Source organism: Zootoca vivipara, chromosome 2 (genome assembly GCF_965207765.1).
Source record: "Zootoca vivipara chromosome 2, rZooViv2.hap1.1, whole genome shotgun sequence".
In the NCBI taxonomy this organism is placed as follows: Eukaryota; Metazoa; Chordata; class Lepidosauria; order Squamata; family Lacertidae; genus Zootoca; species Zootoca vivipara.
Window position 1 is genome coordinate 11,983,198 of NC_142584.1, and position 285,244 is coordinate 12,268,441.

Below are 285,244 nucleotides of genomic sequence, written 5' to 3' on the forward strand. Positions count from 1 at the left end.
AATTGCACAAGGTAAACACACACATAAGTATATAAACCACATGTCTAAAATAGTACAGGAGAGCAATCCAAAAGCTATCTTGGCTCTCCCAAAGGCTCTCAATATTCTCTCTGCCTCCTTCATCCCTCTCTCCTCTCCTCTATCTATGAACCTCCCTTGTATTAAATGTCATTGTTTGCCCAGATGCTCTACATCAGGCTTCCTCAAACCTGGCGTCCAGATGTTTTTGGCTTACAACTCCCATGATCCCTAGCTAGCTGGACCAGTGGTCAGGGATGATGGGAATTGCAGTCTCAAAACACCTGGGGGACTGAGTTTGAGGAAGCCTGCTCTGTACTGAGGGATGTCTGACCGGCATCCTGGTTTGTCTTATAAAATGCTAATGTTTTGGCTAAACTGTGTCTGGAACTATGTAAAACCTGCTAAATCCGCAGCAATATCACATCTTGGCCTGCGTGAGCCACAGTAGCCCCACCTTGTGTGTGATGTAATTTCTGTTTGTAGAGGGGATGTGCTGCTTCTCCACACCAACATGCCAACCCTTAAAAGAGATGTTTCTTCTTGGTTCTGGGTCTCTCTTGCCTCCTTGCTAGGAGGGGAGGGTATTCTTCCAACAGAATAATAAAGATCTGCTTTGCTTTCACTGCCTCTTGCCTCCATCCATTCATCTCTGACCGATCATGGACTTAGGGGACTCATGGACTTGTGCAGCAAAAGCCAAACACCCCTATATTTTCTATATCAAAACATAACTCAGCTTCTACAAGTGCTTTTTTAAAAAATGAAAGCTGGCAATCTGGGGGTTATGATTCTGGGGACCACGATGCCCTTGGCCAGAGGCGTATTAAGGGGAGTGTGGCTGGTTCGCCTGCACTGGGCACCAAGTTGAGTGCCTAAGGGGGAAATGCAACAATGACTTAGAATGAGGGGGGGTGCTGAATTTTGGCATCACACAGGGCGTCGCTGAAATTTTAAAGCCCTGAAATTTTGGCTGCCCAGCCCCTGCTTTGTTCTACATCTGAAGCATTTTAAAAACTTTTTGGTTAGTTCCATTAAATACATGGCCTGCCTATGGATGTGCTGTAATTTTGTTGCTTAATGCTTCTCTTGTCAAAATTTGTAAATGTTTTAGTGGGTATTGTGGATCTTTTTGATACTGTATTTTCCCATGTATAAGATGGTGCTTTTTGCTTAATAAAAAAATGGCAAAAATTGGGTGTCGTCTTATACTCAGATAGTGAGTACAGGGGGGGGGCGTGTGCAATTAGTGGCAGCAGCAAGCAGGAGATTGGAAGCGGCGATTGGGCTGGTGATTGGTGGTTGTGGCAAGGCCTGCTGGCAATTGGCTGTGGCAATTGGGCAGACAATTAGTGACTGTGGCGAGGCAGGTAGACGATTGGCGGCTGCGGCAAGTGGGCGGGAGGGGTGTTGGTGGTGGCGAGCGGGCAGACAATTGGCGGCTGCGGTGAGGTGTGCAATTGGCAGTGGCAGGCAGGCAGGTGAATGATTGGTGAGAGTGACCTCCCCCACCCCCCAAAAAACTAAACAACTTAATTTTGGGTTTAAAAGAGGGGGTCGTCTTATACATGGGGGCGTCTTATACACTTAAAAATACGGTATTTTGTTAGTTGCTCCTTGGGACTTGTTATCAAAAAGTCCCTTTGAAATGTTTTAAATAAAAATTGAGGTGTACTGAACACCATTCCCAGTAGAGGGCAGCAGTACATAACAGCTGAAGTTGACACATCTCTGGCCTCGTGAGTCCTCCCTATTCATTTAAGTTTTTTATGTGGGCAGATGAAAAATATACAAACATGTAGAGTCATTTTCAGAAGAAGGGAGATGCTACTAAAGATTTACTCATAGGCAACAAGAGTTAAGAGTAAATCTCAGGTACTATCAAGGGTGCACCTGAAGCATTTTGGAACCTTTTAGAAAGCATTACACAAATGCTGATTATTAAAGCATTTTTTCCTTTGTCTTTGAAAGCGTGCATTACACCACTGAACCTTCCTCATGCTAAGCCTACTGGAGGGTTGAAGGACTGTGAATTAGGCCTAATCCAATGTGTTAAATTGCATGATACATCACACATGTTCTCCAATCAGCCTCCACAAATTGAAATACTCCCCCCCCCCAGTTCTGGGATAGCTCCTTCCAATGATCAGGCAGGGCTCAAGGACAGGACTGGGTGGTCCAGGCAATGTTTCGTGAACTCCACGGCACTGAGAACCGCATGAGAGAATCCAAACACAGCCGCATCTCCAGCCTCGTTACTATGGCACTTCTCATGTGTTGGCCAAGAGGAATCAAAACGATTTATGACTGTCTTGGCAGGGGTGCCCTATAAATTGTTGTGAGCACCTAACAGTGCAGATGTTGCCGTGTTCCCAACCCCACCCATCCCACGTGGCCAATGGTCAGGGGTGATGGCAGTTGTAGGAAGGCAATTGGCGCCACGGCCCCCCCTGTTTTAAAGGCACATGCCAGCCTCTTTGCAGTGCTTGATCGCAACACTAAACTCAGGCACAGCAGCTCGTAGCTTTCAACTGAATGTTATTTGTAGGCAAAACCTTTTAATGGGGGGGGGGCTTCCCCCATTCCCATGCTGCCACTTGGAAGGTACTGGATGCAAAAGAAAAGAGGTGTCATTTGTACGTACTTCTGGAGTCGAGATACCAAATTCCTGATCACCTGAAAACCCAAAAGCATGAAGTTAAAAGGCAGAACTGCAAAAGACATCGTTCAGAAGCCTCAAGTTCCACTTTACAAAGCACACACCAGCTTCCTAGCGAGAAACTAAAAGGCGGTGGTGGCTAAACTAAAACTGGGTGGCTACACCTCTGCCTTATTTTCTACCCTGTCCTCAATTCCATCTCCATGCCTTTATGCCTGTACTAAGCTCCCAGGTGGCTGCATAAGGCCTCAATTTGAGAAATCACGATAAGGTATCCATTTGCTAAGAGACACCTAGCTTGGTTGTCTTAGGGGATTTTAACATCCATGCCGACACGACCTTACAAGGAGCCGCTCGGGACTTCGTGGAAAGCATGGCCACCATGGGGCTGTCCCTGAATAAGTCTGGCCCAACTCATAGCCGCGGACATGCCTTGGACTTGGTGTTTACCTCTATGGATGTTGGTGATCTGACATTAAGTAAAAGCGAAACAAAAGAAGTGCCATGGTCAGATCACTTTCTGGTGCAACTGGACTTCTCCGCAACCCTTTCCCTCTGCAGGGAGGTGGGACCGATTCGGATGGTCCGCCCCCGCTACTTAATGGATCCAATTGGCTTCCAAAGAGTGGTAGGGGATGTTTTATCCCATGTCGATGGCCTTTCAGCTGATTCCCTGGTGGCCCGCTGGAATGCGGAGTTAACCAGCGCTATTGACTGTCTGGCTCCGAAGCGCCCTCTCAGATTGCATGGAGCCCGGACAGCCCCGTGGTTTTCCCCGGCGCTGAGGGCAATGAAACAGTCGTTGAGACGGCTAGAGCGCCGGTGGCGGAAAACTCATTTTGAATCAGACCGGACACGGGCTAGAGCTCAACTTCGAGCCTACCAAGTGGCAATGGCGACGGCGAAGAGGACCTTCTTCACCGTCTCCATCGCATCTGCAGAAAACAGCAGCAGGAGACTCTTCCAGGTGGTTCGCAATTTAGCGGAACCACCTGCTCCATCCGGGCCCAGTACGGGCCACATGATCTCCTGCAATGATTTTGCAAAGTTTTTTGCAGATAAAGTCGCTCAGATTCGGGAAGAGGTAGACTCCACCGTGGGAGCAGGGCCGGGGCGGGGGAGTGCTAGAGTCCTGTCTAGTCAAGTTTTGTGGGATCAATTTCAATCTGTTACCTCCGAGGATGTGGACAGGCTGCTTAGACGAATGAAACCAACCACCTGTCTCCTTGATCCTTGCCCATCCTGGCTTATAAAAGCTAGCCAGGAAGGGCTGGGCGATGGGCTTCGCGGGTTGGTAAATGCTTCTCTCCATGAGGGAGCCTTCCCAGACCCGCTGAAAGAGGCGGTTATTAAACCGCTTCTTAAAAAACCATCTTTAGATCCGGCCAATATGGCCAACTATCGCCCAGTCTCAAATCTTCCATTCTTGGGCAAGGTGATTGAGCGAGTGGTTGCGGAACAACTCCAGGCACGCCTGGAAGAAGCGGACCATTTGGATCCCTTCCAGTCAGGATTCAGGCCTCATCATGGGACTGAAACTGCCTTGGTCGCACTGGTCGATGATCTCCGGCGGGCTAGGGACAAAGGTAAGAGCTGTTTCCTTGTTCTGCTGGATCTCTCAGCGGCTTTTGACACCATCGACCATAACATCCTTCTGGACCGTCTAGAGGGCTTGGGAGCTGGGGGCACTGTCATGCAGTGGTTCCGCTCCTTCCTCCTGGGCCGTGTTCAGAAAGTGGTGGTGGGGGATGAGTGTTCAGACCCCTGGGCGCTCACTTGTGGGGTGCCTCAGGGTTCTGTCCTCTCCCCCATGCTTTTTAACATCTATATGCAGCCGCTGGGAGAGATCATCAGGGGGTTTGGGCTGGGTGTCCATCAGTATGCTGATGATACCCAGCTCTACCTCTCTTTTAAATCAGAACCAGTGAAGGCGGTGAAGGTCCTGTGTGAGTGCTTGGAGGCGGTTGGAGGATGGATGGCGGCTAACAGATTGAGATTGAATCCTGACAAGACAGAAGTACTGTTTGTGGGGGACAGGAGGCGGGCGGGTGTGGAGGACTCCCTGGTCCTGAATGGGGTAACTGTGCCCCTGAAAGACCAGGTGCGCAGCCTGGGAGTCATTTTAGACTCACAGCTGTCCATGGAGGCACAGGTCAACTCCGTGTCCAGGGCAGCTGTTTATCAGCTCCATCTGGTACGCAGGCTGAGTCCCTACCTGCCCACTGACTGTCTCTCCAGAGTGGTGCATGCTCTAGTTATCTCTCGCTTGGACTACTGCAATGCGCTCTACGTGGGGCTACCTTTGAAGGTGACCCGGAAACTACAACTAATCCAGAATGCGGCAGCTAGACTGGTGACTGGGAGCGGCCGCCGAGATCACATAACACCGGTCCTAAAAGACCTACATTGGCTCCCAGTACGTTTCCGAGCACAATTCAAAGTGTTGGTGTTGACCTTTAAAGCCCTAAACGGCCTCGGTCCGGTATACCTGAAGGAGCGTCTCCACCCCCATCGTTCTGCCCGGACACTGAGGTCCAGCTCCGAGGGCCTTCTGGCGGTTCCCTCATTACGAGAAGCCAAGTTACAGGGAACCAGGCAGAGGGCCTTCTCGGTAGTGGCACCCACCCTGTGGAATGCCCTCCCACTAGAGGTCAAAGAGAACAATTACCAGACCTTTAGAAGGCATCTCAAGGCAGCCCTGTTTAGGGAAGCTTTTAATGTTTGATGGATTTCTGTATTTTAGAATTTCTGTTTTTTTTTGGAAGCCGCCCAGAGTGGCTGGGGGAACCCGGCCAGATGGGCGGGGTATAAATAATAAATTATTATTATTATTATTATTATGGGAAAGTAGAGCCATCTGAATCCCCTGTTAGGAGCTAGAGCAGGGATCTTCTAAGGGATCTATTATTTCACGCACCCAGGGAGAGACAGACCTGGTTTCTCAGCGGAGAAAGAATGAAAATTACCTTTTCCATTGAAATGGCAGAAAACAATTTCAGGCTGTACCAAATATAAAGGGAGATATATATATACATAAGGGAAGAAAGAAAACCTGTTTCACAAACATTGTTTCTAATGATCAATGTAGCCACTGACACTTTCTTCTTTTTACGCTTGACCCCAGCTAGTGCTTGTCAGCAGTTCAATTGACAGAACCCAAAGGCAGCTGCGGCAGAAAAACAGATCAAACCCTTATAGCAGAAAGCAATGGTTTTGTTTAGCTAGAATGCATTTGGCATTAACGTGCTAAAGTAATGCAAACTGGGCAACATGTCAACAGGCATGGCAGCTAATAACTAAAACTGTGTCGAGGAATTTGGCTTGAATCTGGCAGGAGCTGTTGTTCCCTTTCCATAGAGGTCAGTTCTGGCAAACCTACTGGGGAAGAAAGTCTCTTCCAGGGCCTAAGGGCCTCCCAGTTTTTAAAGCCTCTGCAGATGGCTTCGTTTCACCATTCTCCAACTACCTGCCTAACACATTCCGAGCACCTGCTACAAACCCCATAGTTGCTCATATCAAAACGATATCATTCGTCCAATTCTCTCCACTTCTTCCAAGAGTTTCCAGGCACACCTGTGTGAACACGATATATCCCCATGGTCAAAACTCAGCAAGGGTTAAAAATCCTTCCCAACAACTTACACCCGGTTGGGGGGGGGGTTTCAACTTTCATGGCAACCCCTTCCTTCTGCTTCCACAGGGTTCAAAATGGAAGCTGTTGTCTTGTCAACATCAGGGGTGACCATTGCTTCTTGCCCGAATTTTCTTCTTATAATTGCTTAGCTTACAGAGTAAATTTATACTAGCTATTTTTGCTCTCTCCCCATATAATTCCTCTGGGCTGTGGCTCAATGGCCGAACATGGTTTGTGCAAAAGGACCCAGGTTCAATCCCTGGCATCTCCAGGTATGGTTGGCAAACACTGCTGATACCCTGCAATGCAGGGGGTTGGACTAGATGACCCTTGGGATCCCTTCCAACTCTACAATTCTATGATCCTGGAGAGCTGCTTTCAGTCCGTGGTGACTACACTGGGTAAGATAGCCCAGTACTATCTTACTCAGTTTAAGGCAGCTTCATATGTTCATTTGCTTTAAATAAGGATTTCCTTGCTTTTGACAACAGTTACCTGGGGTTGATTGTCGATTACAATCCAAATAACATTTCTCCCCACAAACCAAGTTGGGCAAAAAAGTATGCATGGGTTAAAACTGGATTTGCCGTGATAAAGGGATACCTCCTGGGCTGCCCACCTCTCACCTCTGTTTATAATACCTCTGAATCCCTTACAGCAGGCATCCCCAAACTTTGGCCCTCCAGATGTTTTGGACTACAATTCCCATCATCCCTGACCACTGGTTCTGTTAGCTAGGGATCATGGGAGTTGTATGCCAAAACATCTGGAGGGCCGCAGTTTGGGGATGCCTGCCTTACAGTGCCTTGTGGGTTAAGGAAGGAAGTGGTGATAAACAAGAGCCGGCTGGCTGTGACATGGCAGCAGTCATGCATTTTTCTACACCCACGTCGTACCTGAGTATGTTACTAAGGAACCAAACAGCTTTCCGAGAGGTTAATGCAAAGAAGGAACCAAGCAGCTTTGCAAAGTTTTCATGCAGGATGCAACACACTTGAGTCTGAAGGAAGCTTGTAAAGGAGTCAGGAAAAAGGCAATTTATTAGTGCAGTCAACACAATTGAACAGCAAAACACATAATGCGATCAGCAACTTGTGTACTGCCAGGAGACAGAACAAACTCTATGGTACGTTTCAGAGCACAAGAGTGACAGCAGGACACCAAGGGGAGGTAAACAAGATGTGTTAGGAGAAAAGAGTGAAGTCGGTTTAGCTCAAGATACAGTTATTAGGTTGGATTTAGCAGCTTTTTCAATTCCTGAGCAACAGGGACAGTTAGAAATTACTTCCAACCAGCATATTCCCCTTTCTAAACATGCCATTATCACTGACATGTATACGAGCACAACCCATTCCATCCCTAAAACTGATCTGACTTTTGAAGCACATTCCAGGTGTTTTTAAATCATCACTTACAAAATTGAAGTACGAATAAATGAACTGTAAAGTTACTTTTAAGTAGCAGCTCATACACAGTTAACAGTTGTAAAAGCTGAAACACCATAGGAAATGGTAACAGGCTCAGTTTCCGAAGCAAAGTTCTACTTGGGGGCAGAGCATAAGCAGTGTGCCAACAAAGGAGAAAAAATGGAAGGAGGAGAAAAATGGAGGACACGGCAGCGCTGGAGAGCAACTCATGAACAGGTCTGTGAAAAAGCAAAGGCCACAAACAGAATGACTGCTGCAGACTTAAGTATCTCCAAAGCACAAGCATTTCCCACAGAATGAAACCGGAAACAGCATTTGCTTGGTGAATATTCAAGATCATAAACAAAAGCTAAGCTGCATTATTCATGCACTTTATTCATAGGAATGATGGAAGTTCCACAAGAGGGATGGAGATTATTTTTGAAGGGGTTTAAGAATCGTGTCTTCCTAGACATACTCTTCTATCCTCTCTCCCTCCACCCCAACACACTTTCAAGAAAAAGAGCAATGGTTGTAGGCTATCAATTGCTGTGAGAACCACATTCCCAATATACGCTTATTCTCCACCATAGGATCACCATGAAGAACCAGGCCACTTACAGGACTGGGGAAACACTTCTTAAGAATATATATTCCATTGCATCCATTTGCAGTGCGGCAGGAGAGGAAACATTCCTCAAGCAGCCATTATTCCTGTTGATAGTATCTAGGAGTTTTTTCTCTGTCCCAAACATTTGCAGATGAGAACTGCTTGCAAAGTGGTCCAAACTCGTATGGTGAAGGCAGCAGCTATGGTCACCTACTGTTGCAAATCCCTTGTGTGAAACAGTAACAGCAACCATTTCAGGCAGCAATAGCACAAGAAAGGGAATTAAACCTTGGTTCAAAGTTTCTGCTCAGCTGAGGATATTCAGGGAGTCTTAACAAAATGAAAGCAATTCAGAAGGGATGGTACTGTCAGTGTTTTGATACATAGCAAGGTCCAACTGCTCTTTTATTGATGCTTTTATTCCTTGCCCCACCAACTCCAGCACAAATGCTTAAAAGCAAGGAAGAAATATTCAAAGCAACACACACAAAAAGAAAGTGGCTGTAAAAAACGGTTGCAAATAAATTAAATTTAACAGGTAAACTAAACTTGGACCTGAAGACATTCCTGACCACTGTATTCAAAAAATAAAATAAGGGAAACATATAAAGGCAAAAGTAGTACAAAAAAATACTGGACACAATCATCAAGATGTCAAAAAACAAAACAAAACACAGATTTATCAAAACAGCCAACATACAATGACAAGACAGTTTCATCCAGGTTAATTTCATTTTTTTTCCATTTTCTTTGCAAGGTCACGAAGTTGATACAACCTTAAATGGCACACACAATTCAGAGGAGCCTGGTTCTGTTCAAACTGAGCAGAGCATCTGCTTGAAGGCTTGCATCCTATGAGAAAGGATCGAAGTCAGCATAGAACCTGACCTCTCCAGCGGCACTTTGAGAGTACGAGGAGGAAGATGACATCTGGGTTCTGCGAGGAGATGTGCATTTAATTCTGCACCAGCAGCAGCAGCAACAGCACATTGCTAAAAATGCTAATTCAGTTGAAAACCAGGCCCTATCTGAAAAGGAAGGGTTGTCTCCTGTGCAACGTAAGGCCACGCATCTCAAGGAAGTTGCAGAAATTATCCTGTCGGGTTTTTTGGCTCCATAACACTTTGTACGCCAAAAACATCACTACTGGTATGTATATTTTATTTGGCATTACTTGCACCCCCAAGTTTGGCATCTGCCTTCTCATGTACTCTTCCTCGTCCATTCACCCCACCCCAAAAAAGGCTGCAAAGTTGTGCCTTAAAGGTACCGTGTGAAAGTCAGATGCTATGGGCCAAGATGGAAACGGCCTGTGCCCTGCACAGAGATGCTTTAAAGAGAAACCAAGTCATCTGGGCCAATGCACTCATGTCAGGTGATTGAAGACTTCTCTAAAGACATTTACGGCAGAAGCCCACTTACCGGAGCACAGAGGAGTTTCTTGTGCTTTTATGAAGACATTTGGAAACCTGCGCCAACATCAAACCGGAGTGGGATTATCACAAGGGGGTGGGGTGGGGGAAATGCAGCACGGCATCTTGCATAAGTTGCTGGGCACCTGCCCAGTATAATTAGGAAGCAGTGTGTTAATCAACAGAGAGAAATAATGCCCTGACACGGCACAGCGGGGCAAGATCAGTCAGCTTGGACATGGTATATTTTTTTCTCTCAAGCACATTCGTTCATCATCTCTGCTAAGTCTTTAGATTTCCTCCACTCCGTGTGCAAATATCATAACCAGGCCTGGCTCTAGCACCATCTCCTCACCCATGTGCTGATTCTCACAGGCCATCACCACCACAGCCTGCTTGCCCGGAATGCGTTTGGCCACATAGTTTTCATAATAGCGCCGGTTCATCTGGCGGGTTTCTAGCGTGGCCAGGCCCTGTGGCCAGTTCCGTTCGTGGGCGTTTTCAATCAACTCATTGATGATGGATGTGGGGCAGCCACTCTCCACCAATGAACGCTTGATGACGGCCTGAAGTACGGCGTCTGGTGTAGAAATCATACCGCCCCATCGTGTCACTCGGGCTGGCTGCAAGGAGTTCACCCACCTAGAAGCAATTGAAAAAAACAAGTCAAGGTAAGAGAACTATCAGGGGAAATACAGAGTGTTACCTACAAGCCTGAAGGTGAGGAATCCTAAATTGTATTGCTGATCTAACCTCTGGCCTTGGGCCAAACTACAATAGTAGTCTTGACTCAGAAGCTGCCAGCTTATTTTGAGCACTTCTGCAGATATTAACTGGAGTTGTAACTCACTTTAAAGCCTGTGTGTGTGTGTGTGTGTGTGTGTGTGTGTGTGTGTGTGTGTGTAAAGGGTGATAAATAAATGCAAAGAATGCATGAAATGCTGCTTCCAACTTCAAGGAAAAGACAATGGAATGGGAAGAGACTTCCTCAGTGGTTTTCCAACTTTCCATCTTTAGAGAACACTTCCTCATTGATTTGTCCTCCAAAAAACCCCTTGCACATTATACATAATTCTGGGGCATGTTCTAGGAGGCTCATTCAGTTTACTTGGAACCTTGGCCAGACCTGATGGGTCTCCAGTTGCCTCAGGTAAACCATGTGATCCTCAAAACACACCCAGCTACTCCTGACCCCCCCCCCTCATTTCTCTATGGTTGTGTATCACACAGGAAGATCAGTAATGGGCAAATGGTATTATAGGCAGCACTTCTTCTGTTCTTGAACTTTTAGGAAGCTTCCAAGGGGCCCTAGGGTTTTCCAAAGGCCACGAGAACTACAGGTTATTAGTTTAGTCTCAAGGCTTCTACCTACTGCTCCTGTATGTGCATCGGCCAGGAAGCATGGATTCAAGCTCCTGTAACACTCCAGTAATCCAATGTTTAGAAACACCTTGGGTGATATGCAATACTGCATGAGTGGAACTCCACTCATACAATGGGACCACCCCTTCCTCTCTGCCCCTGCAGCCAACCCCCACAAACACCTGTAAGTTGGCATAATAGGAAGCATCTCTTCGCCTACTCTGTATATTACTGTATCTCTAGAAATGTGCAAATTTGCAATGCAAACACACACACACACACACACACGCACACGCACACACACACACACACACACACAGAGAGAGAGAGAGAGAGAGAGAGAGAGAGAGAGAGAGAGAGAGAGAGAGAGAGAGAGAGAATATTACAATATCAACTCTTAGCTATGCTGGCCTTCCCCGTGTCAAAAAAATACCCTCACCACGCCACCCTCTTTTAAAACTCAGTTCCAGCACTTACTCTAGGATTTCATTATATTCAATAGTCTCCTCCAAATTCTGCAGGTTGGGATTGACACTACGTATCGCTCGCATATATGCTTTCAACAACTGAATGTCACGTTTCTGAAAGAAACAGAGTAAACGAGCAGATGAAAGCTGCAGTTTTTCAAATAAGATTTTGAGAAAGACCTGGTTAAAAAAAAATGTCCCCGGCGTTTAAGCAGCCACTAGATCTCTCCATTACGAGACGGTAATAGGATGCTAGGTATGGACCTAGTAAAGAGTCAGGGAACATAAAACGCATAGCGTGGTTGAAGCTAACTGAATGTGGACCTATCTCCCATTTCTCCAGGATAGGGAGAACATGGGAAGCCTACATTAGGATGACCTGAACTTTCTAAAGGAAAAGTGGGAAATAATAAATATGCCCTGTAGGCATTCCATGATTCCTTAAAATAAAACCTTTGTTTCTGGCAGGGCTCTCATGCCTTCAAAAGCTTCATGACAGGAGTAAGAACACAACCAATGGCCATCAAGGATCAGACCAAAGGTCCATCTAGTGCAGCATCTAGCTTCTCAGAAGTCAGCCAGATATTTTTGGGAAGCCCACACAGCAGGACTTGGAGGTAAAACTCCTCCCCTGTAGCTTGCTACACGCAACTTGCATTCAGAGGCAAACTTTACCCATTGAGCCAACAGTTTCTGGAGGCATCATAAGCCTGCCACAACTAGGTGGCAAACCCAGCACTGCATGGAGTTTGTTCCTACCTTCTCCTTGACCCCTCCTTTCTTCAGCTGTGTCACTTCAAGCTCCCAAATTTTCTTCCTGCCAACTCATCAGTCCTGCTTCCTTTAGCCTCTCTAGCTCTGAGGCAGCATCGTTTCCCTTTTCTCCTCCAATTTCCCACCTTGCCAATATACAGCTAGTTGGCAGCCCAGTCTCGGGTCTCCCTGGCCCAAATAGGCTTATCTTCTGGGACCACTTCTCATCTTGCCACAGTGGTCTTGCCCCTCGAGTCACTGAGATTTGAGTTTCCAGATAAACTGATGCTTCAGAGGAGGCTGCATGTTAGCATTCTATATGTCTGCATTTTATTAGCACACAAAGAGTGTTACTGAAGGAATACTTTAAGAGGGAGTAGGCATGCCATGCCCCCTCCCTCTCAAGTGTCAAATTTATTGCTCATTCACACCCCTTTTTTATCTGTGGGGTTGGCAACTGAGGAGGCCAGAAAGTACCATTCAATGAGACAAATTTGACTCGGGAGTTGCCACTTGGCTCACTGCTATTCTAAAAGGGGTCTCAATAGCTCAGTCAATAGGATCCAGAGGTTCCACTACTAGAACAAAAAATGCATTCACATAGTACAGTGGTACCCTGGTTCTCAAACACCTTGGTACTCAAACAACTTGGAACCCAAACACTGCAAACGTGGAAGTAAGTGTTCCAGTTTGTTAACTTTTTTCAGAAGCTGAACGTGCTCCGTTTTGAGTGTTACACTGAGGTCTGTCTGTTTTTACTATTTATTTTGCGTTTTGGTGACTTTTTTGTTTTGTTTTTGTGACTGTGTGGAACCCAGTTCACCTACTGATTGTGTGACTGCGGTACACTGTTTATTGCTTTCATTTTATGGATCAATGGTCTCATTAGATAGTAAAATTCATGTTAAATTGCTGTTTTAGGGCTTGTTTTTAAAAGTCTGGAACAGATTAATCCATTTTGCATTACTTTCTATGGGAAAGCGTGCCTTGGTTTTGGAACGCTTTGGTTTTGGAACAGACTTCTGGAATGGATTAAGTTTGAGAACCAAGGTACCACTGTACACTATATAAATACTATTCAATGATAATGTCCTGCAGTACTAGACTGCATTACTGCTCAAAGCTACACAAGGAACTTTCAGTACATGAAAGGTTTTAGCCTCTATATTTTAAGAAGAACCAACTGTCACATAGTGAATGCCCCTTTTGGATATTTTACAGTCACTCAGAACTTGAGAAGAATCCAGAGTCTAAAAAATATTTGAAATCCATCTGGGCAAGAGTCTTTTGAAATCTTCCCTTCCTCCTTAAGATCAGAACTCAGCTATAACACACAATACTTCAACTCAATATCCCCTATCTTCTAACACACACACCCCAATGATTTTTCATCCTCTGACAAATTCTGAACTAACAAGAGAGGTAATTTAGTCCTTTAGCCATTTCTCATGGCAACACAAACTCTTATCAGTTATTTGAGCTTGCCTGGGGAAAGAGGAATTGTTTATCTACTTAAAGGAGCCACAAAGACTGCTGCAAAAGAAGCTGTTACCTGCTCTGCTAGCTGGTGCTTATGTTCTGCTGAAGTCTTTTCCAACTCAGCTATCCTTGTCTGTTGCTGCTGCACCACTGACCGCAAGTGTTTGATGCAGTTATGATTCGGTAACTCATCTTTGGGCATTTCCAAGCTGCATGGAGAAGGAACAGCAAGAATTGAGAAAGGTGATTAAGCCAGATGTTCCCAGACTACGGCCCGTGGGCCGCATACGGCCCGAAGGCCTCTTTTATCTGGCCCACGACAACCCCCGCCGCCATCCGCTCTTAGCGGCGCGGCTGCCCACTTCCAGGTCGGATGTGCGCCGGAAATAGTTTGCCCGCATGCACAAGCGTCATTTCCGGTGCACTTCCGGGTTGGAGGAGGCCTGTGCACAAGCTATTTCCGGCGCTCCTCCGACCCGGAACTGTGCTGGAAATAGCGTGTGTGCACGCGTATGGGCGTGCGCTCGCCTAGCCGCCGCGCAATCGGCACAGCAGGCACCAGCCCGAAGCCGGGTAAGTTTGGGGACCCCTGGATTAAGCAATGGGTGTCTACTAACAGAAACTCATGGTTAGGTGACCTGCAAACAATGCGGAAGCAATAACCTATACTTTGAAAAGCAAACTGGGACTGAAGTCAGTAGTCTCAAGTTACCAACTGTCAGTATTGCGCAACTCAACTGTGCCTCACGCATCATAAAAGCTGTCTCATATTAAGCTTGACCAGGTGGACCACACAACCAATGTCTCTCTCCTGCTGATTTTTCCAGTTCATACTGGCATGGGAGTGAAGCCCTAATGGCTATGTAAAACCCTTATACCAGGGGTGCCCAAACTTTTTCCAAGGAGGGCCAGATTTGATGAAGTGAACATGCATGAGCGCCGACCAAAGTTGTTGCTTTTTTATGATTTTACCCCAAAGTTCTTGAGCTTTTTTTAGGATTGAAGTTGTTGAGCTTTTGCCCCAGGAGATAAACTGCCCCAGGGGCCAGATTAAACTGATCGGCGGGCCAGAAAGGCCCCTGAAATAGACTTTGGACATGCCTGCCTTAGACAAAGCACTGAACTTTGACATTACAATGCATTGGGTCAGACCTAGCTGAATACTTACCCACATCCCTGCTCACAAGTCACAGGCCGCTTTGGATTGTGTTCACAGTCGTTGAGGTGAGACATCAGGTTGTCAAGTCGCACTACAGCGGTACAACCAAAAACAGCGTTGTCACATGTGATCTGCAGCTTAGATAGCATATTACGCATGATCCGAGGAACAGGCCGCAAGTGAGCCACGGTCACAACACTTCGGTCCACGGGGCAAGTCTGTTGTTGGGAGAACCACTGGGTGATGCAGGCATTGCAGAAGGCGTGCTCGCAATGAGGAGCCTGTGCAAAGAACAGAGCAAGGTATGCCAATGCAGGTTACATCAGGTTCATCAGGTTGTTGCTGAAGCAGGAACACAGGACAACTGCCATCAACCAAAGGATTTGAAAATCATCTACTGCCTTTGAGGCAGAGATCTCTCTTTCTCTCTCATATCAAGCCTATTGCAAATCATACTTTGCCATTTCAGTGCTGGTGTGGTACAAGCAGAGCTCAATGGAAGGGGGTATACATTCACTACTGTGCAAGGTGTTCAACTCAAGAATGAATTGTTAAAATAAATCTTGATGATTTCAAAAATTAACTTCACAGGGTAAAGTAGCACAGTACCTCTCCCTTTAACCAGCTATTTTCATTGCACTGCCTGTGGGTGTAACATAGACAATCCTCCAAATAAGGCACAGCTGTAGTTATAACTCTTCTTCCGGAGAAGATTTATTCATGCACAAATGTACTTCACCAGCTCAGCTACTCGTCTCACAGCTATGCCTCCCAGGCACTGCCAACTGACAGAAGGCAGAAGTTTAATCTCTCTCTCTCTCTCTCTCTCTATATATATATATATATATGTAAAAAGGGCATGTGGGTGTGTTTCCACTTTTCACCAAAACCGCTTTACTGATTGAGGTGAATTTTTGACACAACATCACATGCGAATGTCCAAAGGATATAGGAAAGTTTGCTAAGACAGATGTCACACCACCAGGTAAAAACCCCCAAAACCCCTGTTCCAGAACGCACCACTCAGCCAAAAGTGGGAAAAGAACCAGGTTACAAACCAGCGCCCTCTAGTGGCGGCTACACTGGTACTGTACCTATAAAACCTTCCCTCTCAACAGCACCTTGGCTCCCATTTACATACTAGGCCAAAGCCTTTACAGACTAGGCCGAATGGAGGTACTGACTCGCCTGGGTGGAGGTGGGGGGAAGGAGGGGACGGGATAGGTCACGACACAGTGGGACCAGTCAAAGGGATGAGCCGGGGGTGGGGGAGAAGGGGCGTGATACATCATAGGTCGAGACAGGGTGGGGAAAATCACAGGGTAAGTAATGCACAACACATATTCAATCTAACAGAGAGTCAGGAAAGTTCAGAAGCTCTCAGTTGATTTCCTCTCCCATTCTCCCAAGCTTAATGACTTCCTGTTCAGAGAAAATCAAGATGTACAGCTGAATAGCACATGTTGCTCTCCATTGTATCAACCGTATCACAATGGATTAGATGCAATGTGCATTCTGAGGCAGTTTTTAGAGTGTTGCTTCAAATTTAAATGCAAAACTGTCTCTTGGAAAAGAGAGAAACAATTTGAGTTTATTAACATGCCTAACTACCGTAGCTTGCTAGTGACGTGGGTGGCACTGTGCGTTAAACCACAGAGCCTAGGGCTTACAGATCAGAAGGTCGGTGGTTCAAATCCCCGTGACGGGGTGAGCTCCCATTGTTCAGTCCCAGCTCCTGCCAACCTAGCAGTTCGAAACACCTCAAAGTGCAAGTAGATAAATAGGTACTGCTCTGGCGGAAAGGTAAACGGCATTTCCGTGCGCTGCTCTGGTTCGCCAGAAGCGGCTTAGTCATGCTGGCCACATGACCCGGAAGCTGTATGCCGGCTCCCTCGGCCAGTATAGCGAGATGAGCGCCACAACCCCAGAGTCGTCTGCGACTGGACCTAATGGTCAAGGGTCCCTTTACCCTTCACCTTTAACTGGCTTGTTAAGAATAATGTTTCTAGTGTGATCAGAAATACTGTTTAACACTAAGATATTTTGCACACATACCATAACAAAACACTTGAATATTTTAGGTAGACTGATCTCTCATGGCTACTTTGAATCAGCTATTCGGGGAGGTTGTATCCAACAAAATCATTGCATGCAACAGAACTTCCCTTCCTTCTCCTCCTTCCTCCCACCAGACTACTCCGATATCTGTTCTGGAACCCCCAGAACAGATTTGGGGGGCTTTGCTGTGCTTGTGGAAGTCATTCCATGAAAGCAATTATTTCGTTGAATACAAGCTTCTGTCTCCTCTGACAGGTTGGAACAGCATTTTAACTTGACTGATGCATTTTACAGGGTCACTAATTAGCAAGAGAAAATGCCTTCTCTGTTCAGTGCACAAGATGTGACTGGCGAGATCCATCTCGCCCCCTGATTGCTCATTTTTCATTGCTTTCTGAAGACTTTGTTTTAGCAGGCTCTGGGCAGACTGTGTGATTTCTTTTTGCTTCATCCAGAAATTTGTTTCTAGCTTTCTGATTTTCTGCCATCCCCATGTTTTGCTTTTTTTTAAAAAAAAAAGTTTAAGCAATGTTTTTTTAAAAAATGTTACTTGCTTTAAATGTTTGTTTATATTAGGCTCCTTGAGCACTTCATTTTGAAGTGAAAGGAGGGATAAAAATCTGAATAAAGGAAAAGCAAAGGCCCCTTCAGGACTAGGGTCCCATACTTGCATATAGAGCAAGCACCAAAGCCAGCCATGTAACATGCAGGAAGGGGACATTTTTGGTTAATGCTTCTTCATGCAAATGTTACATAAGGAGACCTACTAAGATAAGAATAGTTCCTGCCAGTTCCCTGTGCAAAAATAAACTCATGCTCCAGCAGTTCCAGCCTCTCAAGAAACAGAAGCTTTTGTTCTGAATGTGGAATGACAACTCCCAGTATGCCTAGTTATACAAGTATCTGAAGGTTCATTGTCATCTAGTTACCAGCTACCTGCAAGCCAGAGAGCTGAATTCAAACTAGGTGTTTTTTCCCCTTTTAATGATATTCCAAAGCACATTTGCTGCCACCCAATGCTGCTTTCATATGCAAGCCAAACAAGTCAATCCAAAATTCAGCAGCTAGCTGTTTAGCTTAATTCATCTTTTCAAGAACACCTTGTCAGCAAAGAAATCAATCCTTTACCTATCCAGTTCACTTCAGCTACAGATAGAAGTGATTTGTTTACTACTGATAAGAGAACAGGATGGGCTTACAGCTGATTGACATATTACCATATTACTATAGGGAAAGCAAAATAGATGCATGTGGTCACATGTGACAATCATATGTGGGGTTGGCTTGAACATATGCTAGGTCCTGCTTGTATGTTTCTGAAAGGCACCTGGTTGGTCACCGAGAGAAATAGAGGAGTCTTTGGCGAAAATTCAGCAGGGCTCTCCTTATGTGTATAAATTGTTAACTAGTTAACATTCACAGTCCTAGGTCTATCATTTTGGAAAATCCAGAAGAAATTGCAACAGATAGTAGAGAAATCATGTGCTCCAATAGCCTATATTTTAATACCATGAAGTGCATAGCCTATCATGACGTCTACTGCCTTTTATACGGATACACTACCTACCCAATTAGTATTCAGTGATTAACATGGGCTGTAAAATTTGTGCCTGAACTCCAAAGAAAGCTCACGATGTTTAACAGATTCCAGTGGAATCTGCATAGATATAACATAGCGTGCAACTTTTTTCTTTGGCTCAATAAATCAGGCTAGATTATAGCTTTAAAAAAATTAAAACAAAGAGTTCTACTATCACATGTATTCTCCCTCAGTCATGCAGCTGAACAAAGATCTATACAGCTTTGACCTAGAAAACCTTTAGCTTGTCAATAAACTACAAAATCTTTACGCTGACCTACCTGTACTGGCTCCTCCAAGACCCCGCTGCAGATGGGACATACAAGATCTTCATCAACATCCCCTTGAAAGCGAGCTACATCATACCCCATTTCTCATCACCGATGCCAAAACCCTAGAAAAAGCAGGAGAGGGGAAACGAAGAACAGTTGAGCACAGAAGATTTGGAGTCTTGCCACAAGAGACGCCAGCATATTCAGATTGCTGCTTCTGTGGAGTCAGTTAAAAGTCATTCTTTTGGCTAGGCTGCCAGGCTGCCTGCCTGCCAGCTAACCTGATAAGGCTGCATTCAAAGTCAGGGATTGACAGAAAAGCTTCAAATCCCTGAAGAGCAGGGTGTGGTGCAGCAAAGAGACAACTCAGCTCAGCCCAATCTGTGTGCACAGATTTGGGTGGTTTGACCCACCCGCTAACACCAAATTAGACACTTCCCTCTACAATGCAGAATTACTCATCTCTTCACTTGCATTTTTTAATTCCACACCTTGCTTTTTTTGTTCTTTCTGTGGAACAACTTGCCCATATGAGCGATGGCAAGGTGTGTCTAAGTTTCACACCAAATTATAGAGCAGGTATGGCAGAAGGAGGGGGGAAAGAAGAAAAGTTCCATAGCTAGGACAGATGATGGGGGGCTCAGTGTAATTAATTCACAACCTTCTCTAGGAGCTGTAAATGAGCTTGCAAACCTTGCTGGGGGTGGAGGGTAGGGAGCAAAACTGCACAGGCTACTTCCAGAGAGTTGAGTGTGACTTCCTCTGAGGGCAGGTACCGGTAATTTGGGTGCATCCCTATATCAAGCAAGATTGGATCAATCACTCCTGATGTAGTTAGACACACAGCCTAATTACCTGCCCCGAGGAGACTAACTGAATGATGGCACACCCAAGTCTCCCAAGCGTCTGAATTATTTATTTCTTAAAACACATGGTTCGGGAGTGACTGACAGGTCCTCCAAGAACCGGACCAGAGCATGAACCCTCATGGCTAATTATATAGCGTGCTCCAGCCATGTTCACCTTCCATCTTGCAACCTCCCAATTCTGTGCTCAACACCATCCCACCCTGTCCACCTGCAAATAGAGATTGTCCACCAAGTTTCATACTCCATCAAATTAGGAACACAGAAAGCTGCCAAGTCAGACAATCAGTCTATCCAGTTCAGTATCGGCTACACTGACCTACAATGGTACCTCTACTTACAAATTTAATGCGTTCCGAACATACATTTGTATGTCGAAAAAAATTGTAAGTCGAATCCCATAGGAATGCATTGGGAGAAAAAAATTGTAAGTAGAAGCAACCCTATCTAAAAATTCGTAAGTAGAAAAAATCCTATCTAAACCACATCCAAGATGGCAGACGGAGCTCCATTCGTAAGTAGAAATATTCGTAAGTAGAGGTACCACTGTACTGCTCTTCAGTGTTTCAGAAAGTTTATTTCCAATTTTTACTCAGTGTTGGTGGGATAGAACCTCTGACCTCAGTGCACTGAGCTACAGTCCTCCATCAGTAATCTATAATGCTGAAACAGAGGATTGTCAAGAGAATAAGATGGAAATTGGGGGGATGGGACAGAACAGATCCTGTCATACCATCTCCTGTAAGTCTAGTTACATACCTTCCAATTTTTAAAACAAAAACTCTCCCTCCTACTTTGTTCCCTCACAAGCACTGAGCTGAGCTGTGAGCTATTATTGCAGTCCTACAAACTGCCCTGTCTGATTCATTTAAAAACTCTTGGTTAGGCTAGGCACCTTGATAGAGATAAGTGACAAATTTCTAGAGTCCTCTGTCAATATCTTTATCTTCCCCAAGGGAAGCATATAGCCATTGGCCAAGAAAGAATTAACGGTACAGCTTTCCACAATGCTACTTTCAAGTGACTTGCACGGCTCCTGAAATACTTCAAGAGCAGACTGCTCATTTCTGCTTTCTCAGGGACCAGCTTCTAGGGGGAAAGTTGCTGTACAGATGACATTGCACTCTTCATTATAAGTTGGCAGCTTGTTGGCTATATCTTTAGCTGCTTGAATTATGACATCAAAGGAGTAACAGAGACTTTCTTCATTTGCAAAATGTAGTCCTATTGGCCAATATGACCTTAGTTTTAAAATTCTAAACAAATATGGCATATTTTACTGTCAGGAAGCATTCAAACATGGGAACATAAGTAGCACAAAAAATAATATTCAATCACTGATAAAACCCAATATGATTAATGCACCATTGCAAGTCCGGAGCAAACGAAGAAAATATTATCTCCTCAAATATCCCAACTAGTCTTTTATGTATAACATACAGTATGTTCCGTTTGACAGGAAATATAGATTTATGAATACAGCATATTATTACAAAAGCAAAAGATATTGCGAAGAATGAAAGAATCATTACATTAGAGCCAACTGACAAAATAAATGAACTGAAAAAGGCCCAAATGTACCAGTATTTTAAACTTAAGGAGTCTTATAAGTAGAAAATTATATTGCTAGCCGCCCAATGGCATAAGGACTCGAGCACCAACAGTAAAATAATTATGAAAGTATGGTACAGTTCAGGGATGAATTTAACTAAACTGGTCAGAATGAGAGAAGGGAGTCCAAAGCAAGAGCAACTTGAAAAATTATTGTCTCCTTTTTATGACATATACTGTACAGAGAAGAATTAAAGGATACAATCTTTTAATGCTTTTTCATAGCTATGATAAAATGTAACAAATGTTAAAATAATATACTGTACATGGTTTGCAGTGCTGACAAATATACAGTATTGTTAATAAATAATGAAATGTTCCATATGATTAACAGATGTTTGTGTGTGTGTATGCATATGTATGTGTATGTATGCTTTTGTATAGATTCTTTTAGAAAATTATTACAAAAAACAATATTCAAGCATGGACACAGAACTGCATCAAAATAATGCATTTTACAAATAAGAACACAATTAACCCCCATTTTGCAGTTGGGGAAACCCAAGACAGGGAGAAGTGACTCACCCAAAACCAGAAAGCAGATGACATGAGGAGTCCACATTATCAATTTAGCAGCATGATCACCAGTTTAATTTGCCTCTTGTAGTAAGTTATGCACTGCTGATAATCAGAAATAAAGGGTTCAGTCTGTACATTCAGTGATATTGCTTATACTAGATGCTCGGATTAAAAAGGAACATTTCTAATGAGATGGCTATGGCAACATGGCTTGCTGCTGAGTTCAATATTTAGGCCGCTTCTCACTACTTATCTCTGAATAGCATAGATACACAAAGATGAGCCTTGAAAGGTCACCCTGAGTGGACAAGCGGGGAAGAGGCACACACAAAACGGCAGAAATATACAGCTCATGGCCAAACAATCTATCCTGGCTGGAACAATTTGTCTGGAAAGCCGATGGCAGCTGCCCAAATTATAGGGTGTTTGTAAGTTTTTAAAGGAGCATCCAAATGAATCATGTCTGAAAGTCATAGCGCACCTAGGGATTTTTCACTATACCCAAGTTTGAATCACAAATGAGACCTGCTCAATAGTTTGGCTGAATTTTATAACCCCTAAATACCTTTAAAGATTTCCACACAACCTAAAATCTTGATGATTCGAATGGCAACAGAAGATGCAATGAAAAATATTATTGCTTGGGAACTAAACATGATAACCCCAAACCCACATTCTAGTTCAAATTATGTTTACCAAGACTGTTCAATCCAATCATTAAAAAGTATCTTAACACAAATAGTATTTTATCTAGACGTCAAACAGAAGTCGAAGATTTTTATCACTGTAATAGCCACTAATACATTGCTTAGAGATCTCTATCCAAGAAAAATAACCTAGTAAATAAATTACCACCACCATTTGAACCTATTTTCAGTGTTATGACATTCCGAAAGTATATCAAGAAATAAATCTGATCACTTCTCTGAGAGGAGAAAAACAATTTAGTCCTACAGAGGGAATCTAACCTTTGCCTAAGTTCTCATACACTTTGAAACTGAGAACCAAGTACCCTGTTTCTCCGAAAATAAGAAATAAAATACGCCATAATATAAGCCGTAGCAGGATTTGTAAGCATTCAAGGAATATAAGCCATACCCAAAAAATAAGACATAGTGATAGGTGCAGCAGCAATGCCAGCCGCGGCAGGAGGAGGAGGAAAAGAATAAGACATCCCCTGAAAATAAGCCATAGTGCGTTTTTTTGGGGAGAAAAATAAATATAAGTGTCTTATACGGTAGTATTAACGCGTAACAGGTACAAAATCCTTCCCTGTTCTTGTAAGCTATGTTTGTTTGTTTTTGCTTTTATTGAGGTTTCCTAGTTCTGAGCTTTGTAAACTGTAATAAAGCCCAGGGGAAGGCATATGAATACACACACACTACAGTGGCCCACAAGGCTCGGACACAGTCAATTTGGGCAATCAGATTCAGAATGCAAATTCCACATACCTCTGATAGTTGGGCAGGAAAATAAACTGTACTGGCTACAGCTTGTTCTGTCACAGTGCCAGAAGTAGGAAGTTGCAGTTGCCAGCATTATCTCTTCTACTACTTGAACTATAGAGCCACTACCCCTTCAGTGCATGTAGGCCTCACTAACTTTACACAGGAGCCTTGGTTAAAAATACACTAACAAAGAATTCTCTTATTAGTTCCAAATAAGTTTCCATGTCTTATTTCCAGCTTTGCAAATGATTCATTCATGTGATCCCAAGATGTCACTTTGATTTGCTCTATCTTTAGAAGCAGGTATAATATTTAGCCAAACCATAGTGACAGGTTCTTTGAACTTTAATACTTCCAAATGAAAAAAACAACAAGAAAAACTCACAGTAAGGAGAAATTCACTCTGGCTTGCAGAGTCAACTTCACATAAATGAGAACTGGCATAGTTTGTACTGTGTGTAGGATAGTAGCAAAACTGAACAGAACAAAGCAACAACCATTTGGTAACTGGATAACAGTTTCCTAAGATTGTATAGCCTTCAAAATATTTAGGTAGCAAGGCTATTCCTTCAGATCTACCAAATGCTAGGAAGCTCTGAAGGGTTTTCAGAGCAATTTAAAATATAATTAGTTCAAAGTCCAGTGGAAGTCTATCAATGTACAATGCTTGCGCAGGATCTCTGGTTCTACAAGTTCAAACATCAGTAGACTGTGTTAGTAACTGTGAAACCTAGACTAGTACACACTACCCAGTAGAAAATGCAAAGGGAAGCAGACATCATTTAACTGTGGAGAGATTACATCACTGGTAGGGAACCTGTAGCTCTCTGGCATACATGTTTTCATGCTGATGCGATGTCCACAAATTATGAATCAGAATACCCAATTGAATGGTTCAGCTGTTAGTCTAGTTTTACCTATGCAATGCAGGGGAACTAAAATGCATAATACATGCTGCGTGCATGCTAAAAAGAAATGGGAGTTTATCAGGTTGATATGTGGCACAAGAAAATAAAAGATGAGCAGGAATAAAATAAAATAAAAGATGAGTAGGAGAAACATGTGACACATGTTGTAGTATCCAAAGTTTTATCTGGAAAAACAAATGCAAAATTACCCAGGACAATAGTCCCTGGATTTGAAAGCGTACTTAAAAACACTGACTGGGTTTGGCATTAGAAATAAACAGACATTTTAGTAAGATAAAATCTGCAAAGGAGCAGTGAATATCTGCTTAATGCTCAAATGGATTTTCCAATTTTTTTATAATAATTTTTATTGATTTTAATATAAACAAAACAAGACAAAACATAATATATATACTCCATCCTTCTTCCCTCCCTCCCCTCACAAGTCCACTTCTGCCACCAGTAGGACCCGTGGGCGTTGAGAGCCAAAGGCGGTCCATTTTAAAGCTGAGTTTGTCCTCCCCCCCTCCTCCCCCCTGCCACCAGGAGGCCAGGGGGGGAGGAGGAGTACTGAGGTTTGGATTTCCCCCAGCTAGTCCCTCAACATACACACACAAACGAACAAATAATTTAAAAAATTCTCCAATTCTTAATTTCTTAACTTTATATTTGTGACTTCCTCGAATCTCTTCTTCCTGGTTTTCTTAGTTTCTTAATATAGTTATAGGGGGTTTTCTATTCTTGATTCAAAATCTTTTCCTTAAAATATTCACTTTATCCTACTCCTTCTTCGTGCCGCCTCCCCACGGGCCCCCTCCTGCCACAAGAGGAACCCGTGAGGTGCGGCCTTCTAAAGGAGATCCATCTTTGGTGGCTGGGTTTCCCTCCCCCCCCTCCTCCCCCCTCAGAGCCCCCCCCCTGGATTTTCCAAATTTTTTTGGACCAACCCTCCCCCATTCCATACAGAAAGCTAAGAGCACTTCTATGACAGTTAATTTAAGGAGAAATTAAACCCTGCTTTATATGCTATTAGAATGCATTGATAGGCTAGGAGGGTGGAAAGTTGAGAACCATCCTTTCAGCCTATAATGCGAAAGAGGCTTATTTAGCTTTCCTTTTAGTAGTACCACAACACCTATACTTGAAATGCTGCCAAGTTTTAACTAACTATCACATAAGCATCGGTAGCTCTCCCTATCTCTGGTGTCATATGGACTCAGATTCCTCAACTGTTCACGTTTCTGCCTTTTCTTGAAACATGGGTTTAATTGTAACTTATTTTGGTATTACATGGAGGCATATTGCCTGTTACACAAATTTTCACGAATAGCACTGTATTATCCTGTTTTCTGTAGTCAAATTGTATCATGTGGCTGCAATCAGCTAATGCACCTTATGCTATGAAAATTCCATTTCCTTTCCAACAACAGGAGGGAGAGGGATTAGACAGCACAATTAAAAACCACAGTCTACTCATGTGAGTGGAGTGCAGGGATTTGGGTATCTTTTTGAAGCAATTGTTATCTGAAATATTGCTGTTGCTTGATCTTCAAATAACAGCATTGTCAGTAACTTCAATTGCTAAAGGAATAGCAACAGACAGCTGACTTACTCATTTCTGTTATTCATTGCAACTTAGTGCTAGAAGCCTACAATTCCCATGCAGTCTATCAGTTTACTGCTTTAGGAGACAGCTTGTAAGCTAAAATGATGAGCTTTCTAATCACCAAAAGAAGAAAGAGTTTAGGTTACCAATAGTAGAGTTCACAGTTTGGGAGACTTCTGAGATACAAGTTTTGAGAGACATACAAAAGGCCCCTTAAAAACCTGAATACGGTAAGTGTGAGGCTGATGCACACAATAGTAAAAGAAAACGAAAAGAAGGATGACACGTGCCTACACTTGTGGTTTGCTGATGGGAATCTGGGATATGAAAGCCAACAATCTAGCAGTTGGCTAAAAATCTGAGGCATTTCTAGAAATACGGTTGCCAGAGCCAGACGAACTGCCTGTCACATTAAGAGCTCTGAATGGAAAACATATATATAGCAGTGGTTTCTCCCATCCTAGTCTGGAATCTTTCCCCTTCAGTTCTCTCCTGCCATTACAGGGTACAAGAGTCCTGGTTTGCTACATCACGGAGAATAGCAGGTGATTATATTTATTTATTTAACAGAAATTGCCTGGCGTGCTCTGGTCCATGGGGTCACGAAGAGTCGGACACGACTAAACAACAACAATTTAAAAGGCACTGGGTTGAAAAGTGCCACTGCTGCATACTATTTCTCAGTCCCAGAACTCTTTAAAAGTAGGGTGAATCTCCAGGTAATCTCAGAGAGAAAAGCATGAAGCCCTTGTTCAGCGCAAAAAGCCCGGCATGGGGGCTCAAATCAATGGCTCTGGCATTACTAACACCATGCTCTAAGCTAGCTACTTATCTGCACTGGGTGTAACTAAATCAGGAACGGACAACCTGTGGCCTTCTGTCTGATTTCAAGACCCCTCTACATGCAATCAGTTCAAGTGAGATCTGTCCCTACCTCTATAGGGCAGAGAGAAGGGGTGACCCCACCCACTGCCAACATATGGTCACTAACAGATTTCAAAAGGAACATGGCCCTAACACACCAAATAGTGTTATTCTATCATTTCCCCCCCTTACATTTATATTCTTTTTTGTATCATGGGACCCAAGTTGGTGTATATGTGGTTCAAAGAAGTCTCCATTTCAGGCATAATCAGATTCGGGTCTGCCTTGCTTCAGCATGGTGGTGTGCTCATATGCCTTTGGGCATAGGATGCCCTAGGATGCCCACCCCTTACTAAATGATCCAGTCATTAGCAAAACAGGGGAAATGGGGGACCTGTTATCAAATGAAACTGTTCACTGTGTCTCTGCATAGGTCATTGCTTTGGTTTTGCATTCTTTCAATTAGGAAGCATGCTCAAGCAAAGTGTGACTCAAGCAAAAGCATAGGGCATGAGTGAATCTTACTCTTACAGACATTTTCCATGTGTAGTTATGCAAGCCTCCCATTTTAATTCAGAAAAGAGCATGTATGACTTTTCTGGGCATTGTAATAAACAGAAAAGGCTTTTGTCATTTTTAAGAGACTCCAGTTTCTATTGGAGCACACAGAGACATACTAAGAATGTCAACCAGAAGAATTAATAACCTAGTTTGCACATAAAATATCCCTTTTTTTCTGTCTTCCCCTTTTTATTGTCTCTCGGCCTAGCATACCTCATACAGTTGCTGTAGGGATACAATGGAGACGGGGAGACCTGTGCTATGGGCTATAAATGCAATAAATCAATAGAATAGAATAGAATAGAATAGAATAGAATAGAATAGAATAGAATAGAATAGTGCCAAATAATGGCATAGTGAAAATGTGTGAGCACATGAATTTCCAGAGGGGAGACTGCAGCTGTTGGCTCCTCCTCCTGTCCTGTGAGCCAAGCCATGGTCTGGTTTAGTGTGTCCTCCAAATCCAGACTTGTCTTGCTCAACATAAAGCATCAGCTGCAAACAAACTATGTTCTTGGTTTGCAGCTTGTCGTTTGTCTAGAAAGAGACAAATCACAAGTTCAGGATTGGATAACATGCTAAGTCAACCCATGGCTTAGCTTGCAGCGCCAAGTACAGAGGGGGAGGCAAGGTGGTTGCGATCTTCTCCCTTGAGAGCCCTTGCGCTTGTACATTTGCACTAAGCCATCGTTTGGCTTCACATTACATGCAAATCTTACCGATGTGTGAAACAAAAAATGCACACAAAACCTCCAAATACATTTTTAGAAGCAATGTGGCTCATTGTTTAGGGATGTAACAGTCAAGTGCACACCAATGGGCTGTGATACCTTAGAAAAAAATCTAGTTCAAGGGCAAAGCTGTTGCAGGTGCAAACCAAAGGCACAATTTTCTGAAACAACCCCAAGCCTCCTTTAAAAGAAATGAAAGGTGGGATACTTTTCTATGTTAATCTTTTTCCATTTTTATAAAAAAGTGAAATAACTTCTATATAATCATTGCCCTTTCTAATGAGACTTCCACATGCTAATTTCCTTTCTATGCACAGCACACCTTGCAGTCTAGATGTCGCTTGGCACAGATAGTCATTATGAAACAGACACTACTACTGGCGCCTGCTTCCAGTGTCTTAAAGTGCTCTGCCTCCCAGATTTCAAAGTGAGGATAGTTTCTCTTGCTTATTACACAGGCATGTTATCAATTACAGAAATACAAGACAGAGCACTCTGAAATGTTCAAGTGCAGGACTAAAGTCATTTTGACTCCAATAATTCATCGTTTGACGATAATATGACTGCACCAGCTCACAGCAAAAATTCCAAAATGTAGGTCTCTTGCACTGAGTAAACTAAACAATTTCTTCTTCCTGGTAAATATACTCACACTGCCCTTCACACATTACACAATACAACCTTCACCTACAAATAGACCAGTCCTCAGAGTTTACAAGTGTCAATGAGAGAATGACTTTACCTCTTGCTTATGGGAATGTGGGGCTCTATAGGGTTTTCAACTTGAAGAATGAGGATGACTTGACCCTGTTGTCAGATAGAAGAAGTAGATATACAGACAATATCTGTAACTTCTCTTCACAATCTCCCAACAGTACACCTTAAATCATTTGTGTTCTTGTGTTTTTAGAGTCTGTTTTTTTCTGAAGAAATTAATGGTAATTGGTCATGGTAACTCCCTAGCAGACATGAATTTACCAGCAACATGATATAGTGGCTTACCAGTAAGTAAATTCAAGTACTTGAAAGAACGATGGAAGTAAAAAAGTATTAATAGCCCTTCCAACAGCTTAGGACAAGTAAATCTGCATATCTTCTATTGTCCTGTGAATGTTGTATTTAATTTATCTTCTTTAATTGGGGAGGTGGTAAGAAAATGCCCATCTACATTTGTATTGGACTCAAAACTGTTTTACATTTATATATTGTTTTATTCTCAAATTGCTTTCCAATGTCTTACAGAAAACAGTTCAGAAATGAAATAAATAAATATAATAAAACCTTGTGTAAAGTTCATTACTCAGATCTAGCTCACAGGACCATATTTATAATAACTGGAATTGGCACTCCAAAAGCTCATCTGTAGCGGTGGTCATCATTTCACAACAAGCAGATCAAGGCAATATAAAGATCATATTACCTAATCAGAAGCTAGATTCAAGACAAGCAAAAGTCAGTTCAAGAAAGCCACCTTGTCACTAACTGCTTCAGGAGGGAAACACAAGGAAGCATTTACATAAGTATAGCTGCAGAAACAATACTTTCTACACAAATAAGTAGGAACTAGGCAGAACAATTTTTCCATACACACATGAACAATTGACAAGTCCATTCTTGAAAGCAACCACCTTTCATTATTTAAGCACTACTTCCTCCAGTTTAACATCAAAGCCAAAGTCATTGCTTGTGTACAGCTTTTAGAGAGAGTTAGTGCTTGTAACTCTAAAAATAACCTATGAAACAAATTGGTGATTTTATGTGATATTTCATGAAAGCTTTAAGTCATCTTTTTGCACTTCGTTCATACAGAGTGTTTTTCTCAGGAAAAATGCTGGCACGAAACACAGAGACCAGGAGCTTGTTTTTGCAACGAATGACAGATCATTTTAGTGTTTCTGCAGCCCAAGCATATTATTTTCACAGTGCCAGGCAGATTACTCCCCCCAGAGCGTAACCTTTAATTACTTTCCAGAACATTATGCTTCTGAAAGCAATCATGACACCCAAGTTGAAGATTTCTAAAGAAGGGAGGCAGATCAGCACCTAGTCAAACATAAGCCTCCTAAGTCAACAAAACAGCTACTTGAAGCTGCTTATGTATAGTTCGAACATAAGCTCTGCCAGGCCCTCTGTCTTTGCTTACTTTCATCCAAGAGCAACGAGATCAAAAAAGAAAAGAAAATGTTAATATGGGCTCACAGCAACAGGGAGTGTTGTAAAGAAAAAAAAGATTGCCGATTCTCTTTTCATCACCAAGTTCAAATTCAAGTATTAAAATTATGTGCGCTAAAGCAGTATTTTGTTAAATTGGTCTTCCATATTCTGCTCTATTTCTCTATTCAAAATGATACTGCACAAATGAGTTTCCTTGCCCTCCAATATGTTTCTCTTACCTAACTCCCTATTATGGTGTTCCAATAGCTCTTAAAGCTCTGCGCTGCCTTGTTCCTTCCTACCTTTTGTCTCTTATCTCATGTTATGCTCCTGGCAGGTTTCTTTGCTTCCTTGTTCTCCATTGCTCCATGGCTTTTATCTTAGTTTCCTTTAAGAACTTCTTTTAAAAATAACAGCAATAGAGTGTTCCACAGAAAAGGAGCAGCAAAATCTCAAAGTTAGCCTTTTCCCACTAAAATTCTATTCTTTCCTAAACGTAAAAATATCTACCCATCAACTCTGCTAAACCATCCATTTAACGGAATTTTAGGCACGTGCTCAATTTCTTTCTCTCTCATTTTGCAACAATTTAGTGCATTGTGTCCTTTTCCTTACAGCCAACATCTACAGTGATTAACCTCCTAGCAGTTCTCTTGTACTCCCTGGCAGGCTCTGAGCCATCACTTAGGAATTAGTACTACAGGAAATATTGTTTTTCTGGGACAGAAGCAACAACCGTCAGCTGATGCTGTTTACTGTTTTCATCAACTTGGTGATGAAAACTGAAAAGATTCCAACTAGGAATCTTTATTATTGCCAATTATGGTTCAGAAAACACCCATAGGACTCAAACATGTCCTGTTCCAGAAACAGAGCATCTATTCTATAGAGTAAGTTTTCAGGTGCTTCTGAAAAGAACCGAATTTGAAATTTGCATTTTATGTAGCTTCCCAAAAGAGACCAAAATAGTTCTACACGTACCAACTTTAGTCATCCACCACTGTTTGTCAAACAATGTAATGCAGAGACGCCATTGGTGCTTGGGCTGCATAGCATAGATGATAAGTGAATGCACCATAGTTGTACGAATGAAGATGCTTTCAAGATCTTATTTCGATTGGCTAATATCTCCAAAGCTTTCAGTTCTAAAATGTTCTAATGACAGAATAAAAATAGAATGTGCATACAACTATAGGACAACAGCACCCGGCTTGGGGTTTTGTTTTGGTTTTTGCCTTTCCCATAAGAACAGGATATGTCACAAACTGAATCCATCAATCCATTTGTTTGAATGCACAGCCACTGTTATATTTCAATACAAAGAGAAATGTAGATGTGTTAGCCCCCACACACCCTTTGAGCTCTGACAAAGTTGCTTTACCTTCTGTAGAAGAATTCCTTCCTGAACAGCAACAAGACAAAGATGACTTTCGATTGCTCTTTTCAATGAGTATATCACAGTGGCCCATCTTCTTCCTGCTCTTCCTCATTCATACTAAGTTGTCATTCTCTGCAGCCATGATCTGTAGCCAGAAGAACATATAAAAGGAGAGACAACACCAGACATGAAATTAGATTACAGATTACAAGCATTGCGGCAAGACATGTAGTTGCTTTATACTACTATTAACAACGACAAGAACGTACATTAAGCTATTTATACCCAACAAACAATATTTCATCAACTATATCATAAGCCATGTGGCCATAATTTTGCACTAGTAATTTACTTCATGCACAAAATTATAAGACAGCAAGGCATACTATTAAAATCTAGTTCATTTCCATGCCCTTGGGCAGGGCAAACGACTCATTATGTACTAGTATTGTGTTTTTGGCATTTTAACACCAATTTCCCAAGAGCAAAAAGCTTTTCTCCAAGCTTTTCACCCTTCCTCCAAGCAGCTCAAGTTGACATACATAGTTCTCATCCTTCCCACTTTATTCTCACAACAACCCTGTGAGTAGGTTAGGCTGAGAAAAAGTGACTGGTCCAAGGTCACCAAGTGATCTTCATGGCTGCATGGGGATTTTGAACACTGAGCCGCAGCTATTCAAAAGTGGCTATGCTGCATTACTGCACCAAACAAATAACTTATTTTGAGCATGGAAGGGTACAAGATAGGACTCTAGACTGAGGGTGGTTAACCCCAGATTCAAACATTCTGAAGATTCGTCAAAAAGTGGGCCAAAACAAATAAATAATTTAAAAAAACCAAAGCTGTAAAGCACCACTGCTATGATCCTAATGACTTCTTAAGGATTCCGAGTCACCTTGTACTAGCAAAAACCTCTACCAAAACAAAGTGTAACAAGGCAACAGAAGAGGTTTTAAAAGACAGAGGAATCTGTGCAAGACAGCAGTTCCTCACTTGCCTTAACATAAGATGATGAACTAGCAGTGAAAACAGAGGTTTGTGCCACAAAAGCCACAGCCAGGAATTAAGTCAGTCAGTCATCTTGAAGACCATTTTCAAATAAATCTTTATTCTCTCAGCAAACAGTTTTAGAAACAAGGACCAAACATTACACATCAGACCATACAACAAATAGATCTAGGAAACATGCTCTAATATTACACATTAGGTCATCTCTTAACTGCACATCAATTTTCTTATTTGCACATCAATTCTCACTAAAGTTACTAAATGAGTGGTGTGAAAAAGTATCTCTAGGACTTTAGCTGTTGATAGAAAATAAGAACATAATCACAGCTTTAATATTACATAGGCTTTGCTAAATAACTTTTACCTAAAGTTAATAGCTAATGCTTCATGAAAATAACTTTTCGGATTAGCACATGAGATCTATGTCTGTTCTGAAGTTAAATTCAAAGCAAGGATATTCTAACACAAGCTGAAGTATTTATATTCCAACCTTAAATACCGCACATTAATTCAAGAGTAATATAGAAATCATATTCTGTACTTTTAAGTCATGATATAGTCACCTACTGCTGTCATACATACCATCATAGTGAAAAAGTGTTGCAGTAAACAGAAATGGTAACTTTTTACACATCAACAGCAGAATTCTGTTCAGTAGATTTAAGAATACAATCCTAAGTGAGGAGAGTGTGTAAATCACCTGCTCCATCCAAACATCTACCAGCTAGGGCAAAACAACAACAACATTTTCAACCCCCACAGAATTAATTAGTTACTTCAACTCCATGCTAGTGCAGATGGAATGTTCCTGGGGTCTATCCAAGGAAAAATGGGGCCTTTGATCTAGCAGATCCAAAGAGCCTCCATCCTGCTCCTGGAATTCCCTGCTTCAGAGTTCAAAACTGACTACTAGCACCAAGAATACACCAATGGTGGATATATGCCCACAGAACTTTCTGCGGGAATAGAGCAGGTCTCTGAGTTGACATGGCCCCTCACTGGTGAACCAGATTATGGGGCGGGGGGAAGTGGTTGCTCTGTAAGACCATAGTAAATGTGTCAAGGTCAGCAACCCAGCTGCCAATTTTGCTTAACCACTTTCCATTCACACTCAAGTTAAACCCAGGCATTAACCCTGCTCCAAAAATGCTTAAGATGTGGTGTTTTGTGGATGGGGCGAAGAGATATACCGTAGTAATGTCTTATATACCGTGTTTCTCATATTATAAGTCATGTCTTATATTAATTTTTTCTTCAAAAAAACACGACATGGCTTATTTTTGAGGGATGTCTTATTTTTTAATAAAGTGCACGCGGGCGCTGTTTGCCGGGCTTGTCAAGCCCAGCTAGGAGCGCCCGCCGATCTTCGGTGACAGGCGGGGATGGGGGGAGAGCGGAGAACGATCTCCGCTTCTCCCCCACCCCCGCCTGTCACACAGGACAGGTCCGAAGATCGGCGGGCGCTGTTTGCCGGGCTTGTCAAGCCCAGCAAGGAGCGCCCGCCGATCTTTGGTGACAGGCGGGGGTGGGGGGAGAGCGGAGAACGATCTCCGCTTCCCCCCCCACCCCCGCCTGTCACACAGGACAGGTCCGAAGATCGGCGGGCGCTGTTTGCCGGGCTTGTCAAGCCCAGCAAACAGCGCCCGCCGATCTTTGGTGACAGGCGGGGGTGGGCGGAGAGCGGAGAACGATCTCCGCTTCCCCCCCACCCCCGCCTGTCACACAGCACAGGTCGGCGGGCGCTGTTTGCCGGGCTTGTCAAGCCCAGCTAGGAGCGCCCGCCGATCTTCGGTGACAGGCGGGGATGGGGGGAGAGCGGAGAACGATCTCCGCTTCTCCCCCACCCCCGCCTGTCACACAGCACAGGTCGGCGGGCGCTGTTTGCCGGGCTTGTCAAGCCCAGCAAACAGCGCCCGCCGATCTTTGGTGACAGGCAGGGGTGGGGGGAGAGCGGAGCACGATCTCCGCTTCCCCCCCACCCCCGCCTGTCACACAGGACAGGTCCGAAGATCGGCGGGCGCTGTTTGCCGGGCTTGTCAAGCCCAGCAAGGAGCGCCCGCCGATCTTTGGTGACAGGCGGGGGTGGGGGGAGAGCGGAGAACGATCTCCGCTTCCCCCCCACCCCCGCCTGTCACACAGGACAGGTCCGAAGATCGGCGGGCGCTGTTTGCCGGGCTTGTCAAGCCCAGCAAACAGCGCCCGCCGATCTTCGGTGACAGGCGGGGGTGGGGAGAGAGCGGAGAACGATCTCCGCTTCCCCCCCACCCCCGCCTGTCACACAGGACAGGTCCGAAGATCGGCGGGCGCTGTTTGCCGGGCTTGTCAAGCCCAGCAAGGAGCGCCCGCCGATCTTTGGTGACAGGCGGGGGTGGGGGGAGAGCGGAGAACGATCTCCGCTTCCCCCCCACCCCCGCCTGTCACACAGGACAGGTCCGAAGATCGGCGGGCGCTGTTTGCCGGGCTTGTCAAGCCCAGCAAACAGCGCCCGCCGATCTTCGGTGACAGGCGGGGGTGGGGAGAGAGCGGAGAACGATCTCCGCTTCCCCCCCCACCCCCGCCTGTCACACAGGACAGGTCCGAAGATCGGCGGGCGCTGTTTGCCGGGCTTGTCAAGCCCAGCAAACAGCGCCCGCCGATCTTTGGTGAGAGGCGGGGGTGGGCGGAGAGCGGAGAACGATCTCCGCTTCCCCCCCACCCCCGCCTGTCACACAGCACAGGTCGGCGGGCGCTGTTTGCCGGGCTTGTCAAGCCCAGCTAGGAGCGCCCGCCGATCTTCGGTGACAGGCGGGGATGGGGGGAGAGCGGAGAACGATCTCCGCTTCTCCCCCACCCCCGCCTGTCACACAGCACAGGTCGGCGGGCGCTGTTTGCCGGGCTTGTCAAGCCCAGCAAACAGCGCCCGCCGATCTTTGGTGAAAGGCGGGGGTGGGGGGAGAGCGGAGCACGATCTCCGCTTCCCCCCCACCCCCGCCTGTCACACAGGACAGGTCCGAAGATCGGCGGGCGCTGTTTGCCGGGCTTGTCAAGCCCAGCAAGGAGCGCCCGCCGATCTTTGGTGACAGGCGGGGGTGGGGGGAGAGCGGAGAACGATCTCCGCTTCCCCCCCACCCCCGCCTGTCACACAGGACAGGTCCGAAGATCGGCGGGCGCTGTTTGCCGGGCTTGTCAAGCCCAGCAAGGAGCGCCCGCCGATCTTTGGTGACAGGCGGGGGTGGGGGGAGAGCGGAGAACGATCTCCGCTTCCCCCCCACCCCCGCCTGTCACACAGGACAGGTCCGAAGATCGGCGGGCGCTGTTTGCCGGGCTTGTCAAGCCCAGCAAAGAGCGCCCGTCGATCTTTGGTGACAGGCGGGGGTGGGGGGAGAGCGGAGCACGATCTCCGCTTCCCCCCCACCCCCGCCTGTCACACAGGACAGGTCCGAAGATCGGCGGGCGCTGTTTGCCGGGCTTGTCAAGCCCAGCAAACAGCGCCCGCCGATCTTCGGTGACAGGCGGGGGTGGGGGGAGAGCGGAGAACGATCTCCGCTTCCCCCCCCCCGCCTGTCACACAGGACAGGTCCGAAGATCGGCGGGCGCTGTTTGCCGGGCTTGTCAAGCCCAGCAAACAGCGCCCGCCGATCTTCGGTGACAGGCGGGGGTGGGCGGAGAGCGGAGAACGATCTCCGCTTCCCCCCCACCCCCGCCTGTCACACAGCACAGGTCGGCGGGCGCTGTTTGCCGGGCTTGTCAAGCCCAGCAAGGAGCGCCCGCCGATCTTCGGCTCTGTCCCCCGATGCGCGACGGCTCGGGGAAGCAGGCAGGGAGCTCCTGCTGGGTCCCGCGCCTTCGCCTCTCGCTCGGTCGGGGCTACACGACATGGCTTATTTTCGGGGTATGTCTTATTTTTCACCAACCCTTAGAAATCCTGTCATGGCTTATTTTTTGGGGATGCCTTAAAATATGAGAAACACGGTATTCATTCAGAAGAGTTAAAGATCCCCCATGCACGTGTCACTGTTTTACTTATGGGTTACTGTTATGCTGTGCTTTCCAATGAACATTTGTGCAACAAATAAGGGAGATCTCACAAGTTTTAGATAATATGCTACAAATCAGACCATTTTCTTACATGCTTAATGATGACATTATCTGTATCCTCCAAGCCTCATTATTCCAATTGTTAAAGTGCAACAATTTCACAAATCAAGAGCACATCTACAGGGCAGAGGACTTATGAAGATGTTGCAGTTGCACTTCCACATACCATAGCTCAAGTGAGAGAATAGACCTTGAAATGCCCTGGTTATTCCCCTGCTTGCTTACTGCACAACAGAATTTAGGCAGCAAAAATTTGCTTTACAGCCTGTAACTGCCTATAAAATGATTAGCTCTCTGTTGTAATCTATGCTCAAACTAGAGAGAGAACACTTCCTTGAAGCATTAGGTATTCTACCCTTGGGCTCCTCTCCCAGCCTCAAGCAATGGCTTGCCATAAGATCCTTCAGCACAGTATCTTGCTCAATTAAGCACAGCTTTAGTATGCACTCCCCACGCCACTAGTTCCTTCTAACATAGGAATAGGAAATCTAGGGCCCTTCAGATATTGCTGCACTACAACTTCCTTCAACCCTGTTGTCATGCTTTCTGGGGTTGAAAGCATTTGAAAGCAAATGAGGGACTATTTCTTTTTTGTGTGCAGTATGTGCTTGGCATTTTAGTTCCCTGCATTGAACAGTTAAAACTAGGTTACCAAACAGCTGAACCACACAAGTGCATAGCTGTCAAGTTCTCCCTTTTTTTAAGGGAAATTCCCTTATGCTGAATAGGCTTCCTTGTGAGAAAACGGAAAACTTGACAGCTATGCACAGGTGGGTATTCTAATTTGAGGACGCTGCTCTAGCGTCAAGGTCTGTAATCCAGAGGTGGGGAACTGGCTCTTCAGAAGCTCTTGGGACTGTAACTGAACTATGCCTGGGTCTGATGAAAGTTGGGCGTGCAGCAACATTTTTCCTTAGCCTTTAACTAAGGGCTCATCCACATTTCCACTTGTCCTGTGCCTAGAAAACTCACGTCTTACGATTTCCCACTTATACTGTGTTTTTAGGGACGAGTCCAAGTTGTTTTGCATTTGCCCCACAGGTTTTGCTGGGAAAACATGCTCTTTACCACTGAATTGGAACAAACAACAATCAGTTGAAAACCTGATTGTTGTTTGGTCCAATTCAGCAGTAATCTGTGGGGGTTTTGGGGGGGGAGGGCAAATGGAGGTGTGGAGAAGAGCCCTAACAGAATCAATCAGAAATCTGTAACACGCTAAGGGACCTCCCAGACTTGTTTTTTGTTGTGTTTGCGTGTGTATTCTGCAATGTCATTGATGAAATAATGGTGCATTCGTAATAATTTATCCTGGACCACCCACACATTATTCTGCTTTATCTGCTGTTTGTGACACCCCTCCCTCCTCCTGAAAAAGCTCTCACTTGTCTTCTAAGTTTCAACTACCAGGTCCTGAATTTCTTTCACCAGAACAGGAATTCTTCCCAACAGATCCTTTCCTCAGAAACACAGCCAGTCACTTTTCTAAATCATCCCAATAAGTGGAGGATTCTCTACCAATTTTTTAAAAAACTTAACTGTGTGGGCGCACATGCATCTACCGTAACTGATCTGGGCAGGGACCTGTCTTTCTTGTTGCTACCTATTCTATGTTTAAAAAAGAGAGAGAGACTATGTATATAATGCACGTTACATTGGTGCTTAATATTTCTGTATTAATAGACCCTCCCTTTCTCCAAAGTGCTTAGGGCACGGGGCTTCTTTCTTCCTATTTGCCTCACCCAACCCATCTTTTAAAGTTCCCATCAACTCCACGAAGTGATTTGAAGCCAACTCTGTCCCAAGTAAAACATTTTCCGCTGAATACCGTGGCTGTCGAGGCGCCCCACCCCCTCCGCACGCCCCATTACCCTGATGACCAGATATTGATGGCTTGCTTTTTTCTTTAAAAAACAAAACAAAACCACGGAATTACGTATCAACCGAATAACCAAGTTCTCAAGGCAGTTTGCAAGACTGCGTATAAGCTACATTACACACAAACAGACCCGAAGCCTCTGGGATAACTCAGTCGGCAGAGTTACATTAACCTCAGGTCGTGAGTTCGAGCCCCGAGTTGGGCAAAATGGGGCTGGACTAGATGACCCTCGGGTGTCCCTTTGCATCTCCACGGTTCTACGAAACGGCCATAGCTCACCAGCTTCTCTCCTCAAACCCCAGGTTTCCCCTTTGCAGCACAAGCCTGGTGCGCTCAGAGGTAAGCCCCACCGAGTCCAAATTGGGGTGGGGGGCAGCCCAGCATTTGCGAAATGTGCAAAGGGTGGGGGGAAGAAAGAGGAGCCTCAGTCGGGGTCTCCCACCATCCGCGCGACACTGCCAACGGCCCCCTCAGACGCGGACTCCCAGATAACCGCCACCAACGGGAGCTCAGGCAGTCTCCCCTCCCCGCCCATCCCTCCCTTCATTTCCTCTCAGGCGCCCCCACTTACCTCAGAAACAAAAACACGCCCGCCCTCCAACGTCACCTCGCCGCATACGCGAGACCAGGCTCCCTCTCCGCCACCTGCACCCGCTTCAAGCACTCGCTAGGCCCCGCTCGGAATCCGCCGTCGCTCCGCAACCCCGAAATTCCCTTCTATTTTCTTCTTTTTTTCCCCACCCCGCCGCCGCCGGAAACACGCCAGATTCAACCCGGATGCGGGACCCCGCCCACATAGCGAAGTAGCCCGAGCCACGACCGCTCTAGCCAATGGCGGGGCTTTGTGGTTAGGTTGCCCGCCTTCTCCAGACGAGAGAAAAGAGCGGGTGGGCGTGGTCCTTTCGCTATGGGCGTGTCGGGGACTAGATGGAGACTGATGCTTAGAATGCCGCGTTTCTGTTTGATCCCGCTGGAAATGACTCGAGTCTCGAGAGACTGAATCCACAGATGGAGGGGGGGGGGTCGCGGCGGGTGGCGCTGTGGTCTAAACCACTGAGCCTCTCGGAATTGCCGTTCTGAATGCCGGCGGCTCGAATCCTCCACGATCGGGGTGAACCCTACATTTGACCTTACAAGAGCAGCCTCTGAGATCAGAATAATTAGGCATTATCCACATTCCTTGTTCTGGGGAATAAACTGGTTTTTCCAGCTCTTGCATAATCTCCATTGTAATTTTCAAAGTTTCTAAACAATTTCACCATTCCCCATCTTCTAACAAAATTATGTTGATTAGTCTCAGTCCTGTATTGTACAACACTTTTAAATACAGGTACCGTAGGTAGCCGTGTTGGTCTGACATACAGTAGTCGGAATTTGTTTTTTAAAAAATCCTTCCAGTAGCACCTTAGAGACCAACTAAGTTTGTCATTGGTATGAGCTTTCGTGTGCATGGTATCTGAAGAAGTGTGCATGCACACAAAAGTTCATACCAATGACAAACTTAGTTGGTCTCTAAAGTGCTACTGGAATGAATTTTTGTTTGTTTGTTTCAACCCTTTTAAAATTTACCTAATGAAAAGAGAGGGCTGCCTTCAGATGGCTTGGGGGTCAGATAACTCCATGCCCTCCAACTTTTCTCCAGTGAAAATAGGGACATCTTACCATATGTTCCAACATTTCTCTGATGAAAATAGTGATGTCCTAAGGAAAAGCAGGACATTCTGGGATCAAATAAGAAGCTAGGATATCCAAGTGTCCCTGGAAAAATAGGGACATTGGGGGGGGGGGTCTGTGATGGTTTCTAAACCAGATACCTCTATCAAGAATGAAGAAGGAACTCACAGTGATAGAAACCAACCATCTTTTGAAAACGTTGTGGCATGCGCTGATCTGGCTGTACACCATCTGCTGAATTGTCATGTATGCACATTTTGTCATACCATGAATGCTGTGTGAATCAACCCACAAGTTTGACAACACAAAACAACCACAGTGCAAAAAGTGCATCATTTCAGACATGCCAATAAAGATCAAGGCCAAAAGTGTATCATATTAGCAGCATCACTTCTGCTTTATTTTTCCTTAAATTCTATGAGTGGTCATGATATTTATGTAGAACCCAGTGCTTACATGAGTATCTTTCTGCGTTGGAAATATATATCTATTTAATGCATTCATTCATGCATGATTCGTTCAACTAACTTGAAAAGTCAAGCCTTCGGAGCATCAAGTGCAAAATAGCTGGAAATTATTCTCGAAGAATTTCATAGCACCCCCTGCTATGCATTTTTTAAATGCATCAGTTGGTGATACTGTCACTTTAATACTTTATTTGCCTCCAATTGGTTGAAAGATTGGAACATTCCTGCATGTCGAAGGAAAGCCTCGCCACGCGATTGGCTGCGCAGGACGCTGCAGGATACTTCCTGGAATGTCTGCAACCCAACGTTCCTCCAGGTCTGTTTCACTGGGAAAGTGGTGGTCGTGATCCTCTTTTATTCGAAATGTAATTAATAGACTCGGAATGGTTGGTAAGGAGAATGTGGGAGTTTAATAAGCTCTCCTGTACTTTGCGTACGGCAGGAGAAAATATAGGTGCATGTTGCAGGGCTGGTTGAATCCATGTTTCGTGGGGGTGGCGGGAGGCGGTTGGGGAACTGCTCACCAGTATATTTACTAACTTACAATCATATATTCATGGAACTGTAGAGCTGAAAGGGACCTTGAGGGTCATGTAGTTTTAAACTTATTTTCCTCCCGTTTGAATATTAACCACGGTGCAGAAATTTGCTTTAAGTATCAGCCTATCGATCTTTGCGTAACCCAGAAGGGAAACCTACCGGTACTGCAAAAATAAATACCCAGGAGATCAGTTTTGCATGTGTTGATCAGATCGGTGGTTGAAGATCTGCAAAAAGCAAGGTGTCTTTTCCTTCCAGGCATGTGTGAACTGTAACACAAGCAAGGATGCTATACCCGTTTTCTTGAAACCAGTCTTCTACACATGCCAAAGAAGTCTTTCGTGTATGGTGCTCAAAACAGGTAATAAAGATCAACGTGGACCCTTTAAACTGATACCCAGGGTGGGTTTATAATTTGCATAAAAATAGAGTATTCACATCCATAGCAATAACAGTAGCTATAGAGCTTTAGGTGTTGCTGGAATTTGTGCATGAGCAGACACAGAAATTGAAGAGAATAGTTTGTTGACATTTTACTTGTTCATTGAATGGCACTCTTCAAATCATGTTATTCGCTGTAAATCTGGGAGTGTGTAAAAAAGGGTGATCATCTGCTTGAGTTCAAAGATTGTCAAAGCTCTTTTAAAGTTAATGGTTAAAGATATTGTGGCGTCAGAATGGGGTTCTTTTACAAACTCAAAACAACATCTCCAGAAAGTGGTTGTGTTGGGGTTTGGGTTTTTTTTGGCGTTTCTGTCTGTCGAGTTTTTTAAAAATAATGTGACCAGGGCAATTGATCTGACGTTAATCTATTTCAAAAATCAAAATGCCATGAACACAAAATCCAAAATCTGAGACTGGAGCTAAGCAAAATAGTATATTTTTCTCACATTTGAGGGATATTTTCATAACTGCCTTTCTGTTTATAAATTGGTCTCGTCTAATTTCTATATGATGTGGATAACCTGTACTCCCCCCCCCACACCCCCAAATGTTGCTGGTCTACAGCTCCCAGCATTTCTGATGACTGGCCACGATGCCTGGGGCAGAAACAACATCTGAAAGTCCACAGGTTGGCCACCTGTTCTTTGATATCAACTGACATATACCAGATTTCTTTAAAAAATCATTCTTCTTTCTTCTTTCCCCCCTTTTTTTATTCTGCACATACAGAGAATTACACCATATACAAGCAACACATTATAAAAGGGGAAAGGGGAAAAGAGAGAAACTAAGGCAACATAAGCTTCTTCCAACAAGGAATAATAATAATAAATACATAAGAAAACATTCACTTTTTCATTTAGCTTCTGTTCTAGTTACATTGTGTTGCTATTCTGTAAGAATCTATTATATCCTTTTCTCTCACATAGGTTATTTTATTTCTTAAATACTATCTATCCCTCCCCTCCTCCCCATTGTTTCCCTTCACCCGTGTGAGATCTTACCATCACTAAATTGTTTCTAGTTACAGGTAGGTAGCCGTGTTGGTCTGAGTCGAAGCAAAATAAAAAAAAATTCCTTCAGTAGCACCTTAAAGACCAACTAAGTTTTTATTTTGGTATGAGCTTTCGTGTGCATGCACACTTCGTCAGTTACACTGAAACAGAATCCACCAAACCCTTATGTATATACAGGGGGTGGGGGGTGGGGGTGATGGGAATGGGTGATGGGCTGATGGGAGTGGTAAACCTGTAGATGGCTGTTAATGACTGCTGGTGGCTGCAATTGGTCCTGGGGGGAAAAGCAAGGGCTGAGGCGCTAAAGAAAGCTTGATCATGCATAATGAGATAAGAATCCAATGTCTTTATTCATCCCAGGTGGCTCCATGGTTTTAAGCTTGGTAATGAGTTCCAACTCAGCAACTTCTCTTTCCAGTCTGTTCCTGAAATTTTTCTGTAATAAAACAGCTGCTTTGAGATCTTGTATAGAATGTCCTGGGAGATTGAAGTGTTCTCCTACTGGTTTTTCTGTCTTATTTCTAAATTGTTTCTAGTTGCTTTACAACAATAAACTGGCATGAGAGCTTATTTCTATAATGTCTGGTAAATTGTGATTGCTTCTTTTATCCTTACATACTTAACAATTGCCTATTAGAAGTTCTGCATTAACTCCATATTTTTCATGTATTTCCCTACACATTTCCATTCTGTATTGGTTTTTTGGGTAGAGCAGCCCCTAATTGCTGCAGTCATTTTTGCCAGTTTGGCAAACTCGCAGATCTTAACTTGCCATTCTGTCACTTCTGGTACTTTTCCAATACTTCGCCACTAAAATTCTTGCCACTGCGGTTAAATAAAGAAATATGTTCCTTTTATCCTTGTTAATAAACTCAGTAAATATGACTTTGGTTGTTTTTTTTAAAATGGAACACCTGAAGATTTTTTAAATCTCCTCGTGTATCTCATTCCAGAATTGTCTAACCACCTCACATCGCCACCATATGTGGTATAATGTCCCCACCTCTTTCTTGCATTTCCAGCAGAGATTTGAATGTTTTCTGTATATTTTTGCTAATTTTACTTAAAAAATAATTCTTGGCATTCTGAGCAAAATTGTTGATTCGCGGAAGTTTTCACACAGAATGATGGGGGGACAGAGTAATACAAAACATCTTGAAACTGATAAAATTTGGACAGTCTAATTCTGGAAGCTAGGGATAGCAGCTGTATTTGTGTCTACATGGTGGAACCTCTGATTTTTGGACACGTTTGAAACATGGCTTTCTGTGTCCTTAGAGGGAGTCACAAAATAACAGTGCCTCTGCTCAAGGTTAAAAAGGTTTTATTATTATCTACTGCAGTCAGCACCTTTTTCGTTTGTTCTGTTTTCTGGACATTAAGACATAATAATAATAATAATAATAATAATAATAATAATAATAATAATAAATTGTTTACTCAGATACTGGAAATCAAAAGCCATTCAACATGACGACAGAAACATTGGTGAAGGACATTAAACCAGGCTTGAAAAACCTCAATCTTATATTCATTGTTCTGGAAACAGGTGAGTGCTCTGTGGATGACAATGGCTAACATGCTTTAAAAACCTGATGCAGTATAGCTGAGAGGTCCATCTGCTTCCTTGTTTCACAGAATCATATTAAAAGACATAGAACCATCACATTATCTTACTCTATTAATTGGGGTGCACATGGACTTCCTTCTAGCAGTAGCCAATGTACCGTGAGAAAGGTGACATTGCATATCACTATTAGTATTTCTGAATAGGATTCTTTGAAATGCAGAAGCAGACTGGATTCCTGTCAGGCTGACTGCAGCTTATGGAGGAATCTAAGGATCTTTTACTCTTGCCTCTTGCTTTTAGCACAGTGTTTTTATCTGGATTCAGAAAGTGTTATGCTATAGAGTGTTGTGGGTTTCTTGGACTGTCAGCTTGTCTTTATGCACCCTGTTGCAAGTCAGAATATTGTCACCTCATTTATATAGCGTGCATTGCAAATCCATATCACTTGCATTGTCAGTAATACTCCTAGGTTCCTTTCTTGTTGATGCCATACAATTTGAGGGTGCCCTTTCCTCTCCCCCTTTCCAGGAGTGTTTCATTTTCTTCTTCTTCTTCTTCTTGTGATAAAGAGCTGCACTCTGCAAATGTTTCCATGGGGTGGGATTGGCAGGGAGCACTCGCTGCTTCCCAGCCTGTACTTTTCTGGCCTGAAAGCAGAAACACCCTTTTAGCTGCCTTGAATTTTGGTAACCGTGAATTTTGCTAACCATTCCTACCACCAGGCCGGGTTACCAAGACCAAGGATGGCCATGAAGTGCGGACATGTAAAGTAGCCGACAAAACTGGCAGCATAAACATCTCTGTGTGGGACGATGTTGGCAACCTCATCCAACCAGGAGACATCATCCGACTCACCAAAGGGTATGGACCACCTTTCCAATAGGAGTCTGAAAGGAGAAAGTGGGGAAAATTGGATGTTCCTTTCTTCAAGTGGACCTTTAGCCCCAGCCCCAGATGTAACAGGTGGTTGGGCCCATTTTAGGCTTTTTCAGGTATATGCTCAAGATCACATAGGATAATTATAATTATAATAATCCAGGTGGGGCAGCTCATCTGCTTAATCTTTCTGTCCACGTTCTTAGCCCTTATCTTCCTTGCACAAGACACATCCCATAACAACAACAACAACAACAACAACAACAACAACAACAACAACTTATTTATTTATACCCTGCCCATCTGGCTGGGTTTCCCCAGCCACTCTAGGTGGCTCCCAACAGAATATTTAAAACTTCCCTAAACAGGGCTGCCTTCAGATGTCTACTAAAAGTAAGATACAGTGGTACCTCTACTTACGAATTTAATGCGTTCCGAACACACATTCGTAAGTCGAAAAAAATTGTAAGTAGAATCCCATAGGAATGCATTGGGAGAAAAAATTCGTAAGTCGAAGCAACCCTATCTAAAAATTCGTAAGTAGAAAAAATCCTTTCTAAACCGCATCCAGGATGGCGGACGGAGCTCTGTTAGTAAGTAGAAACATTCATAAGTAGAGTTATTCGTAAGTAGAGGTACCACTGTAGTTATTTATTTCCTTGATAGGAGGGCGTTCCACAGGGCAGGCACCACTACTGAGAAGGCGATCTGCCTGGTTCCCTGTAGCCTCTCTTTTCACAGTGATGGAACTGCGAGAAAGCCCTCGGAGGTGGAGGTGGTGGGGGTGGAGACGCTCCTTCAGGTATACTGGGCCGAGGCTGTTTAGGGCTTTAAAGGTCAGCACCAACACTTTGAATTGTGCTCGGAAACATACTGGGAGTCAATGTAGGTCTTTCAGGACCGGTCTTGGCGGCCACTCCCAGTCACCTGTCTAGCTGCCGCATTCTGGATTAGTTGTGCTTTCCAGGTCACCTTTAAAGGTAGCCCCACGTAGAGCGCATTACAGTAGTCCAAGCGGGAGATAACTAGAGCATGCACCACTCTGGCGAGACAGTCTGTGGGCAGGTAGGGTCTCAGCCAGCGTACCAGATGGAGCTGGCAGACAACTGCCCTGGAGACAGAATTGACCTGTGCCTCCACGGACAGCTGTGTGTCCAAAATAACTCCCAGGCTGTGCACCTGGTCCTTCAGGGGCACAGTTACCCCATTCAGGAGCGTAGGAAGTCACCTTGAACCAAGTCAGGCTCTTAGTCCATCTGCCTGAGTCCTGTCTGTGCTGCCTGGTAGTGGCTTTCCAGGGTTTCATGTGTTTAAATTAATTCAGAATGAATTGCAGTGCTGGCTCCAGGATCTTGGGTGGAGAGAGCACACTTTAATCTGAGAGAGGGAGGATGTGCAGAGAATTATCCTCTTGCCCTGCCTGTGATCTTCTTGGGTGTTCTGTGCGAAACGGGAATAGCAGTACTGTTGGTGTGCCCCAACTTTGCCAGCCCCAATTAGCTAAACTGAGCATTTCTTTATTATTATTATTATTTGTTTGATTCCCAGCAGCTGGAGGGCAACATTTTGAACTTCACCCAGAGGAGGTAAAGAGTGCTTAACAGTGCAACCCTATACATGTCTACTCAGAAGTAAGTTCCACTGAGTTCAGTGGAGCTTACTCCCAGGTAAGTGGGTATAGGATTGCATCTTAAGACTTATTAGCTTTAATGAGACTTAAAAATGTGCAGATTATACCCAATAGTACCCAGAACTGCACAGGAACTCAGTTGACTTAACTGAGAAGACAGGTGGGCTATTTTATACTGAAATGTGGGGTAACAAATTTTATAAATAAAACAATATGCATCATACAACTGGAGAACAACTTTATGTGACTGTGCTTCGGCACCCCCAAATCGGGTATTTTGTTTTGAGCTGGTGCATTTTCCACCTATAAGAGGAATGTTGTGCTGTTCTTAACCATGGTCTCTCTCTCTCTCTTAGGTATGCTTCTGTTTTCAAAGGCTGCCTGACCTTGTACACTGGACGTGGAGGAGACTTGCAGAAAGTTGGAGAGTAAGGACTGTATTTGGCTTATGCCAATGTTGCTTTTTTGGAATTGCAGCTTTGGTACATGCTTGGTTTTTTTAAAGTTCAGACACACCGCCAGATTTCCACTAAAGGATAGTATTCGCTCCAGGGGCTATCAGCACCATGAGTCAAGGAGGCAGCTTCCAAGATAGAAAAGACTGGTGACTACTTTGTATGCTGACTGCACCGTAATAAACAGTTCAGGCTACAGTTAGCAAATGTATTGAACACTGAGAGGCATTGCTTGCATAAGAATCTCTCCCCCCCCCCCGCCCTCCATAACTCTACTACAAATGCTCATTATTTTTAATTAGCTCTGTAAGATAAATACCCCTCTGTGCATTTCAAAAGATATCCACTAATTTGTGTTTTTTATTATAACAATTTATTAGATTTTCCATTTAAACACATTTAAACAAAAACAAACCACACATACAATCACATACACAACAACACATAGTAAACATAATAAACACAAAATTTCTCTTCTTAACATCTTATCAATCCTTACAATTTTCTTTGCTCTGCCGAGCTTTGACTTCCCTCCTTCCCCCCATTCGGTTTTCTTATTCACTCCTATCTCGCAGTTCCTTTATTGCATCTACAATATTCGTAGGATTTATTTCAGTCCTGGAAGTGTCTTTAAACTTCTACAGTTCTTCTCCATATAGTCCACAAATTTACTCCAGTCCTTTTGGAACCTTGACTCTCCCTGGTTTTGGATATCCACTAATTTGTAATATAAGGCAAACACCACATCCTTCCTACCTCCCTTACAAATGATTCCCATTTCCCCCCCTAGGATGTTTCTGTGAAAAGACCCACCATTCCTGAGCTTTTATGCTCGAGTAATTATATGAGCAGACGCGGGTGGCGCTGTGGGTTAAACCACAGAGCCTAGGGCTTGCTGATCAGAAGGTCGGTGGTTCGAATCCCCGTGACAGGGTGAGCTCCCGTTGCTCGGTCCCAGCTCCTGCCAACCTAGCAGTTCAGAAGCACGTCAAAGCGCAAGTAGATAAATAGGTACCGGCAGGAATAGGTACCTTCCTCCGGCAGGAAGGTGAACGGCGTTTCCGTGCGCTGCTCTGGTTCGCCAGAAGCGGCTTTGTCATGCTGGCCACATGACCCGGAAGCTGTACGCCAGCTCCCTCGGCCAATAAAACGAGATGAACGCCACAACCCCAGAGTCGGTCACGACTGGACCTAATGGTCAGGGGTCCCTTTACCTTTTAATTATATGGGTAATATTGGTGGGGGTTGATGGTGGCTTATAATTGTGGTTGGGGGTCTTCGGGTTGTTCCCACCTGCTGCTGCCTTTAATGGAAACTCTGTTGAGTGAGCTTGCACAGCTGCTGCTCCCCATTTCTGAAAATGTTTTTCTTCTTCTTTTCAATAGTATGGACATTAGATTACTCATAGCCTAGAAAAAAAATATGCATGCTGTCAGGTTTTGATTTTGACAGCTTGAGATATTATTTTACCTTCCCTCCTGCAGCCCTGGCTTCCCCATTCTTATGGAAGTACAGTGGTGCCTTGCTTAACGAATGCCCTGCTTAACGAAATTTCCGCTTAATAAAAGGATTTTTCGAGTGGAGGTTGCCTCGCTAGACGAATTCGTTTTACGAAAAATTCGTCTAGCGAATCCCGGTTTCCCATAGGAATGCATTGGCAAAAAAAAATCAATGCATTCCTATGGGATTCGCTAGATGAATTTTTCATATAAGAAAAGACCCGTGGAACGAATTAAATTCATCTAGCGAGGCACCACTGTATATGCTTCAAAGGATATTGTCAAAGTTCGGGTTTGTTGCTGTCTGGCATTAATCTAGGGCCAGGCATAAATTATTACTACCAATTGGCATGTGGTTACCATCCCTCACTGCCTGTGTAGAGGTGAATGCATGTAGGGAGAGGGAGAATATAATAATAATAATAATAATAATAATAATAATAATAATAATAATAATAATAATAATGTATTTATACCAGCCCATCTGGCTGGGTTCCCCCAGCCACTTTGGACAGACATTTGTCAAAATGGACTGACAGCTGCATTTTATCTACTGCCTCTCCTGTTCTAGGTTTTGTATGGTTTACTCAGAAGTGCCAAATTTCAGTGAGCCAAACCCTGAATATGTCGCCCAGCAGTCGCAAAACAAAAATGTGAGTATCAGGATTATTAACTAATGCTGGGATGAAATGAGTTTTGAAGGAGGGGCTTCTTCCTGACCCAACCACAAGGGGTGTTTATGCCTCCCTTTACCGCAGGAAAATGCATCAAAGCATCACTCCAAATTCTCGTGACCGCCTACACTCAGTGCAGCTCTCCTCTATACCCCAATGCTTATTTTTATACTGTATTTTGCTATGGGCAGCTGTTGCATTTCCTTGCTTCGAGAAAATGAAAGCTACGGTGGGTGTTAAGGGTTATACACCTTAATCTTTCAGGAAGCAAGCCCGTAAGGCAGGGTCCCCAGACTACGGCCCGGGGGCCGGATGCGGCCCAATTGGCCTGCCAATCCGGCCCGCGACGACCCCCGCCGCCCGCCACCCGCTCTTATGGCGCGCAGCGCGGCAGCGCTCTTCCGGGTCGGGAAAAAACGCTGAAAATCCTTTGTGCGCATGCGTATGGGCCTCTCCCGACCGGGAAGAGGTCATTTCTGGTGCACTTCTGGGTCGGGGGAGGCCCATACACATGCGCACAACGGATTTTTGGCGCTTTTTCCACCCTGGAAGCGCGCCGCTGCACAGGCGCGCGCTCCCCCGTCCTCCGGCCCGCCGCGCGATCGGCGCGGTGGGAACCGGCCCAAACGCCGGTAAGTCTGGGGACCCCTGCCGTAAGGTCTCAGGTCCAGAACCTGGGAGCATTTCTGTATCTTAAGAGCAGCATGGAAAGCACAAATTTTACCCATCACAGTGAGGGGGTGAAGCTGCAAAGAGAAGGGTTTTCCCATTTTGGTGTACACGGAGGTCTTCTCATTACAGGTAGGTAGCCGTGATGGTCTGAGTCGAAGCAAAATAAAAAAATCCTTCAGTAGCACCTTAAAGACCAACTAAGTTTTTATTTTGGTATGAGCTTTCGTGTGCGTGAGCTTTCTTCAGATACATTTGAAACAGAAGTGTCAGACCCATATATATATATATATATATATATATATATATATATATATATATATATATATATGGATGGGTGATGGGCTGATGGGAGTGGTAAACCTGTAGATGGCTGTTAACAACTGCTGATGACTGCAATTAGTCCTGGGGGGGGGAGCAAGGGCTGAGGCGCTAAAGAAAGCTTGATCATGCATAATGAGATAAGAATCCGATGTCTTTATTCATCCCAGGTGGCTCCATGGTTTTAAGCTTGGTAATGAGTTCCAATTCAGCAACTTCTCTTTCCAGTCTGTTCCTGAAATTTTTCTGTAATAAAACAGCTGCTTTGAGATCTTGTATAGAATGTCCTGGGAGATTGAAGTGTTCTCCTACTGGTTTCTCTGTCTTATGGATCCTGATGTCAGGTCTTCTCAGTTATGGATTTGGCAATTCTTCTGGATTGCCTTACTGGATCTGACTCGAGAGTGAATTAGGATGACCGAGATGGAGTTGACTTCCTTAGCATGTAGATGTGCTCCCTCTCTCTCTCTCTAGGGTGCAAGATAACATCTTCCAAGATCCACTTTGCCTAGATGAGTGTGGATACATTACAAGTCCTTTGGGAAGACAGTAACCACTCTAGCCCTGCTCCCTCGTCCGAGAACCTCTGTTTTTCTGCACAACTGACCTATAAAACATTTTCCTTTTCCTTCTATATATATTCATCTCAGGCTGTGTACACATCATATGTTTAAAGCACATACACCAACCCTCAAGAATATTGTAGCTTAAGGGTGCTGTGAGAGGTAAACTACAATTCCCAGGATTCTTTGGGGAAAGTCATGTGCTTTAAATATATGGTGTGTACACAGCTGTAGTTAGGTTTGATTTCAGCATACTTCTGTAAACTTTCCCCCCCTCTCCTCTGCCCATGGCTGTTGTATCTGTGGAACTTCTGTATAAAAATTTTTTTTAGTAGACTTTTGCTTTCTTCGACAGACACAGAATGACAGCGCTGCACCCACAGCCTCCCAAACCACACCAGGGCCTTCCACGTCATCAGCAGGTAAGCAGAAAATGATCTTGCACTTCCTAGTACCATTGAGCAAAACTGATCCCTACAGGTGAGAGAAGCACAAGTCGTGCATGTCAGGATTTTGTGCCCCGAGCCTCATGGTGTTATTTAGCCTGGAAATGGCCAACATTTGACTCATGGCCTATCTAAGGGTCAAATTGGACATGGCAATGGATTGTACCCAATGTGATATTACATGGATGTTCTGTCAGCACAAAGATGTATGCTTCTGCAATGGAATGTTATCCCCTTCTCTCCCCTTCCCCCCCATTGTGCCTCCTAAATCTGCCCTAGGGGTTCCTCAAACCCTCTGGGGCAGATTTGACGAGGGTGCAGGGCGCACACAATGGAACGTGGCCGGGGTGAAGAGCCACATTGCATAGACAAAACCCTTGTGCTGACAGGTTTCAGCAGTTGAATACTGCCCATTAAATATATCTTCGTGTTTAATGTACAGTTTGGGGTTTTTTTAAATTCAAATAGTATCAATGGAGTGGGGGAAGTTGCTAATAATTGCTGGAATTACAGCAAGCTGTGGGGGGGGGGAATTTAACCCTTTCCTATCGCATCCCTAAGGAAAACCTTTCCTTTGAAGCTAGCACTCTTTTCTTTTTAAATTGGCAACTGGTAATTTTAAATTAAAACCAAAACTAGGTACAGTGGTACCTCGGTTTACAAACAGTCCCATTTACGAACGCCTCCGTTTATGAACATCGCAGACCCGGAAGTGTTTACATCTGGGTTCCGCGGCGTCGGATGCGCAGACACAATCTGCGCAGCTCGCGCATGTGCAGAAGCATGCCTTTGGGGAGCGAATGCCTCCGTTTACAAACGCCTTCGTGGAATGGATCGCGTTCATAAACCGAGGTTCCACTGTATTTATTTATTGAATCAGTTACTTATTTATTGGATCAGTCCTATAGCTTCTAAAAGCAGCATCTATCAGCAGAAATGTTCTGACCGTATATTATACCACAGCGTTGCACAAAGGCTTCCCTTCTCTAAAATGAAATACTGTAAATACTTTGCTCTTTCTCTCCCTCCTGCAAACCTAGCAGTGAGAGCTGATCTATATAGCATTGTGTATTCCACACACTTGAATGCATCTAGCATTCAACTGAAAATGCCACATTTCCCATCTACCAGCTACTTTATTCCGAAAACTACAAGTATAAGACTCTTTTCACTTAATTCCCAGCAGGAATACTAATGGATTTGCTGGCTCCATCTCTGTGGGTCCCAGTAAGATTTTTCTGTTCTCCTTTCCCCTCCCCTCCCCTCCTTTTAGTCACTGACAACCAGAATGGCAACGGGTTGATCACCACTGGATCTGGCAGCTCCACCCACACACCTAGTGCCCCCTCTCACCCCACCAGCGGCCGCATCACCCGGAGCCAGCCCAACCACCAGAGTGGAAGCTCATCAGGGTCATCCTCTAACCCAGTCAGCAATGGCAAAGAGACACGGCGAAGCAGCAAGAGATAACAAGCACAGGATTTGGGGTTGCTTTTCTGTCCCTTCTCTCCACGGCCTGCTGTGTTAACCTTTGCCTCCTTCTGATCAGCTCTGAGGCAGAGCAGCTGACACTGAGAAGAGACGGGTGGCCGGGCTATGGATGCAGAGACTCTGAATTCTACGAAACCCAATTTGTATTTTAGCCACTTAAATGTTCTTTTTAACATGCGATGCCAAGTACCGGGTGAGGGTCTCCGGTGCGTTTATGCTGATAATCCCAGGTCAAACTTGTTTTTTTTTCAGGATTGCTGGATAATCTCACTCTTCGCAGGAAATTAACATGTCTGCCTGACCATCTTTTAACCTGATTGCGTTTCATTGCTCCATTTTAACTTCACAGATGACATGTTCCTGTGCTACAGGTGCATGTGTCCTTGAGTTTAACTCCCTTCTAAGAAAACGAAGTCTAGAACCCTTAAAGGAGGGGGTTGAAAGCTGTGACCCTTCAAGGGCTGTTGGACTCCAATTCCCATCAGTCCCAGCCAATATGGCCAATGGTTGGGATGGTGGGAGTTGTCCATCAACCTCTGAAAGTCCACAGGTTCCCAATCTCTGGTTTCAAACTATTTATTGTGGACTTGTGACAAAATCTATGAAACTACTCTTGACCGAGTGGCTTGTTAAATTATTATTATTGTGGGCTAAATGACAGGTTGTGTTTCAATTTCCATAAGGCTCTTGGGTTTTATGGGATGTTTTGTAAGGACCCAGACAAACAAACAGAATTTATGCCACTTTTTCTGAGCCAAACCGAGTGACTATCCAGACAGGCCAATGAAATGGCACTGTTGCTGTATCCCCCCAACATATTCTTGATTGATATTATAACTTACAGCATCCTGTAGCTAGGTTTCTGTAGATGTAATGATGTTGTTAGATTTAGACGTGTGGCTAAATTGAGAAGAAGCTTTTAAACAACAAAAAATAAACCTCAAAAATAATAATAAACCATGCCCAAATCTAAATTATGAAAAATGAGGATTCTGTTATATTTTAATTTCTGTTATTGTGCAGAAAACTTTAAATAGATATATGGTTTTTATTCCAGCATATCTCAGCATGGTTGGCATCAAAGGCTGGCAGTGCTGGGCATATTTTCTGGGGCCTGTCAGGCTGGTTCTCATTTGGTGGAAGGCCCAGCCAGGGTCAGAGATGTACGGTGTGGTTGCCTCTAAACTGGCCCAGACCCTGTGTGAAGTAAGAAAGCTACTCAGACTACCCCCTGTCACCTCTTTTGGGGTTAATCATTGCTGTGCTCCATGTCCTAGTTCCTCTCTCCTAACATTTAAGGGGCCTATTAGGTTCAAGGGCTCCCGGGAAGCTGTTGATTGCCCTGGTTTCAGTTAGCTAAAGGAATCTGCAGAATAGTCTGCATTGTAAATGGAATACTAAAAGTTTTGAAAGGAAGATAAGATGGCATTTAAACACTAAGAAAATCATTTTGCCAAACTTAAAACAATTTCTCGAAAGCCAATAAAATGTTCAGAAGAAACAGTTTCTCTCTCTTTTTTGAAGTGCTATTTTATCTAGCCGTTTGGGTCATTGTCTCCTTTTCTGTTCTGTACTCTAGACTAGAGTACTTGCTTGAATTTCTCAACTTTTTTTTTTTTAAAGCTACGTCACTGTTGTCTAAAATCTGATGTGACAGTTTGAATGTACTATTCATGAATGTTTGGGGAATAAATATTTTAATCCTCTTTACAATGTGAACGTCTCTGGTCGGAGAAAATGGGCCATTCCATGGGACAATGGATGTGAGTGCAAAACTGGAAGTAACTTTTTTCTTGTTTGCTTACAAACGTAGGACAAAATGACATAACTGTAGAAAACAATACCTCAGTAATTCTAGTCAACTGACCTTTGCCAGCTTTGTTGAGATTGTGATTACACAAAGTAAGGTAATATGAATTACCCTTTTCTATACAGTACTCCCTGCCTACTACCCAGTTTGTGAATAAGGCTGCAGTCCTAATCAGTTTCCTGAGAATAAGTACCATTGAACACAATGAAACCTATTTCTTTTATATCTGATCTCTGGTTATATTTGAAGCATGGTCACACTTACAACATGGAAATCCTGGACTTTGTCATCGCAGTGACAGATGTGGACCTGAGAGACCATCTAAGAATATAGGAAACACCTTTTACACCAAGTCAGACCATTGGTGTATCAATCTTTGTATTGCCTAAGTACTCAAACTAGCCAGCAGCAATCCAGGGTTTCATTTTTAAAAAAATAAACTTTATTGATTTACACATTAAAAAATACACTCACAATCACACCAAGAAATAAACAAAAATATCCAAAACATATCATACAACAACAAAACTTCAAACAGAACAAAAATAGAAAAACAAACATGTCATAAACATAATCATAATCATAAATTAAATCATAAATTGTAATTATAAATTAAATCATAAAGAACATAAACATAACCATAAATTAAATCATAAAAAAATATTTAACTAATTCTCTCATTCATTCTCTCTTTCATACCCAAAAAATTCCCATCTTGTCCTTTTCTTAAGATTAAAGTCCTCTATCCCCTCCCCCCCACCCTCCCCTACTTCCAGCCATTCCTATATATTGAGTTATTCCGTTCTTGATTGATGCATAGTTATGTTCAATTTCTCTTTTTCTTTAATTTCCTCACCCTTCATAAATCTGCCACAAGATTCGCTTTTTCTACCTTATTTTTCAGATATATCTCAAAGGACTTCCAGTCTTTCCCTGCTTTCTCCTTCCCTATTCCTTTTGAAATACCATATTTTATAGCCAAATTTTTATATCCCATTAATTTCAATCGCCAATCTTCTATCTTTGGAATCTTTTCGCTTTTCCAATTTTGCGCAATTAGGATTCTAGCGGCTACTGTTGTGTACAATAACACACATCTATTTTTTCCCTTAATTTCTTCATTTAGCAATCCAGGGTTTCAGATAGGGAGACATTCCCAGTCTTAGCTGCAGATGCTATGGGAATGTTAGGGATGTGGATTAGGATATATTATTAGATAGATCCTATCCAAGCTTGTGTTAGCAAGCTTCCAATATTAGCAGAGTGACATTCCCCTTTTGTGCGCAGCAAAGCATGTGCGTTAGATTCGCTAGAATCTCTATAACAATATTACACTTTATAGTTCAATATTACACTTCCTGGCAAAGGTCCCCTTTGTCCCTCTTAAAAGAAATACACAACACAGTGTTTATAAAATAAGATAGAGTTTACTTACAGTTTCATCCTGAGTTACAGCATAATCTCAGAAAGGCAGGCTTGCTTAGAAAAGTTACAAGTATATATACATCTAGAGACTACTTAGTAAAGTAAGACTCCATTTGGTCTCACTCTTGGCTGCAGGCCTAGAGTGAGAACCATGCTAACTAGAGATTCTCTTGAGATGTGTTCCCATCGAAGGAGGAAGTAGCTAAGAGAGAGAGAGTGATTGCAGGCTAGGGCTTTTGTCTAATCCAACTCATTTGCATGTCTGAGGGAACAGGAACTGACCTGTAGTCAGGTGTCCCTCCAGGTGAGTTCCTGTTAGTGGACACTCTAGGAACTGTTGTGACTTGTCTGCCCCAGTGTTCCATCCCACAAACCCCTTCTCAGGCAATTCACAACATTCATTACATACAAAACAAAACATAAGCAACTTTATTCAACCACCCAAGAGTCCCAGCTTGACACGCAGGTTCTGGAAACTCTGTCTTGGCAGGGGTTTTGTTAGGATGTCTGCTGTCATCTCTGAAGTGCAGCAGTATGACAGTTCGACAAGTCCATCTTGTATCATCTGGCGAACGTAGTGGTACCTGACCCCAATGTGTTTTGAGCGTGCTAGGAACTTCTCATTCTGCGCCAGCTTTAGACAGCTTTGGTTGTCCTCCAGCAGGCTTATAGGTTCCTTTCTCTCCACGCCAAAGTCTGTTAGGAGTTGGTCCAGCCAGGAAATCTCTCTGCACGCTTCTGTAGCCGCAACATATTCCGATTCTGTAGACGATAAAGCTATACATTTCTGTTTATAACTGCCCCATGTGATAGCTCCGCCCCCATACATAAAGACATGCCCGCTTGTGGATTTATAATCAGAATTATCACCCGCCCAGTCAGCATCAGTGTACCCAATGAGCTTAGGGTCACTGACAGCTGGTAACTTTAATTTACAATCCATTGTACCCTTAAGATATCGAACCACCCTCTTCACACCAACCCAATCATGCTCAGTGGGACTACTCACTTTCCTGCTGAGAATCCCTACTGCATTGGCTAAATCAGGTCTGCACGTGGTAACTAAATACAAAAGTTTACCAATCGCTGAACGATACTCGGTGTTGTTTGGCAGCAGCTTCGAATCCTCTTGGTTCTTTAAGAAGTCTGTAGCCATCGGGGTGTCGACGGGTTTTGCATCCTGCAATTGCATACTCTCCAACAGTTCAATTATCTTTTGCTTCTGATTAAGTAGAAATGAACCATCCTGTTCTCTTTCCACTTGAATCCCGAGGTAATACTCAACTGGTCCTAATTCCTTCACTTGCACTTCCTTGTTGAGGTGCTGGACTACATTTCTATAATCCCTGTCATTTGACGTTGCGATTAAAAGGTCGTCAACGAAGGCAAGAATATAAGAAAATTGTCCATTACTCTGCTTAGTGTACAAACACTTGTCAGCTTCACCTTGCTTGTACCCAAGTTTCACCAACATTCCATGCAATTTCAAGTTCCAGGCTCTGGCTGCTTGTTTTAAACCATACAGTCCCTTTTGAAGCTTGCAAACCAAATGTGCCTCATTTGGCTTTATAAAACCTTTAGGCTGCTTCATGTAAATTTCTTCAGAAATTTCCCCATGCAAAAACGCAGTAGCTATATCGATGTGTTTCACCTCCATCCCTTTAGATGCTGCGATGCTTAAAAGTAATCTTACGCTACTGTATCTTACTGTCGGTGCAAAGACTTGGTCATAGTCGTGGCCATATTGCTGTGAAAAACCTTGTGCCACTAGTCTTGCTTTGTAACGTTGCACCTCCCCTTCTGAACCCCTTTTAACCTTGAACACCCATTTGCTCCCAATTGCTTTCTTACCAGCAGGTAATTCTGTGAGTGTCCAGGTCTTGTTCTTGTGCAGTGCGTCAATCTCCTCCTGCGCGGCTTTCCTCCAGAGACTGGCTTCGGTGGCTGGCATCTGCTCTACCTCTTCCCAAGTGGAAGGTTCTGGTGGAGACGCCGACCCTGCAAAGTAGGACAGTCGTAGTGGCGGAACGCCCTTGTTGGTTCTGGATGAGCATCTGACCTCTGGTTGTGCAACCGCATCAGCATCCTCATCCTCCTCCAACGCTGGCATGTCCACGTACAGCTCCTCCTCTTCGTCTCTGGTGCCGCCAGGGGTCTGGACCTCTGCGTCTTCTGGGGTGTCGCCTGTAGGGGGTGTTGTGACACTAGGAGGTATATTAGTTCCTTGTGCTAAAGGAAAACTTATAAACTCTTCATCTGGTGACTCTCTAGAACAGTCAATAACAGTGTTCTTTGTATCAAACTTTCCTAGTTCATCAAAATGAACCACATGGTATGGGTCTACTCTGCCACTCTTTGGATCTAGAACTCTATATCCCTTTCCTCCAGGAGCATATCCAACCAGGATACCTGCTTTTGCTCTGGAGTCAAGCTTGTGTCTGCGCTCTTTGGGCACGTGGTAATAACAGACACTTCCAAACACACGTATGTGCTGCAGACTTGGGACTCTCCCGTGCCAAAGTTCAAATGGTGTGCGTTCTGCACCCTTTGTAGGCAATCTGTTTTGCAAATAAATCGCCGTATTCGCCGCTTCACCCCATAGCTTCTGTGACAAGTTGGCCTCTTTTAACATGCACCTTGTCATCTCCATAATAGACCTAAACTTTCTCTCAGCAATGGAGTTCTGTTGAGGCGTGTAAGCAACTGTAGTTACATGTGCTATGCCTTCTTGTGCCATGATGGCCTTCATCTGCCGTGAGCAAAACTCTCCACCATTATCCGAAATTAAGGTGGAAGGAGCTCTCTGGAATTTGTTCTTCACCATGTTTAAGTACAGTTTGAACAATTCCGGTGTCTGACTCTTTTCTTCTAGAAAATATCCAACACAATATCTTGAGAAGTCATCTATAAATATCAGAATGTACTTATTGTTTCCTAGGGAAGGTACATTCAGCGGACCACATAGGTCAGTATGAACAGTGTCCATGACTTTTGTGCTTCTCTTCTCTGTACAACGTGGGAAGGAAGGCTTGACTGCCTTTTCAGTTATGCAAGTTGTACAGTTTGGCATTGGTGTACTGCAATTCTTTACCTGTAGACCTTTTACCAGATTTTCCTTCTGCATTTTCAGGATAAGGTTGGTATCCCTGTGTCCAAGCCTTTTGTGCCAGAGTTCCAGATCTGGTTGATCCTTTCTGCTGGGTTGTGCAACCCTTGCAGACTCATTCTCTGAAATATCAATCTCATACACATCATTGATTAGTTTGGCTTGAATAAACACTTCACCATCTTTTATCACATTGCATTGTCCATTTTTAAATATAATTTCAAAACCTTTCTTGTCCAAGCTAGACACACTTATTAGGTTACAGTTCAGCTTTGGTGCATACTTAACATTACTCACTGTAGTATCAAAAGACTCATTGTTCACTTTGAAATTCAAGTTCAAAGATCCTGCACCTATTGACTTTATAACATTTCCATCAGCAATTTCAATCTCAGACTGTTTATTATTGTCTATTTCATTGAAATATTCCCTTTTATAACAGAAATGGCTGCTTGCTGCACTGTCCAGAAGCCACTTATTGCGCTTTCCTTCACAGCTCTGGAAAGCTACATTTCTTTCTTGCAATATCATTGCACGCCCATGACCCCCCTTCTTTTCGCCTTTTGGTGGAAAGGGGCGGGATTCATTCTTTGTAGATGCTCCATACTTGCGCTCAATATCCTTTAAGATTTGCGCTGCATCATCTCTGCTATTAATTGACGTTAGATGCTTATTGCGAAGTCCACTCAAAATTATGTGTCTGGCCTCGCTGTTCATGCGTTTCCAAGTTGCTATCTTTGCTAAATCCTCTTCTGTTTCACCAGTAGGCATAGGATTTTCAATGGCATCCAAAACATTCCTTGCATCTAAAAATGCTATCAGGCGTTGTTTCCAAAATACGTAATTGTGGTCATCTAAAGCCATTAATCCTAGGTTAACTCCACTATCAAAATCTGCAAAAGCCATCTTGGAATCTCAAAATTCTAAAAAATTTCTCAAAATTCAAAAATTTGCCAAAAATTCCAAAATCAAAATCTCTAAAAATATCTCAAAATGCAAAATAATCTTCACTGCCTCTGAGTTCTCAGTGCTGTAAACTCTGAGGGAGGGGAGGGGTAGCTAATCCCCTAGGCACACTGGAGAACAATAGACCATGTGCTTACCAGGAAGTTCTAACTGAAAAAATCCTACTCAGTTCAAAATCACAATCCAAAGCAATCCTTCAAAAATACACAAAAATACGCAGTCCTGGGCCGTAATAACCCTTTATGGGAATGTTAGGGATGTGGATTAGGATATATTATTAGATAGATCCTATCCAAGCTTGTGTTAGCAAGCTTCCAATATTAGCAGAGTGACATTCCCCTTTTGTGCGCAGCAAAGCATGTGCGTTAGATTCGCTAGAATCTCTATAACAATATTACACTTTATAGTTCAATATTACACTTCCTGGCAAAGGTCCCCTTTGTCCCTCTTAAAAGAAATACACAACACAGTGTTTATAAAATAAGATAGAGTTTACTTACAGTTTCATCCTGAGTTACAGCATAATCTCAGAAAGGCAGGCTTGCTTAGAAAAGTTACAAGTATATATACATCTAGAGACTACTTAGTAAAGTAAGACTCCATTTGGTCTCACTCTTGGCTGCAGGCCTAGAGTGAGAACCATGCTAACTAGAGATTCTCTTGAGATGTGTTCCCATCGAAGGAGGAAGTAGCTAAGAGAGAGAGAGTGATTGCAGGCTAGGGCTTTTGTCTAATCCAACTCATTTGCATGTCTGAGGGAACAGGAACTGACCTGTAGTCAGGTGTCCCTCCAGGTGAGTTCCTGTTAGTGGACACTCTAGGAACTGTTGTGACTTGTCTGCCCCAGTGTTCCATCCCACAGATGCCAGGGACTGAACCTGGTACTTTCTACATGCAAAGAAGATGATGCTCTACTATTGAGCTATGGCACTTTCCAGGGGCAGACTTTGGCGCCCAGAGCAAGGACAAAATTTACCGCCATAAATATTTATTTGGCACTCTCCCCCCTCGCTTTCCGTTCTGCGCATGCTCTCAAGTGCGCTATGCCATCTGACCGTGGACTAACTATGAGTAGGTACCTTTATAAATAAAGGCTTTAGTAAAACAACAACTATTTTTATTATTATTATACACCCTCTCTGCTTGGTGCCTTGTGTGGGGGAACTGTCCGCACCACCCTAAATCTGATGCTGGCACTCCCCTATTCTTCTGTTTTAAAAATAATAATATTTATTTGTTTTTAAAAGTATATTATTGTCCTTTGAGGTGAAGATCCTTTTATTGCCTCATTCCCATCCTCGGGAGTAAAAAAAAAAAAAAAGGAATATGACCTTAGGAAATAAATGAGAAATCCAAGCCTTTGCATAGCTGTGACTGGACAAGAGTAAAATCATGAGTTAATCAGTTTGCCTTGTGTTGGGGGGGGGAGTAATCTGTATGTTTATTAGTTTCTTTAAAATTGCTCTTGAATGCATATAAACTCTTATTGTTTATCAGCATGTTACTGATGGGTGTGGGTAAACCCTCCAAGTGTCCGTTTTCCAGGGACAGTCTCCCAGATTAACAAAGGCTGTCCCCTTTTCTGATTTGATCCTGAGATGTCCTGCTTATCCCTAGGATACCCCTATTTTCATCTGAGAAATGTTGGAGGGTATGGTAAAGGGACCCCTGACCATTAGGTCCAGTTGGAGGGTATGGTAGGGTGTCTCTATGTGCATCAGAGAAATGTTGGAGGGTGTGGAATTGTGTGACCCCTGAGCCAAGGAGATTAGTAACTACACAACCATTGGGAACTTTAAAAAAATGTTTATTGTTTAATTCTGTTTTTCTATTTGTTGGAAGTCTCCCAGAGTGGCTGGGGCAACCCAGTCTGATGGGTGGGGTACAACAGCAGCAGGAGCAGCAACAACAACAACAACAACAACAACAACGGAATAGGACACCTCTATTTCCATCGGGAAAATGTTGGAAGGTACGGGTTTGTGAGGCTGAGCCTGCGCAGTGAGTTCACGACAATCTTGCTCTAGCCAGTTGAAGGCAGACACGTTGGACTTTTAAACTTACCCACGCTGGGTAGGCTCCCAGGCGTCGTATATCACTCTACACTTTTTCGCAACTCTATGGGACGGGGCTTCAGAAGGCGTTCCTAGCTCCACGCTTCCCGGGGAGCGAAATAGCCACGCCCACTCTCGCCCCTCGGACTGCTGGGGGACGTGACGTTTACAAGACAGTCCCGCCCACCTCGCCCGGCAGCCTGCCGCGCTGTTCGCCACGCGAGCCCAAAGCAGGCAGGCGGGCGGCCCTCGCCGAAGGGTCCTTACGGGAGCCTGAGGTGTCCGTGACAAGCGCCTCCTCCGAAAAGCAGGGCCAGGGTTTCCAGGGAGCCCTTCATGAAAGGCTGCTGATACGGGAGAGAGGTATCAGCCGAGCCGGCATTTTTTAGCGTCGTCTTTCTTTTTTTGTGGCGCGGCCGATGGAGTGGGATTCAGGGCAGGCGGACGATGGCCACCCCAGAGGAAGATTCGGAGGCGCTTGCGGCTGCAGCCGGCGTCGAGTGGTGGGGTTCGGGCGGACTCGGGTGGCGGGGTAGGAGGAGGCGGCGAGAGCGAAGCCGGGCAAGGCGAGGCGGGGAAGTACCTATGGCGGGTACCAATTCCACGCTGGTGTAGTTGGCAGGAGTCGGGAAGGCGACGGGTCAGAGCTCATCCCTGCCACGCACCACACACTGGGAGGCTTCAGGGAAGCCGGCCACCGTCCCCTCGTCTCCGGTCCCCCGCCTACAGAACGCGGGAAGGAGCGACCTACCTTGCAAGGTCGTCGTTCGCGTGTCCAAGGTGACGTACCAGTAGGCGAAGTTCCCACGAAACCCGACGCCTTGTATAGATAGATATCATCTTCTGCCCCTGCAGCTGAGTTATTTGCAGGAGCAGCGTGGAGAACTCGCGCGGTGGCAATCTATACTTTGTGCTTGAGCTTTTGGAGCCCGAGATAAAGGAGTGTGGAAGGCCGGCGGGGCGGGGGGGGGGTAGAGTCCCGGCTTCCAAGCAAACCATGGCGGGCGGGTGGTTGGAGTAAATGGTTTGTCGCTTCAGGTAGGTCCTTGTCTTTCAGCAGGAGAGCATCTCCTTGCAGATTGGACTTGGAGATCTGCCACTTGCATTGACTCTGCAGGATTGGAAGCACTTCTAGAAGGCCTTGGCAAGGACCTGAACTTGTCACCATTGTTGCTTATACAGGTCCTTAGTGACAAAGTTCCCTGGAGGGGCTGGCCACTCTCCAGTTTTTAGAGACACCAAGGTCAGAACCATTGGATTCTCAGGAAACTGAGAAACTGGAACTAAGGGTCTGGCGATGATCATATTGGTGACCTTTGCCATGAGGGTGACCAGGGTCTCATGGGTAAGAGGTGCAGCTCTTGTCAACACTGAATCCAAAATTCTACGTGCCATACCAATCATGTGTTCCCAAGCACCTCACATTTGAGAGGTGTGGAGAGGGTTAAAGATCCTTGCACAATTCCGAGGCACTGAGGTAGTCATGGAGAGTGGGGTCAGTGTCATTTTTTTCTCTTTAGTCCCAGCTCCCACAGTGATCTCAATGTGGAATGCACGGATATTCAAACACTAGCCAGAGCTTACTGTTAGCTTGACCTCCCGTTGTCTTGCACATAGCCACACTCCAAGGTCCAAAGACACTCAGACCCACATCAGTGAAAGGTGGTTCGACTGCATGCAAAGCATCCCAATATGTTCATTGGCTTTGCTCCTCTAGTAGTGTGTTTAGGGCTGCAACTGTAGGCTGCAACGCTAAACGCTCTTAAGAGGGTTTAGAAACGACTCAGTGGGACTTCATTCTGCACCTTGTGGCTGTGAGGCGTCAATGCCTTGCTTTTTGAATCTGCCCATACGAATGTTTTGATCCATGATTAAAAAGAACTTGGAAAGAACTTCAGTCCAGGTGGCTTGATTAGATAGAAGACCTCTGTACCAGTAATGGGGGGGAAATCAATAAATACAATTTAAGAAAAGAAGATCTCTATGAAGACTTTGACACAGTAGAGTTGCCACTCCTGTCCTATGGAGTATGAGGGACTGACAGTCGGCACCTTTTTCCAATTTGATGTAAGATTAATTCAGTCTCCACAACCAAACCAATACTTGAAATTGGAGAATTAGTGCACTTCCTCCAAGATGCTTGCAGTACGCACAAACTATATGCATTTCCAACATCATTTTTTGTACTAAAGGCCATATATTTTTGTAGGTGTGGTATTGCTTACCATAAGGTTTGTGGGTGCAGGTGGAGCAAAGGGCTTACCTGCAGTTATTTTGAGTAACACATGTCCATGAAAAGCACCTGGCAGGGCTTTTGGCTTGAGTGATACATCATGTTGAGCTGTGACCAGAAATCAGTGCAATTTTTGGACATGTATATGTGCAGTGGGGGACAATCGTGCATATGAAACAGTCTTCAGTGCTTAAAAGGCATATGTGATCCCATCCAGAGACCACTGTATGCAACATTTCTTGAAATAGGTGCTTCATTCTTTCCCTGTTATCGTTTCCATACATCTTGTGTTATGGTGTGGTTCTGTTTTTAAAGGTTGAGATGCTTATATGTAAGTGGATATGAACATTGGTATCCTTACATGTGTTATTGGATAAAAATACCCTAGTACTGACAGGTTTTTTTTCTGCTTGAGCTTGGAGCGCAACTCTCATTTCAATTGGATGTGTAATTGGGGAACTCTGGATTCCACAGATTGCAAGCTACTGAATATGTATTTTTCACGAGGCTCTTGAAAACCCAAGTTCCACGTACAGCAAAATAGCAGAGTCCTCCTTGGACTATACCACTTTTAATTGCAGATGAGTGAGTGTGCTTTTTAAGTTCTCCCCACCAATGGGGGGGGAACGTATAAGAACCTCCCTACATTAAAAAAAACCCTAAACAGTGGGTGGTCTTCAACGAAGTTTAACTTAGAGTAGACTTTGGGACAGCAAGATTTTGGCTTGCCAGACAAAAGGGGGGCCCCTTCCTTCCACTTGTGTGTTGTGTGAGTGTTCTCCTGATGCACCCCCCCCCGGAGCCAATTTTGGGGAGTGCAGGGCTGGGAGAGGGGGAAAACATTTGTTGCAAAAGCAGAATTGCTGGTTAATTCCTGCCCATTGAAATTAATGAACATGGCTAAGTTGTTGTTGTTGTTGTTGTTGTTTAGTCGTTTAGTCGTGTCCGACTCTTCGTGACCCCATGGACCGGAGCACGCCAGACACTCCTGTCTTCCACTGCCTCCCGCAGTTTGGTCAGACTCATGTTCGTAGCTTCGAGAACACTGTCCAACCATCTCGTCCTCTGTCGTCCCCTTCTCCTAGTGCCCTCAATCTTTCCCAACATCAGGGTCTTTTCCAAGGATTCTTCTCTTCTCATGAGGTGGCCAAAGTATTGGAGCCTCAGCTTCACGATCTGTCCTTCCAGTGAGCACTCAGGGCTAAGTTAGGTCCCTTAATTTCAGTGAGTCTATTCTGAGTAAAACTTAGTTGAATACCACCAAATGTCCTCTCCCTCATATGCCTGCTACTTCTGGGGTGCAATAAAAACACCTCTCCCTCATAGGCCTGCTTCTAATTCAATGGAATAAAACCCCTATCTCTAAGTCAGAAGCGGTGTGGCCCTAGAAAGTTTCTGCTGCATAACTCTGCCGGGTATACCGGTATTAGGGTCTCATAACTTTGTTGGGTATATTAGGTTCTCATGGGATTTAGCTTAGAAGTGCAGGAAGTGGGATCTGCAAAGGTACAAGGATATGGAGGTAAAACGAGAGTCCATTTAGGAGTGAGGAGTGTTTTGAAATCCAGGAATGTAGCACTACAGTATTTACAAATATTAGCTGGCAGTGAGATCTCTGCCTAGCCTTTGTTAGCTCTTGATTGATCGGCTACATTGCCTCTTCTTTTTTTCCATATCTTTTTCGGTTCACCCATTCCCCCTCCCCCTTTTGTGTGTTGAATTTGGTTTCACAGAGGGAATATTTTTCTTCCTCTATTGAAAGCATAGCAAGCTAGCAAACATTTAAAACAGCCTCAGAATAACTGCTGCCGTTGGCCTGTCACACAGAAGGTACTTTGTATTCTAAACCTGAGCTTGGGATGGGGGGGGGGATAAATGCTAGCTTTGAGAGTGTTGCTTAACATAGTAAGTTGTACTACGGGGCCCTGACTGAGCACAGCCATTGGATTGCTTGCTTGCATGTGGCTCATGAACACATCTCCATGGCTGTGGGAGGTTAGGGTGAGATTCCTGGTAACGGAAGCAGTTTGCTTTTTTTTGGGTTTGCGAGCTAGCTAGGTAATTGGTTCCATGCAGCCCTGGGATAACTTCTGACTTTCTGTGCAGCTTGCGACGCTTGCCCGCACCCTTGAAGATGAATGGCTGGATTTCAAGCACGGTTTGCCTGTCCGCTGCTCTCTTGCTGCTGTTGAGTGGTGCTTTTGCCCGGAGGAGCCAAGATCTCCGCTGTGGAGGTAAAGCAGACTCTCTCATAGCAATCTCATTAGGAAAATGGGTGGTGGAGCTTGAGAAATACAGAGCAGGAAAATAACATTGCTTACACCCAGTGCTTTTTTTTTTCCTTTCCAAAAAAATTGTTTAGGAGTACAATGCTCTCATTTTCCTACTCATTTTGAAATACTGCCCCTCAATGAGGCCAAACTTAGCTTCACAAAATGTTTAGGGGTATGCGTACCCCTGCGTACCCCTGCAAACTTTTTCAGGGTAGCCTACCGTATCTCAGATCAGATCAGTTCTCATTGAGTGACCCCCCACAATAGTAGTCTGAGGGCACTTAGATACATAGTTTGAAATACACATAATGATGCCATACCTGTGTATGTAGGGATAAGCCACATCAATTTGTTCTCTAATTGTTTTAGTCATTACAGTCATACTTTGGGTTACAGACACTTCAGGTTGTGCGGCACCGCGCCGAACCCGGAAGTACCGGAACGGGTTACTTCCGGGTTTTGGCGCATGCGCAGAAGCGCCAAATTGTGACCCGCGCGTGCGCAGACATGGCGCTGCGGGTTGCGAACGTGCCTCCCGCACGGATCATGTTCACAACCCGAGCATCCACTGTACTTGGAGATGAAAGTTTGGCCACAGCAAGGTCTTACCCTAGGGATGGGCAGCTGGTGCCATGGGCTCAAACAGGCTCCAGTGGGTTTTTCATCTGGCCCCTCTGATCTGGTCAGATAACTGGTTAGCCTGGACAGCTCAGTTGGTTAAAGTGTGGTGTTGATAACACCAAGGTTTCAGTTCAATCCCTGTGTATGGGACAGCTGCAGATTCCTGAATTGCAGGGGGTTGGACTAGATGATCATCATGGTCCCACCCAACTCTACAATTCTATGGTCTCAAGGGCCTTCCCTTTATTAGGCACCTCAGCAGCTTTTTGCAGCAAAAGTGACCTCTACACGCTTCAGCTTTGTGCACAGGACTCAGAAACTGAGATGCATAAGGAGGGTGTTTGACTCTTTAATAAATCATTTGCCTGAGTCTTAGGAGCAAGTAGCTGCCATGCATATTAAGGGGACGACTTTGCCACAGTTTGCTATTTGCTGAGGAGGAGGAGGCTATTATATTCCTTGCCTATGTCTCCCCTTACGTAGAGTGACTCAGTTGGGTAGAGCCCAGCGTTCCTGGGCCTTCAGTCCTCAGTTCAAAACAGGGTTTCCCAAACTTGGGTCTCCAGCTGTTTTTGAACTACAGTTCCCATCATCCCTGACCACTGATTCCGCTAGCTTAGGATGATGGGAGTTGTAGTCCAACAGCAGCTGGAGACCCATGTTTGGGAAACCCTGGTTCAAAACTCCTGTTAAATTAGTTATTGACTGAGGTGAGGAGCCTGTGGCCCTCCAGATGTTGTTGCGGGACAATTTCCATAATCCCTGACGAACGGCCACACAGGCTGGGGCAGATAGAAGCCAAACAGCACTTGGAAGGCTACAGGCGACCTGTTGCTGCCTTCCCTGCACGCCAGAAGCAACATCCTTATGCTCCCAATAACAGAGTTGTCTGGCCTACGTAGAGGCTGCTGAAAAGTGACATTGAAATGGCATAACCCTTGGTGAGACGTTACGTGTCCCTGCAAGTCAGCCCAAATGTATGAGATTCGCCGGTTCCAACACCACACATCTCTGATACAAACATTACGCCTCACCATGTGGAACACTGTCGCACAGAAGCATTGGTTGGCAGTGTCCACATGGGAGAGGAGATCACTGGACCTGTGTCTTCATGAAAGCCTTACGGGAATGTTAGCATAACTACCCATCCCCTGCTATTGTATTTTCCCTTTTTTCTTGGGTTGCAAGCTCAAGTCCCAGAAGCAGCAACTGTTGTTTTAGTAGCCTTGCTTGCTGATGCTACGCCACAGGAGAAAGAAGAATAGGGGAACAAAGAGTGCAGTCGTTTTGTTGCCCTCAAGGCCGCTGAACCAACTGATGTGTCGAGGTCAGGAGCTGTCAATTTTACCTCTTTCCTGGTACTTGTTTTCACTCCCCTGCATGGACGACTTGCCTAACATAAATTTTAAATTCTCCTATCAAGTGCTGCAAATAAATTGTTGCTACGAGACACAGGCAAGGCATATTTTCGTTTGCGGTATGCTGGGTTCTGAAGAATGCATTTGTTCAGTTGCCAAATCTTGAGAACGTTCCTGGCATCGAGCAGCCGATCATGAAGTTAATGTATCTGTCTTCCTGAGTGCTATGACCAGTCCTGCTTCTAAGAGCTGGTTTCTCTTTGGTTTTAGCATGCCGGGCACTGGTGGATGAGCTGGAGTGGGAAATATCTCAGGTAGATCCCAAGAAAATGATCCAGATAGGTTCCTTCCGCATCAACCCAGATGGAAGCCAGTCCATCGTGGAGGTAACATGTTTCATCCTTGCCCTTGATTGGCTGAAACTCTGGAGACTTTTGTGGTGATCTGAGAAATAGGAAGTCAGGGGGGTGGTTAGCACCCTGAAGAAATGTGTGAGGGAAACCCTTGTGCTGAGATTTTAAACTTCTGGTGAAAGGGAAATTATTTATTATGGGTGGCATCCAATTCTGCAGCTTTACTGGCACATTTCTGTGTGCAAAATGCAGGCTTCCTCTCCCTCTCGTGTCCCCTCCAGCGCACTGTGCACCCTCAAAAACTGCTCTGGAGGGTTGACGGATCCTCTGGAGCAAATTTTGGGGATGTGCAAGGGAAGAAGGAGAAACATGAATCTGGTTGTGCCAACAGAATTCAGCTCATGAAGCACTGGCTACATCCCTGCATTTTTATCCTTTCACACCTCTCAAAGCAGCCCCCAACAATAAATTGAAATTAGTAATTATTATTTATATTAGGTGTGGGGAACTTCTAGACCAGGCATCCCCAAACTGCGGCCCTCCAGATGTTTTGGCCTACAACTCCCATGATCCCTAGCTCAGAGGACCAGTGGTGAGGGATGATGGGAATTGTAGTCCAAAACATCTGGAGGGCCGAAGTTTGGGGATGCCTGGTCTAGACCTTCAGATGTTGCTGAACTACAGCTCCCATCATCCCTTGCCATTGGCCATGCTTTCTGGGGCTCATGGGAGTTGTAGTTCACGGAGGGCCAAAGGTTCTCCACACCTAATACAGAAATTTCAAATTCTAGAGGTGCAGCTAAGGAGGGACTGGTGAGGAACATGGAGCCCGTGAGTGGGGGAATATAGAGTTTTCAACAATAGCTCCACGTAATTTCTTTATCCCTAGTTCCAGTAATGGAGCCAAATCTTAGTGGCTGCCGTTGGTCCTAAGGCAAGGCAATCATTACAGTGTCCTCCTTTTGGCAAAATGGCAAAATGATTGACCACTCCTCAGTAATAGGTTGTAAGACATGAATGGTGCCCGAGGAAAATTATGTTACAACAGGATCTGATAAAGGTAAAGGTTGGGGAGGCTTTCCCCACCTTCATAGCAAGCTGCCATTCCTCCACAGGTGCCCTATGCCAGGTCTGAAGCTCACCTGACGGAATTGTTGGAGCGCATCTGTGACAACATGAAAGAATACGGCGAAAGGGAAGACCCTTCCACCCACCGGAAAAGCTATGTGAGAGTGATGTCCCGCGATGGGACCAAGATGGACCTTTCTCAAACCAAATTTGATACCGATATGACATCGAGCCTGAAGTTTGCGGTGAGTGATGCAGAGAGTGAAGCTGGGTGTGGGACTACTTGGCTGCTGGAGAAAAGGAGACTCCAGTGGAACAACATGGCTGCAACCTGTAGCCTCTTTTCCTTCTGAATTCTATCTTAATACTTGCAGCTGGTTATGGTGACAGACAGCCGATGCTGCAGTTGCAATGGTATAATTACAGCCACAACTCTGGACCAGCTCCACGCTTTGCAATACGCATTAGGGAAGTGGAACAGGTAGCTGGTGCCTACATCAAAGAACATATGTTGCAGGCACGATGTATAGCACGGCTGACTTCCTTGGTTCCCCTTTGCAGTGTGAGAGTATAGCTGAAGAATATGAAGATGAGTTCATAGAGTTCTTCTCCCATGAGGCAGAAAATGTCAAGGACCGACTATGCAGCAAACGAACAGGTAAGCAAAGGACTAGGACTGTTTGCAGATCAAGTAATTCACTCAGTCGAAAGCTGGAGTCAACTCTTTATTAGCGAAACATGATCTTTGCAGATTTGGCTGAGTTTCAGGCCTTAGGAGCACAGCAGCTCTTGCGCCGTAGGCCCTACTCCATAAAATCTGTTGCTGAGATTAAAAGTCCCCACCTCCCTTCTATGTCTCCTCCTCTCCAGAGGTTCTTGCAAGCAATCAGAGACTGCACCTGCGGGCAGCCTGCCTTTGCTTCTCCTGTTTCATACCTCTCCTGATTCTGGGAGTCATGGGGGGAGCTTGTCACAGTGGGGGGGGATGGGACACCAGTGACTCTTTACTAACCTGACTCTGCCTTTTGACCTCCCTCCTCCAACTTGCCAGCTTCAACTTCAGCCTCCGATACCCGACTTCTCTCTGCCACAGACTCTTCTCAACTCACTGAGCCCTGTTACTCCTTCAGCTTCTGATGCCTCCTCTTCCCAGTCTTCTCCCTCTGAGCACTCATTGTTGTCCCACCACCGCTACTTCCTGGGGCTCTGAGCCTTCTCCCCTTGGTGGTTCCCCAGCTTCTTCCTTCCCCTATTCCTCAGTGTCCAACCAGCCCGCGGCATAGGCCATTCTTCTGACAAGGAGGCACAACTCTGCATTCCAGACAAGAAGCACCCTCCTTTTAGCTTGCAGTGCAGCCAGTTTTCCAACATGGAGAAAATGCCAGTGTAGCCACTAGCTTCCATTTTGGGGCAGTAGACAATCGGTCACAAGCACAAAATGGCAGATATTGTTAAGCAGGAGTCATCCCGGCTTTCTTTCAGGCATTTTTTTAAAGCTGCATTGTTCAGACAGTTTTGGGACATGTTTTTTTTAATAAAAAAAACCCTATTATTTATTGAAAACTTGAAATAGCGACAGGTGTTTTTACTGCTGCGCCTGTGTTTTTATGTTTTACACTGTTATATTTTCTGTAACAGTGCCATATATAAGTATTTCAGTGTAGAAAATAATCAGGACCATCTTGCCTTCCTACGAACCTGCCTTTGATTTCTGCTCTTGTTGACTGGTGTTAAGTTATTTCATCCAAATTTCTTTCAGCTGGATAAAATTGGTGCTCAGCAGGGGTTTGGAGAACTGAATAAATTTTCCAGTTGGCGAATACCATTCAAATTGGTTGAAGGACCCTGATATCACTAAAATTAAAAGGGACTTCTCTCCCTCAAACTTCAGAGAACAGGCATCTCATTCCATCAAGTTTCAGTTTGTCCCAGAAGGGGAGAAGGCTTAGTTCAGTTCCCTGCTAAACGCTGCCTGATTAACAAACCTCTGACTTTGCCCTCTTCTGAACAGTTGCTGTACTAAGTTTCTAGGAAGAGAGGTAGCACTTCAGGTAGGATTGTGGCCGCGCTTTGACCTTGGAGAAAGTTCCTAAGAGATAGATGACCTTCTTCTCTTGGCACAGCCTCCTGTGCTTGGCTTCCTCTCTCCACGCTTAGAAACAGTAAAGGCAGCTGAACAGAAACAGGCTGGTGCTGTTGAACAGAACATCCTGGCAACGAGGCAAAGTAGCTGCTCTCCCACCATGTCCTGTCCTTGGCATTGCTTGCCAACACCCCATAGCGTTCTGCAGTGCCTCACAACACCCATATAATGGCGTCCTGCAGTAACTGGAGCTCACAGATGCCGAGAGAACAGTGCGGGTGCTATAAATAGTAAACCTAAAGGGTTCTTTGTGGCCTCGCCTCGTATTCCTGCCTTTTTTTTTTTGCTTCAGGGAGAATATAGGAGAAGGGAGGCTGCTCTGCCTTTAGTCACCTGGATGTAACCGGTAACACGTAATGATGTAACACGTAACCGGCTGTACTCTTGCATAAATAAAGTATATCAGGCACGTCCAACAGGTAGATCATGATCTACTGGTAGGTCAATGGACGTCTGTGGTAGATCACTGGCTTTCCTCTTTCCTAAAAAAGCTACACAATTTAGACCTGAACCCCTAAAATATGGGCCTTCCTCTTCCCTAAAAAAAGCTCAACAAATTTGACCTGAAGCCCCCCCAAAGGGGGTAGATCACTGCCAGTTTTTAACACTGAGAGTAGATCGCAGTCTCTTGGGAGTTGGCCACCCCTGAAGTATATTATTCACTGTATCATATTATAGATTTCAACAGTAATGTCATAAAATTCAACAGAAAAAGCAGAAGAGCCTGTAGGTCAGTTCACACTCTAATCAGTTCATGGATCAGGTCCAAACTTATGTGCTAGTGTCTATTCCACCTGCGTCTGTTCATCGGGTCCACGCAATCCACATGAAGAGTTGTTATAGTTCCAGAGAATCCTTTCACAAAGTCTAAGACAAGGATTTCCGGAATATTAACCTTGTTTCGCTGTCCTGGCACTGAGCTATTTTTGGACTACGAACCTGACTGTGCTGTTTTCATCTGACCTTTACCCTCCAGTGTTTGAGGGTTGGAGGCATGCCACGGTGGCACAGCCAAAAATGCAGCACCTATTTCTGACCACCAGGTCGTAACAAGCTATTTGTAGTACCCAGCCAAAGAATTAACACACAAATCCACCTGATTTTAGGCTCAAAGCTGAGTTAAACAAGGAAGTCTAGCCAAAGTTGATTCTTTATGATCACCTATTACTTTTACAGATCAGCAAGGTTAGGATCACAGTTGCTGTAGGCCTGTAGAAGTGGCTTACTAATTGGCTGTCACCCAAATCAATTGCATATTCACCTGATCTGTTCATACTATCACTTTGCCAGAGTCCTTGGGATTGCGTGGCTAGTATCATGATGCTCATGATGATTAGGAAGATAAGCTAACCCTGTTTGATCCTGTGGCCCGAAAGCAATTGCTGAGTCATTATTGATTTAATCTTCCCTACGGAAGAGAAAAGGATGAATCGAACTGTGAATTTTGTTTGTGGTGAAAAGTTTCTTGGGCAAGACCTGGCTGTGAGAAAAAGAGCAGAGACTGAGATATTTCAGTAAATGACACAACCCTTTTTATCAAAAGCTCAGAACTGCTGGGAACTTCAGAAATGTATTTGTGTATGTGGAACAACTCACAGGTGGATAATATGGCTGGCAGGCAGCATTTGAATTGATGACCCATGTGCTGTGCAGGTGTGGGGTTGGGGAACAAATTTTTAACTCTTGGATGAGGAGTCCATACTTTTTTGTCCATTCACTAGCAATTCTGTTAGAACAAACTCTGCAGTAACATCTGCATAGTGGAATAACTTCTTACAAGGGGAGTGTTTTAAAATGGACTTTTTTATTAGGAGGTGCAGTATGCATGCCAGAAATGAAAGCGGGCAGGGTTGGAGCAGTGAAAAAGAGCAGGCTAGAGTGCAGAAGACCTCACCCAATAAAATGTTGCCCCGTGATCACCACATCTCATTAAAACGAGTTCCACTTTGTCCACACATCCTCAGTCAAATATCAGCAACAAATCTCGAGTTCAGCTTCAGAAAATAAAACTGAAAACAATTGCTGAGAGGTGTTATGAAAATTCTATTTTTTTTTTACATTACAACATTTAGATTTACTATACTTTTGGATAAACCCTCATTTTGTAGGGGAGTAATTCAGACTGGTTTGTGTGTAGAGTGAAGAAGTACAGCCATTACACCTTCTTGTGGGGACTGCTGCTATGATATATTATTGGGCAAGTTTGAATCAGCTGTGTTGTCTGTCTGGAAGTTCCAGTTCTTGTAATGAACTGAATTGTTTGTGCTTCTGTTGTAGATCTGTGTGACCACGCCTTGCATCTCCCACATGATGAACTATGAAGCACAAAGGCCTGCCTGGTTTGGTGAATGAGTTGGCAAAGTCCTTGTAGACCACCTCCCTCTTCCTAGCTCTAATAATTATTGTCCCAGCAGCCTTTTGGGAGGAGGGTTTGGGGGGAACACCTTACAATCTGTAAACAACATTGTATCTCTAAAAGAAAACACCAAGAAAGCTTCTTTATCAATTTTTTAAGTGAATAGGTGATGCAGTGTCTTGCACTTACCTGACTTTTTACAAACCTGCTGTTATCAGGCCTTTTGTTTGCTGTTTTTAAAGGGAACAAGAGACACTCCCATATGTGGATCCAAGTCTTGTTTTTTTCTACTGCGTAGCCCATTCCTCTCTCTGTGTGTGTTTTAATACTTAGTGGCTATGTGCAGGTGCATTGATCTGTAGGTCGGAGTCAAGAGACCAAAAACACAGCTTCTAGGTTCATTTCCAGCTCTCAGAGGCAGAGTTCATCAGAACTTGAATAGAAGAACTTGTTGTGTTCCGTTGTGCTCTGCTACCACCTTATCATGACACCGGGCAAGTCACTTAATTTGTCTATGCAATCTGTGCTTTGAGTGCAACGAGTGAGGGAGGATGAACATACAGTACATCCTTCTAACCAAAGAGGGAGGAGCAAGCCAATTTATATATTATGCCTCTGGAGCCATTGTCTTTGCCTCACAGCTGTTTTACCAGCCTTCATGTGTATAGACTGGCTCTTGGTGAAGGCCAGTATCTGGCTTGTAAAATCCACAAGGGTGCTGATATTGAGCACTTGGAATTGGGGGAAGGGTTGTACTCTTCAAAGGGCTTTTAATACCTGTTTAAAAACAAATGGGCCAGTGATGGCAAGTAAATAAATCATGCTGCGACGCGGATGATCAACAAAGAACTCCTTACAATTTGTTTCCTTTAGTTGTGCGTGGCGGCATGTATGTATTGATAATTTAAAATGCTGGTTGAAATATCCTTTTTATTTAGCAGATAATTAACCTAGACTAGTTGGCTCTTTCCACTGGGCATAGGGGTTAGAGCAGGCATAAGCAACCTTGGCTCTCCAGATGTTCTGGAACTACAACTCCCATGATCCCTAGCTAACAGGGCCAGTAGTCAGGGATCATGGGAGTTGTAGTTCCAAAACATCTGGAGAGCCAAGGTTGTCTATGTCTGGGTTAGAGGATCAAAACTAAAGGGAAAAATACAGTCATACCTCGGTTTAAGTACACTTCGGTTTGAGTACTTTCAGTTTAAGTATTCCGCGGACGCGTCTGGAACGGATTAATCCACTTTGCATTACTTTCAATGGGAAAGTTCGCTTCAGGTTAAGTACAGACTTCCGGAACCAGTTGTGTACTGTAATGGATTTTAGGCACCCAGAGTGATTTAAAGATAATGAGGAAGGATGGAAGCAATTATCCTACTGTATTGTCAATCAGCACAAGAAGGAGAGGCAAGTTTGCCATTCTACATTGTTGAAAGGGCAACAGTGGAACTGTGCTCAGTCAAGACATAAAGAAAAATCGGGCTGTGGGAAAAATTGAGGGAGAAGTTTCTGTTTCTTCTGACAGCTGCTAGCAACTATTTGGAAATCATAGAACTTGAGCCAGTATTGCCTCCAAGCTTGGGAGTGAACTTATTCTCTGGTCTAAATCTTAACCTCTGACACAAATTCGCTCAGATGCAATTATTACTACCATGTAATGCCAGTGATCCCTGAGAGGTTATGGACTGGTTTGGACCCTGGGCACCGAGAAGAGTGATTATGTTTGTAGAAACTAGTCAAGAGTCCTAGGACTTCCAGTGTTAAGAAATGGGCAGATGAATGTGATGGAAATTTTGGTCTGCCATGCCAGAGGCTCTGGGTGAATATGATTGGATTAGTTAAGTGCATTCTGCCCTATAATTTTACCCATGGGATAGTGAAATGCAAACAGATGCTACTTAGTCAAGGAAGTGAAGCTGTAGTAGTAAGAAAGTTAAGCCTCGATCTTTATACATTAAGCTCAATATTATTCTATTAGTGTTATGCTATTTTTTTTGCTGCAAAGTCTGTATTACTATAAAATGCTTGTTTCACTTCCGTACAATTCCAATTCACGCAGGGAAGTTGCTCAGAGGTACAGCAGGTCACAGCTGAAAAGGAACCAATTCATTAACAGGTTTATGCCCAACCTTCCCAACAATGTAGAAAGGTGCACAAAGAAGCCCAAAATTACAAGTGGTGAAACTGTACAAAAAGAAAAGCAGTATACAACAGTGTAAGGTGTAAGAGTCAAAGCAGCCAATACCCAAAGCTTTATTTAAATGCCAGGTTTTCACCTAAAAATCCCCCTTTTTCCTTCAAATTTTTATTCTTGACCCTGTTTTCCAATTTTCTCTTGAAAGCCAATTCTCAATTAACTTAAATCTCTTTCCTTCCAAATCTGCTCCCGTTTATTCCTCAGACTAGGGTTTTACTCCAAAAACAATTGAGTAGTACTTCAAACAAAATTATCAGTATAAATTTCATTACCTATTATTTTATGGCAACAAGAGAACTAAATAGGTTGTTTGTTTGTTTGTTATGCTTCTGTTTGTGTGTTGCATCCATGCATAACATGGTGAAGTAGAAAAACAAACTTGTAGAAGCAAAATGTTTTTTATTTAAGATTAAAACTGAAATAGGGTGTCTTCTTCTACCCCTTCCCTTCCTAAGGGAATTTTAAAAAAATGAAATGTAGGGATTATTCATCTACATAGACAAATGGACGTAACTCATATCATGAATGACTGGAAGTCCTTGCAGGACTAATCGAAATAAATAGCCTCTGCTGCAGTCTGGAAAGAGAATACTACTGTGACCTTTTTGCCCTGGTTCAGCATGAGGACTCTGCACTCTGATCACACCTGTTGCATGAGGGGGCAGCCTGGCCATGATAATAGCAGGATGTGTGCTTTGGGCTTTGCAGGTTCTGGGAGTGTGGTGTTTGAGGCAAACAGAGCAAGTGGCCTAGACAGAGTTCACTGGTCTGATGTCGCTTGCCTTGCCCAATGCAGTGTCACTCTTTCCCACCTGCTCTGGTTCTGCTATGTGATAGAATCCAAAGTTGTGTCAGAACTAAGATGATGATGATTGAGCGATGTCCCTATGCTATTAGTCTATGGGCCAGGGGTCAAAAATGGGGTGATCATTACTACCTGGGGTGAATAAATGAAGTAACTTAGCCTAGGACCCTAGTAAAATTATCAACCATATTAACCATTTGCAGCAAGTCACCATAAAAATCCCTTAATTATGTGGGAAATCAGCCAAAAGAACATAATGCAAATTTGGGCTGTAAGTTTCACAACTTTTGACCAGTTTACGTTAAGAGGGCTCAGCCTGACTAAGAAACATCTCTCTCTCTCTCTCTCTCTCTCTCTCTCTCTCTCTCTCTCTCTGTGTGTGTGTGTGTGTGTGTGTGTGTGTGTGTGTGTGTGTGTTTGCAAGGGGAGCATCACTGAATACTCAAATAAATAAATAATCTTCAAGTAGGGTTAGATACGTGAGCAGCAGCAACAACTATTAGGTTATTGTATAGATTTAAAATGGTTGATGTAAAAGGTTATGCAACATAAAAAGGAACAAATTGGAAGCCATGGAGGCATAGGCAGGGAAGTTTCGAGATAGGAGATAACCAAGAAGTTGTGTATACAGTGGTACCTCTGGTTAAGAACTTAATTCGTTCTGGAGGTCCGTTCTTAACCTGCAACTGTTCTTAACCTGAGGTACCACTTTAGCTAATGGGGCCTCCTGCTGCTGCTGCGCCGCCGGCATGCAATTTCTGTTCTCATCCTGAGGTAAAGTTCTTAACCCAAGTTATTACTTCCAGGTTAGCGGAGTCTGTAACCCAAAGTGTTTGTAACCCGAGGTATCACTGTATATTAAATTCTGGAAAAGGCATTAAAAAAGACATCAACCCAATTCCTTTCCCTGCATTCCCAACTATGACTTCTATGTCATCCAAATGAATCCTGCCATCAGTAATGACTTTCCTATCCTGTAGACCCCATGGGGTCACAAACGACTAAACAACAACAACAATCCTGTAGAATACTACAGGGACAAGAATATGCAACAGATGACTGGAAACCCAAAATTAACTAATTTGTTTACAGCTATTCACGGGTGTGTTGTGCCAAACGCTTTTGGCAGAAATCGTGTGTATTTTTACCTGGGAGCATAATCCCAAAGGGACTCGATGCAACAGGAAATCTTCCCCTGTTTAATGTCTGCTGCCAAGATGATTCTGGAGGAGCAGGGCTTTAAAAAACAAAACAGTAAAACATTCTCATTCTAATCCTACTTGCCCCTCATTTTGTCTCGATTTTATGGGCCCACAAGGAACCAGATAAAAGCTTGGGTCGGAGAAATAAAACCACCATGCTTTCCTCTGGCACGGTGACGTGGGGCTGCTGCTCAGGGTTTTCCTATGAATCCCTATACCGCCTTGGGATCTTCTGATGAAAGGCGGTATACAAAATTGCCTGGCGCAGGGCGAGCCTTACAGCTCATTTCTACTCTGAATCAAGTCCCAATGAGTTATACGGGATTTTGCTCTCAGGTTTTACATGGAGGTCGTCTTCTTCTTCAGCGATCACTCATAGACGAGTAAGATTGTCTTCCATAAACACTGTTTTAACAGTGGGTCCGTAAGTGACTGTGGAGGCCAATTCTGGATCCACATGTCATTCCACAGTGGGGATATTGGTTTCCAGGCGGGAGTTGATCACGGTGTGGATTTGCCAAGAGTGCCTTCCTCTTAGCACCTTTCTCCCTTGCGTCCTGAGTTCGAGTTTCTTCAAAGCCCATGACACCTTTGGTAAAGGCTGTTCTCCAACTGGAGCACTCGCAGGCCAGTGTTTCCCAGTTGTCAGTGTTTATACTACATTTTTAAAAGATTTGCCTTGAGACAGTCTTTAAACCTCTTGTTGACCACCAGCATTATGCTTTCCATTTTTAAGTTCGGAATAGAGTAGTTGCTTTGGAAGACGATCATCAGGCATCTGTACAACATGACCAGACCAACAAAGTTGATGTTGAAGAATAATTGCTTCAACACTGGTGATCTTTGCTTCTTCCAGTACACTGATATTAGTTCACCTGTCTTCCCAAGTGATGTGTATAATTTTTCGGAAACACTCTTGATGGAATCTTTCAAGGAGTTGGAGATGGTGTTTATAAGTGGTCCATGTTTCACAAGCATATAGTAAGGTTGGTAGTACAATAGCTTTGTAAACAAGTATTTTGGTTTCCCTACGAATGTCCCGGTCCTCAAACATTCTGCACTTCAATCAGGAGAAAGCCTCACTCGCAGAGCTCAGGCAATGCTGGATTTCGGCATCAGTGTTGGCCCTTGTGGAAAGGTAACTGCCTAGGTAGGAAAAGTGATCAACATTTTCCAACATTACACCACTGAGTTGGATTTGTGGCGCTGCAGAGGGGTTATTTTGTACTTGTTGGTGCAGCACTTTGGTTTTTTGGATGTTGAGTGATAGGTCAAGCTTTTCGTAAGCTACTGCAAAGATATTTAGGATGGTTTGGAGGTCATCCTCTGAGTGTGCGCACACTACGTTGTCATCAGCAGCAGCGTAGGAAGATGGGGTGGTGGGGGCGCCATCGTGGCTGCCTGCCCCGCCACCAGAACGCGTGCCACGTCCCTGAGGGCAGCGTGCCTGCTCCATGTGGCTGAGCATGAAGCTCTGCCACTGGTCATCAGCATACTGAAGCTCTATGACAGAAGTTACCGTAACCTTACTTTTTGCTTTCAGCCTGCTCATATTGAAGAGCTTTCCATCTGTTCGATATATGATTTCTACTCCGGTGGGGAGTTTCCCGTCGACAAAGTGTAGGATCATGGCAATGAAAATAATGAATAGAGTTGGGGCAATAACACAACCCTGTTTAACACCTGATGCCACTGTGAATGGTTCATTTTGAGACATTGTTAAGCGATGCGCGGCGGGTGGGGGGAGAGCTAGGAATAAAGTTAGCCTAAAGGAAGAGCCTTCCAGGATCAAAGGCGTATCTAGCCCAGCCAAGACGCCTACGGAAAGCCCACAAGACTGGCAACACTAAGTACTCCCAGCCCCTCAGCTGCGCCCGCATTAATTTATATACTGTACAGTATGTGTCTGCAGAAGAGGCTACTTCAGACGCTGTCGCCATGCAGATCCATCAGGCGCCTGACTCGGACGCCTCACTCCCAGGCAGGACCACGCCCTTGCCCGCCCGCTCGCGCGCGGGCAAGCCCCGCCCCTCCCTCCGCGCCGCCCAATGGCGCCTCGGCGAACCTTGACGGCGTTTATGTTAATAGCCTCGAGGTCCTCCGCCGGGGCAAGGCCCCGCCTCTTCGCTGCTGACGCTACCGCGTTGTGAGGACCTTGCCGGGCGCAGCCGCTGCCGCTTCTTTCCTCAGACGTCTGCTGCCGCTCTTCAACCTTGGTCTTGTCTGCTTCCCTTCTCTCCCCCCCCGCCCACCCCCGGACTTCCCTCTTCTCCTCGAGGCGGCCGCTGGTTTTCGCTCCTTCGCCGCCGCCGCCGCCGCGTCAGGTTCTCGCCGCTCCTCGCCATGACCTTGTTGACTGCCAGCAGCAGGGCGGCCGCGCGCCTCTTGGGTGCCAAGGTGAGGTGAAAATCTCTTTCCCTCTCTCGCCTCGTCCGCCTCCCCCCCCCGCCGGCCATTTCGCCCTTCCCGGGGCCTGTGACAGGCCGCCCTTAAAGGGGCCGCGCCCTCCACGCGGCTTGCCCTGAGGCCTCGCGAGGGGTGGGAGGCTGTGTAGCGCGCGGGGGCGTGTTTGGGTGGTGGGGGTTGCGTCCCAACTATTGCTAAGGATCTTCTCGGGATCTTCCGGATCCCTTGGGATCTGCCGTTGCAAGGGGGGTTCGCCTTGCCCTGGTTCTGTGCAGCTTGGGTGATCCCGCGTCGGATCCTTCGGGGGAGCGGGAGGGCTCTTAAATCTCAGGGTCGTGGGCAAAAAGATTCCTGCATTGGGCTAGGGGGTTGGGCTAGATGACCCTGGGGACCCCCTTCCAGCTCTAAGATTATGGGAACTCGTAGGGCGCTGGGTTTCGTAACGCGATTGTAGCCAAGCCAGTGGGGAGTGGGGCCTGTGTTGGGTACATCTGTGTCCTTGAGGTGGGACTGCCTTATATACCCTCCCCCATCGCCCCACTTCCACGTTTCTCTTTCAGAGCCTTTGCGTTAGGTCTAGGCTTGTTGAAAGATGTTCTCTACTTTATTACCCCGTTAGATTGATTCTCGTTCCCCTCCCGTATGAAATCTTAAAGGGAGAGGGATCCTTATTATTATTTTTGCCCCCCCACCCCGGGGGGGGGTGTCGGGTGGAGAAAGAGAGAAAGACAACGAAATGGTGCACGTTGGTGGGTAAGATGTAAAAGAAGAAACTGTTGTTGTGTAATATATCCCTTTCTCTTCCCGTTAAGAGGGTTGACTTCGTTTTGAGATCTCCATGATTGTATGTTGTGGGAATATCAGGGATTGGCAATTGCAGACTTGACTTTTTCCTGTTCACCTGACCTCTGGATGGGAAACAGCTCATTCCCTCTGACAGGGCGGTTGTATGCCCCCCCTCCCCCAGCCTTAAGTTTGGTATCTAGGGGAAAGGTGCAGCAGGCATATTCTGGTTCCTTTTTATAGCAGGTGGATCGAAGCAGCTAAACTGGTGCTTGTTGGTGAAAATATATCTAGGAAACTGTCCCTCCTTTCCCACCTCTTTCGTGATCCCCAGCCCTTATTAAACAACTTGATCACCTTTAAGTTTCTCCTAGGATGCTTAGAGGGCAAAAGGGTCAGCTGTCAAAAGGTTCGAAGTTGGGATGGAGTATCCCTTAACATGAGTAATCAGCATCATGTTGCTGGTTGCTAGTATTTCTTAAAGTGGAAGAAATACCAGCAATTGTTTCATAGAAGGGAAACAATGCATGAATCTATAAATTAATGTTTGCTGACTGGCTCACACCCCAGCATGGTGGTACGTTGGAAGGGCAAAGTAGGCCTCTAGTCTAATGTATTTGGAAAGTAGTACAGCTTCCTAGTAAGCATTTTCTTTTCTTTTGCTGCAAGATTGCAGTGATAGTTGTGGGATGTATTAGAGGCATCAAATGCACCATGCACACACATCCTGTAACAAGTGACATTTCCTGAAAGCAGTCTCTTTCTATTGGGCTGTTTCCCAAGTGCCCATTTTTTCTTCGTGATTTGTGTTCTCCTTTGCTACAGTCTAATTTTCTGCCTTCTACTGAAAGGTCAATATGCTGTTTGCTGGGTTTTTTGCTGAAAAGTCTGGCTGTGGCAATTTTTCCTAGGATAAAGGGCCACTTGACAATTTTATTTGAACTCCAGACTCACTAAATTCCCTAACCAATCGATTGCAAATGGCTAATCCCAGAGCATTTATTTTGGGCTTATTTACCTTTTTCCTATTCCTGCCTTCTCTGTTACTGTACTTTGACTAAATTTTGATGACTGAGGAAATCTGTTCTGTTTCTGCCTAGTACAGATATGCAGCAGGCCAAGTAGATAGTGAAGTTAAAATTAGGACATGCTTAACTTGGGTCTGAAACAAAAGCCAGATGAGCCAGACTTGCAGTGACCTGAGTAAGCTCTTCATCTCTCTGCTTCTAATCTTCTCCCAAATACCTTCCCCTTTTTCCTTATTTGATTGCTGGTTTTTTATTTCTCTCTTAAATTTTGCTTGTTGGTGTGTTGCCTGTTCTTTCTCTTCAGGGAGTAATTGCATTTCTAGCACTCTTAATTGTATTATGTGGGTGTCTGGAGATTTCAGCTTTCACTGTGATACTTACAATGCTGGGCTAAAATTGTAGGTGCTTGAGCAGGGGTGAGGGGGAGGCAAATTGTGGGTCCTACATGTGGAGCATTTGTCTTGCTTACAGTGTAATTATTGGGATGTAGTATTTGGATCTGCTCAAATCTGGTGTGGTTGAGAACTACCCTGGATATGCAAGGTATCCAGGGATGTGTCTGGTTGCAGTTTCAACCATATACAGTATGTGAATGTTTTTCATAAGTGTTGATAACTACAAAGGAGCAATTAATGATTTGTTTATTTATTATTTGTTACATTCATTTCCTCCCAAAGGAGCCCAGAGCAAGCATACAAATAACCTAATAAAATGCTCATATAAAAAAACTTCAGTAAAACAAAACTTGTGCCTTCTGCTGGTAAAGGTAACAAAAGCTTGGCCCCAATCACTGTTCTCTGAAAGTTCAAACAGGTGCTTTTTAATGGTGGGGAAACATGTGTTGGGGGCAACTGCACAGTACATTGTAGAAAAGTGTGTTGCCCTTCCCTTGGTAACTTTCCTTTATATATCTCTGGTCCTTTTCATACCTTTGGGAAATCAGGTATGCACAAAATGTGTGGTGGGATTGAGGTGGGCACTTGCCTGCATTGGCAATATAAGCTCTTCATCTTTATGCTCCCAAGCCATCATTTCTTCTCCCAGCCATGTTCCCCTCTTCCTTTTTAATTGCTGTTCTCTTTTTCTGCCTCTGCTTCAAACAATAATTGCCAGTAGCAGGAGAAGGGCTGCCTCATCTTAGTTTTCCATCTGCAATCCCTGTTGCAGCTACTTGACATCAGTTGCTAGCTGCAAAGAGGGGAGGCTGGTCTTTTGTACAGTATTTTCTGCTCTTTGTATTGCTTTATCTGAGTTGTGTAAAGGAAGTGCCAAATTCTTGAGTGTGCTCTTTGGCCGGATATACTTAATATAATGTCAAGTCACAGCATATATGCTGATAGTGTTAGTCCCAGTGATACGTATTCCATGGCCTCAAAAACATTGGGTGGGATACAACTACCATAACTTGTTGGGGGAACCCCATAAGAGGTTTAGAAGTGCATGGGGGGGGGGGAGTCCCATTGCATGAACAGACCTAATTCCTCAAACACATATCCCACTTGGTGGTACATTGAACGAATTCCACCCACTGTGTGGTTTTTAAAGAGCATGTGTTTCTTGCTTACGCATGTTAGACTGTACTTGCCAATAAGATGTTACATTCAGGTTTGAATAGGTACTCTGACCTGGGATTCTGTAATAGGGATGGCGGAACCTGTTTTCCCCCAAGGATTCTTCTGGTTTACAGGTGAAGAAAGCAAGAGCTTTAGCGGGGTGTAAGCGTGTATTCCCTGAAGCATTAATGGAGGAAGTAAGCTCTTGTTTGCATAAGGTTTACCTAAGAGTGGTTTCCTTATCTTGTCCTGATTTGTATTTTAAGAGTGTGGGAGAAACTTTGGGTGTGCTTGGGTACAGCCAAGAGCTGTTCTTGTGCAATTAGAAGTACTGTATACTGTGTAAGATTCAGAGATCCACCCAGCCTCAATCAGCGCCATATAGAAGTGCACCTTTCTGGTTTTGGAAAGAGATGGTGTGTTGGTTACAATCTCAGCTCTGCTACTGTTTCTGTAAGCTGTTCACCAAATACTCTGCCCATCAGCAACTCAGTCCGCTGCTCTTCTCTTAAAGAATGGGATTTTGAGTTGACAGTATGTAGTCTGTTCAGGTATTTGTAAATGACTAACCAAAATACGCAAGGATGCGAAAGTGTACAAACACAATAGCTCTGCATTCCCAATTCTCCCTTGTGTGTTCTAGGGCAGCAGCCTGCACTTGGGAAACCACTAGCACCTGTTGAGTTCCCATGCATTTTGGAAAACTGGAAAAGCAGGGTTCCAGAACAAAGGGAAGCTTCAATGAGTACAGGAGCCTTCCCTGCAGGCAGATGCATTGGAACACATGGAGAATGATAGACCTAGAGGATGCAGAGCTAGGGTGTTTGTGCATGCACTTTCATTTTAGTTAGACCATATTACAAATGCCTGAATAAGCATAATGTGGATCTGCAACTCTTGGCAGCCTTGACTGTTTGATAGAACCGCCATTCTTTGTTCCTAACTTTGTTCCTAAGTGTTGTGCAGCATTTTCTCTTTTTGGGTGTTCCTTGGAACTCTATATGTGGATATTCAGAAGGACAAATAGGTTAAGGTGCAGCATAAAGTTCTTCAGGCAGGGCAATGGACAGTGAGTGATCAAATAAATTTGGGAGTCACTACAAGGAGCAATGTTTGAGTGGTCTCTTTGATTGCTCAAACTCTGCAGTAGGGACAGTAAGCCTAAAAACAAAACCAGTTCCAATGCTGCAACTTAGCTTTTGCAGTCTAGCTGCAGTGGCATCAGGACTGATAACCAGGACAGATATAACCTTGGTTGGAGACTAAGAATATATCCGCACTGGGTCTAAGAAGGAGCCCTCAAAGATGAAGAAGCCTGCATTGTTGTCACTGGAACTAATTGAGCCCTGATTTCCAGAGCCTTCCACATTAGTTTTAGTGGTGGTTTTTGTCTTATGTTTAATTCTGTAAGCTACTTTGTGTGTCCAAACACAGAAAAACAGGGTAAAAATAATAAAAGCAAACAACCCCATATCAGTAATTGATACAATCTCTTTCAGAAAGTATGTGCATGAAAATCCATTGAGTGGGCAGAAAGACAGTATATAAATATAATTAGTTAGTAAATGAATTCACAACCATGTTGTGTTAACTTTAAACAAGTTAAGGTGTGTAAAAAGCACAAGACAATGCCAAAACAAACAGGTGCTTGTTGGGGTTTTATATCTTGTAGGAAACTCTCTCTACTGATTGGCAGTGGGTCTGCTACATGCAACAGGTCCCTCTCATATCTCCTATTCCATAGTCACAGTTTCGTCCCATGTCCCTTATGTTATAATTTGGGTCCCCTGAAGGGGCCATTATTCCTGCTTTTGTCAAATGGACTTGAGTGATGGCAGAAGGAGAATGTGTATCTCAATTTAATTTAGCACACCTGTAAGAGCAAATAACGTTTTCTAGTGCTGTAGGCAAGTGCTGCTTTGATAAACATTTGCACGGTTTGGACCTCCCAAGTCAGATGGCATGATTCACGTTTCTTCCATGGTGAGTTATCATCCTGCTGAGTTTTGCTGGCAAGCTGGCCGTTGCCTGGATTGCATCACCCAGATCCTGATAACCAGGTTAAAATGACATGGAGGTGCTTGGCTGGCCTTGCCACCTTAATTGCCCTTATTGTTGGGTGCATGCAGTCAAGCTAAACATCAAGATCTGTTTAAAGTAGGTTGCATTCGCTGAGCCATCTGACAGTGCCTCCAAATAGTGCAAGTCTGAAATCGGGAACATTATTAGGATATTCTTTATATGTAGCTTAAGTATCCACACAAGAGAACAAGCTAAATCCAGGCCAGCAGTATAGCTGTCCTCCCTAGCTTAGAGAAGAAAGCACAGAAAACGTGATTGCAGAGGTTGGATGCGGCTCTCTCTGGGTCACAGCTTGTTCACTAGTCTGTGCCTGAACAGATTTACGGTATATAGGAATCCCTTAATTGGCTCGGACTCCTGCTGGCAGATATAAACTGCCCTCTGCAGAAAGACAGCATTATCCTAGGTGAGGTCTTCTGACCTGCTGTCTGTATTCCTGTTGCAAGGGTGGGGTGTGCTAGCTTAGCTTCTGAACTTTTCCATTACCTTCCTAGTAGGGATGCATCTAAGCTGTGAGAACTCCTCCCCTTCCAGAACAAAGAACAGACCTTCCAAAGACCCTTCTGCCTTAGCGGCTGTCTTCTGTCTGTGCATGCAGATGTATGTGCATGTCCACTCCACTCAACATACCACTGCTAAAATGCTTTTGAGGAGCCAAACCAGTGCCTGGGGAACCTTTCCTTCTCAGTTATAGGAGGGAAATTGCTTTTATATAACAGCAAAAGCACATAACACACTTTAGGCCATGCAGCTGTGGTATGTCCATAGGTTGTGGAATCTATATGTAATTTGGTTTCTTGGTTTTAAATAACATGTATGCCAAAGCTCCCTCATTCTCCTTGCTTCATGGGGACTGTTTTCAAAACTTTAGAAAGCTCAGCCTAAAACAAGACACAGGAAAAGGACAGTTTCCAGGATCTATTTGGGGGGGGGGGGACCGTGTTTTTTTTTTTTTTTGTCTAGGATGAGTTCTAGTTCTATCTTGCCGTTTCTACTGCATTCCCATTCTGTTCTTTTAAGCGTTCTTCCTTTTATTGCTTTAGCATACCAGTCAATGGCAACTGATGGTCTCTCTAAAGGTATAACAAACATTTAAATCAAATTACACCAGCCTTCCTCAACAAGTACCCTATAGATGTTTTGGAGTACAAATTCTGATCAACTCCAGCCAACGTGGCAGATGGCCAAGAGATTATGGGAGTTGTAGTCCAAAGCATCTGGAGGGAACTAGGTAGGGGAAAGCTGAACTAGACCATTATAATAAAACAGGTTATTTCATTTATAATATTTATGTCTTCCTTGTCCATTAATAATCCTGAAATGGTTAGGTTCAGTATTGTCATTATTATGTAATAACACAGTTGAGTGCAAGGTTTCTGTTTCCTTGGTGTAAAAATATGTCCCAAGAAAAAAGGCTGCTCTCCTGGCAGTAGTAAAGCATAACCACTTGCCAGTAGTAACCTTATTAAACCCTAGTGTCTTCCACCTAACTGGGGTAGCTCAGTCGGTAGAGCATGAGAATCTTAATCTCTGGGTTGTGGATTTAAGCCCCATGTTGGGCAAATGATTCCTGCATTGCATAGGGTTGGACTAGATGACCCTCTTGGTCCCTTCCAACTCCATAATTCTATGATTCTACGTGAGTAGTTCATTAGTAAATCCTCTGACCAGCAACTCCATATGCTTCCAGTGACCTGTTTCCTGAAGCTCTAGAAGACAGCCTGTGAAAGCACATAGGGCTCATTATATTTGCTTCTCTACCCTCTTGCTCATTCTTTTCTTAGGATGCTTTAAAAAGTAAAATAAACCCCTGTTTCATATATTACATCTGGTAAGCGACTGCAGTTGAGCAGGTTTTGTCCATGACTTTGCAAAATTCTCTCACAACTGCAGTAAATATTCCACAGTACTTGTAAAGAGGTAGTGAAGGCATTCAAAATTGGAATAAGAAAGATTTCAATTTTCTGAAAACATATCGTTCTCTTATGAAGGCAGAGATTATTTAGGACCTAAGGCTCTTCCTTTGCTTTCTGTTTACGTACTTCCCTTCTTCTGAGTCAGAGCTTTCATGATTCTTATTTCTAAAGCTTTAGATATTTAGGAAAGAATAGGTCTATTTATTTATTTTTAATACAATGCAATCTTGCTTGAGGCTTTCTTGTTTTCTTTCATTTGTAGAACAAAAAATAAATAAAAATGGCTGCAGTCTTGCTTTTAAGAATACTCTAGATTTCCCTAGGCATAATTTCCTGCTCTGGAAGCTGTAATGGCCATTTGTTCTTAAATTGACTTACCAAGACACTGTGAATAACACTGGTTTCTTAGTTCTCTTTTATATTGTTTATGGTCATCCTTAAGAAGGCACATGAGTTTGACCAAACTGCGGGAGGCAGTGCAAGACAGGAGTGCCTGGCGTGCTCTGGTCCATGGGGTCACGAAGAGTCGGACACGACTAAACGACTAAACAACAACAAAAAAGAAGGCACAGGTGGCTGCCGAGAAGAAGGCAGATCATTTATCTTCTGCTACCACTTAAGCAGAGATTCACTGGTGTCAAACTTCAGAAGCTCAACACACTTCCACAGTAATCAATCCATAAATTAAATAGTAATATCCAGCACTATAAATAAATCATATCCTGCACTATAAACACATTGAGCATTTAACCACTTGGAAGACTCCCAGAAATTGGAGTCTCTTATCTGCCACCTTCCCTACCAATTCTTGAGTCTGTGGTGGTTTTCATTATGCATAGTATTTGTTTTCATTTTTGAGAGCTATATCACATTGAGAAAGGAACTTGCCTGTGGAGGAGTTTCATGACTGTGTAGGGGGTGGGGAATGGGATCTTGGACTTCTGCATCAATCAAAATGCAACATTCTGAGTACTGTATATTCCTGGGTACGGTACTTTGTTCTACTGAAAGTCTGATATACTGGCTGTTGGGGGCAATGAAGCTTTCCCATGCTTTGAAGGAAGAATGCTCTTCCCCAGCAGACCTGAGTCAGCTTTATGCCTTCTCTTTCAACTTAAATTTAGGGTTCTTCAGTCAAGGAAAAGGGGGATAAATGGGGGAGAGCAAAATAAGATAGGGTTTTTGAGGGTTGCTGTTGTTTTTTGCATACTTTATCCGTGAATTCAGCAATGTCAGCTCCTGCTGGTATACTAAAAGAGAGAGTGAACATGCACTGGAAGAGCTGGAAACCACACAACGGGGGAAAACAAAAACAAAGACCAGTCTTATTAAAATAATAATAATCAGATGGCAACTGTAGTACCTTACTCACATAATACAGTTGGCTTGCACAATGGCTTTCAGATGATTCACGAAAATTAATCCCTAGCCCAAAGACTGCAGCCCCAAGTTGGACAAAGGAAAATAGAGCCACAGAAGAGGCGGAGAGCTAGCAAAGAAATATCATAATGCAGTTAAGATGACATCTTGTGGTACAAACAGTTCTCCTTTTGGTGGACTTCTTGTAATATACGCAGTCCTTCCACGTAGTGATATCAGACTTGACTGTGTAATGCTGTCAGGTGGATACTAACATGGGCACATCACTATATTGCGTGGTTTTCCTGAACCCCAGAAATGTCTTACTCTGCTGATAGCGGGAGTGTCTGCTCTTTCACCATCACCCCTTTCAAATCTGTAAATACCAGAGTTCTCATGGATTTATAAGTTTTCCAGAGACTTGAGTACTTTTCCAGCTCTCCATTAGCATTTTGACTAGATGTTTCTTTCCTAGTCAAACAATACCTTGTGAAAGAAACTCATTCCTTATTCTCGGATTGCTTATCCTCAGAATTCAGCAGTGTTTACTAGAGCATTTCTGACTGAGTGTGTACAGCAATGTCTAGCATCCCCTGCGGCAACTCAACACAGACTATAACTCTAAGTTAGTGGCTGGGACAATCCAATCAGATGGGTGTGGTACAAATGATAAATTATTATTAATTTTGGGAGAGAGGTTACAAATATGGCAGGCTTCTTGACTCACTATAAAGTCTGGCAGGATCATGTCACATTTATTAGTAATAGTTTTGTATTCTGTATTTTGTTAACTGGTGACTGACAGGCAAGTGCACTCATGATTTCGATAGAACCATGATCTAGCTGTGGTCCTGCAAACAGTGTTAGAAGCTGGGATAGAAAAGCTAGGAGCCGAATGGCTTTGGGGACCTGGGTTGTGGGTGGCAAAACAGAATGTATAGTCGCCACCTGGGAAAAGTCACCAACACTTTTAATTTCTTACTTTTATAAGCATGAATTAATATGTAATTCACATAAGTGACACATTGTTAATATCACATTTTTAGCAGAAATTATTAATACATGTTTAATTCGGTGTTGACAATACAATAAACATACTGGTACAGTGGTACTATGAATTTAATGCATTCCGAACGCACATTTGTAAGTCGAAAAAAATTGTAAGTCGAAAAAAATTGTAAGTCGAATCCCTTAGGAATGCATTGGGAGAAAAAATTCGTAAGTCAAAGCAACCCTATCTAAAAATTCGTAAGTAGAAAAAATCCTATCTAAACCGCATCCAAGATGGCGGGCGGAGCTCCATTCGTAAGTAGAAACATTCGTAAGTAGAGTTATTCGTAAGTAGGGGTACCAGTGTACCATACTTGTTTTCAAAACGCTCTACTCTTTATTTTTAAACCCCTTAACATATACTTCAAGTATTCAAAGCACATACATTTCAGTAATCCTTGAGTGTCAGCCAGGTGCAAAAAATGGCACCCAGACTTTTTGAGGTGCTCGCAAACGGAGAATCTTTAGGCACAAAATGTGCCCGGCGCCCTGCTAATTTCAAACCCTGCCTGCAGATGTTGGATTCCAGCTCTTATCAGCCCCATCTAGCATGGCCAGTGGTCAAAGCAACATCTGGAGGGACAGTGATCCCTGATCTACTGCAGGCATGTACTATAAAATATTTACACCTATCAAATTTTGTAATGGGCAGTTCTGCCGTTCTCTGAAGAGCTTATTGTGCAATGGATCTGTATAGTTCTCTTAGAAACAACTTGTTGCAAAATCCGAATCTTAGTCATTGGAGACACTGTATATGTTGTGGCAGAAAAGCAGTGGCAATTATTATGTGCCATGTTGTCAGCTATTGGTATTTAAATACCTGGTGGGTTTGGTTTTTTAAATCCCAAATGCCTATAGTTTTAGACTCATACAGATGTGCATTACACTACGTTAACCACACTGGTTTCAAAATATGAGACACAGCTTTTACAAATAACCAAGTTAGTGGTTATTTGCAAGCCTGCTCCTGTTAAGGGGAGCGGGTGTAGCTCAAGTTAAAAACTTCACAAAGCAATTTGAAACATTATAGACAACAATCTAGAGAATCCAAGTACAGTGGTACCTCTACTTACGAATTTAATGCGTTCCGAACACACATTTGTAAGTCGAATCCCATAGGAATGCATTGGGAGAAAAAAATTGTAAGTAGAAGCAACCCTATCTAAAAATTCGTAAGTAGAAAAAATCCTATCTAAACCGCATCCAAGATGGCGGGCGGAGCTCCATTCGTAAGTAGAGTTATTCGTAAGTAGAGGTACCACTGTATATGAGTTGTATAGCAAAATACAGTGGACCCTCTAGTTACATACTGCTCTGGATACGTAACTTTCGGGTTATGAACGCAGCAAAACCAGAAGTATATACTTCCGGGTTTCGCCGTGCACACATGCGCAGAAGCAGCACCTCTGCCTATGAACTTTTCAGGTTGCGGACGACCCCCAGAACGAATTATTTTATTTTTGTAACTTTTATTGATAAATACAATACTTACAAGCACAAAACAAAACACAAAGCAAACTTATTATACATACATACATACACCTCTCAACTTTAAAACAAACAAACGAAACATGCAAACATAAATCTTGACTTCCCTCCACCTATGTGTGGCTTCCTTTATTTCTTTCCTTCTTTTCACTGTGTATATCAATATTATTTTTTACTATATTATCTTATACACATTTATTCTTAATTTTTTGCTCTATAAATTTCATTCATTGCATATTGATATATTAATGCCCCCAGAACAAATTTAATTCATATCCAGAGGGTCCACTGTACAGGTTTATAAGATTCCCATTGCGAACTCCCATTACTCTTGCATTCTTCACAGGACATGAATTTCTCTCTTGTTGAGGAACAACTGTGACTGTATGCAGTCCTCTTAATCCCTGAAATATCAGGGTTCAGCCTCCTCCCTGTAAATGTTGCAGGAAATTACCATCTTCAGTTTGTCTTCAGTGAATGTTTTCCCCCCTCCTTCTCAGCCGCCTCCTAATCAAGAGTTGTCCCAAGATAGTTCTCTAGGTCCAGAGTGGAGAAGGGATGTTTGTTGCTTAGATACGGCTCTGGGAACCACACCATTCGCCCCAAAGCATCCTGCTGTTTACTTTCAATAGTGACCAAGCTTTTGCTGATTTGCTGTGGAGGGTTGAGCTGTTGCAAGTTAAAGCTTTCAGTGTACTGATTTTTGGCAGTAGCCTGGATCCTGAATGTCGCTCCAAAGGAACATAGTGTTGCCGGAAGCTGCTGCCTTTGTTTATCCTGGATTATGTGTAGAGTGACTTTGGAAGAACTGTGGTGACACTGCTTGGTGGAGCTGTGATAGCACTCCTTCTGTTCCACGAGGCTTTATGTGCCAGGACTGTGTTCAATGGGCCTGGCCAGCAGCAGCCTCTGCGGTGGAGTACCTGTCATCAGTCGCAGAGGAGCACATGTTGAGCCAGGGAACTCGGTTGCTCCATGGCCTGTCCTGGAAGAGAGGCAGGCAGGTATGCGCTGCTCAGAAGGTATTAAAAGCATAGAAGAGGTAAGCCGGGAGCCAAAAAAGGAGTTCAAAGGATGCTCAGAGGACACTTTCACAAGTGAAGAGCAAGTCAGCTGGGGGTTGGGAAAGTCTTGTCAGTAGTGCCCAGGGGACCATTCATTGGAAACTGGCAGCTTGCAACTTGTCTAAACTCCTAGACTATATTGCTTTATTTTTCCTACTCAGTAGCGGGCTCTGAACATATGAAGCTTCCTTATATGGAGTCACACCATTGATATGTCTAGTTCAGTATTGTCCACACTGACTGTCAATGGCTCTCCAGGGTTTTGGGAAATAGCAGGGATTGAAACTGAGACCTTCTGTTTGCAGAACATGTGCTCTGCCGTTGAGCTATAGTCCTTTCCCATAGAGTCCTATGCCATAGTGCCATAGAGTCCTGACCTCTCTCAGAAGTCAGGAGGTGCCATCAGTTTTATAGATGTAGGATGTGTGTGTGGACTTTTGGTTTTCTGTGTTGCCCCAAAAGCAAATCCAGAAATACACATACACACAAAAAGCACTTAATGCAATATTCTCTAGGCCAAAGGCTTTCTATCAAATTGGCAGTGCTGCCAGTTATTAAATGTACTTTCAGTATTGCTGCGGCTCTGGTTCCATGCGTATGTGCATTGAACTGATGCCACCGGACCTGATTGATAAGATAATTGGTTTTAAGAAACCTCCATCTTGATGTAGTCTCAGAGTCTTGCTGATGTCTCTCTGAAAGCACTTTCGCTGTCAGCAGAATGTGCTCAGCTGAGGCATAGGTTGCCCAAGTATAGAAAGCGCGCTCAGAAATCCCTTTGGCTTGTGTCCTGTCAGTGTCTCTCATAGGACCTATCCCTTGGCTTTTGGCTGCCTCTCAAATTTGCTTATTCCAAATACTTTATGACAGAGGGACAAAAGAACCATCAGTGGTCTGGACTGTTTGTTTTACTATACAGTAGAAAGCTTCCTGTCTGGCTGTAATCGTATGAGGATGGCGGGATTAGGTTTGTTTTTAGCATAAGGCTTCTGTGAGAAGTGGGGGGAGGAAGCCCAAGGTCTCCTCCTTTGCCCAGCTCTCTTGCTTCTGCTTCCTGTCTGCCATATTCCATGAACCCCACCCCTCCTTCCTCTCTGCTACGGGGACTGGTTTGCAATGAAGACAAGAGACCCCAACCTAGAGCGTCAGATCTGATCCATTGAGCAGGTTCACTCCAGATGTTGTTGGGAGTACAACTTTCATCATCCTTGACCATTGGTCATGCTGTCTGGGGCTGATGGGAGTTGTAGTCCAGCATCATAGCTTTCCCTGCATTAGGTCGAATGGGTGTTTGCATAATTTACCTAATTCTACTCCCCACCCTCTAAAGAGGGTTTTGTGGTTTTTTTGTGCCAAATTCAAGCTTTTGGCTTGCAGTAAACCTAGCCCCAGCCCTTTAAAGTGGGCCTGTCAATGCACATGTGGAAATTTGCTTCCCAGGCTTTGTCCATAGTAGCATGCACCTTGCCCTTAGGTGCCCCATCAGGTAGGTTGGTGTTCTGTGTATTGGAACACTTTATCCCAAGTTTTACAGGCCACCTGGGGGGAAGCTGAGCGCATTTGAGTGCAAGAAAGCAAAGCATGCCTTCTTGCAAAGGCAAACTGTACTGAGACAGCTCCTGTGTGTGTTCTGTCACTTGAGATGTGTTAAGCCAGCTGTTAGCTATATCATATGCTTACCTTGCAATTAGTTTCTCTGGCTGCTCCGCTGCTGAGTGCTACTTGCAGCCATTGCTTCCTATACCATTGTCTGTTTCTCTGCATCTTCTGTTATTGCTTGTGACTGGCTTTGCTCATCTAAAGCTTTTCTCCTAAGATTAGATGTACACGGCAAGCAAAAGTTTTGATATTTGGGACTTCTTTTCAAGTTACATACAAAATATGTAACTTTTCAAGTTACATACAAAATATTACATACAAAATATTCTAAAGCACTTTAAAAGAGAGAGACCTAAAGTTACTGTGAACATGACAAAAGCAATGCAACAGCAATACAACAGAAAAGCAAACATGTTCCTCAAGCACCTTGGAGAATGTTTTCAAAAGCAGGCATTGCATGCTGGCGTAAAGAACATCAACTCAAGGGAGGGAGTTCCACGGGGTGGTTGCCACAACAGAAACAGACCTGCTTTGAGAAAAGATCTTACTCTGCATGCTCTTCATGCTTTCCAAAGGAAAAGGTTTGCAGAGCAATGCTTTCTCAGATGATCTCAACCCGTGGGAAGGCGCAGTATGGTACTCATTGTGCAGGGAACTGGTTCTTGAATTCCTACCCCCCACCCCCATCCCCCCAGCATGCAGTTTCCTTGTCTTCAATTATCAACCCTTCTTTTTGTTTGGTAGCTTTTGAGAAGCTGAGATTGGAAGGTGCTCCCCTTGGGTGATGCATACCTGGGATGTATCCAAGTGCCTATGAAGTTTAAGTGTGTTGGGCCAAAAAACGTGGGCTATATGGTTTGGGGGGGTGTCCTTGTTTATGTTGCTCATATATGCAACCTTCTGCAGTACTGCTTGTAACTGGGGCTGTTTGCAAGGGAAGCTTAATCTTAAAATTTGAAAGATTATGATTGGGGCTGTGCCAAAAAATCTGAATACGGTACTATAATGACCAAAATTATGCAAGCGATGGGAAGCTGAATTTGGTTGCCTGTATAACAGATACAGACTCAACCAACTTGCACCCATCTCTTTTGTATGCGTAATTTTGTTTCTGTGCCTGCATAGTTCCACAGAACACAACTTTGGATATGGCATGTGACCTGTGAGCAATTTTGGGGTAAGGGTGTTGGTGAACATTTCCAAGGGTTAATATTTAACTTTTTTAGTCGAAGTTCTGCTGTTGAATGATGAAATTAGTGAAGAATCTATCAGTGTTACCGGTAGTCCTTTTGGGCAATATTATTATAACCCACGTGGTGGTCTGTTAAATGCAGACAATGCTTGTGTCTAACACTGTCTGTCTCAACCCTTTGGCTCTGTAATTCTAATGTTAGCGCATATTAACAGGTTGGAAACTCAGCAAGATGCAGGTATCCAATGCTGCTAAACCAGCAAGATTGCCGGACTGTGAAACTGTAGCACACTTTTGCTTACCCTCCCTGGTGTACATGACTCATGATGAGCACATGCTGAGTGGAGTCCTGACCAAAACTCTTAGGCTGCTGATGCCAGGCGTCCTATGGTTGCAGGATACAAAAAAACAGTAGAAATTGCACAAAGTGGAAGCTGTAGGAATGGGGACATATTGTGTGTGGGAGGGAAGGGGGCGGGGAGAATACAATTAAAACAACAAAGAAAGTAGCGCCTAGTGTTGAAATTTCAATATTGCTTCACCATAAGACCCCTGCCTTGGTTTGAGCATAATCATTCAGCAGAAGTATAAAAAACTTGGTTCCTGAACCTAACAAAAACAAAATCTAAAACACATTTGTTTGATTCTCTGCAAAGAATGCACTTCTGTATTGGCGGTAGGAGCTATAAGGAAACTCCCGAGTATTTCAAAATGTTCTTCCCTAGTGCTGTAGTGAAAATACTGATCTATGACGGCAGACTTCACTTGTGTGACATTGTCAAGCAGAGGCGCCAAGTTGAGCAGAAGATTGGAGGGGAGCCGATGACATACACATGACATGGGTGATGCAGGGACTCCAGGAGGAACCAGGGGGTGGAGCCGAACGTGGTGGCAGCATGGCTTCAATGACTGACGGCTCCTCCTCTCTGGCACTCAGCATCCTCCTCCTCCTGCTGCTGCCATCCTTCCCGTCCATGGCAGCAGCAGGAGGAGGAGCTACCGTATCAGCCACTGAAGCCACTCCACTCTCAGCCTCCTTCACCTCCTGATTGTTCTCATATATTTTATTGGGGGACCTGAAGGGACCTGGGCCCCTTAGAGTTAGCGCCTATGTTGTCAAGAGAGTCTCTATAATCCAGGGACTGAGGTGTATTTGCAAGTCAGGTGTTAAATGAGAGTGAAAGGCCATGGGATGCATGTGAGGTTATTGGTGGTCTGCCCACTTGTAAAGAAAGTGTTTTCAGTTGCCATCTCTTTCTCCCTTGCAGAACTCATCGTGTATCATTTTTGCTGCTAGACATGCCAGTGCTTCTACGGTAAGCAGTTCTTTTTCATTGCTTGTGGGTTGATCGGGGGATATGGGTTTGGGTGCTCTGGCCCCCGGCTACACCCTGGACTGCTGGGAACCTCAGGTGAGGAGTGTGCTGCTGTGCCCAGGTCCCGCTTACAAATTTCCCATTGGTATCTTGGCCATTCCATTGTGAGAACAGGATTCTGGTCTACTTGGACCTTTGACCTGATCCAGCAGGACTTTCCCTATGTTCTAGTGTTTGCCCCAGGAAAATGTCCATAAAGCATACTGCCTGGCTAGTGACTCACTTTGTCATTTGTACTTGAGAGAATGCAATCCGTGCTGGATTTGTTAATTCTCACCCACTCTTTATTCTACCCCATGTCTCTTGCATTACTAGGTTACTGGCATTTTCTTAACTTTGTGTGTAAGATCTGGCTGCACTTTTTTTTGTTTCCAGAACCTGAAAGATGTTCTTGCAAACATGATACCTAAGGAGCAATCGAGACTTAAAAGCTTCAGGCAACAATATGGCAGCACAGTCATTGGTCAGATCACTGTGGATATGGTAAGTTCTTCTGGTGTCATCATTGTAGTAGAATACCCGAGTCATTGTATCCTGCGGGAAATTCTATCTCTACCAGCAGGCTGCTACCAGTCTAAAGGAGTGAGTTGCAAAGAAGCCCCTGTGCTACTTTTAGGCATTTTGTCCCCTGGTAAAATGACTGGAGTAGGGGCTGGGCAATATCTGGTTTTCAGCATCACAATATATCACCAACTAAACATTGTGATATAAGGATGGAGCTATGTAGAGGCATTGGCTGGCTTCACGGTTTTCCCCGCATCATGATTTTTGCATAGTGTGTGTACACACACCATGATTCACGATATATTGCCAGGTCAGAAATTATGAAACTGATCACGATATGGACTTCAAACCAGTGTTGGATGATATATCAATATATTGCCCAGTCCTAACGTGGAGAGTGGTGGTGAAGCATGGCCTGAAAAGTTTCACAGATTATGTCATGTGACTTCTTTAGTTAAGTCAATAACATGGGGTAGGATTCAACTACGTTGCTGTGTGCACAGAGCAGAGGTCCGCTTGTGCAACAGGATTTCAACCCCATCTTCTTTCTCTGCCCTCTAAATCTGCTCTGGATGGTTAGGGGAACCCCTCAGTACAGCTTTAGGGGGTGCACAGGGAAGGGGGAGAGTCAAGTTGCATGAGTGGGCCCCACTGTGTGCACGCATACCTCACTTAGCACTACGTTGAATTCCACTCATGAGACTTAGGGCATGGCAAAGCATCAGCAGGGTTTGAGGATATTAGTGACACTAGAGCACTTTTTAACGGAGGAGGAGGAGAGAAGGAAGAAGAACAGTTGGTGAATAAAGGGATATGGGTCAAAGACAAGGTGCATGTTCTGGTGACAACTCCAGAATAAGCTCTTGGCATCTCAAGCTAAAGGCTGTCAAGAAGCAGAACTAGAAATGACCTCTACCTGGGACCTTGAAGAACTGCTGTCAGTTTGAGTAGATAGTACGTGGTTTAAATAAACGAATGGCCTACTTCATTTCTCAAGTAGCCATGTTTTTTATTATGGAAGCAACTGAATATTTGTTGTTGAGCTCCTGTGTTAGCCTTCTGAGTTTGAAGTGAGGCATAGTGAGCATGGAGCCTCCTAGTGCAGTGGTCCAAATTGTGAATATACGTACTGTACTCACTGCAAAAAAGGGTGGTACTTACTGTAACAACTTAATGGTGAGTAGCAGCACCTATTCTAGAAAACAATCACTGGACACAAGGGTTGACAGCTCTGCCTCAAAGCTGTGGTATCTCCTGGATCAGAGCTTTTCAAACTTTGCATGTTGGTGACACACTTTTTAGACGTGCATCATTTCGTGACAGTTATTCAGTTTTACTAGCAAACTGGAGGTTAAACAAACGTCTTATAAGAGATAACGGACACCTATTGTGCGACACACCTACACACTGCAGTTAACACATTAACGTGTTGCGACACACAGTTTGGAAAGCTGTGGCCTAGATGATGCAGCCCTTGTGAGCAAGTCTAGAGGGCTTCATTTCTAGCCCCTTGCATGGTAGCTGACAGAAAAGTAACATTTCATTAAGAGAAGTGCTAATGCCAAAGGGAGCCCAACTGCTGTTAAAGCAATGAGGTCAAATTACTAGTTTATTGTATTCGGTACCAAGGCTTTCTCTAGTGTTTAGGTGCCAAATCGGCTTCCTGATTATACTAGTCTCTAAGCAGTGGTGATGAGTATCTCCTGCTTTGTTTATGAATCTGAAGTTCATTTAGTTAATTGTTTGCGAAGTGGTGCCGCCTCCAGCTTTGGTGGACAGTAGCAAGGTTTTCTGGGTGCCAGCTGGAAAGCTGAGCCTTGACGGTTGTTGAAAAGGACTCTGTTCTTCAGTCTGGTTTTTGAGGCCATTGACAAAAGGGGAAGAAGTATTTAAGCCAGAGCCAAGGTTATAGGAGAGTTGCCACTGGGCTTCCTGGTCTCTCGAGAGCTTACAGAGGTGACAAGGAGTGGGGAATAAAGCTATCGTTTTGGCAAAACAGGGCATTGTAAACAATTCTGCACCAGAATCCTCACGTGGTACACCTGAGACTATTATGCAGACTTTGTGCAATGTATCAATTTATTCTGGCTGCAAACTTTGGGCTGTGCTGAAATTTTGGGTTATCTTAAACCAGGGGTGGTGAACCACTAGCCCATAAGCCTTCCCTGGTGGCCTATCAGCGCCCTCCAACTCAATTACCACCACCAAAGGGAGAAAGTGTGAAAAGCACCAGTGGGGACAGAGGGATAGTATTTAGCATTTATAATAATAATAATAATAATAATAATAATTTATTATTTATACCCCGCCCATCTGGCCGGGTTCCCCCAGCCACTCTGGGCGGCTTCCAAAAAACAGAAATTCTAAAATACAGAAATCCATCAAACATTAAAAGCTTCCCTAAACAGGGCTGCCTTGAGATGCCTTCTAAAGGTCTGGTAATTGTTCTCTTTGACCTCTAGTGGGAGGGCATTCCACAGGGTGGGTGCCACTACCGAGAAGGCCCTCTGCCTGGTTCCCTGTAACTTGACTTCTCGTAATGAGGGAACCGCCAGAAGGCCCTCGGAGCTGGACCTCAGTGTCCGGGCAGAACGATGGGGGTGGAGACGCTCCTTCAGGTATACCGGACCGAGGCCGTTTAGGGCTTTAAAGGTCAACACCAACACTTTGAATTGTGCTCGGAAACGTACTGGGAGCCAATGTAGGTCTTTTAGGACCGGTGTTATGTGATCTCGGCGGCCGCTCCCAGTCACCAGTCTAGCTGCCGCATTCTGGATTAGTTGTAGTTTCCGGGTCACCTTCAAAGGTAGCCCCACGTAGAGCGCATTGCAGTAGTCCAAGCGAGAGATAACTAGAGCATGCACCACTCTGGAGAGACAGTCACTGGGCAGGTAGGGACTCAGCCTGCGTACTAGATGGAGCTGATAAACAGCTGCCCTGGACACGGAGTTGACCTGTGCCTCCATGGACAGCTGTGAGTCTAAAATGACTCCCAGGCTGCGCACCTGGTCTTTCAGGGGCACAGTTACCCCATTCAGGACCAGGGAGTCCTCCACACCCGCCCGCCTCCTGTCCCCCACAAACAGTACTTCTGTCTTGTCAGGATTCAATCTCAATCTGTTAGCCGCCATCCATCCTCCAACCGCCTCCAAGCACTCACACAGGACCTTCACCGCCTTCACTGGTTCTGATTTAAAAGAGAGGTAGAGCTGGGTATCATCAGCATACTGATGGACACCCAGCCCAAACCCCCTGATGATCTCTCCCAGCGGCTGCATATAGATGTTAAAAAGCATGGGGGAGAGGACAGAACCCTGAGGCACCCCACAAGTGAGCGCCCAGGGGTCTGAACACTCATCCCCCACCACCACTTTCTGAACACGGCCCAGGAGGAAGGAGCGGAACCACTGCATGACAGTGCCCCCAGCTCCCAAGCCCTCTAGACGGTCCAGAAGGATGTTATGGTCGATGGTGTCAAAAGCCGCTGAGAGATCCAGCAGAACAAGGAAACAGCTCTTACCTTTGTCCCTAGCCCGCCGGAGATCATCGACCAGTGCGACCAAGGCAGTTTCAGTCCCATGATGAGGCCTGAATCCTGACTGGAAGGGATCCAAATGGTCCGCTTCTTCCAGGCGTGCCTGGAGTTGTTCCGCAACCACTCGCTCAATCACCTTGCCCAAGAATGGAAGATTTGAGACTGGGCGATAGTTGGCCATATTGGCCGGATCTAAAGATGGTTTTTTAAGAAGCGGTTTAATAACCGCCTCTTTCAGCGGGTCTGGGAAGGCTCCCTCATGGAGAGACGCATTTACCAACCCGCGAAGCCCATCGCCCAGCCCTTCCTGGCTAGCTTTTATAAGCCAGGATGGACAAGGATCAAGGAGACAGGTGGTTGGTTTCATTCGTCTAAGCAGCCTGTCCACATCCTCGGAGGTAACAGATTGAAATTGATCCCACAAAACTTGACTAGACAGGACTCTAGCACTCCCCCGCCCCGGCCCTGCTCCCACGGTGGAGTCTACCTCTTCCCGAATCTGAGCGACTTTATCTGCAAAAAACTTTGCAAAATCATTGCAGGAGATCATGTGGCCCGTACTGGGCCCGGATGGAGCAGGTGGTTCCGCTAAATTGCGAACCACCTGGAAGAGTCTCCTGCTGCTGTTTTCTGCGGATGCGATGGAGACGGTGAAGAAGGTCCTCTTCGCCGTCGCCATTGCCACTTGGTAGGCTCGAAGTTGAGCTCTAGCCCGTGTCCGGTCTGATTCAAAATGAGTTTTCCGCCACCGGCGCTCTAGCCGTCTCAACGACTGTTTCATTGCCCTCAGCGCCGGGGAAAACCACGGGGCTGTCCGGGCTCCATGCAATCTGAGAGGGCGCTTCGGAGCCAGACAGTCAATAGCGCTGGTTAACTCCGCATTCCAGCGGGCCACCAGGGAATCAGCTGAAAGGCCATCGACATGGGATAAAACATCCCCTACCACTCTTTGGAAGCCAATTGGATCCATTAAGTAGCGGGGGCGGACCATCCGAATCGGTCCCACCTCCCTGCAGAGGGGAAGGGTTGCGGAGAAGTCCAGTTGCACCAGAAAGTGATCTGACCATGGCACTTCTTTTGTTTCGCTTTTACTTAATGTCAGATCACCAACATCCATAGAGGTAAACACCAAGTCCAAGGCATGTCCGCGGCTATGAGTTGGGCCAGACTTATTCAGGGACAGCCCCATGGTGGCCATGCTTTCCACGAAGTCCCGAGCGGCTCCTTGTAAGGTCGTGTCGGCATGGATGTTAAAATCCCCTAAGACAACCAAGCTAGGTGTCTCCAGGAGCACATCCGACACGACCTGAAGCAGCTCGGGCAGGGAATCCTTGGTGCAGCGGGGAGGTCGGTACACCAAAAGGAATCCTGTACTGCCTCTATTGCCCAACTTCCAGAACATGCACTCAGAGAACTGGGTCTTCCCAATAGGACGCCTGGTGCAAACTAATGACTTCCTAAAAATCACTGCAACCCCCCCTCCCCGCCCAGATGGCCTGGGTTGCTGTGCATAAGAGAAACCTGGTGGGCAAGCAGCGCCAAGAACGGGCCCATCGGCTTCCTCCAACCAGGTCTCTGTCACACATGCCAGGTCAAATCCTCCATCCACAATCAGGTCGTGAATGGCGGTGGTCTTATTCATCATCGACCTGGCATTGCACAGCAGCACCTTCAGGTCATGTGGGTATCCCTTGCTGATTCCAATATCCGTCCGGTCAGGACCAGACCTGGAGGCAGGGATAGTCCTCAGACAACGACTAAGTCTGCCTCCTCGGTAATGACATGGTCTGGTCTTAGCGTAACTCCTCCTCCTACCCGTGACCACTGAGATCGGTTGTTCCAGTGCACACCCCCCTGTGGAATCTGCCCCAGCCATTTTGCTTGCTGGGACCCCCTCCCGGGCAGCCCTGACCCCTCCCCTTAAAAACAACCTTGATACCTCCTGTATGAAATGTGAAATTACTTAAGGGAAAGAAAAAGTTACCCAAGTTATCACACCTTGCAGCAGCAAATTCCATAGTTCATGCACTTAGCAAAGAAGTATTTCCTTTTGTCTGTCCTAACTTTTTACCGCTTGCATCTTTTGTCCCTAGATCTACGGGGGCATGAGAGGCATGAAAGGGCTAATATACGAGACCTCAGTCCTGGACCCAGATGAGGTAAGTGAGGCCTGAGGTTGTAGTCGCTACTGTCCATGGAGATGTAGGAATACCTCTTAATCTGCCTTTGCCACATCTGCAGGGCATCCGTTTCCGCGGCTACAGCATCCCCGATTGCCAGAAGCTGCTGCCCAAAGCCCCCGGAGGTGCAGAGCCCCTGCCCGAAGGGCTGTTTTGGTTGCTGGTGACAGGAGAGATCCCCTCGCAAGAACAGGTAACGAGGCAGGAGTGGCTGAAGTAGAGTCTCTGAATGGGAGGCTGCAGCTGATACCTGTGAGCAGGCAGGGAAAGCACTGAGGTGTCTACATGGCAGAAGGAGATAGCAAAGGGCAGAGGGAGGCTGCCCTTCATTTTTACCGAGGCAGAGCCTTGTGTTTTCTCCGTTCAGGTGAGCTGGCTGTCCCGGGAGTGGGCCAAAAGAGCTGCCCTGCCTTCTCATGTGGTGACCATGCTGGACAACTTCCCCACCAACCTTCACCCCATGTCACAACTGAGTGCCGCTGTCACCGCCCTCAACAGCGAGAGCACTTTTGCCCGTGCCTACTCAGAGGGAATCAGCCGGACCAAGTACTGGGAAGTAAGCATGGGGACGGGCAACATTTTGCGTGTGCAGAAGAGGTGTGAGCCGTTTGCGGGCTTGGCAAGCAAATAATGGGGGAGGCGGGTGGGCAAGCTGTAAGTATTTTCTTCTGTAGCATCTGATCAATGGCATCTGGAGGTGAAGTCCTGAAGCTACATACCAGAAATGCAGGTGGTTTATTATAATCGCCTACAGAAAAATGGGCTTTGTTGTTTATATGCACAAAATATAGACACTTAACGTAGTCAGGGTTAGGACTGGGTAAAGAAATTTGCATTGTCTGAGCCTCTCCCTTCTTTGCGTGTGCTGAAAACTGAAAATTGTGCACTCAGTGTTGCAAGAATAAGGTCTTGAATGTCAGGATGATTCTTGCTAAATGTTAAAAAGGCTAGGGGAAATGTATCTGAAGCTTTCATTGTCAGAAGGTGGTGATGATTCATGCTCTGCAGCTTAATCCCCCAAAATGGTATGGCAAGCACCAAGAACTCCAGTGGTGGGGAACTTTGGGGCTTCCAGACGCCATTGAATTCCCATCAGCCCCAGCCAGCATGGCCAGTGATCAGGGATGATGGGAATTGCAGTCCAACGGCATCTGGAGGGCTGCAGCTTCCCCATCCCTGCATTGGTTTGTCTCGGGTCCTCGTATTGGAGAGTTGGGCTTACTGACTGGAAAGCTGCTGCCAGGATTGCTGAACACCCTTTGTCCTAGGATTGATTTGCTAATGCCAGGTGCTGATAAAATTGTGGAGGTTGGGGCTGTGGGCATGGTCCTTCCTGCTTCTGCACCTCGAGGTGGAAGTTGCTCCGGAAAGAAGAGACACCTAATGTGTCAAGCCTGACCAGGCCCTGCTGAATGCTACCATATTTTGGCCTTGTGACTTGGAAATGCGCCAGCCCAGTTCAGCTTTTGTTTCGTGCTGATCCTCAAGCGCATGGTAAAGGACAGAAGACAGGTGTTTGTGAGACACACACACACACACACACACACACAGAGAGAGAGAGAGAGAGAGAGAGAGAGAGAGAGAGAGAGAGAGAGAGAGAGAGAGAGAGAGAGACCTTGGTCCTCACCATGCAGAATCCCAGTTGCTGCCTTTTTAACAAGACCTTGAACAAGATGACATGTGCCTCTGGCCTGACCTAAAATGTGTGTGCACACCCTTGGCACTGAGGCAAAAGAGACTTTGGTCTCTGGCCCGTTCCAATTCTGCCGGCCTGTATCTGCCATGAGGCATTGCTGCCTGGAGTTAAGGGTAAAGTATTGGGATGCGGGGAGGCTATTAGTAGTTCTGCTGTTCATTAACCTTTACCTGCTCATCCCCTGCCCAGCCAATGCACTGCAGTAAGACAAGAGAACAGGCCCTTTCCCGTGGAATACTCACAGGGTGCCATTGGCATCATTTCGGTCCCAGACATTTGAGTGTTAATTCCTCCATCAGTTGATTATATATTTTATCTGGATGATTTTGGAGAGGAAACTCATCTCTATATTGGGGGACGGAGGGATTTATTTCTAGGGTGTTCTAGTATTAATACCACTTTTATATTTGTTTATTGTTCTACTGGTAATTGCCAACAAATTGCTTTGTACATTGCAGTTGCCAGCAGATTGCTTTGAGACTCATTGTGGAAAGTGACTCATAAGAAATAATAGTTGTTATTATAAAAGAGTAGAAGTGTGTGGCAGGAGTGTGATTCAGATGCCGGTCCCCTGCCTATGAGCTCATGAAGGAAGTCCTGCCCATGTGGCTCTTGGGAGAATAGGCAGCAGTGCTTTTCAGCATTCCTAGGTCTGTTTATACATTCAGGACAAACAGTAGCAGAGTCTTGTGGCACCTTTCTGATGAGTCTATTTTATGTTTCAGCCGCAGCTGCTTTTGTGCTCTAAGAGTTCATCTCATGAGATGCATGCATGAAGGCAGAATACAAAGACCCTTGTTGCAGTCTGTACACAAGCCTCTCTAGCCTTCGTGTTAACTGTTGTAGCTGTAGCCAGCGAACAGATCACATGCTCCTGCTCTGGCGGGATTGGAGGGGGGAGCCCCCTACGAGTGGTTCCTGACTTCTACCTCCCCCTCCCCTTCCGTACCTTGCAGTTTATCTATGAGGACTCCATGGACTTGATTGCCAAGCTGCCATGTATAGCTGCAAAGATTTACCGCAATCTGTACCGTGAAGGCAGCAGCATCGGCGCCATCGATCCCGCCTTAGACTGGTCGCACAACTTCACCAACATGCTGGGCTATAATGACCCCGAGTTCATTGAACTCATGCGCCTCTACCTCACCATTCACAGGTAAGTCTTGCCTGTCTGTGTACAAGAGAGGCTTGCAAGAGCTGTGAGCTGATGGAGCAACGGAAAGAACTGAGGCCTGAGCTTTTGTGCGTTTAGCACTTGTGTCCTTCCCCCGCACATCCATTACTGCCAGCACACTAAGCATTGGTGCAGTTTCCCCCATATGCTTTCTGTGCTTGAGCATAATGAAGGTGCTAGGCAAGCCTTCCTGGGGGGAGCATTCCACAAACTAGAAGCCACTGCAGAAAAGGCCCACTCTTGTGTTGCCACCCTCCGGACCTCTTGTGGAGGAGGCACACAATCACAGCATCCATTCATATGAGGAGAGGCAGTCCCTGGGGTCCTTTAAGGCTTTATAGGTCAAAGTCAGGAGGTTGTTACTTACAGCCGTGGTGTGCTGGAGCTGTAGAATCGTAGAGTTGGAAGGGACCCCGTGGGTCATCTAGTCCAACACCCGGCAATGCAGGAATCTTTTTGCCTGGTGTGGGGCTCAAACACACAACCCTGATGTTAAGAGTCTCATGCTCTATTGACAGAGCTATCTGTGAGTGGGCTGAGAATGCCGCTTTCATGAACATCTTTCATGCTTGCATATGTTGACCAAAGACAGTGAATATATTTAAATGTCGAAAGCCTGTTAATTTCTGTGAGAGGTTTTGGAAGCAGTATTGCTAATAATAACAATAATTTAAAAGCATCAAACAGAGCTGGCTTAGCATAGTGATTGAAGAGCAAAGAGCTATGAGCCCAGAGTCCATAGATTTGTATCTCACTTGGCCATGAGCTCACTGAAGCTCCTCTGCCTCAGTGCCTTGGTCTCCTCCCACCCTGCCCAATCTGTTCTATAGGAATATAGGCCTGTTTTAGAGTGGCTGCTAGCATTCTGTACGTGTGACAGTAAGCCTGAGTGTTCCCTGACAGTGACTTCCTCTCACATACTGAGCCTATGATAAGCCTGTATGGCCTGTTGCATTTCCAATCGTGTGTGTGTCTGGCTGTCTCTCTGTCATTTTTATGTTTCACGTTTTTAGACGTACACCTAAAAACAAATAGTGGTCCAGGATTATTCAGAAGTGGGGGGGGGGCGTTCAGGACCACTGTAGGAAAACACTAAATGCTGTTTAGTATTAATATTTCCAAGTAATCCGTATTGCATGGGGTGTTTAATGTTACCATAAAATGAATTCATTGTAACTGCTATTGTACTTCTGGAATATTATGTGTGTCATCTTTTCTGTTCAGGAAGAAAAGATCTTAATTTATTAACCATTGGCCAAAGGCATAAAAAACTTCCTTTCAGTCTGCTTGCCGTGCACTCTAAGCTTCCTTGTTCCCTGCTGATTTCCCCCCTCCCCTTTTGTTTCCTGCAGTGACCACGAGGGTGGTAATGTCAGTGCCCATACCAGTCACCTCGTGGGCAGTGCCCTCTCCGACCCTTACCTGGCTTTTGCTGCAGCCATGAATGGTCTGGCTGGCCCACTCCACGGTCTTGCAAATCAGGTAGGGGGCTGCATTGCCGAGCAGTGCTAGCAAATCTTGAATTTGGCGGAGAGCATTTAGGGAGCCCTCCCTGTTCTTGCATATTATCAGCAAATCTCACTTCTTGCAGGAAGTTCTGGTATGGTTGACGAACTTGCAGAAGGAGCTGGGTGAGGATGTGTCCGACACGAAACTGAGGGATTTCATCTGGAATACTTTGAACTCTGGCCGGGTGAGTGTTGGCGGCATCAAAACCTTAATGGGGTAACAGAGGGAGGGATTGCGGCTGGGAGGAAACTATAGAGATTTAGGTTGCAGTGAGGTCTGTTATAGAATGGGGTGGTGGGGTCACAGAGAGATCACACTGGCTTATGGGATTTCAATCTGTAAACTCCACAAAAGCATATATGCACAGCCATGTTTTGGTTTTGGTTTTGCTTTTTAAGCTGAGCTCAGGAAGAGGAATTCTGTCTAAAATATTCGTTCTTCTTTTTCCTGCACTTCCCGCTGATGCCTTTCCCCGTCCTATTTTATTCAGTCTGTAATAAATGCAATGTGGGGACTCTTAGAATAGCAACTCATGTCCTGTTCTGTGTTAGAAAGGAATATCTTCCCCCTCCACCACATTGATTACATGACCACAAGGAGTGGCCTAAATGTATTTTAAGGATGCATAATTATCCCCCAGTTCTTCTTCAGCAGCTGCTGGGAAGTGAAGCAGGTGAATTAGCTGCAGAAGAAAGGCATTGATGTACCAGCTAGTGGATTCCCTGTGCCGTCATAGTCTCACTTGGCATAGAAATGGGGAGCAAAAACGGAAAGTCAGGTGCTGGGAGTTATCAACAATGGGAGAAGACATTCAGCTTCTTCCGGGTCACACTAAGGCCTGCCTGGCTTGGGGGTTGTGCGGTTGCCGACCTTGCGGACTGAAGCGGAGCAAGCGAGCCAGTCACGGTCCATCCGCTGGGCAGACATGGTGTCCTACTGGAGGCAAGCCAGGCTCAGCTACATCCAGTATTCCCAGATCTGCGCCCAGGCTGTGAGAGCAGCGCTGAAACCACAGTTTAAAGCGGAGGCAGAGAAAACGGCAGAAGCAAACGTGAAAATAGTGAGAATCAAAAAGGAATGACGTGCAAGACTTGATTTATAAGAGGCAAAATGAAGACTCATGAGTGTGCTTGTACGCAACATAACTGCTTCCTGCTCTGTGAAGGCTCGCGGTATATGTGTAAAATCACTATGCCAATAAACAGAATATGTTGGGGGGGGGGAACACAATGGAAGAAGACAAACAAGGACTTCAAGTCAGTCCATGCTATGGGCCAATAGGGCACTCCTTCTAGAAACCAGCCAGGAGACAGTTGCCAGGATGAAGCTATACAGAAAATGGATATGGTAGCCTAGATTTTATCTTGCTGTCTGTGTGCAAATATATATTTCACACACACACAATTTCCAATCATGATCTCATTCCACAAGCTTTAAACTGCTGTAGGGCTAGGGGAAGAGGAGGAAGCTCCCAGATGAGAGTTGGGAAGGGTTTCCTCTTCTGTACATGCAATAAAGTTAAGATATAGTGAAGGAGGACCTTTTATTTACTTTCTCTTTTCTTCTTTATTTTCTTCCTTTTCTCATTCTTCCTTTTTTTCTTATCTCTCCTCCCTAGATTAGTTTGGCTCTTTTTGTGTCTTATGTTGAAAACTTTTAATAAAAAATGATTAAAAACGTAGCCAGCTCTAGGGCTTGTTAAAACAGGTCAGTGTTAAAAACGATTGCGAGCTGGTGGGAGAGTCCCGCAGGCAGGATGGTGGGGGCAGGTGAGAAATCAAGGGTAGTGGTGGCACACTCTGAAAACCCATCGTGCAAGGTGTGGATGCTGGCAACGATGAAGGGGGCTGAGTACCTTGCCTGTTAACCCCTTTGCACACCCTATCGGGTACCACCCACAAGATTCTGTCAACGTCTCTTGTTGCAGGTGGTTCCTGGCTATGGCCACGCAGTGCTGAGGAAGACGGACCCTCGCTACACCTGCCAGAGAGAATTTGCGCTCAAGCACCTTCCCAAAGATCCCCTCTTCAAGCTGGTGGCGCAGCTATACAAGATTGTCCCCAATGTGCTGCTGGAACAGGGCAAGGCCAAGAATCCCTGGCCCAATGTGGATGCACATAGCGGGGTCCTCCTGCAGGTGAGCTAACTACCTTTGGCAATCCTCTTGAGGGCGGAGGCAGAAGCCCTGGACTTTCTCAGTTAAAGGTGGATGGTAGAATCTGGACCCTACAAGCACATTTCTTAGGACTGGGAACTTGCCTTGCAGGCTTGGATGGAGGGTGCTCTCAGCTCGGATTAAAATCACCCTTTGCCTTGGGTCTGAGACAGAGGATCCATCTCACCTTGCTTTCCAAAGCATGGGGGAAGATTTAGCACTGCCTAAAACTTACACTTTTGGACAGAAATGGATAAGTATCTTTAAAGGATGAGGATTTTCAAAAATGGTTTTGAAGCTGTCGTGGTTTTGAGAATTTGTTGCACTGGCTCCTGCTAGTGCAACTGTTTAGTTGCATCCAGCCCATAATATAAGGGAAGGATGAAAGCAGGGTTGGAAAAACACACTTGAGGCTTAGATGGTGTACCTAAATCACCAAATGCCAAGCTGATTAGGACAGAGGTGGGTGTGTCACTCCCAAAAGCACTGCAACGGAGAAGTAAAAGGAGAGTCCTGATAAAGGCGTTTCTGATAAAGGCCACCTTGCAATCTGAGGGTCAGGTGCCTCACCTCATCAAAATGACACCAGGTGACTTATTTTCACTTGTGGGGGTGGATTTTTGAGGACTCGCAAATCCCCTTCTACAGTCCTATATGATGGCAGGTGGGTGCAGCTGTGTTGTGGGCCAAATGGGGAAGGCCTGGTGGACCTGATGGTTCCCAACTGCTGCTTTAGAAATACAGGTTGTCTGGACGCTATTGGTGCACCTGTGTTCAGTTCAGTTATGGGATTCCCTGGCAGTGCTGAATCTGGTTTTTTGGGGGGAGTGGTACAGGCCCCAAGTTGACTAGTGTACCACACTCGCTCTGATGTCAGAGGGATCGGTCTGCATCTTATATGTTTAGGCCACTTTGCTGCTCTGGGTAGCGTTGAAGCAAGCTTGAGTCCCTTCCCTGGGGCAAAGCCTTTATTTCCAGGCACTACATTAAATGTTTCCGCTTGCACCCCACCAGTACACAGAGCTGCTCCCATCCTTGTCCGCAAGCCCAGTTTATTTCCCAACAGTAGGGCGCTGAACCAGCTCTGCAGGATTTACCGCAGTGTGATACCAATTTCTATCCTTCGGGGAGGATATTGGTAAATCTGCAGTGCAACCTGAAGCACCTTTGTTGCACTCAATTTGTGGGTGCTAAGTGAAGGAGGCCGACATTCCCATGTAGCTCTGCATTGTAGGGGAATGGCAATAATTGCCTGGGGCCACTTGTTTTGCCATAGCCAACATGCCGGTTGTGGAACCCTTGGTAATTGTATGCCAATCACCATTTGAACTCTTACACTTGCAGAAGCCAGGCAGAGTGGTGGTGTGCCTCCCTCTAGCGGTGGCTTAGGAGGCCTTGCAGATGCTATTACATCCAACCATAGTACAGTATAGGAATAGCATGAGGCAGAATTCCTAAACGGCTGGGATTTGGGGTGGGCAAACCTGAAATGTTTCGGCTGGTATGAGACAAAGAATCAGTGCTTTGCCCTATCCCCCACCCTTTTAATTTCTGCAACTTTTTAAAGGAAAAACCCTACAGGAAGTGACTGAAAACAAACTTTCCTCTTCTGCCCTCTTGGAACCAAAAAAAAAAAAGTTGTTTTGCAAGGGTTTGTAGTATTCATGTCACTTCCAGGAATTATTTCTGGTATGTAAGAACTTTTGTTTTGCTGGATCAGATTTTTCAGCATTCAGTTTGTTTGTTTTCGTAATCTCTTCCTGTGAGGCCCCTCGGAGCAATTTACAGTATAGATTAGGAGAGTGACCAGTCAGGTTTGTATGTGTCCCCCAGTACCTCCCAGGAACCTCCCAGGTGGGTCTTGAAGGTGATGCCCTTCTGGTTTTCCTGAACACCTAGTGTATGAGGTATACTGTATCTGTAGGTGGAGGTTCTATTTTAGCTCTCTCAGCCATCGTGGCCAATACAGTGGAACCTTGGTTCTCGAACGCCTTGGTACTCGAACAGTTCGGCTCCCGAACGCCAAAAAACCAGAAGTAAGTGTTCCAGTTTTTAAATGTTTTTCGGAAGCTGAACATCCGATGCAGCTGCCGGCACCAATCGGAAGCTGCACCTTGGTTTTCAAATGTTTCAGAAGTCGAACGGATTTCTGGAACGGATTGCGTTCGAGAACCAAGGTACACCTAGAGGACTAAAGGGTTCCCTATATTTGTCATGGCCAGCAGCTAGTACAATAGTTATTTACTTACTTAAGGGTTCTCCATGCCTGGTAAGTGGTCTTTTGATTCCCCGGGGCCGTCCTCCTAACCACCACCTTTTTCTTTCTGCAGTACTATGGCATGAAGGAGATGAACTACTACACCGTGCTGTTTGGTGTGTCTAGAGCTCTTGGCGTTCTGTCGCAGCTCATCTGGAGCCGGGCGCTTGGCTTCCCTCTGGAGAGACCCAAATCCATGAGCACAGATGGGCTGATGGTCCTTGTGGGTGCAAAGTCAGGTTAAAGCAAGGGATAATGTGGCGGGGGTTAGCTGTCAAGGGAACGGTAGAGACAATATGACTTTTTTGTGTTTTGTTCAAAGGGCCTTGAAAAGATCCTTCCTTAGAGGCACTGACCATCGCATATTTTTTCAGGTTATTTATGGGATAAATTCAGATAAAACTTATAGATACTTATCCTCCTCCCCCTCCCCCTCTATCACACCTGCTACCTTAAAAAGACCACCTTAAAGTTAGTTTAGATTTCTAAGCGCAGGGCCCGGGGCAGCTCTTCCCAACTTGAGCTGATCCCCCCCGGCTAGAGAGAATGTTGCTTCTTTCCAGCTCAGACCCCCTCCTCTTTCATCCCCTCTTATCGCCCCAGGTTGCAGGCCAGGAGCAGAGAATACTTCCCCTTTAACAATCATGTCATATCACATGCTGCTTTTTACCACCTTTCACAGATGGGGTGTTCTGCATTTTAAACAATGCCCTCCCTTTTTGGCAGGAGGGGGGGTTTGGAAAGGAAAGCAGTTATTTCCCGTCAGCTGAGCCCCGCCCCCTTTTGTATACCCGTCTCCCGCCACTGTCAAAAACAGCAGAATTGTGCTCTTAAAAGACAGAGCAGGCAGGGCTGTGACTTGAGTCACTCTCCGGTGAGCAAGGAAGGAATACAGCTCACTTCCTTGCCTACCAAAGAGGGGCAACACAGACCTTTCCCTTGCCCCATCCCAAAGCTACCGCAGCACTTGGTTGTCCTCACCTGCATCAATGCAGGCAACCCCCCCCCCAAAAAAAACCCTGATCTTCTGTGAGATGGTGCTTTGTTCCCAAAGAGAAGACTCTCAAGAAACTTAATTTGCCAGGAACAAATACCTCCTTGCCTCCCTCCCTCCTCTTTGGCCAGAGGAGATGAGAGCAGCGTGTTTGAAGCAAGTGACCTCCCCCTCCCATTTTTAATTTTGACTTGACTGTTGGTGCTGTGGTACCAAAAAGGTGGGTTGAGGGTGTCTCAATAGCAAAGAAGGTATTGGTAACATTTCCAAAACGGCAGCTGTAATATAGCACTGCCGTGTGGCACTAAATTGGCTGTCCACACCTTGAGAGCAGCGATAGGTGAAAAGAATGGAGCCTGTCTCCTGGCCTCCTTTCCTCTCTAGAAAGGACTTCATACACTCCTACCAATGTTTGTTTTTTCTCTGTGTGTTTGTGTGAAACCCATTTTGTCCTATAACCACACACAAAAAAGGAAAGAAAAACCCCAATCTTAAGTTGAAGGCACAGTGTCGACAGCTGTGTAAGCATCAGCGTTCCGTTGCAAACTTCGGGTGGTTCTGTACAAACTGCAAAATAAATGTTTTTATTAACAAGTTACAGTATTGTAGTCTGTCCCTGTGTATCAGTGAGGCCTGCAGCCCTTTGAACCATTGCTCCCAGTGACTGTTTGCGCCCACTCCCACAAACCATCATAGTTTGCTTAGGATACTGGAAGCCCATAATCCTAAAGGAACAGGACAACCAGAGCTTCTATACAGGTAGACCTTGCCAACTCCAAAAGTCCCAGTGACAGCAAACACAAGCCACGTGTGGCTGTTGGTTTGGGGTGGTCACCCCACTTAACTTTTTACTTGCACTGTTTCATATCCTAATTTGAAGTTGCTGCTTCCTCCGCAGCAGGGGTGAGATGTACAGCTACTTGTCACAAACCCAAAGGAATAACCCCAAGGTTCCTTCTATTCGTCTCTGTCCCTTTTGTATATGCTCATCCAATAAACTCTGTTGTACAATCACTACTTCAGGGCATCATCTGGAATAGGGCATTTTGAATTGTTGGTATTCCGGTTTTGTATGGCAGTGGCGAGGCAAACCACTCAGCAGGTATGTATTCTTCTTGTACCGGGCAATTGCAGAGGCAATAGCTCCAAGGTGGAAATGACTTCCTTGATGCCAAGCATGGACATGGAATATTGTGTGTGTGCGTGCACACAGTGGCAACCTGCAAACCATACTTTTACCCCCCCAAAATGTACGTTGTGATGCGCGTGCTTGATTTGTTTCTAGATTCCTCAGCATTGTGCAGTGATAGTGAGGAAAACCCTAGTGTTGGTCCTTAGCATTTTTTGATAGCAGCTGGCTGTGTTTTTAATTAGGTAACCAAAACCTTTCATTGGAAAGTAGGTGGCACACTGGGGAAACTGTAGCAGTTACTTCTCCTTTGACTTAACGGTTCAAGCAGCAGAAAGTAACTTTGGTTGCTTGCTTGTATGCCTGTGTATAGGGTAGGGACCTTAGCCCTCTTCACAAGCCCCTATGTGTTCAGTAGGATTGCTGTTATTTTTGTTGAGCTTTTTATTCTACCAAAACACTGAGCGGGCAGCCATTCAGTCCTTGCTTTCAAAAGACAAGGTAGAAGCCCTAGTAGACGGGGGGAATGCTGAAAGAAAGGTGTGTGTTGTGACAGTGTCTTGGGCAAAGAAGTTCCTTAGGCCTTGCTGGAGAGGCTAGAGATTGAACCTGTGACCTTTTACATGCAGAGCACATGCTCTGTTACGAAGCCATGACCCTTCCCCATATGGCTTGTGGTAATCCGCAAGCACAAATGTAGTCGGCACTGAACTGGGTATAACCACTTTATGAGTGGCCACAAATCCACACCTGCCAGTAATTTAACTTGGGAGCGCATGGAATAAAAGCGGCTTCCAGATTCTCCTGCTGCAGACCTGTATTTAGAGTGCAGAGGTTTAAAATCGAGGATCAAGTCCCAGCCATGCCCCCAGCTTACCTTGGGCAAGCCAAGCCTTTCCTTGCCCTTGAAGGACACAGTGCACACGTTGGTAAGAAGCCAACAGCTGTTGCCTGTAGAGAAGGGCGATGGTTCTGAGCCCATCTGGAATGACGTTCCCAGAAGGCATCTATAAATAGCTCAGTTCCCTCGTGGTTGTGCCAGGATATAGAGACTGTGGTATGAGAACACAGCCCTGTTTCAGCAAAGAAATGTGCTGTAGTCCTAACCTAGGATTAGCACATTTCATAAAGTCACACAATGCAGTCCTCCTTTGCGAAGAAGGGGGGGTCTTGTCGGTATGCCCTCGTGTCAACACCTATTCCCACTTTCACAGAGGGAAGTATTCAGCTGCAGTTTGAAGTGGTAGGTCTCAGAAAGATTATAGCACATGTATCACCTGAAGGTGAAGCTTTGCTCCAAGCCCTACTGGAAACTTAACTGTACATCCAAATTATGGTCCGGGTGTCAGAGGCTTTGTGGTCAGATGGATAATGGCCTTGTACAACTGCTGTAGGGACGCAGGTGGCACAGAGGTTTAAACTACTGAGCCTCTTGGGCTTGCTGATCGTAAGGTTGGCAGTTCGAATCCATGTGACAGGGTGAGCTCCTATTGCTTTGTCCCAGCTCCTGCCAAGCTAGCAGTTCGAAAGCATACCAGTGCAAGTAGATAAATAGGTACCAGTGTGGCGGGAAGGTAAATGATGTTTCTGTGTGCTCTGGCTTTCGTCACAGTGTCCCATTGCACCAGAAGCAGTTTAGTCATGCTGGCCACATGACCTGGAAAGCTGTCTGTGGACAAACGCCGGCTCCCTTGGCCTGAAAGTGGAGATGAGCGTCACACCCCATGGTCGAATTTGACTGCACTTAACTGTCCAGGGGTCCTTTACCTTTACAACTGCTGTAAAAGCAAACTGGTTGTCTGTAATGCAGAAACTACCATATATGTCCATGTATAACCCCCCCCCCCATGTATAAGACAAACCCTAAAAAAATTTTTGAGGGGGAAATTGCCGAAAGCTGCTGAGCTTCTTTTAGGGAGAGATTGCCTAGAGTTATGGAGCTATTGGGGAGGGGCATCACCGCCACCAATAGCTCTACAGACTGCCCAGCACTGCAAATCGCATGCATCGTCGTGGCCACCAATCGTCTGCACACACTCTGCCAAAAGCCCACCTGCCCACTCGACACAACCACAGCTGATTGCACACACGCCTCGCCGCTGCCGTAAATCAACGTCCAATTGCCACAGCCAATCGTCAGCAGGCCTTGCTGCAGCAACCAATCACACGCCCAATCACCGCTGCCAATCTCCTGCTACCTGCTGACACCAATCGTCCGTCCCCCCCCTCTGCTATCCGTATATAAAACGACCCACATTTTTTGGCTATTAATTCTAAGGAAAAAATATCGTCTTATACATGGAAAAATACGGTAGTCAGCTGTTGTGATTTGCCATCTGCTGCAGCGGCAGAATAGTCACCAGATTTTTCAAATGTAAAACCCACGTTGTATCTTGCCATGCCTGACAGTTCTGGGTCCTGACGTAGTTGAGGACTCAGAGAGGGGTGGGGATGGGGATGCTGTACTCCATAGTTTTGCAATTGCACCATTGTCTGCCTTGCCATGTTCAGAGTTTGTTTTGCCCTTGTTCTATAGGTATTGCCAGTTGTCACCACCCCTGTTGTAAAGCACAGCCCTATGTATATAAGCCAAACTAGGTTTATACCAGGCATCCCCAAACTTCGGCCCTCCAGATGTTTTGGACTACAATTCCCATCTTCCCCGATCACTGGTCCTGTTAGCTAGGGATCATAACCCCTCTCCAGCCCTGGGAGGAGCATGGGGAGTGTTCGCACAACACACCTACACATTGCAGCCGACACACTTAACACGTTGTGAAGCAGAGTTTGGAAAGCTCTGGCTTCGGCACCAATGATGAAGCATAACATTTCCAATGCTTTCAAAGAATATTGATGCAATAGGTACCAAATATATACTTATCAGGCAAATCCAGCTGTGGAAAGTATATGCATTCTACCTGAAGAACTATGCAAAGTTAAAATCGACAATGTAGCTAAAATCTTAAATAGTCAAGTCCCACATGTGTCTTTTTGCAAACATTTTTTATTGGTCTATAAAAATGCTCTTGGGATTGGTTCAGTCTTTGAACATTCTCGGACAGGTTTTGCAGCTATCAAATAAGATTCACAGTTAAAGGGTAGAACACAATGATGATTTCCTCTTACTGTGCATAATCTCATTTTCTATTCCCTTTTCCTTCTGGAAACACCCCCCCCCCTTCTTACAAGCTGAGGTAGCATATACCAGGCTAAGTAGCATGAGGGAGCTGCGGCCCTGATGATGATACAGGTAGGAGCAGAAGGCACTGCAATGTTTAGGACACAATCGCTTTACCGACTGGAGGGGAGCAGGTACAAGGTTTAAACATGAGGTGCCCAGAGGCTTAAAGTCCAGGTTCATGGGGGGGAAGCAGGTGGGGGCAGCAAAAGAAAAGATAGAGAACCATCTGATCTCTCTAAAGGAAGATGCTAACACAATCAAACAACAAAATGCATTGCTGATTTTTCTGCAGTAGATATAGTTTTAAGGGCCAAAATGACTCCAATGAAGGCAAAGCTCTTGTTAAGAATGTAAAAACTGAGGAAGTAATGACAAGAAACCTGGAACATTAAACAAGCACCAACCCAGGACACATCATTTGCTTGTACATTTGGTGTCAATAAAGAGTTATGTGCTCCACTGCAAATGAAGTTAGCAGGGCCTTAACATTCCTGTCCTCTGCACGGGACTTGAACACTACAACCTTCAGCAGAATCTGCCCCATGAACTATCTTGGTTCTTGCATTTTAAAGGGAGTGTGGTTCATAGACTGGAGCAAACGCAATTCATTAAATCGCAGATCAAGGTCACAATGATTCAAAGTAACAGAACCACTAGTTCATTCTCCTTGGTGCCTTATAATGTCTTGGTGAACTGGGCTTCATCCCTGCTTGGCAAATGCCTAAATGCAAGGCTGCCCGTTTTCAATTTAAAGTGATTTTTTAAGAATCACTAGCCACGTTGAGCACCTTTCTTTCAGAGTTTCTATTTATAGCTGCAGAAGAGAACTGCAGTGAGCATGAGGCTCAGGAAGGGAGAGGAGCATTACTGTTTTGTTTGGCAATGGCAGAATTGCTTTGAAGCAGCAAAACTTTTGGGACAGAAGTCCATGCCAAAGGAACCCACTTTAAAGCCTCTGTCCTGGCAGCATTGTTCTGAAGGTTAAGAGTCCAAATTCAAGGGAGGTATGCAGGCAGCACTGTCTCTGCATTAGAAGCAAAGGAGGCAATACATTTTGGGCTCTGAAGCTGCTACCATGTCAAAATCCCCTCTCCCCCTTCCCAGCAGAAAAGAATTTTGTGGTTTGAATAAATTGTGCAAATGGAGACAATGGGATTCTCTCTCATTTCCCTTGTGAATGCACCTTCCACCCCCCACCCCCCTTGCAGTGGAAAGTAGGCTTACTTATGATAACTACAAGTTGCTTGCGCTACTCAAAGCCTCTTACATCCCCCCAGCCTCTGGCACAGTGGCCTAACCATATTTACACAGAAGTAAGTCCCACCAAGTTCAATACTAATTACTTCCAGGTAAGCATGAATAAGATTGCTCATCTTATTGGCAAAGGCTGTAAACAACAGCAACTGTAGCGAGACTGCCAGACAGTCTAGGTGCCAATATCACAGAAGTATTTCTGAAATACACTTTAGTTTGCTTTAAAAATCCTTCCCTGTATCCGCAAATCCATATTTTACAGTAGGTATATACAGCCAACTTGACCCCAGTTCACTTTCAAACAGAGCAAGCCTGAAACTGATGTGAAGCCAAGGCTCTCCCAGCTGAAATCACAGTCCCTCTTCTATGCAACTGATCCTCGTGTAAACGTGAGAGTTCAGGCTGGTTCTTCTTGAACGTGTGTGGACATGAGAGAAGTTTGTGTGCTAGCCCTTGTGCCCCGCTGGTCACTTTGCTAGACTTGAAGGGCAGGTTCCCAAACACATGGTTAGAAGCATAAAACATTCCTGCCAGCCCACTCCATTTAATTCAAGGGCAGCCAAGTAGGAAGGTGGAGTTCTAAAGTGACTGTTTTTCATGAATACAGCGCAGGACATGCTTAGCAGAGCAGGTCAGAAGCGTGCTATTGTTAATGACTTCCTCTCGGAGTGGCTTCCTCACTAGCACTTACTGCCTTTTATTATTACTAAAGGAGCTATTTGCTCAGAGAAGCATTCTGGAAATACAGGTCTTAGAAATGCAAGCCTTTCCTCCCTGAGGACTCTGAAGAGATCACTGCCCTGTGTGTGCGTTCCATAGAGCAAGCCTGTTTGTTCTTGCAGGATAACAGCAGAAACTGGGATAAAGAGCAAGTAAATAGTTTCAGCGGCTCAGAAAGGCAGAAGGAGGTTGTTCTTGGAAACAAGCCCCCTTCGGTCGGTAAAGCTGGCAATTTTGGGAGATGGGAAGGAAAGATTTGGGAAGAGTTGCCGGGGGAACATCTCGGCAAAGGACACCAACTGTACAGTCAAATCTATACAGTTCGCAGCATAACTGCATGGAGCCAATTGGTATGCAAAACCAATGGCGAACAAGAAGCCTTTGGAATGACTTGCGGGGTCTGCCTCCCAAACCCGAGTTGCAAGCTCAGCACAGGAAGTGGGCGGTTGTTTCCAGAGCCATTACAATGATAGCAACGCAGTAAATTTGGGATAGAAGCCCAAACTAGCACATATTCTTGCATTCTTTGGAGGAAAAGTGAAGCAATGAAACCTGTGGCCAGACAAAAGGAAGCCATCCATTGTACAATGGGCAACACCCAGCAGCCTCAACAGGAGATTGCTCAGGTATCTATGCCACAGCACTGCCCCCCCCACTTTATGAAGAAAGAGGGGGTCATGTTCCCAATGGTCCATATGCCTCCCGCTACCCAAACATGGCAGACTTCTAGCCATGACCCCATCACTGGTCCTGGGATCCTGGTTCTGAAGAGGAAAGCTCAGAGAGCAAGGACTTGTAACCCATGTAAGGCAAGCCTCTGTTAAGCCAACTTCAAGCCCCTCCCCTCCAAGGGCAGGTATAGCAGATCTACACCTCACATTGGAGCAAGTGGGGTGGCCTGGCTGCTCAATGGGCACAAACAAAACGAGGCCCACGGTTCATCCATCTACTTTATTTCGCTCAACCTGCCGTTTTAACCTATCTTCCTCCTTCCGCTGAGCAGAGAGCCATAGGAATCTGAAAAACATAGTGATCACTCTCACCCCATGTTATGCAATGGCAGGCACACAAACACCCTAGTACCTGAAGCTTGGAAGCACTAGGGCCTGGAATACCCCAGGCCCACATCGCAGGGCTTAACCCCAGCAGTCGTATGTGTGTGTCCACACCGCTTGTGCAAAATGTGCGTCTAAACATAGATAAACTCCTTTTCCAGCTCAAAACAGGGTACCGAGTTTACAGCAAAATAGGCAACACAAATGGATGCCTGCACTGGGGGAAAGTGCAGGGTGGGATTTGGGGAGACCCACAATGGTGGCCATGGGAACAGGAGGCAATTTCAGGAACAGCTGCCGGGCAGGCATGGTTGGTCTCAACCTGCAGCTTTCAATGGAGCCAAGACTCTGCAAGACTCAGAATACACACCCAAACTAAGCAGCTTCCCACAAGCCAGCTGGAGACGGTGGCATGCTAATCACTCCCCACGGGTGGCGCTTCATCTCAAGTGGGCTGCACAAGGCATAGTCACTCTCCCCGTGTGGAAATATTTGGTGGAAGGGGGACCATGCTTCCGCGCAGGTGGAAGTCCTGTCCTCAAAGCAGCAGCCCCCAGCCTGATAATGCTATATTCCATTCCCATAATGCAAAGCAGCTACTGTGAGCGCTGGCAGGCTCATGCAACCCACTGTCTCAATAATCCCAAAGATGCCATAGGCACGGCACTTCAAAAGGCTGCAACCAAGACACCCACCTCTGGGTTTTAGGTGGCGTTTCAAGAAGGTTGGACATAGGTTTTAATGAAACAGGAGGGCAGAGGAATCTGAACTTCTGCAGAAAGCTCTGGTTGCACTCCTAACAAGCAAGTAATTCTGCTTCCTTTCTCCCCCCCCCCCCCCGCAAATGTGCACCCATTTGGAGTGTGTCTTCTAACATTTCTAAAACTATTCCGGCTCCAAGAGGGCCATATCTTCCCCTTGGCCCTTTATTTGGCACACATCTTTTGCTACTCTGCACTCTGCTATCAACCAAAAGGAAGACACGGGGCAGCTGGCTGGATGCTAATCTCCCTTAGATAACCAAGTGATGATACGGTACTGTTTGGGCAAGGAAGAATAATCCCAGCCTGATGTTTCAGCACAAGTACGACGTTAGCTTCGCACAGCCTCAAAGAAAGCAGCAGCTGCAGAGCACCCTCTATCTACCAGCACCCTCAGTAACAGACACCAGCCACCCTGCACTGCTTGCCTGCTCCCCTCCGCCACGCCTGCATTTCCGCTACTGCACTCCAAACCAACGTTCAACCAGCAGAGTCTTGCAAATCCAACTGCTAACAGCTACGGAGACTGCCAGACAAAAAAGTACAGCCTCTCCATGCTTATTCTCTATTGTCGAGAGGCAGTCCAGGTCAGGGCTTTCTTCCTTTTTTAAAAAAACAAGTGATTTACGAAGCACAATTTCCAATGGGCCCTTCACTAGGCACAGAAAGAGAGCACATGACCACATGCTGTGAGCTTCCGCAACCCCTTGTTCCCCAGAGAAACAGGGTTCGGCACTGTCCTCAGCCTAAGACAGGTCATGCTGGCACATACAAAATAGGTGGAGAATGGGATGGGAGACGATCTGCAGACTGGGGATTAAGGGGTGGGGAGAAGGGCTTCAAAGAAAGCCCTACAAAACAAAATGTGTATGTATGACCCAGCATAAGAGCATGACTAGGCAAAACAGACAGTTAAGAGGTTACTCCGGAGGTTAACATGGCCACCTGGCCCTTTCCTTAGGAAAAAGACTCTCTTCATCACACCAGGCCCAGTGGATAAATTAAGACAGGGTACCAGGAGAAGCCAAATAAATAGATAAAAACAGAGGGGCTGGGGAAGCCATGAGTGCACACCCCAGCGCAGTGTCCGCGTGGCCACCAAAGCAGCAGGGAGCCCTTCACGTCTGGTGGATCTCGTGGAACATGAGCTCTCGGGGAATGCGGGTCTCGGGACCGTAGTTCTTTGCCGCCCGGCGTTCAAAAGCAGCAACCATCTGCTTGACCACCTCGTCGAAGAAAACGGTAGCCAGCTGCGAGTGCAGCAGGGAGCGGAACTCGAAGGAAATCTGGGGAGAGAGGAAGAGTATTAGCCTGCCATCTCGCAGCTCTTTCAAAGCTGGGAGGGTGGGGGTGCAGGGATGGGCAGCCGAGGCTCTCTTCAACAAGCAGGAAATGCTGCGTTCTAGTACTGGGGGTGTATGAGGAATATATCCTGTGACAGGTACGAAAAACCCTGCTCTGTAAAGTGCTCTGCAGCTGATATTCCCAAAGGGTTTGCGACTCCCCAAGCGCAACGGGCATGGTTGGCACAGATCATTTTGTTCCTGGGCACATCAGCAGATAATGCCGAGAGCAAGGTACGAGAAACCTGCAGCTCCGCAGACCCAGCCGGCACGGCCAATGGTCAAGGATGACAAATGAGCTGCAATGCAGCAGCGGCATCTTGAAGGCCACAGGCTTCCCACCCCTCGTTTACATTAAGCCACCTGTTAAAAACAGTATTCCCAGGATGGTGAAAGTACCCTCCAACATGTGCAGCCATCATCTTATTGCTGGCAAGAGATGGGAGTTCACACCTGGACTTCTGCCCAGCCCACCTTTTCCACTCATAGATGAGGAAAAAATCAACTGCAATCCTAGTGGGACTTGTAAGGTGGTTCAAGGACAGCACTATCTTGTGCAACAAGGCATCACCCCAGAGAAACGTTGCCAGTCTCTCGTAAGATGCCAGTGCCATCTTGTAGACCCTGTCTCAGGCAGGAGGGGAGGGGAGGGGAGGAAGGCAGATTGGGGGGGGGATGACAGAGGAGTAGAATTCCTCATCTGCCCCCATTTCTCTCCTCTTCTGATAACCTAAGAAGCTTCTCTGAGATGAAGCTGTCCTCCAGAATCTATCCCAGCTATTCTAAGACAATAGCACCATTTTAGAGACGCAACGGAAAAAGAAACAAGCCAATGGTGGATTGCAAGGTTGGAGGAAGAGAATGAGATTTGTGCAATCCCACGTTTGACCCTTAAGGAAGGCACTTTGTCCTGCCTCATATCAGTATTCAAAAATAGGATGGTGTGAGCTTAAGTCACACCAGCTGGGATTATGTAGAGGCAGCAGCGATGGTGGTGGTGCTGAGGAACAGACCCATCTCTGTCTTGTGGAATGCACAAGAAGATTGAGAGGAGAAGAGGTGGTTAAGTATCCCATAGCAAGCGTTCACACCTCCACAGAAGGTCACACTTTAGGATCAAAAACTTCCCCAAAGTCACACTCATTAAGAAGTCAGGAGTTTTGGCTCTCACCTGCTCTCTAAGAGACAAAAAAGTGAACCCAAGAGACACAACACTCGAGGCCTGGCCCTTCTGTACACGCCGTTTCTGCTCATGAAAAAAACATTTGCTTCCTTGGCTGACTAATGCTTGGGCTTCATCACAGGCAAGCACCTTTCTTTCCTGTTTCAAAAGAATAAGCCTACCCCTTGCTGGGACAGACCGACGAATCCTTTGTGGAACAGGAGCAGAGCTGCCTGAGAACACTTATATAGCCACGTGTGCTTACCGAGAAGTCCACTGTACACGTGCGGGGGTAGCCAGGAATGCCAGGGCTGAAACGCCAGCTAGTCTCCAGGTGGTTGAAGAGCTTCCCGTCAGTGCAGACCGCCTGGGATATAGGACAGAGGTGAGATCAGAGAATGATTTTGCTAGCAACGTCCATGCCCACCCAGATAAGCTAGAACAAGCGTATCCATCCCTGGTTCCGAATGCAGCTCTGGGGCTGCAAGTCTCACCCACGACCCATCAGGGGTGCCATCAGTCAGTGTTAGGATAAGGCCTCTTTCCTAAGCACTAACCATTTGAAATTTCTACATGGCAAGTTGTTGAAATCAGTGCTCCTGATTATACAATGTACTGTATAATGGAAGATATTTCAGCCAATGGAAGAGATTTCAGTCTGGATAGCACAGAAATGTGCAGCTACATTGGCTCCCAGTACGTTTCCGAGCACAATTCAAAGTGTGGTTGTTGACCTTTAAAGCCCTAAACGGCCTCAGCCCAGTATACTTGAAGGAGCGTCTCCACCCCCATCTCTCAGCCCGGACACTGAGGTCCAGCTCCGAGAGCCTTCTGACAATTCCCTCTCTGCGAGAAGTGATGTTACAGGGAACCAGGCAGAGGGCCTTCTTGGTGGTGGCGCCCGCCCTGTGGAACACCCTCCCATCAGATGTCAAGGAAATAAACAACTATCTGACTTTTAGAAGACATCTGAAGGCAGCCCTGTTTAGGGAAGTTTTGAATGTTTGGTGTTTTATCATGTTTTTAATATTCTGTTGGGAGCCACCCAGAGTGGCTGGGGAAACCCAGCCAGATGGGTGGGGTATAAATAATGAATGATGACGATTGTGGTGGTGGTGATAACTCACCTTTACTAAGTGAGGCCGCACCAGTGTCACAATGGATGTGTAACGTTCCACGACAGGAGGAAACCCGACTTCCAGCTGGGCCTTCACATGGCCTGTCCGCTTAGAGACCACAACTGATTTCTTGCACCAGGGAACAAATTCCTTATATTCATCCACATTGGACACAACTTCATAGATCTCCTGCATGGAGTAACTGCAAGAGACGAGAGAGATAATTCAGGATCCCCTATTATAAATAACACTGACAACCTGGTGGTGACAGTACACAAGGTACATCACAAGGAACAGGTAAGGCATTATATAACTGAACTGTCCAATGAGTTTATTGTGAAGAGGCTAGGCAAGTGGGAGATGTCTGAAATCACAACTGGGTTTGCACATATGCAGAATATTGGAACCTGGCTCTGAGTTCAGAGCTTGACAGTCATGCTCAGAGCTTGTCAAAGGTAAGAGAACTTCCAAGGCAGCACTGCCTCCCTCTTCCTCAAGCCCAGGACTTTTGGGTGATGGGACATATAATGCATTTTATCTGCTGCAGTCACAAGGTGAGGGAGTTTGGTACATAATTTCTTCTTATTTATCCAAGGCACCTCTATGCCCTACACTTTATTATCAGAACAAATACTTCATTCTTGGGGTGTATTTGTCCAATACATAGCAAAGCAGAAAAGTCCTCAAACATAAGTTAAGGGTTAGACCAGGCATCCCCAAACGTCGGCCCTCCAGATGTTTTGGACCACAATTCCCACCATCCCTGACCACTGGTCCTGTTAGCTAGGGATCATGGGAGTTGTAGGCCAAAACATCTGGAGGGCCGCAGTTTGGGGATGCCTGGGTTAGACCCAGCACACAATTGACACCTTGATTCTAAACAGACTGACTGAGAGCTACTTCTAGGCAAGTGTGGCTATGGGCACAGTTTGAGTGGCTTCCTCGGATTCACACACAAAACTAGGAATGGACCCTTTGCCTTTGCAGTCCTATGCCACTGCCTACGCTTCTGGACAATCTTTAAGTCCAATATTTGGGGCTTCTTCGTTTTAGAAAAAGCAGCACGTGGGGCGTGAGATGTTTATAAAATTTTGAACGGTGTCGAGGAAGCAAGTTTCCTCCCTCTTTCATACTGTTAGAACGCGATACCATCCAATGAAGATGAATGGCAGGAGAATCGGGATGGACAAAAGGAAGGACTTCACAACGCTCACAAATTGTAGGGCGGGTCCCCAACTTGGACAGCTTCAAAAGGCATTTAGACAAATTCACAGACAATCAGGCTATTCAAGGCCACCAATCATGATGGCTGGCTATGCTACTGTCTAGATCAGAGGCATCATACCTATGAATACCAGTTGCTTGGAAACAACTAGAGGAGAGGCTATTGCCTCCCAATGCCCTGTGGGCTTCCCAGAAGCATCTGGTTGGCCAATGTGAGAAGCAGATGCTGGACTAGAAGGCAAGGTGCAGTTTTGTTCTAATCACAAATACAGCTCATTCACCCTCCTGTGAAGCAAGTCCACTCACCCAAGGATCCTCCTTTCCGAATATTCCTTCCGTTTGTTGGTGAAAGGCCCTGTAAAGTTGATAAACGTCCGGCTGTGCTGAGCACTAAGATCCCAATCGGCACTGCTGACAGCTGGGGGGGCACGGATCATCAGAATCCCACAGGATGGCATGTACCTGGAACTGAAAAATCCTCAGGATTAGCTGGACTCAACGGTCAGGAGATTCGCTGCACCTTCATGAAGATTAATTCCAAAGGGACACTCTTCAATGCCCAGCAGAAAGCAAAACAGGAGTATTAATCTGAGAGTTTCCTCATAGATAAGTTACATGAAGCATGACCAAGCACCACCTTTTGAAGTTGTGTTCTTAGGGAAGTTTTTAACGTTTGATGCTTTATTGCATTTTTAGTATTTTGTTGGAAGCCGTCCAGGGTGGCTGGGGAAACCCAGCCAGATGGGTGGGGTATAAATTATTTATTATTTTTATTATTATTAAATTTGAAAAATATCACCATGTCTGGAAATAATGAGCACAGTACACAAGCCTGATTCTAAAACCATTTAATTTTCAAAGATAAAGGCCCCTGCTAATCTATATTAATGCTATCCCCCCAAAAAATCCTTGAGCATTCTCTACATTTGTGAGACTGAGTCCTCAGAGCCGAGACCATGCACATCCAATCTGCCAAGCAGCATGTACGGGCTTAAGCTACCACCCACCATCATATTTGAAGCAGCAACTTGCAAACCTGCACCATGATGAATTTGAGAAATATGCAAGGAAATAAAGGAACGTAACTTACTATATGGCTTATCACCCACGCTGACAAACTGAGGTAAGGTCCAAGGGGAAGCCTGCTTCCTCCCCAACATCAAAGTAATAAACAGGGTCTTTTCTGTGTTCCCCAAGACCTTCTCCAATGTTGGACAGAAGGACAGCACATACGGTAGTTGTGTATGCCATAAAGAAAAAAAATACCTCCTTTTGCCTGTTTCTGCTTTCAAACGGGCTTCAAGCAGGCATTTTACATAGACAGCTGGGAGTATGACAGCAGTTGGCGTGCTCTTATGTTTGATCTACAGCAGAGATGTTCAACCTTTTGGGGTGCATGGCTCCCTTGACCAACTACATTCTTTGAGGTACCCCTGTGGGGCTCAGAAGACCTAACAGCCCCTCACCCCTTTTTCCAAACACCCTCCCTTGTGGAGTGTTCCTTCAGCCTCCTCTCTTCTCCCCACTCCTTGGGACTCCTCTGGGCAGCCGCAGCTGCCACCCCTGGTCTCTGAGCTGTCCTCCCTGCCCCAAAGAGAGATGCCTCCTCACACTGGCCCACAGGGGCCTGGGAAGCACCCCCTGGCCAGCCCCCAGGGGCACCTCTCACCTGGAGAGCTTGTAGCCAGGGCTGCTGCAACAAACAGCTGTACAGGGTCTTTGGGAGGCAGAGATGTTAGAAGACATCAGAGGAGGGAGGGAAGGAAAGAGGGACAGAGGCCAGTGTTGCCCGTGGCATCCCTGGCCATTATTCAAGGCACCCCTGGGTGCTATGGCACCCTGGTTGAAAATCACTGATCTACAGTGTTAAGAGATGAGTGGGGGGTTCTCACCAGTTCATCCCACAGACGGCCCTACAATGGGGAAAGGTGAGGTTGCTGCCTCAGGTGAAATATTTTGGATACTATTAAGGGCAGCAGAGTTGAAAACGGACAGATCAGACTCATGTGGCAAGGCTCACAGACATGAACAGGAGCTGTCAGGAGCACTTCTGTAACCTTGCACAGCTCCTGTTCATTTCAATGGGGCTTCTGCAGCAACATCTCCCATTGGATTGTGCCTTACATTAGTTAGCAATCTTAGGCTGGCCCTGTCTGATCTCTCATCTTGCTTTTGGGTCACAAACCCTTTGTTCCAGAGAAAGTGAAATGCTTGAACCCTGACTGGGACTGCCAGACATGCCCACAGATACTGGTGGACGATTTCCTCCTTCACTTCCCACAAGTATTGCTCAAAATTACATGAAGGAAACACCAGACAGGGTTACACAAGCCCTCTGTGCTACCTTGTGCTCTGGCCAGCTTCCATCTCTCACACTGGCACTGGCTGGCTGGCTTATCTTATGCAATATTGACTCTAAGCCCTCCCACTGGATCAGCTGAACTGCCTTGTCAACCAATAAATGCTCAGAGTGCCAAGCGGAAAGTCTATTCAGGGAAGGAGGAATTTCCATACCAGAGGGGAAAGAAACTAGTACACTTTGCATGAACGGAATGGACAAAGCTACAGGCTGCTCGCAATCGTGACCTCAGGGGACTGAAGAAATGGACCTGTATGGTTTCTGGAGCACCCCATTACTGGCTAAGGGGATCGGTGTCATGACTAGGGCTAGGCACACACATCATGATTCGCAATACATTGCCAGGTCAAAAACTATGAAACCGTTATTATGATATGGACTTCAAACCAGGTTTTGGACGATATATTAGTATATCACCCAGCCCTATGCTTGACCCAATTTCATCATGCTCTGTGTCTTTTTGGCATGAGTCAGCAGGAGTTTAGCTTCCTTAAAGTCTTTTCCGGAAATGAGAAGAAAGTAAATACAGTAGGTAATTGGTGTGCTAGTCCTTTGCTGTACCAGCAATAACTCTTTACAAGGGCAAGTTCTTTCAGGGGACTTGCAGCATGCATTGTGAAGGTGGGAAAAGGTCTGAGAAGCAGGAAATGGATCCAGCAACATGTTGCAAGATCAAGAATCTATGCTCCATAGGCAACTCAGCCCCAAAGGATCGCACATTTGACATCGAACATTGCAGCATACTCAGGGACAAAGGGACTCTAGAAAAACAACAACGACCGGTTACAGTAATAGCTGCCCAGCAGGTTAGCTGGGACATTTATTTTGGAGTGCTGCCAGACAAGTGCTTATGAATAGGACTGTTACGTAAGAAAGTTAAAGCACAGGAAATCCAACATGCCACTGGTGAAACCAGGTGCTTTTAATCTGGGATGACAGAGCACACAGTAGGTTAACCCTCACAAAGCCCTTCAAAGCCCATCAACTTACTCCCCATAAAGAAACTGAGGAACGACAACTCACATACCACCACCACTTGTGGGTGCACAAACTTGTATGTTGTCTGGTCCCAAGCCATGCCTCCCCTCCTTATTCTCATTCACACAAAGTACAAACAAAATCTTGTACCAAAAGGCATTACCATTAGCAACCTGGTAGCAGCCAGTTCCATAGGCTCCAACATCCCCATGCTGGGCCAAAGGGCTCAATGGTAGAGCCATCCGCCTTGCGGGCAGAAGGTCCTATGTTCAATCTCCAGACAGAGCTGTTGCCAGTCAGTTTAGGTGATACTGAGCTAGACAGGCCATTGCAAGGCATCTTCCTATCTTTCTTGCTGTGTTCTATGAAGTCAAACACTGCACATTATGCCAAGACATTATTCTGGCACTCTCCACAGTCAGTGGTTGCTAACACAGCAATAGAAAAGCACGGTTGTGTACATCTACCTGCAATCTAGACATTGTATGCTTCTGAACAAAAATAGGGCTAATGCAGAAGCCAAGAAAAGCAGTCCTACTGAAGGATGTTCAAAAGCCAGGTGCATCTTGAAATGTGGTCCAAGGGAGCCCAAAGACTCTAGTGGCACCAGCTCTTAACTCTGGATCTTCACCTGTTTGCTAAAGAAACAAGCACCACCAACCTTTTCCAGCTTGAAGGGCAAAGATGTGCCATTGTCCTGCCAACTCTATGTTCTAGGATCTTATTTGTTTCACTGGTGCTCAAGCCAACACAGTCCTAACAAGCTTTAGCAAGCCAACAAGTAGCAAACCTCAGCCTAAAGACGATGGATAGCTTTACCAGAAGCCATGGGTCTGTAGAGAGTCAACTATTCACAAGGCAAGTTCTCTCTTTGTTCTCATCTCCAATAAGTGATGCTTACATAAGCTAAAGAGAAAGTATCCATTAAGCTGCCCTTTTCATGTACCTCTTTGGAGATTACACAGTTGTAAATGCCACCAGCTACCAATATGAAACACACTGTTCTCCACCAATACATGGACACAAGATGAGTGTCTTATTTCGGAGAAACGGATCCAGGAAACCACCAGTCCCTGTGCACTGAGTCACAACTCTGCAAACAAACATGGATTGAAAAGGGCGAGGGGGAGGACAGAGAAACTCATTTGCTCACCTTAATTGTGAGTACAAAAAGATACGTAGGGGGGTACCGTACTTTACACATAAGTGACCAAAAGCATAATTGCCACTGGTGGCAGTGTTTAATTCTGGTGACCCTCAGGTGTGTTCTGCTAAAGGAACAAGACATTTCTTTTGGGGGGGGGGGATGCTACCAGAAACAGAGGGAGGCAAACTAGCACCAGGCTGTGTTATTTATTGGGAGACAGCATTAGGGTCATGAGCTGGAGGAATGGGGTTCCTACTAACAGCCCTCCCCCATAATCACCTGCTGCTTCATCCCTGAAATAAAACCTCTCAATGTACCACAGTGTGTATGCAACTTTTCCCATGCTCCCTACAGGGATGCAGCCATTAACCAAACCCCCTCTAACCATTTGGTGGATCAGTTCACACAGACCTGTTACCCTTCTTCATCTCCCTCTGAGCATGCCCTTGCTACTGACACAACCTCCTCCCTGACCTCTTTGTCCTCCACCCTCTCACTATCCTTGGCCTTCCTCCTAACTCACAATAACTTTATCATTTATTATTCATTGAATTTATATATTGCTGAGGTCTCAGGGCTTGCAACCCTGCAAGCTCCTGCTCACAATATAACCTCCTCCCTTAATATGCCAGCATAGGTACCTATTTAACCTCCATTTCCCCTTCCAACCCCTCTCCTTTTGGCATTAGCTCCTCTGATGACCTTCCAAGGGCTGTGCATCTTATTCTCCCCTAAATTCCTCAGTGCTACCCCACTGAATTGAGAGCCAAAGCACGGGGGGGCATATACAGCATGGTGGATGCCCCCCCTTATTACTCCCCCCATAGGCACCAGCACCTGCCTAAGCCCCCCCCCCAACGCTGGGCTCTTGTTTAAAAGGGGCCTGTCCATTTCCGACGCGTTGCCTTTGAACTCCGACGGGAATGTTTGGGTTTGCCAACTTTCCCTCTTCCTCCTGGCTCCTCTTCCAAGCTGCCCCGGGAAGGCAGGAAAGTCGAGAAGCGAGTATTTTTCCCAGCATGGAGAATGAGGCGCTAGAGGGGTTTTTTTGGGGGGGGGGGTCCAGCTTCCCCTTTCGAGTTTGCCTGCCATGCAGCTGTGTGAGGCAGAGGAGCGCCTGCCGGGGGGAATGTGGCAACCCTAAAGCTGTACCCAGCCCAGGCTCCTCCTCCTCCCCCCACCCCGGTCCTCCTCTCCCTTTTCTTTGCCCCGCTCACCAGCCGGTCGGGATCAGCCCTCCCCGAGCTCCCAGTCGCCAGACTTCCCGGAGCCGGCGGGCCGCCATGAAGGGGGGAACCTGAAGTGGAAGCGCGTCCGATTCCCCGCCGCCTCAGTTCTGCCACCTACGAGAGACAGACGCCGGCTCCGGCCTCCGTGAACCCTCACCCCCCCCTCGCCGCTTACGTCAACGCGTCGTCAACGCGTTGCCATACCTCACACTGGCTGGGGGGGGGAGGAGAAGCGAAGCGGGCGCGATGCATGGCGGGAGGCGAAGGCATCATGGGAACCGTAGTTCGCTGCTGCTGCTCCCGGAAGGGCCGAGCCGAGAGCCTCGCAAGGGTGCTGGGGTGTAGTGACGAATTTACATATACTGTAATCTAAACAAGCTATAGCTTAGGGCCATACTCTCTTGGGCCCCCCCAAAAATATACTACTTCTTAATTGTATTTCACTATTAATATACTACTTCTTCATTGTATTTCAGTCCAACAATTACTTTGATAAAATACATATTTTGTTATGTGCAAATGGCTTTAGATACCTATTAGGTCCATAAATTACCATATAGCATATATTCAACACAAAAACAGCGACAATTTGTTTTTGACAAAGGACAGCTGCACATATAAAGGGCCCCATTACCTTCAGTAGGCCTCATCAAACCTAAATCCGGCCCTGTTCGCAAGGGTGCTGGGATGATACCTATTAGGGAGGGAATGGAGGCGCCGGGAAAGATCGTAGCTTTCAGAGCAGTCATAGTCTCACTTTGCAATGTCAAGTCGTCTTTTTTTTTAGGTAACAAGGCACCTTATTGTGGCACAAGCTCAACCTGCTTCACATAAAAAGCTGAGGAAACCCTGGTGACTCTCATGAAAAAGCACAAAAGCCTGCGACAACAGGAACAAGGATGCTATTAGCCCAGAGATGGAAAGAAAATAAAGTCCCTACCAGAGAAGAATGGCATATTAAACTGTTGGACTGTGCCGAAATTGCAAAATTGACCAGAAAGCTCAGGAACCAAGAAGACCAAAACTGCAATAGAGAATGGGGAAATTTTATAATTTATCTTGGAGACCACTGTAAGCAGATGAAAACACTAGCAGGATTGCAATAACACTTGTAATGTAGCAAGTACTATTGAGATAATGGAGTTATATAAAACATTGGCTACTGAAAAAGATGAGTAGAAAAGGTTTAACAATAGGACCCACCTCCCCCTCCAAGGTGGGAAGTCCAAAGATTTGAAGGAATCTTCTGTTGATGTGTGTGGCTGTATTGTTATAATTTAATATTTGTAAAACGAAATAAAATTATTTCCAAAAAAAAGCACGAAAGCCGCATCAAGGCATGTTAATAAGTAGGGTGCCAGCTTTTGAATTCTCCATAAAGTGTTCATCAGGCCAGGTGGTGAGCAGGTGGAAGGTGAATTAGGTGGAGGGGGAAAGTTTGCTGCTGCATCCAAGCCAGTCCATGACAGCATGGGATGCCGGAAACGAAAGGAGCGGCAGTCTAGTGTACTTCCTGGATACCTGCTCAGGTTCTCCTTTCCCTACAGGAGTGGCTGAGCTTATCTCTGCGCCCTTCTCATTATCTCTTTACCTATGCATGACAGCTGGGGTTGTAATCTGCTTGCCTGTGGCCCATGGTTGTTCATTACACAGGATGGGAAGGGCTAAAGCTCAGTGACAGGTCACATGAGTTGCATGCAGAAGATCATGAGTTCAGTCACCGGCAACTTTGGCTGGGGGAAAGGCACATTTACCTATGAGAATGTCATGGAGAGCAGCCGCCAGCTGCTGTCCAGGCAATGCTGAGCTAGGTGGGGCAATAAATAGCCTGACGTAGTTAGGCAACTTTCTATGTTCCTATGAAACTGCTTCATTTATTTGTACCAACTATCATTCAGATTTGATAAAATAATCAGTTTAACAGATGTTATGCATTGCCTTTAGAAGTTAAAGCCTTCCTTGTCCCGCACTCAGCTGCTTGCCCTAAGGTACCAAGCTCTTCTGTGATATCACAGCAAGTAAGTTTGCCAATGAGCCTTTTGTTTATCCAGCCTCAGTGTAACATTGATGTATTAGTTGCCTGTGGGCTGTGAACATGCTAGTTTACAAATAAACCAATATAGATAAGGATACTACAAGATACCGCCTTTCTCTTCTCCAGAAGGCATTGTTCCTGCTCTGATGCTTAGAGACGTTGAGCTGCTGTAGTGTTAGGATCCTTACATTTTCTTCCACTAACAACAGGCTGGACCAAGAGTAAAGATACAATCCTAACCCAATTTACCTGAATCCACTGAATTCAATAGGAATTGCTTCTGCTAAGTGTCCCTATTTTCCAGTAACAGCTCCCGATTTACAGAAGCTGTCCCAGTTTCTGATCTACTCCCAGAATGTCCCACTTTTCCTTAGGACGTCCCTATTTTCATTGGATAAATGTTGGAGGGTCTGGTAGAATGTCCCTATTTCCATCAAATAAATGCTGGAGGATATGGAGTTATGTGATCCCCGAACCAAGGAGATACATATACAACCATTAGAAGACACCTGCAGCCCTGTATAGGGAAGGTTTTTATGTTTAATTTTTTTAATGCTTTTAAATGTGCTGGAAGCCACCCAGTGTGGCTGGGGCAACCCAGTCAGTTAGAAGGGATATAATTATAAATATTAAATAAGACATCCCTATTTTCATCTGAGAAATATTGGAGGGTATGTAAGGTTCAACGACAACTATAAAGTGCTATCAGTTTTATGCCAGTTGCAACTGTTATGACCACAACGCCCCCTCCCGCCCCCGGCAAAGAATCCTGAGATGTATACAGTACATCAATGACTTATTGGGGAGAGAAAATTATTACTATAAAAGAGCATTTGGAAATTTTAACAGAATAGACTTTCCAGCAGTGCAGTCAGAAATAGTGTATAATTTTCATGGCTTATGAGCAGAAGAATGGGTTGGGTGATCTTTTCAAAAACATGTCCAGCTTTGCACTTTGGTGACTTTGTGAAAATAAACGTAAAGTGTATATGCACTTTCCCTGTTCTCCTTCCCTAGTAGATCCAGAGAAAGTGTTCAGTGGTGAATGAAAATGTCAGCAGCTGATCTTTAGGCCTATGTCATTTCACCTTGATTTCACTGTTAGGTAACACGGCTAATTACAGGTCCAATAACATAATTATAAATAGCCTTGGCAGCGCAATCTCCGATCCCTTCCCCATGAACTCATTTGAACCAATGTTTAAAGTTAACACCCAGGCGGGCTGTCTGAGGCCAAGTCACACAGAGAAGTAGCCAAAATCATAATTCCTTCCTGTGCCTCTGCCCTGTAGCATTCAACATAATGATGCTTCAGGATTTTATAGCATCATAGAAAAGAAACCATTTCCTTCCGTCCCTTTAATTCCATTTTTTTTTCTATCTAACAAAATCTATATACCACTTCATTGTAATAAAACCTTTAAGCAGTTTACAATATAGAAATTATCAATAAAAACAGTTAAAAGGAAGTAAATTTAAAAACATTTTAAGGAAATTAAAATTAACAGCAGACTAAAGAGATTAAAACATATCAACATCTATGTGTCTGGATAGACTTGCCTAAACAAAAATGTTTTAAGCAAATGCTGAAAAGAATACAGTAAAGACACCAGCCTGATGTCAATGGGCAGGGAGTTCCAAAGTGTAGACGCTGCCACACTAAAAGACTGATTGCTTTACATTAGTGCAGAATATCATGTGACACCTGTAACAACATCAGTTCTGCAGATCAAAAGTGATTGGGCAATCCTGCGAATAAGCAGCTATTCAACTCTCTTAGGACTGGAGAGGGCAGACTTCAGGCTTGTTAGATCTCCTTGTTTTTATACTCAATCCCCCAGAACTATGAATAGAACTGGGTGCTTCTAAGCACATTCTGAACCTAGGAATTTCTTTTCAGGGCCAGATCTGAACTGCACTCACAGTCCTGTCAGCCAAAAGTCTGCTCCTGGTTAGCTCTCTTCCTTTTGGCTGCCTAATTTAGATGTGGAAAGTTGTTTTGTCAGAAGAGTCAGAATTCCTTGCTGATCTACTGCAAACCACTAAGAGGTCTACTAGTAGATTCAGATCTACCTTCAATCTACCCATTTCAGGAAGTGTGCTAACAGACAGCATGGCTTTTCTGGGACCCAATTCAGGAAAGGACACTGAAGCAGAGCTCGCTTCTTTAGACATTTTTGCACTTGAAGTACAAAGTCAAAATAATCATCCCACTCCTTTGGACTGGAGCTCACATATATATATTAATTACACACAGATACAAGAGAATAGAGAGATGAAAGCAACACCCTTTCTGGAAATGAATGTTCGAAGAAACTGCTTCAAGTAAGGCTGATCCTGCATGCAGCGAATCTCTCATGGTATACTCCCAGTTGCACAGCCCAGTCTTAAGCAAGTTTATTTGAAATATGTTTCGACGGCAGACCAACACGGCTACCTACCTGTAACTAGAAGTTTGGAGCTATCTAGTTTGGAGCTATTGAGTAAGATTAGAAGAGATACTGTATTAGGTTCTCTATAATATATGCTGCTCTGACTACTAGGAAAATATCTGAAATGCAGATTGGATGAATCATGGTTCATTTCATTTTTTTAATCACACTGAGTGCTGTGCAGGACTCAGCTATCAGAGCACGCCCCAATACAATTAATGCAAAGCACATATATTACAAATTCTTTTGCAACCGTTAGAAAGATTAATTGATTACTTTAAGGTAGGAATCACACAGGGAGTGGCAACGGTCCCAGCAGCATTGCAAATTTCACTCGGTGCACTTTGGCAACCAAATAGGTTGGAGGCAATGGGAGAGAATTATCTGTTTACATGCCCTCTTTCTTCTAGCTTATGGGGGCCTACTGAGGATGCTTTGTCTGAAGTCCCTCCAAATCCTGCCACTGATTTGACATCTCATAATTTAAAAAATAAAAGCAAGGTTAGACACCTAGAGAAGTAAAATGCATTTGGAATTATAAATAGAGCTTTGTATTTCTTCTTTGGGGCCAAACCTGAATGCAGTATTTGATCTCCATCTCTTAACTGTCAGGAGTCCTTTAAGTCCAGTCGCGAACAACTCTGGGGTTGCTGAGCTCATCTCACTTTACTGGCCGAGGGAGCCGGCATTTGTCCGCAGACAGTTTTTCCAGGTCATGTGGCCAGCATGACTAAACTGCTTATAGTGAAACCAGAGCAGCGCATGGAAACACCGTTTACCTTCCCACCAGAGCAGTACCTACGGTATTTATCTACTTGCACTTTGACATGCTTTCGAACTGCTAGGTTGGCAGGAGCTGGGACCGAGCAACGAGAGCTCACTCCGTCGTGGGGATTCGAACCACCGACCTTCCAATCGGCAAGCCCTAGGCTCAGTGGTTTAGACCACAGCGCCACCAGCATCCCTAATTGATCTCCATCTCTAAAGGACCCCCTCTTATTATTGCCATATTCCATGCATATTTAGGATATTAGGTTGATGGAGTATAGGTTAAACTTTTTCCCTCTGAGGCTCTTACCCAGGCATCCCCAAACTGCGGCCCTCCAGATATTTTGGCCTACAACTCCCATGATCCCTAGCTAAGAGGACCAGTGTCAGGGGTGATGGGAATTGTAGTCCAAAACATCTGGAGGGCTGAAGTTTGGGGGTGCCTGCTCTTACCTCTCAGAAACTCTCCTCTAGCTTCCCAAAATTTTGGGAAACAACATGCAGGATGAGTAATATGGAAATAAAACAAAATGGTAATATGAGGGAAGTCCAGGGGGGGGAGGAGGGGAAATATGGAAAATTGTTAGCGAAATATTGTTAGAGGATGTATACACGGAAAAACCAATTAAAAATATATTTTTTAAAGAAACTCTCCTCTAGCTGAGGTCCCTTGAATCACTGCTTGATTTTAGCCACATGCATGCCCATCTGACAGTGATATCATGAAACGGCGCAGGCAACTGAGTAATATGTAATAACCAGTGCTGCAGTTTAGGCACTTCTCTGGTCTAATCCAGTGGCAGGTTAAAACTTGCCTTCCCCTTGTGCCTTTAACAGTGACTTGCAGAAATCAGGCAAAGCTTTCCACAGCATGGAGAGAAACATAACCTTCTGCTAATGTTCTGCATATTCAGCCACTGTTAGAAGCAGAATTACAGGGGCAGATTAAGAAGTTGGCAACTGTAAATTCATTGGTTGCTGCATAGTGCAATTTTTAACCATGGCACCAGAAAGTACAGTGGATACTGCCCTCTACTGGACCTGAGAAATTCTGTGCCATAGCCTCACCACAAATTCAGCCTTCCCCATGCAATCCTGTAAAAGCAACACATATATTTGACACAGTATCTTCAGATATACAGAAAGGAAACCACATTTAAGGCTTGAGATTGGGCTAGTGGTAGGAGCCGATCTCAATTCTGTTAATATGCAATGAGTATGAAGAAATAATGAAAAAGAAAGACAGCAATTCTTCTCCAATATGCTAAATAAATGGAACTGACAGGAAATCTAATTATCTGACATTCTGCTTTGATTTTAACAAATGTGACAAGGTGAAATAGTCTGATCCTAGCCATATGAAGAATGAGCATGGGTTGTAATGACAGGACAGGATCAAATGCACACTCTTGAGACATCTTGGTTGGAAATCTGTTCTTAGGAGACCTGTGAGAGGTCTGCCATTCTATATTTAGGGAAGAGTCATAAACATTTTCCTGCCAGTGGCTACTGTTCAACTCAGCTGTAATTGCATGCTTATGCCAGATTAAATTGGCGCTATTATAAGTCATTATTTCTCTACTCTCTGGATAGTTATGAAACTAACTTCCACAAGTTATGCACACAGCCTGAACCAACAGAGGATATCAATCTGGATGTTTATTTGACAGTGCAAATCCTATGGCTCTAATCTTACATGCCAATGTTTCCCAAATTCTCCCGCCCCCATAGACAAGTTCAAATTTGCTGAGGGTCTTGGACCACTTAATAATTATTCTGCCTTGTGTAGCAATTGTAACATACCATGCTAGATGCTATGATTTTAATTGCATTTTTACAGAAATGCTGCAGTCCCCCTGAATGAAGCTTAAAGACCACTGGTGGTCCACATCACAGACCACCTTTTGGGAACCCCTGTTACCATCATCTTCCTAGAAGCAATACATGCAACACCTTTTTAATTGAGGAATGAATATTGTGGGCACTGAGAAACATGGAAGCTGTTTATTTAAACGGCACATACCGTACACAGCTAATTCACAATTTACACACATTTAACTTGTGTGCATTCAGTTTATGCACTTGGTGAAATTTTAAAGAATAAAATAAAAGTGGGTGGGTATGCAGGGAAAAAAGACTTTGGCAATCCCACCTGCCAGACCCCAACATTTTTTGACTATGCGCAATTTTGGCTGTACGCGTTATCCCCTGGAACGTAACCCCCTGTGTAAGTTGAGAGTCGCCTGTACTTTTCATGAGTTTTGCACCTGTAGCTTTTATTAATCAGTTAACATACCCTCCAACATTTCTCTGATGAAAATAGGGATGTCCTATTCCATACTACTACTGCTACTACTAATATTATTTATGCCCCACCCATCTAACAGCATCGCCCCAGTCACTCTGGGTGGCTTCCAACATACTGTATATAAAAACATAATAGACATTAAAAAGCTTCCCTATACAGGGCTGCCTTCAGATGTCTTCTAAAGGTTGTATAATTATTTGTCTCTTTGGCTTGGGAGTCGCATAACCCGCTCCAACTAATGCCAGTGTACTGGAAGAAGCAAAATCACCAGTGTCGAAGCAATGATTCTTCAACATCAACTTTGTTGGAATGGTTATGTTGTTCAGATGCCTGATTACTGTCTTTCAAAGCAACTACTCTATTCCGAACTTAAAAATGGAAAGTGTAATGGTGGTGGTCAACAAAAAAGGCAAATATTTATAAGGCAAATATTTATAAATGTAGTATAAACATAAACAATTGGGAAACACTGGCCTGCAAGCGCTCCCATTGGAGAACAGTCTTTACCAAAGTGTCATGGGTTTTGAAGACACTTGAACTCAGGACAAAAGGGAGAAACATGCTAAGAGGAAGGCACATTTGGCAAACCCTCACTCTGATCAATTCCTGCCTGGAAACCTATGTGCCCACTGTGGAAGGACATGTGGCTCCAGACTTGGCCTTCACAGTCACTTACGTACTCACTGTTAAGACTGTGTTCATGGAAGGCTATTTTACTCAAGTGATCGCCAAAGAAGAAGACCCTCCAACATTTCTCCGATGAAAAAAGGAACGTCCCAAGGAAAAGCAGTACATTCTCGGATCAAATCAGAAATTGGTGCGGCTTCTGTAAATCCAGAAAATAGGGACACTTGCAGGGTCTGCGGTATTTTTAGGCCTGCCACCTTAAAGCACTCTCACCTGCTTCTAGGGGCAGAGGGGTCTTTGGCCTGTCCAATAAAATATTTGAGGGGGTCGCCCCCTCAAAAAAAGTTGATGGACATTGGCATTCAAATGGTGTGCATGTGCTGCATCATGTGATCAAATGCAGGGCTGGGTTTACCTGGCTCCTTCCAATATTTTGTTCAAGTTGGCTCACCTAGGAAAAAGCAAGCCCTCTTGAACTGAAGCTAGGGCTTCTTCTGAGTCAAACCCTCTGGCTGAGTCTGTTTACTAATAATAATAATTTTATTATTTATACCCCACCCATCTGGTTGGGTTTCCCCAGCCACTGAGCAGCTCATATATAAGAGCATAATAAAACATCAAGCATTAGAATCTTCCCGTACAGGGCTGCCTTCAGATGTATTCTAAAAGTTGCGTATTTATCTCCTTGACATCTGAAGAGAGCGTGTTCTACAGAGAGGGCTCCACTACCGAGCAGGCCCTAGTGCCGACTCTGAGCCTTGGGGGAATCACTCACTTTGATAGTGGCTTGCATATGCCCGCCTTCTCCACATTAATCAATATGGAGCAAACACCACCACAGTCCCAAATCAGAACGGCTAAATCGAATCAAAAACCCTCCCTCAATGTTGCTTTTTCCTGCTCACTCCTGCATCAAGCACCTACACACATATTTAAAAAATGCTGTGAAAATCCTTTTTTAATTAAAAAAAAGTTTTGAAAAAAATAATCTAATCTTACATAGCTCGCTTTCGCCACCTAGTGCCACATTTTGTATACTGCACTTCACAACACATTTTAAATGGTTCACACAGTATTTGCAGCCCAGTCCCTTGGGTCTCACAACATAATGGGTGATGAAATTTAGAAGGGAGGATCCCCTAAGAAACACCAAATCGCAGCAGGGAAAGAAAACAAAATGTGATGGGGCCTGGGATGTTTCAGTAGTAGACATCTGGGGACAGGAGTATTAGTATTAGTATTAGTAGTAGTAATACCTAATAATTTATTATCTGCCCAAATGGCTGAGTATGGATTTGACATGGCTAGTGCCACATGCTTGGGAATAATTCCGAGGCGCCAGAGGTGCACTGTATCCGGGAATTAAGTGAAGCAACAAAAATAATATTTGCAGGAAAGGGAAACCAGAATAAATTTAAAGGCGTTGGAACCGCCTGAGGTAAAAAGAAAGAAGCCTCCTCCCGCCTCCCAGGATGCTGCCTGAGCGCCTCAGGCCTGGGCCATTTCTCCCCTCATGAGGGAAGGCCTGGAACGAGGGTCCCCTCAGCCCTCGCTCGGGATGCGCTGGGCGGGCTGGCGGCCTCGCCGCCCCCTGGGACAGGGCGGGCCTCGGCGGCTGGGCCTCCCCGGCAGGGGTCGCTGCTTCGGCGAAGACCTGCCTCCTCCTCCTCCTCCTCCCGCTGCCTTCCTCCCTCCGGTGGGCGGGCTCAGTTTGCTCTCGCCGCCCGCCCCACCACCAGCAGCCGGAGGGCGCCGCGGCAGCCGAAGCGCGATCGATGCCGGGAGCTCGGAGGAGGCGGCGGCGCTGCTGAGCGAAGCGCGGGGGGCGGCCCCGCCCGGAGATGGGGATTCTCAGCATCACGGACCAGGTAACGGGGTGGGGGTGGGGGGTGCGTGTGTGTGAGAGAGAGAGAGAGAGAGAGAGAGAGAGAGAGAGAGAGAGAGAGAGAGAGAGAAAAGGAGCTTTCGCCGCCCTCCTTCCCTCCCTCACCATCCTGCACAACAAACATAGGCACCAGACCCGGCCTCGGCTCCTGCCTTCGCGCGCTCGGCCGCGCCAGCTACGCCAGCTCGGGGATGCGCGGCCTATTGTGGAGCCGCCCACCCTCGCGCGCCGGGAGCGGCCCTTGCGTCTCGTCTGAGGCGCTCCGGCGGCGGCGCCTCCGTGGAACCCCGGCCTCGAGAGACTGGAGAACGAGGGGAGGCAGGAGAAAAGGAGCCGGGCGGACCTGGGCCCGAGCCAGATGCTGCCGCCGCCGCCGCCATCCCGAGAAGGCCGTGGGCGCCCTGGTTCCGCGCAGAAGCCTCTTTTCTTTCCCGCCTAAGGCGAAGGAGCTTCTTGTTTCCCAGGCTCTCGGCTCTCTTCCTTGCTTCTACTAGAAAATCCCTTCGCTTTCCCCTCCATATCTAGCTGTTTATCTAATCATTGGAACCAGCTTTTTGACTCGCATTTGCACCTGCGAATTCACCCCCCCCCCACACACATACACACGTTTCTCTTCTCCCCATTGCTAACACTTTGTGCTAGCTTCTCTCTCTTTCCTCCTTTCTGAGATTCAAACACACACACACCCAACATAAACGATACCCTCTGTTGCCAGAAAGGTGAATTTCTCTCTCTCTCACACACACATCATAGTATTGGGGCGAAAGAAGAACTTGCACCTGGCAGGACTTCTCTTCCTGTGCAAGTTCTAAAAGGTGCAGGAGCCTTCCCCAGGTATAGACAGATTTTTCTAGCAAGCCTGTTTCTTGTCCATAGTCTGCTTCCCCATCCATCACTGGCCAGGTCTTTGGATTGCCTCTGTTATTTCCTCTTCCTACATACCAGAGTATCTGCCTATGGTTCAAGCCTCCTGTTACTTCTTAAATATCTCTCCATTTCAGAGCTTTGGAAGTTGAACCACTGGTCCAAGGCAAATGACAATTCCTTCTGGGCCAAAGTCAGGCTTGCTGCTCAGCTGTGTTGTGATGGGCAAGAAATTTTTCATGGACTTTGTTTCTGTTCACATGCATATAAACACACTTGCAAAAGGTGACTTGCCCCTTTTCTACCAACCTCCCCTTTTGCAGCTTGTAAATCTCAAATCCTTCCAGTGCTATTGTGCTTTTGGCCTTTGTGTTGTTTTCTTGCATAGCCTGTGCATTTTCTCCATTCTTGTTACTTGCATGAGGTTAATCTTGCTTATCTGTTCCATAAAATGATAGCTTGCCATTACGGTTGCCCTATGTTTCCCAGTAGATTGGCATCTGATCCTCATTCTGTGAATATAGCAGGAAACATATGTTGAATTTCTCTTACACCCGTTGCTTCTTAGACAATGGTAAACTTATGACATTTGACCATTCGATATTCTGTTACAGGATCTAATGAAACCCCGAGGGTTCTGCATTAAGTATTCCTGTAACAGGGGCTTCACTTACTTAATGTAGAAAATAATTACTGAGTGCATGAGTAAACTTAGGAATAGTAACCAAAACTATCTTACTCATTTTTCTGCTTCTCCAGACATCCCAGAAACATTTATTCTTTTAATACCACCCACTTTGAGGAATTTTGCCATTTTACTTAAGTGTGCAGTGTTTACAGTACTTGGCCAATGCAGATTCACTGCAGTGCCTGAGATCACATCCACAACACATATTTAAAGCACTCTTATGGCTCCCCACAAATAATCCTGGGAACTGTACTTAAAGGGTACTTGGGAGGCTCTTCACAGAGCTGCACTTCCCAGCACCCTTTAAAAAACCCACAGTTTCCAGTGTTGTTTGGGGGGTGGGGTTGGCCATGACTGTTAAAAGTGGTGTAAGCGTGCTTTAAGTGTATGGTCTAGATGTTATTTGAGTTATAAGCTCCATTAACCGATCTACCTAGTGGTAGTAATTATCATCATCATCATTATTGGTGAAGTGCCTTTCAGGAGTTTGGGTAGTGTGAGTGGAGGGCCTTCCCTGCTAGCCATCTGTTGTCATTGGGCAAAGAAGGAACAGAGCTGGTTCTCCATGACTGTCTCTGGGTCTCACTTGCCTGAATGATAGACAATGGGTCATCCCCACCGCCTGTCTTGTATTGTACTTGTCAGGGACTTACTTGTATGTGCAAACAGATGCACTGCCTCCTCCATTTCTTGGAGGTGGAAGCCAGAATCTGGCATATATGATCATTGCTTCCAAAGCATATTCAATCACAAAGTGCTTGGCAATAATTCTCATTTATCTTCATGCCAATCCTATGAGGTAAATCATTTATATTTAGGCCAGCAAAATCCCAAGTTTCCGATAGCTTGAGCTAGAATTTTTTTATTAGTGGGTTTTACCTCTGGACCCTTTCTGGCTGGCACTAAAAATCTGAAACAGGTTCTTGAAAATTCTAAACAAATTCCAGCCCCATTAATATTCCCATTATGTTGATAGATAGGTGTCATTAGGTTTTCCAGGTCCAGCACTTCAACCACACAAATTTAACTTGGATTTTTGAAGCTAAAGCAGGCACCCCCAAACTGCGGCCCTCCAGATGTTTTGGCCTACAACTCCCATGATCCCTAGCTAACAGGACCAGTGGTCAGGGATGATGGGAATTGTAGTCCAAAACATCTGGAGGGCCGAAGTTTGGGGATGCCTGAGCTAAAGCATTCACCTTATTGGGTGTGTCATTCCAGCTGCTCAAGGAGGTGCCCAACTCTAAATTGTGGAGGCATGATGATCATTCTAGGAATTGGTCTTCTCCCTAAAGGAGGGATGCAGAGTCCCCTGCATTCCATGTGGATGACTCATCTCTCCCCCTTTATGCCTTCATCCTTTTGCTGCTATATCCAAGCACTTTGGTGGAGGGAAGTAAACCTGGGGTTAGCTAGACAAAAACGCTGCATCTGGAAAGATTTGCAGAGGCTGGAGTTTTTCTTTTGGAAGATGAGATGAGCAGATGGGACTGGCAACCACTCTGCCTTTCTACTAGGCTGCACTGTGTGTAGGAGGGCCATGGGGGCATTTGGTACAGCTCTACTGTATTTTCCCTCTTCTCATAGGATTGCTGTTTAAAGCTGTGCCAAGTAGATAAGGGGTCCATCTTGCTTGTGTACTTTGATTGCATGCCTATTCAGTGTATGCCTTGCAAGCCAGAGCTATAAATGATAAATAATTGAGTCTTACAAGCCTTGTGTGTTAAGCATTGTGTGTGCACAAGGAAAGGCTTGGTAGAGTTATGCAGTCATTATGAATTTACATTCTGATCAGTGTACATAGAAATATGCAGGATGTTTTGTGTGTGTGTGTGTGTGTGGATTGGGTGGTATTGAAAGGTATAGCTGCTGACAGTATAGCTGAATAGGCGTTGTGCCTTTAGATCTGTCTGCTTTATTTCCCCTTAATGGAATATCTTTAGGTCAAACTCCAGGACATCTCTGTAAGTTTTATAGGTATAGGTTGCAATCCTAACCATGTGTATTCAGAAGAAAGTCCTGTTGAATTCAGTGGGGTGACTCCTGGGTAAGTGTGGTTGGGACTGGAGCCTTAAATGTTCAGAAGGAAGTACAAATTGCAGAGAACTCAGAGGAGGTCTCCTGTGTTGTTGCACTGAGGCTTGGAACAGGCAGAAGTGCCAACATTCAGCATGACGTAAGACCTCTATTTCCTTTCTTTTGAGTCCTCTGGAATGAACAGAAATGTTGGAAGCGGGGGAGGTTCTTGCATTTTACACTGAGCTTTGGGGCATACAGAAGCACCAAGAGTTGTGTTGATTCTGCCTTTTGTAGAGGTGTGCATACCACAGGAATCTGGGATAGGGGGAAATGGCAACCCAAAATAGTCACTTGTCTACTGAGCTGAGCCAAAATTTGTGGATACTTGCCTTTGGAACTACAGATAGCCAGAAGATTCAACATACAGTAATTTTCTCTTTATTATCTATCATTGGTAAAAGACAAGCTCAGAAGTATTTGCGTGCGCCAACCCTGTGAATTTAGGTAAATGTTTTCCTTCATTGACTTGGTAAATTGCAGTTACATTGTCAGTAGTCTAGAGAATTCTGGTGCATCTGCCCTGACTTGTTAAATTAAGCATTTGCTTTATGGGTATTTAGATTAATTGGCTCATTATTTATATAGCTATTTCCGTCTCATATTTCTAGTGTCCGTGCACCACTTAGGGTGTTCTACAGCAATTTAAAACAATGCAACATACAACAAAAATTCAATGAAACATGTACGATGAAAATAAAGATGCAGAATAAAATGTGAAGGAAGATATGACAGGCATAGGTTTTAAACATAGGTTTAAATAAAACAGCAGCACTTTGAAGGCAAAGGCCTGTTGGAATATGAATGTCTTCCCCAGCTGGTGAAGAAAGCCAGAGGGGGGCATCCAGAGGTTAATGTGTTTCATAATATTGGTGTAGCCACTGAGGAGGCCCTATTGCTTGTCACCATCAATTATGCTTCCACCTTAGATGCTTCCACCCTGCTTGTGATCTTAGGAAGCAGGTAGGTTGCTATGGGAAGAGGTGATCTCTCAGGAATCCTGGACCCTAGCCATTTAAGGCTTTAAAGATAATCGCCAACACGTATTGTTTCTGTTCTATGGTAATTGACTTAACGCAATTGCTTTTTTAAAAAAAGCAAGAAGAAATACATTCACAGAAGTCAGATATAAAAGCCTGCTAGAGGCTTTCTACTGAATTTAGCCCTTTGCATCCTGTGCTTGGAAATCTCTTTATTTGTAGTAGCAGGTATAATTTAGTCTGTATCTCTAAGGAGGGGGCATACTTTAGTTGAAGTATGCATATTTCTGTATTAGACCCCAGATTTGATCAGTGGCTTTGTACATATGAAACTCCCAACTTGGGTCTCTCACTGGTGTTAGGAAAGATGTCTTGATACCTTTGAAAAATGAGTTTGATGTGTTGTGCTATTTAGGTGAATTGTCAATCCAGCCTATTTAAACTTAAAGAGAGATGGCTTTTTATACCTTGTTCTGATTTTTGTGGCATGCTTTATTTGTTTATCTAGAACAGGCATCCCCAAACTGCGGCCCTCCAGATGTTTTGGCCTACAACTCCCATGATCCCTAGCTAACAGGACCAGTTGTCAGGGATGATGGGAATTGTAGTCAAAAACATCTGGAGGGCCGAAGTTTGGGGATGCCTGATCTAGAATAAGAGAATCTCAGAATTGTAGAGTTGGAAGGGACCCCTGAGGGTCATCTAGTCCAACCCCCAGCAATGTAGGAATCTCGACTAAAGCTTGAAATCAACATACTGTACACTACATCCACAGAATTCCCCTGATCCAACAAGTTTGTAACTTTTATCAAAAAATGAAATGAGATTCCTCTGGCTGCAGAAATCGGTGGCGAGATGATTCCCTGATCCTCTCCTGACTGCACTGGCTGCCGATTAGTTTCTGGGCCCAATTCAAAAGTGCTGGCTTTGTCCTATGACTCAGGGCCGCAATACCTCAAGTAATGCCTTTCCTCACATGAACCTACTGTACCTGGACCCTGAGATATCATTGCATGAAAGAAGGCAGCAATACGAGGCCTTTTCTGCAGTGGCTCCCCATTTGTGGAATGCTCTCCCCAGGGTGGTTCGATTGGTGCCTTCAACCAGGTCTTTGGCTGGTATAACATCTTGTACCTCTTTTAAGTGCAAGACAGGAGTGCCTGGCGTGCTATGGTCCATGGGGTCACGAAGAGTCGGACACGACTAAACGACTAAACAAACAACAACAACCTCTTTTAAATGTGTTTGGGGGGAGGGAAGTTTATTGGTTTGTTGTTTTTGTTCTTATCAAGCATTTAATGTTTTTGTCTTGTATTTTACTCTGTGTACCACCCTGAGATCTACTGATGAAGGATGGTACACAAATTTGATATAAATAAATAAAAGATATGGGGACAACATTTACCTGTCTCCAGTCTGCAGGGACCTCACTTGTTTTCCAAGAATTCTCACAGATTATAGAAAGAGGCAAAGTACCTAAGTGTTCCCTTTCCACCTCTTTTTTGTACCTTGGTCTTCAGCCACCTTCTTGCATTGTTTATTCTGTTATCACCAGGTTGGGCACTGCTTTCCTTTTGGTTGAAGACAGAGGCAAAGCAGGCACCAGGCAATTCCGCCTTCTGTCTGTCAGAATAGCAATTCCCTGTCTTCTTCACACAAAGGACCTATTACTTGCTTCAAACACAGCTGAAGAAACCTTTAAAATTTGTTTTTCACCACTCTTGCAAGCCTCTAGCCCAAAATCTGTGTCTTGGGTGAGGGCATGGAATTGATTTTGAAGCTCTAGTGACCCAGCATGGCTCCTGGCAGTCCTGCTTCTGTGTGTCATGTTCCTCCAGGGGTTTGTCTCCTGCTATGGGCAGTCTTCCTCCTCCCTAGGGGCACCCCACCTTTGTCGCTGTTCCAGGATAGTCCGCTCTGCTCTAGCGAGAAGTTTTTCATCTTGCCCAATAGCTCAAAGTGTGAAAAGGCAGGCCTCGAGTTGCTGTACCTTCTCTTCCAGCAAGGCAGCCAGCTTGCACATGCTGCTTTTGTAGTTTTGCACATTCTCAGGTAGGAAGACAAACATGGTACAGGTGTTGCAAGTCACTGCAGCAGTTCCCTCACCATCCATGTGTCTTGGTCCTGTGTATACCATGAGACAGCACTCCAGGCCTCTGCTTCGAAATACCCTCAGAAGTCCTGGTCATGAGCTCCCAGAGGCTGCTTTTCAAGGCCTCGTTTTTCACAAAGGGGCTCACAATATAACAAGTACAGGGGGCAACCATTTTGCACATGTTTGATTGGCACAATACCACTGATGCATGTGCTGTTTTCAGCCCCGAAGGGGTGGGTTTGGGCTTATGCACACTCCGCCGATGCATGTAATGACCCAGGGTGCAACCTCTGCGCAAACGGGGAGTTGCCTGTATGTAAAAATAACAAAGATCCAGATGGAAAGAAATGAAATAATAAGCTAGCACATAACTATTCCCTTTCTCCTCCTGCTTATTTTACAGTCGCTCTTTTCTCCTCCTTTATAGCCTCCTCTGGTCCAAGCCATCTTTAATCGTGATATAGAGGAAGTACGGTCATTGCTGAGCCAGAAGGAGAATATCAATGTACTGGTAAGTTTTGGAGCACCAGTTTTTCCTTGTAATACTGAACCTGCTTCTTTCAACTTTGCACGAAGCTTACATTTTCCTTTTGGCTAAACTCCCCTCATCACCACCACCACACACACATTGTGGGTAGAGCAGGGGAGTACGAATTGATCCATGCACTATGTGTCCCTTTTAGAATTTGTGTTTAAGAACTAGGAAGTGCTAAAGCAGGGGTTGGAAGCATCTTTCATCCCATGGACACATTTGCAAACCACCAAAGCTGTTGTGGACACCATACACACACAAACTATGTATACGTGTGCACACTGCAGTCTCAAATATGCAATCACTCTCCCCTTCTGCTAGCAGTTAGGCTTTAAAAACCACTGCTGGTTTATTTCAAGCCTAATTGTAATTTTACGTTGTGAACTGCCCTGATTTAATAAATAATAATAAAATAATTTCAGCAGGTTGAGGGGCAGAGTAGTTGAAATTTGTGGCTCCGGGGAAGGCTTCTGCAGGTGCTGGTGTGCCCGCAGGTGCAACGTTGGCAACCCTTCTACTAAAGTTTCCCAGCTTAGCAAGCTTAAATGCTTGTTTTAACTATTTGATGTTTTGCCATTGTGGTGCAGTGACTGGATCAGGGGTCAGTAAACTTTTTCAGCAGGGGGCCGGTCCACTGTCCCTCAAACCTTGTGGGGGACAGACTATATTTTGGGGGGGGGGATGAACAAATTCCTATGCCCCACAAATAACCCAGAGATGCATTTTAAATAAAAGGACACATTCTACTCATGTAAAAACATGCTGATTCCCGGACTGTCCGCGGGCTGGATTTAGAAGGCGATTGGGCCGCATCCGGCCCCCAGGCCTTAGTTTGGGGACCCCTGGACTGGATATTGGTCTCTGACAGACCTGGGTTTGGAATCCAGTTTAGTCACACTCTTTGTGGGTTTATTGCCTAGTTTTCATCTCTGGACCTCAGTTTCCCATTTGTAAAATGGGAATGATGGTGAGCACAGGGTTGTTGCAGTGACAGATACAGACTGTGAAGTACTGTGCAGACACAGAATTGGTATACAGGGCTGAAAGGCCCACACGTCACCAGTAAATGTTGACTTTGTTGGGAATCGGCTGTACCAGATGTATTGGTCTAGCTGTACAGAGCGGTGGGTGGCACTGGGATCAGCTGTTCTCTTTGGCACCAAGTGTGTTCTGGATTAGTCTTGTGGCCTCTGAGTGAGAACAGCCTGTGTTACAGTGGTGTTCATCTTGTTCTTGTCTAGCCCACGAAACAGTAATTGGCTCTTCATTTCATCTTAGCTCATTCAGCTGAGGCGCATTTAATATAGGCCCATTATAGCCCGTTTTGTGTGAGAAGTAGAAACTCTTAGGGTTTGGAGCAAACCAGGGGGTGTGACAATTAAATACATCTTAGGCTGTCTCCAGAACATATCAGTAGTAGCCCAGACTCAGGAATGTGAGAAATCCAGAATCTTGGGTGTTTGAGCACATGAGCAACAAGTTTGATGAACTGGCAAAGAATACTCATCAAAGCAGATTATACATATTTGGGCCATATTTCCAGTAGAATAATAAGATGGTTTAAGCAATTAGTAGGATCTCTTTTGGATTGCATATGTTCTGTTCTGGACACCCAAGTTTCAGAGTGTTCTAACAATTGGATTTAAGGAGCATCCCTTAGGAAACCTGCTTAAAAATCTTGCTTGCTGCAAGGGGGCAAACCAAACTTTCTCCTAACTGTGAGCAATTCTACAACACAGTATTACAGAAGGACTTGATGCATTGACACATGTTGATAGCCAAGGGCTGCTGGTTTCTTGGGAATGCAGAGGGATTTCTCCCTCTTTATTCCACCTTTGGCACAAGTGGAAGAAACAAACCAGGAAGCTGCAATTAAGCATGACTTTTTGCAATATCTGAACTTGGGATCGTGGTTTGTATTTTCCTACCAAGCCAGGATTGTCAGCCAGCCATAAAATGAAGTTCCTCCCACCCCCGGTTGGCCTATGAAGCCTGGCTCTTTAGGTGAAAAACAAACCACAATACAAGATTCAAACGTCATGGAAAACCAAGCTTAATTATGGCTTCCTGGTTTGTTTCTGCCACTCATGCCGGAGAGGAATAAAGGAGGAGTATTTGGATAGCATGCTGCATTCCAGTAAATCAGGATAGCCAGCAGCTCTGGTTTATTGTAACATGCGAACATTCATGTTTCCCACTTAACTAAGAAAAGGCTGATGCGGCTGCAAGATTGCCTTTTATTTAGGGGCAAAGATGTCAGTAGATGACTTGGGTGTGTGTGGAGGGGGGAGATTGAAGTGAAAAGTGGTGCTTTATGGGGTTAAACTAGCAACATGCAATCTACAAAATGAAAATGAGAATATTGGCAACTGTTTACCATGTTAATGGGAACAACCTATTATTAGGCAGATCCCTGATGGGCAGGATATAGTCTGCTGCCTCTTGAAATAGGCGACAAACAAACTCTCCCAATACTTCACATGGACTCACCCCCCCCTTCAATCCAAGTCACAGTGTGCCACATAGATAGCAGATACACTGCCAGCAAAGCACATACAGTACAGTGGTACCTCGGTTTATGAACACAATTGGTTCCAGAAGTCTGTTCATAAACTGAAGCGTTCATAAACTGAAGCGAACTTTCCCATTGAAAGTAATGGAAAGTGGATTAATCCGTTCCAGACGGTCTGCGGAGTAACCGTTCATAACCTGAAGCGAACTTTCCCATTGAAAGTAATGGAAAGTGGATTAATCCGTTCCAGACGGGTCCGCGGAGTACTTAAACTGAAGCGTTCATAAACTGAAACATGGGTGTAATTAGTTCCGGAAGTCTGTTCATAAACTGAAGCGTTCATAAACTGAAGCGAACTTTCCCATTAAAAGTAATGGAAAGTGAATTAATCCGTTCCAGATGGGTCCGCGGCGTTCATAAACCGAAAATTCATAAACCGAGGTGTTCATAAACCGAGGTTCCACTGTAATTCCAGGTGACCAAATGAGTGCACTGAGCTAAATGAATCCTTGTTGCACTTTGAGTAAGATGATACTTTTTATTGGACTTGGCTCTCAGGCTGAAAATGAAACCACACTGTTGAGCTTTACAGTACTGTACTCATCTCCATTGTCTCTTGAGACGGACAGATGCCAACAACACATTCATTCTAGTTTGTAATAATAAAATATTAGATATTCGGGTGTATGTTTCTTTTCTTTCATTTTTTGTATGGTCACCCTGCTTTGGGTCCATTGATTAAAAACTTGGGAGGAAATTACTTGAAAAGCAAGTCATGTGATATTTTCCTATCCATGCACCTTGGATTAAAAAAGATTTACAACTTGGTCCCATTTGCTTGGAAGTTCCACTAAATTGTATAGAACTAGTGTTCTTGTGCTTAAGATTGCAGAATGAGGGTTAAATGCTTTCCTCTGATCTTGGTTGTGCACTTTGTGTATGTTAGAGGGGATCTAAGTAGCTAAGAATTAAAGAAAAAGAGAGTTGCTTGGAATGGTTCAGCTCATTTCTAAATCAGTTGTTCTGCAGCTGAGAAATGAAATTTAAGTTTGGCTTGATTGCCAGACTTTCTTGCTCTTTTTTATTTTTTCGCTTACTCTTTTTTCTTTCTTTTTACCAATGAGAGAGATGCCTATGGAACCATAGGGGTGAAGAGCAGGTTAATAATCATAATAATAATGTAATAATAATAGTTGTTCAGGACTCAAGAATCCATGTTTCAAATTGGCTTTGACTTTTAAGTATGGGGCTGTGTCCCATTTGATCATTTGGCCTTAGAGCACTGATATCCCTCTGAGCAGTTAATGCCAAGCACTTGGCACCAAACCCAAAGGCCAAATGCTGGTTGATTTGATACAGAATCTAAGTGGTGCTTCCTGCCTTTTGATAGCCTTGATTTTATGCCTTATCAGAGCTGTTTGCCTTGCTCTTAGGATTTGCTTGTTTGGAGCATGACGATTAGAAGCAAATGAAGTAGCAAGGTCTACATCCAGAACAACCTTGATTTGTCTTTGAGGGAGCCGTTCATCCAAGAGTTCTGAATAGATTGAAGATGTTTGTTGGAAATTTCAGCCTCACTTTTAGTGCTCAGCTCAGCTCAGCTGCTATACTCTAACCCGGGGCGGGGGACATTTTCTAAGAATAGATTAAACTTTTATTAAAAGAAGAAAGAAGAATGTTTTATTAATAAAATAATAAAAATATTAGATTGAAATTTTGAAATTCTCTGAGGGAGGGAGGACCTGATGGGTCAGAAATGCACTGGATTATAAACTTTTGAACATTAAATATTAAATGGTTTGTTCTACCCCTTTACTCTCCCCCCCGCCCCCCATTTGCCTGGGGTTTCCCTCTTTCTCTACTCTTACATTATACAAAGGCCTTGCCATGTTCCCATGTTACTGGGGAAAAGCAGTGGGGCAGAACAGGCATATGGATTTTCTTCTTACAGGGTGAACACTTGCTCCTGGCTGAAGGTGATCCACTCTTTAAGCAAACTTTCATGGCTTGTGGGAGACATGTTTTGAGGGTTGCAGTCAGTAACGCCATGGGTTAACAACCAGGTTTAAAATTTCAGCTACATTGTCTTTGCAAAACTTTTGCTATACTGTATAAAGTCTTAAGCTTCAATTTGTCACTGGGTAGATAAGCTCAGAGATATTGCTACATATCTCAGCACATCGAGGTAATTGGTCTATAGACTGGCAACAGCAGCATGGAACAGTATTCTAGTAGCTGGTCCCATTGCACAATGGGACTTCCCCATGTGCCCTTGAATCTGTTCTAGGGGTTCCCCCTGTTAAGATTCCTGCTCCGTGATTGCAGGCAAGGATTGCTGTCTATCACATGATGGTGTATGTTTTCATTCCACAGAGTGGGAAGTGACGGAGGCAGGATGTTTGTGTTACTGTGTTCCGTGAAGTGGGACCATTGTCCTTTGTTTTTTCTCTTTTTGCTGTCTGATGAGAAGGTGGCAGGAGCTAAGTCAGAATGCTCCGAGTGTATTATACGTAAATAAAAATAGATTAGCCAAAATGCTGTGCTATTGGTTCTGTTACGCAAACTGTGAATACTCTGCGGATCCCTGAGTGTGCTAATGCCTTTTGGCATCAGTCACTGTGATGTTTGGGCAGAAGAAAGCTTTTGAAGCTCCCAAACGATCGACCAGGCAGGAGAGAACATGCCAACACCCCCAACCCTCTAGATTAGGGGAAGGAGAGGAGGCAAACGTTCTGTTGCACAAGCACAAACCATTGCACTGATGAAACAATTGCCTTAGTGCTGTGTTGGATTCCTCCCATGGCTTTTTGATTCCACTTTAACATCTTCCATTTATCTCTATTGTGTTTCCCCAAATCAGGACCAAGAGAGACGAACCCCTCTGCATGCAGCTGCATATTTGGGAGACGCCGCTATTCTTGAACTCCTAATACTATCAGGTAAGAAGTGATGGTGCATGTTCTGGTTGATAAGAGATGAAAGTGTTGTGCAGCGGTTCACCCAGGTCAGGTCTAGCAGTTTCAGGGCATTTGCTGAATAGAAAAAGAAAGCCTTCCCTTCCTATCTTGAGGGAACTGGTGGCAGTTTGGTACAGGCTTGCCTATATCACTGCCCAAACCAGGCATTCCCAAACTTCGGCCCTCCAGATGTTTTGGACTACAATTCCCATCATCCTTGACCACTGATCCTGTTAGCTAGGGATCATGGGAGTTGTAGGCCAAAACATCTGGAGGGCTGCAGTTTGGGGATGCCTGGCCCAAACTGTCAGAAGTGGCAGAGTCACAGAGAGGATCAAGTACCGTAACACTGATAGATTCTGTGCAGTCCTGCAGTTGAGAGCACTGACTTTAAACTGGGGTGGTGAGGGGCAGCTTTATATTCCATGTTCAGCTCCGGCTTCAGGCAAATTGCTATTGCTCATCTTCTGTTAACAAGCCTTTAAGGCAGGAATTATAATGATCTACAATTTAAACAGTCACAAGAATGAATGAGAGGATCGTAAAGTGCTTTTATATTAAAAGTGCTAAAGTTAGCAGATTGCTGCTAGTAATATTATTGGAGTCATGATTCTGCAGCAGCAAAGATTTATGGAAACGTTCTAATTCAGTGAAGCTATTTTGAAACAGACAGCTCTATCCACTGTAACTCTTCCTGTATGGGTTGCAGGGCAGAGTTGGCTTTCTGGACAGTGAAGCCAACACAGATGGTTCTCAACGCATATGCTAAATGTCTCCAAGTTAATGGTAATGGAAGAAGTTGGCTATTGATGGTATATAATTTTAAAACAAGCGTAAGTTTTTGAAAGCTGCCGGTTTTCAGCTATTTCTCTTTTGATGAGGATCGGGACACTAAATAGTGTGATCCTACTTGTACAAACTAATTATTCTTCCTTTTCAAGCATGCTTAAGCATGGCTTCTGAACATGGTATCTTTCGTTAAGAAGAATTTTGCATCTCTGTCCTTGTGAGAAAGTTCTGTGAGTCAGAGGTTCTTTTCATTTAAACAACTGGACTGCCTTTATCAGTTGCATAGTTAAAGTTAGTGGAAGTGAGACTGGATTTTGTACATTTCAGGAGGCCAACATAACATTAACCTTGAGATGCGTGTGATATTGATACACCATGCTCTTGAGTCTAAGGAATAGCACAATCAATATGTGCACAACTTATTTGCAGCTTAGTTTTTTGAATGGTGGGCATTTTCTGCAAATACATAGTGAGATAATGGCTACAATCCTAGCTCCACTTACCAGGAAGCAAGCCCCATTGAATCCAGTTATACTTCTGAGTAAACATGGTTAGGATTTCATTTTAAGGGGATAAATGGATTCTGATACTGGGTGCAGGGACAAAGGATGCTTTTCATCAGTATAAGATCTTGCTTTATCTCTCCTATCTGCCTTGGGCAGGTGCTAACGTTAATGCAAAGGACACCCTTTGGCTAACCCCGTTACACCGTGCTGCAGCTGCTCGCAATGAGGTAGGTCCTAGTTCCTTTGACCTGTTTTCATTCATCCTGTTAAAGTGGCAAAGGAGATCCTCTTTCTCATAGGGCCCTCCTACAGCCACCCTTTGAGCAACTTCATTTCCCCCTTCATATGCCAGTGCTTACCCTGGGTCATGATGAAAACCAGTAGCTATCTTGAATGTTTGCAAACAAGAGTTATCTTAACCGTGAAAGGTGGAGCGAGACCTGTTGCCTTCCTTGAAGTTCATCTTTGTTGGCCTTATTGTGACTTAATGTAGCTGGGTAAGTTTCAAGTGAGGAGGGGTCCTGCTACATCTTGTGTACCTCAAATTTCTGATTGCTGTAGCCTGTATCTTCCCCCTCCCCTTTAATTAAAATGGATGGACAAATTAGTTGTGTACATGAAAAGAGTATGAAGTCAGAATTACCTGTCCTTGAAGTTTGCTGGAATGAGGGAAATTACAGAATAGTGTGTTATGTTCCATAACCCCCCATTCCACGGTCAGCATTTCTACTGAATGCCAATTTTGTCTGAATTAAGCTTCAATTTGTTGCCCTTACTCTTGTCTATTACCAATTCAAACATGGACCGGCTTCCCTGGAATTTGATGGAAAGGAGAGAGAGTTGGGTATCATTGGTACACTGGTGACACCAAACCCTAAAAATGAGTGGTTTAACATGGATGCTAAATAGAACTGGGTACAAGATGGAACTAGGACATTGGCCAAGGAGTCTAACAGGAATCCCCCAGCAGCACTTTCTAGAACCACCCCTGGAACTCCACAAAATGAAGCCTGCAAGTCCTGTCCCAGTCAGATGATTATGAGAGTTGATGGTATTGAAAGCTGCATAGATGGTCTTGCAGAACCAACAAAGAATTATCCCCCCCTGCCAATTCCTGGTGTATATAGCTCACTAAGGTGACTAAATCTGCCTCAGTCCCATAATCAGACATGAAGTAAGATTGAAATGGATCTAAATAATCCACCTCGCCTACCTGGAGTGTGATGTCACGCACAAACTCTGGCGTCTTGCCCAGAAATGGAGTATTGGGGACAGGCAAGAGAAATTATCCCATGTGACGAGGTTCAAGGAAGCTTCTTAAAATACATTAGTGCCCTTGCTCGGCCAGTTCCCTTGGCAGCTATTATAAGCCAAGAAGGGCAAGCGTGGAGCACACAAATAATAGGCCTCACCCTTCCATGGATCCTGTCCATATGCCTGAGCTGTACAAATTGAAACTGTCCCCTATAACTGGACAAGTTAGTCTAGGTTTGTCACCTGGTGCCGAGTAAGGATCAGGTGACCAGGCAGGAAAGCTCAATAAAAGCTCCCCCTCTCCCCACTCCTAACTTTTTGTCCAAAAACAGCTAATTTAGGACTGTGTAGAAAAGAAGGTTAGTAACTTTTGTACACTTGTTTGCAATAATAATAATAATAATAATAATAATAATAATAATAATAATAATAATAATATGACTGGGTTTCCAACCAAACATTAAAAACAGTACAGCATCAAACATTAAAAACTTCCCTAAACAGGGCCGCCTTTAGTTGTCTTCTGAAAGTAGAATAGTTACTTATTGCTCGGGGGTCACATAACCACTGGTTTGCTTTAAAGTCATAAATCAATATTCTGTATCCCAGGGTGCCAAGATCTGCAATTTCTGCACAAGCTGAATACATTATGAATCTAATCTGGCCCTGTGACACAAGGACAAGTGAGCATTTTTAGCAGGATTAGGAATGGAGGTTTGCACAGAATGCATGGATGTGGAAGCTCCCTTTTGCCCACAGACGCATGCACACTCAGTGATCTAAATAGTGCGCTAAACTAAAGTTGCCTTAATTTTCTCACAGACTGTTCTTTTTTAAAAAAAGTGTTGGTGTTAATATTTTATTGAAAAGGTTTTAATTATAAAGAAATAAAGTGATACAAAGAAAAATAAAAGGCACAAAAATGTGTAGCAAAATATATATATGCAAATATCCGAAAAATACCGTAACCCATCCATTCTTTTATAAATTTGATATTATCACAGTCTGTTCTTGACACAGAGTTGTAGAAAATGCCACCCCTTTCCTGATTGATGTATTCTCTTACACGCTGCTACATTAATTCAGAGATAGAGAAGTTTGCATTTCCGTGAGTAGGATAACATCCATAACTTGATAATAGAGCAGCTTTTCATCCTAAGGGTGCTGTTGTAATATGTTGGTATATTTCTCTGTAAAAGCAGAAAGTTGCTTTTTTTTTGTACAGATGATTGTGGAGTAAGTTTTATGCCCTTAATTGCACAAAGACTGGGCTCCCAAGAGACGGTCCTCCTCGAAAAGCTTCCGCTGTTCCTCAGCAGAGTCTGTTAACTTGTGTAATTGCCTTTTCCTGCTGACCTCACAGCTTCAGGCCATTTCCAGCAGCCGAGAAGCACCACTTAAGCTGGCTCAATTAATTCACCTCTTTGCTGCAGAAAAGCGTCAGCATTTTTATTGATGCTTGACTTCCAGGGGCAGGGTGGGTGGTTCCTACTCCTGAGTTTGTAAGGCAGCGAGGAGAGACTCTGGTATATTTCCTTACACAAATGAAGAAAAACGTATGCCCCTGGGCTGCTTTTGCCTCCTGCCAAGCTTCTTACACCTCATGGGCCACTAAAGAGCATTTGTTAGCTACAGGATCACAATTACTCAGTGGCAGCATCACTCTAGAAGTCCCCAGAGAGAGAACTAGGGACTCCTATGGTGGCTTCAGCAAACTGTATGGGTTGAATCCGACAAAGTCATTATGCAAGCAAAATGACATACTTGCGCAATAGTATTATTATTGCTGCTACTGTTATTACATTTATTGTTCAACATTGACTAGCAGGTCCCAGGATTTAAAATTCTGTACAGTGGTACCTTGGTTCTCGAACTTAATCCATTCTGGGAGTCCGTTCTACTCCTGAAACTGTTCGAAAACCAAGATGCGGCTTCCGATTGGCTGCAGGAGCTTCCCGCACTCAAGCAGAAGCTGCGTCAGACATTCGGCTTCCGAAAAATGTTCACAAACCGAAACAGTTCCGGGTTTGCAGCGTTCGGGAGCCAATTTGTTCGACAACTAAGCTGTTCAAGAACCAAGCCCTTCTGTATTAAAAGCAGTTAAAACAAATTACAGTCACGGAAATAGGGTGGGTCTTAAAATCACATGTCTCAGGTGTTAAAGAGGTGATCTTCAACATTTGCTGAAAGCTATATAGTGAAGGTGCCAGATGCATCTCTGTGGAGAGGGAATTCCACAACTTTAAGGAGCTGAGGTTTCCAAGTTGTTTTTCAAGGGCAGCCCCACGTAGAGCACATTGCAGTAATCCGTTCTGAGAACTACCAGAGCATGGAGTGCCATGAACAAGTCCTCTCTGTCCAAAAGGGGTTGTAGCTGAAAACAGGCACCCCCCAAGTCCTCAAGCGACAATGTTGGATCCAGGAGTTACCCCCAAGCTACAAACCTGCTCCTTCCAGGGGAGTTCAACCTCAACCAAAGAACGCTGTCTTACTCTCCCTCTCTTCCTGACGCTCCCCAAATCTGCTCTGGAGAGTTAGAGGAAACCCCAGAGCTGATGTGGCAGAAGTCGCATTACATGAGCAGATGTCATTCTTCTTGCACAGTTACTTTGTTGGCTGCAATCCTATACCAGGCAGCGTGGGCATACTATTGAAACCAAGCCAGCTGCCATGTTTGGGAGGCCTTGGATCTAAAGCCCTTCTTGGCTGGGTTCTCATCTCCTGCCCCCACCTGAGGCTCACATGAACCCTTGCTGCTGCCTCCCCACCCTCTTCTCTGGTAGTCTCTAACACTCTCACCCTAGCTGTCTATATCTTGAAGCTTTGACCTGACAGTAAGCTGCTCTTAGACAGAAGACTTCCTTGGAATTCAGACTAATCTCATTTGAGCTCAGAGGCTTGACACACTGAAAGTATGAATCCAAACATTCTTGGCACCTTGGGAATTTGGGCAAAAGGAGACCGTTTCACATTATTGCCCTTTTAGTTGTTGTATCAATTCAGGTGCTTTATTTAATATTCTGCGTATAGCAGGTGCCTGTAATATTTAAAACTCTTTGCCACCAGCGGACCGGCCAATAATTGACACCAAGACCTGATTTCTTAACTTCCCAGGTGTTCTACCCTGGTTTGGGGCTTTTTGAGCCTCACAGGGTTAAGAAGCTGAAGGAATGCGTAATAGGATGAGGGATATATTGAGTTGTGCCTTACAGTGTTGGCTTCTCTTTTGGCCATCAGCTTCGGTGGGGTTCCTCATTGTGCCCCCCACTTAGCTCTGCTAGATCACTGCAACTTGTAGTGCCTTTTGCAAGGATGCTCTTGGTCCTTCTGATATTTCCCAGCAGCAGATTCTGCAGTGTTTTAGGTTAGCTTTGTTTTAAAATTCCAATTGTGCCACGCAGCATAGTACTATCAGCTTGTTCCACAGCTCCTTAATTATTCCTCTAGCGATCCTTTGCCTTGCTCAAGCACTTTTTAAAAAGACCCCTCTGTCTGTGTTCTGTCCCTGGCAGAAGGCACTTAACCTCCTCCTAAAGCACTCTGCGGACGTCAACGCTCGCGACAAGTATTGGCAAACACCACTGCACGTTGCCGCTGCCAACAGAGCCACCAAGTGTGCTGAGACCATCATCGCCCTGCTAAGTAGTGTTAATGTGGCAGACCGCACCGGCCGGACAGCACTGCACCATGCTGTACACAGTGGACACATTGAGGTAAGGGTTGAGTGGGGAAATGGTTCAGAATTCATATCTGTATTTATTCGTTAATGTGGCTTTATTTGTTATTTCTGTGACATTCGTTGTTGCTTTTGTTTTATTTTCCTGTACACCAGGGAAAAAAAACATATTTTCGTATGTTAAGCAGTACAGAGATTGCCTTAAAAAGCCCTAAATAATAAAGCCCAAGGAGACAGGTGGTGATTCCACAGCACTGCACCGGCAGGAAGTTCTAAGTAAATGGACGTGCTTTCGTTAAAAAAATTAATACATCTGTTTGTGTCTCTTTCTTCTCCACCTTTTCTTAGATGGTTAACCTGCTCTTAAATAAAGGGGCCAATCTGAGCACATGCGACAAGAAGGAGAGACAGCCAATACATTGGGCAGCCTTCCTTGGTATGTTTTTCTCTCTCTTCCTTTTGCAGGCCCTCTGATCTCTCTCTCTCTCTCTCTCGTTTGTATGACACACACACACACAAGCGAGAGTGTGTGTTGTAATCATATACAGTGGTGCCTCGCTAGACGAATTTAATTCGTTCCACGGGTCTTTTCTTATAACGAAAAAATTCGTCTAGCGAATCCCATAGGAATGCATTGGATTTTTTTGGGATTTTTTTTTTGCCCATAGGAACGCATTAATTGAATTTCAATGCATTCCTATGGGAAACCGCGATTCGCTAGACTAATTTTTCGTAAAACGCATTCGTCTAGCGAGGCAAGCTCCGCTCGAAAAATCCTTTCGTTAAGCGGAAATTTCGTTAATCAGGGCATTCGTTAAGCGAGGCACCACTGTACATGGATCTTTGAGGGGGAGTCTATATGTAAAGGGATAGAATATTCTTAATACATATCCAGCAAAGAATGTACGATATTGGAGTTCTGGTGATCTGTGAGCCAGGAAGTTGTTGGTTCAAAGCTCGCCTCTGCTCAGGCATCAAACATAGACTTTTGCATCTAATGCAAGAGGTGACTGGGCAGCAGTGGGTCATTCCACCTATTCTTTCTCTAGTCCACTCCCTCTGCTCATCTCATCTCGTCTGATGTGGTGAGCAGGGTTCTAGCTGGTGAGGGCTGAGTTACCTCCTAGTGTTTTGGTCATTAAAGGTATGCGCAATCTATTCAGGTTGCAAGGTGGCACCAGCATTTCTGCCATGAATTTACCTGGTGTTATTAGGTAAACCTCTTGGACTGCTCTTCCCCCCACCCCCACCTTGCAGTCAACAGTATTGGAATAACGGTGCCAACTTGTCTCATGTCACATATTAATGAGAGACGCGGGTGGCACTGTGAACTAAACCACTGAGGCTCTTGGCTTGCTGATTAGAAGGTCGGCGGTTCAAATCTGCGTGATGGATTCCTGTTTCTCTGTCCCAGCTTCTGCCAACCTAGCAGTTCGAAAACACACCAGTGCCAGTAGATAAATAGGTACTGCTGCGGCGGGAACGTAAACGGCGTTTCCGTACACTCTGGCTTCCGTCACGGTGTTCCGTTGCACCAGAAAGTTTAGTCATGCTGGCCACGTGACTCGGAAAGCTGTCTGTGGACAACCACCAGCTCCCTCGGCCTGAAAAGTGAGATGAGTGCCACACCCCATAGTCGCCGTTGACTGCTCTTAACTGTCCAGGAGTCCTTTACCTTTTAATGAGAGATACGAGATGTGCACTGAATGCTTAGAAAACGTTACATAAAATGCCTTGGGGGGTTGCACCACTCCCAGCTTCCCAGTCCCTCCACAATATGGTGGGCCTGAGTCAAACAAAGTAACAGGGTGGCCATTTGCACATAGAGGGAGCACTCATGTTTATGGCCAGAAGCAGGAATCCAGTGAAGAGCCAAGGTGGAGGGAAATGGCACATGGCATTTGTACTCATTGTGCTTGCTACATTCGCCACAAGAGTTAGGCCATCACAACATGCTGTGATGATGATGATGATTGATTGTTGAATCTGCTGCTTAAAGACTGCCTTCTTCTTTTTCTCCTAATGGAAGGAGTTCGCTTTAGGGGAAGGCTTCTTTTCCTTCAAAGATACCTCCATCCAGAGGGAACCCAATCACACAAACAGTCATTAAGATACACCAGCAGCTATTAACATACTATCTAGAGCTATTAACACTTCATTAGTCTTTTTTTGCACTTCAGCTGAGAAAAGGGGGGGGGGGAGAGCTGCTTTTTTTCTACATTAAAGAAGAAAGCTGCATGTTTAATCATCCCTTTTGTACTCTTCCTAATTTCTCATGATCTTAACCAGGCATCCCCAAACTGTGGCCCTCCAGATGTTTTGGCCTACAACTCCCATGATCCCTAGCTAACTGGAACAGTGGTCAGGGAAGATGGGAATTTTAGTCCAAAACATCTGGAGGGCCAAAGTTTGGTCCTGATCTTAACGTAAATGACACATCTGAAGCAGTTTTGTACAAATTCAAAGGTAGGCCTAGAAGTAGGTAAAGAAGATTTCCTTAAATATGTGCAGGTGTCTCTTAACATACGCAGGGGTTTCATTCCAGGGTTAGGGTGTAGAGCCAAAATTAGGCATGATTGCCAAAATCTTTTTCCCCAGACTCCCCCCCTTTTCAATTTTTACACTCTTTTTTTGCCAAGCGTGTAAAGCTGAATGCTCACAAGTTAAATGCAACACAGGTTGCAATTTACCGTTTTAGGGCCATAGGTTTGGTTTATGAAATTATGTAAGGTACAATTGTACTCAAATTAAACTGCCATTATCTTTTTTTAAAAAAACAAACAAACCCAAAACAAAAGGTGTCAAATCAAAGAAATGGACCGCCAAAGCATAGAAACCTGAAGTATGTCTAGACGTTGAGCAGGTAAACATATATGGAAGTGGCAAGTAGGGAAAACATAGGGAAAGCCATAGCAGGATTTTTAAGCATTCAAGGAATATAAGCATTCAAGGAATATAAGCCATACCCTGAAAATAAGACATAGTGATAGGCACAGCAGCAATGCCGGCCGTAGCAGGAGGAGGAGGAGCAAAAAAATATGACATCCCCTGAAAATAAGCCACAGTGTGTTTTTTGAGGGAAAATAAATATAAGATGGTGTCTTATTTTCGGAGAAACACGGTATGTGTGCAGCCATGTCCCTGTGTCAGATGCCCTCTGTATCTGCCCATAAGCTGTTAAGCACGGAACAACGGAGAAGAAAAGTTTGAAATCTTTCATTGTATGGTAGGCGCTAAATCTAAAATTCGAATATCCTTGTTTGGGGTGCTTTTTCTATCACCCAGTCTATGGAAGGAGGAGGGAGGAAGATACCTGACCTAGTGAAATTCCTGGCAGGACAAAGAAATGAAATCTTGCAGAAATCACCACATATGGCTGTCTATAACGTAGTAAATTGGCTCAGACAACCTTTTAAGGTGACAAAATCCACAGCTCGGCAAGAACTATTAGCACCAGCCAAAATATCGCAAAAAGCATGGCAATTTTTGATTCTGTCGATTCAGGAGTGGTTTATCCCTCCTTATCCAATGCTACCTTTATTGGCTTCCAACATGAGGAGCAGATCTGTATGGGAGTGTGAAGCCTTGTTCAAATTGCTGTATCTCTCTGTGTTTGCCTGTGTTGCCTCTCTTGTGTTTGTTATACCTCTCTGTGTTTGTACATTGCCTCCTCCCAGGGCATCTGGAAGTCTTGAAGCTGCTTGTGGCCCGAGGAGCTGACGTTACGTGCAAGGACAAGAAGGGTTACACACTGCTGCACACGGCAGCAGCCAGCGGCCAGATCGAGGTTGTGAAACACCTGCTGAGGCTTGGAGTAGAGGCAAGTGCTGTGAATGTACCAAATCAGTGAGCGCTGCTCCTTGCCTAGTCTGACTGTACTCTTACAGTGTGTACCTGGACTTTGAAACGTGTGCAGGCATAATTCCAGACGGGTTAGGTACTGCAGGGGAGGGGATTTTTGCAACAATATGAAAAAACCTGGAAGGAGCTTTGTCACATGGATCCTCATAATGAAATGCATGTGGGTAGCCCCAGTGTTAACGATGCTTCCCCCTTGCGATACGAGTTTTCAAGATGCAAGTGTTTAACAATAAGTGCTGGAAGTAAATGAAAAAATAAAAAGTTAATGTGAGCAAGAAAGCACAGTAGGTTGGGCTAAGAAGCAAGTGTATTTGAAGGAGCTTCTGTGGCCTTCGGCAGCCCAATAATGCAATTGCTGCTGCTCTTTCTGACGAAGCGCTCTCTGGGCAGCACGCTCACACGCTTGTCTTTTTACACTTGTCCTTGTAGATTGATGAACCAAATTTCTTTGGCAACACTGCACTTCACATTGCCTGTTACATGGGCCAGGATGCTGTGGCCAATGAACTGGTCAACTATGGCGCCAATGTCAATCAGCCCAATGAGAAGGGCTTCACCCCCCTGCACTTTGCTGCCGTCTCCACCAACGGAGCCCTGTGCCTGGAACTTCTCGTCAACAACGGAGCTGACGTGAACTTTCAGGTATGAGCACTCGAGTCAGGATTCGCTCAGGCTTTGAGTGAAGGAGGAGGGAGTCTCGGTGAGGATGGGAGAACTCGAGGCATATTTATATTGTAGTTAGCAGAACATGTCCACTTGCTAACTTGCTGTGGTGTTTTCAGAGTAAAGAAGGGAAGAGTCCTTTGCACATGGCTGCCATTCACGGACGGTTTACACGCTCTCAAATTCTCATACAAAATGGTAAGCTCTCAGTCACCCGTCAGTATTTATACTTAATATTTAACAGTCTTCCTTTCTAATTAGAGTTATTCACTATTTCTTGTGGTCCTTCCCAGTTCTTCCTTATAATTCACAGAATAATGTTGTGCCTGTAGACATTTCAGATGTAGCTGTTGTACTTTGTTTCACTTGCAATGGTTTACCTCAGGCATCCCCAAACTTCGGCCCTCCAGATGTTTTGGACTACAATGCCCATCTTCCCCGACCACTGGTCCTGCTAACTAGGAATCATGGGAGTTGTAGGCCAAAACATCTGGACGGTCGCAGTTTGGGGATGCCTGGTTTACCTTGTGTATAATTTAAGCAAATTCTTTTCTTACACTGAGGTCAGCAGTCAAAACCAAAGTCCAGTTTACTGTGAGGAGGTTTAATACAATGAAACTTACATTATTCCATAAAAAATCAGATTTAACCTATTGGTTTTCAAAATATTCATTGAATTACAGAAGCATCAGTTGGTCCACTCCACTCTTAATGCATGTCCTTACTGTTTTGAAGTCTTGCCCCAAATATTGAGTTATTTAAAGTAAAAAGAGGCATTAGCAGTAGAGCCAAAAGGACTGAAAATCAGTCCTTGTCAGATCTAGTACAGGAGTTGCCAGCTGGAATTTTGAAGAAGTGCTGTGAGCTTTAGTCACAAAATGGCCGCCATTGGAGTGAAACATGACACAAAATGGCTGTCTTGGCGTTGTGGCATAACACAAAATGGCTGCCGTATCTAAAAGATTATCTTTAGTTTTTTCTTTTCCCTTTCTCCTGTTTTCTTTTTCTTAGGGTTTCTCCTCGTATTTTCTTCCATCTGATGACTTTGTTCTCTTTTAGTAGGTTAGAATATATAAAAAGAAACTTTTAGTAGGTTTCTTCTAAACCTCTTTTAGTAGGCTAGAATATATAAAAAGAAACTTTGTAATGGGCATGTATTTTCATATATTTGAATAAGTATATATATGTTGAAGGAGGCATGTTTAGGAAAGGCTGAGCCAGTGCAAACAGGAACTGAGCAAAGAGACCAAGTGGTCTCATGTGCGTTGGGGATTTTTGAGGGGATATTTACCGATACCCTTTTGCAGAGGTATTGATGGGCACACTGATCTAGTATATTTCCCTTCCCTTCCTGCCAAGCCAGAGTTGTCCCTTGCTTCCGGTCAGTTTGAAGAACAAAGGAAATAATGAATCCTGCTTGCTTTTCTAGGCAGTGAGATTGACTGCGCTGACAAATATGGCAATACCCCCCTCCATGTTGCTGCTAGATACGGCCACGAGCTGCTAATTAGTACTTTGATGACGAATGGTGCTGATACTGCAAGGCAAGGACTTTTTCTTCTTAATGTGGCATCAGTCAAGAGGAAGATACAATGGGTCACATTTCAGATCACTTGTAATGAATTACGAGTTCACATGTACCAGACCACCCTCTTTTGCACATACATTTTGGATAAAGAGTGGTGGATGGTTGAGTGCTGCTTTCAAACTTTTTTTGTGCATGTGTGTATGGAGTAACACCTGCCCTACATTAGTGATTGCAAAGTCACCAATTACCTGCTTCATGGCAGAGTGAAAATTTTGTACATTTTATATACAGTACTTGCCCAGAAATGGGGTTAGTGTTCTAGTTACACGGAAACTCAGTTCTGTGTTGCTGCTGGCCGTGTTTTCCACCTTGATGTCGGGTTTTGTGTGTGTTTTTCTCTCTCTCTCTCTTTCTCTCACACACAATAATTCTTTCTTTTGGTTTGCCAGGCGTGGGATCCATGACATGTTCCCCTTGCACTTAGCTGTTCTCTTTGGATTCTCAGACTGTTGTCGTAAGCTACTTTCCTCAGGTATGTGGATAGCACACCCTTTGCTTGTCCTCTCACTTCAGGTTTTGGAGTAGGGTTGTGTTCATAGGAAGCCACAGTCCATTCTCCATATGTGCCTGAATTCAGAGTAAGCCAGCCAGCTGGGGCTGATGGGAGTTGTAGTTCAACAACATCTGGAGTGCCAAACGTTCCCCAAACCTGATCCAAGGGAGGTTGCTGGGAGACCGTATTTTTCCATCGTTCAGGGCAAGGGACAATCCAGAGCTTGTTGAGAAAAATAAGGTTTTGCTTATCTTGCTCTGAGGTAGACAGTGGAGTGAAATTTTCTGTCTGATTCCTTCATCTGTGCCAAAATGAACCGCTCCCCACAATTTTTTGCAAACACATTCTAAGCTCAAATAATACACGAGCTTGCTTACTTTGTGTTAGGTTGTCTGTTGCACATGCTTTCTTCTTAGCTTAATTAACCTTATTTTTCCGTTTATAAGACTAGGTTTTTTCCCTTAAAAAAATAATGTCAAAAATTAGTGGGTGTAGTATACACAGATAGTGCCAAGGGTGGACTGGCGACTGGTTGTTGCTGCAAAAACAGGGGGCATCTTATACATAGGGGCATCTTATAGACAGAAAAATATGATATTTGGGCGTTGAAATCCTACCTGACTTCCTAGATTTAGGTTTATAGAGCTGGTATATTGCTGGTACGGAACAGTGTGGTAGGAGAAATATAAATAAATGAGGACCAGAAGGTGCTTTTCACTGTCTGAGAAGTAACAAGGCACAGAAGGCCCACCAACTGAACAATTGAGCTCTGCACTTTGAAGGATTATTGAGACATTTTAGAAATCTGAACTCCAGATAATAAACTTCCCATGGAATCGCTGGCCAGAATCATGGACTTGACCGTGAACCTTGATCAATTCCTTGCTGTTTTCTGATTCACAGGTCAGTTGTACAGCATCGTCTCTTCACTTAGCAATGAGCATGTGCTGTCTGCAGGCTTTGATATCAATACGCCAGATAACCTCGGGAGGACCTGCCTCCATGCTGCTGCTTCCGGAGGGTGAGTAGTTAATCAATTTGTTACTTAGGCAAGATATTCTTCAGAACTGATCTGCATGATTTCATTGCCCTGTTGCTTACTCCTATATCACTGGCTACCTTCGGTTAAGTAAAGAGGAGAGAAAGACTGTCTGGCTTCGTTTATTTCTGTTTAACTAGAAAAGAACAGATTCAGGTTTCCATTGCCTTGAAGTACTGTACAGCTGTGGTGGTGTAATCAAATTGGAGCTCTCTTCTAATCCCCAGTGTTCAGAGCTAATATAGGGAGATTCCTTGTTTGTGTGAAGTGGAATTTCCAATTGCACTTCAGAACAAATATGAGTGAGTTTGCTTTGATCCAGCAAACATAGTATAAGGGAGAAGAATCTGTTCTTCAAGGGCTCCATGCAACCTTCAGCCTAATTACCTATGGGAGGGGAAGAAGCCATAAGGAAGGAAGGGTGGAAAAAGCATGGTGGAGGGAGCAAAATTTAGCAGAAAGTGATGGTAAGCGGCTGGGGGACCTTTTGCAAGCAAGCAATTCAGACCTCTGGCAAGAGTGATCTGTGTCCTTTTCTCAGCATCCCACTGAACAGGGTGGAAGTGGGGAGAGAAAAAAAGATGCCCCATCCACTTTTGGTTCATTTCCCCCCTTGCTGCCAGCATGTGGCTCCTGGCAAATCTCCCTCCTGCCCTGGAAATGTCCCTTGACAGGAGAAAAAAGTGTTTCTCATCACTGGAATAATAAAATCCCCTGTCTGCATTGTTATCTTTCCCAGTTGCTCTCGACCAGGCATCCCCAGACTCCGGCCCTCCAGATGTTTTGGACTACAATTCCCATCATCCCTGACCACTGGTCCTCTTAGCTAGGGATCATGGGAGTTGTAGGCCAAAACATCTGGAGGGCTGCAGTTTGGGTGTGCCTGCTCTAGACAGAGATCTCCATCCCAGCTAGATGATAAGCCACACCCATAAAGATATAGTGCTCTTGGGAACTGTGCTCTCAGGACAGCATTTTCCACGGATGTGGAACAGCCACAGTTAAAATGTGTGCCAGCAAAATTGAAGCTGTTACACTTCCAAAGTGTACAAAAGCCTGGATTCAGGTTGACCCTGCATGTGAATACAAAGAAAACCAGAGGGTATTTGTGTGCTTGTTGTCTAGCTGCTACCATTTTGAATATCCAATCTATACAAACAATTCACTGTGCATTTAAAAGAGTGCAATCACATTGTTCAAATGTATTCTATTTTTTTATTTGACTTCTCAAGTGGGCACTAGGACACCACCTGGTGGGTGTTGTCTTGGTCCATTTGCTTGAAGAGGCAGAAACAACAACATCCTTGACTTGGAGGGCAGTTTTTGTTTTCTGCTCTGCTTAAAAATAGGACATACTTTGCTACCACTCTTCTAGCCTCTACTGTAATATTCAATCAGTTGATAAAAAGCAAGCTTGAGTGAATTGTGTGCATTTTCTGTTTTAGCAAGCCTACATCCTTGACTGGAAATCGTCCTTGATCTTTTGTGCTATCTCCTTCCTAAGAGATTGCCCCCCCCCTTGTGCTTTTAAATCCTACTGAGGCTTCCCACCTTGCGAAATCTTTCTACTTTCTCATTCTAACAGCCCCTTTTGTTTCAATCACATTGTTCATGTGGATTCTATATTTGTTTTTGGCTTCTCTGTAGGAATGTTGAATGTCTTAACTTGCTGTTGAGCAGCGGAGCTGACTTGAGGAGGAGAGATAAGTTTGGAAGGTAAATTAAGAGCACCATGCAGTTTTGCCTTTGGGCAAGGAAAGGCTGTAGGTCAGTGGCATTGAAAGCTGTCCAAAGGCTGTGAAGGCCTTGCACTGTGTAAACAGGAGGCTGCTTTTATAAGTGTGACTCAATGCTTATTGCACCAAGGATGAGCTTAAGGTGCTCACTTGCAGAAATGTTTTTGCTCTGCCAAAGCTCAGTGTTGCTCTGTTGGGAGCTGCTGAATTGGAAGGAGAGGGATTATACATTGCTTTTCTGTTTGTTAATGCAGCACAGCATTAGCAAGAGCCATTGATGCACTGGAGGACGTGTCTGCTTTGAAGGTCGTGAGATCACGGTTAACATCCCTCTTTGGTCAGGGACTCATAATCTCAGTCTTTGTTCTCTATCTGTAAAATGGCATTTGCAGAGGAACCCTTAGAAAGTGTCTGTGAGGATGAACACTCAACGCCACCCGAAGAACTTTTTGTTAATGAGTGATATGAAGTGGGTCTAAATAAAAGACATAGTAGATTAGCTGGGATGCAAAGGACACATTGGCTGAGCACTAGCTCAAGACAACACAGCAAACTAACCCAGGTTGGATCCGTGCAGGACCAAAAGTTGACATATTAACCCAAAGGAGCCTACTCTGTTAACAGATTGAGGAAATGGAAACTCTGAACCACATTCATTGCTTATAATGCTAATGTATTAAAAGGTGCTTTGTGTTTGGTAAGTGCCTCAAGTCTCGTTTTCCCCCCATCCAGGACTCCTTTGCACTATGCAGCCGCTAATGGCAGCTATCAGTGTACGGTGACATTGGTCACTGCCGGAGCCAGTATTAATGAAGCTGACTGTAAAGGCTGCACCCCCTTACATTATGCTGCTGCTTCGGACACTTACAGGAGGTAGGAGAAAGGGCTTGCGGGGGCTGGGGGGCATTTGCCTAACATGGCAGCAGTCAAGTGCAATTCTTTCACCAGAAAGATCTGCAGTAGATACAGTATATTTTTCTTCTCCCTTTCTAGCATTTTTGTGGATAGAAAGTGTAGCGTTAAAGCCCTCATTGGAAATATTGTGAAAAATAAAGAATGAACTGGTGCATTATGGTTTTTTGGGTGTTTTTTTAAAACGATGGTTTAAAATGGCAAGGCTCATTTTGAGGCTTTTATCTAGCTGAAGTGATAAGGATCATTGTGCTACCTGCCCAAATGTTTAGACATTAGAAACCAAATTCTAAAATGGCGATAGAGAATTTATACTTCAGATCTTAAAGTCATAATCGCTTTGGGGTGTGCATGACTTTGCATTCTGCTGCTGCAGATGTTTCAGACTTTTCCCTGAACATTTCTTTAAAAAAAAAGTTAAAGTTGAAATTCAACTTGCACTATACCTTCTTGGGCCAATGAAGTTACTTAATGTCTACAATCCTTTCCCTACTCTCCTGTGTGATGCCAGGCTGATGAATGATGACTTCTGAAAGGTAGCTCAGGCTTATGGCACGTCTTTTTTCCAGATCATATTTTGCTTCTATGAATTTGCTAGATAAATTCAGGTCGGAGCCACTGAGGTCATCAAGCTTGATCCATCCTGGCTCTTTGTAACCTGTCCTGATTTAACAGTATCATGCACGTTCCTCCCCACAAATTTATTCTTGCAATGGATTTCCACGTGGGATTCCTTTGAAAACTGTATACAGTACTTTGTTACGTGGTCTTGCACAGTCCCTCTTCTACTATGTCTCAGCAAAACTGATCTAGGTTTTCACTCTTGCAGAGCTGAGACTCATTCAGGAAACAGCCATGACACTGACGAGGAGCCACTGAAGGAGTCGCGACTGAAGGAGGCAATCTTGTGAGTAGCCCATCTTAACTTGCCTTAGCATACAGCTTTAGGAGCTGCTTCCGCACATGTATTTTACCAACTAGAGTGACAGTTTGAATTTAACACAGCACTACCGGTTTTTATTAGATTGTCCAATTGTCTAATTGGCAATTATCAATAACACAGCTTTGTGAGGCAATAGATAGCAGAGAAATCTATCTGCCTACGAAACAATTCTAGCTGCGTAGCAGACAATGTCCGGCCCGCTTTCGCTCGAGCCTCTGTTCAAAAGTCCAGAAACTTTTCCTCCCAAATGCAGATAACAGCTCGTAGCAGCAGTTAGCGTTATCCGACTTTTCCGCCTGTGAAATAAATCATGTTGACTTCTTAGCTCATTAAAAAAGAAGATTTATTGTTTAAGGCAGCTCTCAGCCGGGAGAGTTCATCTCAGCTGTGGACTGCGAGAGAACAGACAGAATAATAACATAAGTCTCATATAACAGAAAGTTACAACAGCAACAGGTACTACTTCCTGTTTATATGAGAACAAGCCCCGTGACACAAGGACGATATGCTGAGCTATTAACCCTCTCAGCTCACAGTTTTTAAGTGACTGATTGGGCTTGGGCAGTGGCCATTGTTAGGGGATTCTGTCCTATTATTGTGACTTAAATCAACCAGCAGTTGGGCTTTTACCAAATCAGTGTGGGACACGGTCTCTCCAGGTTTTCTTTGCTCCTCCAGCCTCATCTTTAAAATGCACCCCAAACCTTTTCAAAATAAAAGATGCTTTGACCTTTGTTCATCCCCCCCCCCCCCCGGCCACCTTTTCATTATTGAAACTGAACTTGAGTGGATTTTTATAAAGTGCACAGACATCAGTTTAGTATGGGGAGGGGAGTTCAGTAACTGCTCCTAAAGTTTACATGTGTCATACTTGTACTGGGAAGTGGTAGTGATGCAGGGAAAAACAGTGGAGTTTCTTTCTACCAACTAGGGTTGCCATATTTCAAAAAGTGAAAATCCAGACACAAAAGTTGCTTCTTGTTGTTGTTTTGCAAAGTTGGGTGTTGGGTTTTTTGATGTTTTTAAGCTGCCAACATACGTGCCATACAAGTTGGGTTGGAAGCAATGTTTTACACAGGGCTGCAGCTGTTCTTATCCTGCAGTACAGTTGCAGACATTTTAATAAGAATACCATGGCAAAGGCTGTTTGCGCAGCAACTTTTAGGTCCTTCACATGCATCTGATTCAAGGCACCTGACCTAATCTACTCACATATGCTCCAGTTGTTTAGAGTTCTTGTTGGATAATGGTGCTGACCCCTCTCTCCGGGACAAGCAGGGATACACCGCTGTCCATTACGCGGCTGCCTATGGCAACAGACAGAACCTTGAGTTGGTAAGCTCGAATTGGGATTGGAGGGTCATGATTTTGGAGGGGAGACTGAGGAATGAATGTTTCTTTTGGAAGTTTGGAAGAGCCATACTCTTAGCAACCATATGCTCTCTTGTTGAGTACCTTGCTATTGTGCCCCTGGTCACTTTGATGGAATTGAGAGCTGTTCTGAATAGAAACTCCCACTAAGCCCACTAACCATGATGTGCATGAGCAGGGTACTGGCGCATGCAGCTCAAGTGCCCAGATTTCATTCCTCCCTTTGTTCAGGTAGGTGCAACAAACCAGAAGTCTTGGCTTAGCCTGACAACCTGCCCTTTTGGTTTCTTTTCCGCCTAAAACAAGCCATGATACAAAACCAAGGTTTGGTTTTGGCTTTCCAATTGTGGTTAGTTTGGAGAGAAACAAACCACGAATGGTTGGTTCTGATATCAAAGTAAGCCAAGGTTCATGGTTTGTTGCTCCCAGTTGGACAAAAGGAGCAGCGAAATAGGAGAGCTTGAGTTGCAGGCATTAGCATTTACCTCATTAACATTATGGGTTAAACATGCAACATACCTTGACTTAGTGTCAAAGCAGCCGTTGTGTGTATATGTTGTGATAGAACAGGCATCCCCAAACTTCGGCCTTCCAGATGTTTTGGACTACAATTCCCATCTTCCCTGACCACTGGTCCTGTTAGCTAGGGTTCATGGGAGTTGTAGGCCAAAACATCTGGCGGGCAGCAGTTTGGGGATGCCTGTGATAGAACATCAGAAGTTTAGATGCTACATAAGCTTTGAGGATCTAATCAATCCTCTCCAGTAGCACAAACAGGCTGTTTACATGGAAACCAGTTTTAGCAGAGAGCTGCATATGTTTAGGTCCAGGGTGGAGGGCATGGCAGGAGTTTCGGCAGCTCAGCTGTTGCCACCTTAAAACATCTCTTGAATGGTTGGATGAATATCAGTTTTGCTTAGGATTTGAGTAACAGCTTTGCACAATCAGTGTATGAAAACAGTATGATATTTCTCGCTGACTCGTGTGTGTAGAAAATGTTAATGCCCCAAATGGCTTTTATGAAATAGACAGAGTAATAAAACAGTTCCTATGAAAATAAAGGCAGCAGCAACATAATAATTTGAGCAGCAAAGAAATAAAGTAAACACAGTCAAGAGCCCACCAGAGAACCAACAAATCAGCACACATCTTGCTCTATAAAATGCACAGAGATAAAAATGGACTTAGGTCACATCAATAAAAATAGTGTTTTCCAACGGATATTAATCTGGTATTACAATGACTACCCATTATATGTACTTAAAGTGGGGAAAACTACTTAACTGCATTTCATATATTAAAATGTGTGAAATACTTTTTTTAGACAGAGTTTAGTCTCTGCATAAAAATTCTTAATGCCTCAAGGTGCCTTAACAAAGATATCAAAGTAATACTATTACCATTGTGCTACTGAGATATGCTTGGAAAGTGTATTGGCATTCCACATTTGAGTTTTAAGCATTTGAGCATATGATTGCAGTCTAGATTGTACTTCTAGACTCAACAGCTTTTTTTTTGCTTGGGAGTCCTGTGAATGCAATTGGGGGTTGGTGGAATGCTAATTTCCTGCCCGGGAAAGCTAAAGACTGCTGGCATCATTGCTGCTGCGGATTCTGGAGGCTAGAGGAGTTAAAGCATTTGCATGGACGGGAATGGACATTGTGCCCTTTTTTTATTGTAGCTCCTGGAAATGTCTTTTAACTGCCTGGACGATGTGGAAAGCACCATTCCAGTCAGCCCTTTGCACTTAGCTGTAAGTATATCTATCATAAATCTGGCTTTGCAAAGTTGTGGACTATTTATTGCACTGTAAAAAGAAAGTAGCTTGTACAATCAAAGTGAATGCTAAAATCTAGGCAAACGCCAGCAAGTTGACTCTTTCTTGGTTCGTTTTAGGCTCAGTCACACTTAACTAGGGAGTGAGTCCCATTGAAGTAATGTATTTATTTACTGCTGTTTGGTGGGGTTTTTAAAAAAATTATTTTTAAAAAGCAATCATGCTTGGGATTGCACTGCGTGTACCGTAGGCAAAAAGAGGCAAGCCGTGCAAAATGAACTAAATACTGATGTTGCTTCCAGGCCTATAATGGTCACTGTGAAGCCCTGAAGACACTTGCCGAAACCCTGGTGAACCTGGATGTGCGGGACCACAAAGGGCGGACGGCTTTGTATCTTGCCACGGAGAGGGGCTCCACGGAGTGCGTGGAGGTGCTCACCAGCCATGGTGCTTCTGCTCTTGTGAAGGAGAAAAAGAAGAAGTGGACTCCCCTACATGCTGCAGGTGAGCGCATATGGCATTTCCTTTTCTCGGATGCTTGCTTTAGTTCTCCTGACTGCAAACAAACTAGGTCTTTGCGGAAATGGCAGTTTGAGAAACTCTTAGAAAAAGGGAAGTTGTGTACATAGTACTACTTTTTCCCCCAGTTCTTCCTCTTACATTTCTTTCAGCTGCCTATGGGAACACCGATTCCCTACATCTTCTCATTGACAGTGGGGAGAGAGTCGACATCACAGATGTCATGGACCTCCATGGACAGTGAGTTTTGCCATTGGCTTATATGTTAACCGTTTTGTGTGTTTGGGCTGGAAGTCCTTGCTTCTGTTCCTGATAAGTTATTTTTGCTCCTCAGGGGTCCCAAACGGCTATACAAATAAATTCTAATTACAGTTATACCTTGGAAGTTGAACGGAATCCATTCCAGAAGTCCCTCCAACTTTCAAAACGTTCCAAAACCAAAGCGTGGCTTCTGATTGGCTGCAGGAAGCTCCTGCAGCCAATCAGAAGCCGTGGAAGTCCCGTCGGATGTTCAGCTTCCAAAAATAGTTCGCAAACCGGAACAGTCGCTTCTGGGTTTGCGGTGTTCGGGAGCCAAAACGTTTGGGAACTAAGCTGTTCGACTTCCAAGGTACCACTGTATGGGAGCTTCTCCTTTATGCAAAGACATTAAATAGAAGCTTTCTCGTAATAAACTACCCACCAAGGCCTCTCCTCTGCCACTTTTATGTTCCTCCTTCTCCAATAGCTGAGAATAGCACTATGGATCCCGATGGATCCTTCTCCTTTATTTGCAACAAAAGTCCTACACGACACCTAGGGCCGGGTCACTAACCCCACTCCTGACTTTGCAGCAGCCCTTGCTCTGACTGTTTCTTCTTTTTAGAACCCTACTTGGAATTGAAGGCAGCCCTGATTCTGATTTTTCTCATTCTAATTGTTGGGATGCTGCCTCTGCACCTTTCCTTATTGGCGGAAGACCCTTAGGTTTCTAAAACGGGGCCGAGCCAGATTTTGTTATGCCTGAGCCATTCTTTCTTGCCTCTCAGAACCCCGTTGATGTTGGCGATCATGAACGGCCATGTGGATTGTGTCCACCTCTTACTTGAGAAGGGATCCACAGTGGACGCAGCAGACAGGAGAGGCAGGACTGCACTGCACCGGGGGGTGAGTAAAAAAGCTGCTTCTGCATTCACAGGCTAGTAACATAGCCTTGCAGTGGGCACTACATGTGCTGGCTGAGCAAGGGATGGAGAACTAGTGGCCTTTCAGGTGTTTCTGGAATCCAGCTCCCATCATCCGCAAGCCAGCCTGAACCGTGACTGGGGATGATGGGAGATGTAACCCAACAACCTCCATAGGGCAGCAGTCTCTCCATTCCTGCCCTAAGTTGTCCTTCAGTAACTTGTGTTGAAAACCGAAGTAGAGACTTCATCACGGAACATCCCAAAACTTCAGCCTGTCAGAACGCTGTGTCTCATCACAGCGGCCGGATGATACTAAAAGGAATATCCTAGACTGCTGATGAAGAACTTCATGTGCCAGACAGGAGCATTTCAAGGCACTTTGGTTTGGGAAGTGAGGTTAGAACAGGATGAGAGAGGAAAATGAGAAATACTTTTCAGATTTTCTTGGCTCAGGGTTTGCTCTAGTAAATAATGGGTTATTGGCAATTTACAATGTCTTTAAAAACCTTATAAGTAACAATTGACTGCTGTGTCTGTCTTTGCCATGTTGGAAGCAGATGTCCTGCTGGTTTCGACGTGCTACCAAAGAGAAGCACCCCATTGCTATCCCAGCACTGCCAAGATTCCTTTATAGTAACCCAGTGTTATCAGTATTTGGCTTGGGCACATTCTTTCATCATTCACTGTTCTTTGCTCACTCCCAGGCTGTGACTGGCTGTGAAGACTGCCTTGCAGCACTGCTGGACCATGATGCCTTTGTATTGTGTCGGGATTTCAAGGGCCGGACCCCGATCCATTTTGCCTCGGTGTGTGGGCATTCCGAAATCCTGAGGACCTTGCTGCAGGCAGCGCTCTCTACTGACCCTCTGGACTCTGTGGTGGACTATAGTGGCTACTCACCAATGCACTGGGCTTCTTACAGCGGTATGAATTCTTAGAGTTTTGCATGATTGTTCTTTTCCCGTGCCAAGTTAGAGAACCAGTCCAACCGGGGTTCTGTTCAGTAGGGCCACTAGTGGGATACTCGGCATGTAGCGAGTACACAGCTCTACGTATTCTGGGTGCAGAACTTGGTGCTGCAGAGAACACCACTCTTGAGAGATGCATTCCCCTGCTGGAAGTGTATGTCAGTCTGTTGCAGCCTGGCTCATTAAAGCAAGCTGCAGAAACTCGCTTTCCCAGTTTATGGCTGTTTTGTTGATATGGGAGACCACCCAAAGGGTCTTTTCAAGTCCTTGGGCAAAGGCGCCTCTTGATTCTGCTTATAATAATTTCTTGGCTGTTAAAGGTCATTTGATAATGCCTTCTGCATCTTTTCTCCCTTTGCCAGGGCATGAAGATTGTCTTGAATTGTTACTTGAACACAATCCATTTGCATACCTAGAAGGAAACCCCTTTACTCCATTGCACTGTGCGGTGTAAGTCTCAATTGGTCCTTTGGAGGGTGGGACGGGGTGTGGAAGCAAAGACCAAAGTAGATGTTTGCTTTGGTGATGAGTGGCTGGACTTCTGTTTTTCTAAAGAAACTGTATCTCAAAAGATGTACCTTAGGCCTGGAGCATTTTAAATGATAAGCGATTAGTGAAAGAGACCCTGTTGTTACCATATAAAAAGGTAAAGGTACCCCTGACCGTTAGGTCCAGTCGTGGACGATTCTGGGGTTGCGCGCTCATCTCGCTCTATAGGCCAAGGGAGCCAGCGTTTGTCCGCACACAGCTTCCAGGTCATGTGGCCAGCATGACTAAGCCGCTTCTGGCGAACCAGAGTAGCGCACGAAAACGCTGTTTACCTTCCCGCCGGATGCATTTTGACATCCTTTCGAACTGCTAGGTGGGCAGGAGCTGGGACCAAGCAACGGGAGCTCACCCTGTTGCAGGGATTCGAACCGCCAACCTTCTGATTGGCAAGCCCTAGTCCAAACCACAGAGCCATCCGTGTCCCATTGTTACCATATAGTGCAGGGGTAGGCAACCTAAGGCCCGTGGGCCAGATGTGGCCCAGTTGCCTTCTCAATCCGGCCCATGGGATTGGGAATCAGCGTGTTTTTACATGAGTAGAATGTGTGCTTTTATTTAAAATGCATCTCTGGGTTATTTGTGGGACATAGGAATTAGTTCATTCCCCCCCCCCCCTCAAAATATAGTCCGGCCCACCACATGGTCTGAGGGGCGGTGGACCGGCCCGCAGCTGAAAAAGGTTGCTGACCCCTGATATAGTGCATTCTTAATGAGCCTCCATCATAGATAAACATCTAGCCCTGCAGTTTGCCGTGACTTCTCCCAGACTGCTGAGTATCTAGTCTCATGAAGTGCTGATTGTTTTTTGCTAGAGATCCTTAGCCCCCTCCTATAACTATAGTTTCCCTGCCTGGGTGCCATCACAGGCAAGCCAGTTTCAAACCTGTTTAAATTTGGAGCATATTCACACCCTAAATTTTATATTCTAGTTGTTAGGGCAATCTTGACTGGCTGTGTTTTTCTGTGGATGCAATCTTCATGGGAACCTCTAGAGGGCACGTCCGACCTGCAGAGCTCTTACCTCACCACAAGCAAAATGATGAGTCAGTTTCAGCAATGTTAGACTTTCTCCCAGAATGTGCAAGCTTTACAGGGAGTGGGTAGCAGGACTGAATAGCAGACTGCTCTGCTGACCTAGTTCTTAGCTCTTACTTAATTTGTTCTACCAGAGAAGAGAGTTGAGTTCAGAATACTAAAGTTGTACCCCTAGTTTTGATAGTGTGAATACCTACAAGGGGTCATTGCCCCCAAGAACTGTGGTCTTTCTGGATTGATTGATTGATTGATTGATTTACTGATTTACTGTTCTAGCCCACCCTAACCTAACAGCTCAGAAATGTGATGCAACCACATTAAAATACTATCAAGTCTCCATCACATCTAGCTTAGCCTTGACGTCTGAAAGCCAACCCAAACCGGAAGGTCTTGAAGTGGTTTTGAACAATGTTCAGGTTTGCATTGGAAAAGTTTCCAGGGACAGGTAGTTCCATAGCTGGCAGAAGTCACTGAGAATGCTTTATTTGTGTTTTAATGTTTTTTAAGGAAGGAAGATTGGCAAAAACATTTTTTTTGCTTGTACATTTTAAGTTATAAACAGCATTGGAAAAGAAAAGATCAGCAAAGATTACAATCCCAGAGCAGTTTCTTCCTTTGTTTTTCAGTGGCTATCTCCAAGACTACCTTCATAAAACTGCCTTATACCAATTCATATGGTTAATCTGTCACAGTCTGTTCTGACTGCCAGTTGCTTTCTAGGGCTGGGGAACCTGTGGGCCCTCTGGATTTTGCTGGACTGCAAGTCCCATCATCCCTCCCCATAGACCATGCTGCCTGGGGTTGCTGGGAGCTAGAGTCCTACAGCACTTGGAGGGCCGTAGATTCCCCATCCCTGCTCTAGTGTCTCAAGGAGAGGCCTTTCCCAGCCTTTCTGCCTGAAGTTCTTTTTAAGCAGAGATGCCACAGATTGAAGCTAGGATCTCCTACACGGGAAGCATGTAATTTACCACTGAGCAATAGATGTCCCCATACACGCATGTATATTACATGCCACATTCTGAGCTCTCTTCCCTTTTGACGAACTGCAGAAGAAGATAAATCCAAGCCACATTAGCTCATGTGCTTCTCCCATTTTCTTCCTTCTGCAGAATTAACAACCAGGATGGCACTTCTGAGATGCTTGTGGAAGCATTGGGTGCCAAGATTGTTAATAGCAGAGATGCCAAAGGAAGGTGAGTGAGTGTGCAGCCTTGTTGATTGTCGTTGGTGGACGTTCTAGGTACACGGTCCCCTCCGAAACACATCAGTCATCAACGCCTAGGCCATTGTTAGGATAGGAAACTTTGACATAGCATCATTGACATAGATGCTGGAGGAGTTGTTAACAGGGTGGAGACGAGGAGTCCCTCACATTAGCAGTGACAGGTGACACGGAACTGAAGCCTAGTTACTACTAATCTGGTGTGCAAGGATGCCGGTTCAGTTCCCTGCATTGCTACCAGTTTCTTATGGTGGAAACAGACATTATGGTGGTCATTAAAAAAAATCTGTGGCCTTGCATTTCCTCCTCTGCCGTTTCACCAGAAAAGTGGTGTTATTTAGCCAACAGCCAGTTAAGCGGAATGAGGGCGGGAAAACATGAGTTTGATGGTTTCACATAATAACACCTGCAGCATGTTATTGATGCTTACTTAGCAATGTTCACAAAACGGCACATGCTGGGAAAAGTTGCATTGTTGCTTACTTGACGATGTGACAGGCACTGCTCAAGCTATCCCTGTGAGATTTGGACAGCTACATTTCACGCAGCACTAGAAACTGCAATGCACGTGTTAGTTGGGGTGGGGGGTTTGCTTTCCTAGTGGCAAAATGCTGCTGTGTTAGTGCTGGGAAAATCGGACATCCCTGTGGTAGAAAAGCTACCCTGGGGAAATATTAATTTAATAAGTTAAATCAATAATGATGATAGCAGGGTCTTTAAAATGAGTATTAGCTGCACTCTTGATTGAGTGAAGAAACAATATTCTGAAGAGGTATTAATTCAGCAGGAATAAAGGTGGAATTTGGAAACATGCCAGGGTCTATGCTTGTTAAAGGCATTTGTTTTTTGGTTTTTTCCCCATTCCAGGACCCCCCTTCACGCTGCTGCCTTTGCAGACAACATCCATGGTTTACAACTGCTTTTGCGCCACCAGGCTGAGGTAGACGTGACTGACCAACTGGGAAGGACCGCTCTTATGATGGCTGCTGAGAATGGCCAGACCGCAGCAGTTGGTGAGTAGAAAATCCATTACATTTATGCCTTTTTTTCCTTTTTACTGAAGTATGTCACAGTTTGTACCAACTCTCACTTGGCATCTCCACCTATTTTCAGAGTTTCTGCTGTACAGAGCAAAAGCGGATTTAACTGTGCTGGATGTCAACAAGAACACAGCTCTTCACCTGGCCTGCAGTAAGGTAAATATCCAGGGAGGACCTGCAAGCAGTATTCCCCCACTCCTTGCACCACCCACCTGTCAATGGAATAATGAGTGCATGCATACTTGAAAGGAAAAACCAGGAGCATATCCTAAGGGCATTTCAGATTCCTCCTTAATTAAGCAATTTTGGAATTTATTGCCTTTCTCTCTTGCTGCAGGGCAATTGAAAAAAAAAAGACATTTAATTGTACCAGTGGCTGGAAAGGAAGAACCAGAAGCACTTGCTACGTGCTCAGAATTCTTCCTTTCCGATTTGGCCTCATGGGTTTATGTGTCCTGCACTTTTTTATTTGTTATATTTCTATGCTGCTTTTCATGCAAATGACATAATGGAACATAACAGAACATCGCAAATGCAGCGTAAATCATATAGAATAATTAACAAATCATCAGTAAAACAATTACAAGCTATAAAACATTATTTAAAAAAGTAACTAAAATAAAAAACGGAACAGCACAATTACAACAAAAGTTACTCCTTCCCATTTACAAGCTTGCTCTAATTATAACAACCATAATTTGGTCGATTTGCACAACATAGCAAGCCATACTTAGATGGAATTTGTGCACAGCACCTGCCTTCCAAACGAATCATTCCTTTAAATAAATTATCTTTTCTCTCCAGGGTCATGAAAAGTGTGCCTTGTTGATTCTGGGGGAAACCCAAGACCTTGGCCTTATCAATGCAACTAACAGTGCTCTGCAGATGTGAGTATTTGTGCAGCTGGTGGAAATGAGAGGCTGTTTGGTTCCCCCTGCCTTTCCTTGTTTTGCTTTTTACCAAGTACATTTCTAGCAATGAGACTAGGGTAGGCATCTTGTTAGGTAAAGGTAAAGGGACCCCTGACCATTAGGTCCAGTCATGACCAACTCTGGGGTTGCGCGCTCATCTCGCATTATTGGCCGAGGGAGCCGGCGTATAGCTTCCAGGTCATGTGGCCAGCATGACAAAGGGCATCTTGTTAGTCGGCCCTTAAAAAAAAAAAAGTCTTCTGCATCTGTGAGTAGACCTGGAAATAGAAATGCATTGATTTTGACATTCCTGGTCTTAAAGGTTTTCACAGCCAGGAATGTGAGTGGTGTGATCTCATGCTTCACCCATCTTCTTTGGAGATACTCAGTGTATGAGCTTTCTTGTACGAAAAGGGGAAGCTAGGCTAGCTGACAAATCAAAACTCTTGTTAAGTAACTCCTCAGTGTTGGGGAACTAAGAGATCTTCTGATGGGAGTTTGTCACAGAGCCATATTCTCCAGGTCCGAATAACCTCAGCTCACTAAGCCTTGGAAGTCTTGTGCTCGGTTGTATTTATTTCTTTAAAAAATTCTTTACTACCTTTGCAATCATTAGCAGCTCAAGCCAATTAATAGTAATACAAAAATCAGGTGTGTGTGTTGGTGTGCTTGTTGCTTAAGATAGAAAGTTACATATACAAAAGTAATACTAATATCCTGTGTCATGGTGTCTAGTATAAAAAATCTGAAAGGCTTGATGAGAATTTTGTTAACTTTGAGTCTAAAACAGTGATGAATTGCGGCCTGGTGGACCTCCCTTGGAGAGAAGGTCTCTCGGCTGCATCACCACCAATACTGTGAAAAAGATTCTGTTTACAAATTCCCAGAGCAAAATTTCCCGCAGAAGTGTAATCCAGAATCGTATTTTCCCTAAAGAACTGAAAGGTGGGTAGGGGGCTCTTAATGCCGTATGCTTTTGAAAACTATTGGAATGAACACATTGCAAAAAGCAATCTGGAAAGCCTTTCCAACTTGCACAGAATGTATTGCAGGATGGACTACAGATCTATTTGACCCACAGAATTAAATGTTTACGCCAGGCATAGGCGAACTCCAGCCCTTCAGTTATTTGGGACAATTCCCATCATCCCTGAACACTGGTCCTATTAGCTAGGGATGATGGGAATTGTAGTCCCAAACAACTGGAGGGCCGGAGTTTGCCTATGCCTGGTTTACGTGAAAATCCTCTGGTACATTCCTCTCTTGGAATACGAGTCAGATAAACTTTGTGAATGCCTCATTTCCCACTTCCTCTCCCAAGGTTCATCCAGTAATGCCTTTCCTTCTTTCTTCCTGCCATTCACAGGCCGCTCCACATTGCAGCCCGGAATGGACTGGCCTCTGTTGTTCAGGCTCTGCTAAGCAGAGGTGCCACTGTGCTTGCTGTGGATGAAGAAGGTGCGTATTTTCACACCTGGAAGCCCTTCCGGATGAGCGGGGTCAGATGCTCATGTATATCTGTTGGCAAAATCTGTTGAGTCTAGCTAGAACATGGGCAGGCTGGTTTGGGGGGGGGGCGTGTTCATGTTTACACACGTTCTGTATTTTTATTTGAAATGGTGTGAGACCATCTCCTTCCTGTTCCCTTTCCATTCACTCCAGATGTCATGCTCTTAATCTGTTGGCTGGTGGGTTGGTGGTGTTTGTGTGACACAACACAGTGCAGCTGAACCAGGAATGTATGGCTTTTCAATTATTTTTTTAAACACTTTCATTGCTGGAGGAAGGTAGCCCTTTAGAATTTGAGCAACCACCGAGTTCTATAGGATTAAACTGATGGTGCTCTAAAAATGGTTATCAAAGCAGGATGATGAAATGTCAGAGGTTTGCTGTACAGTGGTACCTTGGTTCTCAAACTTAATCCGTTCCAGAAGTCCGTTCCAGAACCAAGGCGCGCTTTCCCTTTGAAAGTAATGCAAAACGGATTAATCCATTCCAGACTTTTTAAAACAACCCCTTTAAATGTGAATTTTGCTATCTAAGGAGACCATTGATCCATAAAATTAAAGCAATAATCATTATACTGTGCTACAAAATAAATAAGACAGTATTGTAGATGATTAAAAAATTAAATAATTTTTTCCCCTTACCTGCACTGATGATAGTCGTTGTTTGGATTATCCATTTCCGCAGTCAGTCAGTCAATCAATCAATCAGTAGCTGAAGTGGGTTCCACACAGTCACAAAAACAAATTAACCGCAAAAAGCCTCAAAAACAAAGACGCAAAATAAATAGCAAAAACAAAAGCGCCAAACCTAATCCGTTCCGGAAGTCTGTTTGACTTCTGAAATGTTTGAAAACCAAGGTGCAGGTTCTTATTGGTGCAGGCGCCACAGAAACAATAGCTGGCAGCCGTATTGGACGTTTGGCTTCTGAAAAACGTTCGAAAACCAGAACACACACTTCCGGGCTTTCGGCGTTTGGGGGAACCAAGGCGTTTGAGAACCAAGCTCCCACTGTATTCCATTGGTCCAAAGAATCCCTTGACACTCATGCTCTATTGCAAGTGGTTGGTGGGGTAGGAAAAGTGAGCTTCAATGACTGAGGATGCACAACAACCAGAATGTAACATTTCCTCTCAGGATCTTAGAGAAATGGTGCCCATCTGTAGGGAGTGCCTGTGCTCTGTCTGAATGTATCTCTTAAGTTATGTATACAGAGGGGGCATGGAAATGTATCCACAGAGTATTGAGTGGGTCAGGTCACGGACTGAGTTTTACCACTCCTTTTTACATACACAGAGAGAGAAGTACAGTGGTACCTCGCAAGACGAATGCCTCGCGCAACGGAAAAACTCGCAAGACGAAAGCGTTTTGTGATGTTTTTGGTGACTCGCAAGACAAGGTTTTCTATGGCCGTGCTTCGCAAGACGATTTTTTTGGGCGGTTTTTTGCCGTGGCAAACCGTGCTTCGCAAGACGAAATTATCGCAAAATGAAGCGACTCGCGGAACGAATCAATTTCGTCTTGCGAGGCATCACTGTACAGAGAGTTGCTGTGCGGGTGGGGTTTGGATAGCACAATGTGTAGTTTGCAAGGAGCTTTCACATAGTCTATGTCCAGCAGATCACCAGAGTGGCGATAACACGGCTTGCCTGTAGCACTAGTGCAATTATGCCACTCATTTTATGCTGAGGGGCGGGGAGGAGAAGAGCCAGCTTTTATAAAAGGAAACAGCAGCCAGTTCATGATAAAACAACTGATGTTGCGTGCTGAACAGCTTGTCCAACCCTTCTTGGAAAAGATGCCGGGGGGAGGGTTGCCCAAGAGTGGGGGGTTTTTACTTTTTTTTTTTTTAGGGGACTGAGTTTGTGCTTCTGTTTTTCAGGCCATACCCCAGCCTTGGCTTGCGCCCCCAACAAGGACGTAGCCGACTGCCTGGCACTTATCCTTTCCACCATGAAGCCTTTTCCACCAAAAGACGCCATCAGCCCTTTCAGCTTCAACCTCCTCAAGAACTGCGGCATTGCTGCCAAGACAGCAGCCTGTAGTGCCCTTCCCAATGGCAACAGCTGCCCCTACACCAAGGATAGGCACAATGCCATCGGCTTAGATGGCTGTTACTCGGAGTAGCTTAAAAAAAAAAACCATGATGGGTGATCTAATATCTTCTATTTATTTAGGAATTCTATAAATATAGGACACTTTAAAGGAGAACAAGACTGGAATGGGCCTTCCAAAATGGCCTAGGTACCAAAAAAAATAAAAATAAAGAGAGGGGCTCTTGACTTCTGCTTCCTATCTAGACCTTTGCTTTCACCACTAGTATATCTTACCATCAAAGTTAACAAAAAGCAATGTGGCTCTCAAAACAAATGCACAGTGGTCCATTTGCAATACCTTAAACAGTTCTGTTTGAGTCTAAATTAGCACAGAAACCTGGCCAAATGCTGTTGCCCTTCGCTTCTGAGGCCACAGCCTTGGTAAGATTTGAGGAACGGCCAGCTGCTTAAATTCCAGTTCCTCTGGCTTGATGCTTCTGGGAACTGAAGGAAGGGCCAAACTAAATTAATTTCCTGCAGGGAGGCTTGCCGATTAATGAGCACATCACACAACTGGAGGGGCCTGAATTTGAAAAAAAAAACAACCCAGGCTCTTAAAACAGGGTGTCCTAGCCTTCCCATCTGCCCGGCTCCCTCGCGCTTTGTGATAACTTTCTGCGTGCTCCCTGTCTTGATAACGTTAATCTTGTGGGTCGTGCCGTTCTAGGCAGGGAGCAGAAGCCCTGAACCTCTTGGGTTTTTATTTGGCATTAGGCATTTGACAAATGAGGGACCGCCAAGAAGGGCAGCAGCTCCTGGCGAAGTGCCACTATAACTGCTCCTTTCTCTTTTTGTTCGTTTGGTTATTTTTGTTTGTCTGTTGTGCTTGCGCGCACCCCCCCTTTTGATTCCAGTGAAAACACTTGAATTGAGAACTACTGTACCTGGGACACTATGATACCTTAGGCAGCTCGTACTCCCTCGTATGCAAAATGGGTGCTGTTGCCCAGCTGACGCGGTCCTCTCCGACGAAACTTGCGTATGCGCTGCCAGAATTAATCCCTACCATATCAGGCACTTTAGGGAATTTTCTCTTTTTTGGAGACTGGTTTCTGTTTGAGGCAGGCAGCGGGTGGGAAGGGTTACAAAACGTCGGATCCCCAAAGAGAATTTCCTTCACGGTTCTCTTCCCCACGGACCCCCACCCTCTGTGTTGCGCAGTGTTTTCCCCATTTAGACAAGCCAGTGTTGCTTTAAAGAAAAGAGATTATTTATAAAGAAACAAGCATTTATCATTTTAAAAACAGCAAAAAGAGAGAGAGAGAGCTTTCTGCAAGTTTCACCTTTTTTAAGGAAAACCACGCACTTCAGAACCGTACAATCCTGCAGTTGTATTTATACCCCCATCTATCCCCGAATGCCATCCAGCAGGCTTCATTAGGACAATGTGCACGAGTGTGTGTAGGGATGCCTGTGGGGTTGGTGTATGTGTGTGTATGCGCGTGGGTTTTTTTATTTTTTAAAAAATATATTTATAAAATGCAGGTTTTATGCATTTTGAGTGTATGCACTGTTTTTTTCCCTTTTTTGTACTGTAAATTGTATCATGTGTAGAAACTAACAACAAAATATATATATATACACCATATCACAAGTACGTTCAAAGCCAAAGATCGGGATGTAGCAATCGGCTGAAGGCTGCCAGGGCACACTCCCCACCCCCCTTTTTTAAATCCAACAATCTTCTTTCCACCTCCTTCCCAGTCCTGCAGTGCTGTGCTGGTGCCTATGGAGTTACTCCCAAAACATTGCATGTTTGGACCAGTGAGCTTGTTAGGGCTGGTAACCCTGTGAACCAACTAGTTGCGAGATATATATATATTCCCCAACAAGCTTCTCCTTAGGGAATCAGCTAGACTGGTAAGGACAGGCATCCCCAAACTGTGGCCCTCCAGATGTTTTGGCCTACAACTCCCATGATTCCTAGCTAACAGGACCAGTGGTCGGGGAAGATGGGAATTGTAGTCCGAAACATCTGGAAGGCCGAAGTTTGGGGATGCCTGGGTAAGGAGAAAATATGAGCCAGGTATGTGCTTGAACCATCCTGCTTCATGGTTTAAAATGAATTACTGTTTCTTTAACCAAAAACCTAAAACTGAAAGCAGTCTCTTCGTTTCTTTCTTCTTTTTCATTTGACGCTAACGTTAGAATAGGCACCAGTGCCATTTCCATGGCCTCACTCACTTACTGTACTTACTTACTTTTTTTTTCTTTTAAAAAAAGTGGAGCTTAATCCTGATGCAAGAAAGGCAAAAACTGAAATCTAAAATGAGAAATCCCACCCACCCCCTTTTCCCTTTTGGCACTGTTTTTAATATACCAAAGCCAAACTCCTAGAGCCAAATACTGAAGCTGCAACGTTGTCCTTTGGTGAACAGTGCATTTTTAAAAGAGAGGTTCTACTTTTCCTTTTTTGTTTAATCCCCGCCAAATGGACTTTTGTCTTCCCCACAGACCACTTGCATATCATCTTGAGTCAGCTCTTCAAGCACCAGCTGTGTGTCTCGTTGGTTTGCTGCATACGGATAGGTTGCAAAAATTGGGGGCCTTAAGGTAGCGAGTTCTAGTCTTCTAACGAATCCAGCCATTTCCTTCAATAAAGCCTTCCACAAAGACTAGGGCGCTACTAGCTTAGCTTTTTTCTTTCTTTGATGCCCAAGGAGTCGTGAGAGATCTTTTCACTGCAGCTGCTAGATATGAGCGTATTAAGGTTTTAATGCACTTGCCAAAAAGCACAGCAACCGCCTGTTGCAAATTGGCCATTAATTATTATTATTATTTTATTTTAGCTGCACTACGGTCGGGTTAGTTTTCTCTGCCCTCAGTTGCTCCAAGTTCTCTACCTTGAAAGAAAGTGTTAACCTTTCTACACCAAATACCTCACGTTGGAATAGAAATGAACAAAACTTGACTGAAAGTTTTCCCCCTTTCCTCCCCGTCCCCTACTTTTTAAATACAGGAAAGTCCTTTTCACTACTTTTGTAGAGAGGGAGAGCTGAAAATAACTTTAAACACCTTGTTTACATTGTTTGTTTGTTTGTTTTAGGTACTAGCAACTTGTAACTTCTTCTAAAGGCCTAATTTTGAACTGCCATGCCATGCCATGGCAGGGGTAGGGGTAGGGGAGGGAAGTTGTAGGGAATTAAGTCTGAAGCCACACTTTCTTTCTTTCTTTTAAAAAAGGGCTAAATTTAATCCTCCTTTACGGACCAGAAACATTTCTGGAGGGCCTTGGAGACTTGAGGTATTTACAAGAAACTGGGGCAGTAGGCAGAAAACCTAATGGTTGTGCTGCAATTTGGAAAGACCTAAATACTCTTCCCTCATCCCTTGGATGTGACAGACTCTACACTCACAGATTTGTACCAGGCAACAGATACCATTTTCCTGTTCACCCAGGGGAATGTGTATTCCTATTGAGAAAGCACAGCAAAAGTATAGTTTACCCCAGAACGGGGGGGGGGGGGAGAGATGCTTTTTACACTTGCCTGTTAAATTGCGGCTGTGGCTGTTGCTGTTTCCACAGAAAGCCCTGGTGGAATTGGTTGTGGGGTGTTACAGAAGTATAGGGCCCAGGAAATCAGGCTCCTTAAGGAGTAGCATAGTTGCTTGAACCTCAGGTGTGCCCATCTCTAGTTTTAGCTGTGTTTTGAAATGGCAGTGTGGGATGTGGAGAGGCAGAGGAGCAGAAATGAGCATAGGTTTTCAAGGAGCCTTTCAAAATGAGGGAATCTTCTAGCCCTAGTAATACATGGATTGTGCTTGCATTTTATTTTATATTTTATTTTTATTAGGATTGTAGAGGGTTGTTAGGCATGTTTTCTTTAATTAACTGAGGAAAAATGATGAACTGACACTTGATCTTTTTTAAAAAAAAATAATAATAATAATAGTACATAACATGCTGATAATGTGTTCTTTTCCTCACATGTCAACATAAAAATTCAATATATGACAATCAACGTGATCTCTTTAAGGGCTTCAGTGTTCTTAGTTCTGTAGCATCATGCATTAATAATTTTTTTTTACGTTCAACTTTGCCCCTGTTCTTTTTTTCCTTTTCCTTTTTTTTTTAAAAAAAAAGATGAAGAAAATGGAGTGGAAAAATTCCAGCAGCGCATACGTGAATTAAGAAAAAAATTGTGGGGTTTTAGTTTGGTTTTTTGTAAGAAAGGGAAGGTAGGCATCGGGTGGGGTCAGTGAAATGTGGCCAGTTTTGTTGCAGAGTTGCCAGTCTTGTTCTCCTTTAATACTGTAACGTGTACATTTTGACAGCACAGCTTGACAATTTTAAGTAATAATCGAAGTGGCTGGTGGTAATAACTTGCATTATTGTGCTAAGATGAGAGTCGGTTTCCCTAGTGCATTGTAAAAGAGGGCTGGAGGCAAACTTCCTTTTTTTCCCTTCCTGTCTCCTCTCCTCTTCTCTTCTCTCCTCTCTCCCCCTACTCTCCTGCCCAGTGTTTTGCAAACACATTTGGCTTAAAGATGTGCAGTATTTTACATGGGGTTGGGGGAGAGGGGAAAGCGGAATGTTGTTTTCCTGTGCAGAAGGTTCTTGCTCGCTGTTTATTCCCCGGTTGCCTCCCTCCTTAGGAATGGCCTAGGTCTTGACCATGCATATTTCTCTGAACCTCAGAAGACACCACCTTTTTTCATTTTCCTTCATTGGCCTCGAAAGCAATCATTGGGCTTCCCTCCTTAAACCCAGCCAAATAAGGAAGTTTCTCTCCAACCACCTTTCTCCAAAGCACTTGCTTTACAAGTAAAATAAGCACTTTTGTTTAAAAACAACAACAACCATGAGGGTCTCGTTCCCCCTCTTTATAGCAACCCATAGGAGAAAGGCCAGCAAACAAGAAAGGGGGGACCAGGAGGCGTCTGGTTTCTGTTTTGTTTTGCATGGGGTGGGAGGGCAGTTTTGTTTTGTTTTTTAATTAACTTCATGTCTCTGGAAAATTAATGAACAAAGGGAAGTTGTGTTTTAAAAAAAAACAGCACAAATACATTTCAGTTTGACAAGTGTATTTGCACTGCCATTGTTAGATAAATGGGCCACCCGCAGGGAGCCCAGCTGAGCCATATAACTATTGACAAACACTGAATGTAAATGTCCTTGTAGAGGGCAAGTACTGGGAAACGATAAATTGATCTTCTACTCCTAAACGGGCACTTCGTTGAATTTGAAATAACTAATCCTGATGAAATGATGCTGTTCTCTTTTGCTTATTTTTGGTTGTTTGTTCCCAAATTGCTGGAGATTAGGAGACCTTTCCTTAGTTTAATTCTTAATCGTTTGTAAGCTTCCTTTGCCCCCAAAAGGTGAGTGAAATCATGGAATATAGGCGCCACACCCCAAGAGCGCACATTCAGCTCTAAGGTAAGACATGAACTCTGAGTAGTGGACTGGTTACATACGTCCCAGAACATCATATCTCAGTTTGCATCCAAAATCCCTGCATGCAGTCAGTTTTTTAGTCTTTGTGGTTTTCAAACTGTGTTCCACGGAGCCATGAGAAGGTCTATAAGAGCAAAGTGTCTGAAAGGCAGCTTGCTCACCACAACCGAGCTTCTCCCACATTATTCGGCTACAGGGAAGACTTGAGCACCTTTTAGGGCTAACTCCATTTGTGCAGGCCCAGCAGGGTCAGCTGATGCAGAGTGTGAATTGAGAGTAGACCCAAACCCCAGAATCCCTTGCAATGTGCAGTGGCTTCCTTGGCCAGGTGCATTAATGTGAATGGGTCAGCATTTTAAACTGCAACTTAAATGTACCATCTTGTACAATCCGTTCAGACTATAAGCCCAACTCACCTTTGCCTTGAGGTTTCCCCCCCCCCCCTTCCAAGTCCAGGAAAAGAAAAGGGGTGGCCAGGTGGGTGAGAATCTGTGCTGGGAACACAGTTGTGAAAACATTGGATTGTTCAGTTATTTAAAGCATCTTCACTTGACTTGAGTTTTTCTGGATGCTCAATATTGAGCATGCAGCATTTTAAAAATCAAACATAGCTTCTGCTCAATTTAATTTCTTGGAAACTGTCCATATTAGCTGGGAGAAGAAAAAGTGACAGTGGGGATGTGCTTTAAACAAACAAACAAAAATGTTTACCAGCTTAAGCCAGAAGGACATTAATGTTTATTAGGGATTCCTGTGAACCTTGGAGTGATGATTACATTTGAATCATGAATATTGGGTCAAAAATGAGTCCTTTGTGTTGTTACAAGAGAAAAAAAGTAATCAGGGGGGGAGGGTGGGAAATGAATTTTTAAGGACTCTTCAAGGCATCTGTAGCAAGTTCTTGGTGTCTTTTTTCAGTATCCTCTGTGTAAATGCTGCACCTATGTATATTATGCACATAAACATTTCTTTTGAATAAGATAGGACAGACCTCATCACCAGTCAGGTATAAACTACTCTTCCTCTTCTGTGTGTCAGAGTTCCAGTTTGTGTGTGTGTGTGTGTGTGTGTGTGTCAGCGTGTGTGCATCTGTGTGTGACGAGCATCTTTTCAAATTCACTTTTGGTGCAAAGACAGAAGGATTTTAAAAAGAGAGAGAGCAAAATAGCCTTACTTTTAACTCCAATCCTATTAGTTTGACAACTTGAATATAATAAAGCAAAATTGCATGAAAGTCTTTGAAACTAGCTGAGCCTTGTGTGTACGATGGGTGGCAGTAAACCTTTTTCTAAACAAAAAAAAAAATACATTGTATGCAATTTCAGCCACGCGTGGCTCTTTCTAAAAGTCCAGCTTTCTTGTTTTCTGTAAAGGATGGCACAGGGGGGGTTTGATAATGCCAACTTGTGCCTGCTTTGCTTTCTCAAAACCTTTGGGAGTTGTGGGGTTTCTCCCCTGAATTGATTGGAAGAAAGACCTTTCTAGCACTGCATGAATAACCTCGAATTGTATTTTCCTTTTTTCATGAGACCAGCATTTCCAGAAGGTGACGAGACTTTGAAATCCTCTTTAGACATCAACCCAGACAGGCAGTGCGTAGACACGGACTGCCTCTCTGTGAATTGGAGGTGCTCTTGCTTGTCGCTTCACCACTCCTTTTTAGGGCTCCGTAAGGGCTTGAGGGTAAAAGTTAAAGGCTTTCCTTTCATGCTAATGACACTGGAAGTAGCAAAGACAAGCCATTGACATCTGTGCTCATACGTTAGTGTTTAATTAGGAGGACCAGCAAACATCACTGCTTTTGATGGCAATAAACTGGAAAAAAGGATGACCTTTGCCCAAAGTGCAGATTAAGCCCCCAAGACCAAACATTTTGCAAAGCATCAGGAGATAGCCTTTTAATTTGGGTTACTACTTCTGTTGCATTTTGATATACTGCCTCAGTTGTGTGTGTGTGTGTGTGTTTTGTTTGTTTTTAAGTTGTCTGACTTCCATAGGTGATTGCTGCATTTTGTATAGAGCAGAGCTGCGGATCATACCTCCAAACGGAGGCTTTCCATCAGCAAAGTTAGAGAAAGCATGAATTGACCTCTGGAAGCGACTCCTGCACCGTCTCTTGGCTTGGGGTTGTAGATCTGTATGTGTGTTGAGTGTGTTTCTTCATCCACTCCGTGGGGAATAATATTTTTTTGCCCAGATCGTCCTGGCTGCAGTGTGGTAAAAAACCAACATTGGATCAGTCAGCGTGATCATGCGGGCCATGAAACACAAGTCTGGCTACTTGGTATATTAGGATTCTGCCAGAGCCCATGTACAGTAGCTATGACATCCTTCAAAACACACCTGCTCCTGTTAAATGAATGAACCCCCTCCAATAGTCCTTCCTTTGATGTAGATAATAGTCATATCTCAACCAGGGCAGGGAGGCAGCACTCCCCAAAGTCCATGTTGCAGCCTATAGAGAACAAGCCTGTGATACTTGCATTGGGAAGGAAGTCTAGGCTCTCACTTTCTGGGCATTGCCTTAATTCCTGTATTTTGCACTAATGTGTTGTCTGGCCAGTTGGTGGATGTCTTAGGCAAAAGTGGAGGGGCGGGGGAGGGGGGAGAATACAAAAGAATGAACAGTGCACAATCTGGGTGGGAGGAAGAGAGACAAAGCGCTGCAAAGTGACCAAAAGGAGAGAGAAAGCCAGCCTTTTCCGATATTTGCATGCAGCAGAGCGCAGGGAGCCCGTTGCCCAAACTCAGGTGGCAGGTGGAGTGGAGGTCCCTGTGGCTGTATGCGCTTGTGTACTGAAGACACACTGCTTGTGGTCACGGCACACCTTTGAGCTGCCACGGATAGGCTAGGGGGTATGAAATGGAAAGCCTTTTTGCACTGACAGCTGCCGATGGTATCGATGATCAAAGAACTAGCTTTCCAAAAGGAGGAAACCAGAAAACGCCACCCTTCCTGGTGATAACTGGAAAGGAGAGGAAACCTTTGCAGACCGAGAAGCGAATAGGGCATTATTACAACCGGAGTATTTTTGAAAGGCATTTTTCATTGGTCCACTTGAAGGTACGAACCCAAAATGGCTGCTTGTGGTTGCATTTGTGTCTTGAACATGGTTAACTGCCAAAAGGTTCCTGTTTTGGACTGGATGAGCTTCAGTTGGTCTAGGCTGTACATACCTACTGCTTGTTGACCCTTGTGCAGATGCCTGAGGAAACGCAGCCCAATGTGTTCTCCTGGCATGCCCCCTGGTTGCTTTCTTTCCCCCTTCCCCTTCTTCCGGGTGTTACCCTTTTGACACCCCCGCTGGCTTCTGATTCTTTAGCTCTTTGGGGATGTTGCCCGGAAGGTAGTTTTAAATAAGAAACGGACATTGTGTCGAAATGTTAATAATTTTTAAATAAATAAATCATTCCAGAAGCTTTAGACCTCTAGCATGTAACTTGTGTTTACATCCAAGAAGCATGTTGCAAGATGATAAAACAAATTAGACCAATTGCTCTTCCATCTTCCTGTAGTGGAAAGGCTAACTAACAATCCACTAGGGGCCCTTTCCTAAGGATCAATGGGCACCTGCATTCTTATTGGAAGGCCTTATGCTCAGAAATTGGGCACATATTACCCAGCATTCCCTCACCCATCCTGCCTCACACCTGGAACCAGGTGCATCTCTTTCTCTAGCACTGGGCCTCAAGAAGTTTGGCCTTTCTCTTTCTCCTTGATTGGTGATCTCTTGCTTTTTTATTTTCTTCTTCCCTCTCATAAAGGAATATTTAACGGGGTGGGGGATTAGGGTTTATCTTGAAGACACAGAGTTCTGCATCTTGTATGCAAGCTCGCTTCCTAAACTGAGCTCCCCTTAGATGTAAAGCCTTATGAAGTACATATGATTTAAGTCAACATAACAATCTTGAGTATATTGCATCTCGGGTGTAGTGAAGAAATACAAATTATCTGGTCTCTTCTGTCCTAATTAGCCATCTCTGTCTCCACAACTTGTATAACTGTTCCTTCCTCTTTAGTTTGAAGCACCTTCCTCCTCAATGTTGTTGAATAGCAAGGCTTGATCCCACCATTTCTGGACACTGTCCTAGTGCTTGACTTGCCTGGTCACGACAGAAATGTTCAGTTCCTTGTCATGCTTAGGGGACTATGACTAATAGATGCAGCAGTTTTTGCATGTGGATTTAAATAATATTGCAATCTTGAGTGCCTGCAGGGTACAGATTTTCCTTTCTGCAGTTTTGATGGAAACCAAAGGTTCAGTCAGTCTTTGCGCAGCCAGCAGAAAGAGTATGCTGTATGCTTTGTCCTGGTGCTGGTTTATTTGTGTCTGGGAGTTCCTATCCCAAGGCAGCCCACTTCCTTTCTTTAGTACCTGGGAAACCACCTTGCCTTGCAGATTCCAATTTCTGACATTTCAGAAATAAAAAAAAAGGAACTTTACACACAAAGTGATTCTGCTTCTGCATTTGCTAAGGTTCTGTGCATCTGTTTAATGTGTTTGTGCATTAATTGTTTAATTCCTCCCCATCCACCTGTTCCCCTCAGTGACTTGATGTCATGAGTGTGTGTTGTATAGATTGAGAATTTTAAAAAATTGCACTAAATATAGCTTTGTGCCAGTTTCTGACCTTTCCTTTGTTTAGTCTTTAGCCTCCTTTTTTCAAACCAAAAACTCTTTTGTTCCTGGAGGATGATACTAGTGGATCTGTTATTTCTTTGTCCTTAGTTTAACAGCCTCCTTCCTCTCTTCTCACTCAGCTAAGGGGTACCATGCTGGATTATTTTGGTTGCAGAACATTTAATTCCTTTCATAGTTTTCTCCATTGCAAATGGATCTGTTTGCAATTAATTAATACTTTGCTAAACTAGTATCTCAGTCTTAGTGGCTTCTGTTTGCAGGTGACTTAAAATATAGGTGTAAAACTTGAGAGCCACAGTGTAATTGGACAGACTCTCCTCGTTTCCACTTGGAGGGTAGGAGCTAACACTGGGCAAATAATGGGTAGGGTAGAGCTTCTCCGCATATGTGCGTTGTGGTCCTTCTGTTCAAATGGTGGCTTTTCAAATGGGAACAGGAAATGATCACTGTTTCCTGAGCTCTTTAATTGAGAAGCAAAGGCCAGCTTCTTTCACAAACAATTCCCAGCTTAACTGGGTTCAGCCTTGTTGTGAAGGACTGGTAGGATTTTGAGATTGTAACGGTTGCTTCTGGGCCATGATGTTCCATTCTGAAGTATTTTTTTTTTTGATGCCATGGGAGGCCCAGTGGACTCTTGCTGTTCTGCCGGTGCCCGTTGTATTTGGTTACTTGCTCAAGGCTGGTTGTGAGGGAGAGGTTTCCGTTTTCAGAGTGCACACTGCGCATCTTTGGCACAATTCCCCTGGCCATGGTAACTAAGCACAAACAGAGAAATTTTCCACAGCAGGGTGGCTAGCATAAGAACCTGGCAGTAACTCCAGGTCAGAGCCCAACTGGCTAACTTGCAGCCAAGTTGCCTTCTTGCCCATCTCCACACACACATTCCTTCTCACATACCATCAGCAAGAATTCATTAGGAAAGGAATGTATGCTGTGATGATCTGGTGGGAGTGTGTTGATGAAGCCTACATCGGGGAGCAGCCTATACGACTTTTCACTGTTCCCTAAGTTAGTAGAGCCCAGCAAAAGATACCATTTGGGGAGAACCGGGTTGCCTTGGCTCACACCGTTACTTGTCTTCCAGACTGGGGAAAGACTGTCCCAGGTTTTATAAAATCTGCAAAATGTGAACTAGAGAATTTCCAAACCTCTTTTTTTTGGGGGGGGGGCGCAAAAACTGTCAAAATCAGGGTGATCCGGAAAACAGGATGAATGAGTTTCTGCACTGTATGTTGCATGGAAATAATATGTTGCACCAACGAGACGCTGCTGTAGTTTAATTGTCTTTGGACATGTGATCCAGTGCCCTTCATATTTCTATTGTTGATAGTCTTGCTTTGCAACTGGGATTGGGGCTTCATTTTGACAATCTAGACACAGAGCTTAACAGGTAAACAATATCTGTTCGCCTTGGTTCCATAAACTCCTCTGATGAAGTGCATTTGTTGCTTAGGTTTCTTGAGGTGGAGCTGTGGTCTTTTAAATTTTTTGGGGGGGGTGCGTGTGCGTGTTAATAGCGTTCCTGTTGCATGTTGTGTTTTGAATTGCTTGGCCATGATGTGTCTGCAACTGAAGCCACAAATTGTTGAGCTGGAGTGTGTGGACAGTGATTCTTTTGAAGAACAGCAGGAGCCTGTTTTTGTTACGTTCTGTTCATTACAGGCACGCTCGGAGAGCGTCCATGCTGTTGTTTTGCTGGGTGTGTGCTTGTCTTATAGCAATACTCGTTGGCTCTGATCTTGCAGGCACTTCAAAAACTACCTGTGCTTCAAAACAAATTTCTTCCTTGGGAGCAGCAATAAAGGGGCGGGATAGGGTTGGGTGAGGGAAATCAGTTACTGTGTTGAGGGTTTGTAGCCTGTTGTATAGCTTGCACTCTTGAATGTGTTTAGTGGGGGGGGGGGTTAGCTGTAAACGGAAAGATTTTTGAAGTATGGTGGTCAGACCAACATGAGCACTAATTTCTCTCCCAGTGAGGGTTATTCTCTTATTCTTTGCATCTTTGACCTTGTTCATTCTTCCAGTTGTGTTCCCCCTCTTAACAGTTGCATCCCCCCCACAAAAAAAAACATTACTTTGCACTTGGACACACAGATGGTGTGTGTCACTCAAGGGGCACTCTAATTGTGTGTTTGTATTTGTGTGAGGTAGGTACAGCCAGTACGTTGTGGTGGTCTTCGTAGTGATGGGTGACTTAAATGGAGTATGTTTGCATGAGCCTCTTAATTGTGCTTCTGGTCCTTACTCTGCCTTTTCTCCCCAGTGGCGAGGCACGCACCTGAGTGGGGGAAAGGGTTAGGGGGTATAGAACACTGTTACCCTTTGGCTGCAGCATCCAAGGGCCCATAACGTCCCAAAGGGAAATTCTGTATAATTTTCACCTACAGTGGAGGGAGGCAGTACAGTATTCTTTCTGCTTGACCTGACCTGTAACTGCTGCTTGTCAGAGGAAGCCTTTTGTGGAGTGGGATGGATTTTCTAATGCTTGTCGTTCCTGTCAAATTCTAAAGGTGTTCTGAGAAGAGTGTGTGTGTGTGTGTGTAGGTGATGCCAATTCAGCATTCTGTTAGTTTAATCTATGTATTTGGGGTGAGGCTTTAATTCCCTATCGGCACCCTCCACAAACTTGTCTTTAACCGCATTCAGGGCCAGTTACCTTTTCCTTTATTTAAAAGACTTGAGCATTGCTTTTGCTGCTGTGCCTGGGAGCTTGCCATTGGGGGGGGGTACCACTTCAGAAGTCTTCTGCAGGCTTCCTTTCAGTTTCCTTTTCCTTTATAGTATTCAGCTGACATCTGAACACACCCTGGCCCCCCCAAGCTTGCAAATGCTGCTTGGGTGAGCACTACAGTAAAACTGACATTGGACTGTGATATTCCACATTTGCCCTCTTGCTTCCTTTCCGTGCCCCCCCCCCTATTAAAGTGCTCCCCATTCCAGGCCACAGCCATATGGATTTTAAGATGCAAGGGGACCAGCAATTTAGGAGAACCTGTGTGAAAGAGTGGACTTGGGAAAGGGGCATGGAACTCGCCAGATCCCCTCCTTATGTTGTCTGCCCTAGGTGTGAGCACTTTACACTGTGTGTGTGTGTGTGTGTGTGTGTGTGTTCTGTAAAATGAGTTGCAGGTGTTCTAGGACCAGAGGCAGATTACAGTTAGCAGTCTTTTCAGTTCTGCCCCCCTCACAGACACACACAAGCCCAGTGGTCAGTTTGCCACCACCTCTGAGATATGTCACTTAGAAGGGAGCAATCCCTATGGCAAGTACAATGTCTGCACTGCCTCTCAAAAGAATCCCAGGAAGTAGAACGGTGTGCTCTCCCTCCCTCTTGGGTTAGAGCCTTGCTGGCCAGCTGACCTTGTTGTGACTCTACCACCTCAAATAGCTGCCCAGGCTCGCCTTTAGTTCTTTGGCCACTGGCCCGGTAAAATCAAATCAAACCTGTATTTATATTTAGGATTGCCCCACCAAGCACAGAGGAGCTGTGTAGTAAACTAGCATATTTAGAATGCCTGCTTCGGAAGGGGAATGTCTTGATGTGAGATTCTGTCACTTTTTCAGGCATTAATTTAGAGGGGGCAAGGGGGAGAGCAGGTGGTCTTACCTACCTCTTGCAATAATAATAAGAAAAATAATTTTAAAAAGGAGCAGGCTTGGGCACTGTAAAAGCCTTCCTCGCTCTTCATCTTAAAGCATTAAGGGCAGACATGGGAGTCCATGCAAGGAAAAAGCTATATAGGGCAAGAGAGCTGCACTGGAAACACATTCCTTGCTCTGTATTTGGTCTGATTCCTCCTGTGATAACTTCAGCAAGCATAAATTTGGGTGGGGGGGGTGGGGGATCGAAGAAGCTAGGTCATAAATCAACATATCTCACACTTAAAAGACCTCTTTCGTTTCCTGTTCAGTAGTAGTTTGGGGTCGGGTCAGGAAGAAGAGTACTTGTGATTTCTCTCCTTCAGAGCACTTAACCTCCAACCCTGCTGATCAAAACCAGCATGCAGCCATGTTTACCTCCTTTGAGGCAGGGGCCTTAATTGGGAGTTATTTGGCTAAGGAGGACTCTTTAGGTATGCCTTTGTTTATATATATATATAGGCAAGCTTGAAAGGGTGGACGGGGGAGCATTGCTTTTTGCAGAATGGCCACGGGAAGCGCAAATGGAAGTGCCACGTACAAAACACTCCTCCCCCCAAAAAAACCTATTGGCATATCGATCCACAGTTGTTAACAGGGAGGCTTAACTTTGCACCGTGGTCTTGTTAGTACTGGAGAATTTGGACCAATGTTTAGAAGAGACTAAAAAGGGGTGGGGGTGGGGTAGAAAAGACACGTTCAGATCAGCTCACAGGCCTACCTTCCTGCTTGCAGATAACATGATCTTCCTTCCAACTGGTTTAAAGCACAAAGAGATAAACTCAAAACAAAATGCTCACTCAGCTTGTGGCGTGGGCGCTTCCAAGGCAAATACCACAAACACAAACACCAGTGGCCAGTTCCAACCTCCATGCAGCAGAAGGTCCGCCCCCCCATGTGTTCCGATGCGCAATCAAAGTGTGAATCTTTTTCTACATCCCACCTTATATATAGCTCAGAGGCTGCAGCTGCTTCTGTTTGGCCGCTCACCTTTTTCAGTGGTTTCCTTACCTCCCCTTCCTCCTCTCCCCCCCCCCCCCCCGGTCACTCCTCAGTTAGGGAGGTTTCTTGACAAAATGAAGCACTTGCCTGTGTGTCAAAAAAAAAAAAAAGGATAAACCTACGTTCGGTTCCTAGACGGAAATGCAGACTTGTCAAACCCGCCACCAACAATTTTCTCCCGCCTGGTTGTTCCATGAAATAAATAAAATTATATTTGAACTTCTATATAAATATATATTGGAGACCAATAAAAGAAAACAGAGAGCTACCACAAGCCATCCACCCCCACCCCCCTTGTCCACACACACACACACACCCCTGCGCAGTGTGAAAGCCACCTTTGTATAAGCCTCCCTGATGTGAACCCAAGTGACTGGTTACCTTTTTTTTGTCTCTGATGTTACAATATGCATTTTCAGAATTTCTGCATCACCTTTTTGGGGTTAGGGCAAAGGAGGGAGGGGGTCGACCAGGAACTTTAAAAGTAAATTAAAATAAATAAATAAAAAACAAAAGCATTCAGACTTGATCTATTTTCTACAATGTATGCTGCGACCAGGTCCTGTTATTCATATTGTGGCTTTGAATCAATTATGTTTATTAAAATGCTGTTGCTTCTATCTGCCTCTGCCTTTGTTTCCCCCCCCCCCCCACCTTGTCTCCAGATATTTGCCAGGGGTGGTGGTGATGGTAAGGATAATGGAAATACTGGGGGGAAAAGGGGTGAAAATTTGATACCACATCTGCATTTTATATCCTAGTTCTATAATGCGGCTCAAGTGGCTGCTTTCAAATCATTTAGCTGTCTTTATTGCCCATGAAACACTCCAGCCAGGGAAGGCACTCTTGGTCTTGGTTTGCTTAGGCAAAGAAGGTGTTGCCGTTGGCCATTTCTGTTTTATAAAACACTGGGCCCTTGGAGGTCCAGAAAGATACTTCAAGTAACTCCTTTTTAAGGATGGGAGCCTGAGGTATCTGGATCATTGCATGAATAGAAGGACATAAGAAGACGAGAAGAACCCCAACGGATCAGGGGTTCCCCCATCTAGTCCCCCCCATCTAGTCCAGCATCCTGTTTTTACAGCAGCCAGCTAGATGCCTATGAGAAACATGGGTGGAAATTAGAGACCAGTGCCCAGGCCACTGTTGGCGGCATATATGGCCTTGATTCTCAGTGGTGGGTGAGATAGAAGGCACAGTGCTGAGATTTCCTACCAGTCCTGTAATTCTGTAGAGGACAACTAATGAAGGTGTTCTGTTATTTAGGAGTTTTTAGGCTTCCTTCTGGGATGCGGGTGGCGCTGTGGGTTAAACCACTGAGCCTAGGGCTTGCCGATCAGAAGGTCGGCAGTTCAAATCCCTGCGAAGGGGTGAGCTCCCATTGCTCGGTCCCTGCTCCTGCCCACCTAGCAGTTCAAAAGCACGTCAACGGGCAAGTAGATAAATAGGTACCGCTACAGCGGGAAGGTAAGCAGCGTTTCCGTGTGCTGCTCTGGTTTGCCAGAAGCAGCTTTGTCATGCTGGCCACATGACCCGGAAGCTGTACGCTGTACGCCGGCTCCCTCAGCCAGTAAAGCAAGATGAGCCCCGCAACCCCAGAGTTGTTCACAACTGGACCTAATGGTCAGGGGTCCCTTTACCTGTAGGCTTCCTTCTAGGTAGGGGGTCCATGAGGAGTTGTGCAAAGGATACAACTTGGCTTGTTTGCACTTCAAGCCCTTGCAGCCAGACCAGATGGGGTTTTCACTGGGGAACTTTAAAAGCAGGCCTCTGAATCTTCTAATACAAGGGTGAGTTTTGTCCTTAAGAACTTTGTCATGTGCTACACAAACACACCCATCCCACAACTAAAGAGGTCCAGGCTTCCTTGCATTAAGACACACAGAGAGAGAGACAGACAGACAAACCACTGTTCCATCAAACCTGAAATTTTGGTGTGGAGGCTTTTGGTAGCCAGTTGCCTTTTTTAATGCCAACTTAAATACTAATGGATGCCGCAGGACACCAATAGCTTACATCAGGGATGAGGAGCACATGGCCACCAGTTGATGCTGGACATCCCAACTGCCATTAGACCCAGCCAGCAAGGCTGATGGTCAGGAATGATGGGAGTTGTAGTCCAGCAACATCTGCTGGTTCTCTATCCTTGGATTACAGGAAATAGCTTGCTGGGGAAACTCTCAGCTCCAAAACATGAAAGACCCCCATTGCATATCACCGGTCTCTTAAGTTGCAGTCCTTCAAATAATTCTCTTGCATTGCATTCCAAGGTGGCAATAGGTCCAGTCTCTCTCTCGAGCAAACTAGGGCTCTTTAGAAAGCACAAGGCATTTTCAACATGTTGATTGCAGCGACTAAGCACAACTTGCTTCCTTTAATCCAAGCCACAAAGCCTAGGCAGGGCACTGTCGCCCTTAGTTTGGCACCCTGTTTTGCTGCCACACAAAAACACAGGGACAATAAGCTGTTCCTTCTGTTCTCTCCTACTGAGTTCTTTCTCCAACTCCTGCGGACAGGAAGATGGAGCAAATCTGTATCCCCTCTTACAGAGTTAAGAAGAAAGGTACAGTTGTACTTGAAGTGGGGGGGGGGGGAGATCCATCTTCCGTTCTGGAGTTTCCTGCTGAAGAGTGCTACCCATCCAAATGGAAACTGATATGCCCTTCAAAGAGAGCGATGCAGAGCATAAGGACTCCTCCACTGAGGAAGCCCAGGTTATGGAGGAGGAAGTGGGCAAGGGAGCCCTTCTTGCCCCTACTAGAGCTCCTCTGCAGCATTTCAGGCAGCTAGAGAGAGGGGGAGAAAAAACAACAAAAGGCCATTATGTCCTTGGCAGCTGCTGTTACAGCAGCTTGCAGTTAAGCCAGAAAGGCTGTTCTCCTTGAAGAGACAAGAACAGCCATGTCTACTGTGACGTCAACTCTCAATCGCATTGCAACCTTTCTGCTTCTTGGGTCCTTGAGCAAATCGGGAGAAGGGAGCCCCAAGCTCTTGCCCCTGGGTCATTTTCACCCACAGTGGTGGTGCTTTAAAGCCGTTTGTTTCTTCATGCAAAATGGTATTGGAGCTACGTTGCCTAAAATGTTCATCGATAGTTATTGTGGCAGGGATGCTTTGCCCCAACCAAAACATGCATGGTTTTTTTTTGTCATGCATCCCCCCCCTCCCCCACCATTGGTTTCCGGAAGGAGGGAAACTAAACTGGCCTGTCTACACTGCAACCCCAAGCCGGCAGTCTTCATTTAGATTTACAGGGTCTGCTTTGGCCCTCAGTGGAAGACAAGAAGCCAAAACAAATTGCAGGTTGTAGGAATGTCTCTGAAGCAAAAGCCCTGCCCTATCCCCTGTCATCTGTCCAGGGAAGCCAGATACTCCTTTTCACACACAGCCACTTCTAGCCCAATCTTAGACACACTTTCTACTCCAAATAAATTTCCAATGAGTGCAAGGAAGTGTTCCTAGGATTTTAGCCTCCATTGTCATTGCCTTCATAGGGACCCAGGTGGCGCTGTGGGTTAAACCACAGAGTCTAGGGCTTGCTGATCAGAAGGTCGGCGGTTCGAATCCCTGCAACGGGGTGAGCTCCCGTTGCTCGGTCCCTGCTCCTGCCCACCCAGCAGTTCGAAAGCACATCAAAGTGCAAGTAGATAAATAGGGACCGCTTCGGCGGGAAGGTAACCGGCGTTTCCATGCGCTGCTCTGGTTTGCCAGAAGCAGCTTTGTCATGCTGGCCACATGACCCGGAAGCTGTCTGCGGACAAATGCCGCCTCCCTCGGCCTATAGAGTCGGACACGACTGGACCTGATGGTCAGGGGCCCCTTTACCTTTGTCATTGCCTTTACTTTCTTAGCATGCAATTCTTCCATTGAGGTCAGAGCAACAGTACAGACACCACCACCATCATCATTAAAATTAGTAGAACTCAGGGCGGTTCACAACATGAAATTACAAAGCTAAGTTGGCTGAGCCCACCTGGTCCAATCCCAATGTAGACTATGGAATAGTTTATAGAGCCTTACCAAAGTAGAACAGATAGTTTAAAAAAAAATACTGCTTGGAGTCAAACAATTGTGGCACACACATACACACATGAGCTGCTGAGGGTGGTGGAACAACCAAGAGGCCCAGTTCGGGAATAACTAAGCCCTGGATCCCCCAAAGACTAATGTCATGCTTACAGGATAAGTTTGCAAAGAGGTGGCTGCCCTTACCATGTCCACTAGTGCCACGTACAGGAAAATACCAGCCGTGATGGCAAAAATCCAGGGCGTGACTTGCGTGGTGCTCCGACTAATGAGCGTCCCTACTACTGCGCCCAAGTAAGCCAGGAAAGCAGACAGCAGGTTGAAGAGGAACACCCGTCGGACTGGCATGCCAGCCTGCAGCAGGACAGCACAATCCCCTGCCAAAGAAAGGAGGAGTTAAGAGTGCAATGGTCACATCTTCACAGAGGCACCATAACCAACTCAAAGCCAAGCAACGTCTCCAAACCTCTAAAACCAGTGATTCCCAAATCCACCCTCCCCCCACCCCAACGGACCACTTGCAAATTGTGGACGACTTGAAGGTTTTTCTGCCTCTTTGGGTAATTGTAATGTGCCATACATATGCTGTTTGGTTTTTAGTTGTATTTTAATTGCCTCTTTCATTTCTTGTCTGTTGTATTTCACCGTATTGCAATGAAAGAAATAACATAAATATGTAATTGGGAATCAACATCACCACCACCGTCAAATTAAATTTGCATACTGCCCTGTATCAGCGGGTCTCAGGGCGGTTCACAAGATAGACAATTGATCTGCCATTTCCCATCTTCAAGCACAAATCCAGAGACATGCCACAAACCACCTGAATGAAACTTGTGGACCACTTGCTGGTGCGCAGATCACACACTGGCGAACCCTTGCTCTAGACATGGACCTGTCATGGCAGTATTTGCTGCTCCTGGCGACAGTACTTGTCAGGCTTCAGGGAATCTGATCCCCCCCATGGTGGCAGCCAAGAAGCAGATAAGCAAGAAGAGTTCTTACCAAGTAGAATCATAGAATCATAGAATCATAGAGTTGGAAGAGACCACAAGGGCCATCCAGTCCAACCCCCTGCCAAGCAGGAAACACCATCAAAGCATTCCTGACAGATGGCTGTCAAGCCTCTACTTAAAGACCTCCAAAGAAGGAGACTCCACCACACTCCTTGGCAGCAAATTCCACTGCCGAACAGCTCTTGCTGTCAGGAAGTTCTTCCTAATGTTTAGGTGGAATTTTCTTTCTTGTAGTTTGAATCCATTGCTCCGTGTCCGCTATTAATCAATATTCACAGAGAGAAGCGAAGGAATGCAGTCTCTCTTAGATAATGGCGTCGCGCCGAGTAAAGTCCCACCCCCTCCGTCTTTCCTATTCTACGTCTGCTGATCTGAGATTTCTGCCTCTGAGCACTCTGTTCTACTACTCTCAATGCCCGCCTAGTCCTGGGAGAGGGGGGTTCAGGAATGCTTTTTAAAGACACTGAGTCCGCCAGCTGTCTCTCCCCTGGTGCTGCTTCCTCCTGCTGCTCCCTCTCCCGATATTTCCCAGCTTCTCCCCTCTGCAGCCTCTGAACTATGACCACCTGCAAATCACTGTTGTAAATCTATACTGCCCTCCTGTTCTTGGGAAGGTTCAAGAGGAGGGGAGGCATCCCCCACCATTCCTCCTCAGCCCAGCCTGAGAGTACTTGCTGTTTCTACCATACTGGTGGTGCCTTTACCTAACAAGACAGAAGAAGAAGAAGAAGCCTAACCTCTTGCGAAGTGTGCTGCATCACCTGCCGGATTTACGTGTAAGCTAAAGAAGCTATAGCTTAGGGCCCCACTTTCTTGGGGGCCCAAAAAAAAAAATTTAAAGGGGAAAAAACCTGGATGTGCAAATACAAGATAAAAACAAATAAAATAAAACCTACATACAGCAACAGTGTTTTGTGTTGTGTAGGCTCCTATGATGTAAGCAATGGGCCCCACCTGCTAGCCTGCTCCCTAAAATATCACTGGTTTGCTCATTTCTCTATACAGTGGTCCCTCGACTTACAAATTTAATCCATTCAGAATGCACATTCGCAGGTCAGAAAGTTTGTAAGTCGAAAAAGCGGTTTCCCATAGGAATGCATTCGAAACGGAAAAATTTGTAAGTCGAGAAAACCCCATCTAAAATTCGTAAGTCGAGAAAACCCCATCTAAACCGCAACGGTTTTCCTTTCAGATGTCGAAAAAATCGTAAGCGTGCGGCCATTTTTTTTCATTCGTAACTCGAAATTTCGTAAGTCGAGTACTTCGTAAGTCGAGGGACCACTGTATAGGCTGCCTACATTCTGCATGGACTTTTCAACAATTACTTTGATAAAATACATATTTTGTTACGTGCAAATGGCTTTAGATACCTATTAAAGGTAAAGGGACCCCTGACCATTAGGTCCAGTCGTGACCGACTCTGGGGTTGCGCGCTCATCTCGCATTATTGGCCGAGGGAGCCAGCGTACAGCTTCCAGGTCATGTGGCCAGCATGACAAAGCCACTTCTGGCAAACCAGAGCAGCACACGGAAACGCCGTTTACCTTCCCGCTGTAGCGGTTCCTATTTATCTACTTGCATTTTCGAAACCATACAGCATATATTCAACACACACACACACACACACACACAAACACAGTGGCAATTTGTTGTTGACAAAGGACAGGTGGACATATAAAGGGCCCCATTACCTTCAGTAGCTTAGGACCTCATCAAACCTAAATCCGGCCCTGGCTGTAACCACAGCATCAGGTAAGGTCACATGGGTGAGACCCACAAACCCAGAATGGCATGGAGTCAACAGAAAGGCAGGAGGAAACCACCACACAAGCAGATCCAAGTAAAGGGGTGGGGTCTTCCTTGGACACCGGACAGGAGGATATGGTAGGATTAACTGATATCATCAACATTATCTTCGGTCATCAGAAGTGCAGGACCATAGGGAAAGGTTTGCTGGACCTGAGTTTATATCAAATCCACCAATGGCTCTTAGGAAGCCTACAGCCACGACACGAGAGTGGAGATTTGCACCCAAGGGGTGTGAATGACATTTAAAAATACACACACGCACCAACTGAGCCCCAAATCTTTAAAATATTAAATAGTAAAATAAAGCAGATTTAAAAATAAGAGAGGTCAGGAAAGCCTGAAGAATAAAGCTGGGAATCTTCCTCACCAAGTTCATGGGGCAGTTCGTGGCAAAATACAGCCACCGTAGTGCTTAAACCGCTGGAGATTCCATCAGAGAAAGCAGCTCCTAAGAGAAAAGAACTCCGTGGGTTACAAAGGTTAGTGAACCTAAGAGAGGCGTTTCCTCTCCCCTCTTCTCCAGGTGGATTGGCTGAAGTCATCTGAACTAGTTTGTCTTCACTCAAGTGGGAAGACAGGCAAACTAATGCCAGTGTACTGGAAGAAGCAAAGATTGCCAGTGTTCTTCAACATCAACTTTGTTGGACTGGTCATGTTGTTCGGATGCCTGATTATCATCTTCCAAAGCAACTGCTCTATTACGAACTTAAAAACGGAAAGCGTAATGCTGGTGGTCAGCAAAAGAGGTTTAAAGACCCTCTCAAGGCAAATCTTTAAAAATGTAGTATAAGCACTGACAACTGGGAAACACTGGCCTGCGAGTGCTCCAATTGGAGAACAGCCTTTACCAAAGGTGCCATGGGCTTTGAAGAGGCTCGAACTCAGGACGAAAGGGAGAAATGCGCTAAAAGGAAGTCATGTTTGGCAAACCCTCACCGTGATCAATTCCCGCCCAGAAACCTATGTGGAAGGACGTATGGATCCAGAATTGGCCTCCACAGTCACTTACGGACTCACTGTTAAAACCATGTTCATGGAAGACAGTTGGCTTTGAGTGATCGCCAAAGAAGAAAGAAGGTATTTACGATTACTTCCAATCATCTGGAATTTAAGCAGGAAGCTTCCGTGATTCTGTGACAGAGGTCTAACACAGGCATCCCCAAACTTCGGCCCTCCAGATGTTTTGGCCTACAACTCCCATGATCCCTAGCTAACAGGACCAGTGGTCGGGGAAGATGGGAATTGTAGTCCAAAACATCTGGAGGGCCGAAGTTTGGGGATGCCTGGTCTAACACAAGCCTTTCTGGAACTCAAGGCTGGAGAGAACCATTGGTGGTAGCCAGTACCCACTGGGACAGGGTCCAGGGTGGGGGTGGGGGGTGCTGAGAGGCCAACAGTAGTTGGAGACAGAGCCAGCTAATTATAGTTTTACGCCCTCCTCCCTGCCAAGTAGTAAAAGGGCTGTACTTGAAAGTACAGAAGAGGAAGACTACACGTGACGCTCGCTACTCTCATTGTGCCATTTCAGATCCTTTTAAAAGCTTCCTTCGGTTCAGCAAGCATATCTAGAAATGTAAATGAAATTATGTACACCCCTTTTGTTGATTCTATCCGCACATTGATGATTGTTTTAAATTGTTCTTTGCATGCTGCTTAAGGATATCTTTATTAAGTGGTTTATAAACTCAAATAAATAAATGGGAATAATTTCTCTCAACCTCTTAAAAATAATTTTCTGGTTCCAGCCTAACTTTTGTAGGATTGCGCCCTGCCACCATCATCATCAACAGCAGCAGCAGCTGCTTCCGGCACAAGGAGAGACCTAGCCCTGGCTCAAAGCCACTTACCGATGGCCAGTCCATCTGTGAAATTGTGTATCCCATCCCCTAGAATAACCATCCAAGCGATGTCTGCTATCCCAGCCTTGAGGACTCCACCTGGACTGTGGGAATGCCCGTGAGCATGGTGACGATGGAGCTCTTCTTCCTGCCTCTCTGAGCTTCCTCCACACTTTTCTGAGCTGCGAATTTGGACCGAGCAGTCCTGGACTTCCCCGTAGAGGCTGCCAGCTCCTCCTTCTGCCACCGTCAGGCTCTGGGATTCAGCACCTGACACCCAAAACCAAGCAGGGAAATATCAGGTCCACTTGAACCGCCCCCCCCCTTCACCCTGGCACAGATCGGTGGCATTTGTGACTAAGCAAGCAGTACTCTGGGTGCACTCTTGGAACTCACAGGTAATTTGTTAAACACAAGAGACAGCATGATTGCACAGCGGACCTCGGCCTAGTGAGCTACTGCTGCTCAGCTTGACCCACGGCAGACCCACAAGGCACTATATGAAGCAGGTGCTGTTCCCCCAAACAGCTACAGCCCCAATTGTGGGGTGCATTCCAAAGCAATTTATGGTCCGTCCGGATGGACTTGTGAAAACTTAGTGGGTCTCTAAGGTGCTACTGGAAGGATTTTATTATTATTATTTTGTTGTGAAAACATGTTTTCTGCCATCACCTGCTCTGCTCTGTGTTTAGCTAGATTTCTTTTCCCACCCGTTCCAAAGACGGATTGCAAAGGCGTTCCATAGTTGTCCTTGCAACAAGTCTATGAAGCAGCAGATTAGCTAAGACAGCAACTTGGAAAAAACCCATCTGCACATTGAGGTTTTTTAATACATGAAGCTTAAAGGAACTTTAAAGGCCTTCTACAGTGAATAGTCTTTCTTTCTTTCTTTCTTTCTTTCTTTCTTTCTTTCTTTCTTTCTTTCTTTCTTTCTTTCTTTCTTTCTTTCTTGCCCATCTGGCTAGGTTTCCCCAGCCACTCTTGGCGACTCCCGACAGAATATTAAAAACACAATAAAACATCAAACATTAAAAACTCCCCTAAACAGGGCTGCCTTCAGATGTCTTCTAAAAGTCAGATAGTTGTTCATTTCCTCGACATCTAACAGGAGTGCTTTTCACAGGGCGGGCACCACTACTGAGAAGGCCCTCTGCCTGGTTCCCTGTAACCTCACTTCTAGCAGTGAGGGAACCACCAGAAGGCCCTCGGAGCTGGACCTCAGTGTCCAAGCTGAACAATGGGGGTGGAGAAGCTCCTTTAGGTATACTGGGCCCGAGGTCTTTTAAGCAACGTGTTCCCTATACCGCCTGGGCTGGGTTAAGGGCTAAAGTATAGTATGTTGCTGGGGAAAACAGTAACAGTAGTGAGGCTGGACAACGGTCACCGGGACAACTGCACCACCTGTCCAACAGATGGGCAGGTAACAAGTTCCTTCCAACCTAATGCCTAGCTGTGTTTTAATTCCACAAAGTGTGCATGGACTGCAGCCTTCTGTAGGGGGACAACAAAACTTTCCATAGTTAAAAGAGCACAGCAGAAAGCCATGATACTAATAAAAACCTAAAGCAATCCAGACTGCGTGACTCACCATGAGATATCCTCAAACCAGCAGCGCTGTTATCACCCACCTCAGCTGGAGATGGTTCAAGTGGCTTTCTGGTGGTGCCCTTCTACAGAAAGAAAGCAAAACTGATGACTAAGCAGCACTAAGCTGAGGTTGACACGAGAAGCGCAGCCTAGGGATGCTGCAAAACTTTGTCTCCCCCCAGAGGTGTTGGGTAGTATAGCAGTGGTGCCTCCCTCTAGTGGTGGACACAAAACATGACATTATCCGGAGCAGAAGTTCCCAAGGGGCTTCTCCAGTAAACGTGTGTATGGTTGTTGCTTTAAAACGGCCACCTCCACAGAGATTTAGCACACCTGGTGCCAACAAGCCAGGTGGTGACCTTGCTCATTATGGATTGGTTGCTACTCATCCAAAGAGCAGAAGTGAGGCTCACAGGCTCAGCATGGGTGGTTGAGTCCAAAACACAGACCGTAACATAAACCACACAGTATTAGCTTTTTCTTATAACAGCATACAGGGGTACCTCGGGTTAAGAACTTAATTCGTTCCAGAGGTCTGTTCTTAACCTGAAACTGTTCTTAACCTGAAGCACCACTTTCGCTAATAGGGCTTCCCGCTGCCGCCGCACCACCAACACACAATTTCTGTTCTTAAGCAAAGTTCTTAACCCAAGGTACTATTTCTGGGTTAGCAGAGTCTGTAACCTGAAGCGTCTGTAACCTGAAGCGTCTGTAACCCAAGGTACCACTGTACAGGGCTCCTTTCACAGACCCACATAGAAATAGGATTTTTGCCTGGGACCTTAAGGAAGATGGTGGGGAGAACTAAGTCGACTGGCAGGGGCAGGGCGGGGGGGGGGAGCTTTTTCCCCTTTAGTGAAATCTCCTGGTCAGCCCATCAGGTTGCCCAGGCCACTGGCATGCCATTCCATCTCTTTTTACCTTTTTGACTTGAATCCTCTTGAATGTTCCCATGAGATTCTCAATGAGGAACAGCAGGTAAATACCAGCCAGAACGCAGAGGCCCTTCAGGACAGCGTCTTCAGCCAAGGTCATTGGTTCTTCTTTTGGTGACAGAAGTCCATGGGGCCTTGCCTGTGTCTGAATGAAAACAATTCCTTTGAATGGAGAAAGGGAGAATTCAGAAAATAAACGGTCAAGTACCGTATTTTTCCATATATAAGGCGACCCTTATATATATATATATTTAACCAAAAATTAAGAAATCACTCCATCAGTATCAAAAAGATGTCCAGTTTTGTATTGCTGGAAAACTCTTTAAGGAAGTTAAGGAAGAAGAGGCAGATTCCATCGTCCTGGAAACAAACCAGAACCATCGTGTTATCTCCTGCTGCCATGCTCCGAGGTGGGGGCCTTGCTCTCTCTTGCCCGCCTTGTCCATGGGCTTTGGGCTCCTCACCTCGGCTCCTCTTTCCAGACCACCCCAAGCTAGTGAGAGAGCCAGGCAAGCAAGCGGCAGACCGACTCTACCTCCTCAAAACAAAGTGTGTTGATATTTTTGTAGGGAGATCGGATCACCAAAAGTTGCTAAGCTTTTTGTGGGAGATGTCCCCCACTTTGGGACTAAACGTATTAAGCAAAGAACATCGTCTTAGACATGGAAAAATACAATTATTATTATTATTATTATTATTATTATTAAAAAAGAAAAGGTTAAGAGATCCAGCGAATCAGACCACATAACACCGGTCCTGAAAGACCTACATTGGCTCCCAGTACGTTTCCGAGCACAGTTCAAAGTGTTGGTGCTGACCTTTAAAGCCCTAAACGGCCTCGGTCCAGTATACCTGAAGGAGCGTCTCCACCCCCATCGTTCTGCCCGGACACTGATGTCCAGCGCCGAGGCCTTCCGGCAGTTCCCTCACTATGAGAAGCCAAGTTACAGGGAACCAGGCAGAGGGCCTTCTCGGTAGTGGCACCCACCCTGTGGAATGCCCTCCCACCAGAGGTCAAAGAGAATAACAATTACCAGACCTTTAGATGGCATCTTAAGGCAGCCCTGTTTAGGGAAGCTTTTAATGTTTGATGGATTTCTGTATTTTAATATTTTGTTGGAAGCCGCCCAGAGTGGCTGGGGGAACCCGGCCAGATGGGCGGGGTATAAATAATAAATTATTATTATTATTATTATTATTATTATTATTATTATTATTATTACCGGGAAATGGGGGCAAAGCAACTGCTTATATACATTTCTGAAAACCTTGGCCACTCCCGCTCCCAACGCGATTGGCTGTCTAAACTTCAAAGCTGCAAATCACGACTCAAAGTTCAAGGGCCAATGGCAGAGGCCCAAATCCTGAAATATTCTGTGATTGGACATCATGTATCGAATCAGAACACAGGAGCTCAGAATCCTTAATCCAGACTCAAGCTGAGGGAAACGCAGACCACTGAATACATAACAGTTGATACATACGTGTGGCCAGAGATGCAGCAGTGCGTCCCCACACAGCGTCCCCACAGCCAAGGCCACCAGGAAAGCGAGAAGGAAATGGAAGAGCTTGCGGTTGAAGAGAGGAACGAGAACAATGGCCAGGGCAGAAGGCAAGCTAGTCAGGGTGATAGCCAAACATCCCCAGCCCAGACCTGTGGAGAACAAAGAGGATGAGCAAGATTGGACGAGGAACAAGAAAACTAAAACCAACAACCTGCTGGATCATACTGTAGGGGCCGAAGTCATGTCCTCATTTGCCCCACCTCTCCACATGTTCCAAAGGACTTTCATGCCACCTTCTCCTGGAACCTGACAACTACTTCTCTGCTGCCTAAAACCATTAAGGGCCCCAGTTCTCTAAACACTATTGGCAATGTCAGCAGCCTAGAAATTAGCTCTTCAGAAGGGTAGCCAGCCTAGTGTCTTTAAGATGTTGATGGACAAGAGCATGACCAATGTTCAGGGATGACTGATAGTCCAAAAACATCTGAAAGGCGCCATGGTGATTACTTCCCAGGTTGCAGGAATGGGCGTGGGGGATAGGAAGCGCAGAAAATCTAGTTACTGTACTTGGAAGGTGAGAATCTAATTTCCTAGTGTTTAAGAAACACTGAATAAGAGGCTCCCCCAAACTGGAGCTTGAACATTAACTTGAAGCACCCTGAGAGCCAATACACTTGAATTTGTCCTCAGCATCCACTGTGTAGCCAGTTAGTCTTACGTCGCTTCCAGACTCTTGCTATTATCAGGTAGGATTCAATCACATACTGCCAAATGGAGGTCACACAATGGCAGTGGATTGGAAGGTCTTGCACATGAAACCCGCTTCCTCAGAAGGTCAGAGTTGGGGTTTTTTTTTACAATAACATAAGTAATGGGGAAATCAACTGGGAAGTGCAGGATCACACTTGCTTTGACGCAATGTCATCTTTGCAAACCTATCAGGATGAATGCTCAGTAACGACCTGTTTCTGAGGTCCCGAAGGGCCCTTGATGAAGATTCTGAGCTGTTCTTGAGAGGACAGCATAGTGCACAAATTTTTTGGGGGGAGGGGTATTTTGGATCAGACTCGTATATATTTATATATATATATATGTTGGATCAGATCCAAGATGTGGGTTTGCAAACCGGGAACTCCTTGGAAAGCCAATGGAAATAGGAGACAAAAATGGGAGAGGTGGTAACTGAAGGGCAGGTAGGGGTGAGGGTCGAAGGACTGCAGTCACCAGGGGAAGAATGAATGAATGAATGAATGAATGAATGAATGAATGAATGAATGAATGAATGAAAATTAAGGGCACAAAACCAGCACTGGGGCTGATGCAGAAGGGTAAGGCTGGAGCTGGGATTCAAGGCCCCTCCTGGGTCAGGGTACGAGGAAGGCAGCTTGTGTTACTCACCACTCCAGAGAGAACTTCCTGCCATGCCAAAAGCTACCTCATCATAGTGCTGGATGCAAACGCGGCTGTCAATCTGGTAGAGCAAAGCAGGGCACAGCAGCGTGAACTGCTCTGGCGTGATCTTGGAGACAGAGTTCAGACCAAAATTGACTAGCAGCTGTGATACGTTGAGACACTGAAGACGACGAAGAAGAAGAAAAACGAGTTTATTGCAAGAATAATTGTACGGGGCTGGAGTACTGGACCCCCAACCAACGTTTAATTGACTGCCAGCACGGTTCTTGGTCACTAATTTGATTAAAGTTTTCATTTGCAGCACTGGATCAAGTGGAACTTAGAAATCACGGCTGGGGTGGGGGATGTCGCCAGTTTTGGAAGGGGAATGAGTTGAAAAGTGACAGCGTGAAGAATTGGGGGAAAGGGGGCAATAGACAACAGCACGGCCCAGTGTTCTCCTTTTAGCCTGGGAGATCTGGGTTAAAAATGCAGAACAAGAACGAATACTCACCTGTCTCACACAACATGCCTAAAAAGGCAGAGGTACAGTATCATACTCAGACATTTATCATTATAAATATATAATTATTTCTACAACTGCTTCCGGGAAATGTGCTATGTGTGGGGCAATAATGGCCTAGGTTCACATTTAATCTCTCTCTTCTGTGATCCTTGCTGCTGATTTATACCAAACCCACACTTTCCCCCCTTGGTCCTATGCATCTTGCTTGTTGCAATCAAACTGTTGCCACCAGTCACCAAAGAGTCTGCCTTTGTTCCTCACCATCCCTCGGGTGGGACAAGGTGCTACTTGAGGGTCCTTCAGACACCAGCTTAAAACGTGACTCCTCGAGCAAAGTGTTTGGTCCTGGAGTGAATTTGCTCATCTGACAGCAAACACGGCTTTATGTATTGCATTACTTCTATTGTTTTACATTCTGTTCTGCAGAACATTATTGCGTGTCTTTACCTGCCCTGGGATCTCTGGATTAAGGACGGGATATAAGCAGCTTATATCCAGGTGGATCCAGGACCCAGGTGGTGCTGTGGGGACCCAGGTGGCGCTGTGGTTAAACCACTGAGCCTAGGGCTTGCTGATCAGAAGGTTGGCGGTTCGAATCCCTGTGACGGGGTAAGCTCCCGTTGCTTGGTCCCAGCTCCTGCCAACCTAGCAGTTCGAAAGCACGTCAAAATGCAAGTAGATAAATAGGAACCGCTACAGCGGGAAGGTAAACGGCGTTTCCATGTGTTGCTCTGGTTTGCCAGAAGCAGCTTTGTCATGCTGGCCACATGGCCTGGAAGCTATACGCCGGCTCCCTCGGCCAATAATGCGAGATGAGGGCGCAACCTCAGAGTCGGTCACGACTGGACCTAATGGTCAGGGGTCCCTTTACCTTTACCTATAAGCAGCTTAAAGAAAACGATAAACAAAATGCCCAAGATGACTGCATGGTCATGTGATTGCTTCGGCAGATGCTCTTCCCACTGTGTTGCTCATATCTACCACCATCATCACAAGGCTGAAGAAGGCTGGTTTGAGCAAGGAATGGCAATGGCACACTAAACCTAAGCTGGGTATACAGGAAAGCCAGAATGCTGTCAATTAACTAGTCCTCTCCCCACCTTCCACTAAACTTAGGGATGAGAGTTAATAGTAATGGAGCAATTTTGTGAAGTTGTTCAGGACCACAGGCCACGACTATTTCCTACAACTTTAGGATTAAAGAGGGCAGGGTTTCTGGGCACCTCCTACTGGCACAGAAACCAACCACTCCTCTCCCTGTCCTCCAATACAGTGGTACCTCTGGTTAAGAACTTAATTAGTTCCAGAGGTACGTTCTTAACCTGAAACCGTTCTTAACCTGAGACATCACTTTAGCTAATGGGGCCTTCCGCTGCCGCCACGCCACCGCAGCACAATTTCTGTTCTCATCCTGAGGTAAAGTTCTTAACCCAAGGGACTACTTCTGGGTTAGCAGAGTCTGTAACCCGAAGTGTTTGTAACCTGAAGTGTTTGTAACCTGAGGTACCACTGTATAGCCAATGTGCCTCCCTGCAGTAAGGGAATTCAGGGCAATGAACCCCTAGGTCACCCCACACTTACATCTTCATGCAGGTGATTGTAGACAGAGTGATCCAAGGCAATAACTCTCTCTAGAAGATTTAGGCCAGAGTGTCCTTGGGAAGGTTTGGAAAGGTCTTCCTTGGGACCCCCAGGCTGCTCTGGGGTTTGCCAAAAGGTAGGCTTGGTGACAGGTCTGATGTCACGGAGTGCAGGATGAACAGGTGTCTGGGTGGCATGGCCCGACTGAGGGATTCCAGGCCTGCAGAAAATGCAAAAGTCATCATCAGAGAAGAATAACATTTATGCTTTAGGTTACAATTGTGATTCAATTAGACCAGCTAAACTCCACTGACTTCTTTAAAGTGCTACAATTTAGGAGGCATGCCTTGTTTGCTGGGCAAAATACGCACCAACCGAGTGGCAACAGCGGCAGGGTCGACGAAATAACAAAGTCGTCTTCAGTATCTTTGCTTGCTTTTATTTACAATTATATATACACCACACTCCTCTACTCCATTCCTCTCATTTCACAATCCATCACCCCCCCCCATGAACATAGCTGCCAAGTTTTCCCTTTTCTCACGAGGAAGCCTATTCAGCATAAGGGGAAATCCCTTAAAATAAGGGATAACTTGGCAGCTATGCCCATGAACCATTTGGGTAGCTTAAATACAGAATTCAAAATAGTCAATTACCCAATCACATTACAGTGAGCAAACTCTACCTTCAATTATTCAAATTAGCAAAAGCTCACAGGTGTGTTAACATTCAGAACAAGGTTACAAACACACATCTCTGTGTAGCACCATTGACCACATCAGTCTTAAAGGAAAAACCTAACATTGTTAACCATCAGTTTTAAAGTCTAATCTACCACCTTTCCTCTTCCGAACGTTATCTACCTCCTTCAGATTTAATGAGCAATTCTGACTATTTCGACTGACAACGCTAAAATATTTTGAGATTTAATTAAGCATGGCCAATTGAGCCAAATTAATATTTTGCAATAGCTAAGCCAGCCAGCAAGATCGCAGCATCCTGGCAAAACAAGCCTGCGAAATCTGTTTGAACAGCATGCACGCTGCCGTTGCCAAGTGAAAAACAAAGGGATCAGATCTTCCGGCAAGATTTCAGCTTTGTTGCAAGCAAATGAGATAAGCAAGGCAAGTATTGCAAGACGTTTACTGCCCATAAAGATCTTACCTTTAATCTCCTCTGCAGTCGTGATGGAAGCACGTAACACTGACTTGTGCCGGGCAAGTGTACTTAACAAAGAGTGCTCTGCTCAGTAATTAAGAAGTAAGCTTTTCCGCAAGGCGGGTGTGGGGAACCTGTGGGATGTAGCCCTCTGCTTCCGAGTCATAGTCTAGTGACCTCAGGAGGAACGCAGGTTCCCTGCCAGAAAGCCAAATGAAATATTTCCAAGGTCAAAGCAGATTACCTGGTGGGGGTGGCGCTTTCTGCTTGGGTCTTGCCAAGGTGCTCCAGCGCCGAGTGCGAATGCAAGTGCTTGTTGTCTTGGACTTCCAGAATGTCCAGGTGGGACACATGGTCGTGGCCTAGTTCCTCGTGCTCTATCTCCACCACCTGCACCTTTCCAAGCCCCAGGCTCAGCAGCAGGCGAGTGAGGCCTTCGAAGGACAAGGTGCCATTCTCGCCATACTGCCCAAAGAGCTGCTGCAGGTAGTAGCCCTGCTCTTGGGCGGCGTCCTCAGGCAGGGCCCACGCAGCTCCATCCAACAGCAGGTCAGGAGGATCGGCCAGCACCAAGCTACAGGTGCCCTGCAGGCAGAGCACGACCAACCATGCTCTGGCCAGACGGAGCCTCAATGTCCTCTGGTCCATCAACGGGGAGCTGCAATGCAAAGGACACTGCGCTGAGCCACAGGTAGCACAGTGGAGACATTCCCTCACGGTGCTGCGGTTCTCAGAGAGACAGCCAGGCCTCTTGTCACCGAAGAGGTGCAGGCCCAGACCCTCTCCAAGTGTCCTTATTTCCCAGGGACAGTCCCAGATTTACAGAAGGGTATAGCAGGACGTCCCTATTTTCATCGGAGAAATGTTGGCAGGTATGGAGTTATGTGACCCACTGAGCCAAGGAGATGTTATAAGAAATAACTGCTCCTTTCCCCTTATGGGGTATCCAAGAGTCCTTAAGTGGGTTACCTATCGGTAGGAGAAAATAACAGAGGCCAACCAGAGAATATTGAGAAGCAAAGCAGCTAGTATAATAATTATAATAATATAATAATAATTTATTATTTATACCCCGCCCATCTGGCTGGGTTTCCCCAGCCACTCTCGGCGGCTTCCAACAGAAAAATAAAACACAGTAATCTATTAAACGTTAAAAGCCTCCCTAAACAGGGCTGCCTTCAGATATCTTCTAAAAGTCTGGTAGTTGTTTTTCTCTTTGACATCTGATGGGAGGGCGTTCCACAGGGCGGGCGCCACTACCGAGAAGGCCCTCTGCCTAGTTCCCTGCAACTTGGCTTCTCGCAACGAGGGAACCACCAGAAGGCCCTCGGTGCTGGACCTCAGTGTCCGGGCAAAACTATGGAGGTGGAGACGCTCCTTCAGGTATAGTGGACCGAGGCCTGATCTTTATTAAGCTGTTGCCACAGGGTCCTCACTCATCACACGCAGGAAGGAGAACCCTGAACAATGATGTGCAAGTCCTTATATAAACTTTTGAAATTGCCCACCCTGTAGCCCAAGACCACCCCCTAAAAACATCCTACATACATCACAGAAGAAGCAGAAATCCTGCCTGCCAGGATATCTGTTGATGGTCACTGATTGCATTACCTGGGCAGCCTGGCCATTCTTTTGTGATGGTTAATGCTTTAATTCCTGAATCCAGGTCACAGGCTCACCCTATTAATACACAAATACGCCCTTAAGGCAGGATTTGTTAAGCAAAAAGACAATGGGAAGGCTTTCCCCATTTGCCTCCCTTACTGCAGAGGAATATTTGAGGTCATTGGGAGAGTCAGAATGTCTTCAGGATTGCTCTCCTGTACTATTTCAAACACATGGTTTATATACTTAGGTATGTGTTTGCCTTGTTTATGAACATTTAATTTATATTTGGGACCTTAGAATTCAAGTTCAGCATCAGGGATAAGTAACTATACAATCTTTAGAAGACATATGAAGGCAACCCTGTATAAGGAAGGATTTTTTTAAAAAAATGTTTAATGTTTTATTATGGTTTTTATATACAGTATGTTGCCCAAAGTGGCTGGGGCAACCCAGTCACATTAGTGGAGTATATATAGTTTTATATTGGCCCTCCAGATGTTTTGGACTACAATTCCCATCTTCCCCAACCACTGGTCCTGTTAGCTAGGGATCATGGGAGTTGTAGGCCAAAACATCTGGAGGGCCACAGTTTGGGGATGCCTGGTATAGGCAAACTCTGGCCCTCCACATGTTTGGGACTACAATTCCCATTATCCCTGACCACTGGTCCTGCTATCTAGGGGTGATGGGAGTTGTAGTCCCAAACATCTGGAGGGCCGGAGTTTGCCTATGCCTGCTAGCACAACACTGAATCCCTCCTATAATAATTCAGTTTTGTCCCTGTGGGAATGTTCCAAGGATGCAACGTCTGAAAACAACCACTAGGGTTTTTCTGCAATTGTCAGCCCTAGTTTGTTCCTGTGGAGTCCGTAAAGGCTTGCTGTGTCGATTAGCAAATACCCACAAGACTGTTGCATCTGTAACTGGAGAATGAAAGCTGTTCCTAGCTGCTGGAATCCTGTGTTTCCATGCTGTTACACATCCCCCAGCCCTGATTCTTGTGTTAATTTTTAAAATTAAGCCTCATTAGAACTTTTATCCAGCTGTTCTTAGGCGGAGAATCTTTCTTCTGTTGGTTTCCCGCACATGCTGAGATCCAGTACTTACCAGAGGAAGAACTCGATTTCAGCAGGGAGCTAAAGTACATGCGCCAATCTGAGACAAAGCAGTATGCCTGCCCAGAAACATTTGTGGACACGAACAGAACAGATGGCTGCAATGCCATTATGAGCACAAACCATCATGAACAGACAACTTTTTTAAAAATTAAATACCAGGATTGTTCTGGTAGAGGGCAAGTTGACCACATCCAAACATCTTCCTTCCTTACAATGAGAAGCACTGTCTTAAGAGATGCACAAGGCTGTTAAAAGCAGGAAGCTTCCCCTAAACTTGACTCTGTCTCTGTGTGTCCTAACTGTGCCTGAAGGAGGTAGGAGTTTTATCTGCCTCCTCTCAAGCTGCGAGGTCGGTCATCACTCTTCCCATAACAATCTGTTGTGATGCTCACTGGGGTGTGTGTACGCTAGAGCCAAAAATAGATTAACTTGGCAAAATTCTCTCCTGCGAATTCTGATAACAAATATTCTCTGGGTGTGTAAATATTTGACAGTCAGTATCGCCATTTGACTTCTGACGGTTTCGCTGCAGTAAAAAAAAAAAGGTAAAGGACCTCTGGACGGTTATGTCCAGTCATGGGAGACTATGGGGTGCAGCGCTCATCTTGCTATTCAGGCTGAAGGAGCCGGCGTTTGTCCACAGACAGCTTTCCGAGTTATGTGGCCAGCATGACTCAACCGCTTCTGCCGCAACGGGACACCGTGACAGAAATCAGAGCGCATGGAAACGCTGTTTACCTTCCCACCGGAGCGGTACCCATTTATCTACTTGCACTGGCGTGCTTTTGAACTGCTAGGTTGGCAGGAGCTGGGACAGAGCAACGGGAGCTCACCCCGTTGCGGGGATTCGAACCGCCAACCTTCTGGTCGGTAAACCGAAGAGGCTCAGACCACAGCGCCACCCACATCCCCTTTGCTGCAGTAGCAGTCAATGACATCTGAGTACAGTCATACCTCGACTTACGAAGGCTTCGACTTCCGAAGAATTCGACTTCCGAAGTCAAAGCCTCCAGAAGTCTTTTAGCCGCGCACACCGAGTCAGCGCATGCGCAGAAGCGCGAAATCACTCTTCGTGCATGCGCCGTAGTGGCGCTTCGACATACGAAGACTTCGACTTACGAAGACGACCACGGAACGGATCGTCTTCATAAGTCGAGGTACCACTGTATCTAACATGAGGTCTTGGCCAGTATTTGCAGCATGACAAAAGGTCCACAACACCATTAATTAGATGTATTAAAATATATATATATAAATTTAAAAAATTGTCCAGTAGCAACTTAGAGACCAACTAAGTTTGTTCTTGGTATGAGCTTTCGTGCGCACACACACTTCTTCAGATACACTTCTTCAGTGTGTATCTGAAGAAGTGTGCATGCTTCTAAGGTGCTACTGGACAATTTTTAAATTTCTTTCATATATTTCTACTGCCTCAGACCAACACGGCTACCTACCTGAATCTAGACGTATTAAGTCATTCATTCCTTTAATCACTCAGCAAATGTATCCCTCAAATAGGTGAAAAGCTTTTACAAATAACAGCATAACCATCCAATTTTGCCATCGAATTTATGAAATTTTGGACATCAAAAACTTAAAATCCATTTAGTTCCACTTTTATCCAATATTCCATTCTACTGATATTGTTTTGAATGCAATGGATCATCAGCCCTCTTAACAGCAAAAGTTTCTGTCACTTTTAACCGGACCGCTTTCTCCATCTTCCTTGGATTCTTTTAATCCCATTGCAACTGTGAAAGGCGCCGTTATTTCCATTTTGCGAATGAGTGCCAAGGAGGCAGGGAGGGGCTTACTAAATCTCTGTGCGCAAGGTGCTCAAAATGGGATTGAAACCAGTCACACAGGCAAGCTGTTCTATTGCTTCTCAAGTGGGGAGTTAGCAGGAAACATAGGTGAATGAGAGAGAACATGTTACATTGCCTTTCAAATTTCCAGTCTAGTTAAACAAAGTTAAATTTCCAGTCAAGTTAAACAAAGTGGAAGAGGGGTTTCTATTTCCTCTCATGAGTTATAAGACCGTAAAGGTAAAGGTAAAGAGACCCCTGACCATTAGGTCCAGTCGTGACCGACTCTGGGGTTGCGCGCTCATCTCGCATTATTGGCCGAGGGAGCCGGCGTATAGCTTCCAGGTCATGTGGCCAGCATGACAAAGCCGCTTCTGGCAAACCAGAGCAGCACATGGAAACGCCGTTTACCTTCCCGCTACAGCGGTTCCTATTTATCTACTTGCATTTTGATGTGCTTTCGAACTGCTAGGTTGGCTGGAGCTGGGACCAAGCAACGGGAGCTCATCCCGTCACAGGGATTCGAACCGCCGACCTTCTGATTGGCAAGCCCTAGGCTCAGTGGTTTAGCCCACAACGCCACCTGGGTCCCTCAGGGTCCCATCATATATAGTACCTCAGTAATCCTCACAACATTCCTGGTCACCACCAACATAGCAGATTAGAGGCTGAGAGGCAGGAACCTGCTTTAGGCTACCAGTGAAAAGTTCGTGGCAGAGAGACAAGATTTTTAACCGGAAACTTCCTACTTATGTAGAGCAGCTTAAGTCATTTGCAGAGCACATGCTGTACAAGCAAAAGGAACGGTGCCTGGGAAAGACTTGTGCAGAAATCTGGAGAGAAATTCACTGAAGACAATAGTGCACTAAGTAGTCTGCTTCCTATATGGGGTTTTCCCTTTTTCTTTCAATCACTCAGCTTCCAAAGAGGCACTAACCTTGTTCGCCTTTGCAATAGTTCCAATCCAGAGATTTCACAAATCCCCTGGGAAGTTGCTGTGGAGTTCGGCAAGCAAATATCAAAGCAATAACTTTAAATAAAATTATATATGTACCTGCTCCCGTCACCGTGCGCCTTCCTGTCCAGAACACACTCTCAAAGCACCTTCCAGCCCTCAAATCTTCTGAGTTTCTGGGCAATGCAGCTTTAGGGCTGGTGTTATCCGCTTATTATTCCAAGTCGGGGCCAGTTTTCCACAGCCACACCGAGCACTAATTGAGAACGGCACAGCTTCCAGCCCAAACAACCATCTCTGCAGCATTCAGGCTTTTTAAGAGGCGCTGTTTTGATCTCATCAAGCTTTTGATCAGCCTCGGTGGTGGGTAGGCATGTTGCATTCGAGTAGGTGGGGCCTGCATAGGCCCCTCCTCTTATCAAACAGCATGTGGAGAATGGGGGCACGACAGGATTTTTTGAGACTGTTCCCGGAAATGTGGGTTGAGGGAGTGGGCTTGTGGGGAGTGGACAGCCTGTTCCCACATCGCTGGCCAAGGTGGGAAAAGGAGTTGCGTAACAGAAATGTGACTGTACATATGCACACATAAACACAAATACTCTGGGGTAAAGGCCCATTCAGAGGCATGCCAAATCACGTGATGATAACCATGTGCCCCGCAACCCTGCAAAGTAGGTCAGGATAGTTATCTCCCATACTGCAAACTGGGGCCGCCTAGAGGCCACCCAGTTAGCCAGTGATAGAGGAACAGTCTCTTTGGTTGCATGCACACCATAGATTTAAAGCACACAGCTTTCCCCAAAGAATCTTGGGAACTGTAGTTTGCCCCCCTCACATAGCTACAATTTGCAGCACCCTTAAACTACAGTTCCCGGGATTATGGGGGGGGAGAGCAGCTATGTGCTTCAAATGTGTGGCGTGTGCACTGCTACACTTGTTGTTGTTTAGTCGTTTAGTCATGTCCGACTCTTCGTGACCCCATGGACCATAGCACGCCAGGCACTCCTGTCTTCCACTGCCTCCCACAGTTTGGTCAAACTCATGTTTGTAGCTTCAAGAACACTGTCCAACCATCTTGTACTCTGTCGTCCCCTTCTCCTTGTGCCCTCCATCTTTCCCAACATCAGGGTCTTTTCCAGGGAGTCTTCTGTTCTCATGAGGTGGCCAAAGTATTGGAGCCTCAGCTTCACAATCTGTCCTTCCAGTGAGCACTCAGGGCTGATTTCCTTCTGAATTGATAGGTTTGATCTTCTTGCAGTCCATGGGACTCTCAAGAGTCTCCTCCGGCACCATAATTCAAAAGCATCCATTCTTCGGCGATCAGCCTTCTTTATGGTCCAGCTCTCACTTCCATACATCACTACTGGGAAAAGCATAGCTTTAACTATACGAACCTTTGTTGGCAAGGTGATGTCTCTGCTTTTTAAGATGCTGTCTAGGTTTGTCATTGCTTTTATCCCAAGAAGCAGGCGTCTTTTAATTTCGTGACTGCTGTTACCATCTGCAGTGATCAAGGAGCCCAAGAAAGTAAAATCTCTCACTGCCTCCATTTCTTCCCCTTCTATTTGCCAGGAGGTGATGGGACCAGTGGCCATGATCTTGGTTTTTTTTTATGTTGAGCTTCAGACCATATTTTGCGCTCTCCTCTTTCACCCTCATTAAAAGGTTCTTTAATTCCTCCTCACTTTCTGCCATCAAGGCTGCTACACTACACTACCCCAAACCAGCTCTTCCCATCTAATACAACATATATTAGCACCCACCTGACCAGCCAATTTGAAGAATCCTAGAATGGCAGATTTGAAAGGTACCCTAGAAGTTGCCTAGTGTAATCCATCTGTGCTCAGAGCGATTACAGCATCCCTGACCATAGGCAACCCGCCCTCTGCTTAAATACCACCAAGCAAAGGAGAGTCTACCACCTCCTGAGGCAATCTGCCCCACTGTTAAATAGCTTCCAGCGTGAGGGTGTTTCTTCTGAGGCTTAGCCAAAATCTGTCTGCCACAATTCCCAGGCATTCTTTCCAGTCCTGCCTCTTGAAGCAACTGAGCAAGTCTGCACTTTCTTCTGAATAGAAAAAAGCCCCTTTTTCACCGAAGGGAAGGGGTGATATTAATAATAATAATGATAATGATAATAATACCCAGCCCATCTTTCTGGGTAGTCCCAGCTGCTCTGGGAGGCTCCCAACAGAATATAAAAACAATAACAAAACATCAGGCATTTAAAACTTCCCGCTATAAGGCTGCTTTCAGGTGTCTTCAGAAAGCCGTATAATTAACCTTCTTGAATTCTGATGGGAGGGTGTTCCCCAGAGTGGGCGCCTCTGCTGAGAAGGCCCTCTGAGAAGCCCTCAACTTAGGGCTGCCATATTTCAAAAGGTGAAAATCAAATTTTCGAGCTATTTAAGAAAATTCAGAACAAAACTAGACTTCCAACATGTGTTTCCATTCGTCCAGATTTTCCCCAGACACTTCAACGATTTCTGTCCGAACACTGCTTCCGACTGCCGTATTTCGGCTATGCCTGGGAAATTCCCGACGTATGGCAACCCTGCTGTAACTTCACTTTTCACAGTGAGGGAACCTCCGGAAAGCCCTCAGAACCGGACTTCCGATGGGCATGTCATACCATTTCGAGGGTCTGCCTGCCTCTTCCTGCTCTTTTAGATGCAGTACCCATTTTGTTTCACACCACACTCCCTGTGACAGAAGCTTTGCGACCGACCGGTGGCTATGGCACTTCCTTAAAATTCCAAATGTGCCCTCTGGCTACTGTAAGCCTTAAAAGCATAGTAAGAGCCCTGAGGGATTAGGCCAAGGGCCTGTCTGGTTCAGCTTTCTATTCCCACAATGGCCAATCAGATGCCTATAGGAAGCACATGAGCATATAAGGAGCACATGAGCACAATGTCCCTCTCCTACACACAACCCCTAGCAAGGCTACACTGCCTCTCATACTGACAGCAACATGTAGCCATAATGACTGCAGCCTTGCCTTATCTTCCACAAATCTACATCCATTCCTTGCTTGTGCTTCCTAGATGCAGAGCCGGCCCACCCATGATGCGGGGTGAAGCGCCTGCCTCAGGCGGCAGAAGAGGAAGAGACGGCACTCTGCCCACCCACCCAACTGCTTCCACCTCCCTTCTGGCCCAAAGGGTTGCCACTCGTCTCCCCCACCTCCAGGCGGAGAAGCAACATTTTGAGGAGCTGCCGCCAAATTCGGCGAGAGCCAGGGCATGGGATGGCAGGGGTCAGGAAGCAACCGTCTCTGTTTCACCTTAGGTGGCGAAACAGGACAGGTTGCCCCTGCCTGGGAACACCCGATTTCCCAATTTGCAAACAGAATCCTGGACTAGATTAATCTCTGTTCGGATGCTTCTCGTCTGTTTCTTATGCCCTCCAGGGTGTTTTGTGTGGAATCAGGGGGATTCCCTGCTCTTTGAGAGAAAGATAACAACTGTTAGAGAGGGCCAGGAGTACAACTTGTTCTTGATAGACAATTTTGCAAGCCAGGTTGTTTTATTTGGGGAAGTTAATAGTTGACCCAGCCGGGCAGAAACTCAGAAATGGCGAGCTCCTTTCCTTGCCAAGCAGGATGTATTAAAGGTCAATTTCTGGATACAGCAGTATGTGAACACATAGTACCAAGAGAAAAGAGAAGGTCTGGGGAACCGGGGAACAAGTGAGTCCATTTCCCAGAGCTGTTGCAGATTTGTTTGGCAATATATGCCCCCACTCTCAGATTATTCGTACCCATTCAACAATGCAGTTAAAGGATCACCAGCTGACAAGTAGCTAACTGGAAATCTCATTGTGCCCATGCTGAGGGGAATTATTTTACACAACGTCGGAAGCAAAATGCCCAGTCTTGTTAACAGAAAAGCCAAGAGTAAATAAGGTGTCGGGGAGATGTGGGGATTTGCCCGAATAAGAGCTTTGCAGCTGGAACTAAATATTGCAGGACTAGTGCTATAATGAGCCACGTTGTATGCATGTAATACATTTAAATCACATGACTTCTCCCAAAGAATCCTGGGAACTGTAGTTTGCTAAGGGTCCTGGGTGTGTGTGTGTGTCATACCATATATGCCACCATCTCTTTCAAGGCAACGGGCATTACCTCATCCTTCGACACTGCATTCTGACAACACAGTCAATGCCCTCTGGCAAGATTGTAGGAGTTAGGACGGGCAAGGTCTAAATAGCATGTGGTTGGCCGTACCATTGCAAGCATCCTGCCTCCATCCTCGGGTCTCAAAAGTGGAAACTGATCTCATAAAAACAGACCAGGCTGTGCACCATAGCTGCCAAGTTTTCCCTTTTCTCGCGAGGAAGCCTATTCAGCATAAGGGAAAATCCCTTTAAAAAAGGGATAACTTGGCAGCTATGCTGTGCACTGGATAGCTCCTCTGAATTTGGATCAAATACGGCAGGGATGTCCAACAGGTCGATCGTGATCTACTGGTAGATCCACTGGGTCCCTTTCCTTAGCGTTGCTAAAATCAATTCCAGCCCTGCCCCCTCACCCCGCCCTCCATTGTTGCACAATCTGCAGAACAGAAGACGGAGTTTACTGAGTGAGGCTGTTTGTTTCCCCAGCAATTTGTTGGTGAGTGGTTGTTCCTCATTTACCCACCAAACCCTTAAAATCGGGGCTTTCCTCCTCCCTAAAAAAAAGCTCAAGAACATTGACCTGAACCCCAAAAAAACGGGGGTAGATCACTGCCAGTTTTTAATTCTGTAAGTAGATTGCAGTCTCTTGGGAGTTGGCCACCCCTGAAATATGGCATCTGACTTAGCAGAGAGTTGAAGGACATTCTCCTCAAAGAACCTTGCACACTTATCACTGCAGCTGTTCAAGCACTCCAGCTTCTCAGCCAAAGACTGCAGGTCCTTAACAATTTTGCTCTGCTGGGTGGTTACTGTAAAAGTTAAACTTCTCTGCTGCCTTCGCCACCATGTGGGAGGCACAAATATGCACTCTTAATCTTTGCGATGAGTTTTCCACCATTCATGCTCTAACCATCATCCAGCTTGCTCCAATGTCTGAAGCTCTCTGGAAAATTGGGGGGGGGGCATTGCAGGCTATGCAACTTCAGAGAAATCAGGAGCAACTGTGCTACTCGCCCTTCTACTCTCACCATTTCACAGTGAGGCCAGGGCTTCTTTCGCAGTTTCCACCAGAAAACGAACCCCTATCCCTCCAGAGAGACAAAGCCACCACCAGTACTCAGAACATCACCATAAAATGGCCTGGCTGTGGCCATTGTCCCAGGGTTCTCCAAAATGACCCCTGAGATGGCCTCCATACAATATTTCAGCATGGAAAGTATTAACTACCGGTGTTTGGGTTAAGTGAAGGTGGTGGCACACCAGAAAAAAACAAGTCCACGTTGGGAATTTTGTCTGACTATCGCTGCCATGTGGAGACTAAGAGATGGACAACAAAGATGGACCTGAAGTTCTCTCTGCCCTTTCTCTGTTTGATGTTGCGACTGTAATCGTCAATCTCAGTTGTTACTTATGTAATTCCATACAATTTATACGCCTCTTGATTGTTGTTGTTGTTTAGTCGTCTTAGTCGTGTTCGACTCTCCATGACCCCATGAACCAGAGCATGCCTTGGAAACTCTCGCTTTCTTCTCAAAGCTTCTCCTGTTTTATGTCCATGGAGTTTTCTTGGCAAAATACTGAAGTGGATTGCCAGTTCCTTCTCCAGGTGGATCACATTTGGTCTAAACTCTTGGGTGGCCCTGCACGGCATAGCTTCTTGGAGTTATTCAAGTCCCTTCGCCAAACAAGACAGTGATCCATAAAGGGGCTCTTGATTGAAGGAAACCTCAAACTGGTTTGATTTGAATTGAAGTTTTGTTGATTATGATAATTTTAAACCGATAAATTAAACGTGGGGGCGTAAAAAGAATTCAAGTTTCAGGCCATAATAAATGACATGGAGTTTGGAAACGAAAGCTTTCCTCTTTAGAGGCATTGTAAAATCAGCAATTCCTCCTGTCTTTCATAAGATCAAAAACCAAATCACAGTCCTGGGTCTTTGTTCCCTAAGAAAAACAACTGTTCAGCCAGCACAACAGGAGTTCGAATCCAAAAAGTACCCCAAACTGCCAATACCAAGGTTTGACCTCTGCCTTTATATTAGTACTTCCACATAAGAAGAAGAAGAAGTGTGCATGCACACGAAAGCTCATACCAAAATAAAAACTTAGTTGGTCTTTAAGGTGCTACTGAAGGAATTTTTAAATTTTGTTTCGACTCAGACCAACACGGCTACCTACCTGTAATTAGGAAATACTGTATGACTGTAGAGGAGAACTAGTAGAATTTGAGAATTCTGGTAGCAATGGGGCGATAGAAATACTATAATTAACTGCCTAACTCCTGTAACGAAATGATGCTCACCGAGTAAAAATGACAAAGGAGACTTGCACAAGTTGTGACCGTTAGCCAGGTCTGATGGTCCACATAGGGGTCAGGAAGCCTCCTATTTTTGCTGACCATGTGGCACCGACCAAAAAAGGGAGCGAGTTGTTAAGCCCAGGATAGGGTGTAATGTATAGCTAAAGGGCTGCATTTAATAGGGGGGGGCACAAGCTGTGCATGCCAGTTCTAAATATCATGGCTATGTATATTGGAGGCAATACACCTCTTCTATGCCAGTTGCTGAGAATCTCAGGTGAAGAGAGTTTTGTTGTGATCATGTCCTGCTTACAGGCTTCCCATAGGCATCTTGCTGGCCACTATGAGGAAAGCATGCTTGACTAGACAGATGTTTGATCCAGTAGGGTTCCTTTTAACAATTTAAATCAGGGTGCCTCCAGACTGTCTCTGTTTTGCTTTTATCCATGGTTGCGTTTTTTTGGGGGGGGGGTGTCACATTAGTCATACATTAGATCTCAAATGCCTTGGCTCCCGAACAAATCAGCTCCTGAACGGTCGAAACCCGGAAGTGAAGGTTCCGGTTTTCGAATGTTCTTTTGGGAGCCGAACGTCCAACACGGGTTCCGTGGCTTCCGACTGGCTGCAGGAGCTTCCTGCGCAGCCAATCGGAAGCTGTGCTTTGGTTTCTGAACGTTTTGGAAGTCGGGCGGATTCTGTTCGACTTCCAAGGTACGACTGTATTTCAAAAGGACAGTATTCTCCCTTGGTCACCCTCCTCACTTCCCTCCCTCCCTCCCTCCAGCCTCATGCACTGTTTTGCAAGACAAATTCAAGCACAGACCAGAACTTTAGGTTTTCGCAGTAAATGTGGATTAAAGGGCTCTGTTGGCTGGGTGCAACAAATCCACTTCCAAATAGAAATGAATCCTTTTTTTCTTTTTGCAGTTAAGAAAGTGACTGGGAAACACATTGAAAAGTGTGGAACTGCTCGTTTTCATACAACCACCTAGCAAACAAATCAGAACGGAAACTCAGTTAAGACCAGATACAAGGCCTCTCCATTGAGCATTCATCCTGACTTGCACAGTGATTGCATACTTTATATCTGGTCTTTATTCAGCATTTGTTCCGATTTGTTTACAGGATAGTTACACGACAATGAGCACGCGGCTCATGCAGGCCTCAGACGTATCACTTGGACCCACCAAGCCATAACAGCATTTGGGAAGCTTAAAAAAAAATATTATTGAGCAGATGGCTGGTTGGCTAATACCAGCTGATCCATGTATGATTGTGAGTCACTTGGAAAACGTTGCTGAAGCTTTTGATACAGAAATGTCGACAAACTTACTTCACCGCTACAAAAATCAATGCTTTATTTTATAGGAGAAGAGCTCCTCCCCCCCCCCTCATTGCATGATTTTGTAGGATTTGTAGGAAAGTAACTGAGTATGGGGCAAACGACATGTGAATGCAGCACACTCCATTGAATTTGTATAAAGTGGTGGTGGGGAGCAACATAGCAAATGGGAGTGTTGAAACCTTCCCCTGCTCACCCTTTTTGCAGAACGCCCACTCTAACTGCCACTTCAAATCACCATGCTGTATATACACATTTATTTTATTTTTTCCCTCATAATCATATATATTTCCTCTAAGGAGCTCAAGGCGGCATACATGGCGGTGCCCCCCAAATTTGATCCTCACAACAGCCCTGTGAGGTAGGTCATGCAGAGAGTTGGCAATTGGACTCAAGGTCACCAAAAACCAAGCAACAACAACCTGCATTATAAGACATGCATCAGCAGCGGAGAGAAGGCGGCTGCCCCCAGGGATGTGGCGCGGCACTGGCGCACGTTCTGGGGGCGTGGCGCGCCATGCACAGGGGCGTGGCGTGCGTTTTGGGGGCAGGGCGTGCATTTTGGGGCAGGGCGTGTGTTCTGGGGGCGGGGTGGGCAGCCGCAGTGGCGCCCCTGGGATCGCCCCGCCCCCACTGCCCCTATCTTCCTATGCCCCTGACATGCATCATGTTAACACCCGTCTTTATGGCCTAGTTTACACATACAAGTTTGCACACACCTGAATGGGCCATCACAGCTCAAACCCAACGCTTTCCCAGCAGAGTTTAGTTGCCGTAATCAGCAGCCAGGTCTCATGCAGAAAAACCAGCTGTTCTGCACTTGATAACTGGTAGCTGAATGGGTGAAATAACTCCTTTGAATAGCATTGGCGGAGACGATATGAATGTTGAGAAAGTAAGAAGAGAGCAACAAAAAGAAAATCAGAGATACTGGGTTTGTGGTTCAATACATGCACAGTGGCAAAGAGGCAGAGGCAGGAGGATGAGAGCAACACAGAAAAGAGTTTAACGCAGGTGACCATTTTATTAGCTACTGCTTCCATGACCTGGGGAAGAAGCACTGGTTTTCAAATCAGTGAGGGTGTATATGATTTCGTAGCTTCAACAAATATAGCCAAGATCAGCCAGAAAACCGCAAACCACTTGGCGGGGTGGGTGGGAGGTATCAGCCCCTAGCACTCCCCCACTGCAAAAACAAACCCCAAACCCTTAGCCAAAAATGATTACACCAGGAGAGACCTGAGAAAAGTAATATGCGCAAACCTAAGGCTGAAACTGCACTAATTCAAAAAATGGTATATAAAGCCCCCTGCCCACCTCACCATACAAGTTCTTTATGTCTTCCAAGCTGGAAAGTTCATGCAATTGATTAGTTTCCCTAGCATCTTTCTTTCCCTCATACGTGGGGGATCAAAAGCTTGAGGGCTGCTTTTTATTTTATTCTTAAGGAACTTAAAACCCACATCCCCCAAATCCGGTGCGGCTTTCAGGAAGAAACGTCAAAGGAGAGCAAGAGTTTCTTTTTGCAATGGGTCTCCCTCGGATCTGAATGCAATAAAAGGAAATCAAAGAGGGTAAAATGGAGCACAGGGGCTCCCAGACCTTTCTAGGGTAGGGAAAGCCGGAAGGTGCTGCTTTCCTCACCTCTGCCAATTAGGATATGAGAAATTGTACTCGCTGGAAATCTATTTTCTACCCAACAATTGGAAGTTACAACCCCCACCTTTGTTTGCAGAGATAGGATCCACTGCAAGGCTTGCCAAATCTAAGGAGTGCCATGAATGTGCAATGGGTGAGGTTATCTGTTTGGGGCAGCTGTCCCACAAAGGGTTCTGAGAGTAATAACAATTTATTATTTATACCTCGCCCATCTGGCTGGGTGACCCCGGGGAAACCTAATGGGGCATTCATTTGACAGAATGGTTCCTCTTCTGACATCTTTATCATGATAAGCCACAGCTGCATGGATTGAATGGCGCTACGGTTTGGGATTCCTCCTAAAAGAAATAGCATTTCTTTCTAAAATGCCAGCTTGAAGGGATGACTTTTAAGAAATCTCCTTTGGGTTTCCCCAAAGAAAAGTCGAGTATCCTGAGCAAATTTTGGGGTGGTTGCACATGTGTGTTTGGAGGGCGGGCGAGTGGAGCCTGCAGCTTGCGAAATATTTAAACTCTACAAGTTACCTTGTTTTGTCAGCTTCTCAGGTGGTTGGGAAGGCCAGGTGTTGTTGCTCCTGGTGCTCGAAGGTCTGGCTGCCTGAATAGCTGCAAGGGTCAAGGGTCGCTGGGGCTCTATCCAACTGCTGCTCGATGGACCTGGGAGTGGCAAATAGGAGGCAGGCAGCCCGGGGACCAAGGAGGAGTTTGGAAAGTCAAGGGGCTGTCTGGGAATTGATGGCTACAGCTCAAGGGTGCAGGAAAAATAAAAGGCTGAATGCAAAATGTCAGGTTGCCACCCCCCTGGACCCGCAACCTTTGTGCCTTTCCTTTGAACAGCAGCCTGCCGTAGGGTAAAGATGGTGTGTGCACCATACATTTAAAATACAAAAAAAATCCCAATTTGCTGAGGGTGGTGGGAATTATAGCTGTGTGCGAGGGGGAAACTACAGTCCCCATGATTATTATTTTTTCAGGAAACCATGTGCTTTAATTGATTTTAATTTGAAAGTATGGTTGTGCACACAGCCAAAGTGTCAGGAAAAACTTTGCAAAAACCATGCAAAAGTTCATGGGGAAGCAGGGTTTCAATTGAGAACATTCCTGGCTTACGGTTGTCTTTTTGCAACAACTACACAATATAGCTCGGATGGTTAGAGCAGGGTGCTGATAATGGGGTGGCTGCATATTTCTGCATTGCAAGGGTTGGACTAGGTGATTCTCAGGGTGCCTTCCAGCCGTACAATTCCTTGATTCTATTATTCTACTGCTTCTCCACATTCGTGGAAACTTTGGGGGAAAGAACGGTGAAGGATCTTTAACAAAACTGCTGGTCCTTGCAGGGCTGTATGTACAAAAGACTGGGCGGGAGGGGGGGGGAGAATTCTGCAGCAAACGAGCCCAAACTTTACTCTGTTGCAATAAAAGCTCACACGACAGGAGTGACTTCGAATAGGTTTGCTCACATTTCATAGCTCATTATGCTTCTCTGCTACTCTTTTGCATGGGCAAAGGAATACGTAAGGCATATGGAATAAATAGCCACCATCCCTTGACCACTAGAAGTCCCTCTCCTGGCTCTGGGATTCGCATGCACACGCATACATTTTAAAAAAACTGTCCTCACAGTCCCAAGGGGTGGAAACTTGTTGGGATTTTGTCACAGTGGCCGGAGTGGACTACTTCAGAGTAACGACGCTACGCAGCTCTGCATTTTATTCTTTTATTGGTGCTGCGTATTTACAGTGCTCAAGTCATTGCTATTTACACGGAGCGATGTTGTCAGTCGGTTTCAGAACCTCCTAATGGCTTTTGGCGCGTCTTTCTCCAACACAAAAGCTTTGGCAGACCCATCCTCTTGCCCCTCCTCTTCCTGCGTAATTCTGGAGTTGGGGGGATGGGTCTTCCCCCCTTACTTGCCCCTTCCTGTCCCACCTGGGACCCTGGCTCCTCTACCTTGCCTGAGCCTCGGACACGACTTCCTGCTTCCCCACTGGAATCGGAACTCTCCCTGCTTTCCCCTTTGCTCGGGGACGGGCTTGAACTCAGGAGGGGAGGGACTTCGCGATATCCCCTGTCCCTCACATCCACCCCCCTCCCAAGCTCTCCTTCACCCCTCCCCAGGCCCCCCCCCATGTGTCGGTGACGACTGGAAGCCTAAAAACTCGGTGCTCTCCGAGCCCGTTGGTGTGAACACCTCCCCCCAGTCCTGCGAGCCCCCCCCTTCCGCCTGGGAGGACGGGAATCCCAAAAAGTCCGTGGCGTCAGAGCTGGTGGGGGTAAAAATGTTTTGCCAATCTGCTCCTTCCTCTGACTGGGTGGATCTTGGCGACACCCATACCTCATCCTCTGGTTCCTCAAACTCCGCTTCCCAGCGCCATGGTGAGCTGTTCTCCCGTGCCTCCTCCTCCTCCCCCTCCCTTTCCATGTGCCAGGGCTTGGGTCTGTGGGGAAAGAGGGCGTGAAATTCTTCCACCAAGAATTCCTCCTGTATCTGAGTGGCGGGAACCCATTCATTCTGGGACGGTGGAGCATCCTCCCATGCCATGAGGTACTCCAGGCCCCCCACCCCCCACCTTGAATCCAGGATGGCCGTGGCCTCATTGAGTTGCTCCCTGCTTTCCCTCTCCCCCCCTCCCTCGGGGGTTTGTTCGCTGTCTCTGAGCCTGCTGCTTTCCCTGTACGGCGACAGCAGCGATCTATGAAACACTGGATGCACCCTCATGTCCTCTGGCAGTGCCAGCCTGTATGCCACCGGGTTGACCTGTTGCGTGACCGTGAAGGGGCCCAGCCATTTGGGTGCCAGCTTTTTGCACCTCCCTCTGGTGGGAAGGCCCTCCGAGGACAACCACACCTTGTCCCCCACCCTGATGACCTCCCCTTGTCGCCTGTGGCGATCTGCCCCCTTTTTGTACGCTTCCTTGGCCCTCTCCAAGTGTTCTCTGAGCTGCTGGTGCACCGTCTCCAGTTCCTCTGCCCAATCCTCAGCCTGTGGGCCCTCCTCCTCCTCCTCCCTCTCCCTCTCTGGGAAAGATCTGAGGTCGCGCCCGTAATTGGCCTTAAAGGGCGACACCCCTGTGGAGACGTGCACTGCATTGTTGTAGGCAAATTCTGCTAGTGGCAAGCGATCCACCCAGTCCGTTTGCCGCTGGCTGACGTAGCATCTCAGGTACTGCTGCAGAATGGCGTTGACCCTCTCCGCTTGTCCGTTGGTCTGCGGGTGTCTAGCCGTCGACAAGCTGACCTCCACCTGCAGGAGGTTCATGAGCCGCCGCCAGAACCTGGAAACAAATTGGCGGCCACGATCCGAAATAACCCTTAAAGGTAATCCATGCAGTCTGAAAATGTGATCAACAAACAGTTTGGCTGTCTCTTCTGCCGAGACTGCCCTGGCACACGGTATAAAGTGACACATTTTGGACATGAGGTCCACCACCACCAACACTGCAGTCTTACCCCTGGACGAAGGCAGATCTGTGATGAAGTCCATGGACACCACTTCCCACGGCCTGTGTGGTGTGGCTAAGGGCTCCAGCAACCCTGGTGGCGCTGCTCTGACCACCTTCGCCCGCTGGCAGGTGGTACAGCCCCTTACATAGTCTCGAACATCTTCCCTCACCCCTGGCCACCAGAAGTGTCTCATGACTAGGTGAGTGGTCTTGTCCCTTCCAAAATGCCCCGCTGTAGGGTTGTCGTGCATCTGCTTGAGGACCGTACGTCGAAGCTGGGTGGTGGGTAGGTACAGCGCACCCTTGTAGAAAAGCAGCCCTCTGCGTTCTGCAAAGTCTTTTGCCTGCTCCCTCCCCCCTCTCAGTTCTCTGAAGATGCGGTTGGCAAATTCATCCGCTGCCGTCAGTGCTGTGAGTTCTGCCTCGCTCACCACTGCTGCTCCGCAGGACCATGCCGACGGGGGGAAAATGTGCCTTGGGGCTGGTGGCGCCTCCTCCTCCATGTACTCTGGCTTGCGGGAGAGGGCATCCGCCCTGACATTCTGCTCTCCTGGGATGTAGTGTATGGAGAAGTTGAAGTTCGAGAAGAACTCCGCCCACCGTATCTGCCGCTGGTTGAGCACCCTGGCAGTTCTCCAGAACTCCAGGTTCTTGTGGTCTGTGCACACCTGGATGGGGTGCTTGGCGCCCACCAGGAAGTGTCTCCAGTGCTGGAACGCCGCGTGGATCGCAAGAAGTTCCCGATCAAAAACTGTGTAGTTTCGCTCGGGCTGGGTCAACTTCCTGGAGAAGAAGGCACAGGGTCTCCACTCTCTGTTGGCGTCCAGTTGCAACAAAATGGCGCCCACAGCCTTATCAGAAGCATCTGTTTCAATGCGTAGGGGCGCGTCCTGAACCACGTGGAACAGGTTCTGGTCTGAGGCGAACACCCTCTTGAGGCTTTCGAACGCTGCTTGCGCCTCTGGTGTCCACCTGAACTTCTGCTTGCCTCTCAGGCAGTCAGTGATGGGAGCCGTAACTCGAGAGAAGTTCTTGATGAACTTCCTGTAGAAGTTGGCAAAGCCTAGTAGGCGTTGGGCATCTTTGCGCGTCCTGGGGCTGTGCCAGTCCAGGATGGTCTGCACCTTGTCCTTGTCCATTGCCAGCCCCTTGTCTGACAGCTTGTAGCCCAGGAAGTCCACCTCCTTGGTGTGAAACTTGCACTTCTCCAGCTTCACATACAGGTGGTTCTCCTTCAGGCGCTGTAACACCTCCCTGACGTCCTTCACGTGCTGCACTGGGTCGTTGGAGTAAATAAGGATGTCATCCAGAAAGACCAAGCATTTCCTGAAGAGTAGGGACCCCAGGACGTGGTGCATGAAGGCCTGGAAGCATGCTGAGCCCCCTTGCAACCCGAAGGGCATCACCAGATATTCAAAAGAGCCCAGAGGCGTGAACATCGTGGTTTTCCACTCATCGCCTTCCCGGATCCTGATCAAGTTGTACGCCCCCCTCAGGTCTAGCTTGGTGAAAATCTTGCCTCTGCGTGCCGCTGTCAGGAGATCATCCACTCTGGGCATGGGGAAAGCCACTGGCTCTGTCACCGAATTCAGCCGTCTAAAATCCACCACAAGACGGCGCTGTTGCGTGTCTTTCTTGTCCACCCAGAAGACCGGGCTGCCCCCTGCTGCCTTGCTTTCTCTGATGAACCCCCGCTTGAGGTTCTTGTCGATAAAAGCGCGCAGATCCTCCAGTTCCTGGTCTGACATGGCGTACAGCTTGGCTGGGGGTATAGTTGCCCCAGGCACCAGGTTGATCTGGCAGTCAAAAGGCCTGTGTGGGGGCAGGTGGTCGGACTCCGCTTCACTGAAGACCTCCTGCAGGTCCCAGTATGGTTTGGGTATCGCCTCACCCCCTTTGACGTGCATGGTGGCCACCGTGGCTATCGGAGGCCCCTCCCCTGGTTGGTGCTGCATGCAATGTTCCAGGCAAAAGTCCGATCCAAAAGTGATGCATCTCTGATGCCAACTTATGGAGGGGTCGTGGCGCGCCAGCCAGCTCATGCCCAAAACGATTGGGGGGTCTGAGATGGTGGTGACGTTGAATGCCAGTGTCTCTGAGTGCCTTCCAACCGTCATTCTCATGGGGGGGGGTTTGATGAGTGATGGCCCCTCCCAGCAGCTCTCTGCCGTCAATGGTTGCCACGTGCAGAGGAAAATCCAGCTGCAGAAGCTGGATCTGGTGCTCTTCTGCAAAGTTTCTCGAGAAGAAGTTGGCTGAGGCACCACTGTCAATTAGGGCGAGGACCGTCAATGGATAGCCATTTGGGAGCGTGAGCGTCACTTCTAGAACCACTCCTGCTCTGGGAGGGGTGGGCTGGCTCTGCTCCTCTCTGTGCGGGTGGGTGGGCTGGGGCTGTTGTCTGCTGACTGTGCCTGGCTGCCGCCCCTTGTCTCCTGCAGCCAGGCTTTCCCGTTTCCCTGCTGTGGTGCTGCGTCAGTGGGGGAGGGCACAACCGTTCCCGCCTTTCCTTGCCACTCCCTGCGATGTGGGCAGTCTCTGACGAGATGCTGGGGGGAGTTGCAGAGAAAGCAATTCCCACCCCTTCCCTCCTTGCGTCTTGGCGCCGCTGGGGTTTGAAAAGCCCGCGCGCGCGCGCTATCAATCTGCATGGGTTCCTGGTCCTGACTGGCCCCAGGCGTGGCTTGAAAGGGTTGTTGAGGGAGTGGCTTCTCCTGCGACCGTGGGAACCAAGCCCGCTTTGCGCGCGTTGCTTGCTTGTCGCTCCATCTGGATTCCTGCCTCACCCCCACCGCCAGAGCCGCTTTGCTCAGTTGATCCATATTACTGGGCTTTGGACCTCTCGAGAGCTCATCCTTCACCTCCTCATGCAACCCCAAGTAAAACGCCGCTTGCATTGGGGCAGACTCCAGATCCCACCCCAATCTGTGCACCAGCATGGTGAATTTCGCCCAATACGCGCGAACTGTCATATTTCCTTGGCGTAAATTATGAAGTTCCTCCTTAGTCTGGTCCATATGACTATCGGACGAATACATCGTTTTCAAACCTTCTAGAAATAGTTTGACATTCTTCATGCAAGGATTCCTTGTTGCAATTAACGGTCTTAGCCACTCCCTGGCCGCCCCTGTAAGGTGCTCCACAATAAACGCTACTCTGTGCTCATCATCAGGGAACTCATCGTGGTGCAGCTCAAGAGCATACACAATCTCAGTCTCAAAGCCCTGAAACTCCTTCGGGTCTCCATTGAACTTGCTTACTAGGGTCCCGGCTCTCCTTCCTGGCAGCACTTGGACTTGGGGTGCCCCTCCCGCCTTGTTTTTCTCTGCATCCAGCTTGTTTTGGAGGTCTACCGCCACCGCCCTTAAATGCTGCTCTTTTTCCTGGAGCTCTCTCACCTGTTCCGCAAGTTGTAGCCGGTCGTCCTGGACCTTCTTAGTCTCCTCTTTAGCTGCCTTCAATTCTCCCTGCGCCTGCAGCGACAGCTGTTGCAGTTCTAGCTGGGCTTGCTCAGCGATCTGCCGCCACTTCTCCGCCTCTGACACGCTCATCCCGGCAACTCCAAAGTAGCCCAAAAATGATTAGGAGGTTGCTGTCACAGTGGCCGGAGTGGACTACTTCAGAGTAACGACGCTACGCAGCTCTGCATTTTATTCTTTTATTGGTGCTGCGTATTTACAGTGCTCAAGTCATTGCTATTTACACGGAGCGATGTTGTCAGTCGGTTTCAGAACCTCCTAATGGCTTTTGGCGCGTCTTTCTCCAACACAAAAGCTTTGGCAGACCCATCCTCTTGCCCCTCCTCTTCCTGCGTAATTCTGGAGTTGGGGGGATGGGTCTTCCCCCCTTACTTGCCCCTTTCTGTCCCACCTGGGACCCTGGCTCCTCTACCTTGCCTGAGCCTCGGACACGACTTCCTGCTTCCCCACTGGAATCGGAACTCTCCCTGCTTTCCCCTTTGCTCGGGGACGGGCTTGAACTCAGGAGGGGAGGGACTTCGCGATATCCCCTGTCCCTCACAGATTTTTTTAAAGTGAAAGCAGGGGTTCTTAGGAGGACGTGATCAGCAGCACCAAACAATGTGCTCAATGCAGAACACACACACACAAAGTGCAGGTCCGTGGGATGTGCAAAAGTGCTGCCATGAGTTGCCAGCACAGCAAAGAAAACATCAAGTGAAATCAGCAGCGGCTGGTGATCCTCACTGGAAAAAAAACACTACGGGTCCTCATCTTCCTCAGATAACAGATGTGAATGCTTTGTGTCCTCAAAGCAGCCCCGAAAGAAGGAGAAGAGGCTCTGGCTGAGGTGGTGCTGGGTGGACTTGAATGTGTGGCCTTCATCTGGGTAGATCTAGGGAACAGACACCAGAAGGTTAGGGATGTCTTCTTTTTTTATTCTATAGCACCATCAGTTTGGCACAGCGCTTTAACGCAATACAAGGGGGACCTTACAATCGACAATGTTTTCTTGCACTCCTGGGTAGGCACACATGGAAAACAACCAAAGTCAGGATACCTCCATGCATCTTTTTCATTACGGCAAGGGCGTACCCACCATGCGGCAAGTTAGGGCAGCTGCCCTACTCTAGAAGCAGGGCTGGTGGGCAGAGGCGGAGCACAGCCCGGCGGAGTGCGAGTTCGCCATTCCCGCCGCACCGCGCCGCACCCTCCCTCCAGCTCCCCGGCGCGCCCTCAGGCAAGGCCAAGCGCAGCGGGGAACCAGGGAGCGCGGCGCGGTGGGCGGGAACGCCGAACTCGCGCTCCGCTGGGCTGGGCTCTGCCTCCGCCCACCAGCCCTGCTGCTAGGGAGGGGCACAGCCCGGCGGAGCGCGAGTTCGCCGTTCCCGCCCGCCGCGCTGCGCCCTCCCTCCAGCTCCCCGTCGCGCCCTCTGGCAAGGCCAAGCGCGGCGGGGAACCAGAGAGCGCGGCGCGGCGGGCGGGAACGCTGAACTCGCGCTCCGCTGGGCTGGGCTCCGCCTCCGCCCACCAGCCCTGCTTCTAGGGAGGGGCACAGCCCGGCGGAGCGTGAGTTCGCTGTTCCCGCCCACTTTGTGGCCCCTCCCCTTCCGTGCCTTGGCCCCTCCCCTTGCCCCCCCTAGTTTTGATCCTGGGTACGCCCATGCATTACGGATTCGCAATTTGTGCTCATCACGGCATCCAAGTGTTTGTATGTTGTTGTCTTTGTTGCTTCTTGTCCTTACTAGTCACTTTTCTTATTAGTATTGTTCGGCTTCCAAAACGTTCGGAAACCAAGGCGCGGCTTCCGATTGGCTGCAGGAATCTCCTGCAGCCAATTGGAACCCGCAGAGGACATTCGGGTTCCAAAGAACATTTGCAAACCGGAACACTCACTTCTGGGTTTGCAGTGTTCGGGAGCCGAAACTCGCAAGGCGTTTGACTTCTGAGGTACGACTGTACCAAAATAAAAAAATAAAATAAAGGTACGACTGTACCAAAATAAAATAAAAATAAAATAAAATAAAAATAAAAATAAAATAAAATATAAAAATAAAATAAAATCCATTTACCGGTAAATCTGAAATAAAAGCAAAAAACGTTCATATACATAAAAGTACAACCACCCTCTGGGGGGAAAAACCCAAATTGGATCAGAACCACTGCACAGTGCTGCCAAACCCAGCTTCCCAACAGCTGCTCCAGAAGGGTGCCCTAAACAACGGTATTGAATGCCGCCTGGAGATCAAGGAGAATTAACAGGGACACAAAGGTAATCAGACAGTGCGACTAATACCATTTGCACCTGAAACGGTTTTGGGTTGGTCATATTGCTTCATTTCCAATCAGTTTTTCCTGAAATCCCGTAACTTTTTATTATCACTAATGTTTAAGGGTGAGGGCAGGTGGTTGCCCTGCTTTTGTTGCATTATAGTGCAGGAGTACCCCTCCGCAAAGCAATAATGCAGCAATGTTGTGGAAACATCACAAAACATCTAACAAGGCAGAATGATGCATGGACGGTCCAGTGTAAGACCACCTCCACTTCAACATAATTGCAGAATACACTTGCAAAGAGCAGTTCCTCACTGCCAGAAACCTGGTCCCTCTTTCCTAATCCATCCTACCTGGGTAGTGTAGTTAGACTCCGCAGCCAGAAGCCGGATAAGAAGTTCAGCTGTATGCTGGAAGTGCACTGTGGCTGCCAGAGGAAAGAGGGAGAATGTGAGACAATGGGGCAAATTTGGAGTAAGAGGAAACTGGCGACAAGAAGGTGTGTGGCTTTGGCATATGGAATAACCAGTTCTAGGGTGGATAGAGCCATTTGTCATGGATGTGTTAGAAGCATTTTAAGGTCTCAAATATAAATTAAATTTACATAAATGTACAAGGCAAACACATACATAAGTATATAAACCACGTGTCTTTGTCATGCTGGCTTTTATAAGTATATAAACCACGTGTCTTTGTCATGCTGGCCACATGACCTGGAAGCTATATGCCAGCTCCCTCGGCCAATAATACGAGATGAGCGCGCAACCCCAGAGTCGGTCACGACTGGACCTAATGGTCAGGGGTCCCTTTACCTTTACCTTACAAGGCAAACACATACATAAGTATATAAACCACGTGTCTGAAATAGTACAGGAGAACAATCTTGAAGCCCTTTTGACTCTCCCAGTGACATCAAATATTCCTCTGCAGTAAGTGTGCATGCACACAAAAGCTCATACCTATGACAAACTTGGTTGGTCTCTAAGGTGCTACTGGAAGGATTTTTTTTTATTTTTTGTTTGGAGGGAAATGGAGAAAGCCTTCCCATTGCTTTTTCAGTTGCAAATCCTGTCTTAAGGGCGTGTATGAATAGGGTGAGTCTTTGACCTGGATTCAAGAATTAAAGTATTTACCATCACAAAAGAATGGCCAGGCTGCCCAGGCAAAGCAATCAGTGACCATTATCCTGGCAGACAGGATTTCTGCAGCAGGAGTCCCTTCCAACTCTATGATTCCATGATCATTTCGGAGAGAAAAACCAGTTAACTAGGGGTGGGAAACCTGGGCCTGAGTCTAATTTCATGCATAAAGGTAAAGGGACCCCTGACCATTAGGTCCAGTCGCGGATGACTCTGGGGTTGCAGCGCTCAGCTTGCTTTACTGGCCGAGGGAGCCGACGTGCAGCTTCTGGGTCATGTGGCTAGCATGACTAAGCCGCTTCTGGCGAACCAGAACAGCGCACGTCTCCCTTCTCCCCGGCTGGCTGTGGGGCGGGCGGAGGGAAAGCCCCAGAGCCGCGCAAAGCGTTTGGCTGGCTTTCCCTCCACCTGCCCCACAACCAGCCAGGGAGAAGGGAGACGTCCCTTCTAGCCGGCGATCGCAGAGGGGGAGGAGGGAGGGGGAGCGATTTCGGGCTGATCCTGGCGCCCCCTCGCCCCTGAACGACCATGGCTTTCCTTGCCCCACTGTGGCCCCTCCCCTCCCGTGTCTTGGCCCCGCCCCTTGCCCCTTGCCCCCCCTAATTTTGATCCTGGATACGCCCCTGCCCCCACCCCCCAAAACCCCCCTGGAGTCAACCTGGAAACCATTGTTAGGGGATGGGAAGGGCGAGTGAGTGACTCAACAGAGGTCAAACCTTACCATCTCCAGTTCCGTGGGCAAGGAGGACATTTTTGTCCTTGAGGCGGGGAGCTTCCTCCAACACAGAGGCCATCTGGAGGGAGGAAAAGGAAAAGGGTGGAAGAGGCAGGAACGAATGGCACCAAAACATCGGTCTCCCTCCCCACTCTGCTCCTTTACAGCAGCGACAGGAAAAGCATTTTCCTGCACCATGAGGTTATAAATCAGGAGTGCACTTGTGCAAGCAGGAATTGGCAGGCAAGCACCAGAAGCCAAACCTCTCTCTGCATGGACATGTTGTAGGTTCTGGCAAATCACACATGGATGCACAGCTGACAACAAAAAAATTGGTGATTTCGTGGGGCAGGTGGGATGGGGAAGCTGGCGGCCACGGAGGAGGTAGCACCAGAGAAACGGGTTCAAAATGTAACAGCTCTTTTTCTTTGCATTTCCTTTCTTCTCTCTTCTTTGGGGTCCCAGCAAAAGAAGAATGGATACAAAAACTTAGGGAATATGCAGAAACTTACTGGAAAAATAAAAAATCAAGACAACAAGCTTTTTATATACCGTATATGCCAGCGTATAAGACGACTGGGCGTATAAGACGACCCCCAAATTTTCCAGTTAAAATATAGAGTTTGGGATATACTCGCCGTATAAGAAATATGACCCGGTGTATAAGACGACCCCCGACTTTTGAGAAGATTTCCATGAGTTAAAAAGTAGTCTTATACGCAGGAATATACAGTATATAAAAAAATGGAAATGGTTTAGGGAATGTTTACAAACAAACTGGAAACAGAAAATAACATTGGCAGGATTTATTGTAATCACCTGCAGTTTTATAAGAGTATATATTTAAAGTAGATGAATAAATGAACAAATTAAGTTAACTTGGATGTGCAGAAAATATTAAAAATAAATTTAAGGAACCGCAGAAAGAGGGGGAAGGAAGTCAAGTTTTGAAATGTTAAAATGATTGTAAGATTATTGAAATGTATAAAACTGAAAATCATAAAAAACAAGGAAATGTAACAGCTCAGGATTCTGTGTTTGCCAGCTCAACTGTGGGCCTGCCCAGCATCAGCAATATGTTAGGCCTTCTTTTTACAATGGAGTCGTTTACTTTTTTTCATGCACAGTGATGTTTTATTGTTTTGTTTTGTGTGCGAATTTTACTGCAAACTTCTGCAAGCACTCTTTGACCAATACAGTGGGGGGCGGGGGTAAGGATTTTCAGAAATTAATACAGTACAGCTAAATAAAGCAAGTCTTCCTCCTAAAGGATCCTGGGAAATGTTGACTACCCCTCAACAGAGCTACAATTCGCAGCACCCTTAGTAAACTACAGTATGGTTACCAGATTTTTTCAATGAATCCGGGGACCCATTTTCTTTTCTTTTCTTTTTTTTGAAGCTGAGTAGCAACAGGGGGTGGTGAGGCAAAAGACCCTGGGCCCAAGCACACATGCATATTGTATAAAGGTGCAAAGCCCTTCTTTCGCACCCTGTGAAAGATAAATGCGCAGAGTTTTTAAAAAACCGGGCAACAGCCACCCGCAACTCCTGAGCCTCCCCTGATCAGTCAAAACAAAGGGGGGGAAGGGGGCAGGAGATCTGTACTGCCGGTCGTCCCTGGTTCCCCTTCGGCAGTGGCAGCAGCAGCCAGCAGCTCGGAGCCAGGCTGGTAGCACATAAGACACATTATATGGGGACTTCCAGAGAGGGACAATGGTGGGCGCCACGGCAGTGAGCAGCTCCTGAAGCCAGCCAGAGCCAACTGCGCTACCAGGCTGGCTCCCGGCTGCTGAGACTGCTGCCGCCACATTTCCCGGGGACAGATTTGCAAATCTGGGGACATTCTGGGGATGGAGTTTGTCCGGGGACAGATTTGCAAATCCAGGGACTGCCCCCGGCAACCGGGAACGCCTGGTAACCCTAAAACTACAGTCCCCAAGAGTCTTCGGGGGACGAAGAGTCATTTAAATGTATGGCGAAGATGCGAGAGCGTGGGAGAAATCTCTCCACCTGAAAAGGCGGTAGGGCAAGTGACACTCGCACTCCTCGGGAAAGAAAAAGGGTGGACTTGGTTGACACAACCTGAGCATGCCAGTATTGCTTGCAGATTCGGGTGGGCTTCTCTGCGAAAGGGGCAGTCAAGTAATGCTTGAGAAATAAGACCTGCCAGACCAGTGCCGGATTTACATATAAGCTAAACAAGCTATAGCTTAGGACCCTACTCTCTTGGGGCCCCCCCAAAAAAATGAAAGGGGAAAAAAACCTGGATGTACATTTCCAAAATATAAGATAAAAAACAAATAAAATAAACCTACACACAGCAATAGCCTGGAAACGATGCCTTATGAAGAACGGCTTAGGGAGCTGGGTATGTTTAGCCTGGAGAAGAGAAGGTTAAGGGGTGATATGATATCCATGTTCAAATATATGAAAGGATGTCATATGGAGGAGGGAGAAAGATTGTTTTCTGCTGCTCCAGAGAAGACGGAGCAATGGATTCAAACTTCAAGAAAGAAGATTCCACCTAAACATTAGGAAGAACTTCCTGACAGTCAGAGCTGTTTGGCAGTGGAATTTGCTACCAAGGAGTGTGGTGGAGTCTCCTTCTTTGGAGGTCTTTAAGCAGAGGCTTGACAGGCATATGTGAAGAATGCTTTGATGGTGTTTCCTGCTTGGCAGGGGGTTGGACTGGATGGCCCTTGTGGTCTCTTCCAACTCTATGATTCTATGATTCTAATAGTGTTTTGTGTTGTGTAGGTTCCAGTGATGTAAGTTATGGGCCCCGCCTGCTAGCCTGCTCCCTAAAATATCACTGGTTTGCTCTTTTCTATATATAGGGTGCCTACATTCTGCATGGACTGGTTGCATGGCCACATGTGCAAATGGCTTTAGACACCTATTAGGTCCATAAATTACCATACATAGCATATATTCAACACAAAAAACAGCAACAATTTGTTGTTGACAAAGAACAGCTGGATATATAAAGGGCCCCATTACCTTCCGTAGCTTAGGGCCTCATCAAACCTAAATCCGGCCCTGTGCCAGACCCTACCTCATTCAGTACGCAAGAAGGGGTGGGAGGGGGGGGGAGAAGGCATAAGTAACAGAGAGACCCTCTTTCTTGCCCCTTTCTCCGTACCGTGTAGGCGGCATCCTCCTGGGCTGGCATCCCCAGGTAGCGTTCGGAGAAGGTGGCGGCTGTGGCAAGAGACAGAGTTAAGGGATCTTTGGAGTCATGTCTTCCAATAAGCACCTCCTCAGTACAGCTACAGAACCCCCCAAAGCAGTGAAATAGACAATGAGACTTGGCTGGAGGTCCGTCCCCCACCCCATAATATAAAAATATAACAATAATTTTATTATTTATACCCCACCCATCTGGCTGTGTTTCCCCAGCCACTCTGCGCCGCTCCCAACAGAATTAAAAGCACAATAAAACATCAAACATTAAAAACTTTCCTAAACAGAGCTGCCTTCAGCTGTCTTTTAGAAAAGTCAGATAGTTTTTTTATTAGGGTGTTCCACAGGGTGGGTGCCACTACCGAGAAGGCCCTCTGCCTGGTTCCCTGTAACCTCACTTCTCGCAGTGAGGGAACCGCCAGAAGGCCCTCAACGCTGGACCTTAGTGTCTGGGCAGAACAATGGGGGTGGAAGCACTCCTTCAGGTATACTGGGCCGAGGCCATAGCAGATCCAAGGTTTTGTTGCTTCACTGTTCTTGCATTTTCCAGTGAAACTGCATGATTTATACATGCAGCAGGATTCATCCCTTTTCACAGAGTATATCGTGGTGCAAAATTTAGATTCCTTTTTTGAAAAAGAAAGAAAACCAGACCGTCTTTACTGCTACTCACCGTGGAAACGGAAGCTAGTAATGGGTGCCACACCAGTTCCGCATTTAAAGAGGTCTTCCGCTGTCGCCATGAGCTTCAGTGCTAAAAAGCCTCCATAGGCCTAGACAGTGCGTGAGAGCAAAGCAAACATACATTTTATTATTCATTTATTCAAAACGTTTTATTCCATGTTTCAATTCCCCCCCCCCCCAGCGGCATGCTGTATAACACCTTGAACTTTTTAAAAGCACTATCACAACTTGAAAACAACAACAAAACTGCAAATGAAATTTCAATCAGCAGCGGATCATTTAAATCAGGGATGATGAACTTTTAGTTCCATTGTTGTTAAGACTACAAAACCCATCACTGCTGCCCATGCAAGCTGGGGCTGATGGGAGATGGAGTGCAACAACTGTTCTTTAACCTGTGTCAACACCCTGACACAAGGTATGAACTGTGCGATTGTGGGTTGCAGGCAGAGAGCAGCATCATGTTCTCAGGAGGAGGAGGACCACGCGGTTTACCTTCCCGTAGACGGCTGTGCGCCTGCGATCCACGTAGGGAAGCTGCAGCAGCCACCTGCAACACAAGGAGGGGGAAACATGTTTGTGCAACCCGCTGCTCCTGGCATTATCTGCCAGCCACCACCACGGCCCTTCTCCCTGGCTGTGCATTTCCTATTTTTGTGTGTATAATTTTTATTAAGTTGTCTATTTTACAATTTAAAATATTCATTAAACAATCTGAAAATGTCGATGGCTTCCCTTCTTCTCTTTCCATGGTTCAATTTGCATATCATAAATCCCTGCATATTTTACATAAACTAAACCATTCAGTAAAGAGCGAGGAACATTCTCAGGGATGACTCGGGCAGGAGCATAGCTGCCAAGTCTCCCATTTTCATGGGAAACACCCGTATTTTAAACCGTTTCCCGCTGGCAGCCCAGATTGGAAAAAAATACCGTAAATCCCCCGGATTTCCTACCTGCCAGGGAGGCTCCATTTTGGGTGCCGGCGCCACCCGATTTCTGGTGCCAGGCATGGGTAGCGCGGCAACGGAAGTCGCTTCTACGCATGTCTATGCGTAGAAGCGACTTCCAGTGCCGCTCATAGCTGCCAAGTCTCCCGTTTTCCCCGGGAAATCCCCGTTTTCCAGCTGTTCCTAGCTGAAAAAATGGATTTTTTGTTTTTCCCCAGTTTATTCTGGAAATTGGGCAGAGCGGCACCGGAAGTTGCTTCTACGCATTTCCGGACATGCGTAGAAGCAACTTCCGGTGCCGCGCCACTGCTGATCCCGCATTTTTCAGTGTGAGACTTGGCAGCTATGGATAGGAGATATAGAAGCATGATAAGCCGCACCAACAGGTTAAAGAACAGTTTCTACCCATGGGCCGTGAGGCTGCTGAATGGAAGACAGCAACATTGCAGCTGACGTTCGGGGTTGGTGGTCATACGACAGCACCCAGAGTGTAACAAGGACTGAGAGATTGTGGGGGGAGGGGGGGCTCGTTTAACCTCACTGTAAACAAGTGGTACAGTGACAATAAAGTATTATGATTATTAAATCCCACAACAGATTTCATCAAACATCTCAAAAATCCATAATGCAATGAGAGACTGTTTGCTCTTCCTGCTCAGTTCCTGGTTGAATTGGCTTGGTCTTTCCTACCCTGAGAACACCCCCCCCCCCTTTAAACATACCTACATTTCACTGGATGACAAGATAGGACACCCACCCTCTCTCCCATTCTGATCAGGAGAAGGATGCAAAAATCTTCTCTCTGTGAGAGTGCACAGTGATGGCTGATGGAGGTGCATGTTCCCCACTGAAGGGGGCTGACTGGGGGCATCCCTGTACAGTTTTGTGGCCCTGTCTTCTTCTGCTCTTTTAGATGTGGCAGCCATTTTGTTTTACACTACACCCGCCCCCCCATTTTGTGACTGGCACCCCATGGCACACTCTCGAAATTCCAAATGTGCCCACTGCCCCCCCCAACCTCAGTGAAGCCTGCTGTAGACCCAAGACATTTTGCCGCTTGAGGCAGAGCTTCTGTCTCCTTTCCAACCCTAGGTTCATCGTCCCCCAAGACTGGCTAAGTTACTTGGCATCTGAGACAGAAAAGCCCACAACTGCCTCTCCCCCTGCTGGCAAAAATAGAACGATGACAAATCAACTAGCAAAGAATTTGCCGTCCCTTTCAGAGCACACCCAAAAGCAGCTTCCTCACTCTACCAAATAGCAGGGCCGGTCCTGTGTTAAACAACAGTGTTAAAATGTGAGGCTCAGGCGTACTTACCGCATGAGAGTTACATGGTCCTTGACATCCAAGGAGCCCAGCTGGCGGCTGACCTCATGCAGCAGCTTGAGTCCTTGGTTCCTAGATCCCCGGGCATCAAACTGGACCACCACAGCACCCAAAGAGCTAGACAGGACGGTGTCCCAATCAAGGTGGAATTCCTCAGTGGCCAGCTGGCCTCCTGGGGATTCTGGACTGGGGGGGAAAAAAGCAATCAGAGGTTAGAACATGGATTAATGTTACACCTACCAGCTAGTGGCCAAGGATACGTTTGCACCTGACCTGAAGTGGAACCCAAACCAACAGCTCTGGGACGGAGCTATTATTATTATTATTATTATTATTATTATTATTATTATTATTATTATTATTATTATTTTCAAATTTCCACAGGGATAGCAGGGGGGGAAAGGTACTTCTGCTATAATTCCCTGTCAAAATGCCAGGTCCCTTCCTCCCTCCCAGTCCACAGTCCCTAGCTGTACCGGGTGCAGCAACTTAGCCATCCTCTAGCTCAGTGTTTCCCAACCTTGTGCCTCCAGATGTTTTGGGATTACAACTCCCATCATCCCTAGCTAGCAAGACCAGTGGTCAGGAATGATGGGAGTTGAAAATGCTATATAGGTGGCACCTCTCCCCACAGAAGCTAGCAAAGATGTATAAAGGAAGGAATCCTGAATGTTGGAGGTGCGGGAAAGAACCTGGATCGTACTTCCACATGTGGTGGACGTGCGATCTAATTAAAGATTATTGGGACAAAATCTATAATGAAATCAAAAAACTATTCAAGATAACCTTTAAGAAACAACCCGTAATATTCCTCCTGGGCATTTTACCCGATAATTTTAAAAGGGAAAATAGAACGCTCATGATGTACAGCTTGGCCGCCGCTAGAATCCTGATCGCAAGGAAATGGAAAGACAAATAACAGAGTGGCAAGCCCTGCTGATCGAATACCTACAGTTAGCAAAACTAACGGGCTGGGTGCGGGATATAGACCATCAAAAGGTATCAAAAGAATGGAAATTTTTTAGAGAGTATCTAAAAACATATAGCAACAACAACATTCTACTGGCAGAACTTGAACGGTATCTGTAAAATATAAAAAATAAAATCAAGAATAGAGAGGAAAAACTCTAGTGTAAAGCCAACATAAACTAACCTGTGGGAAACAACAACAAAGAAAACCAGATATGATGGAGAATGGTTGGAAGTATTGTTTATTTGTGGAAATGGAATACATCTTGAGACATGATTTTGGTATGTATTGATTTCAGTTTTAAGAATTTAGTTTGATATATTTTGTTGCATATTTTATTTGTTTACATTTGTGAAGACTTGATGTAAATAATTTCTAAATTTTTATTTGAAATAAAGGTATTTTTTTAAAAAAGGAATGATGGGAGTTGTAGTCCCAAAACATCTGGAGGCACAAGGTTGGGAAACGCTGCTCCTCTCCCTGCTGATTCATTAATGAATTCACAGCTGTGAGGACAAAAAACGGCATGGAGGCAAGGCTAAGCTGGGATGCTACTCACAGCTAGCGATGGAAGGATCCGTCAGTTACAGTTCTCTGTTTCCGATTTCCCCAGTCTCAAATTTGGCTCTCCGCATTCCTGCAGCAGTTTACGGATTTTCTCTTTTGAAATCCACTCAAAAATGATTCAGCTTCTTAGTATAATTCCACCCACCCACCCAATAAACACATTTCTGTATGCAGTTTTGCTTAATGGACACACTTCTGCAAGAAGGCATTTTTTGCTTGCCATTCCCACTAACATTTAAATCAGGGGTCAGCAAACTTTTTCAGCAGGGGGCCAGTCCACTGTCCCTCAGACCTTGTGGGGGGCCGGACTATATATTTTTTTTGGGGGGGATGAACGAATTCCTATGCCCGACAAATAACCCAGTGATGCATTTTAAATAAAATCACACATTCTACTCATGTAAAAACACGCTGATTCCCAGACCATCCGCGGGCCGGATTTAGAAGGCGATTGGGCCGGATCCGGCCCCCGGGCCTTAGTTTGCCTACCCATGATTTAAATCTTTGTGCACGCTTTCTCCTAACGTATACATTTTTATAAGCACTGATTGGTTGGACAGCTGCATTGCCAAAACAGTGCAAAATTCAGAGGGGGGGGGTTATTTTCGGTTTAGTTTCAGAATGTGCAGATTGGATAACTTCGCCTTTGAAAGCAATCTGAATCTTATTTCTCTCTCCTCCCCCACTACTCACAGCAGCAGCAGCAATGGACAGAAGGCACACTGGTGCGGCGGCGGCAGGGTAACACGCACAGACAGGTCTGAGTTGTAAGGGAAACAAGAAAAAAATGTGACTGTATATAGGAGAGGCCTTTGGTCTCGATCCAGAAGCATTCTTCTTATGATCCCAGCCATGCAATGAACTTCCTGTGAGGGGCTTTGTATCCTCACCGTAGCTAGCAAGTCGATACAACCTGAATTCCACCAACGGCATCTCTTTATGCATAAGGGCATCTTGCAAAGGGCGGTTCTCTTCCAGGAGAAGGAAGTCTGGGATCCAGGAAATGAGACAGATACAAACACTGTTAGTAGCACTTAGGCAACTCCCTACACAAGTCAGTTGTGGATGCCAGTCTTTTAGAACCAATAAAGGTAAAGGGACCCCTGACCATGAGGTCCAGTCGTGACCGACTTTGGGGTTGCGACGCTCATCTCACGTTATTGGCCGAGGGAGCCGGCGTACAGCTTCCAGGTCATGAGGCCAGCAGGACTAAGCCGCTTCTGGCGAACCAGAGCAGCGCACGGAAACGCCGTTTACCTTCCCGCTGTAGCGGTACCTATTTATCACCTTGCACTTTGACGTGCTTTCGAACTGCTAGGTTGGCAGGAGCAGGGACCGAGCAACGGGAGCTCACCCTGTCGCGGGGATTCAAACCGCCGACCTTCTGATCGGCAAGCCCTAGGCTCAGTGGTTTAACCCACAGCGCCACAAATTTAACAAATCTCTGGAACTCGCTGCCACAGGATGTTGCGAAAACGAGGGGCAAAGCTGCTTTTAAAAAGACGACCTTGAATTCAAGGGGATAGAGCTTAAATGCAGCTATTAGGCCTGAGGCTAGAAGTGTTTCCTCCTTCTTATGTAACTCACGTGGGCAGCAAACTACAACCATTATTGAGACTGAGGTGAACAACGTAGCATACAGTATATGTTTTCAGATAACACAGAACTCTCCTTTAGGTTGGGGCAGAAAAGCAGGTGGACAACTTCCCTTTGGACACAGAAAAAAATCAGCCATGATCAGCTCAAAGCTGATCAGACACACAGAAAGAGAACACGGCCCACACTGTCTCCCCAAACTGGTTTCACCAGCTCCTGTGATCTGTTGAGAGATCGGTGCAAAGAAAAGCACTAGAGACATGAAGACAGATGAGTTTGGATATGCCAAACCAATGCACACTCAAGCACCAAATCAGAACTTTGTGGATTTGCCCACAACACAAAATATACTGTGTCTCAGAAAGTATCCAGATCATCTTTACCACCACCCATCAGACTAACACTGTTTGTTTTTAAAGCAAGTCCCCCCCCCCCGCCTTCAAATCTGATACTCACCACGGGGGTTAGCTGTGCGGTGAACAGAGATTTGAGGGACCCCAGGCCCTGTGGGGTGGAGAAAACTCAAGTGAGTAGTAATCAAACCATAGGCCATGCTGGGCAGTTCACAAGATAAGAACTGGACACTGTTACATGCATACAGGACTTGCTTAAGTGAATGCGTTGTTTTGCTTTGAGACCACCTGTCCTTTTCTTTCCTTCATTGGACTTTGAACCCCTTTGTCACAGGGATGCCGGTGGTGACTACTCTAGAGTAACGACTCTCCACATTCTTGCCTTTTAAGGTTTTATTATGTGCAGTCTATTTACAGTGATCCAGCTGTACAAGATACATCCTTCTAGTCCGAACCAGAACCCGAGAATGGCGCGCTCCATGTTCTCTTCCAGCATAAGAGTCTGGGCACACCAAAACGTCCTCCCCGCCTTCTCCTGCGTAATTCCGGAACCGGAGGGGAAAAGGGTCTCCTTTCCCTGTTTTCCTTCTCCCCCTTCCCCCCCCTCTCTTCCTCCCCTCTGTGTAGCAAGGGCTCTCCTATGCTGCCAGAGCCCTGTATCCTCCTTTCTCTTTCCTCACTCGACTCCTCCTCCCCCTCCCCGCTGGCTTCGCTGCTGGTGGAGGAACTGCTTCTCAGGATGGGAGGGGGCTGTCTGTACTCCCTGCCCCTTACACCCTTGAAACAGGGATCCATCATTTCCCCCTTTTCTTTTTGCTCATAGAATTGGCAACATCTTCATAGCCAGCCCTGAGTAGCATCTGACTCTAGATAAAATGTGTATATGTGTGTGTATCTAAATGCACGCACATGGTTTAATTCCTGTGCGCCCTATGGAAAATTGCACCCTTCCCAAATCTGAAGACTGTTTAAGTAAGTAAAAAGGGGACTCCTATTTGTCTGCAATTTTTTTGGACTTTACAAGCAGTCAACATTTCAGCTTTCTACCCATTGTGGAAGGTACCTTAACCATTTTGATCCTTCTATCAGTCAGGCCCAAATGTCATAATAAAAACAATTAAAAATAAATGTATGTATTTGAGTAAATCCACAAGTTTGTCTTGCACCTGCCTTCCCTTGCCGAAACCCACCTTTGCAGAACAATATAAAATTCCCCATCCTGGGGCTGAAACGGACATCTACAAAGGAGCAGCTGGAGCGCAGGCCGCAGGTCACACAGGTGCGGTTGAAGGAGCTGTCGAGTTCAACGCTGGCCAGGAAGAGGAGGAGAATCACATATTGAGAAGCCTTTCCCTTTCACCCCCAAAACAGAGGGAGGTACCATGACTTCCTCTCAGCCCCTGTGATGCCCTCATTACCCACAGTGAGCCAAAGCGCTGCAGTGTTGAAAACTAGAGTTGGACGCTGGGAAATCAAGTTCAAAGGATACAACTCACAGAAGCATATGAAAACCTGGACTGGAACAGTGAGCTATATATGGATATACTGGACTATAATAATTGCGATATCCTGATAATCCTCCTTTGATTCTCCTATTGTTGTTCTGCTCTTGTTTTATATGACAAAATTATTAAAATAATAATAATAATTAAGGAAAGAAAATTGGGTCCAAATGAAGTAGGGCATCTGCATGATGCCACCTCTCTTATGTCATTCAAATAATTTGTTCCTCAAATCCAACCTTTTCCATGAAGCCCTTGGTTCAAGTCTCTGTTCCAGCTAAGTCTATAGAACCCAGCCCTCCCCAGTCGGATGCCCTCCATGGGATTTTTGGATGACAGCTGCAACCAGCCTGGTTACAAACATCACTGAGATTGAATGGATAGGTACCTACAGATATGAAAAAGTGCCATGCAATACAAGCAATGGTATATTATCACATACCCCCCCCCCCAAAAGCACTTAATGGCAGAGATGGAACCTGCTACATCCCCCATCCTATAGATCAGGGTTTCCCAAACTAGGGTCTCCAGCTGCTTTAGGACTACAACTCCCATGATCCCTAACTAGCAGGACCAGTGGTCAGGGATGATGGGAATTGTAGTCCAAAACCGGCTGGAGACCCAAGTTTGGAAAATGCTGCTATAGATGCATTAATTGAAATAGACAGAGGAGCAGCACCTTAACACATGAAAAATGCTTTTTTTTATTTTCAACTCAGTGGAATTTTTCTATTTCGGGCCAAATATTTCATTTGCCCTGAATAGTCTGACTAGGGAGGATGGGTGAGATTCAGGATGTATTTTCACCTGAATGCCACTAGGTGGCAGCAATTTCACAAAAACAGTCCTCTTTAACCAGGCCTTTGGTTGATCTGATTTACATCCTATGCCTGTTTAAAACGTGTGTGATTCTTTTTTTGGGGGGGTATTGAGTTGTTTATGTTTTTATTAGTTATTTTGTGGTTTAATATCTTGATTTTATTTTGTGAACCGCCCTGAGACCCCAGGGAATAAAACAAATAAAATAAAATAAAATAAAATAAAATAAAATAAAAAATTTACTATTCGCCTGGCTCATAAACATCAGAACAGGCAGTCTTTTAAAGCAAGGCTCTAGACCAGATTCAGACCTTTATATACCTCTAGTGTGGAAGGGATACTTCTGTTCCTTGATGGGGCCAGTGAGAGGTAGAGGAGAATTAACAGGAACACATTTCCTCTGTCTCTCTCCAGACACAAGCCCTTCATACAGGGTGACCAAAGCCGTTTCTGTGTCAAAACCAGGACCCTGATTGAAATGGATCTAGATCAGGCATCCCCAAACTGCGGCCCTCCAGATGTTTTGGCCTACAACTCCCATGATCCCTAGTTAACAGGACCAGTGGTCGGGGAAGAGGGCATAGGATGTAAATCAGGTCAACCAAAGGCCTGGTTAAAAAGGAACACCTAAAGGTGTATAATGAAGGAGGCAGGCGAACTTCCCTGGGGAGAGCATTCCACAGACGGGGAGCTACTGCAGAAAAGGCCCGTTCTCGTCCACCCTCCGGACCTCTCAAGGAGGAGGCACACAAAGGAGGCCCCTAGAAGATGATCTCAGGTTCCGGGGAGGTTCATATGAAAAGAGGTGGTCCTTGAAGTATTGCTGTCGTGAGCCTTTTAAGGCTTTATAGGTGAAAACCAGCACTTTGAACGGGAACCGGAAACTAATTGGTAGCCAGTGCAGTCAGACCAGGATTGGTATAATATGCTCAAATGGTCTTGCTCCAGTGAGCAAGCTGGCCGCTGGATTCTGCACTAGCTGAAGTTTCTGAACCGTCTTCAGAGACAGCCCTACGTGTAACGCATTGCAGTAATCTAACCTCGAGGTTACCAGAGCCTAGACAACAGTAGTTAGGCTATCGCTGTCCAGATAGGGACGTAGCAGGGTCCCCAGCCGAAGCTGATGGAAGGCACTCCGGGCCACTGAGGCCACCTTACGCTCGAGCGACAGCAAAGGATCCAGGAGTACCCCCAAGCTATGAACCTGCTCCTTCAGTGGAAGAGTAACCCCATCAAGAGCAAGTGACCTCCCACCCATCTGGTCTCAGGAACCACCCACTGATAGTGCCTCTGTCTTATCTGGATTGAGTTTCAGTTTGTTGGCTCTCATCCAGTTGATTACTGAGGCCAATACACTGGGATTTGTCACATCCTTAATGGGCACAAAATACTGACGGTAGTGGGAAGACAGAGAAAGCTGGAATAATAATAATAATAATAATAATAATAATAATAATAATAATACCCTGTTTCTCATATTTTAAGACATACCCATAAAATAAGACATAGCAGGATTTTTAAGCATTCAAAGAATATAAGCCATACCCCGAAAATAAGACATAGTGATAGGCGCAGCAGCAATGCTGGCCACGGCAGGAGGAGGAGGAAAAAAATAAGACATCCCTTGAAAATAAGCCATAGTGTGTTTTTCTGAGGAAAAAATAAATATAAGACATGTCTTATAATATGAGAAACACGGTATTTTATGTATACCCCGCCCTCCCCAGTCGAAACCGGGCTCAGGGCGGCTCACACCAACAGAATTACAATAAAACATAAAAACAATTAATTAAAATGCAGATTAAAATACAGTATTAAAATTTAAAGTGCAGCCTCATTTCAAGTAGTCCATAAATCCAAGCCATGAGGGAGGAAAACACAGGGGTCAAGCTGAGTCTAACCCAAAGGCCAGGCGGAACAGCTCTGTCTTGCAGGCCCTGCGAAAAGATGACAAATCCCGTAGGGCCCTGGTCTCCTGGGAAAGAGCGTTCCACCAAGTTGGGGCCAGTACTGAAAAGGCCCTGGCTCTAGTAGAGGCCAATCTAGCCATCTTATGGCTCGGGATCTCCAGAATATTGTTGTTTGTGGACCTTAAGGTCCTCCGCGGGGCATACCAGGAGAGGCGGTCCCGTAGGTACGAGGGTCCCATGCCGCATAGGGCTTTAAAGGTCAAAACCAGCACCTTAAACCTGATCCTGTACTCCACCGGGAGCCAGCGCAGCTGGTAAAGCACTGGATGAATGTGATCCCGCGGCCTGGACCCTGTAAGGAGCCTCGCCGCGGCATTCTGCACCCGCTGGAGTTTCTGGGTCAGCTTTAAGGGCAGCCCCGCATAGAGCGAGTTACAATAGTCAAGCCTGGAGGTGACCGTCGCATGGATCACACAAGGGACCAATGGTGGACTAGAGTTTCCTGGGATATGGCATGGCTGGTTAAGCTGGAACCCTGAACAGAAGGTCCTATTTGTGCTCTGTATAAATCCCAAGCATGATTAGCAGGGCACGGGCCAGAATACTCACCTATACAAATGTTTAGAGCTGAGCCTGTCTTCAGAACTCAGGAAATATCTAAGGAAAAGGACAGTGTCAGCAAAGACCTCATTTTCCCCACCTACTTCCATCGGGAGGAGCTGTTCTGGGGCAAGGAGAGGACCATGGCTTCTGCGTACTCACAGCCGTTTGCTGTTCTCATCATAGGCCAGGATCCTGGTGACGTCCCAAGTCCCAGAGGTCAGGAGGCGTACGCTGCTCTCCTTGCGACTGGGCTGGAAGGAGAAAAAAAAAGAGGGGTATCGTAAGACTCACATGTGTCATCACAATCCAGGTGTTCTCGCTATCTTCCCACCACTATTCCCCTCTGTTCCTGCAATCGGACATGGAAAACTCAAGCAAACTCAAGACATTCACCTGCTGAACTTCTTGGGTTGCTATTCCATGTCTAGTTAAAGGGGGAGGGTAGGAATCCCAGATGGAAATGATTATTGTTCATGGTATATTGAATATTTTCTTTCAGACTGAGCTGAGGATCACAATAAGGGACACACACTTCTCCAGTTTCCTGTGCATATTGTCTCTCTCACACCATTCCAGTTTCCTTATTAACCGTTCCCTTTGGTCTTCCTTCTTCCTCCAGTGCCCAGTCTGTGGTTCCTCCTTTTCCCGTTACCACCATGCTGTGAACCACAGACATTTTCCAAGTTTTGCTTTCGGTTTTCTTGACAGGGCTACTGTGCCTTTAATGCCAGGCACCTGCCAGAGATGTTTTTGTTGTGCTCTCAACTCCCAGCAGTCCCAGCTGGCATGGTCTATGGCCAGGGATTCTGGGAGCTGTAGTCCAACATCACCTGGAAGTCACCAAGTTAGGTACCCCTGAAAGATGCCTTATGAAATTCAGCCAACATCCGCACACCGTCCTAGAGGCACAAGCTGCCCAACCCTGCTTTAAAACGTCTCATGGGACACGGCATGAGATGGGAGGCCTGCAGGCATATGGAGAAGCAAACAGCAACTTCTGTAGGAAGCCGTTCCTCGTCTGAAAAGGGTTGGGTTTTTTTAAAAGTTGGCAGTCACATACAGCAGGTGGATATTGGGTAGCTAAATTTACCTGCGTGGAAAGCATGGTGACATGGTGGAATTCTCCACGAGGCCCTTGTTTCACAGGCACCGGCAGAAAAAGGGTCTCGGCATCTTCAGAAAAAATAGGCATTCCTTGCTGGGATACACAGGAAGGAAGATGGGGCTGCATTACTGGATACGCAGGTGAGTGTTTGATAGTAGTAGTAGTAGAAGTTGTTGTTGTTGTTGTTATTATTATTATTATTATTATTATTATTAGTAGTAGTAGTAGTATACTACCCTATACCCACAGACCTGAGGGTGGTTACAACATAAAACCACAATATAAAAACAGAAAATACAAAACAAAAACAAAAGCAACCCAATAACGCCATCTGCCCATTACATTTTAAAAGGCTATGAATTGAAACCGGAGATGCTATGTGTACCTTTCCTTGCTTGTTTGTTTTGTATCACAAAAAAGCTTCAATAAAAATTATAGGGGAAAGGGGGCACTGGATGTCAATCAGCCAAAGGCCTGGTTAAAGAGGAGAGATGCCAAGGATTAAACCCAGGCACTTCTGCATGTGAAGCCAATGCTCTATCCCTGAGTCACAACCCTTTCTCCCTCTCCACTCGGGTTACCTTATGTCATTTGTTTCTCCTCAAGTCCTCAACCCCCAAGCAAAGAAACGTTTCATAGTTTTTGTGTCATGGGCCAGGCTGTGAATATTCAGTAGGTCCTGGATTTCCCGGTACCTGCAGGGGATGCAGCCTGAGGCAAATATGACTTGTGGCCCTCCAGATGTTGTCTCCCATCACCCCGACCATCAAATCCAACAACATCCGAAAGACCACACATGTTTCCCACCCCTTTGACTATCAAAAGTCAAAACAACCAGCAGAAAAACACAAATAGTGATATTATGTGATGTTATGAAATGGATGAATAATTTGGAGAAGACATTTTTAAGTTCTCGTCCACCATCTCTATGGCTGTGCACTTATTGGCCAGAATATCAGAAGTTGGGAATAGGTTTGCTTCCGCACACAAAAGCCTCTCCAAGCCACTATTGCTTTTCTGCCATCAGCCAGGAGCAGAACTAGCTTATTCTGGACAGCAAACATTTACAACTTGGGTCCTTTTAGGTTACCTGACATCCTTTGCTAAATGAATGATCATTTATTGTTTGCGATGACGATTGACATAGACATTTTGAAGAAAACTCTCCCTCCGTCTCTCTGTCTGTCTGTCTGTCTGTCAGTTGATTGACAGATAGCAATTTCCTGATGAGATGTGGGAATGTAGCTAGCCTGGCAGAGGGAATAATAAAGGAGCAAAATGATCTCAAGCCTCTTACCTTCATGTCCACCCAGAAATCTGATGTCACTTTGTATCTCTAAGGAAATGCAAAATGTGGTTAGCAAAGCCTTTGGGAGGGAGAAAATAGGACAAAACTTCACCCCGGCATGTCATACTACACCCCCAACCACAACCCCACCCCTGTATTCTTTAGTACCTGAGGTACTAACCCTCTAACACCCCTTTCATGAAAAGATGCATTTAAAAGGTGGATTTTGAAAAAGCTTTCTAAAGATGGGGTCGTTGTCCTCCTCCTGCTCCATATATAGAAACCCAGTTCTCTCACACACAGAAGTACTGTACATGAGAGACAATTTTGGTATAGTTGTTAAATACCACGACCTGGAAGACCAGGTGTCAAACCCCCAATTCTGCCATCAAGCTCACTGGGGCCAGTTACCAGCTCTTAGCACAGGCACCCCCAAACCCGGCCCTCCAGATGTTTTGGGACTACAGTTCCCATCATCTCTGACCACTGGTCCTGTTAGCTAGGGATGATGGTAGTTGTAGTCCCAAAACATCTGGAGGGCCGAGTTTGGGGATGCCTGTCTTAGCCTAACCTACCTCACAGGGTTGTTGTGAGGTGGGGGAGAATCAGGTGCCCGCCACTTTGGGCACCTTGGAGGAAAAGTGGGATAGAGGAATGTCATAACGAAATAATACGTGTGTATTATAATACTGCAGTAATGGAGCTCACCTCAGTGCAGGCCCCTGTGGCAGCTTCACACAGACTCAGCACAGACATGTTCTGCGGCCTATTTAACCATCGCACAGCCAACCGGGAGTGTCCCACCCATTTTACCATGGTGATGTAATATTCCCTGGAAAGAGAGCAGTAGTGAAACCAGCATGCTGGGGAGGGGGGAGGAAACTAAACAGTCTTGGCTCCCTCGGGGGTCATTTGGCAAAAGGTTCACTGATTCATTAGCCAACCAGCATATCCAGGCCCCTTTCTTTGCATTTTTGCCCTTCTGAACTGACCGGCACAGAGAGATGTCAAAGAATTTGGTTGCAGAGGGAAAACAGCAATGGCTGCACTTTGCATGTTCTGCCATGTTGGACGCTATACATTAAAGCAGGAGTGGGAAACCTGTTGCCCTTGTTGTAAGAATTCTAAGGTCTCAAATATAGAATATTCATAAATGCACACATATCTAAATATATAAACCATGTGCCTGAAATAGTACGGGAGAGCAATCCTGAAGCCATTCTGACTCTCCCAATGACCTCAAATATTCCTCTGCAGTAAGGGAGGCAAATGGGGAAAGCCTTCCCATTGTCTTTTTGCTTACAAATCCTGTCTTAAAGGGCGTATTTGTGTATTAATAGGGTGAGGCTGTGACCTGGATTCAGGAATTAAAGTACCGTATTAACCATCACATAGGGACCCAGGTGGCGCTGTGGTTAAACCACTGAGCCTAGGGCTTGCTGACCAGAAGGTCAGCGGTTCGAATCCCTGTGACGGGGTGAGCTCCCGTTGCTTGGTCCCAGCTCCTGCCAACCTAGCAGTTCGAAAGCATGTCAAAATGCAAGTAGATAAATAGGAACCGCTACAGCGGGAAGGTAAACGGCGTTTCCGTGTGCTGCTCTGGTTTGCCAGAAGCGGCTTTGTCATGCTGGCCACATGACCTGGAAGCTATACGCCGGCTCCCTCGGCCAATAATGCGAGATGAGCGCGCAACCCCAGAGTCGGTCACGACTGGACCTAATGGTCAGGGGTCCCTTTACCTTTACCCTTGGGCTACAGGGTGGGCAATTTCAAAGTTTATATAAGGGCTTGCACACCATTGTTCTGGGTTCTCCTCCTTCCTGCGGGTGATGAGTGAGGGTGTCTTAAGGGTCTTAAGGGTGTGTTTAAGTATGAATAGGGTGAGCCTGTGACCTGGATTCAGGAACTAAAGTACTAACCATCGCAAAAGAGTGGCCAGGCTGCCCAGGGAAAGCAATCAGTGACCATTGTAGGTATCCTGGCAGACAGGATTTCTGCCGTAGACCGCCTCCTGTGATGTATGCCTGATAAATGGGGGTGGTCTTTTGCTAAGGGTAATGTCAAAGTCTTTAAAGGTTCCTGCACACTTTTGTTCAGGGCCTCTCCCTCCTTGGAAGGGGGGCGGGGAACTCTGTTGCAACAGAAATAATAAATATAATAAATATCAGCCTTGTTTTCCACTGGATCCTGCCTCCATTCATTTTTCTCTGACCAGTCATGGACTTAGGGGACTCAGATTCCCTTGGGGAGTTGGGGAGCAAAAGCAAAACCCAAATTTTTACATCACCCTTCAAGGGCAGCCCCATATACAGCATATTACAGTAGTCCAGGTGGGAGGTCAACAGAGCATGGTGATGACACTAGTAATAACAGCAGCAACAATAGCAGCAGCAATTTTTTACAGACATAAGCAGTGCTTTTTTTCTGGGGGTACACATACCCCTAAACATTTTGTGAATCTTTGATACAGTGGTACCTCGGTTTATGAACACAATTGGTTCCTGAAGTCTGTTCATAAACTGAAGCGTTCATAAACTGAAGCGAACTTTCCCATTGAAAGTAATGGAAAGTGAATTAATCCGTTCCAGATGGGTCCGTGGCGTTCGTAAATCGAAAATTCGTAAACCGAGGTGTTCGTAAACCGAGGTTCCACTGTACTTTTGTCCATTTACTATATTTATTTTTCCTGATTTGAACTATAAAATGGTGATTTTCTTGAGTCAAAATGAAAGTACCCCTAATTTTTTCTTTTTTAAAAAGAAAAAAAAGCACTGGGTATAAGGAGAACGAATTTGGATCAGAAGTGTAGCCACACGGCTCAAAGAAAACACTTCCTGAACTTGCAGCTGCTTGGATAAAGGGGAACAAAATTCCACCAGGCAACACCGACCCTCCCTTCCCCTTCACCTGCCCTGGAAGGATTCCGGAGGTAGGAGCTCCAGCAGGTGAAGCACTCCAGATAGGTTCACCACAAAGAGTTGTACTGAAGGGATGGGCTGTCCGGCCTGAGAAGAGAAGAGAAGAGAAGAGGGAGAGGGCAGGGAACAAAACAGGTGAACAAGTCAGGGTGGGAAGAGAACATGCAACAGCAGGGAATGTGAGCTGTCCCCAGTCATAAGCATTCATGCACTAATAGCCAGGCTGGTGGTACGTATAAGCAAACCATATTCCATAGGAATGGGGAACCTGTGGCCCTCCAGATGTTGTTGGACTACAGCTCCCATGAGCACTAGCTAGGATGGCTAATGGCTAGGGATAATGGGAGTTGTAGTTTAGCAACATAATTTGGACCACAGTTTCCTCATTGCTTGCTTTGAGGTGCCTAGAGTCTACACCTGACTCTGCAAACCCTTAACCCCAGACCCTCCAAGTGTCCCCATTTCCCAGAATTTACAGAAGCCATCCTGGTTTCTGATTTGATCCTGGAATGTCCCGCTTTTCCTTAGGATGTCCCTATTTTCATCAGAGAAATGTTGGACAGGTGTGTAAGACAGGTGTGGGGAACCGTTGGCCCTCCAGATTTTACTGAACTACAACCCTCATCATCCCCGGCCACTGGCCAGGTTTGCTGGGGCTGATGGGAGTTGTAGTTCAACAAAATCGGGAGGCCCAAAGGCTACCCTCGCACCCGTGATGAGAGGATAAATGTGCAAAGTTAGACCAGCAAAAAACATGCAGGTTGCTTGGTTCCTCTAAGGCAGGCATCCCCAAACTTTGGCCCTCCAGATGTTTTGGACTATAATTCCCATCTTCCCCGACCACTGGTCCTGTTAGCTAGGGATCATGGGAGTTGTAGGCCAAAACATCTGGAGGGCCGCAGTTTGGGGATGCCTGCTCTAAGGTCACCCAAACACCCTTGTGACTGCTGGCCTCCCTCTGGTCCACCCCTAGCAAGGGAGGATAGAAGTGGGACCCACCTTAGGATAGGGATAGTGTTGGCTGGCAGGGTATTTTCCTCCAAGAAACTGGGGCAGCTCCATCTTTGGCACCAGGGAATTGTTGATGGAAAGATAGGCTAGCCACATGCTATCAGGTGAACACCAGTGAGCGCTGGCAGTCTGCAGGATCTCCTCTTGGAAGCAAGGGGGGGGGATATCAGATATGAGTATCAAGTTGTAAACCATGTTTGCTGTAGCCCACCTGCCTCTCCTCGTGAGATATGCAGAATGCACACAGAATGCACAAAGGGGCACTCTTTGTCTCAGAAAACATCCGCTTCTCTGTTACTTTCACCTAGATTACTTGTTCAGACCCCTCCCCCCCCTCATTCACTCATAATTTTCAGGCCTCAACAGGCAGATCACTCTGAACGGTTCTACCAAATGTCATCCCCGAAAGCAGCATGTTTATTTCTGGAAAGGTTAAATAAAGAAATAGCTCCCCCTGCAGGCCATACAAGACACAACGGGCCAATGCACTTCACTGCACTTCAGAGTGCTTCATTTAACTTTAATTAAACTGAGCTAAGCCTTTATCGATGTTTTGCAAAGTTCTTAAAAGACAGGAGAAAGTGCAGCTTGCTCCTAAACGGCCATTAATCACCACTGCATGAACTCAGAGGGGAATTGTGAGGAACTATTTTTTGTTTATTTCGTAAAATTTGTACACTGCTTGATTGTAAAGAAAACCCTCAAAGGTAAAGGAAAGACTTTTAAAATCACAGGTGTGAAAGCATTCTGCTGGGTTATTTTGGCACCGCAAAGAGGGTGGGGCGCGACGCCACCCCCTAGAAGACTGCTGCCCCAGGACTCCTGACTGTGTTCATAGGGCCTTGACCTACTCAGGCTTCTTCACCTTCATATAGCCAGTCAGCAATCCCATTGAAGACAACTGCTTGGCGTCCAGATGTGGTGATGCGCTTGGCCCGGCTGGAGACCCCAGGCTGATAATAAATGTCGTTATCCAGGATGAACACCTGGGAAGGGAATAAATCAGTAAGATGACCGGATCAGCTCGTCTGAAACTTCTGGTTCTATTATCGCTACCAGGGATGCAATTAGGTGATTTTACCGGCGATACAATTAGGTAATTTTAGATTCTACACTAACAGGAAGTATAGGGTCACAAAGAGTCGGACACGACTAAACAACAAGAAAAGATTCTATACAAATTTGTATAGAATTGGGGGCTTCCCAATTCAGACAGCAAGGCATATTCCCCCCTTTACTTCAAAACATGTTAAGCCAGCCCTGCTGTATTTTCTTTCTTTCTTTTTTTAAAAAAATAATACTTTATTATTTAAAATATTGCATACATAACATATATATGTCATAAACACAACATAAGCTTTCCTCTCATTAAATCATATGCAGAAAATATGTGAATAACAAAATACACAATCCAACATAAATTCTTCTTCGCAATGTGAACAGTATACCATCCTTATATTTCATCCTATTTCTTCCCTCTTAGATACTTCCCGTCCTTCTTATTATACAATAGCAAATTCTTTATGCTCCTTGGGCCTGCATTATGAATTTCTTCCTTTCTTCTCCTGATTCCTCCTGATCTCACTTTTATGTTTTTCAGACGTTATTCTATATCTGCTAATATGGAATTATTAGGATAGTAATTTTTAAGATATTTTTTTGTAAACACTCCATTCTTTAGATACTTTTTGTGTTGATGATCCCCTGATTGAGTCAGTAAGTTTGTATAGAATTGGGGGCTTCCCAGTTCAGACAGCAAGGCATATTCCCTCCTTTACTTCAAAACATGTTAAGCCAGCCCTGCTGTATTTTCAATCTGTCACCTCCCTCCCCAAGTCAGCTGAGTTCTTCCTTCCTAAAGTCAGCTTTCTGGGGAGGCGAACCTTAACTAAATAGGTTGGGGAGCCACAGAGCAACTTCACAGGCAAAATGCTGGCTTATGCTGCCGCGATCCACTAGGAACCCCTTCTCTAAGTCTTACCAACAGGGATCAACTGTTGTTTTTGCTGCTGCTGCTGCTGCAGCCATGCTCACAAAGCTCTAACTCAAACTACTGAGGATGGAAATCAAGTCACAGGCTGCCCTGTGTTGTTCTTGGTTGTCACCTATGCAATCAACAGTGAGAAAACTACCAACGTTGGACAAACCTTGCCAGGGATTGGGGTGGGAAGGAAACGGGAAAACTGAAAAAGTCCTGCTAATCCATTAGTATAAAATAGGGTTGATTTAATCTGTCAGATTAAATCAAATAAACAAGGAATATTCAGTGTTATGTTGGAGGGGATCCCAGGAAACAGGGAATTATGTTCACCTGTGGTGGGGGTGTAAATACGGTATGTACAATTTATTGGGCAAAGGGTGTTTAAGGTGATAACAGAAATCACTGGGCTGAAGCTGACCGAAAGTCCAGAGGTAGCATTATCATCAATTTACGGTGGGGTGGAAGGTTCAGCAGGCTACGAAGGACTTGCTTGCAGATTTATTGGCAGCTGCACGAATTATTATAGCTAGGAAGTGGAAGGGGCAAGCAGAATATAAAATGGAAGGATGGTATAAAGAGGTGTGGGATACAGCTATTAATGATAAATTAACACCTGCCATTAAGGTAAGATGGGGAATATGCAGGAGAAATGATTTTGAGGAGATATGGAGGGTGTTTGTAGAATTTGTACAGTTAAAACAGAAAGGGGTCAAACCATTGCAAGAGGCGTTGAAATTTTGGGAGGCTGAATAGTTGCAATGGAATGGTCTTGGTGGTGGGGTGCACATCTTTATTCTTATTTATTTTTTATTATTACTTTGTCAATAAAAAATTATAAAAAGAAAAATAAAGTGGGGCTGCTGGCTGAATAACACAAATTTGTGGTCAATTTGTGGTACGTTTCTGAGCACAATTCAAAGTGTTGGTACTGACCTTTAAAGCCCTAAACGGCCTCGGTCCAGTATACCTGAAGGAGCGTCTCTTCCCCCATCGTTCTGCCCGGACACTGAGGTCCAGCGCCGAGGGCCTTCTGGCGGTTCCCTCACTACGAGAAGCCAAGTTACAGGGAACCAGGCAGAGGGCCTTCTCGGTAGTGGCACCCACCCTGTGGAATGCCCTCCCACCAGAGGTCAAAGAGAACAACAACTACCAGACCTTTAGAAGGCATCTCAAGGCAGCCCTGTTTAGGGAAGCTTTTAATGTTTGATGGATTTCTGTATTTTAATATTTTGTTGGAACCCAGCCAGATGGGCGGGGTATAAATAAATTATTATTATTATTATTATTATTATTATTATTATTATTATTATTATTATTATTATAGCAACTTGCTTTTCAGGTAATGAATTAATTTGGTGGGCAAGACAGCTCTGCATTGTCCATTATCTGTGCCCCATTATCCATACAGAAGCCAACCAGCCTGGCCCTTGGCTCTTCCTGGTACTGAAGGGACAGCACCCTCCATCCACTGAGTGTGGAGCCGACACAGTTCTGCTCTCCAGCGCTTCAACTCCACACGCTCATCTCTGCTTGGTGCAAACTCAGATGCTCTATTGCAGCTGCACCAACACCATGTGAGCACGGCAACAATGCCTGCTGGAGCACAAGGCCTGAACTGGTTGCCTCTCTGCTTGCCGGCACCTCCTCCAATGCTGCTGTCTGTGACACATTGGGAGAAGGCAACTCGGCAAGACAGCCAAGGCCAGCCACCAGGAAGTACCACTGCCTCTGGAGGCACTGGCTCAGGAAAGAATGGGGATGGGTCCCAAAGGACCAGAAAAGACTTTTTATGTATGCAACAACAACCGCACAGATGTTACTAGTGCAGAGAAAGAAAGAAGAAACAATCCCAACCAGGGAAGACTGGCAAAACAAGTTGATGGACTATGCTGAAATGGCAAAACCAGGCACCCCCAAACTTGGCCCTCCAGATGTTTTGGGACTACAACTCTCATCATCCCTAGCTAACAGGACCAGTGGTCAGGGATGATGGGCATTGTAGTCCCAAAACATCTGGAGGGCCAAGTTTGGGGGTGCCTGGGCAAAACAAAATGGAAAGCTCAGGAACCAAGAGGACAAGAACATTAAAAAAAATGGGAAAAAAATTATAATGTGCTTAGGAGACCATTGCAAGCAGATGAAAATATTAGTAGGATTTTAACCTCACTTGTAAGGTAACAAAGACTATGGATAATTCAGATGGACAAAAAATGTGGATAACGGATTGATATGCAGTTGGAAATGTTGACATAAAGACCCATGGAGGGGATGGGGGGAAGTCCGGAAATTCAGAGAAATCTCTTTATATGGTTTTGCAAAAAAAATTGTTATAAATTTGTATTTGTAAAATCAAATAAAAAATTATGCCAAAAAGAGAGAGAGGAAAGAACGGGGATGGTTAGAGTGGGGAAAAGCAATCAGTGCCCCCAGCACCACCCACCTGAGGTGGCAGCCTCACTCAACCTAATGGTAGAGCTGGCCCTGAATTTATGAAAATGTAAATAAATTGAATAGGTACTTACCAGCTGGTTATCCTTGGCTCCCCAGGCTGCATATTGCAGATATGCAGTGTCTGCCTTGGGCACATCGAGGTTGCTGGTCTCCCTGGAAAAGGAAACATGAGACCACTTTCCTGCAGGAGAATTATTTGGGAAGTGCGGCAGGCTGAAAGAGTGCAGTAGGGCCTCTTATGCTAATGCCCGGTCCACTGTTAGCAAGACTATGTGTAATTTGGGGGTGGAGTAAGAGAGACTAAACAAGGGATTAATCTATTAGTTCCTCTCCACGGCTAGAAGGGAATTTTGCAAAAATAACCTAACATATACCGGCATAGATACTTTATAATTGTAACCAACAGCTTCAAATTTTTCATTTTATGGTGTGTGCTTTTAATAAAGTAAAGGTAAAGGGACCCCTGACCATTAGGTCCAGTCGTGACCGACTCTGGGGTTGCGGCGCTCATCGCACGTTATTGGCCGAGGCAGCCGGCGTACAGCTTCCATGTGGCCAGCATGACAAAGCCACTTCTGGTGAACCAGAGCAGCACACGGAAATGCTGTTTACCTTCCCACTGCAGCGGTACCTATTTATCTACTTGCACTCTGATGTGCTTTCGAACTGCTAGGTTGGCAGGAGCTGGGACCGAGCAATGGGAGCTCGCCCTGTCACGGAGATTCGAACCGCCAACCTTCTGATTGGCAAGCCCTAGGGTTCAGTGGTTTAACCCACAGCGCCACCTGCACCCTGCGTTAATAAAGTAGTGACAAGGAAACTGAGGTTCGACAGCTGTTCTACAACCCCACCCAGCACGGCTAACAGTGAGTGTAATCTAGGGACCCCGCAGCTTCCCTCGTCCTTGAATATATTCATTATTACAAAAAATAATCTAGACTTAAGGACATAAATATGAAGTAAAGTGAAAGTCAACCAACCAGTGCTGAAACCATGGGGTTGGGAACAATGAACCGGAGCAGAAATGTTTGGTGCTGAACAATCAATGACGCAGCCTTGTTTAATTAGAGATCTGGAGGACTAACCCAATGAGGAAAGGCCGGAGGTGTCTGTGTAAATTTAGGAATATATTTCACAAGTTACAAGACTCCAGTGCAGCGAGAACTTCTGGGTAAGAATTAATGTGAAACCTGAGTGTAGGATTACAAGATGTGACAAAATGTGGGTTTAGCTTTCCACACACAGTACATGCTGGGAACTCAGCTGTGTGTTCATTGAGTGAAAAACCCTAAGTATGTGATCGCTGAGCACTGTAATCTGCTAATGGATTTCACATTAATCCCTATGCATAGACCGTAATGCCTATTGAGAGATTTCGTAATGGCAAACTGGATGTCAGCCAGTGGGAAAGCAGGAAGGGTGTTTTTAAAATAAAAATAAAAAAGATCACTTTATTTAAATGTTCTTTTAACAAGCATAACCAATTACATAATTACTAAGCCCACAAAGTATTACAAACAACCGTGTCGTTGTTTTTAAATGTAAAGGGTGTCAGAATGAAGAATATGTGTGTTTATGCTGAAAGCTGCTCTGCCAATCCACAGCAGTAGGATAATAATTGTGACCCAAGGCCCAAAGTTTGTGGACCCCTTTAAGATATAGAAGAGGGGCATACGTGATGGAATAGATGCAAATAACGATACAGCAAATAAAGACCTCGTTCTATGTGAATAATTTCGTCCTATGGTGTGGGTCCAGTTCTTACCTGGTGCCCAGGTTATAGATCAAGTAGCGAGCTGTGAAAGAGTAGCGGAAAACCTACAGACCAGCAGGAAATAAAAGAAAATTGATGTTAGTGTGGAACAGTAGGCGCTTCCTGGGACATCAACCCTCCCTTTTTCTACAGCTACTTCTACTAAGGATACCCATGGTGGTTGGCTGGACTTGCCTGGCAATCATAAGGGAAGAAGTGATGGACAAGTTTTGCCCAAATCTAGATGGCTTTGGAGCTCGAGTGATCCAACAAAATCCAGCACTCTCCAGTCTACCACACCATGTTGGCTCTAAGACCCTTTGGAGCGAAAGGAATCGTTTCCATTTACTCTACCAGGCCTTTTTTTTTCTTTTTTGCCTTCACCTAACCAAGCTGATATTGGGTCACATCCACAACATACACTTAAAGCACATTTAGAACTGACGGCTTCCTACAAAGAATTCTGGGAACCTCCGCTTACCCCTTGCGGAGTTACAATTCCTCCCAGCACCCTTAAAGAACTACAACTCTCAGGATTCTTTGAGGCAAGCTGTGTGCTTTAAAATGTATGGTGCAGATGTGACCTTGGCTCCACTTCTCGATACCGTGGAAGACCTTGATGCCTTTTAGGTCCGACATCAGCAGGGATATGGGTGGCGTCTAAACCACTGAGCCGCTTAGGCTTGCCCATCAGAAGGTCGGCGGTTTGAATCCCCGCGATGGGGTGAACTCCCGTTGCTCTGTCCCAGCTTCTGCCAACCTAGCACTTTGAAAGCACACCAGTGCAAGTACATAAATACGGTAGGTACTGCTGTGGTGGGAAGGTAAACGGCGTTTCCATGCACTCTGGTTTCCGTTGCGCCAGAAGCGGTTTTGTCATGCTAGCCACATGACTTGGAAAGCTGCCTGTGGACAAATGCTGGCTCCCTCGGCCTGAAAGCAACATGAGCGCCGCAACCACATAGTTGCCTTTGACTGGACTTAACCATCCAGGGGTCCTTTACCTTAGACGTGTGGTCACAGATGCACTCAGATGACACTTGTGGACTGGAAATCCGAGGAGAGGCGTGATTTTCACTTATAATCAAATTGCCATGGGATGGGATGCCTGTTTTCTTTGTCCATGGAGTTTTCTGGGCAGGGATACTGGAGTGGCTAGCAAAGAGTTGAGCTATGGTCTATGCCAGGGGTGGCCAACTCTCAAGAGACTACGATCTACTTACAGAGTTAAAAACTGGCAGTGATCTACCCCTTTTTGGGGGGTTCAGGTCAAAGTTGTTGAGCTTTTGGAGGGAGGAGGGAGGCCCTTTTTTAAGGCATTCAGATCAATGTTGTTCTTAAGCTTTTTTTTTAGGGAGATGGAGAGCGCCATTGGGGGGGGGTGCAGGGCAAAAAAATTGAGCTTTTCTTAGGGGAGCCAAAGTTGTTGAGCTTCTTTGGGAGGAGCCAGTGATCTACCATTGATCTACCACAGGCATCCAGTGATCTACCGGTAGATCACGATCTACCTGTTGGACGTGCCTGGTCTATGCAAACCCTGAATTTGGGTACCTGCAAGGTGCTTTTGCAAAATATTGATCTAGCACTTCTGCTGCTGCATTAAATTTGGAAGCTCCTGGGTTTTGTAGCTGCCAGTCCTGCTATACTTAGTAGTTCATAGGCTTCTGGCAAGTTCATAGGCTTCTGGCTTTACCCTCCCTTTCTCACAGCTCCCAGAGATGTCGTTCTTGGCTTAGCCCCTCTTACTGGTGCCTTTCCAGGAGTTCATTCTAGCCACCAACAAACTGATGGCTGCTCAAACAGCCCTATAGCCCAGCTGCATCTTTACCAGCCCCACACTGGGCATCCTATATAATGTCACGGGTGGGGCATGTAGATGTGGCTTGGCCAACAATGGTCACACAGTCCACTGGGGAGACCCGGTGGGCCAAATCAAGCCCACAGACCAGAGGTTCCCCACCTATGAGATAGACTACAGCCCCAATTAGAAGATTTTGGTGTATTAGCAGGAATGGATAGAGAAGCAAGATTAATTTTCCATGGCTGGCATGGAGAACGGTGACTCCGCACTTTTGCACATTTGTATGGTTTATAATTATCCAAGATGGGAACAGGGAAAGGCGGCCAATTTCAACACCAACTGGCCTGTTCAAGATTCTGTTAGTGATAAACCTTGACCGTTTCTGGGGCAGGTGGTGGGTGGATCGATTCCAGCACCTCAGATGTTTGAACGTTTTGCCGTTTTTTTTTAATGCATTGGGTAGAGGAATTAACCAGCCTGCAAGCACTTTGGGCCCTTACCTGCTGCACATCGCAAGCCAAAAGCAGGAACTGCAAATCCGGTGACACTTGGAAGTGGGAGGCTTTCAAGAAATGCTGTGGAAGGGCAAGGAAAGAGGGGATGAAAGAAGAATGGGGTTGTTAATGTAATGTAACTGCAGCTATTATTGAGGCCAAGCTTATTTTCTTCTTCATATTGAAGCCTGCCAGGTGCTCAGAGCCCAATAACAGGTGAGCAACCTAAGCTGAGAACAAGCAGGCTAAAGACCGGGAGTCTGGTCTGCTGTGGCAACATAGGAAGCTGCCTTAAACTTAGTCACCTCATTGGTCCATCTAGCTTGGTATTGTCTGCATCTCTTGGTATTGGGTCTCCAGCTGTTTTTGGACTACAATTCCCATCATCCCTGACCACTGGTCCTGCTAGCTAGGGATGATGGGAGTTGTAGTCTAACAACAGCTGGAGACCCAAGTTTGAGAAACTCTGGTCTAACACCAAGGGTGGTGTAGGAGCCCTTCAGATGTTGATGGGGCCCAACTCCCAACAACTCTTCACAGAGGCACAGTCTTAGTTAGTGATTTACTAGAGCCCTGGAGCCACTCTGTCTGCCTTAGCTTTACATAGCAACAACAGCACTATTCCACAGACCACTCCATACACAATCCATACAGCCCTCTCACTAAGCACCATAGAGAGGCTGGCTACTTTTTATAGGGAGAATGTCACAGTGACTTGGCAGTTTGCTGTTAGCAGTTAACAGTTAGCAGGCTTAGGCTTGAATCATTGTGTAGGCCTTGCCTTACTGCTTCTGCTCTTAAGAACCTTTGTCTCATGACACATCCAGCCTTCTCTGTTTGCTAGTACAAGGTCTTTTGTGCGAGTGGATGAGTTGAGCAAAGAGGAACCCAACGCAACAGGGGTACTAGGGGGAACTCACAGTGCAACAGACTGCACAATCTATTGTGCAAGAAAATTACCAGCAACCTGCTTCCACTGACACAAAACATTCCACCGGCAGAAAAAAAGGATTCCGCTAAATGACTTTAACTTAGTGCTACATTGGATACAACCCATAGTTTGGCTCCAAAGGATCTTAAAGTTTCTCCCAAGCTTCTGTAATCAGCAGTGGATTGCAAGCCACTGTTCTTACCAGATCTCTGTCCTCCACCAAGAGGGTGCTGTTCTTTTGGCCAATGTGCCACTTCATCATGGTCCCTGTGTCGCTTAGCTCCACCAACTCATCATCTGGGCAAAGAAAAAGCAAGCAAGAAGGTTGCCCAAATTAACTTCTCAACCAGCAGTGGGTTTCTGACACTGGCTACTTACACGCCACACTCATTATATACTTTGAGAGGGTTCTTTTGTGTGTGTATAGAACAACTAACAAATGCAAAAATAGTGATAAATGTAATACACAGAAGTTGGCTTCTTCTACAGAAGCACGGGAAAGGGAAGGAAACTGCCTGCGGGTGAGAAAATAAAAGAAACTAGGTGGTTTGCTTTCCAGACCAACTCTAGTCAAACTTCCCCTTCCAAGAAGCCCTCCCATTGCAGAATTCACCTTTGCTTCATCCACTAGGTTTCAACCCCTTTTCCAAAGCTAGATGTTGAATCCAGACTTTTAGAACATTTAAAAAGAAGTGTTGATGTGGTATCTGAGGACTAAACTACATAGGTTTTTTTTGTAAGCAGCAGTCAGGCCAGAGCAGCCTCAAAAGTGGCGGGTGGTAAAGAGAAGTTTAATTCTTATTAAATCTCTGAAGGTGTTTTTTGCAGTTGAGGGGAAACTCCCACCGGTGCCAAAGGGCACTTCCCTTGAAATACGAACAGCAGCTTCAGAGAGGATATTTGTTTCGAGACTGCAACAGGGAGAAGGAAACTTCTCCTCCCCACCCAGCTTCCAAGGTCTCCAAGCTACTCAGGTTTCCCTACAGCTGCTATTGCGAACCCCTTTGGGTGCTATGGTGGGGCAAGGCGGGAAAATAAAATAAATACAAATAAATAAAATAACGTCGCATCTAATTTGATCCTGAAACGAGCAAAATACCGTTATAGGTTTCAGGGGGGGATCCCTCTAACCCTAAGAATTTCTAAATGGTAGGATTTTTAGTTATTTGGGATGTGAAGGGAGAAATACAAGCTGTAGAGGAATTCCTGAACTAGCCTATGGGGAAAAAATGACCTGGTCAAGCTAGGCCCATTAAGAAACAATACAGGGCCATTGAGGGGCATTGGCAATGTAAGAGGACTGTCCTCCACCCTTGCCCTAGGGCAGGGGTTCCCAACAAAATTTTCTTGAGGACCCCTCATCGAGCCGCTATTGTGACAAGGACCCCCATTAATTCCTAATCCTAAAATTAAAAAGTGAGAGCCAAATCAAGAGTTTTGCAAAGAGGCAGCGTGCGCCAGGGAGGAGGGAGGGGAATGGAGAAGACAGGGTACCTGCGCAGTAGCGCACAAATGAAGCCGACGCGCGCAAAGCATCTTGGGGAGGTGAGTGTTAGTAGAATGCGTGCGCTGCCTCTTTGCAAAACAGTAGTGTTTGTAAAGCGCCACCTAACGGCATACAGCAGAACTACTGCCTCTATCTAATTCTGGTTTTGCGCTAGACTCTGCTCATGCAGGAAGCGGCCAAAACAAAAAATCTGTTATCATACGAAATATATTTAATATATTTTTTATTCTAATAGCATCTTGCGGACCCCTCTGGCATAGCTCGCGGACCCCTGGGGGTCCCCGGACCACCTGTTGGGAACCACTGCCCTAGGGGTTTGGAAAGTTGCCAGGGTAACTGGGTGTGAGGTGAAGGAAAAGAGAGTTTTTAGCAGGGTGTTCTGGGAACAAGGAAGAAAGAAGAAATACTTGGATCCATCTTGGGCAGGCTGGCTGAAGGCTGGCTGCACTGCTGCTATGAGAGACAAACCCCTCTTGAAATGACCATGCTGTAAGATCTGAACTCCCTCCATGCAGACTGAAGGTGTAAATAGGTGAATAAACCACATTTCTTAAAGCTATGACAGTCTCCGTCATGTCTCAATTTCCCAAAGGGACCACAGACCCTGGGTGAGTGCCTGGAACACCAAGGGCTCTTGCCACCGGGAGGCACCTAACTTTTGTAGAAATGTGTTAAATAATCTAAGGGGCTGCAAGTACTCGGGAACATGGACTGAAGGGCAAGGTTTTCATTGGATCTGGATGTGCCAAATTGACCTCGTAAAATGGTTCAACTTGCGCCTGCGTAGCCAATCAGCATATTTCTCATTCAATACACCTCCATCCCTGGTGACGACGTTTCAGGATGGATTGAGTCATGGAGTCATGATCAGGGCGTTTGTTGACATGTAAAAATATATATGTATCTTGCAATTCTTTAGCAAAACTGTTTTTGAAGACGCTGGACTTCCTGTGAAGTTTGTCAGGGTTTCCCCAAGGAGAAGGTCAGAAGAGAACACAAACGTTCATAAGAGCCTTTCTTATACTAAATCAGGCCATTGATGTGTCTAGCTCAATCTTGTCTATGTCAGACATGGGGAACCTATAGGCTTCCAGTTGTTTCCGGGCTGCAACCCCTGGCAGAGGATTTTGGGAGCTGCAGTCCAACAACATTCAGAGGTCCATAGATTCCCCACCAGTGGTGTACATGGACTGGCAGACATTCTCCATGGTTTGGGCAGGGTTTTAAGTTGCCAGGAATTGAACCTGGGATCTTCGACATGCAAAGCGGATGCTCTACAGCCCTGCCCGTGTCCCCAGGTTACCTATATTATTGAATGTCCACTGCCATATGGAACCGTAGAAGAGGTTTGGGGCGTTTCTTAGGCCAAACTGTTGGTTCATAAAAGACATTGGCTCCTCGTAAAACCACTAGGGTGATGGAATTTATGGAACTGGCTGAGATGACCGGAAGAGTCCGCAACCGGGGGGAAGAAGCGACAGAAGAAGAATGGAAAGAATTTAAATTGTATTAAAAAAAATATGCAAAAGTTATATATTAAGATTAGAAGTAGGTTGGAATTAAACTGTGGAGATGACGAGCATGTTAAGAAAAAGATGTAAAATAAGAATAAAATGAGGTGATTAAATTGATATATAATTTGCTAAAAGGATATAGGCTAATGAACCACAGTGGTCGGGAGCCCGAGGGGGTCCCTTTAGAAAATGTGAGAGGATTTTAGAAACAAGTAATTCTTTGTTATGTGTTTATGTGTTTACTTTTTTTCTGTTTTTATTGTAATGTTTTTCTTTATTGTTGGTGTCTTTTTTTGTAAAATATAATAAAATATATTACTAAAAAAAAAAAAAACCACTAGGGTGGAATAAATTCCACCGGGAAGCCTTTAGCCCAAACAAATCGGCTCGAATAAGAACATCTTATTGACATGTCCGCCTTCTAGCACACATCAGAGGAAAACAACTCACCTGTCACCCAATGTAGCTGGGGTTGGTGGAGTTGGAAATCATCACTCTCCAGGTCATCGAGAGTCAGAGGAGTGCGGAAGCCAATTGGGGGTTCTTCTAGATATGGGAAGACAAGGGTGAACAGCTGGCTAGTAGTGTGCAGTGCCACTCCACCGTGTGCCTGTTCTGGGCAATGTAACCTGTGGCTCTTCAGGTGTGGTTGGACTACAACTCCCATCATTCCTGAACGCTGGGCTACGCTGGCTGGGGCAGATGGGAACTGGAGGCCAACAACAGCAAGAGCGCCACCAATTCCTCAAGACCTGGAGGCCTTTTATAAGGGCTTCAGCATGCATATTAAACATGCGAGGAAGGCCAAAAGTGGAACGATGTTGCAGAGGCAGGGACAGTCAAATCTGTCCATTTCCGTTTCCAATTTTTCCAGTCTTCCATTGAGTTCTCCACATTTTGCAATTTTGCCTCATATACCCATTTTTCCTAATGTTTGTATTTTCCCTAATATAGTGCACTTCTGTATGCAACTTTCACAGATAATTATTATTATTTTATGCCAATCTGGCTGGGTTGCCCCAATGGGCCGCACACTTTATCCCCCTAGCCATATGCATTACAGATTTACTGGGCTGGAGAAATGCCTTGCCAACTTCGGAGAAGCGCAGATTTTGAAGGACAGCTGTCTTTCAGTCTGCGTACTATTTCACAAGGCACAAATTGGGTAGGCTGGCCTTCAAATGTGAACGGATCTGAATTTCTCCGCCACCTTAGCTACAGGTGCCTAGCAATGTGCTCACTGCCTGCCTGGCTCCCAGACTTTTATAGCCGACACACTTGAGACAGCAAAGCAGAAAAGCAGAGTGAGTGGGTGCAAATCAGCAAAGAGATCGGCATTGCCATGGAGGCAGGGCTGTGCATCTTGGAAGAGTAAAATGAAGGGAAACTGGGCTCACCAGAAAGAGAGCTGCCTCCTGCATTTATGTACACCTCTGAGTCTCTAGCTACTATCACCAAAGGGTATACTCAATGAAGTATGCACTAATAGCCCATTATGCAAAGGATCTGCAGTGCCTAATTCGACTTGCATTGCACCAGTTTATTCAGATTATATACACAGGTGGCTGGCAGCTGATTTATCTTTTAATGTTTCTCGTTTTTTTAAAAAAAACAATACCCCGATTATGCTTTTTAACCCCGGGAGGACCAGGAATGCGCCAAAAGTTTCCACTATGCTTAGAGTTGCCATGTTTCAAGAAGTAAAAACCTGGACACAAAAAGTTATGCCGTTTTTGGGAAGGTTGCAGAGCTTTTTTTGCAAAAAGTTTGCTGATTTCACCCCAGACACTAATTCCGTGATTGGAATCCCGGATGTGTCCAAGAAAATCTGGGCTTAAGGCAACCCTAACTAAGCTACCGTCCATTAAAGCACCTTGCCCTGCTGGCATCACCTGGAGTGAGCATCAGGATAGCCACAATGATGACCGACGCCAGCATCGCCACTACCAACATTGCGATCCCAATTCCCTTCCAGTTGCGAGGCGGGGAGCTGCTGAACCCCATGTTCTGCGTGAGGCGGGAGAGAAAAGATCCTCGGTTAGTGCAAACCAGCTTGCTTTGTCCCAAGTTAAACAAAGTGGAAGAGGGGTTTCTATTTCCTCTCATGAGTTATAAGACCGTAAAGGTAAAGGTAAAAGGACCCCTGACCATTAGATCCAGTCGTGACCGACTCTGGGGTTGCGCGCTCATCTCGCATTATTGGCCAAGGGAGCCGGCGTATAGCTTCCAGGTCATGTGGCCAGCATGACAAAGCAGCTTCTGGCAAACCAGAGCAGCACACGGAAACGCCGTTTACCTTCCCGCTGTAGCGGTTCCTATTTATCTACTTGCACTTTGACGTGCTTTCGAACTGCTAGGTTGGCAGGAGCTGGGACCAAGCAACGGGAGCTCACCCCGTCACAGGGATTCGAACCGCCGACCTTCTGATCAGCAAGCCCCTGTACCTGCTCCAAAAACCATTGATTGTGAAATGGCCAGATAGCATAAACCATGGCACGCTTATGAACCATGGTACGCTTATGAACAATGGTGCCCAAACCAACAAGGTGGCCTTCAGATGTTTTAAGAGTCCCATCTCCATCATCGTAGACCATTGGGGCTGATATGACGTTAGAAACTTGGAAGTCCAGTAACATACCGGTATGGAGGGTAGCAGCACGCTGGCCTGGCTTCTTCCAGTGGAGTTAAAAAGACCAGATTCCTAGGTGTAAACTGGATTCATGGAGTAAACTGGCCTTGCTCCCTCCGGTGGAGTCAAAAGGATTCCTAGCTGAAGCCAGGTTGTGGCTAATGTTGCATGCTGAAAGCTTCTAGGCGCCACAGGTGAGAGCTGAGTGCAGGGTAGAGGGGCCAAAGATGGACAAACTACCTCAGAGGGAGCATGACATGTCCCCACCAGAAGTACTGCCCCTCCCCTAACAGACTCCAAAAGACAGCACCACTGATATGCTTATTCGGCAGCAAGACTCCAGGTTTGCAATCATGGCAGGTGTGGCTGTGTGGCCTAATGGAGAAGGCATCTACCGTATATCCATGATGCCTCTTCATAAAAATAAAATAAAATCCCACTGAGTTCTGTGAATACAGGTTGTATGGCCTAAGGCAGTCTGCTCTTCTTCACAAAGATGTTCCTCGGGCTGGGATAGGATTCTAGGCTGGTCATTTATTACTTTTTGCTTCCCCTATAGAAACCAGGAGGTGCTAATTAAAAAAAAAAGGCTGATAGAGGCTAGCTCTCCTATTGATCTATAAACCCACAGGGCTTTTAAACTAATTGCCTGGCACCATTTCTGTTCTTTTCCTCCCGTTGCTGGTATTTTCAGTCTTAATTAAGAGATCACTTCATTGAGCTGCCAAAGCAGCTTGGATGAGAGCCCGGCAGGATGGGTTCATGGCCCACCCCAAGGCACATCTTTGCTCCTGAAACATTTGGACTCGGAAGCCACAGTTTGGCTCCCCATGCTGCAATGGTGGCGCTACAGCTCTCTTGAGAGCAGTGATTGGTGTTCTCCACAACGGAGACTTTGCAGGCAGCTGTTGCATTTAAAATCCCCCACATTCAAACCTGTCACACCCTGGGCAATTGAGTTTCCAGTCTAAGGCATATCAAGGAATGAACTTTTCCTATAAAGTAGGTGTAGGGAACTAACTTTTGGTCCTCCAGATGTTAAAGGTAAAAGGGCCCCTGACCATCAGGTCCAGTCGTGTCCAACTCTGGGGTTGCGGCGCTCATCTCGCTCTATAGGCCGAGGGAGCCGGCGTTTGTCCGCAAACAGCTTCCGGGTCATGTGGCCAGCATGACAAAGCCGCTTCTGGCCAACCAGAGCAGCACACGGAAACGCCGTTTACCTTCCCGCCGGAGCGGTCCCTATTTATCTACTTGCACTTTGATGTGCTTTCGAACTGCTAGGTGGGCAGGAGCTGGGACCAAGCAACGGGAGCTCACCCCGTTGCAGGGATTCGAACCGCCGACCTTCTGATCAACAAGCCTTAGACTCTGTGTTTTAACCCACAGTGCTACCTGGGTCCCTCCAGATGTTACTGAACTACAATTTCCATAACCCCTGGCCATTGGCCATACCTGCTGGGGCTGATAAGAGTTATAGCTCAGCAACATCTGGAGGCAACAGGTTCCCCCACAACTGCTATAAAGGATGTTCCTGACCTCATCCTTGTATTGGAAAATCCGAGAGTTAGCTGGTTTCACTATAAAGCAGGGACCATGAACCCGTTGCCCTCCAGATGTTGTGGTCCTCTAGATGTCATCCAACCCCCCCATCACCCCTGGCTATTGGCAATGTTGCTTGGGGCTGATGGAAGCTGCAGTCCAGCCACAGCTGGAGGGTACAAAGTTCTCCACCACTGCAGGACAGAATCTAAGTACCGGACGAGGGCAGCTCCAGGTTGTGGGTGCGATTTAACCAAAGCAGCCTGGGCGCCTCTATCACATCTGCCAACTACTGCCAAGAGCAGGATCCCATGGCATATCTGAACTGGTTCATTGCCCCTGCCCCACAGAACCTCGGTAGAGAAACACTCTGCATATGCTCAAGACATCTAATAAGAAGCAGGACTTCAGTTAATACTGGCGGGCAGATACCGCTGGCGAGACAGTCTCCATTTGTGGTAGCGCCACAACGAGTTAGGTGTCAGGGAAATGGTCAATAAATAAGATAAATTCAAGCCAGTGATGTCATGGGTCCACACTGGTCACTTTTAGTCATTGCATGGGCACGATTTAGTGGTGTCTGTGCCATATAACCTGGGCTAATTCTCCTCCTCTTTCACTGTTACTTGTCAGCCTTGTGTGCATGAAATTACTCTTCAGTCACCCTACCTGGGTAAGCTGCCCCTACATGTAGTAAATTCACTCACCATGGAAAGGGTTACGCAAAACCTCTCTCTCTCCGATTTCCTAGTTTATAGCCTGTTGAGAAGTTTGTTGATGATTTAAAGGTGGGAAAGCGTTCAAAAACATAGATACGTCCTGCAGCCTGATGCAGTGTAGTCCAGGATTCTACCATCTTAGTCTTATAACTTCATTCTGCAGACCGTATAATCACCTCAGAGCTGCTCAAGTATTCCTCACTAGAGAGCATCCTAAGTCCGCCCCCCCCTCCCAAAGCAAAGAGAGAGCAGCTGCCCCTTATCTAGAATTCTCAGTGTTAAATGTACCCCTTTAAATGATGCCTTGAATAGAAAAAAAGGAAAGGGGTGGGGAGGGAGATACCTGTATAGATGAGTGAGGAAAACACCAGCAATTCTGCAGAGCACCTAACAGGTCTCATAATACCAAACAGATGAAATATTAGACATCCATTCAGTTTTTAATTTGCTTTGGCTACTGCCTATCCATAGCAGTATCACATATTGCGAACTGCAATATAGAATCACCTCGATACAGCCAGGACAAACGTTTTGGAATGCTTTTAAAAATATAAATATCAAATAAACTCCCCAATAATGGATGTTTTTAGCCAGGCACTTCCCTTCTTTCTCCATCCCACCCCCTGCCAAAGTGCGTAGGTTTTTAGCGCCTGTAAAAGCCTCATATAGAAGGAGAAAGCACGTCTGACCTACTATGCAAAACTAATGTTAACAATTTGGATCTAACCCGCAAAGCGCTATGTGCAAAACAGCACATGAAATGAAATCAGCTTTCAACTAAATTAGGCCCACGGGTTTTGGGGTTTTCTACAAAAAAAATACTTTCCCAAGTTTCAATACTGGGGCCAACAAGAGTGCAAAAGAATCCCCAAGTCTGTCTAACCCAACTCTCTCTCACACACACAAACACACAACACAACACAACACAACACAACACACTGCTTCAGGGCAAACTAGCTGAACCTACAGGCAGAACTCACCAGAGCGGTTGTGATGTTCTGATGGGTAGCAATCATGCCGAGGGTTTTTACTGGAGAGAACTCCAAGACAAGCAATGTATATTCTCCTCTCTCTTCGTCCCTCAGGAGATCCGTCAGGTCTTCTTGCTCTTCAGAAGTGGCAGCCAGCGTCACTAGGCCATTTCTTGCAGAAACCCCCCTTGGCGAACACTTGATATACTGACCTGAGCTGGAGAAGGAGGGGATCAATCAAGATGACAGACCGCAATCTGGGCTCCCTCAGCAAAAAAAGAAAAAAGGGGGGAAAGGAGGGGGGGGGAATCCTGCCAATGGCTTGGCAGGGAGCATGGCCAATTAAGGAGGATGGAAGGGAGACAAGCAAAGGAAATGTTCAGGCAGGAACCTAGAAGGTACGTTAACTGTTTAGGATACAGAGTTGGGAGGAGCTAAATGATTACGGAAGGATCCAAAGTTGGGCTGCATCAGATCCCCAAATTTTCAAAGGGCTTGAAAGCCCTGCAAAAGCCAACAGATCCAAGAACTTACTCAACACAGGGAAGCTCTATCAAATAGCTAGGCTATTTTAGGCTGCATCAACGGAAGTATAGAGTCCAGATCAAGGGAAGTAATAGTACCAGTCTATTGTGTCCGGGTCAGACGGCTCCTGGAATACTGTGACCAATTCTGGGCACCACAATTTAAGAAGGGAGTTCCATAGATTATATTGCAATCTCACAATTTGCACATAAGTTTGTAATGGAGTTTGAAGTGGGTCACAATATCAAAAGCAATCCTTAACGATGGTACTCGCAGGTCCACTCCTTAACAATTCCTCCATTAAAAAAACTCAATTTATCTCAAATGCAAACCTAGGCATAACCGCAGCCAATAGAATTAAATGGACCCCTTTACTTACCGTAATTTAGCTTCAACTCACCTTCTTCATGCAGATGATCTAAAGGCCATCCATACTGCCATTATATCAGCTCCTTCCACAATTATTACTTGGAAAGTGAAGCTCAGGAGTGATTGATGGGTTCAAGGGCCTTTGGTATGGTTTTGTCCGGTTTATTGGCGATTTCCACTTATATCCCACTCAGGATATAAATGTTGCTCAAGACGCAACAAAGCAGTAAGTACAGTATTCAAAATTATAAGCATCCAAGAGAAGAATGGAGGACAAAGTTTTAAAATCCAAGAGAATAAAACAGCTGAGCACCCAGCAACATACCTTGACCTGAGGTCAGCCCACATAAGTGAGGCCTGGTGTAACAGCTGTCTATGGGACAGGCTCACTGTCCGCTCTCATTTTAAGTACATTCTGAAGCTAAGCGCTCCAAATTCAACAATAGGAAAATAAATTCCGTGATCTATGGAAATCTTTAGATGAAAAATGGCAGGCAGCATTTCCCTTGGATTGGGCACTATCCCTCATGAGAAAAGTCTCCCCCCCAAAAAAAAAGTA

At 45.5% G+C, this 285,244-nt stretch overlaps 7 protein-coding genes, 1 long non-coding RNA gene and 1 pseudogene across 38 annotated transcripts; 5 read left to right on the forward strand and 4 right to left on the reverse strand.

The window, feature by feature from the left end:
- Window positions 1–8,093: 8,093 nt before the first annotated feature.
- Window positions 8,094–39,220, reverse strand: RNF41 (ring finger protein 41). Of its 6 annotated transcripts, XM_088662906.1 has the most exons (9): window positions 39,048–39,220; window positions 31,518–31,659; window positions 28,725–28,789; window positions 21,871–21,966; window positions 18,878–18,990; window positions 14,969–15,240; window positions 13,874–14,009; window positions 11,579–11,682; window positions 8,094–10,381 (listed from the first exon to the last, which is right to left on the reverse strand). In XM_088662906.1, the coding sequence occupies exons 5-9, from the start codon at window positions 18,965–18,967 to the stop codon at window positions 10,030–10,032; spliced, it is 954 nt and encodes a 317-aa protein (XP_088519032.1). In that variant the 5' UTR covers window positions 18,968–18,990; window positions 21,871–21,966; window positions 28,725–28,789; window positions 31,518–31,659; window positions 39,048–39,220; the 3' UTR covers window positions 8,094–10,029. The 6 variants fall into 6 exon arrangements, with proteins under 6 accessions (XP_088519032.1, XP_088519031.1, XP_034959667.1 ...); XM_088662905.1 differs by lacking the exon at window positions 28,725–28,789 and having other exon boundaries at window positions 21,871–21,963; XM_035103776.3 differs by lacking the exon at window positions 28,725–28,789.
- Window positions 39,221–40,882: 1,662 nt separating this feature from the next.
- On the forward strand, window positions 40,883–75,426 carry NABP2 (nucleic acid binding protein 2). 9 transcript variants are annotated; one of them, XM_088662911.1, is made up of 9 exons: window positions 40,883–41,007; window positions 41,416–41,518; window positions 42,166–42,229; window positions 44,062–44,166; window positions 44,910–45,048; window positions 47,050–47,121; window positions 49,219–49,300; window positions 51,230–51,296; window positions 52,594–54,312. In XM_088662911.1, the coding sequence occupies exons 4-9, from the start codon at window positions 44,088–44,090 to the stop codon at window positions 52,788–52,790; spliced, it is 636 nt and encodes a 211-aa protein (XP_088519037.1). In that variant the 5' UTR covers window positions 40,883–41,007; window positions 41,416–41,518; window positions 42,166–42,229; window positions 44,062–44,087; the 3' UTR covers window positions 52,791–54,312. The 9 variants fall into 9 exon arrangements, with proteins under 9 accessions (XP_088519037.1, XP_088519039.1, XP_088519038.1 ...); XM_088662913.1 differs by having other exon boundaries at window positions 40,883–40,982; XM_088662912.1 differs by having other exon boundaries at window positions 40,883–40,933.
- A 5,497-nt stretch (window positions 75,427–80,923) lies between these two features.
- On the forward strand, window positions 80,924–114,279 carry CS (citrate synthase). Of its 3 annotated transcripts, none has more exons than XM_035103767.3 (11): window positions 80,924–81,178; window positions 97,570–97,617; window positions 98,053–98,160; window positions 103,810–103,875; window positions 103,958–104,089; window positions 104,264–104,452; window positions 106,549–106,748; window positions 108,119–108,248; window positions 108,358–108,459; window positions 110,203–110,412; window positions 112,761–114,279. In XM_035103767.3, exons 1-11 carry the CDS (start codon window positions 81,125–81,127, stop codon window positions 112,929–112,931), a joined length of 1,410 nt encoding a protein of 469 aa, XP_034959658.1. In that variant the 5' UTR covers window positions 80,924–81,124; the 3' UTR covers window positions 112,932–114,279. The 3 variants fall into 3 exon arrangements, with proteins under 3 accessions (XP_034959658.1, XP_088519035.1, XP_088519036.1); XM_088662909.1 differs by lacking the exon at window positions 80,924–81,178 and adding an exon at window positions 95,529–95,690; XM_088662910.1 differs by lacking the exon at window positions 80,924–81,178 and adding an exon at window positions 95,687–95,745.
- Window positions 109,059–109,489, forward strand: LOC118079533 (ATP synthase F(1) complex subunit epsilon, mitochondrial pseudogene; annotated as a pseudogene).
- A 3,517-nt stretch (window positions 114,280–117,796) lies between the features above and the next one.
- Window positions 117,797–132,553, reverse strand: COQ10A (coenzyme Q10A). Its single transcript, XM_035103766.3, has 5 exons — window positions 132,330–132,553; window positions 126,935–127,096; window positions 125,414–125,606; window positions 124,552–124,653; window positions 117,797–123,067 (listed from the first exon to the last, which is right to left on the reverse strand). The coding sequence occupies exons 1-5, from the start codon at window positions 132,395–132,397 to the stop codon at window positions 122,900–122,902; spliced, it is 693 nt and encodes a 230-aa protein (XP_034959657.1). The 5' UTR covers window positions 132,398–132,553; the 3' UTR covers window positions 117,797–122,899.
- On the forward strand, window positions 130,985–134,197 carry LOC148686726 (uncharacterized). Its single transcript, XR_015948363.1, has 2 exons — window positions 130,985–131,125; window positions 133,129–134,197. It is a non-coding gene; the product is annotated as an uncharacterized LOC148686726 (long non-coding RNA).
- An 8,017-nt stretch (window positions 134,198–142,214) lies between these two features.
- Window positions 142,215–191,930, forward strand: ANKRD52 (ankyrin repeat domain 52). Of its 2 annotated transcripts, XM_035103765.3 has the most exons (29): window positions 142,215–142,379; window positions 149,527–149,610; window positions 155,004–155,082; window positions 156,552–156,622; window positions 161,162–161,362; window positions 161,674–161,761; window positions 165,003–165,145; window positions 165,616–165,828; window positions 165,969–166,047; window positions 167,279–167,393; window positions 167,827–167,909; window positions 168,834–168,951; window positions 170,617–170,685; window positions 171,438–171,578; window positions 172,447–172,524; window positions 173,784–173,895; window positions 175,613–175,684; window positions 176,011–176,212; window positions 176,380–176,467; window positions 177,256–177,373; window positions 178,098–178,317; window positions 178,724–178,811; window positions 181,055–181,138; window positions 182,035–182,180; window positions 182,281–182,363; window positions 183,012–183,094; window positions 184,485–184,576; window positions 184,781–184,857; window positions 186,507–186,838. In XM_035103765.3, the coding sequence occupies exons 1-28, from the start codon at window positions 142,353–142,355 to the stop codon at window positions 184,846–184,848; spliced, it is 3,045 nt and encodes a 1,014-aa protein (XP_034959656.1). In that variant the 5' UTR covers window positions 142,215–142,352; the 3' UTR covers window positions 184,849–184,857; window positions 186,507–186,838. The 2 variants fall into 2 exon arrangements, with proteins under 2 accessions (XP_034959656.1, XP_034959655.1); XM_035103764.3 differs by lacking the exon at window positions 184,781–184,857 and having other exon boundaries at window positions 186,507–191,930.
- Window positions 191,931–202,044: 10,114 nt separating this feature from the next.
- Window positions 202,045–234,334, reverse strand: SLC39A5 (solute carrier family 39 member 5). Of its 3 annotated transcripts, XM_060272049.2 has the most exons (12): window positions 224,361–224,466; window positions 220,387–220,455; window positions 219,020–219,433; window positions 217,618–217,837; window positions 215,517–215,691; window positions 214,098–214,267; window positions 212,600–212,758; window positions 211,680–211,761; window positions 210,101–210,361; window positions 208,621–208,701; window positions 205,615–205,805; window positions 202,045–204,188 (listed from the first exon to the last, which is right to left on the reverse strand). In XM_060272049.2, the coding sequence occupies exons 2-12, from the start codon at window positions 220,401–220,403 to the stop codon at window positions 204,036–204,038; spliced, it is 1,923 nt and encodes a 640-aa protein (XP_060128032.1). In that variant the 5' UTR covers window positions 220,404–220,455; window positions 224,361–224,466; the 3' UTR covers window positions 202,045–204,035. The 3 variants fall into 3 exon arrangements, with proteins under 3 accessions (XP_060128032.1, XP_034959654.1, XP_034959653.1); XM_035103763.3 differs by lacking the exons at window positions 220,387–220,455; window positions 224,361–224,466 and adding an exon at window positions 234,207–234,334; XM_035103762.3 differs by lacking the exon at window positions 220,387–220,455 and having other exon boundaries at window positions 224,361–224,583.
- A 6,456-nt stretch (window positions 234,335–240,790) lies between these two features.
- Window positions 240,791–283,972, reverse strand: LOC118079527 (inactive dipeptidyl peptidase 10-like). 13 transcript variants are annotated; one of them, XM_088662917.1, is made up of 26 exons: window positions 283,801–283,972; window positions 279,826–279,940; window positions 278,384–278,479; window positions 275,115–275,209; window positions 273,988–274,062; window positions 271,699–271,751; window positions 270,005–270,086; window positions 266,367–266,487; window positions 265,490–265,644; window positions 264,480–264,577; window positions 262,281–262,404; window positions 261,582–261,620; window positions 260,270–260,377; window positions 259,339–259,430; window positions 259,186–259,233; window positions 255,536–255,654; window positions 254,449–254,496; window positions 253,287–253,385; window positions 253,090–253,156; window positions 250,851–251,045; window positions 249,078–249,132; window positions 248,572–248,671; window positions 247,858–247,916; window positions 244,720–244,792; window positions 243,213–243,286; window positions 240,791–241,480 (listed from the first exon to the last, which is right to left on the reverse strand). In XM_088662917.1, the coding sequence occupies exons 1-26, from the start codon at window positions 283,834–283,836 to the stop codon at window positions 241,346–241,348; spliced, it is 2,361 nt and encodes a 786-aa protein (XP_088519043.1). In that variant the 5' UTR covers window positions 283,837–283,972; the 3' UTR covers window positions 240,791–241,345. The 13 variants fall into 13 exon arrangements, 11 of the variants coding, with proteins under 11 accessions (XP_088519043.1, XP_088519041.1, XP_034959647.3 ...); XM_088662915.1 differs by lacking the exon at window positions 283,801–283,972 and adding an exon at window positions 280,572–280,682 and having other exon boundaries at window positions 261,375–261,620; XM_035103756.3 differs by lacking the exon at window positions 283,801–283,972 and having other exon boundaries at window positions 279,826–280,165.
- Window positions 283,973–285,244: the final 1,272 nt, after the last annotated feature.

What these genes read in the sequence shown, in the direction of transcription:
- RNF41 (XM_035103777.3), bottom strand. Translation starts at nt 18,967, where the DNA reads ATGGGGTATGATGTAGCTCGCTTTCAAGGGGATGTTGATGAAGATCTT. An exon ending in TCTTGGAGGAGCCAGTACAG is followed by an intron (nt 15,241 to 18,877) that starts GTAGGTCAGCGT and finishes TTCTTTGCACAG; the next exon opens with GCTCCTCATTGCGAGCACGC. An exon ending in ACTTGTGAGCAGGGATGTGG is followed by an intron (nt 14,010 to 14,968) that starts GTAAGTATTCAG and finishes TTCTCCATGCAG; the next exon opens with CTTGGAAATGCCCAAAGATG.
- NABP2 (XM_088662914.1), top strand. An exon ending in ATCATCCGACTCACCAAAGG is followed by an intron (nt 45,049 to 66,511) that starts GTATGGACCACC and finishes CTTTCTGTGCAG; the next exon opens with CTTGCGACGCTTGCCCGCAC. An exon ending in ACTATGCAGCAAACGAACAG is followed by an intron (nt 70,737 to 74,498) that starts GTAAGCAAAGGA and finishes CTTCTGTTGTAG; the next exon opens with ATCTGTGTGACCACGCCTTG.
- CS (XM_088662909.1), top strand. Translation starts at nt 95,544, where the DNA reads ATGTTTTCAAAAGCAGGCATTGCATGCTGGCGTAAAGAACATCAACTC. An exon ending in GTCAGATCACTGTGGATATG is followed by an intron (nt 98,161 to 103,809) that starts GTAAGTTCTTCT and finishes TTTTGTCCCTAG; the next exon opens with ATCTACGGGGGCATGAGAGG. An exon ending in CAGTCCTGGACCCAGATGAG is followed by an intron (nt 103,876 to 103,957) that starts GTAAGTGAGGCC and finishes CCACATCTGCAG; the next exon opens with GGCATCCGTTTCCGCGGCTA.
- COQ10A (XM_035103766.3), bottom strand. Translation starts at nt 132,397, where the DNA reads ATGGCGGCCCGCCGGCTCCGGGAAGTCTGGCGACTGGGAGCTCGGGGA. An exon ending in GGGCTGATCCCGACCGGCTG is followed by an intron (nt 127,097 to 132,329) that starts GTGAGCGGGGCA and finishes AGGATTTTTCAG; the next exon opens with TTCCAGGTACATGCCATCCT. An exon ending in TCGGAAAGGAGGATCCTTGG is followed by an intron (nt 125,607 to 126,934) that starts GTGAGTGGACTT and finishes CGTCTCTTGCAG; the next exon opens with TTACTCCATGCAGGAGATCT.
- ANKRD52 (XM_035103764.3), top strand. Translation starts at nt 142,353, where the DNA reads ATGGGGATTCTCAGCATCACGGACCAG. An exon ending in TTCTCAGCATCACGGACCAG is followed by an intron (nt 142,380 to 149,526) that starts GTAACGGGGTGG and finishes CCTCCTTTATAG; the next exon opens with CCTCCTCTGGTCCAAGCCAT. An exon ending in ACTAACAGTGCTCTGCAGAT is followed by an intron (nt 183,095 to 184,484) that starts GTGAGTATTTGT and finishes TGCCATTCACAG; the next exon opens with GCCGCTCCACATTGCAGCCC.
- SLC39A5 (XM_060272049.2), bottom strand. An exon ending in ACAATCACCTGCATGAAGAT is followed by an intron (nt 215,692 to 217,617) that starts GTAAGTGTGGGG and finishes CGTCGTCTTCAG; the next exon opens with TGTCTCAACGTATCACAGCT. An exon ending in TGGTTTGAGGATATCTCATG is followed by an intron (nt 210,362 to 211,679) that starts GTGAGTCACGCA and finishes TTTGGGTGTCAG; the next exon opens with GTGCTGAATCCCAGAGCCTG.
- LOC118079527 (XM_060272042.2), bottom strand. Translation starts at nt 280,039, where the DNA reads ATGAGAGGAAATAGAAACCCCTCTTCCACTTTGTTTAACTTGGGACAA. An exon ending in TATCCTGATGCTCACTCCAG is followed by an intron (nt 278,480 to 279,825) that starts GTGATGCCAGCA and finishes TCCCATATCTAG; the next exon opens with AAGAACCCCCAATTGGCTTC. An exon ending in TACTAGCTTCCGTTTCCACG is followed by an intron (nt 247,917 to 248,571) that starts GTGAGTAGCAGT and finishes CTCTTGCCACAG; the next exon opens with CCGCCACCTTCTCCGAACGC.